The 267,623-nt window shown below is 49.3% G+C and overlaps 4 protein-coding genes across 6 annotated transcripts; 2 read left to right on the top strand and 2 right to left on the bottom strand.

Moving 5' to 3' along the window:
• Positions 1-32,367: 32,367 nt before the first annotated feature.
• On the bottom strand, positions 32,368-99,739 carry PTDSS2 (phosphatidylserine synthase 2). 3 transcript variants are annotated; one of them, XM_077818173.1, is made up of 12 exons: positions 99,386-99,735; positions 83,025-83,126; positions 68,436-68,518; positions 59,837-59,904; positions 54,762-54,896; positions 53,595-53,645; positions 50,627-50,740; positions 48,657-48,775; positions 46,602-46,716; positions 43,421-43,566; positions 37,684-37,869; positions 32,368-34,911 (listed from the first exon to the last, which is right to left on the bottom strand). In XM_077818173.1, the coding sequence occupies exons 1-12, from the start codon at positions 99,583-99,585 to the stop codon at positions 34,767-34,769; spliced, it is 1,464 nt and encodes a 487-aa protein (XP_077674299.1). In that variant the 5' UTR covers positions 99,586-99,735; the 3' UTR covers positions 32,368-34,766. The 3 variants fall into 3 exon arrangements, 2 of the variants coding, with proteins under 2 accessions (XP_077674299.1, XP_077674300.1); XR_013346310.1 differs by lacking the exon at positions 32,368-34,911 and adding an exon at positions 42,425-42,713 and having other exon boundaries at positions 37,753-37,869; positions 99,386-99,739; XM_077818174.1 differs by lacking the exons at positions 59,837-59,904; positions 99,386-99,735 and having other exon boundaries at positions 83,025-83,119.
• Positions 99,584-149,936, top strand: ANO9 (anoctamin 9). Its single transcript, XM_077819936.1, has 28 exons — positions 99,584-99,701; positions 111,662-111,950; positions 121,238-121,406; positions 122,375-122,425; positions 122,848-122,964; positions 126,452-126,588; positions 127,044-127,093; positions 127,646-127,690; positions 128,813-128,871; positions 129,161-129,243; positions 130,799-130,933; positions 131,561-131,657; positions 132,113-132,173; positions 133,233-133,315; positions 136,632-136,736; positions 137,827-137,991; positions 138,091-138,127; positions 139,329-139,440; positions 140,074-140,131; positions 140,345-140,442; positions 141,439-141,602; positions 142,677-142,829; positions 143,444-143,591; positions 145,537-145,656; positions 146,278-146,371; positions 148,361-148,472; positions 149,468-149,525; positions 149,909-149,936. The coding sequence occupies exons 1-28, from the start codon at positions 99,584-99,586 to the stop codon at positions 149,934-149,936; spliced, it is 2,946 nt and encodes a 981-aa protein (XP_077676062.1).
• A 1,462-nt stretch (positions 149,937-151,398) lies between these two features.
• SIGIRR (single Ig and TIR domain containing) lies at positions 151,399-199,193 on the top strand. The gene is made up of 10 exons (XM_077819935.1): positions 151,399-151,418; positions 175,404-175,591; positions 177,070-177,268; positions 179,413-179,543; positions 181,642-181,782; positions 190,480-190,623; positions 191,274-191,376; positions 192,339-192,489; positions 196,184-196,358; positions 197,970-199,193. Exons 1-10 carry the CDS (start codon positions 151,399-151,401, stop codon positions 198,173-198,175), a joined length of 1,458 nt encoding a protein of 485 aa, XP_077676061.1. The 3' UTR covers positions 198,176-199,193.
• A 5,274-nt stretch (positions 199,194-204,467) lies between these two features.
• PKP3 (plakophilin 3) lies at positions 204,468-237,718 on the bottom strand. The gene is made up of 13 exons (XM_077819863.1): positions 237,493-237,718; positions 219,757-219,848; positions 218,148-218,872; positions 217,301-217,424; positions 216,820-217,024; positions 212,958-213,132; positions 212,399-212,516; positions 210,830-210,994; positions 209,838-210,023; positions 208,965-209,118; positions 207,952-208,144; positions 207,203-207,290; positions 204,468-204,503 (listed from the first exon to the last, which is right to left on the bottom strand). Exons 1-13 carry the CDS (start codon positions 237,716-237,718, stop codon positions 204,468-204,470), a joined length of 2,487 nt encoding a protein of 828 aa, XP_077675989.1.
• Between the last annotated feature and the right edge of the window lie 29,905 nt (positions 237,719-267,623).

Raw genomic sequence — 267,623 nt, 5'->3', positions numbered from 1 at the left:
CCTCAGCCACACAGACTCTCCCTGGCCTGCTGCCCTGCATGTGAGGTGCTGGTTCAGAGACTGGGTGGAGGACAGGAGAAGGAGGGAGACACTGGAATCCTGCCTAAGAGGAAAGGCAGAGGGTCAGCCCATGACAGACCTGGTGGTGGAGGTATCTGCCCCAGACTGCTGTCAGTTTCACAGCTCAGCTGGCTGGCACTTTCTTCAAATGTCCAGCACGCCAGGGGCTTTACCAAAACCAGGGCTGATCCCTGCATGGGATCAGGGACTGTCCCTGCCAACAAGGACACTACCTGATTTCAGGGGCATGGCACTCTATATGTGACCAACATAGGGATGGGCTCAAACCAAACCCTGGAGTCAGACATCCCCTTCTCCCTGCAACTTTCTGGGTGGTAGGAATCCAAACCCAGACCTCAGTCTGAACACTGGACTAAACCCAGACTCTGTATATGAAACCTACATGTTCTAGAGCTCCAGCCCCAGACCTCAATTTCTCTTTAATGCAGGAAGGGGGAGAGAGAGCACTAGCATTAGCAGAGAGAGGGTCTGGGCACTGTGGCTCTTTACTCAGAGCCTGCTCAATTGCAGCAGTGGCTGCTGCTGGACTCCAAGGCCTGGGTTTGACTTTCGGTCACGCAGCCCAGAGAGGGACTGGAGAGAGCTGCTTTTCACTTGACATTATAAGTGATGCACAATAGATACGTGGGAATATGCCTGTGACTATTTATAGGCCTCACCCACTTCCACGCCCCTCCCCATCCCTGCCAAAAAAAAGGTTTTTTCGATGAAATTTTTTTTTCCAAACCATAACAAAATGTAATTTTGGTCAACATGTTTTTCTTTTCAATTAAAATAGTTGTGGCTTCTGTTTTGGTGGGGAGAAAAAAAATCCCACTTCGACTCCTCTCCTTCCCTTTCCACAACAATAATTTCCCCTTTTTCACCACTGAGGGGGAAAAAAATATGGGGAGGAGAGGAAAAGAAAGGAATAAATGAAGAAGATGGGTCCCCCCCCACCAAAATATTATTAAACAATTTAAATTAAATTTAAAAAATGGTTTCTTTCAATATTTTCCTATGAAATATATTCACCTTTTTTCAATCACCTCTGATTATTTATATAGGGCTAGTACCATCCAGCGCCCCTCTCAACTCATATATTACCCCTATTACTTCTCCATTCACATGCACACAACTCCAGACGGCCCCACACATCTTGGGAATAACAGGCCGCCTTAGTCAGACCACGAGGCTACATTCCCCTCCTCCTGCTGACCCTGACTGGGGTCTGCACACAGTGCTATATAGTGCTATTTGCCACAGCCCATTGTAAGGGCCAAGGGGTAGACACCACCCCAGGGGCATCTGGCCATAGAGAGAGACTCTTCCTCCTGAGGCTCCCCTGTTTCACTAGGGAGTGTCATTTGGGTCACTCCTTTATGGGGTGCAGCATAACACCTCCCCCCATGCCCACCCAACTCCATTGGCTAATGCATAGTGGGGGCACAGTCCCTGCCCAATCTCTCCCCACCCACGTGGCACTCAGTCCCTGCATTGCTCCAAGAACCTGGAGCTAGTGTTGCGAGGATAAATACCTTAAAGGTACGACATTTCTCGGGTACTACCATAACAGGAGCCATCTAAATACCCAAGACAGCTAGGATTGGACTGGAAACTACATGAGCACAGGGCATCCAACCCTTAGCATGGGTTTTAGCCTGGTGGGAAATTCCATGAGAATAGCGTCCCAGGGGGCATTCCAGACCTTCCCCTCCTGCAGCGCTGCACGACGTGCAGGTGGTCTCCTGGGGAAAGTCTTGATCAAAACCTGCCTCGTGTCTTGGTCAAAGCCCAGCAATAGAGTTCATTGATTGCTCAGTTCAACCTTGCTAAACTACTGCGCTATAAACTGCCAACCGGACTCTGATTTATCAGTCATTGCTGAGGTCTCCTTTCTGTGTGGAAGAAGAATTACAGCTCCCTTCCAGATGATGGATGTTTTGGCAGAATTTGGCCCATTTCTCTAGGATTTGGCCTCCAAATGTCTTTGAGAGGGCAATGGCTCTGCTGCCTTTCACAGGGGATCTCCACACTCCATCATCTTCCCCGCTTTCCCCACCTCTCTGGCTGATGGAAAGGTGACGGGTACATTCACTCTGCTGGCGCTAGGTGTGCTTGTCACGGTTCTCTTCCCGTTGGGAGGCCTAAAATTTAGATCACTCTTCCACAGACAGTCAGGAAGGAGGGACTTGTGCTTAAGTCACTGGTCTGGGACCCAAGAGCCCAGCCCTCCTGCAGACTCCCTGGGTGACCTCAGACAAGTGACAATCTCTGGGTCTCAGTTCCTCAACTGTAATGTGGGGATAATAATACTTCCTTTGCCTGTGTCTGTTCAGACTGTAAGCTCTTCGGAGCAGGGGCTGTCTCTACCTAACTACATGTACAGCACCTAACACGGTGAGGCTTTGCTCTGTGGGGCCTCTAAGCACCACCGTAATTCCACTAACAGCCAGCCATCGGGCTGTTTTCACCGTGTGAAGAAAGAGCAATTGTTTGGACTTGTTGAACCCAGCTGGTGAAGTGAGCCCTACCCCCTAGTCCTTTTAAATCTCTCTTTGAACGGACTCCTCCACATCAGAGCCCACAGGAGGCTTATTTTCCCCAGACTTTTCACCCCACCCCCACCCCTTTTCCACTCTGTTTTTAAGCATACATGCCTGTTGCACTGTTCAGCTTCCTCTCTCACTGCATCTCATATTTCACCATTGTTTGGCTCCTTGCTAAGTCTAGGTGGTTCTGTTTTGGAGAATAGACAGCTTGCCAATTCAATAGAGGATCAGTGTTTTTCCTAAATCACTCCAATGTATCGATTCTGCCATACCCAGCCAATCTATTCTTGCAGCAGGGTCTGTTTATTACCTCTGTGGCCTGGAGGAATTTTCCAACATGGTGCCTGGCTAATTTGCTGGGCGCACTCTAAATTCATTGCCTCTGCTACATTTAGGTAGAATCTTTGCAATGCCATATGTTTTTAAGGTGCTTTATCCAACACAGCTATGCAAAAAGACCCTTGCCAATACACTCACAGTACAAGGCCTATTGCAGATCATTAGAAGATGCCAATAGACAAAACCCCAAAGTTTTAGTTTATACGCAGGGAGAACATTCCCTTAAAACCTCTGCATAAGAATGCCGACTCCATGACCCTCCTCAGGGCAGACTGTGGGCTCCTGAGATAGCTAGCAGGGGTGGATTTGGCCTGGTATGTTCCCTCTGCCATTGCACAATGCCATTCTACTTGGCAGAGTAAAGTCCCTCTTGCACTGGGGTTGCTAATTAATTGTTAATTTTACATGGGTGCTTGGTTGCTCAGGTAGATTCTTTCCATTGCCAGTGTTCAGCTACAGTGCTCGGGAAAGGCTTGCGGCTTCCAGCACTGGTGTTCTGTTGTGTTATTCGTCTCACTGCATCAGAAAAGATTAAACTAGACAATGAGGAAAATTCGCAGAATGATTAGCCTGTCAGATACTATCCACATCCCAGGATGCTTTGCGTAGTCATCCTTCTACAGCTGGGCCGGGAGGCTTTCACAGAGTCACATACGCACATTAAACTCTTCCAAGCACAGAGATGTCAGTGTTAGGAAGCACTGCTAGAATATCAAGTGGATGGAATTAAATCTCCAGTTGCACCAGGGTTAAAGTAAAAACTTGTCTGGCATCCCCAGAGGACCGTGTCTACAGGTGGGCTGTAAATTCAAAGCTACTCTGAAGAATAAGCAGCCTCTCAAAGGGAAAACATACATGAAGAGCTGGAAAAAAACTGCTGTCATTTGAACACTTGACAAATCTCCCTGCCACCAGTGCCAAGTCATAACGCTATGCACCTTGGATCCATGGGATAAGCAGGAGTCAAATTTAGCACGACTCACAGTACAATGCGCCCGTGCAGTAACTAAGACTGACACAGACTCCTTCTGGGGCCCTGGGCAAACTACTCTGCCTCCGTTTTTTCATCTGTAAAATGGGGATTTAGCTAAGTATTGTAATCCCCATTTTATGAATGGTAAATCTGCAGCAGGGAGAGGGGTAACTGATTGGCCCCAAGTCAGAGAGAGTCAGGGTCAAAGGGGGAGCAGAATTCAGGAGTTTGTGGCTTCCAGTGCTGTGCTCAGACCAAGAGAGATCATGTCTGTCTCAAAATCAATGCTTTGGGTCTGGACTGTCCTCACGTTATGGTAACAGCAGTCACGCTGGAGTGAGTACAACCATTGCAGCTGCTGCCTGGAAGCCTCTCCCTAGGCTGCCTGCTGGATATACCTGTGTAACGCCAACAGACCCTGGTTGCCGGCGAGCAGGATTGAACCGGGGACCTCTGGAGCTTAATGCATGAGCCTCTACTGCATAAGCTAAAAGCCACCTGGCTGTTAGCTAAGACCACAGAGCAAACTCATTCATCTCTATCTCTTCTAAGTGGTCTCGGTGCCTCTAGATGGGACAGTACACCACACCCAGGTATGTGGGTTACACCTGGGCATCCAATCGGAAAGACAGAAATTCAACAAAACCCCATGGAATGAGTCTCTGACAAAGAACACATGCTAGCAGGATAAACACCTAGCTCCTCTTTCCAATTAAGATTTCAGCTTGGCAATCAGCTTCCAACTCAGCAAGTGGCTCCTACAACGGCAAGCTGTCAAGGTGACAGATTCCCTTTGGTAAAAGTCAAGATGAGGCAGAGTCTTTTCCACCCCTACCCTAAAACCTTGGCTGGTTGTTAAAGGGTTTACATTGCAACAGAATCATAAGTGCTAAATAGCAGTGGGAGTGAGGCAAGTCTGGCGGGCATACACCTGAAGGTGAAAGACTGGTAGCAGTGTTCCAACACCCCACCCCGGAGCTCGTCCTGTAGAACTTGGCCCTATGCTGTCCTGGGCAAAGCAGGCTGATCTGTGCGCAGCGGACAGACGTGGGCTAGATACTTAGGTGAGACTGTGCTAAACTCATTTCACTTGTGACATGATTTGAAACTCAGTCTACTGAGAACGGAGCATAGCATAAAGCTAGGATGCTGGCATACTGTTCTGCTTAGTACAGCCCTTAGCTACAATTCAGAGGGAACATTTTAATGCCACACGTCGCAGGGGTGGAACATTTTCCATTACACTTTTTTTTTTTTTTTAGCCTTTTTTCCTAAACTAGATTTTTGTGTTCCCTCAAAATTTTTCCATGTTTTTAAAGGAAAAATCAGAGTTCTCAGTGAAAATTTCCATCCAAAAACTTGGAAATTCCTGCAACATTTTTTGAAAAACCCCCAACGTCTTTCCTCTCTTTTGAACTTTTTCACTGAAATTCTCACCCAACCAGCTGTAAGCCTAAGGCTAGAAGTTTAGCAGGTTTCAAATACATCTCCAGATTCACTTTGGAGTTTCATGTAGGAACTGGATTATTTTTGTGTGGTCCTGGCTGCATAAATGTTGGACTTCAATGCATGGGCAAAAGATGCTAAGGGGGAGGGGAACTTGAGCATTTTGTATTAATTACACCCCTTTCCCTTGAGCACTTCACTGAGTCACTTTGTGGCTTTCCAGCTGTCCCCTTCAAATCTCATCCTTTGAGCCCAGGGATTATGGAGGAGAGGAGCCTACAGGGCCAGCTACTTTTCCATGCCCTGCAGTGAATACAGGATTGTCCTTACTGAACAGACAGCCTGGAGATTTAAGGGCCAAACCCTCCAGCTAGCATAAATAGCTCCATCAACTTCAGCTACATTGATTCACTGTGGCGACAGATCCAACCCCCCGGATTTGAATAACTCAGACTCTCCCTTGGGCATTTCAATGAAATGCCCGTTCTGGGGCTCTCAGAGCTGAGTGTGAATTCCTGCTTTCCTTTGGAGCTGGGTGCTGTGGTGCGAGACCTCCCTCGTGGCTTTACTGGTGGGGAAGGAGTTATTGTTAAATCTTTCCATCCCTCTCAACCAGCCCCATTATTTCAACCTGACAGTATGTGTCACCAGCAGTTTCAATAAAGCGCCAGCAGAGCCAGTGGAGGCTGGTGACAATCTAATGAAGACAAGGCGGTTGGAGCCAGATCCTTGTTAGTTTTCTTTATGAGCAGCTGCAGACCGGGGAGCAGCGACAGGCATGGGGAGCGGAGCCAGGGAAATCACATTCTACTTGCAACAGAAATAAATAGCTTGTGCTTTGCAGGAGCAAGAAAACAGCCCCCTGGGAGACATCCTGGCACTAAGGGGCAGTTAAATGTCCCCTCGGGAATGTAGAACATAGACCCCACCAACACGCTTTGACCAGACCAGCTTCCTGAGAACCGTTTTACCCTCAGCGCTGTCCCGCCCATTAGAAGGGGTTTAAACTCTAATACATTGTGCAGGGATATTGTCTTATTATTTGTATTGTGGTAGCACCAAGAAGCCAGTCACAGACCAGGACCCCACTGTGCTAGGCACTGTACAAACACAGGACAGAAAGACAGCCCCTGCCCCACAAGCAAAGATTCTGTGTAATGGGCTCTCACTGAACATTCAATCCACCCCTATCCCACAGATCAATCCCACCAACCCACCTACCACCCTAACTGCCACCTTGCCCACAGGCCCCCAAAACAGTCCTCTGCATCTACCTCCCAATTACTAAACCTTTCTCCAGTTGCTATCCCCCAGACAACCAAGTACTGTGCTCCAGTGGCCTGAGCATGTGGATAAGAACCTGGCCCTCCTGCACTGTAATCCCCGCTTTGCCATAGGTTCTCTCTGCAGTTTTAGGTGAGTCACTTTATTGCTCATCCTCAGTTTCCCCACCTGTAAAATGGGAATAATGGCACAGGCATGTTGTGAGGATAAATACATTAAACACTGTGACATGCTTAGATACTATGGTGATGGGCAGCCGATAAATATCACAGACAGACACAGAATGCAGGAAATTGCCAGATTGGACTAAAATAACGGTCGCCCTAGTCCATTATCCAGCCTCCAGCAGTGGTCACAGTCACCAGGTGTGCAGAAACCCCCTCCCTGTGCCTGACTATGGGGGAGATATTGGCCTGAGCCCCAGCGGCCGGTTAATTTGTGCCTTTATGGGAATATTTACACACAAAGCTCTCTCCTTTTCTGCTGCTGCCTGATTCATTCAGTCATGCATTCATCTAGTGTTTGTGACCTCGGGAGGGCTTTGGTGGCAGAGAACTGTAGGAAGGAAATCCATGGCACAGAGTGAATCACAGCAGAACAGGAAAGCCTCTAGAGAAGAGGGAACTTCTACTGACACCGAGGGAGCTGAGTACACAAACAGTGAGGTGAAAGCCAGTGGCAGGGTATTGGAAACCAGGGCCGTGTGTGCTATTTGTTCAAGTTTGCCAGAAGGATTCTTTAAATACAAGGGGCCATTCTGCCCTCGCTTGTAGGGATGTAAATGTAGGGTAACTCCACTGATTTCCCCAGCAGGTACTGACTCCCAGCAAGCACATTCGCTAAAGCCACAAATGTGGATGTATACCTCACTGACTGACAGCCAGGCAGGTGGAGAACGAGTCCCTGACTAATCCCACTTCATTAGTGCTCAGGACAGAAAGAAGCTGGCAGCCATAAGTGAGCTGATTCCCACCTGTGTTTACACTTTTAAGAAGTAACTGAATCTTGTCCATGAGTATATTGAGATTTCCTGCTACTCCATATACCCAGTGCATGGTGTAAATAAATAATAGGCTCTATGAGATTCTCACCCAGAAAGGAATCTACAATCAATGCCTATTGACTGTTCAATATGGACAGGCCTGTTTTTGACTTGCAGAAACCATGGTTATTATTCAAGTGTGGTACAAACTCCTAATAAAGGCTCTGGGAAGGTCTGGAAAGAGAGGGTTAGATTCTCAGCTGTTGTAAATCAAGTTAATGGAGCTATGATGATTTTTGGTCCACCCTAAGAGCTGTGGGTGTATTTGAACTGTGTGTGTATATACAACAATTGACCAAGGAAAGAAATCCGCAGAGTTCCTCAGAGCACAGCAGGACAGGTCAGCACTGACTGCTAGCTTACTGGGAAATGTATTTGTTTGTTACATGGCAGTGGTGTATTTGTCCCCGGAATGATCATTATGCCAGGACATACCTACAATGATTTCCAAGATAATGGAGAGGGAAAGAGGCAGGAGTTTCAGCATGTGGATGAGTGGCTAGGCAATGGACAATTCAATGGTAGTAAATGTGCTGGCCTGTTAGTTCTCAATTGATTGGAGCTTCCTATTGATTTCAGATGTAGTGGGGACGGCCCCTGGACGAAAAGAGCATGAGAGAGAAAGTGATTAGATGAGGCCAGGCTGAGGTGCAATGTAACAGCAGAACTGAAGGAAATTTAGAGTTGGAGAAGAAACTATGAAAGAACAGCCCACTTCAGAATCCTTCCCCTCTGAGCACTTGCTGCTGGGAAGGCCCATTGTCAGAGGCCTCACAGGGCGACTCTGCTTTGGCACCAGTGACAGCTTTCGCTCCCCCAGCAGAGAACGTCCGACCTGACCCAGTCTGCTTGATCAGAACCTTCTGAACGAAACCAGGCAAAACTCAGTGGCTTATTGGTTTGGAACCTGAAACATCCCACATGGGTGGGAACCCATGCAAATCTAACCTAATCAATCCAGCTTCCACAACCCCTTGTGAGCCAAAACTCCCAAGTTCCAGCCAGCTCTGGTACTTCTGCAACCCTCTAACGGCAGCAGCCAATGAAGACTGTAAAAGCCTTAATATTTCTGTTCCTAACTGGGATTCTCCTTTAGCTGAGGTGGTGGGGGCCTGGGCTTTTGGAGCCGGAGGGTCTAGATTCTAGCCCAGCTGATGACAATGACCTCTGAGAGGACGGCATTGTTACAAAGCCTTGGAACGGAACAGGAGGGAGTGTCATGGGCCAGAAGCGAGGTGCAGCAACAGGGCAGGGTGTGAGACCATGGGCTGGACTAGCAAGGGGACTGTAAGTCAGGACAGAAATGCATTGGCAGAGCTGGGTGGTGCACCCCATGCCCAGCACTACTCACCCATTCCTTTCACATGCCCTAAATTCGCTCCCAAATTTTCAAAGAAACAAGACTACTTGCAGGCGACTTTGCCCAGAACAGCACATACCTGAAATCTCTGCCTTTCAGAGCAACAGAATAGTGCCCACACTGTGCCCCAGGTATGGATTTCAACTGAGCAAACCACGGCCATTCTGGGTGTATCACACCAAGTCATGCTATCAGAGCGAGTCACGGAGATCCACCCGCGAGGGCAGCACTGTTCCAGTGCTCTCTACAGGAATAGCCAAACACCTACTGGATAAGGACACTGAGTGGTAAGAACTCTCAGCGAGAGGTCTCTTTTTAGTGTTGCTCTGGAAAGTGTTGTACAGTCTTATGTTACTGCCTCAGTAGCACAGGACAGCCAGAACGGCAGCTGAGATACCAATTTTCTTTAGAGTGATTGTTAGTATTGAAATTATATCCCCATTGTGCTGTACAAACACAGAGTGAGAGAGAGGCCCTGTGCCAAAGAGCTCACAGTAATATAACAGTGATGTTACTAAATCTCCGGAAACACCTGGCATCCTCACTGCCTGGCATGCAAGAGGCAATAACTCACCTATGGAGTCCAGAGGACAGGTGGCGCTCAGCCAGGGGTTGGCTGATTCAGGGGCATTCAGGTCCTACCTGAAACTTCAGCCACAAGAGGTATGGCACCTTTCCTGAGGAGCATCCCGCTTTCAGAAACGCTGGTTCAGTCCCACGTGCCAGCAAGCTCTCAGGCTCCAGGCAGAGACTGTAGGGCTGAGATGCCACAGCCAAGGCTGGCTGCTCTGGAAGCACTGGAGGGAATCTCATGAGACAGCCTCTTCTCAGGAGATTTCCAGCCCGGATTTGAGGACTCACGGGGCTTGAATATACAGCTGCTAAAAGCAGAGGGGAGCTCCCACCTCATTCTGCTCCCTGGACTGGCTGAGCAGTGCTCCCGCACAGAACCCCCCTGCTCTCCCTGTGAGAGGCAGGGGGTACCCGGAAGCAACCAGACTCTCACCTGTACGTCCCTTCACCCCAGTAAAGAGGGTTCTTCCTGCCTGAAGGAGAGGGGACCACTTGTCTATCCACTCTCCTGAAAGGGTCCTGCAATGGGTTGCAGATACAGATCAGCAATAACTTAATCTCATCCCTTCCCTCCTCCTTCCATCCGTCTCCCCCCATCAACGCCGCATGCTCCCCCCATGACCTGCCCCCACCCTCCGATTCTGGGAAGGCCATTCAACTCCCAGACACTACCCCAACCTTGCGTTCATAGTCCCAACAGCTGTCCAGCTCACCCCCCCCATTCAGTGCCACTGACTGGGATCCACACTCCAGATCTTCACATGATGTTCTATATACAGGTGCTTTCCCTGTAGCACAGTCCTGCTTTCACCAGCTCTCCCCTCTCCATTTCATCCCATACCTCAATTGCTGTTAAAGACAAGAGAGCAAATGAAAGCAGCAGAATTGGCTAAAGGAGCACCTCCCCATAATGGGGTATCTGCAAGCTAGCAAGTATTTCATGGCTGTACCCTATATTTGTGTACCACCGTCCTGAAAATACTTCCCACATGATTCCTTGAGGAGGTCTTCCTGCAGCCTGGCCCATCACTATCCCCATTTCACTTATGGGGAAACTGAGGCATACACCAGTCAAGTGACTTGCCCCAGTCACCCAGCGGATCAGTGTCAGAGCCAGGTATCCTAACATCCTAGTCTCCTGCCATAATCACTAGGCAACCACCCCCTTACATAACAGGAATTCCCTCTGGGCAGGTGCCAAAGTCACTGCTTCCCATCCTCCTCTTTGATACGAGTTCAGCCCTTTAAGTTTCTCCTTCCCAGCTCAGCTCCCTTCCCTGCAATGCAGTCACAGCCCCATTTCCACACAGCGAATTCTGTCTGAAACTCAGCACTATGGTTTCACTGCAGGATCAACTAGGAAAGAGAAGCCAGGCTCGGGGCGGGGGGGGGGGGGCTGAGCAAAAAGTCCACGTTAGATTTTCTTATGGGTTTATGGTAGCATAACACAGGCCTTGAGTCTCACACAAGGCACCAGCTGCGGAGAGTTTGCTGAGTGGGGAAGCTTTGCTACACAAAGTGCTCGCAGTGTGGATTGGGTGGGGGCCACTGAAGCCAGGGAAGTGATGTAGCCAGGATGGTGGGGGACACACCAATTCAACTGCCTCTGTGGCCTGGGTTCTCACAGTGCAAAGCCCCAGCTGCTGATTGAAGGTGGCCCGCCCCCCAGCAGAAACCACCTGCCCACACGTGGGGTGAAACTTCCCCAGTGCCTGGGGCAGCTAGCACCTCCATCCGCTGAAACTAGTGAATGTGGCGGACGTGCATTCGGAAGGGGGAAGAGGAGGAAGCAGAGTAGATGAATGGCAAGTGCCCGAGTCTGGAAGGGCTTTGTGAAGGGGGAGTGACCTGGAGGAGGATTCATGTCACAGCTGTCCCTCCTTGACACTGAGCATCAAACTGATGGCCGGAAGCAGTGCTTAATTTATAATGAAAGAGGTGCCAGGGCTCAAGCAATTTTTTTTTTTACTTTCATAAGTGACGTGGCAACCCCAGAGGTGCCGGGGCTGAGCCCTGGCAAGCCCTGGCACAAATTAAGTACTGGCTGGAAGTGCACAGGCAAGCACCCCCTGAGGATAGTCCAGCTGTTAACCAGCTCACTAGCCCTACTGTGAGCAACGAGGGGATACTTCCCACTGCCAAAATGGCGTTTCCTTGCCCAAATTCCCTAAGGCAAACACCTGCCACTAGAACTGACCCCCATGTTTTCCTTAGTGGTTCACACCAAAATCTGCATTCCAACATGCACGCAAACAAGATGGCGGTTTCAAGTGTTCCCTCTTGCACAGTGCCCAGGGTTCCATGCATGCAAAGCAGGCCTTGCCCTCTGGGTGTGTTTGCGTCCCACCAAGGAAGTTAAATGCAGCAATGTCTGGGAGGGCAATGTGGAGGAGTTAACAGGAGAAGCTGTGGAAGAATTTATCTGGGAAGATTTAGGATTTTCCCTCCTTTAAAAATGGAACCCTGAGACACAAGAGCCAATCAGGTTCAAGAGGAGGCCGGAGGGATTCTCACAGGTGCACGAGGGCTGAAATTCTTACAAAGGTGCAGCCAGCCCTTCTCCGTGAATTGCTGAGCTTGCAGCCATTCCCAAGAGATTCCAAGCCATCACGGTGCAGGCTGGCCTCTTTCATTAGAAAGTCTCTGAAAAATGGACCTGCATTTTTCCCAGCTTCTGCAGGTTGATGGGGCAGTAAAAGGCAAAGAATGTGACCTCCTTGTGTCTGTGTGTAAGACCCAGCCTAGTTCTAGCAGCATGTGTTAGTTACGGACCTAAACCCCCCTTAATCTAGAACACACTGAAGCACAGCACATTCAGAGGGTCAATTCTCAGCCCTGATCCAGCCCCTTCATGAGGTTTTGGCAGCTTACAAGGGGCATAAAGTTGGTTTACCTGACCTCCTGGAGATTGCCCCAGCACCAGGGAAATCTTGGCAGTGTAGATCCGATTTATCTCCACCTCCTTTGTGGCTGCCCCAGCTGGTGAACCAGCCCCTTGAGGGTCATTGTAGCCAGAGGCAGTTTCCTGCAGCCTCAAGGCTACTCTAAACTGTGACAGACTGAACCTGCCCCAGAGGAGGGGGATAAATGTTGTGTGAAGCCACCTTTGTCCCCAACTCCACGCAACTGAGGAACAACCCCTAAGATATTCAAATGTTTCTGAATAGGGAAGAAAGTCATCTCTCCTAGCAAAAAGAAAAGGAGGAGTTGTGGCACCTTAGAGACTAACCAATTTATTTGAGCATAAGCTTTCGTGAGCTACAGCTCACTTCATCCGATGGTGCCACAAGTCCTCCTTTTCTTTTTGCGAATACAGACTAACACGGCTGTTACTCTGAAATCTCTCCTAGCAGCATCTCTACAGCACTCACCACCAGGGGCCCTGGATTCCCCCACACAGATGTGGTCATTCACCGGCCATTCAGCATTTCACACGTCCCAGCTCGGGCCCCGGGGCTTCCCAGAGGAAGCTGGAGCACTCCGGCTCTCCCCCGGGGAAGAAGCAGCTCAGTGCCAAGTGTGAGGGCAAGTATCTAAGCCCCTGATCGCGTTCAACCAGGGAGCGCCACGCTGGAGCGAGCACTGCTCCTCCTCCTCGCCAGAGACCCAGCACCCCGCTACCTCGGGGGTGCACCGACACACAGCACCCGCAGCCCCGTCCCCCAGCACCCCCCACCCCGATCCGCGCTGGGGTGGGCAGCTGGGAGGGGAGCCCCCGCGTGGCAGCCCGGCCTAAATGCCGCCCTTGGGCCCCGGGCCGGAGCTTGAAACTTCGCAGGAGCCTGAACCGCCGCGAGAAGCGGGGGCTCTGGCTAGTCACGCCCGGCCCTGGGTCTGCGGGGAAAGCCAGTGGCTGCTGGGCAAGGGACTGCACCTGCCTCGGCGCGGTGCAGGCAGCGCGCGGGGGGCGGGAGCGGCCGGGCGCTGCACCAGCCCTTCGCTGCACGCCCCGTCCCCGGGAGCTGCTCTCCCGCCGCAGCTCCTTGCACCGTCCCCGGCTGCTCGCCCCTGGACGCTCGGGGGCTCCACCCCGCCCCGCTCGCCTCCCTGCATGAGGCGTCCCGGGGAGCCCGCCCCAGCCGAGCCCCACGCACCGAGCCAGCCAGAGCCGGGAAGCGGGCACCCGCTGGGCCGGCAAACCCGGCGGGAGGTGGGGGGTCCCCTGGCCGCGGGGAGAAGCCCGCCTGCAGCGCTGCTCCGAGGCCGCCCGCTTACCTCGCCCGGGACTGCGGTGCAGCGCGGACCGCCTGCGAACTCCGCGGCTGGGCTCGGGCGCCTCACGGAGCCGCCCCCCGCGGCCTGGGCAGCCGCCAGCCCCGCGGCATCCCCCGCCGCCGCCGCCCCCTGCCAGAGGCGCGGGCTGCGAGCCTCCGGGAGCTCGGCTCCGGGCTGAGCAGGCGTCGCGCCCCCTGCTCCGTCCACACACGCGCGCCGCGCCGCCGAGCCTCGCCCGCCGCCGCTCCGTGTGTGGCGCTGCCAGCCCCGCGCTCCTCCCGGCGCGCCCGCCCGCCCGCGCCCGGCCTGCAGGGGCCCGCCCCCGCGTGCCCGCCGGGCTCCCAGCACCGCCCCCGCCCACGCCGGGGCTCTCCGGGGAGGGGAGGCGGCGCGAGCCTCACGCGCCTTCCCTGCAGTCACCCCCTCCGCTGCGAGCCCGGCCTGGGGCACCCTGGCCGCCTCCGCGCGTGTGCCCCAAACTCCATGCGGGGCTGGGCATTGGAGCCCCTGCGCTGCCTCTTTTGCCAAGCCGGGTGGGGCTGGAGCTGAGGTGGGCATGGCTCCCTCACCCCTATAAATCCACCTGTGGACCCAGAGCTGCAGGGGCAGCCCTGGAAGATGAAGGACTCTTAAGTCACAGAACAGGTGTGACCCAAGGCAGGCTTCCCTCCCAGGCTGCGCACCCCAGCGCAGCTCCCCTTACCCTGGAGGGGTCAGGCCTGAGGCTGACAAGATCCTTCAGCCTCCATGGCTTGGCTTACTCAAGGCTTGGCCTTTTTCAGCTGAGATGCTCAGCCACCAAATGGTGCTGCTGGGTCTTTGCAAGCTGGAGACACTGACTGGGAACCGGGCGGAGCCCTCCAGCACCAGGGTGCAGCTGGGTGGTGCAGGCTGGCGAGCAGAAAGTCTTTCAGTCACTAGTGATCTGAGCCGAGTTAGCCCCACTGGTCTAGCCAGGGGAAGCTCCATTGTCCGGGCTCAGTCACTTTCCAGCCTCTCTCAAATGGCTGGACATTGTTACTCAGGCAAAGCCCTCCAGCCCTTACCACCATCTGTGGAATATAAAGTCAAAATAAAAATCCTAAGAACAGCCGAGCTGGGTCAGACCAATCCTCCACCTAGCCCAATATCCTGAGGTCAGTGCCAGCTGCTTCTGAAGGAATGAACAGAACAGAATCCATTCCCTGTTGTCCATGGCCACGTTTGTCAGTCAGAGATTTAGGGACACCCAGAGCAAGGTGTTGCATCCCTGACCATCTTGGCTAATAGCCACTGCAGACCTATCCTCTATGAATGTATCTAATTCTTTGTTGAATCCAGTTATACTTTTGGCCTTCACAACATCCCCTGGCAATGAGTTCCACAGGTTGACTGTGCATTGTGTGAAGAAGTACTTCCTTATCTTTGTTTTAAACCTGCTCCATATTCATTTCATTGGGTGACCCCCTCATTCTTGAGTTAGGTGAAGGGGTAACAATATTTCCTTATTCATTTCAAATCACCAGTCCTTAGTTTATAGACCTCGAGCATATCCCCCCTTGGTCGTCTCTTTTCTAAGCTGAGCAGTCCCAGTGTTTTTAGCCTCACCTCATACAGAAGCTGTTCTATACCCCTAATCACTTTGGTTGCCCTTCTGTGTACTCTTTCCAATGCTAATATATATTTTTTGATATGGGGTGACCAGCACTGCACGCACTATTCAAGGTGTGGGCATAGCATGGATTTACAGAGTGGCATTATGATATTTTCTGTGTTATCTGTCCCCTTCCTAATGGTTCCTAACGTTGTTAGCTTTTCTGACTGCCATTGCACATTAAGCAGATGTTTTCAGAGAACTATCCACAATGACTCAGAGATCTTTCTTCAGTGGCAACAGCTAATTTAAACCTCATCCTTTTGTATGTATAACTTGGGATTATGTTTTCCAGTGTTCATTATTTCACACTTACCAAAATGAAATTTCATCTGCCATATTGTTGCTAAGTCACCCAGTTTAGTGAGATCCTTCTGTAACTCTTCACAGTCAGCTTTGGACTTAACTGGCTCCTGTAGTTTTGTATTGTCTTCAAATTTTGCCACCTCACTGATTACCCCTTTTTCAGCTCATTTATTAATGTTGAACAGAACTGGTCCCAGTACAGATCCTTAGTGAAACCCACTACTTACTCTCTGCACTGTGAAAACTGACCGTTTATTCCTACCCTTTGTTTCCTATCTTTTAACCAGTTATTGATGCATGAGAGGACTTTCCCTCTTATCTCATGACTGCTTACTTTGGTTAAGAGCCTTTGGTATGGGACCTTGTCAATTTCATCATGGTAAGTGTGAAGTAATGAAGAGTGGAAAACATAGTACCAACTATACATACAAAAGTGTCCACATGCTAGTTGATCCCCTCAAAGAATTCTAATAGACTGGGGAGGGATGATTTCACTTTACAAAAGCCATGTTGACTCTTCCTCAACATATCATGTTCACCTATGTGTCTGATAAATCCATTCTTTACTCTAGTTTCAACCAATTCACCCACTGGTACTGAAGTTAGGTTTACCGGCCTGTAATTGCCAGGATCGTCTCTAGAGCCCTTTTTATAAAAATCAGTGTTATATTAGCTACTCTCCAGTCATCTGGTACAGAGGCTGATTTAAGCCTTAGGTTACATACCACAGTTAAATATCAGACCGTGTTAGTCTGTATCCACAAAAACAACAAGGAGTCTGATGGCACCTTAAAGACTAACAGATTTATTTGGGCATAAGCTTTCGTGGGTAAAAAACCCACTTCTTCAGATGCATGGAGTGAAAATTACAGATGCAGGCATTATATAAATGACACACAAAGAGACGGAGTTACCTCACAAGTGGAGAACCAGTGCTGACAGGGCGAATTCGATCAGGGTGGATGTAGTCCACTCCCAACAATAGATGCGGAGGTGTCAATTCCAGGAGAGGCAAAGCTGCTTCTGTAATGAGCCAGCCATTCCCAGTCCCTACTCAAGCCCAAATTAATGGTGTTAAATTTGCAAATGAATTTTAGTTCTGCTGTTTCTCTTTGAAGTCTGTTTCTGAAGTTTTTTTGTTCAAGTATAGCTACTTTCAAATCTGTTATAGAATGTCCAGGGAGATTGACGTGTTCTCCTACTGGCTTTTGTACGTTACCATTCCTGATGTCCAGTTTGTGTCCATTTATTCTTTTATGTAGGGACAGTTTGGCCAATGTACATGGCAGAGGGGCATTGCTGGCACATATCACATTAGTAGACATGCAGGTGAATGAGCCCTTGATGGTGTGGCTGATGTGGTTGGGTCCTCTGATGGTGTCGCTGGAGTAGATATAGGGACAGAGTAGGCAACGAGGTTTGCTACAGGGATTGGTTCCTGGGCTAGTGTTTCTGTGGTGTGGTGTGCAGTTGCTGGTATTTTCTTCAGGTTGGGGGGCTGTCTGTAAGCGAGGACTGGCCTGCCTCCCAAGGTCTGTGAGAGTGAGGATACGTTGTAGATTGTTGATAATGTGCTGGAGAGGTTTTAGCTGGGGGCTGTACGTGATGGCCAGTGGTGTTCTGTTATTTTCCTTGTTGGGCCTGTCCTGTACTAGGTGATTTCTGGGTACCTGTCTCGCTCTGTCAATCTGTTTCCTCATGTCCCCAGATGGGTATTGTAGTTTTAAGAATGCTTGATAAAGATCTTGAAGGTGTTTGTCTCTGTCTGAGGGACTGGAGCAAATTCAGTTGTATCTTAGGGCTTGGCTGTAGACAATGGATAGTGTAATGTGTCCTGGATGGAAGCTAGAGGCATGTAGGTAAGTAGAGCAGTCAGTAGGTTTCCGGGATAGGGTGATGTTTATGTGATCATCACTTATTTGCACTGTAGTGTCCAGGAAGTGGATCTCTTGTGTGGACTGGTCCAGGCTGAGGTTGATGGTGGGGTGGAAATTGTTGAAATCCAGGTGGAATTCTTCAAGGGCTTCCTTCCCGTGGGTCTGTATGATGAAGATGTCATCAATGTAGCGCAAGTAGAGTAGGGGCATTAGGGGATGAGAGCTGAGGAAGCGTTGTCCTAAGTCAGCCATAAAAATGTTGGCATACTGTGGGGCCATGCAGGTACCCGTAGCAGTCCCACTGACTTGAAGGTATAAATTGTCCCCAAATCTGAAATGGTTGTGGGTCAGAACAAAGTCACCAAGCTCAGCCACCAGGTGAATACCACAGTTAGTAGTTCTGCAATTTCATATCTGAGTTCCTTCAGAACTCTGGGGTGAATACCGTCTGGTCCTGATGACTTATTACTGTTTAATTTATCAATTTGTTCCAAAACCACCTCTATTGACACTTCAGTCTGGGACAGTTCCTCAGATTTATCACATAAAAAGAATGACTCAAGTAGGGAATCTCCCTCACATCTTCTGCAGTGAAGACCAATACAAAGAATTCATGTAGCTTCTCTGCAACAGCCTGGTCTTCCTTGAGCGCTCCTTTAGCATCCTGATCATCCAGTGACTCCAGTGATTTTGTGGAAGGTTTCCTGCTTCTGATGTACTTTAAAAAATTGCTGTTAGCTTGTGTGTCTTTTGCTAGCTGCTCTTCGAATTCTTTTTTGGCCTTTTTTATACTTTTGCATTTGACTTGCCAGAGTTCATGCTCCTTTCTATTTTCCTGAGCAGGATTTGAAACTTCCAATTTTTAAAGGATGCCTTTTTGCCTCTAAGTGCCTCTTTTAATCTGCTGTTTAGCCATGGTGGCATTTTTGGTCCTTTCCCCCCTTTATTTGGGATAGATATGTATATAGTTTGAGCCTCTATTATGGTGGTTTCCATGTCATTTGCAGGCATATAGTTTCCATGTCATTTGCAGGCATTTTACCCTTGTGACTGTTTCTTTTAATTTCTATTTAACTAGTTTCCACATTTTGTGTAGTGACTCACCAAAGGTCACCCAGGGACTTGAATCCAGGACTCCCAAACCCTAAATTAGTGGCTGGACTGTCCCTCCTCCGAGATCTGGGTCCAAACTGCTGCTCTGCCCCACTGCTACTGAAAACATATAAAGAAGTACATTCCCAAGACTTCCATCCCCTTGCTTACACAAAGCCCATTATTTCACCCAATTAAATGTTTCCTTGCTGATAAGGAAGGCCTGTAAAGTTTACTCATAGGGTCTTAAACCTGCATTGAAATGATTTCTAACCTGGATAAAGTATGTGGGGAAACAAACACCCTGATTAGAATAAAGGCTCTTAAAGCTCTATACATCCAAGATTCAGACTTGGCATGGAGCTAACTCAGAGGCACAATGCGGCAGCCTTATCAGTGTTGTCATCACTGTTCAGTGGCAAACTGCTCCCACAGGGAACACCCAGCCCTCTCTCTCCTCTAGGTTAGAGCTGGGCATATTCTTTGCAGTGAATCTGAAGCACTGAGTCCTTTTCCCTGTTCCCATGGTACTCACAGCGGCTGGATTTTTTGAAGTTGTATTTTATTTTTACTAATTTGTTCATTTTTCAAAAAGGCTGGGAAAAAACTGGGGTTTATCTGCCAACTGAGTGCTGGCTCTTTGTGCCCTGAGCCTAGTCACATGGGATTGTTTGGGATGCCTGCTTGGATGAGCTTCATGGAATAGGAGGTGCGCCCTTTTCTGTCTGCAATCCATTCACAGTGGGCTTGTCATCATTGGATGACTCTACTGCACTGAAAATAAAGAGCATTTCAAGACTGGCCCAGGGGCACTTCCCTCTCATAAATATATACCCACATCCATAGTCCCAAAGGTTTTGCTTGGTGTGAGTATTCTTGGGAACAAAAACTCCCTTGGTGTCTGCTCCAAAGCTCACTGAAGCCAAGAGGAGTCTTGCCATTGATGGGGCTGGGCTTTGTGTTAGGCCCTCTTTGTTTACACAGAAGTGGGGCTGCAAGTCCCAGCAAAAAGAAGCTGCAGGTTTTATTCGCTAGAACAGAGTTTCTCAAACTGTGGTCCGCCGATAGTTCCCTCTAAGGTGCACACCTGGATGGTGGCACACAAGAGAATGAAGGGCGACCCACCTAATTAGTGGAACCACACAGGCGTGGCTCCACTAATTAGGTGCCTGGACCCTGGAGAAGATGCACATGTCAGGTGGTGGCCTTGGGGGGAATAGGGAGTAGGTGGGAGGGGGCAGTGGGATGAGAAGAGGGGGTGGGGGGAATTTGGGACATGCAGGGCTGCAGCAGCCAGAGAATGAGACTACTTTCCCCAGCTCCAGGGCTGCAGCTGCCGGGGAGACCCCCCCCTCCTTCCCAGCCCCAGCTCGGGGGCTGCCGCAGTGGGGGAGACCCCCCCCTCCTTCCCAGCCCCAGCTCGGTGGGAGAGAAGGCACATCCATTGCATTAGAAAAGGTAAGTCTCCTGATATTAAAAGATGAGTTGTGTGCTTTTATTTCTAGAACAAAAAAACATTATTATTAAAGGGTTTTTTTATATAGTGCTTTTATCCAAAGCGCTTTACAATAGTTAGCTAACGGTACAAACAACATTTGGAAAGATCATTAAGTGGTTCGCCAAGACCCTCAGCAATTTTCAAGTGGTCCGCGAAAAAAAAAGTTTGAGGACCACAGCCCTAGAACATTCGTGAATAGCTCTTTTTGCTTGATTCTGCATTTGTCTGGCTCTGTCTCAGGACTTCTCTCACCCCTTGCCCCAGGCCTGTGTGGGGGAATACAGCTGACCCTTACGACACCATTGGACCATGGTGAACCACCCCCAGGCTCAGCCAGAACAATACGGTTGAACAACAACAACAAAAAGATGCTTTCTCTGGACTTAGCATGTTGCATCAATGAATTCTGGCTGTTTTATACATCTAGCACTGGCCACTGTTGGAGACAGGATACAGGACTAGTACTAGATGGACCATTGGTCTCTCATTGTCCCACTGAAAGGGGGCAAAATTTTCAGCTGAGAAGTGCTAAGTGTTGGTAACATTTTAGAGTTCTGTAACACCACCACACTGCTACAGCACATGTCATCTTCCCTCCAGGGCCCTCAAAGAACTTTATCATCACTAGCCCTGATTAGCAGGAGGAAAAACCAAGGTACATAAAACTTAAGGAACTCACCCAAGGCCACAGAGAAAGTCAGGAAAATAGCCTTCAGCGAGGAGAAGAGTCTCTGTGTTCCAGCCAACGTTGATCCATTTCCCCCCAGGCCACAAGGGTCTGAAAATCATAGCTCATGCATGGTGAGTAACTTGGTGAAAGGGTGGACCTAGGGTTTAATCCAAACCCCACTGGAATCAATGGGAGTCTCGCAATGTAGCTTGTAGCCTCAGCAGCTCTTCCAGGGCTCTCAGCCCAGCCTGTGTGGCACAGAGCATTCAGGGGGGCTCTGGACCAATATTTCAGGATTATGGAATTCATGTTTCCTGTTTTTTAGGAAACTAGGAAATTCCATCCAGAAGCTACTTGACGGGAAGATTAAAGGTTGCCACGTTAAGGACCCAAAAACCAGGAAATAACAATGTTCAGGTTTGCCCCACTATAATAAAAGTGGCTTTTGGCCACTACTGGCCCCGTGAGACCCAGGGACATGAAAAGTGCAAGTAAATGCAGAGATCAAAGAATACAGAGAGGTCTCCTGCCTGTATGTGTCTTCTGCTGCTTATGCCATGACTGTCTGTAGTGCAGAGTATCCCTGCTTCTAGTATTCATACACTACAGACCTGCCGTGACACTGTGATAGCAAATCTATCACAGCTGTGTCCAATCCCCTTCCATGCCCCGCTTCCTCCAGCTCTTGGAATTTGGCTTCTGTTTTCCTGACTAATCAAACTGCCCAGGATGAGAAGTTTCATCTCTCCTACCGATTCCTCGTAAAACAGCCCAAGAAAACCAAACCAAACAATCATCTAATCCAGAGGCAGCACTCCCTGCGCCGCCTCCGTCCCAGTGCTTCTGGCACCAGCTCTAATCTTGGGCCGGCAAAAGATGCAGCCTCTCCCAGGGCAGAAGAAATCAAGACGTTTCAGAGCAACATTCCTCTGGGCACAAGAGCTCCATGGAAATAGCCCGCACGCTCTCACTTCGGCAGCATTTGCAAACCCTCTCCAGAGCAGAAGGGGTCTGGAATTGGCAAGCTGAAGGGCACGACTCTTTGGGTGCCTCACACGTGTGCAAACACTCTCGCCAGTGCAGCGTTCAGCTGCTTCCAGCCAGAGAGCGCCTTCTCCGAGCCCCTCCCACAGCCAGCCAGCTTGGCACCAGCTCTCACTGCTCACCCTTAGACTCCCTGGCCCATCTAGCTCCCACCTGCCTCTTGTCCCCAGTAGCTTCTTCCGATTCCCTCAGCTCTGCTACCAACTGCTACCCCCCAGCTTTCCCCTTTGGCTCCCCATCTCTCCCTTAGTGCTCCCTCATCAGCTGAGAGGCAGTGTAGCCTCGTGGGCAGAGCCCTAGACGGCAGCTCAGAAGAGCTGGGTTCTATTCCGTGCTGGATGACCTTGAGTAAGTCACCGCTCTGTACCTCTTTCCCCATCTGGAAAATGTCAAGTGCTAGGAGATCTTCTGATGAACCGTGCTAGACAAGAATGAGTTATTATTATTACTCCAGCCATGCTGCTCATCCTCCACTCTTACTGGGTGGGGAGGGGTAACACCCTGAGCCAGCCACCAGTTCCCATCGTCCCCTCTCTCACCTGTGACTGACAGAGGAGTAGCTTTACTTTTCTGATCATTTAATGCAGGGCTGGTCCATACTCCGAGTTGCGCCCGTTTCACTCAAGGTGTGATCTAAAATGGCGTTAGTTAAACCAGTGCAAAAGGCTGGGTGGATCCTCTTAAACGGCTACAAACCCGGCTACTGTCAGCTTAGTTTAAGCTGATTCAACTGCGGGAAGCTGGGACTGGAGGACAGGGGGTGGTGTCCTGGTTCTGTTCATTCCCTCCGAGGCCTCTGGCGCTGGCCGTTGTCAGAGACAGGACACTGGACTGGATGCAGCATAGCTCTGACCCACTATGGCTATTCTTACTCTCTTATGGTTAGAGACAGGTTTAAGTTCAGCTGAAACAAGCCACTCTCGCTCTGCTGTCAGTTTCACTGGGGGCTGGTTGAAGTGTGGGAATTGTTTCCCACAGAAGTTTCCAAGTGACACACAACACTGCATTTCATTTGATTTTTTCTTGCAGCGTTTCCCTATTTTTCAACAGAATCAAAAGATCATTTTGAGCAGATTCAAACAGAAACCATTTAATTTCCCTCAGATCAAAGGGAATGGAAATGAACATTTTTACCGTGTCCCCCCCAAAACGCAAGTCACCTCAAAGGAGTGCTGGAGAAGCTTTAATGCTGCCCCACTATGTGCTCACTGGGTGACACACACATGCCAGGCACATACACTGTGCTATAGGGAGTGCAAGACACTTAATGGCATAGCCAGGTCAATCAAATTTGGGCCTCCTGAAGAACCACCCCGTTGGCAGTGAGATCTACGATTCACTCCATGCCTTCTCCCAACTTCTCCTGCCAGGGAGTTTCTGAGGTTCCTGTGTATAGTTATCCAGAGCAGGGGAGAGAGAGTCCAGAACTGGTGGGTCTGTCTGCAAAGGAAGTTAGGAGAATGGGGCAACGGGGGTGGCAGAATTCTGCTCTATGCACTAACCAGGCTTCCCACTTACAGTCACCAATAAAGGGAGATGGCTAGGGGTAGCAGCCAGTCAAACAGGGACACGCTGATTTCCCAGGGGGCCCAAGTTATTACTCCCACACAGCTCTCAGGCCATATGAGCTGCCCCATCTGACAGGCTACATGGCGCTGGAGCATGAGCAGTAAACATCACCCTGCTGATTGACAGTCCATGATGGTTGGAGCTGAGGGCCTCCTGCAGACACAGGTTTAGCAGCATTGGCTGTTTGTTGGTCTCATTTTCCCAAACCCTTCTGCCCGTGCAGCCAGCTTGCTGCATTGTCCTGGCAGGGAAGGGAAAATCACAGCCGATACAGCACTGGGGAAACTGCCCCTCCCAATATTTGGTCTGGGCATTTCCAAATGTTGTGGGCTACACCATCACATTCCCCAGCCTGGCGTGGTGGGGGGCTCAGGCTAGCCTACAGCAGAAAGCACATTGGAATACACCATCTGGGTGTCTCTGGTAGACATTTGCCTCCCCATTCACAATCACTGAGCCCCACCTCGCATCCCAGCTGCAATTGCATAACATCCCTACAGCAAACACTGCAGCTGTCAGTGCGGCACCGAGGCCAGCCCCTGGGCTGCTTTTAGGATTTTTGGCCAGGATTGCAAGATATTCTACCACCAATTTCCCCTCCTCGCCAAGGCCAAGACTCCCCTCCCCGCCCCCATGCACTCAGCAGGCACCAGAGCAGCCTCTAGAGGTCAGAGAGCACAGTGGCACCCCGTCCTGGGCTGGATGGCGAAGGATGCTGCTGAGATGCAGGCCGGCGCGACAGGGCTGCTGAGTACATGACACTTGGCAGCCATACTTTTGGGGAGAGGGGGGCAGATGTCAACACCATTCCAGAGGAGGCCTCTGTGTGCGGCCGAAGAAGTGTGCAGCGGGCCCACCCCACTAGGTACTTTAGCACCTGGAATGTATGGGGGAGGAAAGAGAGAAGAGACCCTTTGCTGCCCTCTCCACCCCTCTGGGCAGGAGTAGCCCCCCCCCCCCATCACTACCACTCCAAGTTGGGGGAGAGGGGCAGGGCCAGGGTTTCAAGGAGCCCTGTTTGTGCCTCTAGGCCAGCTGTTCTCAAACTGTGGGTTGGGACCCCAAAGTGGGTCATGACCCTGTTTTAATGGGGTCATCAGGGCTGGTGTTAAACTTGCTGGGGCTTGGGGCCAAAGCCAGAGCCCCACCGCCCAGGGTCGGGCCGAAGCCCAAGTGCTTCAGCCTTGGTTGGCGTGGCTCATGGGACTAGCCTCCCACCTGGGGCTTCAGCTTCCCCTCCCTCACAACCCAGACAGGTGGGACTCAGGCTTCAGTCCCTCCTGGGATTGTGTAGTAATTTTTGTTGTCAGAAGGGGGTCGCGTTGCCTTTAAGTTTAAGGCCTAGTACAGGGGTTCTGAGTGTGCTTTAGTCTAGTTTTGGGCAGGATGCCTGCGGGGCAAGGCCTGTGTGACCAGAAAGAGAAGTGTAAGGATTTCTTGCATTCCCTACCACTATTTCTCTGCTCCTTTCCCCTAACTCGCCTCATTCCCTGAGAGCCCCAGGGAGACTTTGTCAATCCATCCTCCCCATTATAGGAGTTTTGGGCAGCCAGTTAGGGGAGAGGGTACAGAAATGATACTATGTGACCAATCACAACCCATTCCTCACCCCAATCAGACTTAGCTTCACATAGTCACAGCAAACGATTTGCAACCAATCCATGGCCCGAGCAGGGGGGCAGTTCAGAGAAGCGTATCTAATAAATGGAAGAGAATCACAATATGCTCAGGGACATTGCACAGGCAGGAGGCTAAATTCACCTAATAATTTATTTGAAGCAATTTATCCTCTCCGTTCTCCTAACGGAGCCTGGCTTCAGGGCCGATTTTAGGCTCTGGATTTCAGCAGATCCCAGGCTATGCTCTAAATAAATGAAGCTCCCTAGGACCTACAGGCTAGCTCATGGGCCAGACTGTGCAACCTGTGGAACGGGTCTCATTGTGTACAACTGATTCAAAACCTGATTTGTATAATGGACAGCTCTTACATGAGTGCTTTTTAATTTACAAAAAGAAAAGGAGTACTAGTGGCACGTTAGAGACTAAGCATAAGCTTTCGTGAGCTACAGCTTACTTACTGAAAAGGTCCTTTACTGTGCTACTCAGAGCCTCTTAGCTCCTGTTACGCTAGCACCCTCTTGTGGCTAAGCAGAGGCCTGATCTATAACCTCACTGCTTCAAGATGGTTTTATAGCCTCCATGCCTCTTAGAAAAGTTACTCCTAAAAATAGCATTTCTAACAGTTGCTCCTATTCTGATAGTATCCTGTATTTGTAACACCCAGGAGCCCCAGATGTTTATTTGGATTATTGTAATTCCTAGGAGCCCTCCTCACAGACCAGGACCCAACTGTACTGTGCAGACAGAACAAAAGGTATCACTGAAGATTGTCTCTTTAAAAACAGTGACCAAAGTTGCATAAGCATGGGGAAGAGGTGTTTCTTAGTTAGGCCCTGTCTACACCCAGAGTTGCACTGGTTTAACAAAAGGTGTTATTTTAAATGAATTTGGTTAAATCTGAGCACTGTATAGACACTGCTTTTGGGGTTTTGAACCTAGCTTATAGCAGTTTACCTTGTGTTAGTACATTCACAGATACAAGTTAAATCAATAGAATAGATTTAAACTGATACAAAGGGGTTTGCCCTAGTTTAAAGCAGCTTAGGGAGGCAGTGTTTCCTAGTGGATAGAGCACTGGACTGGAATTCAGGCGACCAGAAGTCTATTCTTGGCTTAGCCTCTTCCCTGTTGGGTGACCTTGGGCAAGGCACTTCTCTCCCTTTATCTCAGTTTCCCCACCTGTAAAATGGGGATAATGATGCTGAAAATCACTAAGATCAACTGCTGAAGAGGACTATAAAAGCTAGGGATTATAACACAGACTAGTTTCAGAGTAACAGCCGTGTTAGTCTGTATTCACAAAAAAAAAAAAAGAGTAGTACTTGTGGCACCTTAGAGACTAACCAATTTATTTGAGCATAAGCTTTCGTAGCTCACGAAAGCTTATGCTCAAATAAATTGGTTAGTCTTTAAGGTGCCACAAGTACTCCTTTTCTTTTTGCGAACACAGACTAGGTTTAGGCAAGGCCTTGTATCAACCAGAAGCTTCATCATCATGGTTATCTCCCAGAACTAAGCAAAATATTTAGTGGAAAAATTAACAGCTGAGCACAGGAGACCTGACAACATCTGGAAAGAGGTTTGGGTGCTGACAAAGGCGGCCTGATTACTAATGCTACCCCCAAGGTCTGACATAGTGCTTTTCACCCATAGCTCCCAAAGCACTTGACAATGGGGATTAGGCTGCATGCCTTATTTGAATGGACACTTGGTGCCAGCCCAGAGCATTTTAGAAAGAAACCTCAGTATTATGCACACTTCAAAACCCCTCAACCCAGAGAGACAACCTCAAGCAGCCCATGCAGACATCAGCGAACGTTTGATTTCCTGTGGTTTTAATTACATTTGGGCAGCACAGCACAGCAGAGTTGTCACTTATGGTCTTGCAGAGGGCCCAGCCTGAAAGAAATGTCAACTCTGCTATTCAGCCTGTAACAGTTACAAGGAGAGGCTTTCCGGGCAGATTGGCAATGCGTCCAGAGGATGTCACTAGTTAATTAAACTAATCGTTTGACAGCTGCTCAGTGGCCTAGGGGGCCTCAGGCCAGTTCCCAGTGGACAGATGTCTATACATCAAATACCCCATCCACTGCTACTAGCATCCGGGTTAATCTCACACTACAGAGAATTAGCTCCCCCCTACAAGGTGGCCACTGTAGCTTGACGTAGACGGGGCCACTTTTTTGGGGGGACGGGGGGGGCAGATTTTGCACAGTTGGTTTCTTTGGTGCAACTGTTCTTTGGCTACTTAGTCAACTCCGGGCTCCTAGGGTGTCAATTCTGTTCCTCTCCCAGACACGCAGATCACAGGGGAAAACAACCAAGAAAGGAAACCAGACTATGATTCTGGGCAGCGTTTGTTTAAAGGGCGTGGACTAGAACTTATAGGAGCCCAGAGCCCATTCTCAACATACAATGAGAACCGCTGAATGCTGAGCAGTGTTGAAGACCTGGCCCAGTTGGAGGTGTTGAGCACTTAAAAAATTGGCAGATGTAGGATCTAGCCAGCAGGCACGTGCAGCAAAGTATCTGCCTTGGCCCTGCTACTTCAGAGGAAATGCTTTGGCTAGCACAGGGAAAAGCAAGCCTAGTTATTCAATAGCGGATCACAGGAATGACAACTCTTAGGGCATGGCTACACTTGCGAGTTAGAGCGCATTAAAGCAGCCCCGGGCGCCCTAACTCATGACCCATCCACACTGGCAAGGCACTTAGAGCACCTGGACTCTGCAGCTGGAGGGCTCCTGGTAATCCACCTCCACAAGACGCATAAAGCTTGCTGCGCCCCGGTTGAAATCCCAGGTGTCCGCATGGACGAGGTGTTGCATTACTGCACTCTGATCGGCCTCTGGAAACGTCCCATAATCCCCTGAAGTCAAGTGGCCACTCTGGTCATTGTTTGGAATTGGCTGCAGGCATGTGGATATCCCCTTTCAAAGCTGCATTTCTGACAGCCCGCTGCTTATCTGCTCCGGGACAAAGCAACCCATTACTGTGGAATGCTGCTTGAGAGGCGGGGGGAGGGGGGTCTGCTGCTGTCTGAACTTACAAGACCACATGCTAACATGCTATCAGCCCCCCAAAACCCACTCTCCCCCCACGCATGCACACAACACTCCTTGTCACACTCTCCCCCCTCCCCCATTTGAAAAGCACATTGCAGCCACTTGCATGCCGGGATAGCTGCCACAATCCACTCCCCCTCTATGGCCATTGCAAGAGCTGCTAATGTGGCCATGCCAGTGCGCTTGAATCAGACAGTGTGGACAGCCTGCAGCGCTTCCCCTGCTGTGCTCTCTGAGGGCTGGTTTAACTCCCAGGGCTCTACATCCGCAAGTGTAGCCATGCCCTTCTACAAGGCAGAATGGGACTCTAAAAAAAAAAAAAAAAAAAAAAAAAAGCTACACCCCAGCCCAAGGATACAAGGGAAGGAGTTTGGTGTGTGGGGCTGGGAAGAGGAAGAATCACAGCTGGACTGGATGTAGGTAAAATATATCTGCACTCTGGGCCTGATGACTTGGAGCCCTGTACGATCTCTCCCCTGCATGTTCCAGCTGCCGTAGGACAGCCAGCAGCCTCCTTGCACTCCGAATAGTCACATTTGCTCTTTAAACAGACCAGAGGGAAAACCGTTGAATGACTGAATGCATCCCTTTCTGCCCTATCACCTTCACGCCACTCCCACCAGTCAAGCAGGTTGGAGAGAGAGACTGAGTGAAAATTGAGCCCAGACACCCCTCTGTCTTTTAGGAGAGGAGGAAGTTTCTTACCAGAATTAAAACTTGTTTACTCACCTCCTCTAAAGTCCTGGAGGGGAGGGTGCATTGTTCAGGTTTATCACTTTCAAGATCTTCACCCTGAATCCACTCTGCCCCTCGGGAAGCTCATTCCTAGCCCGTTTCCCCTTGACCTATTAAGTAGGGGGTCAGATTTGAAAGCTCAAACTGGAGCGGAGTCAGAATGGATTGTACCTTGGAGGAGGTGCATGGAGGCCAAACTGAAAGGGGTAGGGTGAAGATAGTGCACTTTGCAGAATTCCCTCATGTAGGAGTTGCCTTCCCTCTTCCTGGATGTCCTCAGCATCTTACAAGATACAATGTTCTAGGACCATCCTAATGGCTAAGAGCAAAAATAAGCCACACACAGTAGTGTCTAACTGACAACCCTTTGGAATCCTGCCATTAGTGGTTAGAGCTAAGACAGGGCATCTGTTCTCAGTGGGAACTGACTTCGCCTCTCCATGCCTTACTTCACCTCACCCTTTAGGGGGTGGGAGGCAGGTGGATTACTTACCAAGAGCTCTGTGAGGAAGGAGCAATGAGATCTTTCCTCCACTCCCTCCCCACAGCACAGGAGTGGGATTGTTTGATGTTTTTTAGATCTGTGGGGAAAGGCAATTTCTTTCCTCCCCTCACTACGTGGCCAGGATGGTCACTCCTCTGGATCCAGCTTGACGCACTGTAGACAGGCTTAGGGAATAAACCAAGAGTTTCAGACACAAGCACTCCTCCTGGGCTGAAATTAACCAGAATAGAAGTGCCAAAGCAGCAGGTAGGTTTAAACTAGAAGAACAATGCCTCAAAAAGAGAAGGGAAAGCCTTAGCTCATTTTATACACGGGTTGGTAGCCCTAGGTTCGTAATGTACAAATGAGACAGATGAGGCACGCTACGAAACCTCTTGCCAATTAAGTTCACTAATAACCCAGGAACGTTGGTGTCAGTTATTTAAATTCCCCATGCCCCATTAACTCCACATGTCTATCTAGATTGCAAACTCTCTAGGGCACAAACCTGTTTTCCTGCACACCCCTGGCTGGGCACTAAGCTACAAATTAAGCTTTCAGCATAGTGCGTAAACTACAATTAATTTTTCAGAGAGTATATTTTAAATGAGAGCACCACTCAAGCAGGAATTCAGGGGCAAACAGCGTCTATGTCAGTGGCTCTCAAACTTTTTTTTTTTTTTTTTTTTTACTGGTGACCCCTTTCACATAGCAAATCGCTGAGTGCGAGCCCCCCCTTTATAAATTAAAAAGACTTTTTTTTATATATTTAACACCATTATAAATGTTGGAGGCAAAGCAGGGTTTGGGGTGGAGATTGACAGCTCGACCCCCCATGTAATAACATTGTGATCCCCTGAGGGGGTCCCAACCCCCAGTTTGAGAACCCCTAGTCTATGTGTTGTTACCACACATTATCTTGTGTTTACATCGGTATCCTTGGAGGTTTAAGAAGCTTGAAAAGATTAAACTGGTGGCGTATCTATGCCAACCGAAGAATGGCTGGGGCACTAGGAGATGGAATGGCACTGTATTTAGTGATACATTTATTATTCAAGTTTAATAAGAGATCTTAATTGGAGAAGGGAGCCGGAGAAAGAAGTTACAAAAAATATTCCATTTATAGGTTTCTGGTGATCAGGCCTCAACTCTGCATTGCCGGGGAGGCAGCGCACACCAATGAACCTCTCAGCTGGTGCCCAACAAGCAGCTATTTACAAGAGCCCATTCAGTCATAAGGCGTCTAGATTAATGTCTCAGCCAGGTGAGAATTTAATAGTTAAGAGTGAAAAGAGGCGCCCCAGCCAGGAAGGTTATAACCAGGGTCCGCCCCCCCCCGCTGGCACACTTCCAAGGCAAGAGGGCTGGACAGACAGCGCAAGAGAAGTGGTTTCTTCGTGGTCATGATGTGTCAGACGCAGACTGAGCTCATTCTCCTTTGGCCACCAGCAAAATGGGGAGCTGCAACTTGCTGAGAATAAGGAGCAAGTTCAAGGAGTAGATGGTAAGGCCAGAAGGGACCATTGAGGTCTAATCTGGCCTCCTGTACAACAGGCCATGGAATTTCACCTAGTTATGCCTGTATTGCGTGAATAATTTGACTAAAGCATACCTTCCAGAAAGGAACCCAAGTCTTGATTTGAAGGATTTGAGAAATGGAGAATCCACCAGTCCCACCGTTAATCATGCTCACCGTTAAAAGCTTCAGGTGCTATGAGAAGGTGTCTATGAGCCTTCTGACAGAATTCAGTGGCTGGAACCCTGGGAAAGAGGGAGATATTGGGCACTGAACCGCTGAGGGGAAACCACAGTGAGAATGGAGGTGTCAAAAGATCTTTAAGAGCTGTGGAGTTCCAACAGCCCCATGTTGAGAAGCCAAAAGCCAGCAATGAGAACGCTGGCAGATGGTACCTCTAGAGGAAGCTGTCTGGCTATGTGTGAAACATCAAACCTTGCAGAGTCCCACAGGTAGCTAGTCCACATAGATGTGGTCTGGGGGGAGAAGAAGCAGCCCCCATACCTCTATTTTTCTAGTTGTGAATAGGAGTCTTGGCAGTACTACCAGGTAGCCACCATCTCCCAGCTAGCACGTGACTCAACAACACTAACATGGGCTGAACATGTTTTTCGCACCCACCCAATCTTGCTGTTATTTACACTGCATTCTTTCCCTTCTGGAGACAGCAGCTCAACCTAGATATCTAATTTCCAGGACAAATCTCAGTGCATTATTAGACCAGGAAAAACACAGGTTCTCAGAAAGCTAATAGAGTTGTACAAGGGACCATCAGACTAAGGTGAGAAGATATGGGATAAAACAGGGATGTACAAGGCAGAGGAGGTAGATACTTTCCCTTCATATCTCCATAGAGGCAAACAACCTTCCTTATTTCATGTCCCACTTACCTTTAGTGGACTTCTCAGTAGGGCCTAGCAGCTCTCCTTCTCTCCACATACCAGCTCCTTTGAAATCTTGCATGCTTTTACGGCATAGCCCTTAGACAGTGGTGCATGGAAGCATGCATTATAAGGGACTCCTAAAAACAAGTAAGACTTCAATGGCCAGAGCTCACCAGCAATGCAAAACATCCCCACAAGGGAAGCAATAAGAACATGACATAATTTTAGTAAGTTTAGAATAACCCAAGTTGTTTCACTTTATGATTAAGATCTTTTAATTCAGAGCCATTTCATTCAAAGTTCGTTACCTTTTAGGGAAGGGGAGAGGACTGCCACATGGAAATATGGCCATGAACATCTGGACAAATTTGTTACACTAATGGCCACTTGTCCAAAATCCCGTTACATGTAGTGGCAATCTAATGGTGCTTTCTGCTCATAGGAATGCACAAGATGGCCTATTAGCCATGCAACTCCATACCTACCATAGGTAGTGTGAAAGTAAACCACAGACAGGTTGTACCCAAGAATACACCAGCAAATATTTTATTTGTTCAGTTATCCTGCCTGTAACTTTAAAAGCTCCATGTTGAAGTGAACGTAGATAGACACAAATTAGTGTTTTGTCTAGTACACCAGCTTTGGAATTAGGAAGCGGGCATTTTCCATAATTCCTTCAAATTTGCATATCAGAGTCCCAGGGGGTGGGGTGGGTGGGTGGAGTAAAATGCCAAGTTCTCCCCATTCCACCTGCGAGAATCATGAAACCAAAATGGGAATGTTTACGCACCCAAAGACAAGTCAGAAAAGGGACAATGGTGTGAACTAGCACAAACAGTGAATGAAAAGATACACATCTGAGTCTTGCTCAGCTGGGACCATATTAGCACATGTACATGAGTACTACCTACTAACAGTCAGTCAACAGTTGATAAGACTGGTATGAATAAATGTGAATGTGTAAAATTAATACTTGGGGGTGGAAAAAGGTTTAAAAATAAATGATTTGCTCAACTCCGCCTCTGTCCATTTAAGGATTTGTTAACGTCTAGTTACATAGCCATAGCATTCATCACCACGTTACAGCAGATAAATCCTAAAGCTTAACAGCAGCTGTTTAATGGCTCACAGTAGCACAATCAAGGGAGAAGCCTCATATGACCCCTCAGACTGATCAACCTCCCCTCAATTTACTGATCATCATCATCATGAAGGGAAGCCACCATACTCCATCGACCCTGCCTCCTTTGCCCTGAAATTCTGCTTCATTTGTCGCGCTTTTTAGGTGCACTCATACTGTAAAATTTTTAATTAAATTCTACTCTGTTGCACGTTGTTTAAAAGTATCTGTGTCACTGTCAACACAGGAGAGACACGGATTTCGCTTACCATTCAAGTATACGCCCAAAATAGGTCAAAGAGTTGTGCTTTGCTGCAGCCAGCAGCTTTGGCTTGTGAGTCTCCAGCTACCGTTGAAAGTTTGGGGTAAAGCGATTTGGAAATTCTGAGCTTCTACTCTGTTTTCATATTTATATTATTTTCTTCTGTATAAATAAGCTTCTCTCAAAAGTAGTGTATATGATTAATAGCCAGATAAGACCGCTGCATTTTTAGAAAAAGTTAATTAAAGTTGGTTAAAGTTCTCAGTCTGTTACAGTACAAGGGCCTGCATCTAAGACAATATGGGACAAGTTTATGTTCTACTGCGGCCACTACGTTCTAGGAGCAGTAACATTAGAAACGAACACCAGTTCTCCAATTTTGTTATGAGACACAGTCACTGGCAAGAATGCGAGCTAGCCTGGACAGCAGGTTCTCTCTCATTACTCAGGATAGGGCTACAAGTGATCAAGTCAACCCTATTCTTTCATCAGCTAGGACAGCAAAGTGTTTAGTGTCTGTTTATTGTGCAAGTGGCCGGCAGAATGTACATTTTCCAGTTGGTTTACGGTTGCTAAAAGCTGAGACCTAGCACTGGGAGGAATAGGACAACTCTGAAGGGTGGCAGAACTTGACCTGCCTTCAAAGCCGAAGCAAAGAATGCAGCGGTCTTGGCAAGCAAAGAAAAATAATGCTGTAAGTATAAGGCAAATAACTTAAGACCTTGATGGAATTAACTTCCAGTTTTCTGTTTGTAATACACTTTACTCCATTAGGCAATGGAGGTTAACTTTCTGATCTAAACTTCGATTATGTTGAGAGATGACCTGGATAAAAATGAACCAAAAGGAGAGGTTTTCTGAATGATCAGTGCTATGATGTACTATGAAACAGTCATAGGTTGCATCCTGGTAATGTAAATCAGCTTTGAGAAAGGCAGCAAACCCCAGCATTATAGGGGATGTAACAATTGTGTGCTGTATTATATGCTGTGCAAGTTACGCAATTTGTTCACACGCTCCAGTCACATCACTAAGTTTATCTTGCTGCAGTTCTGTCCCTGAACTTCTGCTAATAGGTGGATGAAACCAACATGACATATATTACTTCACAGCTCAAGGTAGTTTCAGCAGAAATACAAAATTGTTCAGTGCCATGTATATTTAGTCCATAAAATGGGTGTTCCTAATGGCCTACCAAACAGTGTCAAAACTGATATATCATGGGTCACTGGAAATAGGATCACTGGATTCCCTTTGCATTGAAATTTAAAACTCCCCATAATCATTGATTTTGCAAGGAACAGACACATTTATAAAAACACACACACGCAAAGATCCTTTCTTTCAGTAGTGTAGATTCTGACTTCTGTCTATTGTAGTCTTTCTCCAGCTTTGACTAGAAGGGGGTCATAGTGACATCTTTTCCCAGGAGATTTTCAGACGTGGGTAAACAATGAAAGTTTTCTAGGTAGAAGAAGGTTGAGAGTCAAGTCAAACAAGCTGACTTTCATAGGTTGCTCTCTTAGCCCTTAGTCTGTTGCTTGAGTTCAAAGTTTTCTTTCCCTCAGTTTGTTCCCATTTTGTTCATCTGGTACTGGAGAATGTCCATCACCATTGCTTAAGCATTTGTCCTTTTCATATTTGTGCTCTTGCTGTTGTCGTCTTATCTCCTTACACCGCAAGGTAATGTCACTAAAAACAAAACAAGATTGTTAGTACTGACTTAAACAAGCATTCCGTTTAGATTTACAATAAAAACAATTGGACAAATATATCCTGGTGTCATTATGACAGGGATAATTTGGCTCATTCTGATTAATGCTACAGCACTAAGTTTGTAAGGACTTCCTTTATCCTGTAAGGAAGGGTATAGATTCAGTTGATGAAAAAAGTTTATTTACATTTAGTGCTCGTACTTACAAATAGTTACCACCATGCCCAGAAGTATAATGAACACAGGCTGAATTCTGCACAAGTGTAGCGGGGAAGCTGCCATGCAGGACCTGATCCATAGGCTGGTCTCATTCCTTTGACCACACCCATTGACTGAGTATAGACAAGGAAGGCACATCTTCTATTTCTTCACACAGAGGTGCTGTCTCACTTGAGTAGTGTCCAAACTGAGCATGCATATTTAGATTATGTGTCAGGAAACTAGGGAAAACTCTCAACCTGGATAACAGCAAAGTAGCACACTTCTAACAACTAAGGGTGCGAGTGTCACAGAAGTCATGGATTCCGTGACCTTCCGTGACCTCCGTGACTTCTGCACTGACCAGTGTTGGTTCAGGGGCTGCCCAGCTCAGGCAGCCCCTGGGCCAGCAGCAGCAGTTTGGGTGTGTGGGAGGGGGCTCAGGGCTGGGGGGGCACTTAAGTTAGGGTGGGAGGGCTTCCTGGCTCCCACAGGCATGGCCCTGCAGGTGCCAGGGAGAGGGGCCGTGCGTGGCAGCCTCCATGCCGCCCATGTCCGCAGGCCCCGCCCCCCAGCTCCCATTGGCTGCAATTCCCGGCCAATGGGAGCTGTGGCAGCCGGCACTTGTGGCAGGAGCAGCGGAGCCCCTGCCCTGGCACCTCTGCTGCCTAGGAGCTGCAGGGATGCAGAGCCAGGTAGGAAGCCCCTGCCAGCCCCAGCAGGGGTCCACATCAGTCTCCCCACCCTACCCCCGCAGCACCAGCAGGGTCCCAGGTCAGCATCTGCAGCGCCCCCAGAGCACCTTCAGCCCCAGGCCCATGTTTTAGTCATAGTGGTATTTTTAGTAAAAGCGATGGACAGGTCACAGGCCCATGATGGACAGGTCACGGGCCTGTGAATTTTTGTTTACTGCCCGTGACCTGTCCATGACTTTTACTAAAAATACCAGTGACTAAAATGTAGCCTTACTTATAACGCACATTTACCTTTGGTCCTCTCACTCATGGTCTGTTTAACTCTTTGACCTTTGTTACCATCTTCATTTCCCCTGACTATAGAGCACTATACCAGGAGGGCAGTTGGACTTATGCACCTTCAGCTGTTTATTTCCCAAGTGACAATACTAGGGTTAGTCCCATGGAGAAAATACATGCCATGCATTTGTCCCCAGACAACATGCAGGAAAACTGTTTGCTAGGCACACATAGTAACGCTTCCTATTTGGCTGCCAGAAGTGCTTGTGAACTAGTCTCTCTTCTGTATTAAGATATTTTAGCGGGAGAAGAGAATTCCTGCTCCTGTGGTAGATGCTCAGGGAAGTGCACATCACGCTCACAAGCAGTTCAGCTTGGGTTACCTTCTGCACTCTAGTGAGAGCGATGTAACCTTTTGAAAGGGGCCCTGCCATCTAGGCAAGTGGCCAAGAGCATATAAAATCAATAGATCATGTATATGCACCTGCTGTGGTTGTCAAAGATGTATGTTTGTCATCTTGGAAATGTTACATCTCCCACCCACCATCTCTACAACAACTACATTCCCACTATGTTACATACAATATATTTTGCAACTGTTGCATTTTTGTACACGCAGTCAGGGTAAATATCTTGCGTATTAACTACTGGAGTTCTTCATCCAGATTGAGATTGTACTTTTAAACTAATCCCCTACTTTCAGTAGTTTATTCAGAAATTTTCTCAAATTATTTTCGGGCTGAAATTTCCAGTGGTTGGTCACCATACAGCATTATTAATTATTATTATGAAACTGCATAAAAATCATGAGCCATTTTTGCATTTTGATAATGAGGGCCTTATCACTTAGATTTCAGACAATATTTGCACTCTGATCACACAAATGAGGCTTTGAAAATAATTCCAGTTTGGCATGTATGTAGCCTTAAAAGACAGTGTCAGAAAGTAACTTTAGAAACAGAGCTAGATGGTCTAAAAATATAGGCCAGAATTTTCAAAAGTCACCAGTGAATTTGGTGCCCAACTTGAGAAAAGTCTTCATGAGGCCTGATTTTCAGGGAGGGTTACTCAGTACTTTCTGAAAACTGGTCTTCTTTAAAAGGGGTCTCAAACTGGGCACCCAAAATCCCTAATGACTTGTGACAGCTGTGGCCATGGCATACTGAGCATCTGATGTATACAGTTGGTCTTCCCTTCAAAAGTATACACCACTGTGTGAGGGTCACCAACTAGCTTTCAGATTTCTGGTTAAGTTCTTTAAAACAAGTAGTTATAAATTGGTTGTCAGGATTCTGGTTACATTTATATTTAAATTATACTAAACAGAGTCAAGCATTGTGGATATTGTGTGTTGAAGACTACCTAATCCAGTCTCCCAAACAGACTTTATATTGTATACCTGCAGTAGGCTGTTTGTGAGATGCGTTTCCCCTGGAAACTCGAAATTCTATAGTGTTTTTAAAAGATACACTTTGAAAGTTTTTGTTCCACAATAAGCTACTGTTCACATGGGCTGGCTAAGCCTGGCCTTGGCGCACCAGTGCTCATTGGAATCTGAGCTCTATCACCTTTGCTTACCGAATGAAAAAGCGCCATATTGTCCAGGTGAGCACAAGTATGATTCCAAGGATCCAACACTGGGTAATGTAGAAAGGAAGGGACAGCATTAGGGTGTAAGGGTCGTACTTCACAACGATCAGAAACTCTGTGACTGTGATAGCAGCAACTAGCCAGGCCTGTTGACCCAACTTCTTATTGAATTTCCTGAAACACAGACATTAAGTGATTAGTATTTTAGTAGCAAATGTACAATGGAAAATACCTTTATAAAAATAAGAGGGAGGATAGGAATACATATTTCATCTTTACCCAATTGCATGAATGTCTACGCTTAACCATTACTATGGATGTACGGACATACTACAGATTGGCATGCCAAAGTATTTTCCCTCTAACGCTCAATACTTTGTCCTCCCCTACAGCCCATTTCAGAGGTTCTGAGAACACGTTACATGACTTAATCCTCCATATCTTTGTAAGGTAGGCAAGTACCTCCATTTCAATAGATCTGTGAACAGGCAAAAAGCAATTACCTGACCAAGTCAAGATTATAGACAGTCGATGGTGAAAGTGGGGTTATAAGAGAGGAACTCTGACTTCCAGATCTTCTATGAACACTAAGCCACAATCCACACTGTGTTACATACAGTACTTAATGCCTTTAAGTAACTATGTGATTTAACTATATTCTGAGCCCTATTATCTTCCAAACAAAAGCTACCCAATTAGTCCTATCTGACCATCTCTTAAGGGACTTAAAAGCAAGATGCTTAATATCAGAAAATAAGACACTGGAAGAGGCAAGGGAGCTACAATGCTTTTGGTGGCATAACTATCTACAGGCATAAACATTCTCAGTATTTAATCTCCCCTTGAATTAGTCCTTATAAAGTACCAGGAAAGCAAAAGGGGCATTGCAACACTGTGTACGTTTGAAGTAATCAGGGACACTCAGACTAAACCCTACTAAAACTCAAGATTGTAAGCAAACCCTCTGAATACTTACAAGGAGAAGCCAAGGCAATAAGTCTGCTAGGGTATGTCTACAGTGCAATTAAAATCCTGCAGCTGGCCTGTGACTCAGGCTGAAGTAGCTTGGGCTAAGGGGCTGTTTAACTGCGGCTTTAACTTTGGGCTCCGGGGGCAGCCTGAGTTTTGGGACCTCCCACCTCACAGTTTACATGCCCATGAGGAACAAATTTCAGAAAACCTGTTAAAAAATTAGACCTCTAACAATAAAAGGCCATTTGACTCAAATCAAACTATGCCAAGTACCATGCTTTGGAAGGCAGATGCCCACACTTCACCTAGCTCAGCCAACAATTCTCTGTATTCACTTTCTACTGTATACATTCTTTCAAAAACAACTGTGGGATTACTATCTATCTGTATTACCATAGAGCCTAGAAGCCCTAGTCAAGGACCAGGACCCCCACTCTGCTAGGCACTGTACAAATGAAACAAAAAGATAGTCCCTGGTTTATATGACAGCTACAGACACTGCCACTACATTTTTCTAGGCACCCTCCTCTTCCCTCCCACCTCTCACAGCTAATCGTCAAGCCTTCTACCAGCAGCTCCTGTCTCTAAATTAAAGTTTGTCGGTTTTCTACAACACAAAATCAAAACAAAAATTTCACTAACCGAAGCATTAATACAGATGACTGAATTTTACTGTTGACACCTTCCCACTCTGTCTCTTTGGTAAAAAGACAAGGCAAACCATACAAAGAATCCAGCGTTTTTCTTCATTCACCATGAAGAGGAGAGCTGTTTCCTCTGATAGCCTCTCACACTTTTACTTATTTCTCCTTCATTCTGTGTTCACTCGCCAACATGCTCCCTCCCTTTGCCCAGCCCTCCCCTGGTCTTCCATTCTGAGTGCATCCCAAGCTGCTACGTGAAACGCAGCAGGGGAGATGGTGCCTTCTACTGCCTCCCCCATTGCAGAACTGCATGACACAGCCCAGGAACACATCCACTCAATCAAATACACATTTTTCTTAAGCATGTGGTCCTTGAGAGCCACGTGTTTGACACCATCGCTCTATCTCAAGTTAGACAGAATGGTCTGGGTATTCTGGGGAAAACAAAATAGGGTACATGGAGCACAAATTGCTGTCTGATGCAGATGGAGTCAGAGAGACATACTCCAAATTAAAAAAGCCTCCTGGCTCTAGAACAAGGGACCTTTGGAGCCACAGTACAAAGTATTATTCGATGTGACTAGGATTAAATAAGCTAAAATGGAAACATAGATTGACAAATGGGGAGAGAGAGAAACCAAAAGTATTTCAAAAACCTTGTTTTGACCTACACCTATTGAGGAGAGTAGGCCAGCAAAGCAGAAAGCTAGCTATTTTCAACTGCCTTGATTAAAAGCCATTCCTTGAGGAACGCTGCTTGTGGGAGAACTAAGGAAGGAGAATTAAGAGTACCAGGTGACCATTGATGAAAGGGCCATACTCAGACTGAGAATGTTGAAGGAACACAAGCTAGTTACGTACTCTTCGTTTGGGAAAGAATTTTAAAGGGAAGTTGTTAGGATATAGATATTCAGATCTGTCTGTAAAGGCCTATACTCTAAGAATTTAGGTGTATTCTTATCACTTGGCTAGTTATAGAGGTATAAAAGAAAGAATCAAAATCACTGTCTGCCAGTGTAAGGGCCTTCTCTTACTGTGACAGTCTGAGGCCCTGTTCTTAGGCTAAGGCCTTTGGCTAAGCAACAGAGGCAGCCATAAGCTGGGAAGCGAACGGTCACATCTTCACATTCCAAACTAGTCACATTGAAATAAGGTGCTATTGGGCTGTTAGGAATACAATCCTATCCTGATCGTGCCTATCACCTCCAGAGAAAGGGAAGTGCCTAGAAAATGTAAAAGGAAACTTAGTTTGATAGCATCCTGTCTGGCAAGAACTCACTTATCAATAGCTGGGATGTGAAATCCACATTTCTGTATTGTTTTGTCATTATAGTTCCCACTTTGCTATTGTTTGTCTGTATAATCTCTGTCTGGTTCTGTGATTGTTCCTGTCTGCTGTATAATTAATTTTGCTGGATGTAAACTAATTAAGGTGGTGGGATGTAATTGGGTACATAATCATGTTACAATATGTTAGGATTGGTTAGTTAAATTTCAGGAACATGAGCAGAACTCAAGTTTTACTATATAGTCTGCAATCAATCAGGAAGTAGGGGGGTGGGGGTGGGCATGCGGGTGGGGGAAATGGGAACAGGGAATGGGGCTGGGGAAATTGGAATCATGTTTGGCTAAGGGCAGGAATGGTAACAGGGACACAGGTGTAAGGCTCTGTGGTGTCAGAGCTGGGAAGGAGGATACTAAGGAAGGAAACTGGAATCATGCTTGCTGGAAGTTCACCCCAATAAACATTGAATTGTTTGCACCTTTGGACTTCAGGTATTGTTGCTCTCTGTTCATGCGAGAAGGACCAGGGAAGTGAGTGGGTGAAGGAATAGCCCCCTAACAGAAGTCACTCTTCCGCTCGAGGCCCAAGTATAAAGCCCATGGCCTTATTCCAGGCTTTCTGAAAAAGGCTTGACACCAGAAACAGGAAGATACAGAGAGAGCGTAACTCCAGATGCCATGCACCTAGTAGTTAAGTCCACTGCACCAGAGGATTCTTTCAGGAAGAATCCTCCTGGATTCAGAGCTTTTCTGCTCTTAACTGTGGGAACACACCAATTTTGATGGGACAAGTGGAATTCAGAATGACAAAAGCCTCACAGCACCAAAACTGTAAGTCTCACGGCCCATTAATGTAAATTTTAGATGCTCTATGAGGAGGACCAGAAAGTTCTAACCACTCTGGATCTAAAATGGTTGAAAAGACCATAAATGACCCTGAATCAGGAGAGAAGATAATGTCTTAGTTTAGAGCTTCATTGCTTCCTATACTGAATACTGTAGGATTACAGAAGCTGGTTAAATCTTTGGCTGTCTCTGCAACAGTTTTATCACCCAGGAATAAGGCATCCTGACTCTGATTCGGGCAACAGGTGGTGAATGGAATATCCTAGGTTTTATCCCTTTTTAAAAAGAGTTGAGAGGCCACAGCAGCTTTCAAATGGAACAGACTGGATGTGTTTCAAGTGTAGCTAGGGAGTAAGTATCCAGAACAACCTGCTCTTCACCAATAGCTTCCTCTTACAATTCAAAATTGGAAGAGTTCATCAATAGGGTTCTTGACTCAAGGTGATTTGGAGTGGTACAAACACCAAGACAGGTGGTGAAAAAAAGGAGTAGAATGTCATCCATCTCTTATGTGAGGGTATGGGAAGCACAAAGGAACTACAATCAGACCAAGCAGACAGAGGATATCAATGAGATACCAGTAGCATTAGATTCACAGCCTTCCATAAAGAACCTATGGAAGTTAGGTCTGCTGATGAATCAGAAAAACTGAATCTCAAATGTGCTGATGGTAGTCACCTTACCTACCAAGAGAAACAAAAAAGGTAGCTAATGATGCTGGTGATGACATGGTACTTGGGTTGAGTTTGTCTGGTCACTAGATGAATTCCTCATTTTTGTGACTCAATTTGCTAAAATAATGCTGATTCAGCATGTTGCCAATGAGAGACTAGTGACTGATGATTTTCAAGTCTCAATGTTATGCCATGTGGTTGAACAGAGGGCAAAGGAGTTACTTTTTCAACCCAAACACAGGGACCAGATGAAGGGGTGTGCTGCTAAGGTGAGGAGCTCACCAATAAGAGGTAGAGACCTTCTCTTACCTTCAAAATGGGAGGCATGTCCCAAACCAGTAAATCCAACACCAGAGGGCAGGGGACCACCTGTTACCGCTGAATGTCCTTAAATCCAACTAAATAATCGGGGTTGACCCTTCTTTCCAGTACCGTGAGTCAAAGCCTTGCAAGTGAAACTGATCTTCGGAGTGTTGAAACCCTAACTTCTGAACACAGACACTTTTTGTGTTGGTCAGTGACAGACAATGAGCATCCCTTGCAGCCAGAGGTAGGGTCAACCTTAAGAAGCGTGGTCAGCCAATCTGTGACATTACCACTGTAAATTAACAGAAAAACTGAACTTGAGAACTAAGCAGTCTCAGAACTTACAATCTGCAGAAACAATAAAAACAGCAAGGACAAATACGATGCTGAAATAGGAGCAATCTGACAGGTAACTAGTACATTCACTGTTGTGGGGGAGGGGGGGTCTTTGCCCTAAAATGCATCACTAGAGGGTCCTCTGATTTGCAAGATGGTGCCGCAAAAGCTCCAGAGGACCAGAAAAGTGTTGGAAAATAGCTCAAGAAAGAAGCACCTTTAAGAAAAAGGGTTTAGGGCTGGACCATGCAGTCCTTAGAAGCTAAGTCTAAGGACTGTAGCACCAGGCTTGTAAATGTAAAAGTGGAGTTCAGTGCTGCCTCGCACAAACAAAAGAAGTGTTCCAGGTAATTCAAATGTTTATAGAACATTTTCAAAGAATATGGTAACTTTTTGTTCAAGAAAAACTGAAATTTAATACTGCGTATGTAAAATGGTCTATATGGACACCTGTTATCTACCACACGTAGCCTACAAGAGGGGATATGTTTAACACTCAAGATAAACAGTGGAAAACAAAGCATGTGCTCAGAGCTGAAGGCTTCTTTGCCCCAAAAGACTGATCCACTTCTATGGTACTTGCACCAAGAAGCTGCAGCAAGGCTAAAAAGAAAGCAATTGAAGCTTGACATTGCACAAAAAAAAAAAAAAGGACTGGCTTACGGGTCATCCATGAAGTCGTAGATCTCCCTCATGCCCACACCTCCAACATTGACAAAGAAGACAAGTCGTAACAGGACCAAGCAGTGTTCGGGTGGCATCCACAGGACAAACTTCAAGTAAAATGTGTTCAGCTCTGCCAGTAAAAACTGAGGGAAAAAAAGGGACATTTTAATAAATTAATTTAAAAAGGTTCAGTGAGTAAAGCCTGGACCACCCCCACCCCCATATTTATTCCTAAAATAGAGAATTGTACTCAGACTTGTACAGAGAGGGCCCCACAAGGAGCAACTAGAAAACATGCCTATCTGCTTGGCATTATGCAGAGCTACCTTCCAGTCACATCTTGAAGTACTGTTGAAAATGCCAGGCAATTACAGTTATACTTAATATCCAGATTAGGGGTGAAATCTGGGCTCCACTATGGAGGACTATGGCAAAACTCCCATTGACTTCAACAAGACCAGGACATCGCTCTAGAATTTGGGAGCCTATTAAAGCTAATGGGGGTTGTAGGCCCAGATGAGCATCCCGAGATTAATATCAAGAAGGGTCTGAGGGAGCAGGGGAACAAGCCTCCTCTTCCTGGGAGTTCTTACATATGGCTCATGAGGGGAATAGGGGTGAAGGTTTTGCCAGAAGCAGAGGGACCAAGGAGATGTTCAAGCAGAGGGACCAAGGAGATGTTCAAGAAGCACTAGCACTTCCTGCCCTCTTCACTCAGCTAACTTCCTGCAGTTCATCATAATCACGCATAGTGCTTCCTTTACCACCTTCTCCTGCGCGCTCTCGCTCGCTCTCTCTCTCACACACACACGCATGCGCGTGCCCCCGAGATAACGCCCCACCTGGACCCTTCCGATCTCAACAGCACTGACTCAGTCAGCAGGTCTTTATAGTCTCAGTCCCCATGCCTTCTCTAAAGGGCTGCCAGAAGTAAAGGAGTCCAAAGGAAAGTGGGGATACAGGATTCCTCGGCTTCCTTTGCTCTCCCATTCCATGGACAAGACTTGGTTAAAGCTTGAGCTAAAGTTATTGCCACTGTTCCAGAACATCCTACTCCGTGCCACCGCTCATGCTATGCCCTCCATCAAGATATGAGGACCTGTCACGTGCCATAAGAACATTAAAGGGTTCTGTGGGGGGCTGCATGGAAATGATTACAGTATTTTTAAAAAACAAATGTTCTTGTACAGCACATGGTGAGGCACCAATGAAGTGTGGCAGTAACTGTAACTCTATTTTTAACCAAGTTTATCTGGTGATTTATATAGTTTTAGAACTATCACTAATGAATCCTAAAAGCATAAATGCTGTTCTTCCAATGGCCACTGAAGAAGCTGATTACAGATGCACATAAAATACCAGGAAACAAAAGCAACAGATCCTGTTTTGGGCACTAATTACACAAGTGTCACTGACAAGGTCTCACTGAGCAGCAGCAGTTAAATATTTACTTAAGAACGAGTTTGTAGATGAACTGAAGTTTAAAAAAAGAAAAGGAGTACTTGTGGCACCTTAGAGACTAACCAATTTATTTGAGCATGAGCTTTCGTGAGCTACAGCTCACTTCATCAGATACATACCGTATGTATCTGATGAAGTGAGCTGTAGCTCACGAAAGCTCATGCTCAAATAAATTGGTTAGTCTCTAAGGTGCCACAAGTACTCCTTTTCTTTTTGCGAATACAGACTAACACGGCTGTTACTCTGAAACCTGAAGTTTAAAGTGACAGAAAGAACCCCTACAGGGGGATCCACTTCAGTTATGGTTATTATGGTAGACTGAGTTGAAGGATGTTTCTTGCTTCAAAGATTATATATAATGAAAAATATTAGCAAGTAATGATTAAATCTGAGGTATATCTGCTAGATGAAGCATCACAAATCAGATGCAAACCGTTTTTGTCAAGAGAATCACTATGACTTGAGTTTGCCCCAGGCTAACATGAACTTGACAGCTTCTTCAGGTTTAGCAATAGGCACAGCCAACTAATGGTTGGCTCTTTTTATTGTGCATGAAAGTTACTTTCATATTGGGTGCCAGACCTCTTTATAGATATGCAGAATGTTTTATTAATAGTGGCGTTTACTTCAACTCCCATAAAAAATTGTATCAATCTGAGCAAATCCATTGTGGCAAATGAATCTAACATACAAAACGAATTTTATATAACAGAAAGTTTGGTGGTCTGAATTTTTATTCAAATTGACTATCATCTATGTGTTTGCAAAGTGCCTAATGTATGTTGTAGGTGCTCCCACAAATTGTTAATTACAGGTAATACATTACTTGCTCCAAAAGGACAGTTTCACAAACCTGCCATTTGTCTTCTCCAATAAAAGAGTGAATTTAGAATACATAACAATCTAAGATGCCCCACAAAGCAAATTGGATTAGAAAAATTTGCTAGGCAACCCTTAAAATAAAAATGCCATCAGATTTTCACAGCAATCATTCATCCTCTGCTAATTTACAAAGTCATTACGCAGCTGTTAGAACAATCTGCTTATCAAATGTACAGATTATATATATAGTATCATGTAAATAATACAGTCCAATATCTAGAGAAAGCATCAAAAGCATTTCAGTCTGCTGCGTTTTTGCATTTCTCCACTTACTCTGGATATGTGACTATTCTGGGATAGCTATATAAATACATTTAAGTCATGCTGGAGAACAGAGCCAGACAAAACAGAGTCCAGTATGAACATCAAATTGTTTAGTTACCTTATCTTTTCTTTGATATTTTAGTTAGATAGGCCTGAGCCAAAACACTGTGCTCTAGATCCATAGTGCCCAGAGCCTGAAGTGCTGAGCTCTAAGGTTCTGGTTTGAAGCTATCTCCAGTTTTAATTTGATAATACTCCCCTGGAAGTGGGGAACAAAAGGGATATTTTCATATGAAGTCTGCATTTTGGGCAGCACACTTTATTAATTTAATCATGCTTAGCATGCATGTTAAACTACTTAGAATTGAAGTATATCACTCAGTAATCAAGATTAAAAATATTTTTTGAAAAATCAATTTATAGACAGGAATATAGACAGTCCCAATTCCAGGGTGTCACACACAGTATGGCTAGGATTGGCAGAAATAAAAAACAAAATTACCATTAATATATTTATGAGTGCTGCAAACAAGTCATTTTATCAGTTAAGTTTAAAAAGAAGTTTCCTTACTACAAAGATGATGCCACAAACTGCTAGCCATCTGCGCAGGCTGGATGCTGGCTTCCACTCAAATTTGACCCAGCTATAGGGTGTGAACTGGAAAGCAATTCTCTTTATTTTACCTCTGAAAAAAAGTCACCACACATCACTCTTACACCAGTTTTAAGGAACAGAAAATATCCAATCTTTACAAACACATTTTAAAAATTTTTAAATCAGGCATCAGTTCAAGCCACCAAACTTTTCTGCACTGAGCTAGGGGCCCTCTATTTCCCCTGTATTAAACCCACCCTTATATGAAAACTGCAGTGAGTCAACGTACTCTAATTTAAAAACCTGTTAAACAGCATATCAATTAAATTTTTACAAAACTAACTTTACAGAGACATTGCACTAAGTAGATAGGTCCTATCCTAGGCGTCATCTAGTAAGAGCAGTCTCCACAAACCTAATTCAGAACTAGCAGCGCATGGCATTACAGCATAACTATTATCAAAGGACATTTTTAAAACTTAGGAGTTGAAGAAATAATGGTATAACTCTACTGAAGCTTTGAATGTTCTTGACCTGATCACTCATAAGTAGGTTAGAGTACACCCTTGCTCGCAAAATATTTTCTATACAGAGCGGAGGCATTCTACAGCTCCTGTCTGTATTTATTTTAGGTTAATCTATAAACGTGTCTGGTTTCCACACAACTCTGCCATTTCTAGATTTCACAGTCAATGTGGAAGATGCCATTGCAGGAGGATGTATTTTCAGAAATGCAATCACTACATGAAACAAAGTTCACATTAATATTTAACTCAGCATCAGTGGTCAGAAAATAACCCACTAGTTATTGCATAGGCTTCAATCTTCACCGAATACACTTTTCGGTTACAGAACCACAATGTCCTTTAACTGCCCAAATTTCGCAATCATACGTGCACAGATTTTAATGAAATACGAGTCTCAGAACAAGCAGCACGATCTTCCACCACCATTTCAATTCTGGAACTCTTGGTATTACATGCACTTAAACTTGCTTCTACAGCAGATGGTTATATAGCCAAAAAGGCCAGTTTTACTACCAAACTCTGATCACTGATGAGAAAATGGCACCCTCACACACGGTCAGAAAAACTGGAAACAAAAAAGATGCTAATATAGCGTCCATTATTTTGTTGCATTTAATAAGTCAGACTTCCTAAATTATCTAGTCCCTACCTCGTGTCTTTTCCATACCCCATACTTGAAACTACAGCTCTCTCCAGCTGTTCATTTACAGATATGATAATCAGAATAATTTCACTTAAGACACCAGGGACATGATGAAAACTCTTTCTCTGTTAATATAGGCTGAAGCTCTGAGACTCACATCTGTGGGGCTGCGATTCAACTTGTCCCCAACGCTGCTTAAAGAGTTCTAAATGCCAGCCTAACTCAAGCAACTGCAAACAAGAAGGTAAGCACAGAGCAGCACCCACCAGTAAGTTTCAAGAATGCTGGCATCAGAGCTCAAGTTACAAGACATCCCTTTTAGAGGCTGACAGAGGCTGAAGACATGCTAAGTTGCCATATAGCTTTTATTGTTGTCTCGAGATAAAGCTGGTTCTTAATAGGAGCCGGAGTCCGATAGTATTTTAACCTGCTGCCTACTCAGGAAAATCAGATTAAGCAACTGCTGCTCCATTACAAAACCCAAAAGAACAAGTTGGCTCCTTCATGACATAAGTCTGTTTCATCGCACAGGCCCTTACATATTTCCAACATAAGCCTCAGTAATGCTAATAAGGCAAACAGAGCAAAAGCTCCCCTTCACACAGAAGTGAGCAGGTTTCCTTAAGATGTCCCTTTAAAACCCAGAGTGTGTTAGCTTAACAAAGTCATACAAAATTCCCAATATCAGGTTTATTTACAAAATTAAATTACAGATTCTTGTTTTGAGCATACAAATTAAAGCCTTTAATCAAATAAAGCTTCACCTATGATTCAGTATTTTAGTATATTTGAAGTAAAATCCCCAAACTCATTTGAGTTCTGCTACTTTTGGTTACGGAAAATTTTTCTAAAGTGGCATACTTGTACGTAGGAATGTTCCAAAGTCCTTGCCATTTATACGTTTTCAAAGAAAGCCATCCCAAAGTCTTCATTCCACAATAAATCCCAAATCCATTGCATAGGATTACATCCATTATCCACTGAAAAGGAAAAAAGAAAGGTATTTAAGCAGCAGAACTACAAAACTGAAGCTTAATGGTCTAGTGAAGGCTAGAAAATGTAAATACTATATACTTTTATGTGCAAGTACATGTTTTCATGCAAAAGGAACTATAGCTAGTTCATCCTATATTAAGATTCTCTGGACACCTGCCTCATACTTCCTGAAAGTCTAGCTGCCCCAATATGCATTTGATGGACACCAGATTTTTAAACAGAGGGACGAGTTTCTTCTTGATATATCAGTCCTATTATAGTAAACTGATCTCCCACTGCTCATTATGGTTGTGGCTCCACACACCCCCTGTCTCTGGTGGGAACGTCTTAAAGCACACCAAATAAAGAGTATTACCAGGTTGTGTTGCACTGGGATTTTGCTGTGCCTGGTATTTAAGGTGTTTCTTGATCTTGAGCCTGTCATTCCCTACATATCCAGCTGGATAATTTGTCTCCAGGTTCAGGATGTAAAGTTCATGGGAGACCTGAATTTCTCCCATGCCCTCTATTTCCTGTTCAGCATTAATTCCCGAGAAGAGTCTCAGAGCTGGGAATATTGGCTGCTTTTTTAATTCAAAACGTGATAACATCTCTCAAAGTTGCTCACTACGTTAGTTCTACAATGACAGCTTCCAATACTGCTATCTATTGATCAAGTAGATATTTTCTTTGTTTTCTTTAGGAATGTGTTTAAAAAGATAAAGTGAACATTAAAAAATGTTACAGCTTTAACAAAAAGAAAGTACTTTTTCCTAGAGTTGACATTACATAAAAAATTAATTTATACAAAAAAAAATTATAGATAAATAGCATCACATCTAGGGAAGCTTGTTGCAAACTTTGAACACTTGCGTCTGATGGCATCATGCAGAAGATGAAGTCACACTTCAAACTGTATGGCTCATGTTGTGAAGGTAGCCAGACTAGATTATAGTAGTGCCGTCTGGCCTTAAAAATCTAAGTGTTAAGTATCCTAAGACATCTAAGGCTACAATAGATACACTAAACTCCAAGATTTTGGTTTTGTCTAACTTGAGACATTGCATGCTCCCATCTGCACTACAAGACCAAACTATTTAAATGGCATTGTGGATGACTTTCTAATTTGAACTCCCAACAAATAGAAGGGACCTAGTTAAGACAGATTTAATTTACTGTACAGTAGCAATGTCTTTAAAAAAGCACCTATGTTTGTTGTCAGATGAACAGAGTCAAAATGGGTTTTCATAAAAGATTCAAAATACACCCCCCAAAAAAAAAGAAGACAGATTGAACACAAGTTGCACATTTGAAACTGATAAAAAAACCACACACTACATTCAAGGCTGTAATTTTCTCTGTGTTCCTCAATCTTCAAATATTGTGATTTATACTGTCTTCAGAAAGACATATCCAAACATCTGTACACTGAGTATAGATTAGTGTGGAAGGTACAACATATGCAGGAACAGAGAGAAATATGGACGGACATCTAATTGTGTACTATAGGGCTACCATTCCACAGAACAGATGTATGTCAGTAAAGGTATTTATACATCCACTGATAGTTGGGCAATCATAAAACAAGGGAAGGGTTTTGTACTAAGCAACAAATACACATTTTTAATCTGTTAAAAAAAGGGGGAAGTAGGCACTGAGCTAAAACTCAATCACCTCCATGTGCATATACAACTGAACAGATTTACATCTGATAGATAGCACATGAATGCTCATCAGCTACATCAATCCTGTACCATAGCACAGTGTCACTACAGTTAGATGTCTATTTGGGCCATAGATAGATCAGATAATCAAGTTGATTTCAGCATTTAAGATATACAGAATGCAGTACATACATGATCCCACCAACATTCACTGAAGTTTGGAAGCTGATGTTCCAGACTATACTCCAGAAATTCAAACATTACACTGATGATCATACACATCCACCAGTCCCGAATCATTAGCGTCTGAAGAAAGAAAGGGAGGGAAATTTATCTTGGAGAATACCTTGCAAAGAATAAAAGCAAACAAGCAGGATACAGTAACAGAAGGAAATACAAGTCAAATGCAGGAGTCTATTACTATGTGCCTCTGCTACCAGGTGAAGGTGGCAGTAGCCAGCAGTGTTTTGGGGCTGCTCAGGAAAGGCTCTTCCAGCTTGCTTAATGCAATTCTCAAAGCAGCCAACTGCCCTCAAATCAGCAATAGAGCTGTGTTCACTCAAACTCACATCACATCTCCAAGTAAGCCTGCATAGGAAGCACTAAGTGGAAATTTCCTATAAGATCCAGGTACATATTTTAGGCTAAGCCTCTCAGTGACACACTTAACTCAGTGGGCGCTGTTCTGATCCTGCTTCACACATCTGAACAGCACTCCCACTCCTCACCTATCAGGAGGGGCTGGAAAAGGAAACTGCAGGTATAGATTTTTCATGTGTAAAAAAACAAAACCATCCCAATCAGTGATTTACTCAAAAGGAGCCAACAATACAGAGTGTAGTTGGGATTGGGCAGACACTTGAGTGATCTCTTCCCAAACAGTTCCTTTTAGGATTGAAGATGACTGGCACTGTCTTGCAAGGTGTAGCGGTAAAAATGCAGCAGGTTTGTAAGCAGCATTCTTACAGCATTAGAAATAGCAAGATCAGGAGCATGAGCATGGACAGACGGACTGTACTGCTGTAGCTCCTGGAGAGGAATATTCATACGGATGGGTGGTTGTAAACGTATCATTATTTGGATACCGGGAGGAGCGTAGCATAGATCTCACTCTCCCAGCAGTCAGAAGGTGAGGATATAAATCCGTCCCCCTCCCCCCATCCAGCCAAAATGGGGGAGAGCTGCCTACGTGCAGCAGCCAGGAAAGGAGAAAGAAGTGCCCCTCCTTTACTGCCAGCAGCTAAAGATTGAACTTCTCACATGGCTGGGGTTCCCACAGCTTTCTTTCTACTAGTACAGCACCTGCCCAGCAATAGATTAGTGTTAGACCTGGGACACAGTTTTACTACAGAGAAAAAGGCACAGTCCTGAGGTGGAAGAGTAAGGGCAATCATAGTCACATTTCTGCCCCCCTATTTAAAACATGCTTTCCTCAAACCTGCTACATATGGAAGACTATGAACTATATCACCTAAATATACACATACCTTTTGTTAGATAACAGCATTTAGAGCTATATTAACATTTAATCTCAGGCAGTTAAGTTGTGCTTTAATTCTATATTTAATGTGATCAGCTACACTGACTGAAACCTGGCAAAGCCAATAAGAAGCTGACATCTTTTAAATATGTTTATGCTGATAATGTGCAACCAATATCTATCCTGGGATCACACCGATGATGAAATAAAAGATCCACATAAGTAAAGTACTGACAAGTAAGACCCTTAATTTTTCCGTGTTTTTCATGGGGAGTCAGGGTGCAGACCAGGTCAGAGTTTGTTTTAATTGTTCAAGTCACAAGCAAAACTGAAAACAGAATATGCTCACTTTTGCATTCAAGTAGTATGAAAGATAAAAAGTTAACAAAGTGGCATAGGAAATGTTTTAATGACTACGGAGGAATACAAGAGGCATATTTATTTTGCTATACAGTACACAAATCTCTGCTTTGTTGCGCACATAGGTGATCGAATCTGGCTCATCTGTTTTAAGAGATGGGACAAACAAACAGTTGGACAGGAAGCACATCATCAAATAAACCTCTCTGTAGAGGACATTCTCCCACATGACCCTGATACAGGCTATACTCTTCTTCACCTGGAGCAAATCTAATAGCTTGATTTAAGAGAGATCCAAGTCCTGTATCCTACCCCAACTTCCTTTAGTTCCTACAAAAACCTTGTTTTACTAGTTGTGCTATGTCTTTTCACCCAGTCCCTCATTCTTCTAGGAAATCACACTCTGCCTAAGTTTTGGTCAAATTTGTTTTTATAGAGAAAATATTACATGAATGCAACAGAATTCTCATTCTGAGAATTGTCTCTCTATATCCAGGAGTATCAGACTAACAGAAGTACTCCTCTGATATCCCACATATGCTTCAAAACAAAGCCTTATATAGGTTAGCAAGCTCTTTTCTATTCAATGTCAAGCCTTGCATTTTTGAATGGGGAGTGCAAGTAAAATGAAAACAGTGATTTATCTTACAATTCAAGTTTAACGTTCCCTGAATTACGTTGTTCAAGAGAGGACATAGAATAAGAGATCAACAAGGGATGCAAGGTAAAGTAAAACTTGTTAGTAAATTCACTTGAACAGAGGATAGTCACATTTAGACCTAAATGTTTAGTAACTGACATACAGCGCATGTTCTGCTATAGACAAATTCAGCTGGCATTTCTTCCATGATTGGTACATGCATGACTAAGACATTGCCCCTTAAAAATACTATAAAGTTATGAACTAGAAGCTATCCGGAAAGTGTGAAGTGCTTAGCCTGTAACTTCACCACAGCCTGTACTGCACATTATCTTTTCCACAGTCTATGTTAAGATCATGCAAGCATTTAGGATGCTTGGAAAACAAAGGACTTTGCTTTTGCATATTCTTTGTTTTATCCATCTGACCTTAATATGAATCATCTCTGTGGAAGCAGAAGCTTGTTAGTGGAATGTTATTTAGAAAAGAAATTAAACAGCCTACTACGGTCAGAAAAAAATAAGTTATTATTATGCAAACACTTATTTAAACTAGTTCATGGATGACTGCCTAATATAATTGATTCTGAACACTGGTAACATTGAAACAGAAGCAGTCAAGCTTTGAAAGCAGAAGAGCACTAATGAAAATATCTGAACATAGAGGGGACTGATTCTTACTTTTAGGTACCAGCCAAGGAAGTGAGCAGGAACAAATCCATCCAGTTTGTCCTATAAACCAAGCAGAGATGTTAGGTTATTTGTTATACAGAAGATCAATATTTAATTTTCAAGGCCTGCATTTCTATCTAGGTAATACAGAAGTGGAACTTAATCTTTCAAATAGCAGCTAAGGCAGTTGAAAATATATGCAAATTCCATATGCCTCTCTGTACCCATGAAGTATTGCAAACACTCAGGTAATGTGATCTAAAGCAAAATCAGAAACTTCAAGCAGGGACAGGAGGGGGGAACAGGGACTAAGACAGCTTGTAGAGGTACAGGCAAAAGCCAGGGGTCAGTACGCGGGGAAACCAGCAGAAGAGTCTGTGCTCACCAGAGCATGCTCCCCTCAGGAGCCTGGAACAAAACCCATGTTTCCCAAGCTCACCATTTCTCTGCTGTCAGCAAACAGATATAAAATCCATGGGTAAAAGGAGTCTCTCATCCCCTTCTAGTGTTCGTGCACCTGCAGTATAACTTGCTATTACCATCAGTTACTCCATTAGCTCAAGTGGCAGAGGAGCACGAAGCGGATCTAAAGGTTCCAACCTTGTCCACTGCACAGCCACCAAAACACCTTGGAGATCAGTGTACATAACTAACACCAATTCCTATGGTTTCAGATTTTATGCCTCTGGCTTGCGGACCTGGGAACAAAGTTCATATGGCTTCTTGAATCTCAGGTGAAGATACAAAAGCATGCAATTTATGGATCACTCAGTAGCACGTAAACAGCATTTAAACTTTTAGTCTTCTGTAAAAAGGAGCTAAATATGCTACTGTTAAGTGTAAACAGAAGCTAACTCTAGTAGGACCAGAGGAATGGGTATGGATTTACATCAATACTTTGAACAAGCAGCTAAATAATTTACCTCTGCTCCAAAAGTAGTTAATTTGGTGACAAAGAGATGCATATCTTGACCTGATTAATACTAAACATCAAGAGAGAAAAGGAAAAAGGAAAACGGTGGGTAAGAGTCTAAAACTAAAGAAAAGGCATAAATGGATTACGGATTCAGCAATGAAACATATATGGAAGACAGCACATAGAGTGATCAAATAGGCAACATTTCACACAAACATTAAGGCTCACTGGCCAAGAGCTTTTTCATTTCAATTTCTTACCCAGACGTTATGAAATGGATCCGTCTTATTGCCTGGATCGTAAATAAGGCAGTTCCCACCATAGTCTCTTTCTGGCAAGGCAACTCCTAAATTTGGATCAATGTATTTCATGAACTGTCTGCCATCGTGTACAGTCTGCAGAATTAACACATCCGTCTGTTAGCAGTGGATAGTTAACAGGCAGGAAAATCTGAAGCGTTGCTAACTAGTGATTCCCTATCTTTCATGATTTTTACATTTATGTTGCAGAATACCTCAAACATGTAGTCAAACCTCCTTAAATGAAGGTTGAACGGTTATTAATTTATATTCCTGACTCTCATGACCTCCAGAACTAGGTGCTGAAGCTGATTCAAATGACTAGTCAAGACTGTATTAAGGTACAATCCTACAGTCTAGGCTAGGAAAACCAGAGACAGATTTGACTGAATTTACCAAAGAGCTTCTATGCAGCAATTTAAAAAAAACAAAACCAAAGCCTACAAGGCTCATAATTGAAGAGTTGAGGCATAACCCACCCTCTTTCCTTTTCCAATCACCTCAGTGGAGCAATCAACAACCACCAAACCATACCAGTTCATTCTTCAGGGGCTACAATGTCTATTGTCCTCATATAGACTGTTCATTTTGGTTTTGTTTTCCTAGGACAGGAAACATCCAGCGGCATTTCAACCTAGCTACAGCCCATACATCTGCCAACTAAATGCATGCTAAAAATCAGCAGATTTAAAACACAGATTAAACAACATACAAAGAGGAGTGGTCATGCACGAATGTTTACTTCAGTTACAGAAAGAGCAGGATCAAACTAAATTCCGTGGTTAGAGTTTACTAGAAGTGCTCATCAAATAAATACAATTTTGTTTTCAAATTAAGATCAGACTAGTATCATGAACAAAAGGACTTAAGAAACTAAAGGAGAGTCTTCAGCAGAAAGATTAGTTCATGTATCAAACAACCCCCATCACATGTAACTAATTTGCTGAAGAACAAATATTTCCTAATGGAATCACAAACGTTGTCATAGCCAATGGTTTACACTAGCAGCAACATGATAAATGGGGTAGTGTTTGTTCTGACAGGCTAATGATCAGACAAGTAGGAATCAAACCAGCAAAGTGTAACGGGGGGAAAGAAAACAAAATCTGTGTAACCAAAGTCAGTAACATGTCAAAACAAAGTAGTCAACTTGCACTAATTTCACATTAACCACAAAGATGTGTTACACAAACGAGCTTGTATCGGCTTTTAGGAGAGTCAGTAATATTGATCTATAGAGAACAGACTAAGGCCAAGAAAAATGTATGTTCAAATATTTACAAGATAAATATTTGGTTTATAATTGAAGGATTGGTCAATAGCTAGTAAACATGTCTTTTGCCATTAGTGGCTGAGCAGGCCTAGAAGATGGCAGGACACAACCAGAGGAAGGAAAAGCAATTATAAACAAACTGCTATCCAAAACAGAAGAACTACAGCAGTATAGCTCAGCATATGAAATCAAATTGAAGTAATCAAATATTGACAGCACGTTGCAACAATGCTGTCTGGAAAATGTAAGATAACCAGCATGGTGGGGACATAAGAATGAATGGGGACTGACCACTCAGGGATACAAACTACTTAAAAAGGAACAAAAGGAGAAAGGTAAATTTGTCCATCATGTAAAAGGCTCAAGACCCCAACACAAGGGGGCAGACACCTTGTAAGAGACACGAAAGAATGAATTTAGTTAAGATCTAGTAATCAAGTGTCATGTAAACAGAGGCAGAAACATTAAGCGTGACACAGTGGACTGGTTCAGTGGGTACTAGTACAAATCTGTTGGGACAAGCCAGTAGAGGTAAGAATTACTGACTGCTCTCTTGCTCCTAAGGCTTCTGCCACTGACTTTTGGGGAGGTAATCAGGCTGAATGAGAGGGAGTGCTATTTGAAGCAGTATGGACCCAGAGGAAACTTTAAATGAACTTCAAAAGTTTCACTAAACATTTAGATCTTGTTTGCAAAGCAGGCATCATGGTCTAATGGAAAGAGAAGATGGGAGCCAAAAACTCCTGAATTCTATGCCCAGTTTTGCCAATAATACACTTTGTCACCATGATCAAATCCTTTAACTTTGCCTGATTTTCCCCTCCACTGTGGAAGCCTGTGAAATAGAGCTGTTTATCTACATCATAGCAGTGTTGATAATTAATGTTTTCATATTTTCAAAAGAGTTGTACTTGAGATAAATATTACTAAGATTTCAAGATGAGAAAAAGTCTCTAGTTGTGAAGTGCAATTAATTCAGCATTTAATACCCTAATAGGCTGCAAAATAAGAACCGTAGACTAACAGAGTAAGATCGCAAGTTACAGAAAGTGATCAGAATAGAATGGCTTGTCAGTCTAACATTCCCCTCTGGGCTGAACTATCATCACGTGCATTTCCGGGGGGGAGGGAGGGAGGTGTGACACCACACCCCATATTCATCATAGTGGTATGGTTATAATAGGATTATGACATAATTATCAGGCATTTTGCACAAGATATGTCTGGTCAGGTGTCTATGGAAAAGTTATGATTTGCTGAATATGATTACCCTATTCATATGCATATATCGTTTTTGTATCTGAAGTTATGAATATAGACTACATATCTGTATTTCAAATCTGCTTACTCTGGAAAACACCCACAGCTAGCCTTTCAGGTACAACAGTGATGAAGCTAGACAGTGCTAATGGCCCACCAACAAAGACAATGGGCCATGGAAGAGCTCAGCCTTCCTGTAAATCTTTCAGCCAGCCTGTAAATAATGGCTGCTATGACTCAGCAGGATATTCAAGGGCATGTGACCAGACCACATGACACTGAACTCCATTTTGGTACCTGTATTTTTCCACAAACTGGACAGGGAACTGAGTTTGGAACAAAGGGTTCCTGCCATATGGAAAAACTATATAAGGCAGGGAGTGACATCATCTGGTGGCCTCCCTACCCACACAGGAGAACTCCTGGAAACACCTGAGGAACAAAGACTGAACTGGGGGAAGTGCTGGTCCCAGGCTAAAGGAATTTCTAGCCTGTGTATGGAAACTTGACTGCCTGTATCAACAGTCAGGGCGAGACATTACCGATTCAAAGCCTATCTAGTATTTTAGGTTTAGTTTGCGTTTTTTTGCTTAAATTTCCTATGTAATCTGCTTTGATCTGTTTGCTATCACTTATAATTAGTGCAGCGGGGCACAGCGGTTCCCACGGCTCCCAGACTGCATCCTAGGGGCAACAACCTATCACAGGGTGGGGTGGGGAGATGCAAATTGAATAAGACTGAAAAAATAGATATTCATGATATCAAGCTGGGAGGGGTTGCAAGTATTTTGGAGGATAAGATTAAAATTCAAAATGATCTGAACAAACTGGAGAAATGGTCTGAAGTAAACGGGGATGAAATTCAATAAGGACAAATGCAAAGTACTCCACTTAGGAAGAAACAAATCAATCAGTTGCACACATACAAAATGGGAAATGACTGCCTAGGAAGCAGTATTGCTAAAAACGATCTGGGGGTCATAGTAGATCACAAGTTAAATATGAATCAACAGTGTAATGCTGTTGCAAAAAAAAAAAAAATCAAACATAATTCTGGGATGTATTAGCAGGAGTGTTGTAAGCAAGACCCAAGAAGTAATTCTGCTCTACTCTGTACTGATTAGGCTCAAATGGAGTACTGCGTCCAGTTCTGGGTGCCACATTTCAGGGAAGATGTGGACAAATTGGGGAAAGTACAGAAAAGAGCAACAAAAATTATTAAAGGTCTAGAAAATGTGACTTATGAGGGAAGACTGAAAAAACTGGGTGTGTTTAGTCTGGAGAAGAGAAAACAGGGGACATAACAGTTTTCAAGTACATAAAAGGCTGTTATAAGGAGGCGGGAGAAAAATTGTTCTCCTTATCCTCTGATAAGACAAGAAGCAATGGGCTTAAATTGCAGCAAGGGAAGTTTGGACATTAGGAAAAGTTTCCTAACCATCAGGGTGGTTAAGCACCAGAATAAATTGCCTAGGGAGGTTATGGAATCTCCATCACTGGAGATTTTTAAGAGGTTAGACAAACACCTGTCAGGGATGGTCTAGATAATACTCAGTCCTGCCATGAGTGCTGGGGACAGGACTAGATGACCTCTCAAGGTCCCTTCCAGGCCTATGATTCTATGAGTCATCAGCAAATTAATTACATGTGTTGGGAATTGTCTGATGATACATGAATTCCTCTTTCTACTAATGACTTTCCTTTAGTCTCCTTAAGACTTAAAGCACTCACACCTAATTTGCAGTTGCTCCTTACAACAGCAGATGTACATATTAGGTATTTTTAATGGAAGAAATATTTCCTTAGCAACTTTCATCCAAGATACACAATGTGCTTCACAAATATTAAGCCTTGTGAGGCAGTTAATTTTCTTGTCAATTTTACAGAGGAGTAAACTGAGAAATAAACATGACTTAAGTCTGTGGTAGTGGAAAAAATAAAAGCAAGGGTATGTCTACACTGAACACTAAGCCCAGGCTCCAATTCAGACCTGCTAGGAGGTGGGGTCAGAGCCCAAGTCCAACTGGGAATCAGGTCTTGAGCTGTGCGAACGCAGCTGTGCGAGCTGCAGACCTGAGTTGGGACGTCTGTGCAGTGCAGAATGGCTGTGTTAGCACAGCTGAGAGACCTGGGTCCACAAATTGAAACCTAGGTTTACAATGCAGCATGCTCAAGCAAGGGCTTGGAAACACTGAGTCTGCTGGCCCAGGCCCCACAGACCTTGACTTAACATGCAGTACAGACATACCCCAAGAGTACTGTCTCCTAGTCATCTAATGCAGCCACCAGAGAACAATGCCTCCCTCCCCACCATCTCTGGCTAAAGGAAGCAGCATCTTGATGAGGCTTTCAACTAGCCTAGGATTTGTAGTACATGCTATGGAGAAATGGGAAAGGGGTATATTTAAATAGTTTTACCACCTTGCCTCCATACCAGCAAAGAACTTTCATATCCAGAGCAAGACCCCAGTTGTTATTAAGAGTCAATTCTTAAGTTCCTTACCTGGAAGAGTATAAAGATGAGGAAGAGCTCATACACAACGCTGACACAGAGCCAAAACCTCCAGTAAGCTACAGAAACAAACAGGAGGTTAGCAAGGCTTCTGGCAAAATCTCAGTTGGCAATTCGTTTATCAGTAGCATGATTAGAAAACACTTTCACACAGAGCACCTGTCATAAATATAAAGGGAAGGGTAACCACCTTTCTGTATACAGTGCTATAAAATCCTTCCTGGCCAGAGGCAAAACCCTTTTATCTGTAAAAGGTTAAGAAGCTAAGGTAACATCACTGGCACCTGACCCAAAATGACCAATGAGGGGACAAGATACTTTCAAATCTGGAGGGGGGGGATGACAAAGGGTTTGTCTGTCTGTGTGATGCTTTTGCCGGAAACAGATCAGGAATGCAGCCTTACAACTCCTGTTAAATTAGTTAGTAATCTAGCCAGAAATGCATTAGATTTCCTTTTGTTTAATGGCTGGTAAAATAAGCTGTGCTGGATGGAATGTATATTCCTGTTTTTGTGTCTTTTTGTAACTTAAGGTTTTGCTTAGAGGGATTCTCTATGTTTTGAATCTGATTACCCTGTAAGGTATTTACCATCCTGATTTTACAGAGGTGATTCTTTTACCTTTTCTTAATTAAAATTCTTCTTTTAAGAACCTGATTGCTTTTTCATTGTTCTTAAGATCCAAGGGTTTGGGTCTGTGTTCACCTGTACCAGTTGGTGAGGATTCTTATCCAGCCTTCCCCAGGAAAGGGGGTGTAGGGCTTGGGGGGATATTTTGGGGGAAGATGTCTCCAAGTGGGCTCTTTCCCTGTTCTTTGTTTAAAACACTTGGTGGTGGCAGCATACGGTTCAAGGACAAGGCAAAGTTTGTTCCTTGGGGAAGTTTTTAACCTAAGCTGGTAAGAATAAGCTTAGGAGGTCTTTCATGCAGGTCCCCACATCTGTACCCTAGAGTTCAGAGTGGGGAAGGAACCTTGACAGCATCCCTTCTGCTCCCCCTCTAAGAAATACTAATGCACAACAGTGAAATAAGGAGCTCCACCAATAAGCTTCCCAAATGGTGCAAGTCTATTCAGGCAACATTCAAACAGCCCATTAAATCAATCCACTTGCAAAACTTGTGCGATTCCTATTCAGCTCCCAGAGCCATTGATATGCAAGATAATTCTCTTCTACATATTTTCATAGGGGTCCACAAGAATGCATCAGAATTCAGCAAGCTTTTAACACGCATGTTGAAGAGATAAGGCAAAAAAAAAAGCTGAATTACATATCTCTTGCATGACTTTCCCCATGAAAGATTTCTCAAGTTCCCCACCATACTTTATAATGACTCCTTAAAGCAAATCTGTTGCTTATTGAACTAATCCCATCTCCTTCCCCACTGCCTGATGTTACTTGACTCTTCAGCTTTACTTTTTACCCTATGCCTAGTTCAGCTTGGCAGACTTTTTTTGGATACCAAAAATTGGCATCCCATTGCAGTCCCAATTCTTTAAGGCCACTAAGCAATATTGCTGTTTTCATTTTTAGAAGCCTATCTTCCTCTGTGTGGAATGCTGCGTTATCTTAAAGGTGAGCAGATGGCATTTTTCAAAGTTTATATCAAAACGGTATTACAAGGAGGTTAAGAAAAAGAAAAAAAAGCAAAGGGTTTTACAGTAACTACATGACAAGATCTATAGAGACCATGCAAACTATTGGAAGTTAGCTAACCTGTCTGAGAATGAGGTCTTAACCTCAGACAACATGTTTTTATAAAATATTGTGATGCTGTAGGATGGAAGATGTCCATTTGTATCATTGTTGCTACCACTGTTATACAAAGCATATCGTGTAAGGTGTCAATGGAAAGGTTACAATCTGTCAAGTATGATTATCCTAGTTAAATCCATGTATCACCACTCTATCTCAAATTCTGAATATTGGCTATGTATTTGCATTTCAAATGGGTTTGTTCTTTAAGGTACTTTACAACTACTCTTGCCAGCCCATTGTGAATGGACTATTCAAGCTTGATGGGCCATTAAGAATCAACTCTCCAGATTGCTGTCTGAGGCATCCTCAGGAAGAGCTAAGAGCCAATGGCCACCACTGTGATTCAGCAAAACATGTAAGGGTATGTGATGTGGACATGTGAGCCCCGACTCCATCTTTGTCAGTATCTTTCCATACACAAGGTCTATAAGCATTGTTTGGGACAGTAACTTTCCATGCACATGGCAGGGGATATAAAAGAAACCTGAGTTATCTCCGTTTTGCCTCATTTCTCCTCCAATTCTCTGGGCTGCCAACTAAAAGGAGTATTTTGAACAATGGGCTGAGGATCTTCCAATCTTTGAACATTACCAGAGACTTTTTACAAGCTAGCAGATTATTCCATCACTGCTACAAAGCTGATTTAAGGACTTTGCAATCATTTGTAAGTATATGATTTAGCCATTTATAGTCCATTCTTTTCTTAATAAATTCTTAGTTTACTAAGAATTAGCTGACAGCATGATATTTGGGTAAGATCTGAAATATATACTGACCTAGGGGTAAGTGTCTGATCCTTGGGGATTGGTAGAACCTGACATAGTGAATTGGGTTTTCAGTAACCTCTCACTACATTATATCAGTTTGTCTGGAAGGGAACAAAGTACTGGAATGCCTAAAGAGACCGCATTTGGCTCCTTGTTAACCGATGTGGTGTTACAGAAGCTCGTTACTAGTTTGATCAATATAATTATAGAATAAACCACCAGGTTTTGGGATGTGCCTGCCCTGTTTCTTGAAGTCTGCCCTTAGGGTGGAACTCTCAATGTGGTCCATTCTAGGCACCTGGTCACAACTGTTCCTTTGTGTTCCACCCCACTGGTGTCCCTTCCACCAACAGTCACCTTCCCACAACCAGTATGAGGTTGAGTCCCATCCAAGCAAAAAAGTACACAAATAAAAGACAGGTTTCAGAGTAGCAGCCATGTTGGTCTGTATTCGCAAAAAGAAAAGGAGTACTTGTGGCACCTTAGAGACTAACAAATTTATTTGAGGATAAGCTTTCGTGAGCTACAGCTCACTTCATCGGATGCATTCAGCGGAACATACAGTGGGGAGATTTATATACATGGAGAACATGAAACAATGGGTGTTACCATACACACTGTAAGGAGAGTGAACACCCATTGTTTCATGTTCTCCATGTATATAAATCTCCCCACTGTATGTTCCGCTGAATGCATCCGATGAAGTGAGCTGTAGCTCACGAAAGCTTATCCTCAAATAAATTTGTTAGTCTCTAAGGTGCCACAAGTACTCCTTTTCTTTTTACAAATAAAAGAGTATCTTTGGCACTTCTGGCTCCCTGCTCTGCCAATCCCACCTCTGACTTCAAATCCTTAACACTCCAACAATAGGCCCTTCTGCCTCCCATGGATCCAACCTTTGTGGGTCTCCGGGCCACCTCTCAGGACCTGGATCCTATCCTAATTCATCCCTCTTTTCTCAACATCTACACAAGTGAAATTTAGGAGACAGAAATGGGGCACAAAGAGATTGATGCCCCAAACTGTTTTTATTACATGTTTGTATAGTGCCTAGCACAATGGGATCCTGGTCCATGATTAGGGCTCCTAGGTGTCATTGCAATACAAATAATAAAATCAAAACCCTGGATTGGAATGTCAACTCCCTTCAATGAGCAGAGCCAGACATCTTGAACCTAAACACTTGGGAACTTGCAATCTGTATGTGAACTCTCCCATGTGTCAAGAGTTTAGATTAGGAGCATTAGAAAGTTCCATGCTGTGAACTATGATTCAGAGTTTTGGCTCAGCCCACCTCTATGGTGAAGCATCCATTAGAGGAGATAAACACCTCAGGGTAAACTCCAAGTAGTATGTGACCAATTCATCTAACCATGTCCACTGGTTTACATAATGGGAAGCAGTTTAAAGAACTTTTGATTTGGGATCAGATAAGACCCATGTCCTCCAATCAGTAATCATTCCTGGGAGATTTTCTTGATAGCTGTTTATACAATGTGCCAGCTCTCTCAAGAAGCCTACCTGTCCAGGGCTACACCTGGATATTTGGCCTGACTGGTTCTGGGCAAACAGGACTCTCTACAAGAGAATCAGCATTCAAATGGTCAAGTGGAAAGAATTAGCTGTTGCGTGTCTGAGACATCATTTCCTCAACTTCCACTAGTTTTTTGCATGGTTAGTCCTTAGTTCTAGTGAAGACAGGTAAACAATATTACAAATCAGACATTAAAAACCCTACGTAAAAAGGAAACCAGGAGGAACTTTGACACAAGTACACACATTTTGTATAAGAGTTGCTCATCAGTGCTTCACTGGACAATGATTGGATTTTTAGAAGAACACACGCTATTATTTTAAACAGGATTACATGTACTTTGCAAATCAATAAGGAAAAAATATCAAATATTAGTCCTGTTTTTTAAGACTGAATTGAGCAAAGAAAATCTATCACAGGGCTAAAAAAAGTTTCTTTTCTAACAGACTGCTCCTAACACCATCTTAAAAATAGCTTCAGATGTGAGAGGTTGTGATCATTTTCAGCAAAACTGCCAAATAAATCTCATCAGGATGGCCTACTTTGCACGTTAGGGACAAACAGCAACTCTGATCTGGATAACGGAGTTCAGAGCTTCTACTTTGTAAATTCCAAACTCAGACTGAAGATTAACTTTGGTAGTTTTATTTGCAAGTTTATTAATTTAGAGAGAAAATATGTTCTTGGAATAACCAGCTAAGAAAAAAGCACGCCACAGAAGTAGTGCATACAGATTACCAAACTACCATTTTAATAATGATCACAGGATTTGTCCAAAATTATTCATGTTGCTCTTTTTCCTCAGTCACGCAACACTATGAGAACAACCTTATTAGAGCATCTTCCCTCAAGGAAAAACACTAACATGCAATGTAACTTGTGCAGTGCAAGTTACTTTGTTCTTGCTTATTATTGCTAGTTCTCCTTCAACAGCTGTCGGTGTCCCGTCACTAGTCTGACATTACCAAACGTGATAGCCCTTGGGAAAGGAATAGAGTACCAGAGGTCTATCAAATTTGTGTTTCTGTGCATTAGTAAGCAAGATCAATTCCAGGATAGTTTTTGTGAGGGCTACATCAACAGTTGGCTCCCTTCAATTAATGACTTCAAATGCTTTCAAGTTAGAAGACTCTCAGATTGAAAGATACCAATTGCAAGTTTTATTCAAAGCACAAAAGCTTTTTGCCTCAAGCACCTAGACTATAAATACCACCCGACCCAATATGGAGTCAATGTTTTGTCAGAAGCTAGATTTGGATTTTGCTAAATGGGGAGTCTACGGGAGGGAGATGCTAGTGGAACCAGTCAGGTTACTGTTTTTAAGCTATTTGACAGATTTGTGAAGTATTAAAGGAAGCCTCCTACCTCTTTTTTCCTTCAGTTAATATACATCTCCTGTGAAGACCAGCATAAACCTCTCATGCCCAAGTCAGAAAGTGAGAAATGTCTGGACTGTGATTACTAAGTATGGTTTTCCTTATGGAGTGTCTGCTTCAAGTCCTCATCATACCAATTACAGCTAGACAGCTCTTTGTAAGATTGGTATACAACTAACTCAAAGCCCATACTCATTAGTTATCAAGTGAGATCCTGCAGGGGTCTGTCCTGGGTCCAGTACTATTCAATATTTTCATTAATGACTTGGATAAAGGAGGGGAGAGCATGCTTATAAAATTTACTGATGACACCGGAAGTGCTACCCACTTTGGAAGACAGGATTAGAATTAAAAATGACCTGGACAAATTGAAGGTCAAGACAAAAAAAGCAACAAGATGAAATTTAGTAAAGACAAGTGCAAAGTACTACATTTAGGAAGGAAAAATCAAATGCACAGCTACTAAATGGGGAATAACGGGCTAGGTGGTAGTACTGTTGAAAAGGATTTGCGGGTTATAGCAGATCATAAATTGAACATGAGTGAACAATGTGATGTAGTTGCAGGAGAGGCTAATATTCTGGGGTGCATTAACAGGAGTGTCCTATGTAAGACATGGAAGGTAACTGTTCTGCTCCACTCAGCGCTGGTGAGGTCTCAGCTAGAGTAAGTACTGTGTCCCGTTCTAGGAACTTTAAGAAACCGATGGATAAAGTAGAGAGAGAGAGTCCAGAGGAGAGCAACAAAAATGATAAATGGTTTAGAAAACCAGACCGATGTGGAAAGGTTAACAAAGGAAAGAGTGTCACAGCTATCTACCTTTCCCAGACCTGAAGTAGAGTGCTGTGGAGCTCAAAAGCTTGTCGCTCTCACCAACAGAACTTGCTCCAATAAAATATATTACCTCACCCACCTTGTCTCTCTAATATCCTGGGACAGACACGGCCACACCACCACTGCAAACAGAATACTGAAGAGTTTCATCAATGAGACATTGGGTTACAAGATAACCAGATTTGGGGGAAACTATCTATTAGCAAGATTTAAAACAAAACCTATAAAGGAAGCAGTATGTACCAGCACAACATGCTGTAGCTCTGTTGGGATAATGAGACACTTCTCCAGGGATAACAGAACCATGAAGTGGGGGTCACTAAAGACTCATTTTCTCATTGACACCCCACCAATAAACTTACCCTTCCACATCCCCCAGTGTATACGCTCTGGTTACAAAGAGCTCCCTGGAGGACTGCAACACCATGCACCTCCATGCTGGCAAGAGCCTCCCCATCCACGAGAAGGCTGGAGGTTAACACGCTCTCCTCCTAAAGGAACACTCAGTTACCTCCAGCAGGCCCTAGAGTTCACGCTCTGCTGGGGAACTAGCCTAGAACAAGATAACCACTCATTCATAAAATGGTCCTTTTTATCTCCTCTAAGCGCATCAGGAGGCAGCCTATTTTTGAAATCCAGATATGAGTGTAAACATTTAATGCAACTAAGATGTTAACACATTCAGGTTACAATACTATAACATGTTTTTAGACAGACCACTTGGAGAAGGAACATGCATGGAGAAAAGAACGCTCAACAGCTCTAGTAAAACTAGCTCTAGCTGAGAGCATAAAAGCTTCTTTGTGATATGCAGAGCATAATCTGTGTAAATTATGCTACTCAGGCCTTATCTTGACTTTGAGCGTGTGCTCCCTGGGCTGTTGAACAATTAGTCTGGATTTTAGTATGACCATTGTTCAAATGATGAAATTCACATAGAAGCTTCCTTAACCACCCTGTTTCATAGATCTTTCACCAGAATCAAAACTACAAGCTTCAGTATAAAATTCTCCCGCTTTCAACAGTCTATAGTTTATAAAAGGTAGAAGACATTTCTAGATGCTTTAGAGCTGAAAACTGTATGGAGCATATGTCCAAGAACATCTCTGAAGTTCTTAAAGGCAACAAGGTCTTTCATAAACAGAATAAAAAAATAAAGAATTGCCATGTAGTAGGCTGCCTAGAAAGTGGCGTTTTAAACTTAAAACAGTTCAAGTTTACTGCTGTATTTCTTCAATTGTCTCTTTGCAGAAGACAACCTTCAACTTTAGGTCTCCAAGGTTTCTTTTTAATCTGCCTACCATTTCTTGGAAAAACAGGATTCCCAACATGAAAGGTTACGATGAAATAATGAGAAATGCTTCGGTTACAGTTTTCTCTAAGTGTTCGCAGAACTTGGGGCCTATACTCAAGTTTAATATGCAAGTCTATATAACGGTCCCCATTCTTATAAACCATCATTACCAAAACATAAAGACAGCCAGGAAAAAGAATCAGCAGCAAGAAGTTTGATTACTTCTACAGTTCACCAGACTCAACACATAGAAGTTTTATGTTGCTGTTTTATAAAGACTCCCTGAAGTCTTACAGCACAAACTTAATCAATGGGGCAGAAATCTTGCACACAAAGTAGAATAAAGGCCCTCTTGTAATTTGTCAGATTACTTGTAACAGCGGTTCCATAACCAAGTGAGTTGTTTACATCTGTGTCAATTAAGGAGCAGAAGTCCAGTCCAGTTACATACCAAAATGGAATTGTATAGGTAAGGTGGAGCTGAGGTTTAAGGAATGATTTGATTAGCTTCTCCAAACTGGGGACCATGTGAGCCTTTTTGCTAGCAATATGAAATGCAGACCAGGGACAGCTGGGTAAATCCCATACAATTAGCTGATTTAAAAAAAGCAGTTTGCATGCATAATATGTACTGTTTAGAGTAATTGTTATTCCCCTGGGTTAGGGGGTTGTTTTCAGACAACAGAAAGACGGAATGTTTAGGGCTGCTATCTGACAAGGATCTCAAATTCCTTTTAAGTGTCCAAATGATAAATAGGGGAAGTAGTCTTGGAAATACCTGTTGGATAAATGAGAGATCTTGCAGTATAAGGCAGAAACTGTGGGTTTAAGATTACCGGGTAGTTGTATCACAATGTTAATGAACTTACATTGCATATAAAGGAAGTGTGCTATAAAACAAAAGTTATGAATGCTAACATTTACATCCAATTATATAAACTTAGAGGCTATTTATGAAATGGTAAAATTACTTCTACAGAGTTAGCAATTTATTAGACACTTGGAAAAAGTCAAATGATTTAAATTACCTGGATGAGGTCTTGAAAATGGTCCATCTTTAGCTTGAGTGACTCCAAAACATAAGAAAACTAAGATACTGGCAACAATACCTCTGAAAATAAAGAACAAACTACTCAATATATATTTGCTTCACCAACCCACTCCAAAAAAGAAAATCATGACAAAAAGAATCTGTTTAAATTCTTAAATGTCTAGAACATCTTGTCTCTTTATACTAGTGTAATTTCCATAGAGGAGTTATAATTTCCAGTGAGATGCATGTTTCATCTTTTGCAGTTTTTGTTATAGGAGAAACTGGTACGAACCCGTATATTTAGGTTTTCTAACAGTGCATAATACCTTCCATTATAAAAGATTCACGACCTTTTCTGAAAAGCTCTTAAAACCTCCATAGTTTAAAGGTCTTCGAAATTCAGCAGGGAGAAAGTCCCTGGGCTAGAGAATTGTTTTCTTTGTCCCATTAAATTCCATTCAGGTTTTGCTGAGCTATAAATGGTTGAAAATAACCATTTCCCTTCTCACTTGTGTTATCTAGGAATATGTTAGCCGAAAATCACTGAACATGAATATTCCAAGACCATGCCCATGCAGCAGCCAAATCAGCAACAGACACTGCACTGGAAGACCAGGAAACTGCTGCAGCAGCCACTCTGGGGGTTGGGGAAGAGAACCAGGCCAGGCTTCCCCTGACTACCCCATAGACCTGGCATCTAGTCTTAGTGCCCCAATCCCACCTCCCAGACACCAGCTTTCTCCTGCTACCAGCTAGTGTTCGTCTTGTAGTTCAGGTGGTAGACATTTGTGCTCCAACGTGAAGGTTCAGTTTCAAACTCTGCTGATTATTTATGATGGGAGATGGCTACAGTTGTAAAGAACAGAATGGGTTTTTAAAGACTAGGGAACTGCATGCAGGACGTATTAGAAGGACGTTCTTTAGATTGCAAGTGCTTCGAAAGTTAGGAAATACCAGATTTAAGGTTGCTTGTGCTTTGAAAAAAGATGTGAAGATTCACTAAATGGTCAAATTGAGACTCCAGTGTAACCTTTCGTAATGCTTGTATTCTTGCCTATCCAGGCTTCCTAATATATTTCTTCTACAACGTAAATTAAATACAAGCCTGCTTTTTTAATTAAAAAGAATGAATGACTGCTATAACACCAGACTCCCTGTCTCACCTACCATCCTTGTAACAGATGGCACACCATGCTGATCCAGTACTCAGATCTCTGAACATGAAGTGACTCATGGGCATGGACAAGGGGTCTGAGGCAAGGCTGTTTGTGAAATTTTCACTAAATTTATTTGAAGACCTGCAAATCTATTACAACTTCAAGATATTGGCATCTGTGGAACTTTAACTTATTCCCAAACTTTCAACTCTTGTACATTTAATATTGTTTGACTGCAACTTGTGTAAGTTTCACCTCATGTAGCAGCCTTAACTTAAAATGCTGTTCTCCTTGAAACTATGGAATAATGGCACCTTCTCCCTCTTCACCTGTTGCCCCGAATGGTTAAAACAAAACCCAAAACCAAAAAACCACCTTAAGAGCTAGAGGTCTGCCCGTTTTGTACTAGAATGCCAATATCCTCAAGAGTTACCATCTGTGCAGGATGGTATATTTATCTGAAGGTATTAGAGAACTTGTTTTTTGAGAGAAAAAATTAGATGTAATTATCTATTGGCTTGTCACCTTACGTCTATCTACCTAGGAATATGTCCTGGTGCTGAGGACATCAGCAACAGATACAACAGGTATTGAAAGATTTTTAACTACTTTAAAGTAAATGGGAGGAAACAGTTTAATGCCATCACAGAAAGCATGATCAAGACCTGGTGAAAGCACTTTAAATACTCTGTGCACACAACCTGTTACTGAGTTCAGGCAGTTTTTGAAAACAGAAGTAGCTGGGGTAGGCTGAGGTTTATTAATCAATTGCTATCACATGAACTAAGGAGGGAATATTTGCTTAGGCAGAGTTCCAATTTGGGCTGAAGCAGTGGTAAAAGGACTAGAATTGTAAGCTCTAGCACAAGTTGAAAAGGAAGACATTTTAGAAAAAGACTTAGAATTGTGCATTTGGAGGTTTAGCACAGCTTTGATACATTATAACAACTAATATAATTGCCAGTTTGTGATTTTGCTCAAGAATTACTGAAAGTTCCACACTACAAAATAAGTCCCTTAAAACATTTCAACAGGATAGTCAAAGTTGTGGCTCTGGCTTTTCCCAATATAAAGCCTACAAACAGGCTGGTTTTGTTTGTGGGAGATGGGGAATTATTTGAGGCTGGTCCTACTTCTATATTCAGGCATTTGGTTACCAGCCAGCATCCTGTCCAGACGTGATGGAACTCTGTATGAAAACTACATAAATAATGTACTAATATAGTTTAAAAAGTTAGTATGCATGAGGCAGCCATATTTGGCTGTTTTTCAGTAATAAAATATTTTTCAATCATGGCTCCTTCAGAAGAGCAGATGGGGCCCAAGAATTCGGATTGACTACTAGCAAGTCTTGTCTTAATGTTGGTTGTTTTTTTTAAAAAAGGCAATGTGTTTAAATGGCTCAGGATGGAAATTTTACCATCAAAACGAATAATGACAACCAAGTTTTAGCAGGATTAATTGACATAGTCTTCAAGGTGTTGATAAATGCATTGACACAACAAGTATATATTAGGGTTACACAGTAAAATTAGCTAATAAATGAAACTGTTGACACAGCAGGTAGGTTCCACCAAGCTTTCCAAAAGATGAAGAAAGCAACTACAATTTGTAGCTATTCTCAAAGAATCTAATTACATTCGTTGTGTATTTGATTTGTTCCCTTCCCCCACCCCCCGCATTTGAAATTATGAAGCTGGCATGTACATCCTTAACAGTGCCTACATTTACATCTAAAATGCTTGCCCTATACTTTTTGTATTATGTACCAATACAAATTTCTTAAATTTATCATCATTTTTCTTAGCCCTGAGCTAAGAGCTCCAAGGCACCATCTTAAGTTTCCATCATGTCATATTATCCTGAATCAATCTCCAAGGGAACCTGCAGTTATACACATTTACATTATTCTAAAAAACCTAACAGTAGTATCAGCTGAAAATTAATGAAGTAAGTTGAATTTTTGATAATTCCCTTCTGTTTTTAATTAGCTAAAAGGAAGTTATGCAACACCAGCATTTTCCCAAAAACATCATGTGGCAAAACCACCATCATTCTTCCCAGTGGTGAGATTTATTTTTCAGTTGCCACCATGCTTCGGCCTAATGAGGCAGCCTGAAACCTTCATGGATATCCCAAGTTTTCACCCGTCTGCATAGTGTCCTTCTGGCTTGTCCTGGAATAAACAAAGGGCTTTATGGGTCTGTTGCACACTCAGTCCCACAGTTGGCTTTGAGAGGCATGGCTAATGTATCTATTTTCCTGGACAGGTAGGCTCAGCCAGGCAGGATCCAAGTGTGGACGGGTTTAGTGTAGGGGAATCCAGTGTTGGGTGAGAGGGTTGTGTGTGGGACAATCTGGGTGCAGGAGGCTCAGAGGGGGTCCAGGTGGGGGTGAGGGAAGAGAATCTGGATGCACGTGGGCTTGTTGGGGGGTTTCAGGTGCAGAGGCAGTGGGTCTTTGTAGAGAGGTCCAGGTGAAGGTGGTTGAGGCTCAGCAAGGGGGTCCGGGGGGACTTGGCAGGCAGGTTCAGGGTGCTGAGGGAGTGGGGCTTGGTGGGGTGGGTGGGGGTCTGGATGCAGTTGGTTGGGGCTCAGTGGGATTGGGGTTCAGGCATGGGGGCCTCATCAGGGTGATCCAGGTGCACAGGGGCTAGGGCTCATCAGGGTGGAAGTTTGAGTGTGGGGGGCTTAATGGGGGGAGTCTGGGTGCAGGGGCTTGGTGGGGGGGTCCAGATGCAGGGGGAGGGCCAAGTGCAGGGAGCATTCAGATGCACAGGGGTTGGACATACAGAGGGAGCAGCTCCCAGTATAGTGACCCTTCCCACCCATGCTGAGGATCAATGGAGGCAGGAATCGGGGGGAGGAGAGGGATGCGGAGCTGGGGGAGGTTTCTGGGGGTGGGTCTGACCTGGCCCTGGCCACTCCATGCAAGGGAAGTCTTCTGTGCCTCCTCCCCATCCCCAGCCGGAATTGGCTGCTGAGCCTGGCACAGGTTAGGAGCCACTGGCAGGGACGTCCCCAGCCCTGGGGTGTGGGGAGTGGGGTGTAATGCTTGGCAGGGTGAAGATCAGGTTCTGGATGCAAGGCCCAGCAGTGGAGTCTTGGTATGGGGGTGGGGCCAGATGCACTGGGGTTGGGCGGACAAGGGTCTGACCCGGCATCGGTCGGGGCATCCCCAGCCCACCCCTTGCAGGGATTTACCTCTCCACCGGCTGCTCTGGGCACCCAAAACCAAGCACCTGCACTGCTGAGGAGAGGCATATGACCGCTCTCGCAGGTTCACTTTGCTTACCTGTCAGAAAATCATTTTTCTGCTGGGAAGCAAAGAAATCTGCAGGTGACGTGAATTCTGCATGAGCACAGTGGTGCAGAATGCCCCCAGACTTAATGTCAGTACGACCTTGTCTGCATTATGCACTTTTCAGGAAAAGTCTCCCCTGCTGGCAACATAAGTGCAGCTCCTCTGGTGATAGCAATGATGGCATGACAAGGCACTAGTTGACGCTGGCATTTTAAGCACCCACTGTGAGTAGAGTTTGAAGAATTAGGGACTATCTATCTGCAACCTTGCTTGTTCTAGCACACCCACTGTCGCTACAATGGGTGGACCTGCACTTGTACGGGGAGACGGCAGCAAACCAGTAAAGTGCCAGAAACCACTATTCGTATTGCTAAAAGCAGCCAAGTCAGCAGGCTGTAAGTTAGCCATGCAGCAGCCTCTGCTTGACCAAGGCAGGAGGGGAGGGAGTTTTGGGTGCCACAGAAAGGGCAGCATGACCCAGTGTCCTTCCTGATAAGAACTCCGTTGAAGTTGCTGATCCTGCTCTTCTAAAAGGCATGTATGTGCCCCTCAGGAATGTCTATTAGGGCCTCAAGGCTGCACACTCTGGAAAAACCCACACCTGGTTAATCAATAATCAGAAGGAACCTCTTGCTTGACCATTGAAACCGCTTGCTTAACACGTTTTCTTTAAGGGATGTGTCATTCTATTATTAAATGTATAAATAAGGGGGGAAAGAGTGAGGTAGTTGGACTCTTCTGGACTCTCCCTCTGGATACAGCTTGCCATCCCCACCGGCAGACGAAAGATTTGGCCACCAGAAACCTGCCACTCAAGAGCCACACTCAGCTTTGGTAATTATCAAGGGTTGGGGGTGTTTTACTAAGCTGTTATGGACGTGTGTATAAGTGCTTGAGATTAAGTAAAGTTTAGTTTTAAGTGAAAGCACTCTTGTGTTATCCTGTTTGTGCCAGCCATCTATCGGTTGGATGACCATGTCTCACCTGATTTATTCCCTGACACCACCTCACATAGAGTAAAAGTTACCAAGAGTTTTGGGTTGAAAGAACCCCAGGTAACACACTAGCGTCCATAACAGCAGGATTTTTTACTGGGGAGGGGAGCAGAGAAAGAGGCTAACAGAGTCAAAAAGGGCCAACAGGAACTCCCCCCTCATCGCGAGAAACGTATGTGGTAATTTGTTAGTCACCTTTTCAGCTTCCAGTCTGAATAAATGTGTTTCTAGAAAAGCAAAAATGGACATGGATAGTCCTCAGAGGTTCTAATCAATAAAATCACACAACTTCCACTATGCCAAAAGTCTGTCCTAGATCTGCAAGCTTTGGAACTGTACCAAGATGTGTCACATTGCAAAACTCAAATAATTCTTCTCTAAAGAGATACTTGTCCTGTCTCAACTCCCTCATTAGGCACTCAAAATGTACCACTTGTCAAGTGAGATTAATCTGCTGCAGGACTTACATGAATAAAGTGTCCCTCATCACTGATAAGAAATTTCAGCACAGTCCTTTGGTTAGCAAGATAACACTTGAAAATTTCCAACATTTGAGATATCATACATGCTATCAGATATTACATCAGATTATAACACCATAGCTCTGTGCAGGAAGTCTAATGAACAGTGATTGTTTATAAAGCTATGTTTACCCATGAAATGTTTAATAGCCTAAAAGATCTTTTTTTCTTTACTGATCCTTAAGTGTTCCACAGCAGAAACTGGTGTTCAATTGCCAGCAGACAAAGTACACATATAGGATGACTATGTGCTCCGATTGTGGTGTTATTGCTATATGCCCTCAGTAGTTGTGGATGGCAAAATGTCTTACCAGCTGGTGGAAACCTGTGCTGACCTGCTGCGCGCATTCATTTACTGGTTGTATTCTGATCACAATTTAAACAAACACAATATCAATCACCAAAAATGCAAGTGATTTATAGCCCAACCTCTATTTCCAGTCTCAGCTCCTCCCACAGGAGCAGGGTTGCTAACCAGCACAAAGTGATGTGAAGAGAATGCACTAGATAAAATTTCAGCCATAGCAAAGAGCTCTTTTGGCTGCTTGTTTTGTTTTTGTTCCCTTTTTAAAAAGAACAAAAACAAAACAAACACGGAACTATTATACCGATCACAATAGCACACTGACTGAACAGAGCACTAGAAATTAGGGTTTTAGCTGTGTTGGGCTTATGACTACTAGCAGCCACTCTCTTCATTATTATCTTCTCCACAAAGATTCCTTCATAAGCATTTTCCCTGTACGGATGACGGAGTTCCATTATGCTGATGGTTGCACATGTTTGAAAGAAGGAAACTGCAACATAAACTGAAGGTTGCCGTCTAACTTCACCTCCACTAATAGTGTCCAGATTCTGAAAGTCACTGCTGCAGGTACTGCAAAGTTTCTTATTTGTTTTCTAAGTCACGGAACAGACAGCGCAGAGATCGAGTTCAAGATGTCCCAGCAGAACTCCTGGGTAGGATGCCCAACATTGTATTTAAAAAGATAAGGGACTGTTTTCTTAGCACCCCCACCCCACAATATTATTAAATATCAATAAAATAATAAATAAGCAGCAGGACTCACCTACATTTACCAGTGGCATTTCTTGCTGCTTTTTGCAGCACTCGGCAACTCACGATCTTGTACAGAGATGAAAAAATAAGGTCCGACCCTTGTAATAAGGGACTGATAGCAACCGTACTCCTGGGGCACATAAGTACCTTCTGCATAGTCAAGCATAAAAAAATATATCCACCTCTAGGGTTCACATTTACAGTGCAACTTATTCACTCCATCAGCTATTTCTGCCACCACATGAATGAGTGTGACCTGAGTGACTAGTCTTACCCAGAATGCGATAGCCTGAAGGTTCCTAGCATCTACTGATACAGTTGTCCCCGTATGGACAGCAATGCTATCTTGCAAGGCAATAAAGCATACAGTTCTTGGAGTTATAGTTTCACACTGAGTCCCTTAAGGATGACAACAAATCTGGCTGTAAGCAAGTTGAGCCTAAGCTTCATGGCTCTGCCTCTCAATCTCTCCTAGAGTTTCGGCTCCCATTATATCTGAAGCATAAAGACTATTCAGGTCTGAACTCAGAACTTACTAAAATATCTGCAGATTCATTCCTCCACTAAGCTATAGAAAAACCAGGTGTATGAACAAGACGTTTAAGAACTTTTCTCCTTAATATTTATACATCTTTAAATCAAAGGCACAAGTCTAATTTACTACAGGTAGTAGACAGCGTTAGTTTAGCAGCCTTTATTTTCTGAAAACTTAAAATAAATGAGGACTAAGACAAATTTAACTCACAAGTTAGAGTACTGATCCTAGTTTTCATTTGTGAATAAAAGATAAGAAACTTATTAGCACATGCAACAGTACAGTATGGTGCTGAATGGGCTTAGAACCAAACTAGGAAGTGATTTGCAGGTCAGGATAGAGGTACGTTTGTAAAGTTTAAACAGCACTTGTCCAAAAACAGGCCTCAAATGTACTTTTGAGAACATAAAAGATTATTTCCTTACTTCTCTTAACTTGAGAAAAAGGATGGGACCTCTGTTGGGAGGTGCCAGGTTGAGAGCCTTGAAGATTCATGTCTGCTTTTGGGTCAAAAGACAAGTGCAAGTTCTCTGCAACAGCTTATCACACTGGCTCAAAGCTGACTGTTTTGGAGGGCTAAAAGTAGTTCAGAATCAATATTCATTTAGGCTCAGTCCCCTTTCAGAATCTACCTAATGGAGTGCCAGCTGTGATGGTGTTTGTGATGTTGGCCCTCTAAACAGTCATCAGAAAATAACTAATCTTGGCCACTACTGTCTTGGTCTAAGTTTGAGCCAGTGATGTTAAGGTAAATAGCCCTGTACCCACTTATCAATGGCTAGTCATTCAGTTTCCTTTCAGTGCTAAATGATTGGGAAGTGCAAGAAATAAATGGACACAAATCAGATGTCAAGAATTATAACATTCATAAACCAGTTGGAGAACACTTCAATCTCTCTGGTCACGTGATTACAGACATGAAAGTTATGATATTACAACAAAAAAACTTCAGATCCAGACTCCAGCGAGAAACTGTGGAATTGGAATTCATTTGCAAAATTTGATACAATTAACTTAGGCTTGAATAGAGACTGGGAGTGGCTAAGTCATGATGCAAGGTAACCTATTTCCCCTTGTTTTTTTCCTACCCCCCCCCGCTCCCCTCCTCAGACGTTCTTGTTAAACCCTGGATTTGTGCTGGAAATGGCCCACCTTGATTATCATACACATTGTAAGGAGAGTGGTCACTTTAGATAAGCTATTACCAGCAGGAGAGTGGGGTGGGAGGAGGTATTTTTTCATGCTGTGTGTGTGTGTGTGTGTGTGTGTGTATATAAAAAGATCTTCTGCACTTTCCACAGTATGCATCCGATGAAGTGAGCTGTAGCTCATGAAAGCTTATGCTCAAATAAATCGGTTAGTCTCTAAGGTGCCACAAGTACTCCTTTTCTTTTTGCAAATTCCACACTACATACCTGAAAGCCTTGGTGGAGGTCTTAAAGGGGAGACAGAATGCCATTTGTTGCTTTTAAATAGGGTGTCAACTTAATCTTACTTCACCATCCTAAATTCCTTTTCTAGCTGTACTCCTGCTGTTTCACCAGATTGAGCATTTGGATATGGCTCTTGCCCAGGGTAGATATTTTCATGATGCAAGTGAAGGAGAAATATTAAGGTTGCTCATTTATTTTACTTTTTGCCTGTTTTTACAATCTCACATTTCCCGCAAACTTACAGCAGGGGAATAGGGAGGAAACATGTCTTGCACTAGCCCTCCCTCTTGTAGCGTTCGTATTCCAATTACCAATTCCATTTCCCATTACTTATTTCCCCCAATATCCATTTCTGGCAACCCTTAAGGAGTGTAAGCCCAGTATGGAAATACAGTAACTCCTCACTTAACGTCACCTTGGTTAACATTGTTTTGTTGTTGCCTCACTGATCAGTTAGAGAACATGCTCATTTAAAGTTGTGCAATGCTGCCTTATAACATTTGGCAACCGCCTGCTTTGCCCACTGCTTGCAGAAAGAGCAGCCCGTTGAAGCTAGTGGTGGGGGCTAGGAACCAGGGTGGACCGGCAGCCCCGCCCCCCTCCATCAGCTCCCCTAAGTTCCCTGCGTGGCAGGGGACAGGACAGGACTCAGGAGGTAGGAAGCTTGCTGGCAGCAACTGTTGTCTCAACTTGCTGATCTACTTAAAAAGGCAGTGTCCTTAGAGTGGAGTCAACATACTTAAAATGGGCAATGCATGCTGCCTCTCTCACACTCACACAGTCCCGTCCCCCCCAACCTGGCACTTTCAAAAGTGGAGGGAATGGTGTGCTCCAGTGGGATACCGAGGGATCATCACATTCAATTTCCGCAGGGAATGTTTGCAGCCACTGCCATGCGCCTACTGTGTCTCCTCCTTCCATTCATGCTGCCTTGTAGAGTGTGAGGCTATATTAACAACATGTTAAGTTAACCCTTGAGGGCTCAGCCAAGTGTTAGTTCAGCATTTAGCACCAAGGCATTCCCTGAGAAATATCCAACCCTCTGACTCCACCACCTCAACCAAGCTTCACAGTTGCCATTGCTATGTACAGTATTAAATTGTTTGTTTAAAACTTACATACATACACACACGTCTTATCTGGTGAAAAAAATTTCCCTGGAACCTAACACACCCCCCCTTTACATTATTTCTTATGGGGAAATTGGATTCGCTTAACATCATTTCACTTAAAGTAGCATTTTTCAGGAACATAACTACAACATTACGTGGGGAGTTACTGTACCAGTATTGATGGCAACAAGCTTCTCCAGAGGCAAGGTCATCCTGGCCATCTGACTTTTCAGATGACAAATAGGTTTTGTGAAAAGTTTTACTAGTGAAAATAATGTTTCTACCACAGAAAGATAGATCCAGAAGAGCTACTGAAACTTGTGTCACCTAACAGACACACTAGATATCAAAATGACTAGTTATACCAGGGAGATAGGGTTCATAATTATTTATATATTTGAGATGTGGGGCAAAAGAATCTGAAGTATTTCAGACTGGTGGAGATGGTTACAAACAGTAGTTACCTCATATTTACATACAACCTTCTCTAATGGTAGCTGATTTTAGCATGCAGTTGAGAGACTGAGTCCAGGATCAATGGGACAAAAGCCTTAAGATATTCATTGTGAAGAAAAATACACAAATTCAGTCAGCGCTGCATTCAATACTGAGAGAATGACACAGTCTCAAATGCTAGGAAGTTTAAATAGGTAATCTGAGATATAAATGGATGGAGCAGTACTGAGGTTCCCACCAGCACCCCACATCTCCTTGAATCATGCTCTGCAATAGTTACTGCTTTATTCTTAGTTGTTGGTGGCTGAAATAACAGGAAGCCAGACAATAATCCGGTGGTCCCTTCTGGCTTTCAATTGTATGACTATCCTTTTTGAGCTATTATTTCTGCTGCTATCTGTGCTCACACACCTGTACATACGAGTTACTGCTGCAGTCAGCTGCAAAGGGGGCCTTTAGGGGAGTAAGGAGGGAAAGCTGGTTTTCAAGGAACTACTCATCTGCTTTACTCAGTCTTGGGAGCATGTTTACAATGGGGAGTGAAGCAGTTCTGGTTTCTGTTCCTTGCTCCCAACCATTCTTCTATTCTGCCCTACCCAGCCCCCTTGTCCCAGACTAGTTTATCACCCCACAAGTTAACAACATGCAACAAGAGTATGAAAACAAATTATTTCAAAGCAGTTGCAATTCTACATTTGTGGGCCCCACATACAGAAAAGAACAGAGCTTTACTGCAATAGACATTTTCATTTCCAAGTACTGAATAATCGCAGTTACAGACACTGTTCATTACACATTGTATGATTACACTATTGATGTTCATTAAGCAGATTAAGTGTTACTGTAGGATTTTCTCATAGTGACAGCCTCAAGCAGACCCAGATTTTAGAGTTTAAAGAACAGATGGTAAAGCCACAGAAAGAGCAGAACTAGCCTAAAATAAAGACAGAACTGTAATCCAAGGCAAGACAAAATATTGTAAGTCACCAAGGTATAAAAACCATGCACTCCACTTTTTGGAGGGTTATGGGGACTAAACACATTTTATTTTCTACAAGGAACACTAGAATATGTTTGAAATGTATTGGCTAAAATTACTCTGTGTATACTAAATACAGAATGAGGTACATAACTGCCACACAACCCTAAAGTCAAAGTGGAGGGGCTGATAAAGTAAGCCCAATCATACACAGCAAAACAAGAAAAGCTTCTTTTTGAAAGTTTCTTTCAGCACATCAGAACTATCTAGCAGAGAGACCAAATGTTCTTGAGGGTTTCCTTCAGCACAGCCAAACAGGCTCATCTTTTTACGAAGGGTGTGTACTTTGAAACAGCAGATCTCATTCTTCTAGGTGTTATTACACAGACTCTTTTTCCCAGGCTGCTTCTTTAAACTGTAGCTAGTGTTTGATAAAGATAACGAAGCATTAGCAACAACAGGAATGCAGAGGAAAGACAGCAATATCATACCAAGAAGACTGAAAACCCACTTATGAAGCTACGGAAGTAATACCTAACAAAACCCAAGTTGCAGCAGGGGAAAGGAGTCTGAAGAAAAGTTGGTTTCTGGTAGCCTTTTGCAAGCCCATGTGCCTGAATAAGTTACCGGGGACTGCAAAGTCTGCTGAAACTTGGCTGCACCATAACTTTGAGACCCCCTCAGGTCACTACACAAGCAACTCTAATTTCCAAGTCAAGACGACACAATAATAAAAGAATAAAGATCTTGCAGCAAACAACCACCTTCAGATTCTTGAGTTACCTGGCTGCCTGGGTATTCCCCCCCCCCAGGGAACTTCTGAGGGAGGTACGACTATAAAAAGTACTTTGTGTTTACTTATGTGACACATTTACATAGCACTTTACAAACAAGCAATGAATCCTTAACATACTTTTCACCTCTTCCCTACCTGGAAATTGTAATGATGGGTTCTAGGTCACACGTCAAGCTAATGGCAGAGTTGCAATTAGAACTCAGTTCCACATTGCTGGGGCCCTAATTTCTAGCTACTCAACACTACTATCTAGTCCATTCTAACCACATATCACTGCCAAATCCAACCTTGGCACCTCTCCCTACATGATGCAAACAAGACATTTTATTTTATCAAATGCCTGGTGTTTTCCAGGTAAAAACAGAGTGTCTTTAAATCTATGATATGGAGAAAAGTTTCCCTCAGTGGGAGTGGGGTCTGCAAAGAACATGGAGAGAGAAATACATTGAGAACACCTTAGACATGACGCGGGGATGAAACTGTGGTGACTTTTTCCTTGTGGGCCACAGTATAAGGTAGAGTGAAAGCACTAAGCTCACTCAACCGCTCCGCAGACATAATTGTTATCATGAAGGCCGTTTTGATTGATAGATGTTCAAGGGAGACTCATAAAGAAGGCCCCTTTATCAATTTAGTTAGGAAAAGATTTAGGTCTTGAAAACAAGGACTCCCTAATGATGGGGAAGGAACACACACACACACACGGGTCACTCCCTTATATAAAGTAAAGAGATGTAATCATCTTTGTGTGAGATTGCTCATGCACTGCCAATAGACACTTCCATAGCTCAATGCCAGTGGTGCAATATCCCACACAGAGGGCCTCTGCACTCCTAACATTTATTCCCTGTCACTTGATGGGACTCTTTTCTAGTGTGTCTGCACTGAACACAGTTCAATAAGTTAAACAGAATGAAATATTTGATATGGAAACATTTAACAGAAAAATAGTCTGATTAATTTTCTTCCATATCTGTATTATCATGATAATGGCATTAAACTCAGTAACAACATATTCCACTGAGTCACGTTATTATGTTAGTGTGTCTCAGCCTCTAATCCCAACACCTTTGATGTGTCAACTTCCCCTTCCTTGTGTTTTTTCTCCTCTATTTTAGGTGGCACATTGTTCTATTCTTGAAATTCTCTACATTGGTTATAGCCAGCACCGAAATGCCATTCGATCACAGGTTCTGAAAGATCGCACTTCCATTTCCCAGCTCCCCACTTGGTGGGCTGCTGTGATCTGCCACATTTCTCTTCTCACTATTTAGTTCACACCCATGAAAAACACTATCACCAGCTTTGTACAGATATGTATGTGTGAAGTTCACCAAGTACATCTACCATATAACTGATGGAACAATGAACAGAAAACTTGGTTACAGGCACAGGGGAAACATCTGCCATGACAATGGATGCTAGACACTTACATTAATTTGAAGGACTGTAAAGTGCCCCTTTAATTTATTTTTTCTTATGACAGGAAAAAATTTTTGCATCAGTGTCATATTCACGAAATCAGACACATGGGGAAAGGAGAGTTTGGTGTTCTTTGGGCAATCTAGTTTTGTTTTCATAATTTATGGCAGAGGCACTTAGACCTTTGGATAGGCACTCTTTTTGTATAAACTAATAAAAACTTGAAGTGTAAAGTGAATTAAAGACTGCATTAAAAATCATAGATGAAGTTTTGCATGATTGGGTAAACCATACTTTTTTCCTGCTCCTCTTCTATAGAGGAAATGTTTGATTAAGCTTGATCAATTTGAATATAACATAATTGTAGTGATGGAACACATTCAGGTATGAAATAATTCTAAACTTTATTTTCTGGAAGTTACCATTTTGGGTACAAGTTCTCATGTTTGATCACAGCCCAAATGTACATTTCCATTAAAACCTCAACCAAAGCCTTGCATAAACATACAATACATTAATTTACAATTCACACAGCCAACTTAGCTTGTTTATATATTGTAAAAGACAGGCCACAACACATCAGCAAAGAGGCAGAATGAGTTGCCATGGGAAACTGAATGCATTAAGAGATTTTATAGTTAGTTATATTTACACATATGCATAGGAGCTCATTATAGTAAGAAACACTACACTGATTAGAGACTAAATTCAAAGACTTTTGTACCAGATGAGCTTATTGGTTGTAGTTTAGTTTTGCTGGTTTCATACTGACAGGACAAATGCCATATCGCAACACTTCTGCAAAGGACAGTTACCTCTTTGTATTGTAGGCTGTATCTTGTGGAGTTTCTTCAAGCAAGGTTACATATCCCAGCGCACATGTGAGGATAAACAGGACTGTTAAGGTGTGAGCTCTCCTGCAGTTCAGAAAAAAGTCAATTAACACTAGATCAGAATGCAGGGTGGGGGGGGGGGGAAGAGGGGGAGGAAGAATGATTACAAAAGACCAGCATATTGGGATATTTTGTTGAAAGCTAGACAGGTGCTGGTAACGCTTAAGGTGCTTTACATTTTCAGTGCATGTTAGAGATTGTATTTCTGTGCACTACGCAGCACAGAACATTGTCGGCACTAAACTTACATCCATGTGTCACAGGCTTATAATTTAAAAAGTTCTCAAGCCTGGTACTTTTATGTTTTCCCTTATAATTCTTCTCCACTGTAGGATTTGTAGAAACACTTGCATAGTGAAGGGCATCAACCTGAAAAATCACCTTGATTTAAGATTACACTTAAGAAAACGCTTAAGATTACAAAAACTGAAATTCTTTCCTGATTTCTCAGTAGGTTTACTTTGTATATTTGAAAGCACTTTGTGTATTGTCATTTTCACTAATTCCCAGTACACAGTTTGTTAGCAACAGAAAAACTGACTAACTGAAGGGACTTATAAAAAGAAGATTAAAAACCATCGAAATTCCTTTGAAACATCAGAACATACTATTTAGAGGTTGTTTTAGGAGATTGTTTCATAGATTAATTAGGGCTCATCTGTTGCTTCCTCATTTTTACTGAGCAGCAATTTTGAGTTTTTCCCTGTCACTAAACCAAGCTATATAGAACTGTGTCCACAAACAATTTCAATCTGGAAATAACAGAGTGAATTCTACATTTCTGCAATGTAAAATCTGAACAGTGAGTTCATATTTCACATTTAAAGAGCCCTTTACTTCTTGGTACTCAGAGCCCATTTGCTTAACATGAAATCCATTGCCACCACAAACTCAACACCACAAGGTCATGCATGTACTTACTGATAACCACAAGATCATATATGGATATTTTGGCATTAAATTTGCCACTAAAATGCCATATTCAATACTTTAGCTATAGGTATAATTGATATGGCACAGTAGGAGTGACCAGAAGGAAGTCATCATTTACATCACACCTAGTTTTTTAGTAGTATTGTCTACAGAGAGAAAATGTTTATGTCTACTGATCTTAAACCTCAGAAATGAAACCTCAGTACCACCACAGTATAGTCTGAAGTTGACCACTTTTCATTATGAAATCCATATTTTCATTTACTGTCATTACTTTGAGCTTCTCACTCTGGCCTCAGCCATAAAGTGAATTTTTTGGAAAGTTTAATGGAAGTCCAATCATCTGAGACCAAACCATACCATGAAAGTGTTTAACTTTTCAGAAGTCTCTATAGCACTAGTTTGCTACTAGATCTTTAAAAGTAACTTGGGTATAAAACTTCAAAAACAGTACAGAATTATCCTTAATGAAGGCTAGCAGTTTTAACAAGTTTGGTTGTGGCTCAAGTTGTGCTGGTCATACATTTCCATACTGTGCATTCATTTCCCTAACATGCAACTAATGCAACTCAGAGAGCTACAACCAATTCTATAAAAATTCCCTCACCAGCTTGAAAAACTAAAGCAACAAATTAAATTGCCTTCTGAAGCATAAGGTAAGTTCTACTCAGAACAACATTTTTCCCAACAATAACTCAAGGTTTCAAAACATAATCAGCACTCAAACAGGTCTATTAATCCCCATAGAAACCATGTAATAATACCTCATAGGCAGGTGCAATCCTCTTCTGCCACTTAAGAAATGTTCAAGATTTAAAACTGTCCTTCCACATAATCCAAACAAAGCACACAGATGAACTCCACAAACACATAGCAGTTGTTTAAGAACTAAATTCTTTATGATTTTTGAATATATCAAATCTTATTCACAGGCTTTAGGAAAGCAAACTTCCTGCTAAACAGATGTATCTACATTTTGACCAGAGCCTCTCTCAGAATGCAAGCGGGGGGGGGGGGGGGGGGAGGGGGAAGAGGGGGAACCACAGATGATTCAGACATCACATACTTAACATTCATTGGCCAGTCATATGACTCAACACCTATTTCACACAGCACTGTACTAGTTTAAAAACTAGTTACAATCCCTTCCTAAAGGATACTATGCAACAGGATGCTGCGTGAGTTGATCTAATTTACTTATCCTGAACATGGTCTCTTAATTACAGCTAGTCACTGAAACAAGAATGCTGCATCGCTGGAAGAAGCTCCATTCTTTCCCTGATGTTTTTAATGCTGCATATTAGTTTTCATTTATAAATATTTCATTCTTTGTTTTATTTCTTAAATGTTCCTTTTATAAAGTAATCCAAGAGGAGGTTACAATGCAGTCATGACTGCTGTCCTCATCAACTCCATCTACTTTAAGACATGTACCTCACAAAAACAATTTCTTCTCAAAAACATTTTTAGTCCCTCAGAGCTTGCTAAATAAGATGTATTCAGCCTAGAAGCATACCCTCATTTGAATAGATGTAGTAAGTAATCTACAAGAACACACTGATGCTCTAATTTCACTCATCCCTTTATGGAAAGATCATCAAGGTGAAAATTCAATGTTCCTGAATGTTTCATGTGCTCTGGGAACTGTCCCCATAGCTCTGTTTATCTAGGTATCACAGCAATACCTTGAAATTTAAGATACCAGGGTTTCTTGTTTAATATGCACAACAAGAACCTTTACATTCTCATCACTTCCCTTTTAGCTTTTTATGACTTTTCATTCTCAAATTGAAATTATAACCTAATGTCTTTGGTACTAAACTTTCAAATAAAATTAGATTCACATAAATACATCAGTGTGACAGAAGTTCATAAACTGGAAATACACAATCAATGGTTTGGGTTTTTCTAGAAAAAGGGGGCTGGGAAATTCACAAATCTGTCCATTGTGGGCGTTTGTGGTGACAAAGTGCCAGCAGGTGTGTGGGTCAAGCACTTAGGAGATATAATACTGAGCATAGCAATACCTAACTTTTAGGTGGCTAGAAAAAAATAAATCACAGGCTTTGTGAATCAAAGTGTTGTTTCTGAGTTAGGCACCTAGGCTGCCTATGCAATGAATGGGCAGAGACAGATCCCTGAGACGCCAATTCACAAAAGCCAGCATATTAGGCAGGTAGCCAGAGAGAATGACTTTGTAGCCTGGTTGTTAGGGCATCCATCTAGGAGGCAGGAGACCCAGGGTCCAGTCCCTCTGTGATGCTGACAGACCAGGTGCCAGTTCTTGCCAAGGCTTTAGGCCTCAGCTGACCACTGACAAATTCATTGCTGAAAACCAGTCTTTCACCTGTCTGTTAGTATGGTTAAGATGGGTACTGGACTTATAACAATTTGTTTAGTCTTTATGAAATGTTTGTAAGTTGCTGCATGCATTATCTCACTTAAAATTTCTTTATCACCTGCTTTAAGGTAAATATTTAAGTTTTTGCTTTGTAACTTGTAAAAAATGTTTGCTCTGAAACTGTAAACCCAGTGAGGAGGGATCGTCTTCTGCCCAGCAAGAAGGTCTATCAAAACTAAATGGGCCATTGCTGGACATCACAATACTAAGACTGCTAATTGTCCCCTTTATGCCGAGATGAGACTATCTACAAAAGGGCTCATCCCATCAGTTGGAAGATGGAAATAAGAATACTGTAGCTGGCATATGGTTTCATCTTTTTGCTTTTTATACTCTCACAAGGCCTGCATTACAAAACAGAAGCAGAGATCCCCAGTGTCAACCTTGGCTAGCCCTAAAAGACATTCAGAGCTGATAGATACCTGCAACTGTAACCTGAATATTATTGCGATTTTTAGTGTAAAAGTGTCCATTTATCATTAAGTCCATCTTGCCTGGGTGGCAAGATAGACCGGAATGCCCAAGTGAACTGTCTGAGACTCCACGGTAAGACTAGTTACAGTGCTTTAGGAATTCACACTTGCTACTGGTTTGGAGAAATCTAATTCTAGAGCATAAAACCAGTTTGGGGTCCCTGCCCTGCTCGACAGTCTGCCCTGACTGTGGCACTCACAAGCGTGAGCCACTCAAGATGGCGTGAAACCCCCTTATTCCAATAACTAATTATCCACAGTGGAACAGCTTTCACAGGAAGACTGGGGGGAGCCCTACATCAAATTATCCCAGAGAGCTCACTGGTTAGAGCACGCTCCTGATAGATGCGAGATGCCTGGTCAAGACTTTTTTCCTATCTCTATCTGAGGGGGGAAACCAATCATCTCAAGTGAGTGCTCTAACCACTGGGCTAAGTTTAAGGTTGACATAGCAAGCCACAGCATGCAACACCACCATTACCTCTAATCTAATTTTGAATGGGACCCAATCCAGTAGACAGCCTCTAAGCGTGTCTATGGGATCAGACTCCATACGCAAAAGAGGCAGGCAAACACCCACCTTCCCTGGTTCGTGAATCACTCTTTGGCTTAGGCAAGAAATAGGTGTCTAGATGCCTACAGCAAGGCAGCTGTGCACATACCCAGAGGCAAAAAATTTAGGCACTGAAGGAACTTTTACCTTGAAAATTTAGGCTCTGGGTGAATTTAGATTTCTAAAGAACTCAGTGGGATTTTTGTATATTGCGGATGGTGCCCAAACACCTTTGTGATTCTTGCCTAAAAAGCAGAGCATAAAAACACCATCCCTCAAGAGTAAAAAGTCCCGGGACACCACACGTGGAAAAGAGCCGTAATAGTTATATGATAAAAGACAAACGAGACAGCGCTTGGGTAGTTATAGCAGATGGATATCTGAACACCACGGAAAAAGATTCCGCTCAGATATACACCTTGAAATATTTAGCAAAGTCAAAATAAGTTATTTTAGAGCTGTATACAGACCAAAGAGGTCACATCTTTTATTTTGTACTCAGTGCTGTATGCTTTAGATTACAAAGACAGAAGCAGCACAGCTAAGAGCAACCACTCCAACACAAGTACTAAAGGGGAGTATGCAGACAGGCCTATATTTTCCTAGCTTGTTGTAGTCTTAGGAAACTGAAATGATCTAATTGACGTACACATGATTTGAAAGTGAAGCTAAATACATGTTACAAGAGTTTGATTTATATACCAGAACCATAGAATATGAACAGAAGTTAGGTCCCAAAAAATGTTACTATAAGAATGTACACACGACTATACAGAAGGCAGGGATTCATAGCATAAAACATAAAAGACAGGGCTCACCAAAACCCTTAAGTAATACTGCAGCCATAACATCTTAGACAAACTAACATCTTTCTAACAGTGTTTTTCCATCTTTCTACCCTTTCTGTATTTCATGTTCCCCACCCTCTCATACACTGTCTTGTGTTGTATAAAATACTTGCCTCATTAGCCTAGTTAGATGTTGAATGGCTTATTAGCAATTTAATCATTTCTCCTCACTCTAAATTAAGAGAGCTATGTGGATAATTCCCAGAGAAATATAAAGTGTAGGAAATATACACACTCCAAAATAAGATGTTACCTGTTTTTTGATAGTAAGCTTTTTGATAAAATACTGTATTTAACAGCAATGGCATCTATTTATTTTACTAGTTTAATTTTACTGATTTAGAATAATGGTGTTGTATATGCATTTGGACCTGATCAATGTGTCACTAATGTGTGCATATGACACTCAGGCCATTTAGTGTGTTTATATTTTATGATTACAGACAGAGTGTATTTTAGATTATAAGTGCAATATAAGATTTACTATGTAGCTAACTACCCATTTTTTTGCTTTTAAGTGCTCGAGTTCTGTAAATGATATGATGGTGCACTGTCGATAGCAAACATACATTTTTAAAAATCTGTTAAAACAAACTTGGAAGTTGCATAAAAAACATGTTCTGTGTAGTTTTCAAATAAATGAAATGGAGGGCATAAGATTATTAGCTTGGCCAGCACCATTTGCTCCTTTAATTTTAACAATTCCACAAATAGCTTTGCTGTGAGACTGGCAAAAAAAGGCAAAAAAAAAAGTACTGTCTGTCCACATTGCATCACCCCAGTGTATTTTTCATGGAAAGAACTTGTTGATAAGGCTGCATTATATAGAAGTAATGCAGTCATCCCAGTCTCTCTGCCTTTGCTTAATGAAAAAGTTAGTTGATGACAGAGGTTTTAAAATATTCTCTCCCAGCTTTTCCTTGTGACAGTTTCAATGACTGAATCATGTCTTGCTTTCAAATGGCAGCAATTCCTTTAAATGTTCAATATTTCTGCCCCTGAAAACTTTCTGATGAGCCAATGAAAAATGTACCTAACCTATCTGTATTTACAGATCACTTACTACTGTGGTATATAAGTGCTGTTCGTGAATTTTTTTTTAAAAAGTGAGATTGCCTGGGAACACTCAAAAAATAATAACGTTTGTGATGTAATAAGATTTCATTGGGCTGATTTGGGGGAGGAGGGCATCAAACAGGAAATGCTTCAAAAAGCCATTTCTAAATCTTATTTCTATAAAGATAGTAGCTACATTTATTCAAAGTTAGAACAAGTTCTAATTAACCAAAAAACCCAGGTCTTCAAGTTTTTAGGGTTGTCTTACTATTGGTCATTTTTCAGAGTTTCAAGGGAGAGTAAAACCTGCTTTATAAAGGAACTGTTGTTACAGTCTTGACGAAGGAGACACTACTATGTCTCTTTCCCTGAAGAATTAGGGCTTGAACCCTTGTTCTGCAGATCCAGTAATACAAAGCTTGTGATTCTTGGAAGTAAAGGAAACTCTCAGGCACCAACTCTTCAATCACATATGCTTAACTTTAAGCATGTGAGTAGTTCCACTGAAGTCAAAGAGACTACTCAGAAGCTTAAAGTTAAGCTTGTGCATAAGAGTTAGGCTCCAATCTTACAATGTTAGCTTCCAACGACACAAGGACATTTATGTACTTTCTTTGCTTTAACCAACCATAGAGGGCAACATGCTCACAGAAACAGGGCCTAATCCTCTTCTTAATGGAGCCAGTGGCAAGACTCCTAGTGAAATCCAAGGGAGCGGGATTGCGCCCCTAAAATTATTCAAATATCAGTAACTTTGCTTAGTTACAAGCCATTTTCTTCAAGTACAGCCAGCACACAATCTTTCAAGGAGATTTTACTATATGTAAAGTTTAAAGTGGAAGCAAACTTTTGAGCTAGAGGGAGACACAGTCAAGCTTTTAAATCCCCAGCAACGGCTAACTCAAAGAGTTGACAGATTTGCATCAGGCTTTACATAAACATGGTCTTCAAAGTAGGACTGGTGGTTTAAGCTAACCCAGTTTTCCAATCCATAGTTCCCAAGGGACGAAATACAGGGGTTTTAGAGCAAAGGCTGATTGCAGGCAAATAAGGGAAAGCTATGGCTGCTCCATTGTAAAACAGATTTCAGTAAAACTTATACACTTCATTCCTTTACTGCTTTTTCCCTGCTGCTCTATTTCTACTCTTTTTAGGAAAAAGAAAAGGAGTACTTGTGGCACCTTAGAGACTAACCAATTTATTTGAGCATAAGCTTTCGTGAGCTACAGCTCACTTCATCGGACGCATACTGTAGAAACTGATACTTTCCACAGTATGCGTCCAATGAAGTGAGCTGTAGCTCACGAAAGCTTATGCTCAAATAAATTGGTTAGTCTCTAAGGTGCCATAAGTACTCCTTTTCTTTTTGCGAACACAGACTAACACGGCTGTTACTCTGAACTCTTTTTAGGAACATGCAACACAGAACTGTGTCACTTCCTGATTTATATGCCACCCCACACTTCTCTCCCATATTTGATGCTCTTTTATTGCTTTCTTTCTCGTCTACCTAAACCCCAGAAGAATAACTCGGAACCACCACATTGGGGCAATAATTTAATACTGCGGCAGCGTCTGAGAGGCCTAAGTACGTTCAGCACCCGGCTGCGCTTTCTAGACTGCAAGAGATACAGTACCTGCCCCAAAGAGCTTAGAAATCTAGAGCTCAAAATTTAGAGCTTTACAGCTACAAAAAAACAGCGCAATCAAGAAGTACCTGCTCTTGGGCAAGTAACAAACGTGGAGTACATTTGTAAGGTTACATAATGTTCTTATTACATTTCTGTTCACACTGGGGATGCTTGATAAGGACAAACACCCATTTTTCTTGCCATAACATCCCGCCCCACCCCCCTTCAGTGATGTCCAGTGGTATTTTCATGGCAGCACCAGTAGCAGCAATTTGAAGACTAAATTAATTTTTCTGCTGGTGGGAAAAGGTAAACACAGATTCAGACCTTTCCTATACTATGGAGTTCCAGTGATTTACAATAATTCGTTTTAAAACTGATCTACCTAAAAGTCAAACTCCTAATGCAGACCCATTTTAAACAAGGTTTAACCTTATTTAGGGTTTTTGCATCACAGGTTCACGAAAGTTTAAATAATTTAAAATCAATTTAGTTAAACTAGTGTTATTCTGTAGTATAGATAAGATTAAAAGGGATACAAATAAACTGAAAGAAACACTTGAATTATTTAAAAAACAAAACCCTCAACTAAGGAGAGGGAGAAAGCATGCCAGTGGGCAAAAGTTTGATTAGTCTTCTAGCAGTATGAAACCAATTTCCTCCACCCCACCCCCAAAGTGCTTCCTTCTGACCTCCAGATTCTAAAGCAATTTACCAAACAAGTCAGACGACAAGTCAGGGATCTGAAGCAGGAGGGCTGAAAGAACCCTTCAAGTGCCAATACTTCAGACACAGGGTTCCTGCCACACCAGACCATCGGACAGACATGGCTCCCCTATCCCGCAGCCTCTTCAGCCCAAGCGCCCTGCAAAACCCCTAATGCCTCCCAATCACCTCCACCCTCCTGCCCGAGGATTTGCACTAAAGAATTGCAGATATCAGTTTTAATGCTATTTAATACTATCCCCAGGACACATACTCAAGTGCAGGGGTGGGCAAACTTTTTGGCCCGAGGGAAACATCTGGGAATAGAAGTAGTATGGTGAACCATGAACGCTCACAAAACTGGGGTTGGGGTGCGGAAGGGGGTGAGGGCTCTGGTTGGAGGCGCAGGCCAGAAATGAGGAGATCAGGGTGCTGGAGGAGGCTCTGGGCTGGGGTGCAGGAAGGGGTGCAGGCTCCAGCTGGGGGGTGCAGGCTCGGGGGGGATGAGAGGTTTGGGGTGCAGGAGGGTGCTCTGGGCTGGGATCGAGGGATTCAGAGGGCGGAAAGGGGAAATATGGGCTGGGGCAGGGGCGTGGGGAGAGGCTCAGAAATGCAGGCTCCAAGTGGCGCTTATCTCAAGCGGCTCCTGGAAGCAGCGGCATGCCCCGTCTCCGGCTCCTACGCGGAGGTGGGGCCAGGAGGTTCTGCACGCTTCTCCGTCTGTAAGCATTGCTCTTGCAGCTCCCATTGGAGCACGTAGGAGCCAGAGCAGGGTCATGCCGTGGCTTCTGGGAGCCGTGTGGAGCAGCCACTGACTCTGTGCCCTGGCTGGAGCACCGGAGCAGGGCAATGCCGCAGCTTCCGGGAGCCGTGTGGTCTGGCCCAACCCTGTGCCCCGGCTGGAGTGGGGCCATCCTACGGCTTCTGGGAGCCATGTGGTACGGCCCCTGACCCTGCGCCCCAGCTGGAGCGCTGGAAGCAGGGCCATCCCACGGCTTCTGGGAGCTGCGTAGTGCGCCACCTGATTCTGCAGCCCAGCTGGAGTGCCAGAGCAGGGTAAGCCCCAGACCCTGCTCCCCTGTGGGAGCTCATGGACCAGCTTCCAACGGTTCACAGGCCATATCCAGCCCGCGAGCCATTGTTTGCCCACTCCTGCTCAAGTGCATATTATTGTGCCCAGTATACTTTTCTACTGTTCCAGACAGGTACAGGCCCTTTAAAAATGAAGCTATAGTGTAACACATAATCATGTCTGAAGAAGCTGTATTACCCTGTCTAGGATCTTATGTTTAGACATTTTGGGAAGCAGCAGCAGCAAGGGAGGGGCAAGTGAGGAAGAGATCACAATCAGTTTGACTTGCTCACATATTTTTTTATGGTTCACCGGAAGCTCTCCGGTCACTTGGATACTGTCTAATGCATTCTTCCATATACATGAAGCAGTCCGTTTACTGAATGCAGCACCAATAACCCTAGGCAAAGTTTCTTTTTTTTAAATTTACATTTGACAAAATATTTAATTTGCCCTGAACAGAAAGCGTCAATCACAAGAAATAGAGACAAGATTCAGGTAAAGAGAGTGGAGAATGAGACCTCAACTGGGCTCACCTTAAGAGCTATCAACTCATACAGCACAGCAACATTAAGAGTTTCAAACACAAAGACTGCTCCCTTCTTGAAACGGGTATAGAGTCTACTAATAGAGTATGGAAAAAGAAACGTCCATACAAAGCTGTTCTCAAATCTCCTATTTTATTCCTCCTCTTTACCAGTTGGTTAAGCCATTAACCTCTTTCTCCCAAAATCCTCTTGTTAAAGCCTCTTGTCATCAACGTGTAGTTCCTAGTTTGTCTGGGACCAGGAATATGTGCAAGTAATCACTGACTTGTCAACATTTCATTTGGCGGGCCACTGCATATATTCTCAGGAAAAAAAATCCTCTCCTGCAATCCCTCACTGTTTGGTTCTTGAAGCATTTCATTCTGCTGACCATCAGGAGAAGCTCCACCAACCAGAAGACACAACATTAGAAACATCAAAATAGAGGACCTGAGCTATTTGCTGACTACAATTTCTGCAGTTCTAATTTCTTTGTCAAGTCCCTAACTTGTCTTTCTCTAAAACAGCCCTGAAAAATTCCTATAAAAACTGTACTAGGACAACAAAATATCAGTTCTAGCCCGCATCCGTCAGTCTCTTCATTATCCACCAGAATTCTGTTCCTGAATCTTGTGTGGAGACTCCATGTTTCATATAAACCATAACTGAAAATGAGATACTTGAGGGCTTTTTAACATGAGAGGGAAGGGCATAACAAGAACCAATGGCTGGAAGTTATAACCAGGCAAATTTAAATTAAAAATAAAAGTACTTTTTCTTTTTTAAAAAAGAGGGTGATTAACCACTGTAACAAACTACCAAGGGAAGCAATTGATTCTCCATTATTTTGAGTCTTCAAATAGAGAACGTCTTTCCGGAAGATGTGCTTTAGTCAAAGAAGTTATTGGGCTCAATACGGGGATAACTGTTTGAAATTCTGTATAACACAGGTGACAAGAGGTCAGACTAGATGATCCAATGGTCCCTTCTGGCCTTAAAGTCTAAGAATATCAGCTATCGTGGGTCGATGTGAGACACTTGAAATCCCTGCATCCAATCCTCTCTGGCTGCTGGAAGGAAGAAGGGAGATTTATTCTTTGTTCCCAAGAGTCCCCCAGCTACCATGAGAATGGGGATTCACAGCACACATCCTTAGCCTACTGTAATGAGACGTGTCTCTGCTACACTATTCCTCTCAGCTTTCCTGCTGCTCAAGGAGGTTTTCAGCTGCTGCTCACCCTGTTTTCACGTACTTCCAAGCAAATGCACTCATAGTTATCCCCGGCTGCAGCAGAATGAAACAACCCAGTGAAGACTGAGAAAAATGAAAATGGACCACTCTTCTGCAACTTGTAGAAACTGAGCTGTCACTGTGGCACTGGAGCTGTCTGCCTGCAAACTTACAAAGACAGCACTGCATTAGTTATTATTTGTATAGTGGTAGCCCCATGAGACTCAGCCCCATTGTGCTAGGCATTATACAAACATAACAAAAGCCAGTCCCTGCAACAAAGAAGTCCTTTATTTGCATTTGGAATGCTTTCTTCACAACCATGAGAGCAAGAAACTTTCAATGAAAGTTTAGAATCTGTGGAAGATGATGGACGCTCTTGCCCAGGGTGAGCAGGAAGCTTTGGGTATGTCTACACTACGAAATTAGGTAGATATTTCCAACCCTGCTCTAAAACCCAACAACATGGTTTGCAATCAACACAAGAGGTAAACATTTAATGTATTTTCAGGGCAAGTGCAAAAGCTGAAGAGAAGGCTATACTGTGTTAACCTAGCTCAACTGTAAGGCTGTCCATAAGGTTTCTTCTCCCCCTATCCCTCTTCCCCATGTATTTGACATATTTCTGCTCCTGAAAAAAAATATGCATGATCCCATAATACAGATTTCACATTTTGCAATTTTCTCTTAGTAACTCAGTTAGGACAAAGAGCACCAGTTTCATTTTCTCATGCCAAAAAATGGTAATTTGCAAAATTTAAGGACATTCATATCTGGGTCTGTTTTAAAGCTCTACAAAAGGTGTTATAGTTAAAGCTAAATGTTAAAGTTTCAAAAGGACCACATTTATGACAGTGAAGTTACTTATGCAAATTAAGTTGTATTACTTCTAGAAAGGGTTCCTTTTATTGCGTCTACAAATCTGTTAAATACTTTCCATTTCTCACACTGGATAGGCCACACCAGTAACTTAGGTCAGACGTTGGTGGATTTCAAGGGCAGTAGCTCTGGGTCCTATGTAATTCACACAGCCACAAATACTAAAGACCATCATCTTATTTAAGCAGTCAGTGAGGCAAACCCAACATCCTGCTAGGCAAGAACTAGATTGCCATACCCCTCAATATTCATTGAAACTCCTATGGACGCTTTCTTTAGAAATTTTGGCCGTCAACGCTTAAATACCATGATGATAGGCACTACAGAAAAAAACATACCATTGCTTATTATGCTAATTCTACAACACTGAAAAGTTACACTGCAGTTGTAGCGTTTGCCCTCACTGTTCTTCCAGTACTTGTGGCACCTTAGAGACTAACCAATTTATTTGAGCATAAGCTTTCGAAAGCTTATGCTCAAATAAATTGGTTAGTCTCTAAGGTGCCACAAGTACTCCTTTTCTTTTTACGGATACAGACTAACACGGCTGCTACTCTGAAACCTGTTCTTCTAGTGACGACCAAGCAATGCATGGGAAATACATTAAAGAAACTTTCTCCTAAGATAGCCATAGGGATAATGACATATTTGGTCAACCTAACTCTGCTTAGAGTGGCAGTTATGAAAACAACACCATTATTTATTATGGCATTTTTGCTTAATCTGGTATATTCAGATACCAGCTCTAATCACAACAACTAATACAGACTTTTAATGACAAATTCTATTAAAGACTTCATGTAGAGGAAAGACCTAAGAAAATGGCAGAACATGCAGCTATTTCCACAAAATATAACCAGGAAATACAGAACAGTATTAGAATTTTTTAACTTTAAACAATTGGCAGAAAATGACATTTAAAAACACAATAAGCAAGTGACAGTTTTACCCATTTTCCATTTACAAGGTGGCACTATCTGCAGACCTCAGCAAGATCCAGTAATAGACCCTGGACGTGGCAAGTTCCCGAAGTGTTCTCTCCCAGACAGTTCCTGCACCCTGAAGACAATGTTCTTTCCTAGTCACATATACTTTTGGTACAGCAGGCTCCAAATAATTTCCTAGTGACGATCCTGGGATCTAGCAGCATCTGGATATTTCTTGCTAACTGAGCTTCAAACTAGCAGAAATGTATCACAGGAGCCATCAAGATCAACACATCCCCTTTCATTACTGCCAAAAGCAACAGATCCAGAGCCAGGAGCTTCTCACTAATGCAAAGCTCAAGCCAAATCCTCTGTTCATGTTTTCCCACTTCTACTTAGCCTCTCCTTTCTAGCATCAGTTGAGCATGTCCTCTGTTCTGTCTGTAGATTAAGCCAATGAATGCATTTCTTTTTAAAACAAAATTTTAAAGATACCTAGTAATTTGATTTCCTTTTCCAGAAAACGATGGCATGCAGCTCAATGGGAACTTATACACACAGAGAGCCAGATTTCTCAAGAAACTCTAGAATGGAAGAAGATGTTGAAATATTTCCCTCTGAGGTTTTCCAGGGATGCATGAATCTGTCTCAGGTGACAAAATTCAACAAAAATGGAAATGAAGCTCAATTTAATCATTAGCACTAAGATGGTCTATTGACACATTTCAGGTGAAAAAATCATGTTTACCACATCTTGTGGAACTGACATGCAGTAAATCCAAATGAAGCAAGTTCCACCAATCAAGTGGACTAAGTAAAATTGGTTTTACCTTTCTGGACCAATAAAGAGGCATTATCTTACGTAAGACAAACTGTATGAGGGGGAATCCCTTTACACTCACACATACAGCTCTTCTCATAACTGTGTACATGGTGAAGAAAAAAATAACACAAGGAGATGGAGTATGAAATTCCACTTTCCCAGAAAGCAGTGTGTGAGGCAATTTATTTACAGAGTAACTTGGTGAAGGAGTGGGAGAGAGGTCTTGGTGAAGAGTGAAGCTGCCACTCACTAGATGCTTTGGATGAACCATTAGACAAATACTGTTACATGGTAAGTTCTACTGCAAGGGAACAAGGAGTGCTTGATTAGCCCAGCAAAAGCCCAAGAACCAACACTAGAATACTGTGGGTATTTATCTATGGAAAGAGGGATTATCACTCCCCAGAAGAAAACTAAAGGGAACAGAAAGAAATTATATAAATTAGAAATGTTAAACTAGAGAGAGTCATCTTATTTGTCTTTCCTCTTCCCCCTGCAAATACTGGACAGAATGCATTCACTCCTGCTCCACCCCAAGGACCAGTCTAAACACATCTGCACCACTTCAAATAAATGAATTAAAGCAATTTAGTTGAATTGTCCACATAGAGACTTGCACCGTTCTTATTTTGAAATAAAAATGGTGACAGTTCATTTAGCTAGATCAACATTAGCCATTTTTATTCCAAAATAAGAGTGTCTACACATTTGGACTGCAATAACTAAATCTGTTAATTCACACTAAAATAAAGTCTGTATGTAGCTCATCCTTAAGTGATCCAAGCAACATGGCTTACGCATCCAAATCTTAGAAGACTTTAACAGCCAAATATTTCTCAATGCCAGAAAATGTGTCTTGATCCTCTGCCTAAAGTTCCTTTTGTTCAGTTTTATGCAATTACTCTTAGTTATACCCCTTTGGTGCAATTCTCTCATTCCCTAGTATTATGTAATATCAAACTGGGAGACTAGCAAAACAAAATACAGCAAGAAGATTCTGGTTACAGAGACCACACCCCACTCTATTGTGTCATAATTCTTGACCTTTACTGTAAGGCACTGGTTTTCAATCTGTGGTCTGCAGACCCCTGGGGGTCCACAGACTATGTCTAAAGGGTCCACAAAAGGTTGTTACCATAGAACAGTGGTTTTCAACCTGTGGTCCACAAACTACATCTAAGATTTCCAAATGGGTCCATGCCACAATCTGAAATTTTTTTTAGGGATCCACAAATGAAAAAAGGTTGAAAATCACTGCTGTAAGGGATCACAGATCTGATGGCCTGTTTGTTTGACAACAGTAAAGAGCTGTGCAGGAGCTACACAAGTTATATTTAAAAGTAGGTGTGACTAGGAGGTTAAAGGACTAAGGCTACGTCTACACAAGGGAGAGACTCTCCCGTCAACATAATTAATCTGCCCCAAACTAGCAGCATTCTCCCACCGACATAGCACTGTGCACACGACTGCTTACACCAGCATAATTTATGTCACTCGAGGTGGAATATACACATCCCTGAGTGACATAAATTTTGCCTAAGTGGTAGTGTAATCACAGACATTCATCAGCGTGTGTTGGAGAAGAGCTGATTAGATCTATAGGCTCGGGAGCTGGGTGTAACATTCACCAGAAAAAGGAGAGGATAAGAGCAGTAGGTGGAGAGGGTATGGGCGTCACTCACTGGAAAACACTGGAGCGTCTTCGGGGTTGTGTTAGATACCCCCCTTCTCCACATACCCCAACCCTATATCCCCCATGCCTTCTGGAAGCAGCTGATGGAGGCAGAAAAGGTGGTTTAATGGCTATATCAGAGTGACCAACCAGGTGCGGAACAGCTTGAATGAAGACGGGGTGTTAGCGGGGGCATGTACAGGCGGCGTTAGCCAGTAACTAGAGAAAGGAGGGGGGTAGGGGCCCTGGCCACTCCCGGGGGAAGAGCTCGAGGTGGCACCGGGACCCAGGGCCCAAGCTGCTGGCCAGCACTGGGGTGAAAGGCTCCCTGGGAGGGAGGAAGGGGAGTCGGGGCTCTGCTGGCAGCTGGGGTCGGAGTGCACCGGGGATCCGGGAGTCCCGGGGCAGGGCCTCTATCAGCCGCCGGAGCTGGCCGGGGGGGAGGCAGCACAAGGTCAGTGAGTCCACGGGGACTGGCTAAGGAGAGCCAAGGGGCCGGGCTCGCTCGGGCTCGGGGGGCGAGGCGCCGGGCCGGGCTCGCTCGGGCTCTCACCAGAAGAAGGTGTTGGTGCCGTCGTCGTACACCTCGGACTCGGTGCTGCGGCGGAGCCCGGGGGCGGCGCTGCCGGGGGCCGCGGGCGGCGAGTCCCCGCGGGAGCCCGGGGGCGCCTCCATCACCCCGCCGCCGGGCTGCTCCTCCAGGGCGGCCTTGCTCAGGGCCCCGGCGTGGCTCCTCCTCTCGCCGCGCCGCATGGCGTCGCCCCGGCTGGCGGGGCTCAGGCGGCTCCGCGCTCGCCCCGGGGGAGCTCGGCCGGCCCCATCGGCCCCGCACCACCTCACAAGGGGCAGCCCCTCGCGACCCTGCGCACGTAGGTCACCACCGCCGCTACGTGCGCCGTGCGCCAGCCCCGCCTCCCGCGCAGCGACTGCTCTCACGGCGCATGCGCACTCCGGGCGGGGGCGGGGGGCCTGGGGCCTGGGTCGCCAATTGGGGCCCGCGCGCCTCCGTTTTCTCTCCTGGTTGGAGGCCACCGCGGGGCCGCCTGCGCACGCGGCTCTGACTGGGCCCTCTGCTGATTGGGTGTTTGGTGGGGGGCGGGGCGCAGCGCCCCGGGGCGGGGCTCTGGTGGGGGCGGGCCGGCGGGATCTGGGGCCCGGGGGCAGCGGGAGGCTGCGCTCTGTACCGGGGCCCGGCAGGGGTGCTCCGCTCCATGGCTGGCTGCCGTCTAGCTTCCCCCAGGCCTCTCCACTGTAAACCCCATCAGTCCCTGGGCGGGGTGGCTCTGGCCCGTCCTGTCCCAGCCCCGATGCGTGCACCGCCCGGACCACCTGGGCCCACGGCCCGAGGCTGATTCAGGCTGGAGATGTGAAAAGCTGGGGGAGTTCCTCCTCCCTTCCCGATTCATTGATTCTGATGCCAGTTATTTGCAATGACAAAAGGGAGGAGGCACCAAATCAGTGGTGTGGAGGCAGCCGTTCAAAAGGATAGGAGGAGGAGAAAAGCGTATTTAATTGAAATGCAGGAGGACTTTTTAGTGGACTTGAATACAATTACTCAAGATTGTAATTTGGCCAGGCCACTGGAGTTAACATCCCTGTGCTGTCAAACAGGCCATTAGTTCTTTGGGGAATACAAATTTAGCTTGTAAAATCAGAGAAGATCTCAAGCTGCAGGCCAGTGTTTGCCAGATAACACGTTGAAAGAGAAATGCAGGAAAACAAAATTGTCATTTTCATTCTCTCCATGGAGATGGGGAAGAGAGAAAAAGAAAACTGGGGAAAAGAGGAATTGGGAGACTGTTCCTTTAATAAATTCCGGGAATGTGGGAGAGTGGTGATACACTGTGGTCCAAGTTGCATATCTGTTGTGAGGGATGAAATGATGCATGTATTTCAGACGGAAGAGTCTGTACTCTGAAGCATTAATGAGGGCTAATGTGTATTCTGGTTTATAAAAACAACAAAAAGCCGCTGTGATGGTATTTTGCTCAGTTACCAGCGTAGCAGTTTTAATTGGCACATGAGACAGCCTAATCAGTACTAGGACAACACAGCTGCTTTAGTGACACCATTTTGGGCATACACCAGTTAAAGTATCTAGAGATGGGGCAATGTGGCCCTGTCTGCCCCAAAGTCATTGTTCTGCATACTACAATGTTTTTAATACATCCCCACTTCCTTCAGGGTAGCTGTACATTGTGACCATCTCAGGAGTTTCCTAGTCATTGTTTGGTGTGTTGCTATCACTCAGGATCTGATCCAAAGTCAACTGAAATCAATAGAAAGATTCATCAAATTCAGTGAGCTTTGGATCAGGCCCTCAAAGCTCTGCAAGTACAAATAAGGGACTAATGTACAGTTTCTCAACCTTAGGGGTCGTGACCTTCATGCAGGGCATGGACGGGTGGGTTGCCATCATTCTGTCTTCATGCTTGCGGGGAGGGAAGTCCTGAAACAACTTCCTTTCTTTATGGTTACATGGGAGGGGGTCCTTAAACTTTTTTCATGTATCATGTCGTTGGATCATAATATGGAAGAGAAGGGAAAATATATCTGTGGCATTAAATAAATAAATGAATGTCATGCAAAAAGAAGGGAAATATATCTGTGGCATTAAATGAATGAAATGGCCACACGACGGCAGCACATGATAAGCAAGGAGAAAGGACTGCAGCAGTTTTAACAAGTGCTGAAACTTTGTGACACAACTAGCTGCATTTGGCTCTGGGGCTGCAGTTTGAATGACGCTGCTTTAAAACCACAGACCCCAAGAAGTGTTTTAAATCATTCACCTAATGAACTCCAACATGGTCAGTGTAACCACAGGTTTCCTTGCTTTCTTTATTAGCAAAGTCCATGAAATTATATGTATTGTGTCTTTTGAATAAAATGTTACAATATAACCTTCCACACACAGTAAGTGGATGACACATTAATGCTCATTGTTGATACAGAAAAATCAATCCCACTTACACATAATATGGCAATTCTGAATACTGCATAACCCCCCAAAAAATATGAAATACTGCCCTTTTCCTTGTTATCCCTAGAGTAATAAGGTTTCAAGTAGCTTTCACTTGGCACAAGAAGTGCCACTGACAGAAATTACAATGTATGAGAACCACCACAGTTCTGAAAAAAGAAGCAGAGGTCCTAAAAGCACCCTGAATCATTTTTTCCCACTGAGTGCCGCTGAATGCAACAGGAACTTTATTAATTAAAGGTTAGTTACTACATTGTTATCTGAGGGTAATTACTGGAGTCTGTTTATTTTATGCAAAGTATTTTTCACAGCTTGTCAAGGGTGTGGAGAGCTTTCGTGTAGTGGTGTAAATCTGGAGTAAGTCTATTGATTTAAATGGATTTACTCTGAATTTACATTGTTGTAATTGCAAATAGCGTTTGGGCTAGGACGGGGCAGTGCAAGGATTCTTTCTTCTTCCTCTGGGAATTGTTTAATTCTCCAACTGCCCAGCACAGTGTAATAATATACACCCTTCACAGGCTAGTCTAGATTCTCGGCTGGTGTAAATAATCAGTATAGCTCCATTGACTTTGGTAGAGCTAAATCAGTATACCCCAAAGTGAGTATTAAGCCCTCTGTGTTTATGTCAAGAGGCAGGGCCTATTCCCACTTCCATTAAAATCAACAAAAATAGTCATTGGCTTCAGTGAGCAGAATCATGCCCTTAATGAATACATTAACAAAAGAAAGGAAAAGAAAGATTCGTGCTTCTCTGAAACAGAACAGCTCCTGTTGCACTGGAGCACACTAGATGGCGATGTATGACGGTCCCTTATATTGGGGCTAACACTTTTTGTTGTCAGGGTTTAAGTTTGTGGCTAAGTTCCTCATTCACACTTCTCTAATAGGATTTTCGCTAACTGCTAAGAAACACATTTGACAACCAATCTTTAAGAATAACATGCCCAAGAACTATTAGACTCATAGCAATAGTTTGACATCAAGTTGCTTCTCCTGTTCCACGCACTTTGTGCCACTCAGACAGGAGAAAGTGGCAGAATCTGGCCCTGTTTGGCTAGCTGACAATTCTTCCCATGTAGGAGAGCTCTCAGCTGGCATAAAGTGGTGTAGCTGGCTTCTATACCAACTGCCCCAATGCACACACACACGCGCACGGGCAGAAGGGGGTGGAGGAGGCCATGCCTGCACTACACCTGTTCCCATGGGGTATAAGCTGCTAGACAGACCTTAGCCAGTTGGTGTGAACTAGAGTAGCCCCTACAATGTCTCTAACTTATTACTCGTGGGGGAATTCTGTGCCACTGTGCATGCACAGAATTTATGTCCCCCGCAGATTTCTTTGTTTCCCCGCAGAAAAATGATTTTCTGACAGGGAAGCAAAGGGAAGTCACAAAAGCGGTCATGCAGCTCTCCCCTCTGTATGTTTCGGGTGCCCAGGGCAGCCAGCAGAGAAGACTGGGGAAGACACGACTGGTGGCTTCTACCCTGCGCCAGGCTCAGCTGCTAGTCCTGGCTGGGCTGGGGAGGACAGGACTTCTTCTTCCCCTGCATGGCATCCGGGGCTGGGTCAGACACCCCCCACACCAGATTTCTCCCCCAGCTGTAGGAAGCTCTGCAAATTCCCCCCCTCCACCCCCCCTCTTCCTTCACCCATCACTCGTCAGCTGCAGTGGGTGGGAAGAAATCACTGTACAGTGAGCTGCTCCCACATCCGTCCAACCCCTATGCATCCAGACCCCCTCATACCCAGACCCTCCAGCCAACCCTCATTCCCTCCTCCCCCCGCACCCAGACCCCATCCCCGATGAGTCCCACTCCCCCTGGACCACCCCGATGAGCCACTCACACCCGGATCCCCCCCTACCAAGCCCCAACCAGCTGCACCTGGATCCCAACCCCACTGAGCCCCATTCCCCCAGCATCTGGACCCCCCACTGAGCCTCCCACACACAGACACCCCTGCCAAGCCCCAACCACTTTCACCTGGACCCCCCTGCAAAGTCACATTACTGTTGCACCCAGAAACCACACACACACACACAGAAGCCCCTATGCATCCAGATCCCTCCTGCACCCGGATCCCGCACTGAGCCATCTGCACCCAGATTGCCCCACAAAGAACCCTCTTAACCCACAACTGGATTCCCCCCACACTAAGCCCCTCCACACTTGGATCCTGCCTTGCTGAGCCTGCCTGCCCACACCTGGTACATCTGGCGCAGAGGGGCAGGGCTCTGGGGTGTTTCTGGGGCAGGCCCGGTCCTTGAGCTGTGGCAGGGTTGGGTGCAGCCTCACCGCTGAGTCCGTGTCCTGGATAGGGGGAGCTGCCCAGTGATCTCCCACCTCTGGGCAGCCAGGGGCCTCTGTCCCCCAGTGCCAGGCTGGAGCCTCCACAATTTTTTGACAAATAAAATTTGCAGGGTTTTAAAAGACTGTGTGCAGAATTTTCAAAATGTCAGTGCAGCATTTGTAAATGTTTGGTGCAGAATGCCCTCAGGATTAACTCTGTGCGCTGTGAGACTCAGGGAGGTGTAATTAGGGATCCCGGCAACCCGAGGGCCTGCTCTTCTGCCAGGAAACCATTTGGGCTATAGTTGCTCTCAGTCCCCCTTTTCCATCGGCTAATCTTCCTCTCTTGACACTCAGACCATCTATGCAGGAAGGGGTGTTCCTTTAATTACTTTCCTGTGAACTTCCTGTGGATTGAGTGCAGCTCATTAAATATTTCAGTGCCATCCTCAGTCCACGATGCAGGCGTGTGCAGTGCAGCCTTCTTTCATTTAGAACCCTGGGAGATCACCGGTGGAGAGCCTTGTTCATCCAACACTTCCATGCCTGTCTGAACTATGGCTCCAGAACACTCAGCCAGATCAAACCCAGATCTTCACCAAGACACTGAAAGATCCTTCTCCTCCCGCAGGTCTATCTCCCGGCTGAACTGTGTCTTCTGACCACCGCCATCTTCTGCACTAGACTGTGGGTGTGATGAGTAGGGAATCCAGCAGACTGAGTGTTGTGGATAATGCAGATGGCAGTTTAGGCCTGGCACTTTGGACTTGAAAGAAGAGCACCATTCATTTTAATTTGTCACATTGACTGCAGGAGTAGCGGGGAAAAGAAAGAAACCTGCCTGTTCAGCTCCAAATTCCCCCAGACTTGAAGAAAAAATGTTTATCTTCTCACGCTGCTATGAGAGATATTGCTTCCAGTAACAGCTCCAAAAACTCAGAAGCTACATGGACCAGTTGGGAAGAGACGGCATCACCCCGCTTCACCTCCATCTGACAACGATGGTGCACCAAGACAGCTTAAAGGCTTTTCAGACACACCTGGACTTTGTTCTTCTGATGTAGGGGAAACATGATCCTTCTTATCAAGTGCAACTTCTGTACCCTTCTTTATCAGCTGTCCGAAACTGTGCAAACACACACACACACGCCTTCATCCTATAACCCTGCTGCTATTCTGTGGCTACACACAAGTAAAGCTTTCACTGCCGTCAATCCCCACAGATAGCTTCTTGGAAGATAAGCTCCCACTCTAACTGACTATACGCATAGCAGGAAATCTGGAACTCTTCTCTTTTCAGACTTGCGGGCCTGATCCTGTTAAAGGCATTTGGCAAAGTTATTGAACTAAATTGACTTTACTGAGTGTAGAGTCAGGCTCTGTAAGTCCTGGCTGTCTCACAAGCCAGAGTTCATCTAGAAATCCCCAACATTGCTTAGGCCTGGTCTACACTAAAAAAAATTAGATTGACCTAGCTACAGCACTCAGGGTTGTGAAACTTTTGTGCACTGTTCACCATAGTTAGCTTGACCTAACCCCTGGTGTAGACACAGCTAGTTCAATGGAAGAATTCTTCTGTCGAGCTTGCTACCACCTCTCAGAGAGCGGGATTAATTATACTGAGAGAAAACCCCTTCTGTAAATGTAGGAATCATCTACATAACAGCACTGCAGCTGTGCCATCAATAATGGCAAAGCCCCCCCAGTAATCATCAGTGGCAAAGAGCTCCTCCGGCCTTGGGGCTGCAGTGGCTGGGGACGTGGGAGAGCGAGTGCCTCCTGACCCCGGGGCCGCTGGGAAGGAAGAGCGAGCTCCTGCTGGGCCATGGCAGGAGGAAGAGTGAGCTCCTCCCGGGGCCAGGACAGGGGAAGGGCACAGAACATGCCCTCGCAAAAGGGGTCAATGTTACATTTCTGTGCACGCCCCTGTTTGCCAGTATCACACCTGTAGTGTACATAGACCTTAAGAGCGTCACTTTGCCCAGGTCTACACTACACACTTAAGTATCAGAGGGGTAGCCGTGTTAGTCTGGATCGGGAAAAGCAGCAAAGAGTCCTGTGGCACCTTATAGATTAGCATAAGCATAAGCTTTTGTGGTTGAATATCCACTTCTTCAGATGCATGTAGTCGCACTACACACTTACTGCGCTATAACTATGTCGCTCAGGGGTGTCGAGTTTTACCAACCTTAACCCCCCATGTAGACAGCACTAAGTCAGCGGGAGGGCTTCTCCCACTGACATAGCTACCACCCCTAGCTCAGGTGGAGTTATTAAGCCAACGGGAGAGATCTCTCCTGACAGTGTCTGGTGCAGCTGCACCAATGCGAGTGTAGACCTGCCCCTTGTGTAGCTTTTGGAACAACATACGGGAATCCAGATAGGAGGATACTGAGGAGGCTGAAACCTTGTGCTGTAGCTGGATAGAGCAGAGCTTTGTTCTTGCTCTGTAAAAAATAAAATTAAAACTCAGAAAACACTTACACATGGTGAGAGGTATAACAGAGTTGTCTCATCCCTGGTGTGTGCATTTCAAAGCTACTCATTCTTCTTAACCCATTCCACCATGCTCCAAACACAGCATGCAAACATGCCCCTTCCTGGTCTTTGCTTTTCTTGCTAACTTAAATAAAAAATAACATCCAGCTCAGGCTAAACTTCCTCTTGGGCTTGGCTGGTCCTGCAGCTATCCTAGCAGTCCTCACCCTTTTGTTCTCTGCATCACAGAGATGGGCTACAGACTCTTTTGGCTTGGAACTACAGTAATAGGCTTCACCTGCTCTGGCAGCCAGGCTGAGTCAGTAGAATAGTTTTGCATCTCTGACATGGTGCTAACCACAAGAGCTATAACCCAAGGATCAGGTTGAACAGATATCCAGTATAATATTTCCACCCCTATATATGTGGATGTGCAGGTGGGAATGAGAATTATGTGAACTAGTAGGTGGTCAGAGTGAGATAAGTCTTCCAAAAACCACCCTGTAAAAGAAACTCAGTATTGCTAATGCCAAGCATTGAAAAATCATGACTCAGCCCCCCAAAACCATGAGATTGGCTTTAAAAAAATCAAGAGATTTTTAAAAATAAGAAATGTGGGTTCTTTTTCTTTGCTTTTGGGGTTTTTGAGCCCTGGAGATACACTCAAGTCACATTTTCAACTTTATTCTGCAGCCATGGGGGCTAGATGTTCACTTTTTAAAAAAATTGAAAATTGCGATTTTCGTGTAATCAAATGACTTCAGGAGGTGGGACTTTAAGAAATACACCAAATATCACGAGACTCACGATAAAATCATGAGAGCTGGCAGCCCTGCAAAAGCAAAGGCTGGTTTTATTTAATCAGAAACTTTATTTAAAAGACCCACTGTAATTCTACAAATGCTCAGATTCTGGTATATTTTTCCACCCTTTGGAAAGACGGTGCTTCTTTTGCACTGAGGCTTCCCCGTTACCTAGGCAATACAATATCAATTCACACAGGAGCTCATCCAAAGCCTCTTTTAGTGAGCTTTTGATCAGGTCCATATTGAATGTGACCAGTTGAGTGCAGTCCGAATGCTGGCTCTTGCTGGAATTTGGATACTGGACTATTGCCGTCCTTATAAAGGAGTAATATGCAGTGGAACTAGAAGTCAAGAGTTTGGCGATCCATGCTGAGGAGCGGAAAGTTATTGTTAGTGCACCCTCTTTTAACTAGTACTCACATTCAGCCGGTTTGTAAACATCCCACTCTTTTGGTAATTAATGCTCACCTACAAGGGGAAAACATCAAACGATTCTACAGTGAGGGGCGCCAATGTAAGATGGATGGACTTGAATGGGGTTTGTTATTATTTTGTTTTTCTTGAAACAACCTGACACCTGTTGAGTTTTATGACCATCCACCATTTGCATTCTTGAATAATGGCCAGGGCAGGACATGCAGTGCAGTAGACCAAGTATCTGGTGGCAAAATTGAGAGGGCTGTGTCCATGCAAAGCGAGGAAGTGACTGGCAGCTCCCTTGCAATGGAATATACACTCATTCCAGTCATTTGACCCAGTACCATGCTGGAGGGGACTCGCTGGAGTCCCTTATTAAAATTCTGCTATTAAACTGCAGGGAGGAGTTGGAATGATTCCCTGCCTCTGATGGGTCACCTTCTCTCTGGATACTGGTAAACTAACCCCACTAGAGACCGGTGTGCCCTTGGATTGCAGTTCATAAAAATACTTCTGAAGGGGAAATGTGTTGCCTTTGGAATGCACTAGACTGCAGCAAGCTATTTCAAAAGTAAGACATTTTCCCAGGCAAGACATCCCCTGACTCCCCGGACCCCTAAAAGGCTCTCAGGCCCTCTCTGCCACCCAGTCACCACCCCGTATTTCAGATGGCACACCTTGGACACGGTGCCATACACTCTAAACACTCAAAATATTTTTTTTCGGGAACGCAGGCAGAACATTTCCAGGGAAATGCACTTAATATTAAGTCTGTACAGCTCGTGGTGATGTCTCCTTCCATGGGGATGAGAAAGTGCTTTGTTCCTTCCTTCCTCTCAGAAATCTCACACCCCCGCCCTTCCACAATGTATGGGGTTTGTCAGCAGGAGTGGATAAAGCCAGGTCTGGGCCCTATGCTGGGAGGGGGCCAATGGACCAATAAAGTTGGGTTACAAGGATCAATGGGGGTAGGGGCAGCTGTTGGTATAGAGAGGGGAGCAGGAGGCAGGATTGGCAGGAGAGGGAATCAGGAGTGCCAGAAGCATCTCAGCAGGTGTGGGGTAGCTTTGATTTGACGGCAGCCTTCTGGTTGGTTTTGATCTGCGTTCCATTTAAACTTAAACCATACCTGCTTTTCACAGGCTAGAGGGGGAAAGTTTTGTGGGAGCCCCTGGTTAAAATATTGGCAGCGTGTCACTGTTCAGATGTGACTAAAGTCACTGATAACTATTGCTTTAAAAGGTCCCATATAGCATATCAAATAAAATCTGAAATAATAAGGCAAGAAGCAGCCAGATTGTCAGCCTGGCCATGTGAGGGTGATCAGAGCTTCAGTCAGAGACACGGGGGACAGCAGGAGATTTCCACAGCTTTTAAATTCTGTAATTTTTCACATTACACAAAAAGTCCATTAAAAAAAAATACAAAGCCAGATTCTCAATTGGCATCAATCAGCAAAAGTCCACTGCGTTCAATGGGGACCACACCGATTTAAACCAGCTGAGGATTGGGCCCACCCAACGCACTTAACAAGAGCTGTGGAAGTCTGCTGCTGTTCCCAGTGTCCCTAGCTGCAGCTCTGATTTTTCTGGCCTGATGCATGCCAACAGACTGCAGCCCTGGGATTTGCCCTGCTGCCCCGTCCCACTGATGGAGTGTCCGAACCATTTTTGACATGTTGCTTTATTGTTTCCTTCTTTTCCCGACTCAGTAAACTTGTCTGCAATCATCAGACAGGAATAAAAATCACTGCAGTTTTCCTTTAAGCAGGGGAAATTTGAAGCCAGTTCAAATCCTCCAATTACTGCTTATCCCTTTCCCTTTTTTCCTCCAGGGCCTGGCCCACCGTTCCTTCCCCTCCGTGGCTCCTGGAGAATGAGAGGAAGCTTTCTGAGGCTTTGTTGGAGCAGCTCAGACCTCCTCATGTAACTCCACTGCTGGCTGGAGCAGTGGAATGGAGAAAGGGACAGTGGGGGGCCCAGAGAGAATCAGGACCAAAGGTGGTCTTTGCAACCTACCTTCATGGGAGGTCCCCAAAGCATCCCATTTGCAGGGAAGTCCCAAGTTTAACATGGGACCATAGGTCCTGCTGCTGTCCAAGTCTGCTAACGAAGGAAGGGAGGGGAAGGAAAAGCCAGGAGGACCGAGTCCCTCCAAGGATAACTCAGAGAGGGGGAGGGTAAGCGAGAGTGTTTGGTGGAGCCGGGAGGAGGGTAGCAAGAATGATAAGAGTGTGGGGCCAGAAGAGGGAATGATGGGTGTGTGGGTGGGAAGAAGTGGCAGGTGACTGATGGCTGGGGAGGATGGAAAGTGAGTGAGGGGACAGGTTAGAAGAGAGACTGAATAAGGAATTGATGGGGTGAGAAAGGGAGAGAGGAATGAGACAGATGAGTGCGTGATGGGAAGGGAAGAGAGACTGGAGAGGAGAAGAGACAGAGGGTCCAACCCAATTCCCTCTAAGGATAATGGAAAGACTCCCATTGGAAGCTGGATCAGGCCTTCAAAAAGCATGGGTGAAAATGGGGAAGACCCATAGATTGTGAGCTCTTTGGGGCAGAGACCTTCCTTTAGTTCTGTGTTTGTGCAGCGCCTGGCACAATGAGGTCCTGCTCCATGACTGGGGCTCGGAGGTGACACTGCAGTACAAATACATAACAAAATACCAGTACGAATACAGAATCTACTGCAGGCACAGAAAGAAAGGCCAGAGTAAGGGGTGAGATGGAGGGAAAGAACAGGGAAGGCCAAACCATTATTACATGTTAGAGAAACACGTGAGTCTAGAGAAGAGAAGACTGCGGCGGGACATGCTAACAGTTTTCAAGTACAGAAAAGGTTGTTACAAGGAGGAGGGAGAAGAATTGTTCTTAACCTCTGAGGACAGGACAAGAAGCAATGGGCTTAACTTGCAGCAAGGGAGGTTTAGGTTGGACTTTAGGAAAAGCTTCCTGTCAGGGTGGTTAAGCACTGGAATAAATTGCCTAGGGAGGTGGTGCAATCTCCATCACTGGAGGTTTTTAAGAACAAGTTAGACAACCACCTGTCAGGGATGGTCTTTCTAGGTAATACTAGTCCTGCCTTGAGTGCTGGGGACTGGACTAGATGATCTGTTGAGGTCCCTTCCAGTCCTACACTTCTCTGATTCTCTGAATGAGGGGAAACAGACACTGAAAATCTAGAGGAAGAGCTACAGCAAGGCCTAGGGGGGCAGGGAGGGACAGAAAAAAGTACGGGAAGAGCCCATGGTGGAAGGAGGAAGGACTGGGGGCTAGGAGGCTTAGGGCAGAGAGGAACAAAACGGGACAGGCTGGAATGGAGGGGAGGAGGACCGCGCCCCTCTGGCCAGTGCCTGCTCCCCTTCATGACAGCAGGGCCAACCTTCAGCAAACCTGGCTGCTGGCTGTGGGTGCTAGGGTGACCAGATGTCCCCGATTTTATAGGGACTGTCCTGATATTTGGGGCTTTCTCTTATATACAATTTACCTATTACCCCCTGTCCCGGTTTTTCACACTTGCTACCTGGTCACCCTAGTGGGTGCCCAACTTGAGAGGCCTGGGTGAAATCCTGGCCCCATGGAAATCAAGGGCAAAACGCTGGGTGACCTCAGTGGGGCTAGGGCTTGACGCCTGGAGTCAGGGTCTCCCAAGGGCTGGGCCCCCCGCCAGCTGCCACTGAAGGCAGGGGGGTGGGGGGAGCTCAGCACCCAGGGGAATCAGCCCCGCCCCAAGACACGAGGCTCCCCCGCTGGGAGTGGTGGGTGGGGCGGTGAGCACCCGTCCCCCTCGGGCAGCCACAGGCAGCTGGCAAGCGGGGCCGGGGCCTTGCCACTCCCCAGCCGCACGCCCCGGCCAGGTGCGGGAGAGGACAGCTACCTTCCTGCCTCCGAGCTCGCCGCGCCGCGCCGCCGGAGGCTGCTTCCCCGCCCGGGAGCAGGCAGAGCCCGGCGCCGCAGCGGAGCCCCCGGGAACCGGCTGAGAGCGAGGACCGGGAACCGAGCCGCGCCCGCTGCTCCCTGCCGCGGCCCGGGCTCCGCCACCTGCCTCGGGATCCGCGCCGCCCCGGTCCCGATCCCGATCCCGATCCCGATCCCGATCCCGGCAGAGAGCGAGATTGGTTCTGCTCCGGGCTCCCCACCATGTCGGTAAGACGGAGAAACCGCTCGGCGCCTGGTGCGCAAAGTCCCTGGACCTTTGAAACCAGGCACCTTTGTAAAGTCCGATCCGATTCTCAGTCCAGCTTCAGGCCCGCTCCGAGCAACGCGAGCCGCGCCGGGAACGCACCCCGCACACGGAGTTAGTTCCCCTTCCTGGCGCCGTTCGCCCTGCGAAACTCCGTGTCATGCTCGTTTCTCGGTTTCCCAGGGCCTCTGCCCGCCGCCGTTGGGAGATCTCGCTCCCCACCGGTGCCGAGCCGTTTTGCTTCCAGGCTCCGTTTATGTTCAGATGATGTGGCCTTCGGTTTGCTGCGGGGGAGGGGGAATCAAAAGGAAAGGAGGGATGGGAAGCAACCGTTGGCTTCAAGAGAAATACATTTTATTGAAAGTTGGGCTCAGGTCTTCAGCGTGGGGCTCTGCTGACTTCTGCAGAGAGTCACCCATTTACATCAGCTGAGGGTCCCCTCCCTTGAGCTTTTATGAACCTGGTGAAACACACTAAGGTGAAGGGGAAAGGCCCACTTAGCTAAACGGGGAAGATAGATGTTTTGTTTCTGTAAACAGAAAGAGAAAGAAAGAAAGAAAGAAAGAAAGATCAGGCATTTTCCTTAGTCCAAAAAGACTCTTGGAGTCTCCCGAGAAGACGGGAATGAATGGGAAGTATACAAATGGATTATGTGTCAATTCAGTTGGAGTTTCCTCAGAGTCTGGGATTTCTTTAGGTTAAGTAGAAAGAATGAGGAGTCCTTGTGGCACCTTAGAGACTAACAAATTTATCTGAGCATAAGCTTTCGCGGGCTACAGCCTCCTTCATCGGATGCATGCGGTGGAAAATAAGTTGAATGGAGGTGGTGTGGTGATAAGCTGTTTGTTGCAAATGATTCTTAAAGAGCAGAGACACAAATTTTCATTGTGGGATTCAGGTACCAAAACAACTGCAAACCATCCTGAATTTAAAGAAAAAGATAAATGGGACCTAATAATCCTAGAGACTTCACTCATGTGAATAGCCCTTATTGGTATAGTGTGAACAGCCCCCGGGGCCTGTGCTCAGGAGCTCGGTGGCCTACACAGCAAGGTGATGGAGCCTGCTGAGCGTCCTCTGAAGGCCAGTGGGAGATGTGCTAGAGATAATGTAGACGTGGTACGTATGAAAGGAGGATACCTGCTTGCCCAAGTGTGAGGGTTCAGCCTTGGAGGAGAATGATATTTCAGATTCTGTGGATGGGGCTTGGGCAGGTGAAAGCTGACAGTGAGGTAGGGGGATTACATATTTCCTCACCTTCTCCCATGTGGTGGAGCTGATTAGCTGCTCTTCCAATATGGGTTGGGCCTTCCCAAATTCAGGGTTTATTTTGGTCAATTTCACAGTCCTAGGATTTTAAAAATTGTAAATTTCATGATTTCAACTTTTTAAATCTGAAATATCACAGTGTTGTAATTGTAGGGTGACCAGCTAGCAAGTCTAAAAAAGCAGGACAGGGGGTGGGGGGGTGATATACCCCCAAAATCGGGACTGTTCCTATAAAGTCGGGACATCTGGTCACCCTATGTAATTGTAGGGGTCCTGACCCAAAAAGGAGTGTATGTTTGTGTGTGGGGTGTGTGTGTGGGGGTGTTTGTGTGTGTGTGGGGGTGTCGCAAGATTATTGTGGGGGGATTGCAGTATTGCTACCCTTACTTCTGTGCTGCTGCTGGTGGGGTGCTGCCTTCAGAGCTGGGCGCCCGGCCAACAGCCGCTGCTCTCCAGCCACCCAGCTCTGAAGGCAGCGCAGAAGTAAGGGTGGCAATACTGCGACCCCCCTAAAATAACCTTGTGACTCCCCTGCAACTCCCTTTTGGGTCAGGACCCCCAATTTGAGAAACGCTGTGAAATCCGTATAGTGTATGGTAAAAGCACACAAAAGGCCAGATTTCATGGGAGGAGACCAGATTTCACGGTCCGTGATGCGTTTTTCATGGCTGTGAGTTTCTTAGGGCCCTAAATATGGGGCAGGGAAGAGACACAACAACTTCTGTTAAAGGCAAGAATTAAAGCTGACATTTTACACAGATCATAGCCAATTCAGAGTTATGATGGCCACAGATTTCAGAGTAACAGCCGTGTTAGTCTGTATTCGCAAAAAGAAAAGGAGTACTTGTGGCACCTTAGAGACTAACCAATTTATTTGAGCATCACAGGGCCTAATAACATCAGCCACATTATCAGAGGCTCGTTCACCTGCACATCCACCAATGTGATATATGCCATCATGTGCCAGCAATGCCCCTCTGCCATGTACATTGGTCAAACTGGACAGTCTCTACGTAAAAGAGTAAATGGACACAAATCAGATGTCAAGAATTATAACATTCATAAACCAGTCAGAGAACACTTCAATCTCTCTGGTCACGCGATTACAGACATGAAAGTCGCTATTTTACAACAAAAAAACTTCAAATCCAGACTCCAGCGAGAAACTGCTGAATTGGAATTCATTTGCAAATTGGATACAATTAATTTAGGCTTGAATAGAGACTGGGAGTGGCTTAGTCATTATGCAAGGTAGCCTATTTCCCCTTGTTTTTTCCTCCCCCCCCCTCCCCCCAGACGTTCTTGTTAAACCCTGGATTTGTGCTGGAAATGGCCCACCTTGATTATCATACACATTGTAAGGAGAGTGGTCACTTTAGATAAGCTATTACCAGCAGGAGAGTGAGTTTGTGCGTGTGGGGGCGGGGGGGGGGGTGAGAAAACCTGGATTTGTGCTGGAAATGGCCCAACTTGATTATCATACACATTGTAAGGAGAGTGATCACTTTAGATAAGCTATTACCAGCAGGAGAGTGGGGTGGGAGGAGGTATTTTTTCATGCTTTGTGTGTATATAAAAAGATCTTCTACGCTTTCCACAGTATGCATCCGATGAAGTGAGCTGTAGCTCACGAAAGCTTATGCTCAAATAAATTGCTTAGTCTCTAAGGTGCCACAAGTACTCCTTTTCTTTTTATGATGGCCACAGCCACCCTAATCCAGCCTCCTCAACTGCACATAGGGCCAAATCCTTGGTCCCTCTCTGGTTGCCTTGTCCTGTTCCAGCTGCACAAAGCACCCTAGAGTTAGTTTAACTGTCTCCTTGAGGATTCCCCTGTGCAAAGAGTATACTTGGTGGTGTGGTAGCTTGTCCTGGTTCTGGTCCCCTGGTGTGGGAGGTGGTGTCCAGGGAAAGAATTATAATGGCCCCTTAGCCAACCAGGGCAAGCTAGAGCAACTTGAAGGCTGCTCTGACTTGTGCTGGAGATCCAGGCTGGTGCAGGACAGCCCCAAAGCCATCTTTGTATTTGCCCTGGTCTTGTCCTAAACACAACTTGGCTGGGACGGGAGGAGCTAGGAAGAAGTTTTTCCTACTAATCAGCCAGTTCCAGAGAGGATCAGGTACAGTATTAGTGGATTGTTTTCAGCAATCTGGGATTCATTGATTTGTGAATACATTTTTGTCATTTTTCAACCAGCTCTGCTTGATATGGAGTTATCTGTAATGCCAGTTGAATACGCATATGTGCAATGTGAGCAAATTATTGTTGCTTTGGAAACCATAATGAACACTCCCCATACAGCAACATGCAGAAAGTGTGTGTTAAATGGAGAAGGGCCTGGATAAACTTGGGGAGGGCAAGATCTGTCAAAGGGAGGATTGTTGAGTCCTCTCCACCCTGGAGGGGACGTGTTGGAGACAAGGTACACTGCACCAACCATTAGGGTTGGAGCTGTGGAATAGCTCCACCCCCTAGGACATTCCTCCCACAGCCCTCCATATCTGGTCATTCCCAGCCCATCTATTCCGGTTGGCAATAGGGCACATAGTATTTTATCTGCTATTTATTGATTATTTCTAGACTGACTAACTTTAGCAGGAGACTGATGCCTAGGGCATTTCCCACTCTAAGCTGCTTGTGAGGCCTGGGAAACATTGGTCTTCCCTAACCAGGAGTGTAAATCATAGAATACCAGGGTTGGAAGGGACCTCAGGAGGTAATCTAGTCCAACCCCCTGCTCAAAGCAGGACCAATCCCCAATTTTTGCCCCAGAGAAATGGCCCCCTCCAGGATTGAACTCACAACCCTGGGTTTAGCAGGCCAAAGCTCAAACCATTGCGCGATCCCTCCCCCCAGATGACTTGGAGAAGTTCTCTGGTGTAGTTCTGTTAATGTAAAACTGTTCTCTGAGCCACGGGATGCCGCGATTCAGGTCTGACTCCAGAAAAGCAGATGTACAGCAGCTGATTAGGGTGGTGCTAGCAGGAACCAGGGGTGTGGGGATGGATTAGGCTGTTCCACTGAAATAGCCTTTAGGCAGCTCGGGAGAGGGCCAGTGGAAGAAAGGCAGCCAGAAGGAGGGTGGGGGCAAGAGGGAATCAGAAAGGGAAGCCCAAGCAAAGGAAGTGAGACAGAGGGGCGGCTACACTAGCCTTTTTCCACTTAACATTGCTCACCATTCCTGTCCCTGCTAGAGCTGCAGCAGTGGCAGAAATGAAGAGCACCACTGTAGACAGGCCCCAGGTGTTTTCACCACTTTATCATCGAACCCGCCCAGAGCATATCTAGACACCTGGTGGCCAGCACACCTGTAGTGACCAGCCCCTTGTCTCTGCACCCACTGATGCAGCGGAAACGCCGGTCCCCATGGTGGGGTATCTTAGCAGAATATGTCTCGCAGAGATAAGGCAGAGAGGAAAGGGCTGGGAGGGAACCAGAGAGGGTGAGCCTTAGAGAGGCAGCAGGCCAGATGCATCAGGGCACCTTCAGACGGTGTGAAGACACCGTAGTGCTCCTATGCCACCCTTCTCCCTTGTCTGGGGCAAGAGTCATGGCTGAGTAAAGAGGCACGTTGCTAGGGCTCCTCCATGCCCTGGCAATTCCAATGGCCACTGGCAGCCAGTGCAAGCTGGAGCAGCCTTCAGGCTGCTATAACTTGCACCAGGAGCACCAGACTGGTGCAGAGCAACCAGAGGATCAGGGAGGCCCAAAGAGGGCTTAAAGCCCCTCTCACCCCTCGCCTGCATTTTCTAGGGGTTAAAGCTGAGGTTTGGATGCCAGCTACTCCTGACCTCTGTTCCCAGCTGTGCCACTAATTCACTGTGTGGCCTAAGGGAGGGCTGTAGTGGCAATTTCAGAGCTCCAAGAGCTCCCTGCCAGCACTGTGGGAAGGCAGGAGGAGGTGGGGGCAGGGAGGTCTGAGCTTTGAAGCCAGTAAACACTGGGGTACGCGCACGTGTAGTCAAAGTCAGGTAGTGCCCTCTTGTCCAGTCCCCAAACACCAGAGCGTCAGCTGTGTTACAGGGCACAGCCTCAGGTGGGCATGGTGGGCAGACGAGTTCTTCTGGTTCTAGCACACCGGCTGGGTGCTGCTTATGCAAGTTGTGAAGTAAGATTCCAGTCACGGCGTGGAGGACCAGGAAGTTAGAGAACATTAACAAGGAAGGAACTGAAAGTCTCATGTGGAATAAAAGGAGGAACGCCAAAGCTTGTATTGCTGAAACCTCCCTTACATTCAGTTGAGCAGCGTGGTTTCAGTTTTAAATAGTTCTGTAATCCCAGGTCGCTCATCCCAGGTCATTCACTGGCAACTTGAGTTGCTTGCACACGGATCCCGACTGAGAGTCACAAAATGCAGAAGGCAAATCTGCTGGCCAATATTCATCGTGAGAGCACGTATACAGATCGATAGTTAGTCCAGCAGAAGCCCCTGAATCTGAGCTTCGTTAATTTGCTGGATGTGTCACAAGCCATCCCAGTTTAACGACTGCGGACAGTGATGGCCAGCAGCTGCCTACGACTGATGCTCTCCACTGCTGAGCCGGCCGTCACTGCTACTGGACCATTCCGAATGGCTCCCTCAGCCCGTCAAGCCTTGTTTCTGGCTGCTCTTTCATCGCCTCAACAAACCTGATGTTGTCACAAACGAGCAACTCAGCGTAAAGAAGAGAGGGAAGCAGAGGCTAGGCGCTGCTCCACTGACATCAATGGTGTTGCACTTGCTCACACCACGCCTGGATGTGGAAGAATTTCGGAACGTATCAATAGTATTACACTGGTGTGATCACATGGAGGCCAATGGGATTGTAGTGGTGCAAGTGAGAGCAGAATTAGACCCGCAGTGTCAAACGCAGCTGTAAGGCCCATCGGAAAGAGTGTAGGGCAGGGTAAACTCAAATTACCAGGAGGGCCACATGAAGACTAGTACATTAGCCTGCGGGCTGCATCACTGACACCACCGCCCCCAGCCCCGCCCCCACTCCACCCCTTCCATGAGGCCCCGCCCCTGCCCTGCCTCCTCCCTCCCCCATTCCAACCCCTTCCCCAAAGTCCCCATCCCAACTCCACCCCCTCCCTGCCCCTATTCCAGCCCCTTCCCCAAATCCCCACCCCTTCTCCGCCTCCTTCCCTGAGCATGTGGCTCTCCGCTCCTCCCCCTCCCTCCTGGAAACTGCTAAGGCACCACCAAACAGCTGTTTGGTGGCAGGAAGCGCCTAGAGGTAGGTAGAAGAGTGGAGATGCAGTGCGCTTGGGGGGCGGCAGGGGAGGGGAGCTTGGCAGCTGCAGGAAATAACTGGGGGGGGGAGCGCACCGGGAGCTTGGCGGGCTGCAGCAAATAGCTTCGCAGGCTGCGTGTTTGAGACCCCTGGTGTAGGGCCTCCAAGATGGGATTTTGGTTCAGACCTAAGTCCTGATCTTTCTGGGGGAGGTTCTGAATCCAGATCTGAATTTCACAAGTGACTCCTGTCTTTAAACACATTGGAACCAAAACCCTAGATCTAAACCCTGCTGAACCTTGAAACGCAGATTTCAATTTTGCCATTTGAGCCCCTTGCTAGTTTTAAGAGCCCCTTGGCCATATCCCTATCAAACAAGCTATGGTTTGCTGCAGAGATGGTATGTGTACAGTAAAGAACACCTGCGCCACAGAGCTGTGAGAAACTGGCCAGGCATTATTGACTGAACATGCAGCCAGTCGAGGCTGATCTGCTCCTCTTCTATTTCCTGCACACTTCCAGAAGTGACACTGCTTTTGAGGAGATTGAGTATAAATCGAATGCACTTTGTCTCTGAAGGCACGAAGGTGATGGATTTAGTTTACCTCTGAACTGATTCATCCCTGCTATCCCTAATTAGGGCTTTGAATGGTGACACCCAGGTATGCCTGAATCATTCTGCAGAGGACTCTGAGCAACTGCCTGATTCCTGCCAAGCATAATGTTAGTGCTGTCCCTTGTCGGTACTTCACAGTGTCTTTCGGAATGTGGAGATGCTCATGTGGACACTGAAGCATGGCAGTCGCGCTAGGCGATCTGCCTGTTCTGCTAGATCTCTGGATAGTGCGGCTACCCCTGCTTATCACTTTCACAATTTAAAATAAACACCAAAGACTGTCTTGCTGCTCAGGGCTGTGGACTCGTCCGTGAGAAGAAAGCATTAACTGCCACTGTGCTCAGGACTTTGTTTGCAGATTTCCTTCTGCACGTCCCGGACAATGCGTCCAATCACTTCTTTAGCCCTGTATCTTGAATGCAGGCCAATCCCAGTCATCTCCTTCTGTGAGAAACTGGCCAGGGATTATGTACTAAACATGCAGCCAGTCTAGGCTGATCCGCTCCTCTTCTATTTCCTGCACACTTCCAGAAGTGACACTGCACAGATCCATGAAGCTTTGCTTATTTACAGTAGCTGAGGATTTGGCCTTGCTTCTTACCACCACTCCTATTTTCAAGTTCCCATATGTCAAAAGGATCCATAAGCTTTGCTTAAATAACCAGACGTTAGATAAATCTGGGATACAGAGGGCAAAATCCCCCTTTCAGACCTGTGTGGCAGCACTCAGCCTGGGCGTGCTGCTCTCTGTATGGGCCTGATCCAAAGAGGTAATGAGACTCTTTCCATTAACTTTCATGGGTCTTGACCCAGGCTACACATTTCACCAAGAGGCCCACTTTGAATTTCCTCTCTCCCCATACTGCAGCCAGCGGTAGATGCGCACGTCAGGAGCTCAGCCTGCAGAAGCCCAGCAAATCTGAGAGAAGAATTTTGCCCCGCCCCTTCAGAACAAGAGATCACAGATATTCCCCAAGGTTAGCCCTGTCCCCTTATCAGAAAGGAGCCACGTGAGCCTTGGATTGTGCTTCACTCGGTTCTTTCATAAAGGTTTTCAAGGACCTTCCCGACATGACTGACAACAAATGCCAGTCTCTGGCCACACACTCTCCTTCTTCCTTCCAGGTACTAAGAGCAGCACCACGCAAACACACATTGCAGCCAAGTTTCCCGTTGCCACAGGCAAACCAAGGTTGGCCTCTCTGTTTTCACCCTCACATCTAAGCTGTCTGCCCACCTTGAAACACTGTCACAATGACCATGCTGAGGCTGTGCTGGAAAACACACGTGGTGCACTACAAGACACTGACTGGTGCAGGGACCCACATGCTGTTAGAAGACTTCTGGGGCCTGATCCTCAGCTGGCATAAATTAGCATAGTTCAGCTGAAGTTAACAGAACTTGCTGATTTACACCCGCCAAGGAGCTGGAGGTTCCTTTCCTGATTTTCCCAGGTTGCCCCAGGAGGGGCTGCATCTCTGGACCCCTGCTGGCCTTTTCAAGGTTATTAAAGGGTTTGATAATGATCTGTCGGGGTTTTCTCTTTCCCTGCTAGGTAGGCTCACAAACGTCTCAGGCCACAAGTAGCAAGAGCCACTGGCAGCTTATGAACAGCGTGTGCTCATCATCACACTATTGACCAGGTGTCGCTGAAGCTAGTTATATTTTCCCTAGAGATGCTGTACACTTGCAGTCCTTAAGGAAGGTTACAAATGTAAAGTCTACGGGACAGAGCACAGTGTGAGTGACTCGGTCCCTAGCACTGGTCACCTTGCCCTGAAGCTAACTCTCCCCCCCATGGCATTATAGTAGACTACTTCGCCCCTGTGCAGTGCTTTGCACTTCAAAAGCTCTGTGCAACCACTAACTCATCCTCAGAGCACTCCTGTGATGGGGGAAAATATTACTGTCACAGCAGCTGAGATGAAAATGTGCAGTGACTTTCTCAAGGCCAGATGACAGTCAGTGGCAGAGAGCTAGAATTCAGGGGTCTCTATCTCCCAACCTGTGCTTAGTACTCCCTACTCTCCCCCCCCCCCCCCCCTTACTTCCTCTCCCCACTACCACACATGCTGCAGGCCAATTAAAGCCAAGCCTTTAAGGTCAATTATCTCCTCAATCACACCTGTACAACCTGATTGTCTTCAGATTCTGCCCCCAGCAACACCTGTCCAGCCCCCGGGCCTCCAAGGGGTTTTCTTGCACATGTGGAAAGTGGCAAGCAATTGTCTTGAGGATACACAAGCAGGAAGAGAAACCAGCTCACTCCTCTCTCTTAGCTTTGTCAGCTGCGCAGGGCAAACTGAAGGAAGATGCAGTAACAACTAAAGCCAGCAGTATGAATGAAATGCATGGAGAAAGCAGATCTGTTGACCTTTCTGACACAAACAGTTTCAGAGGAGAAGTGAACTTTAAGCAGTGTGAATAATCATTTGAAAATGCATGCACAAAGGTGAACCTTAATACACTTCTGCCTGCTTAAACAATCTGTAACTCCTGCCTGCATCCCTTGTCCCTGCTTTCTCTTCTCCAGGTCAGCCAATGAATAATCAGAAGCAAAGCCAGGAACATTTAAATAGATCGTTTCCCTCCCTCTCTGCTTTCTTCCTATGTAGTTTAATTGGATCCCATGTGTTCAGATTGCACCTCTGTGCAATCAGCTCCTCAATCTCTCCTCCTGATATTTTTTTCTTGCAGTTCAATCACACTTCTCTGCCTGTTTCTCGGATGTGGCTTCCTGTCACCTCACTTATACTTCCTGCCATATCCCTGAAATGCTTCTTAGCTAGAATTTCCTCTGGAGCTGCAGTCTGGATGCATTATTTGTCTTTCATTTTCTGTCTTAAGCTAGCGTGTAGTGGTGCTGGATGATCTGAAACAGCTTCTCTCTTCCACCTCCTGCAGTGGCTGCTTTTCAGAAGCAGTTAGGGGTAAACTCTTTGTGTAGTCTGCAAAATCCTTGGGGATGAAAGACTCTGTACCTTGGTAAGATTTATTATTGTTTCTGTACTTAACAGAAAAGGAGGACCTCTCTAAGATACAATATGGCATGAAATCCTGGGCACCTGCTCTTCCCAACTGGAACTGGTTCAACTGCTCATTTAAGAGCTTTCCCCCATTACTTAAAGCAGGAGGATGCAGGTCCTGACCCAGGAACCTTGGTTATGGGCACATTTCCTGCATTCCCAGAGTGTGGGTTAGGACGCTAGGTATGTGTGTGTGATGATGCCACCCCATGGAATGCTCTGTGCCCCCTCATTTTTCATTATCTCCCTCTCACCGCAGGATGAAATTCAGCTGACTCATTGGAGAGAACACTTGGAGCCCTTGGTCCCGGTGAGTGAAGATCCTCCCGTCCAGTGTTGCAGCAGCTCTTCCATTCAAGCTATGGTGTGAGCTCACCACAGCCCCACGTGCCATCAGATTGCAGATCCACACCACAGTCTGATTGCTTCTCCCTCCCTGCTCAATTAGTGCTAAGAAAACCCTCAGGGCATTCTCTCCAGCCCACTGGGAGACAGTCCCCATCCTGATCTCCCCACTCTGACTTTGCAGACAGAGCATCACCAGTACTCCCAGCAGCAATGGGAGCCTCCCCACAAGCCATCACCCTTTTCCTACTGGGAAAGAATCCTAGGGGCCCTCCAGACTGGCCTGTTGAGATAGAGTCCGGCCTCTGCATACAGGGAGGAAGCTATAAGAATATCCCTTGTAATACCACCGCTAGCTGATTTCATTGGGCTGTTTTCTCTGGTCAGAACCAGATGAAGTGGGACTTCGTCCTAGTATGTGATAAACGCAAGCCTGACAGCAAGAAGAAAGCTAAGAGGAAGAAATTCCTGGAAGAGCTGGAAAAGAAAGGATTTATCATCAAGGTGAGATTAACTAGGGGAGGGCAGGTCCTGGGATACACAGGATCACAGGCTGAGCCGGATGACTCAGCCCTTAGTGCTCTGAGCGTTTGTGTCACAGAACCTGGACAAGATCGATGAGATCATCCAGTGCAGGATTGTTCCTTACAGCGTATTCTCCTGTACTGTGGCCAGTCTAGGTGTCAGAGACCCAAGCACTGGGGCGTCCACTGCTTCCCTTGGGGAGATGTTTCTGCAGACGGAGCTCATTGTGAATGTTGAGCCCACTGTACGTTTTTCCCCTTTTCTTATTTTCATCCCATTGCTCTTGGCTTAGCTGGTCCTGGGCTGTCCATGTAACCTTCACAGAGTATATGCCCGTTCACAGTGCAGTTGTGAGGTAGCGCACACAGAGGGATTTGGCTCTGTGAGCTCAGGGGACATACCGGCATGAAAGAGACACAAAGGCTTCCCCTCCCCTCTTGCCCTCGGGCCGGCCTGCTCATGGTTCTTCCCCAACCCCCCTTTTTAAGAAATCAGAGGAAAGCCCATCCTGATATCACAGTCCAAGGTCCTGACTGTTTGTGTCACGAAACATAATCAGCCTGTTCAGAGCAGCAGGTGCAGATGTTAGGCACCACCTAAAATGATTTCCAGACAGATGTTGTGCAACTTTAGTGTGATCACCTCTCCCTAGAAGCCTAGACCCACCTTCCCCTGGAAGCTGAGTCACCTTCTGGATTTATAGCTTTATACAGTGATGAGCTGCCAAAATCTTAACAACCGGTTCCCTCCTCACCCCACGAGGGGGTCGTGGCCCACCCCCGCCCCCCGGGACTCCTGCCCCATCCACCCCCTTCCCCTGTCCCCTGACTGCCCCCAGAACCAGGCAGGAGGGTCTTGTGGGCCACCGTAGTGGGTGCCCACCCTGCCCCTAAGAGCCAAAGGGACCTGCCAGGGGGTGAGGTGGGGAGTCCTGGCGGTGCTTACCTGGGGAACTCCCAGGAAGCATCCGGCAGGTCCCTCTGGCTCCTAGGGGCAGGGGAGTGTAGCTGGGGGGGAGTAGCCACTCCCCCACTGATCACATCAAAAGTGGCTCCTTTAGGCACCGACTCTGTCGGTGCTCTGGGGCTGGAGCACCCATGGGAAAAATTTGGTGGGTGCTCAGCAGCTCCCCTCCCCGCCCCGCGTGCGGCTCCAGCTCACCTCCGCTCCACCTCCTCCCCTGAATGCGCCGTCCTGCTCCCCTCCCCCGGTTTCCTGCAAATCAGCTGTTTACGTGGGAAGCCTGGGAGGGCTGAGAAGCAGGTGGCGGCTTCGCGCTCAGGCCCAGGGAGGCGGAGGTGAGCTGGGGCAGGGAGCAGTTTCCCTGTGCCCCCGGGTTACCTGCTGCGGCGTGGGCGGCCCTCCTCGCACCCCCCGGCTTCAGCTCACCTCCGCCTCCCTGGGCCTGAGCGCGAAGCCGCCGCTTGCTTCTCATCCCTCCCAGGCTTCCTGCGTGAACAGCTGATTTGCGGGAAACCGGGGGGTGGAGAAGCAGAGCAGGGCAGCGCGTTCAGGGGAGGAGGCAGAGCGGAGGTGAGCTGGGGCGGGGCGGGGAGCTGCTGGTGGGTGCTCTGCACCCACCAAATTTTCCCTGTGGGTGCTCCAGCCCTGGAGCACCCACGGAGTCTGTGCCTAAGGTGCCACTTTTGGCCGGTTGTTAAATTTAGAAGCCCTTTTAGAACCAGTTGTCCTGTGAGGGACAACCGGTTCTAAAAGGGCTTCTAAATTTAACAACCGGTTCCAGCGAACCGGCTCCAGCTCACCGCTGGCTTTATCGACGGAAGGCCAGAGCTTCAGCTAATGTAAGTCTCCACAGTTCGGCTGTAATCAATGGAGTTGCATTGACTTACACAAGCTGAGGATCTGGCCTGTAGTCAGGCAGTTCCAAGGTTCCTCACCATCCAGACCATGGCACACCACTAGATGTCTTCTCCTAGGAATGACAATTCAGGGTTTCTTCTCCACTGCTCTAAGGTGTTTGGGTGCTCATTCCCATCAAACGTACGTGGGGCTTAGTTCTTTATACAAAGACCTTGCTTTTGTGCTCTTTAGTGCATGAGCCCATTCTCCACTTCCTCCATACCAGGAGGGCTAGTTCATTCCAGGAACAGCAACGGTTGAGGGCAGAAGGAAGGTCAAAAACAGTTGTAAAGAATTCTGTACTTGGTTTTCTCAGCCACTTGAAGCCTCCCTGCTCCTTCAAGACTGAGCTTTTCCTCCAGTGAATTCTAATGCTGCCCTGGAGGGACCACCTTCCCCAGGGATGAGGGCAATCCAGCCTCCTTGATCAATCCAGCCTCCTTCAGTTCTGGGCTTTCCCCCGCCCCCAAACCTTTTTCACCAGTGGACCCTCTGACCCTGTTCTGGATGGACCCCTCTCTCCTGGAGTGAGAAGGGTTACTGATGAGGTGTGTTTATATGCGAGGTCAGACTAGAAGATTTAGTGAGCCCTACTGGCCTTAAAATCTATTTGTCCAAGCGACAGATCTCTTCCTCTCCTCAGAGGCAACATCAACCCTTTCCTGGCTGTATTACTTCCTTGTCTGGCCCTATCAAGATACCTTGTCCCTTTGTCTACGCCAGCGGCTCTCAAACTGTGGAGTTTCTGGGGCCCAGGGCTGAAGCCAAAGTCCGGGGCCAAGCTGAAGCCCAAGCCCCACTGACTGGGCCAAAGCCCGCTGCCTGGGGCTGAAGCCCTCAGGCTCAGACTTCAGTCCCCCCTCCTGGGGTCATGTAGTAATTTTTGTTGCTGTGCAATGAAGTTTGAGAGCCCCTTAAAAGGCTACAGCTGTGTTACTGTAGTGCTTCCGTGCAGACACACCACAGCGGTGGGAGGGGTCTCCCGTCACACTAGTTAATCCAGCTCCCCGAGAGACTGTAGCTAGGTCGATGGAAGAAGTCTTCCCTTGACCTGGTGCTGTCTACACCGGGGTTAGGTTGGTATAGCCACGTCCCTCAGGAGGGGAGTTTTCTCACGCCTCTGAAAGACGTAGCAATGCTGATGTAACTTTTCCGTGTAGCCCAGGCCTAGGGAATTACTGGTGATGAGAGCGGGGCAGGAAGCACTCCGGGAAGGGGAGAGAGGGTGCTGAGGAGGGGCTGGATGGTGCAAAGCGCAAGCACAGCTGGCTGGTGAGGAAGGGAGAACCTTCTCGGCCCGGGGAAGGGAAGTGTGGTAGGAGGAGAGCAGCCACCAGCGGGAGGGAAAGAGGAGTTAATGGAGCAGAATGACAGGGCCCTGCAGAGGAGGAGACTTTCCGCACCGTTCTCTGGACGTGGCTGCACTGCTGCCTCTTGGTTCTCCGCTTTGCAGTGGTTTGCCCCGTGGCTGAGTGTTCTCCAGAGCTCCTGCCGCCCTGTCTGCAGAGCAGCTCTTCGCCAACGCTCCAGTCCCATTTCATACCTCCCAGGGCTTGCTTCGTCGGCATGTCTCTCTAATCTCCCTGCTCTCCGATCCTACACCCAGAAAATCAAGGACAAGAAACTATTCTATGGGGTCCATGCCCCGAGTGAAATCTTCCAAAAATACCAGTTTCTGCTGAGGAATCCAGACGGTGGGTTGCAGAATCACCACACGCAGGAGGATGTGCCCATCACCACCAGGTGAGCGTATCCTTGATCTCAAAGACCTCAGGGTGCAGGGTTCTTCACGCTAATGCCTGTGGTGGATCATGCATCCTAGGGTAAGACATGCCTGTTAGCTGGATCACAGGCCCCCTTCCCTGGTTCCCCATGGGGAATTGCTTTGCCGTGCTTGGTATCCTTACTAGAAAACCATGTAAAATCAGAGAGTGATGCTGAGCTCCTACCCTCGCACATCTTGCCCCTCTGGCCTGGTCTCCACCAATTCCCCACAACTGAACCTTATCCCCATTCCCTCTTCCTGCCCTGTTCCTTGCTCCCCTACCTGTCCAGATCTCTTAACCCATTCCTTAATCTCTGGATCCTGGGTGTAGCCTTTATCTCCCATTGCCATGGCAATCCCGGGCCATTATTCTGGCCCATGCTCACCCTTCAGTGTTTAATTCTTCCTAATCCCTGATTATTTGGGGTTTCAGGATACATATCGTCAACTTTATCCTGCAGAACACGGAGATTTCTTGTGAGGGTAAGGAAACGTTTCCTCCCTTCTAGCTCGCTCTTGCCGTTCCCATGTGCACAGTCACAAATACACATCCCAAGCAGAGGCGGATTTACAATGAAACACACAGTGCCCTGGAATGGGGGGCCCCCAACTTCAGGGGGTCCCAGGGCCGGGCAGCCAAACACCATCCAGCACTCCCTGCGGGGGGACCGCTGTGGGGGCAGAAGCTGTGGGGGAGAGCAGGGAGGGAGCCGTTTAAGAGCCGTGCTGGAGGCACGGTGTGCGGTGCACTCTCCTAGCCGGTGAGCTGGGCTCCTGCTGCCTCCCGTGGCTGCTGGCGCAGGCTGGCGCTGGCGGCCCCCGTGTGCCACAGCAGGCAGGCAGGTGAGGGGCCGGCTGAGGGCGTGCTGTGGGGGAGGCGGGCGCGCTCCCCTGGTGGGGAGGCCGCCCGCGCCTGCCCTGCTCCGGGCAGTGCAGGTGCAGTCCCTGGTGTGCACCGCTGCTGGCGGCCCCTGGGAAAAGGCCAGGGGAAGGGAGCGGCAGGCCAGGGGGTCTCATGTGCTGCTGCCTCCACAGATCCCTTTGGCGGCAAACAGGAGCAGCGGCGGGGCAGCAACCCAGGTAAAGTAACCCAGCGGCCGCGACTGGGACTGCCCCAGCCCTGAGTCCCGCCCCCCACCCTCCCCGTGCACTGCCCCCGCCCCCAACACACCAGGTCCACCCACACCCCCTACTCTGACTCCTGCACCCCTCGCACCAAACAGAAACTGCCCCACTTAAGCGCTCCACACCCCAACCCCCTGCCCCAGCCCTGAGCCCCCTTCCACACCCTAACTCCTGGCCAGACCCTGCACCCCAACCCCCAGCTCGCTCCTGCCCCCTAACTCTCACCCAGACCCCACACCCCAACCCTGAGCCTCCTCCCACATCCTAACTCCTGGCCAGACCCCACACCCCAATGTTTTTTAATGTTGTTTTCTTTTAATAAAGTGCTCTTATCTAAAGGACTTTACAATAGTTAGTTAACAATAGAAACAATATTTGGAAAGCTCTTTAAGTGGTCCGCTGAGACCCTTAGCAATTTTCAAGTGGTCTGTGGGGGGGGAAAAAGAAGTTAGACTACAAAAACACTCAAGGTACCTCCCTTTATTTTCATTTACTTCCTATTACTTATTATATAGGAGGAGGATAAAGAAAAAAAAGAATAAAAAACGGGGATGGGGGAGATTAGAGAGAATGTTCTTTTTCTTGACTGGGTCCCGAGGGGGGCCCCCAAAAATGAAGCTGAGCACAGGGCCCCACTAACGCTAAATCCGCCACTGATCCCAAGTGCCGCTCACACGAGCTCCTGCATTCCTAGCCTTGCGCATGGGCACACTCCCACTCGCGCACAGCCTCGTGCGTACCTCCGCGTGACAGGCGCTGTACAGAAACCGCGGGAGACTCGTGGGTGCAGCAGGACCAGCGCCTCTGCTGAGGTTGCCAGCAGCGTCGCTCTGTGCGCTGACTGTTGGGGGATTTTCTCCGTGCTGTCTGTCTGCAGTGGGGAGAGTCTGCCTGTTGCCAATTCCTTTTCAGCACCGAAGCAGAGCTCTGAACTCCAGTTCTGTTCAGGCGGCCCCTACAGCCTTTTCTCTTAATGGGGGGTGTGGGTCGTAGGGTCAGCCTGGGTTCCACTGGGTGCCACGGGGGAATTGTGCCTGCCTGTCGGTGCTAACTCTCCTGTTCCTGCTTTGCTGCTAGAGACGCTCCGAAGGCTGATAAAGGCGAAGGTCTTTGAGGCAGCATTCCCACTGCATGAGGTGAGGAATCGGAGGGTGCCTGGGTGCTGAGAGCGTACGTGTGCGCAGGAGACAATGTGTGTGGACTGCAGATGCAGGAGAGGAAGTGGGTTAGTAGGGGAGGAGTGGCTGGGAAGACAGAGGAATAGGTCATGGTCCTGCACCTCCTTTGGGTGAGGATGTGGTGGTATGTGTCTGGAAAAAGCCTTAATTAACATCTTAGTAGGAGTGTATGGGATGTGTCGGGGGTGGGGTTGGCAGGTTGCATATATCTCTGTCTATGCCTGATCTGAATGCTGTTTTTTTCCAGCAAGGAGAGCTGAGAATATTACTGAAGAGGAATTGGGCCCAATGGAGAAAGATACTGAAGGAACAGCCAATTGAGGCTATCAGGTAACCCATGCCAAGGGTATGCACAATGGGACAGCACACGGCCACCATGTAAAATACCCATTCAGAATAACTTCATTGCACGTTTCAGAGTAGCAGCCGTGTTAGTCTGTATTCGCATAAAGGAAAGGAGGACTTGTGGCACCTTAGAGGCTAACCAATTTATTTGAGCATAAGCTTTCGTGAGCTACACGTGACTCTGAGCACCCAGCTCCAAGTTCAAACTTGGTTTGCCTAGCTCCGGTTTGTCCAACTGTGAACCCACTTGACTGCTGTGGGTTTAGGAGCGTAGGATTGTTATACTAGATCAAACTCGTGGTCCGTCTAGTCTAGTATCCTGTCTCTGACAGCCACCGGGGGAAGACGCAGCAATTCTGCAGTAGGCAATTATGGGATAACCCTTCCCCAGGGAATGGGCCTTTTAATCCTCCACACCCTTCCTCTAGACAGAGGTTGGCTCATACCATGAACAAAGGGGGGCTATATCCCTTTCAAAACCCCTGGAGTTTTTAATCCTTACAATTTGTAACTCTGGATAGTCTCATCATCCATAGAAATGTCCAGCCCTTTTCTGAATCCTGCTAAGCTCCTGGCCTCGGTTGTATCAGTGGCAATGTGTGTCTCATGCTAACTCTGCATTGTTTAAAAAAGCATTTCCTTTAACCATGTTTTAAGTTACCATATTGCACTTTGAGTAGCCCCTTATTCTTGTATTGTGAGAGCAATTCCTGACCTACCTTCTTTAGGCCATTCAAGTGTACAAAATAATGATTGTCCCATTTTATTCGTCTCCTTTCTAAAATAAAGAATCCCAGTCTTTTCAATTTCTCCAGCAGAGGTTATTTTCCCCCCATGCCCCTAAATCATTCTCCCTAACCATCTCTGAACCCCTCTGAATCTGCTCTCTCTCTCTGGAGATGGGGTGCCCAGTACCGAACACAGTGCTCCAGATGGAGCTGCACCATTAGCTTTATATATAGGCATTCTCCTTTCTGTGTTAGTCTCAGGTTTGTTTACTCTGGCTACAACTGCACCTCACACAGCTCTTCATTGAGCTGTCCACGATGATGCCTGAATCTCTTTCCTGTGTTACAGACTTATTGAGAACCCATAAATGAGCAGCTCAAATCAGTCCCTTCAGCGTGCCAATACTGTATTTAATCATCTGCCATCAGCTTGCTCATTCGCTTCGCTTGGTTACGTCCTCTGACTTTCCCCACGTTCTTCTCTGGCCCTGACTAACCTGAGTGTTCAGCGTGGTGTTCACAGGAGACATTTGCCACCTCACTGTTCACCCCTTCTCTCCCAGATCATTAACACCTATATCCTCAAGGCAGGGTCGGGTCATGCAGTGACCTAAGGAGAAGCAAGAAGACGGGGCTGACAGATATTTGGGGACAGCATCCCTCATCCTCAGGTCCTGGGGGAAATTCACAAGGGATTCCGAGTGGGGAGAACACTGCCTAAGGCATTTGGCTGACATTGGATATTGTCACTGCAAATTTGGGGCTAGATGGGATCTTTGGTGAGTGGTTTCAGCACCTGCCTTGTCTTTCAGGAGTTATTTTGGGGAGAAGGTGGCCCTGTATTTTGCCTGGCTAGGCTGGTACACCCGCATCCTGTTCCCAGCTGCTGTGCTGGGCCTGCTTGTCTTCCTGTACGGGAGCTTTCATTTTGATTCCAGTCAGGTCAGGTAAGAGCATCGAGGGGACACTGTGCGTGCATGTCATGTCACGTGTCCAAATGTATGCATGAATGTGTGAATACGGGTGATCGCATCTCCTATACATGGCATCCAATTCTGGGGCCTGATCCTACGAGTTCTCTTTCTATGGAACTACCTCTGACTTCTATGGGAGCTCTGCATGGGCTTGCAGGGCCATTGACTTCCAGCAACAGCTCCACTTCATGGCTCACGTTCTACAGTCACATGACTCCTGTGGACTTTATTGGGATGTGCACTGGCCCTTGTAAGGAATGGCATGTCTGCTTTGGAGAATGGGGACGTATTGCAGGCAGGGGGCAATAGATTGTCAAGTGTGTCCAGACTGCTAGCTACACCCCTGCATCTGGGTATGACCAGCGGAGTGTGTATGAATATGCACCTGCGAGGAAGCTTGGCAAGGAGGAGACCTCACCTGGCACTATCAGGGCACTAATATCTGGTAGCTGCAATGTAGAGCTTTATTCCGTCCATTAGCGGTGAGTACCTGCTCTGCCTCTCCCTTGGCTGTTGACTGAGTGTGATGGCTGGAACGAGCACACGGCTGATGGGCTAGCAAAGCAATCCTCGTACTCCTTACTTTCTTTCCTGCTCCAGCAAAGAGATCTGTGAAGCCAACACCACCATCATGTGCCCGCTCTGCGACCAGAACTGCCCGTTCTGGCAGCTGTCGGATACTTGCACCTATGCCAAGGTAAATCAATGCTCTCCAGAGAAACCTTCCGTTTCTCCACTGGGCCCTTGTTTCCAATAGCTGCTGTGCCTATGCTGCCTCACGATACACCCAGCAGCACGCGGCCAGTATGGTCTCCCCCTCCCCCCCCCCACAGGAAACGAGTCAGCTGCTGAAGGTGGCCGCAGGGAGATCCTGCATGTAAGACGGCAGAGAATTATGTCCAGCTCCGTTGTCCTGCCCGTGGGGTGGAGGCGTCCCAGGCTTTGGGTTGAGTCTTAAGAACTCCTGGTTTCTCCTCTTCTGCCTCCCACGATGTCCTGAGGGCCGTGGAGCACTGCTCTCCCAGGTGGGACTGGACACCATGCCACTGCCATGGTCCCCGCAGCTCCCTGGTGCCTCCTGCGTCCTCTCCAGCCAGACTCCTCCCCTGTGCCCCTTTGTAATCCCTTCTTTCTCGGTCTCTCCTTTTCCAGGTCACTCACCTGTTTGACAACGAGGGGACGATTCTCTTTGCAGTGCTCATGGCTCTCTGGGGTAGGTTTCTGTCTCTCTGTGCATAGCACGAGGCTTTGAAGTGGGAATGGCTGCCAGCTCTAGCTTGATGTGGGTCTGGTGACAAACCGGGTTCCCACGCTGTTTATTCAGTACCTGCCAACATCCTCTCCGCCTGGCAGAGAGGTGTAACTTTACCAGGGGAAGGACTGGGGTTGGGCAGTGTGTGAAGGGGAAGGGATAGGCACTGGTGAAGTTACGTGCGTTTGGGGATGGGTTTTGTACTCTAACTTTAGATCACTGGTTCAAATCCAGTTCTGGATATTCCGCTCGGGAGTCTGGTTAGGGGCCTGTGTGAAATGAGTTTGGTGGCCCATCTGTCTATGGGTTTTCGACACCCACCATAGTAGCATCTGTGTATCTAATCTGGTTCCATTTCAGCTCTGAGGTTACCAACATATGCATTCCAAAAGCGTTGCCACAGCTAGCACTAACTTGTATCCTCAAGACCTGACTTGGTTGTGGACACTGGAGTGGTGGAAGCTGCCCTAAGTCAGAGCAGTCCCTGGGGCTACTCCAAGCTATGCAGGGGCCCTCTTGGCCTCCAGAGCAGCCCAGAATTCCAGTATAAAACCACTCCTGTATCTCCATTCCTTCCCTCTCTCCTGCAAAGAACAGCACAGGATCTGGCCCATAATGTTTTGCAAGCAGCTTGTGTAGCAGAGAGATGAGAAACTTGCCCCAGAACAGAGGTGAGGGGTAAACCACCCAGATGAATGGGAGTCTGTCAACTCTGGCTAGAAAATATACTATAGACTGGCCACCATGTCCTGGAAGTGCATTCAGACCCAGCTGTGATCCTTCTCCTGAATTGACCCCGTGGCTCCCAGCAGTAAACACCCCCTGTTTGGAGGGCTTTTCTGCAGAGGGCTCCAGGCTGCTTCCCTCCACGTTGGAGAACCTGGATGCTTAGCAGCGCCTCTCCTACCTGGCCTGCAGGAAAGGCATGTGCTCTTGTGACTGCTTCGTTAAGTCAATGTCTCCATGGGGCAGAGGAGTTTCTGCTGCTCTGACCACACTGTTCTGTGGTTTCACCTACAGCCACCGTGTTCCTGGAGCTGTGGAAGAGGAAAAGGGCTGAGGTGGTCAGTGACTGGGAACTGTACTGGTGGGATGAAGATGAGGTGAGAATAAGTCTCTCCTTTGCACTATCTTTATAGACTTAAAGGCCAGAAAGGACCATCATGATCATCTAGTCCGATCTCCTGCACATCGCAGCCACAGAACCTCACCCACCCACTCCTGTCATAGACCCCTAACCTCTGGCTGGGTTACTGACGTCCTCAAATAATGGTTTAAAGACTTCAAGTTACAGAGAATCCACCGTTTACACTAGTTTAAACCTGCAAGTAATCCATGCCCCATACTGCAGAGGAAGGTGAAAACCCCCCTACAGTCTCTGGCAATCTGACGTTGGGGAAAATTCTTTCCTGGTCCCATATATGGTGATCAGTTAGACCCTGAGTATGTGGGCAAGACCCACCAGTCAGACACCTGGGAAAGAATTCCCCATAGTAACTCGGAGCCCTCCCCATCTAGTGTCCCATCAACAGCCATCGGAGATGTTTGCTGCTAGCAGTCGCAGATTGACTACATGCCATTGTAATCAATCTCATCATACCATCCCCTCCATAAATTTATCAAGCTCAGTCTTGAAGCCAGTTAGGTATTTTGCCCCCACTGCTTCCCTTGGGAGGCTGCTCCTGAGCTTCACTCCTCTGATGGTTAGAAACCTTTGTCTAATTTCAAGCCTAAACTTGTTGATGGCCAGTTTACCTCCACTGTGACAGGTTAGATCCCCTTGGGATGCCACCTGATGTACTGGGGTTTCGCTGAGGCCCTCTTCCTGCTCCACCAGCCTGGATTCCCTCTCCCTGTTTTGCTGAATTAGGCTCTCCGGCCTCTTGCAGCACACACAGAGGTAGGGCCACACCCCGCTGCAGACCCAGACTGAAGTCAGCTCGGTGTGAGAGGATTCACCCAGTGTTCATGTGCACACCCAAAATAATACTGTCTTGCGCTGTATAGGAAGAGCTTCACAGTGCAGACTCGTAAAAATTCCCTCTCTCCCTCAATGTAAAGAGAGAGATGCATAACTTCTTTTCCCCCCAGTTAGGAATTGCACAAACTGGGTTTAATAATAAACAAAACAAAATTATTAACTATAAAAGGCAGGTTTTAAGTGAATATAAGAGATAACAAATAGGACAAAGCAGATTATTGAGCAAAGAAAACAAAATCTGCAAGCTAAGTTTAATACACTCAAGAAACAGGTTACGAAATGACAGGTTTCAGAGTAGCAACCATGTTAGTCTGTATTCGCAAAAAGAAAAGGAGGACTTGTGGCACCTTAGAGACTAACCAATTTATTTGAGCATAAGCTTTCGTGAGCTGTAGCTCACTTCATCGGATGCATACTGTGGAAAGTGTAGAAGATACTTTCCACAGTATGCATCCGATGAAGTGAGCTATAGCTCACGAAAGCTTATACTCAAATAAATTGGTTAGTCTCTAAGGTGCCACTAGTACTCCTTTTCAGGTTACAAAATGTAATTTCTTATCCTAAATGTTGTTTTAGGCAGGTTGCAAAGTTTCTGTAGCTTAGAGTTCCAGACTGGACCCCTATCTCAGTCTGGACTCCCCCCTTGCCTTCCCTTCAGGTGTCTTTCACAGTCTTTCTTCTTGGACAGGCAGACAATGGAGTAAAATCCCATTTGCCTTCCTCACCACCCTTAAATAAGATTTACGTAAGGCGGGAATCTTCTTGTTTCCCAAACTTGACCCACCCCCCTCTCCTTTTAGTGGAAAATTACTAGAAGTCCAAGATGATGTTTAAGTGTCAGGTGACAGGACCACCTGACCTACTAGTGTCACAGCTACAGGAAGGAGAGATTAGTATCTTCATTGTCTTGTTGTTTCTTCCTAATGGCCCATCAAGTGTGATGGCCTGTTGTCTGGTGGGTGTCTCCCAAATGCACGCCCAGCTGTAATTGTTACATAGTCCATATTCCTAACTTTAGATACAGAGCTGATACATGCCCACAAATTGGAGAATCACATTCAGTAAATCAGAACCTTTCCAATGATCTCTCACATGACCCATCTTGCATAAAACATCTTAGTTATGCCATATTCCTTTCATAACAATATTTCTGTGAAGAATATGGGGTATAACGTCACATCCATGTTGACACTTTAACTTAAATAACTCCTCTCCCTCCCTGGTACTTACCCCTCTGATGTGTTTATAGAGAGCAATCCTATCTCCCCTCAGCCTTCTTTTGGTTAGACTAAACAAGCCAAGTTCTTTGAAAGAAGAAAAGGAGTACTTGTGGCACCTTAGAGACTAACCAATTTATTTGAGCATGAGCTTTCGTGAGCTACAGCTCACTTCATCAGATGTATACCGTGGAAACTGCAGCAGACTTTATATATACACGCAGGACAGTGGGGTGGGAGGAGGTATTGTTTCATATTCTCTGTGTATATATAAAGTCTGCTGCAGTTTCCACGGTATACATCTGATGAAGTGAGCTGTAGCTCACGAAAGCTCATGCTCAAATAAATTGGTTAGTCTCTAAGGTGCCACAAGTACTCCTTTTCTTTTTGCGAATACAGACTAACACGGCTGTTACTCTGAAACAAGTTCTTTGAGTGTCCTCTCATAAGGTGGGTTTTCCATTCCTCGGATCATCCTAGTAGCCCTTCTCTGCAACTGTTCCAGTTTGAATTCATCTTTCTTAAACATGGGAGACCAGACCTGCACACAGTAAACGTCACTCCCTCCCTGTGCCATTGTCTCTCTTGCCAGTAGGCAGGTGAATGCTGGGCTGTGTACAGGCATATGGAAAATTTCTGTTCCAACTGCTGCTAGTAAAGGCAATGCTGGGAGGACGCTCACCACTGCGATCCTAGCTGGTACTGCAGAGGGGGACCCTCACGCAGCAGGAATCTGAACTGGGATTATTGAGGCACTGCTGTAGGAGAGGTGCTCCCAGATCTTCCTGTCCTTATTAGGAAAGGAGCGCAGGCCCCTGAAGCCCTTTCCCTGAAAGGGTTTTAGATGCAGGCTATGCATTAGGGCGCAGCACAGGAACTACTGTCACTCCTGTTTATAAAGACTGGGGTCAATCAGATCAGTCTGAAACATGCCTGTATGCATGATATAACCCACAGCCATTTCTAGGAATGTCCAATCCAGGCCAAGTTATGGAGACCCTGTGCTAGCCAGGCTGGGAGATTTCAGGCTTTGACATGCAGGCTATGTGAAGAAGCTACCTTAGGATCTGCTACAAGTCCTGTCCCTCTTCTGCCCTGCCAGAACATGTCCTGTTCATCGCATGCTTCCATCTCATTGACACATGTGAGGCACTACACTGCCCCGGCTTGCTTTTCCCTAGTGTATTGCTCTGATGCATATTCTTTTCCCCCCATCCCCAGGAGGAGCTGGCCTTGCAGCTGATCAATAACCCCGAGCATACCCTCAAGGAGTACCAGCACTCTTATGTCCGCAGCACTATCCTGCTTCTCTTAGTCCTGCTTATGGTACGTGCTGTTGGCTCAGACACCTCCACGGGCTTGGGGATTTCGACAGCATTGAGCTATAGGCGTGAATGACACGGAAAGGCGTTTGAGGGGGACAGGACCCTGAATAGCTTCGGGGGCTGGGGATGGGCTGCAGAGCCTTTCAGCTCTAAGATGCCGGTGGCTTCTGGCCCAGGGTGGTGGAGATTTCAAGTCCTCGCCGTTGTATGGCTGCTTGGCGGCCTGTGTAGTGATCTCAGTCTGGTTCCTAAAACCCGCCCCCCCAGATGAGTCCGCATTAACTGGCCCAGTCTCGGAGCGGGCATGGATTGAGTGGGCCTGCATATCGTGCGTTCCTAGCCCGCTACTAGAGAGGAGTGAAGCCCATCTGCGGGGCAGTCACTCTGTGGAAAACGTGAACTGCGGCTGCATGTCCTCTGCCTGGTTTTTGGATGGGCGGGGGGCGCATTCAGTCTGCAGGGCTGTCACTTGGGTGCTAAACTCACACGGGGATGGCAGGGAGGCCGCCATTTGCACGGAAAAGGCCAGTTTGTTTCCTGTGAGCTCACTGACACGTGCCAGCTGCCTGCCATTCTGCCGTGCTGCGGCAGAGAGAGTCCCAGCACCCATCCCTTCCTACACGCTGTGCTACAGGGGAAATGGTGTAGGGAAAACCTATCCAAACTGTACACCTGGGGCAGGGGGTCAGCGGGGACAGAAACAGGATGGGTGACTATTATGCTACTCACAATGGGGGGGGGGGGGGGCCAGAGTCCACAATGGGAGTGCCAGCAACATCGGACCATACATGCACGCACTTGTTCCTCCACCTCCTTTGCTCGTCAATGTCCTCTGTATTAATCACGTCACTCCTCCCAGAAACTGTGCCGGGCACAGGCATTCCATCCTGCAGGCTGGGCGTGGGCACTAAGGGCCTGGATCTTGACCTGCAGCTGTTAAGCGCACAGAACCCATCCTCTAGCTGCATTTAAGTCTTTCGCCCCCATGCACCCAGTTTGCTCAGTTTCCCCATCCACCTTCATTACCTGCCTCCCCTGCTCCTCCCATCTCTAATCCCCGCAAGAGCTCTGACGACATGCTGCCCTCCCAGATCACCGTGCTCATTGGCATCGCCCACGGTCTCGTCATCTACCGGGTGGTGGCGACTGTCGTCTTCACCCAAAGCAACTTCGAGTTCATCCGAGAACGGGCCAGCACCGTGGCGGTGATGACGGGGGCTGTGCTGCATTACATCACCATCATCATCATGACCAAGGTACGGAGCGCTGCGTGGTGGGAGCCCTCCTCGTTCTCCCGCAATCAAACACCCTGCCCGTCCCTTCTCCCCTTTCACCCTCCCTCTCCTGTGTTGCAGGTGAACAGGCGTGTGGCGCTCTTTCTCTGTGACCTGGGTAAGGCAAAGCGCGTGCTGTATTCACCCTGCATCTAGCATCCTCCAGCGCAGCTGGCTGGATTCATCCTGAACGTTGTTGGTGGAGCCCTAAAAGGGGCCTAGTCTCTCCATTGATGTCAATGGGCTTTTTCGCTCTGGCCCTCGCAGCTGCTCGTAAAGAACATCTTGAAATATGCTAACGCCACCTAGCTCCTGGACGGCTGAGGTTCTCGCCCTTTTTCTTTCAGAGGCCCCCCCCCAAACATGCTATAAAAACTCCATGGCCCACCTGGGCCGCAATAGCTGGTTTTCTGCATATAAAAGCCAGGGCCGGTGTTAGGGGGTTGCAAGCAGGGCAATTGCCTGGGGCCCAACGCCACAGGGCCCCCAGCGAAGCTACATGGCTCAGGCTTCACCTTTAGCCCCGGGTGGCGGGGCTCAGGGGCCTGGGCTTCCGCCCCAAGTGGTGGGGCTTTGGCTTTCTGCCCTGGGTCCCAGCGAGTCGGATGCTGGCCCTGCTTGGCCCCTGAAACCTGTTGGAGGCCCTCTGGGGGGTCCTGGACCCCTGGTTGAGAACCGCTGCTGTACTGCCCAGCAAAGAGAAGGGAATTGCCACCACCACCACCTCTGTCCCCTAGGCAAATGAAGTGAGCCCTGGCCAGAACTCTAATGAGCACAGCAGGCCGGGAGCAAGTCCAGGGTCAAGGGTTTTCTGTTGGGAGGCCACTAGCATCAGATAGTTAAATAGAGGGACTCTCTGCTCCAGCCCCCATTCTGATCTCTGCTGCTACCAAGCCTCATGTAAAGAGAAGTGAGTCTGGCAGAGAGCCAAAAGCAGGGCTTCAGAGAGCCAAGGCAGCATGTCAGATTGCACCCCGACGTTAACAGGAAGCCAGGGCAGCTGCTGGAGAGCTGGTGAAATCGGTGCCTTCCCAGCTCTAGTTTGAGTGTAGCCCCGGCACAGCTGATTGCCGTAACAGAAGCCACAAGTACATGGATCGCTGTGTCAAAGTCCTGGGATTGCTGAGGTTTACTAGAACTTGGGCTACAAATCCAGGGGATCAGGTTCAGGTCCGGGGGAGTCTGGGTCACTAAAAGGCCCAAGTGCTTTGGAATGAAAGCACGATGGGCTGAAGGTGCCTGTCCAAGAAGTTTGGGGGCAGGGGGCGGCGGGCTCCTGCTGCTGTGACTAACCCACCCACCTGCGCTCCCGTTTCCAGAGACTCCGCGGACGTTCTCGGAGCGTGAGAACATCTTCACTGTGAAAATCTTCACCTTCCAGTTCTTCACCTACTTCTCCTCGCTGATCTACATCGCCTTCTTCCTGGGAAGGTGAGCCCTGGCCAGGTCCCCAGCTGGGGTCACTGGGCACAGAAGGAGCTGTACCCATTCACCCCGGGCGGAGGTCTGCATTAGTACTGTAACACACAGCCAGGGCCAATCACCCTAGGGAGGCCCATAAACCCAGTCAGGTTTGCCTGGTGCTTCTAACCATTGGTTGCAGGGGGAGGGGATTGGCTGCTCTGGTGGCAGGGATAAAGAAGGCTGGTGCTGCTAGTGAGTGAGTGAGAGAGGGCTCCTGCAGCCTGACTTCCTGGATGTTGATTCTGTGGGTGAAATCTTGGCCCCCTGGAGGTCACTGGGAATTTTGCCATTGATTTCAATGGGGCCAGGATTTCACCCTTGTTTTTTGGGCTGGGGGTGTAGTTCTCCACCTCTCTCGGCTCGTCTTTCTCTCGGTTTCTGTCTGTCCCTCTATTGCTGGGCTGGTGCGCTTGACTCCGCCTGTGTTTATCTCCCACCCCCTCTCTCTTTCAGTCTCTGTACCTGCCTCTCTCTCTCTCCCCTTTGGTGCCTCGGTGTCTGTCCCAGGGGGAGTCATTACTCTCCCAGCTCCCTGCTTACAGAGGGAGGTGCTAGGAGCACTAGCGTCAGGCCTATTTAACTCTGCACTCTCCTGGTCAGGATTAACGGCCGTCCTGGGAACTATGTGCGCGTAGCTGGCAAGTGGAGGCTGGAGGAGGTGAGTAAATTGTCCATAGTGCTCTAATGCCCTCTCTGCCCCTTCCCCACCCACATCCCTGGCACTGTCTCTGTTAAAATCATTGCTTCCTTCTACCCAGTACAACCCTTCCAATCACTCCAGGTTCTTCTTGGCCCATGTATCTAGCACCCAGCCCTTTGTCCCAAAGCCAGCCCATTTGATCCGCACAGTATAACTCTCTTCTCTTTGCAGTGCCACCCCAGTGGCTGCATCACTGATCTCTTTATCCAGATGGCCATCATAATGACCCTCAAGCAGACCCTGAGTAACTTGGTGGAGTACCTCACCCCGTAAGTCAGCACACCCTAGGCACTTAGGCCAGTAGGATGCGCTCACATGTCTGAACTGTACGTTTCTGCTTGCAGAAGCACTCTGCTCTGATTACAAACTTTAACTGGGATTCCCCCAGGCAGTGTCTGGGGAAAGCGAGTGTGAGGCCAGTTGCTGAGATAAGTTCAGTCAGCAAATTCTCTTCATGAGAATGAAATCTGTCTCTGGAGAAGGAAGTTGTAGTCTCTGAAGTAGATCTGGTCAGGGGACAGGAACAATACCGTGTGACAGTGTGCCTAATCACAGAGCCAGAATAGTGCATTCCGAATACAGACCCATGGACTGGAAGGTCCATACGCAGAGTTCAGCTCAGACCTCGTCACAAAAACGATTTGAGAAAAGAACAAATAAATCAAATGTCTGGACAAGTCAGACAGAAAAAGGGCTGAACTCACTAAATAAATTATTCCCCATGAAAAGCTTGGCCTAGCTCTAACTGGCACCTTGACCCGACTCTAAATATTCACTCCATTTTTCTTTTAAAACTAATTTTATTTGACATTTGGAATGGCCCTCCGAGCTATTTAGTATGTTTGCCACTTCCTGAATTTTTAGGCCCCAACTTTACTTGTCTTGGGGAGCAGTTACACCAAAATAGCCCTGTTGCTTTTAGTGAGATTAGTCTCATGAGTACGTGCTCATCGATGTTGGAACGGGATTCACAGTCAGGCCGTAGGTAAACTACAGCTATTGGGCCATCTTATAGATGGAAACTGCCTTCTGCTATCAGTAAGAATTCCCCCAATCACACCAGCAGAAGGTGTTTGAGAGAGAGGAAAGGGGAGAGTGTGTGTGTGAGACCCTACCACAGAACCAACCCACTGCTCAAGTCTCCATGTTGGTGTTCCAGAGGTGTTACCGTTGGCCCAGTGCAGGGAGCTGCTCTGGTAGCCCCCACACTTGGCTCTTTAGCATATATCCCTCACCCCTCTGCCTTTGTGTTACTGTCCCTGCAGCTGGCTAAAATTAAGGTTCCTAAAGTCGCCTGCCAACCCAATGAACAAAGACAAAGTTCACACAGAGAAAGGACCCCAGGACTCCTGCAAGGAGCAGTGGCTCAAGAACTACCAACTCAGCGAGGTCAATGTCTTCAGTTTGTTCGACGAGTTCTTGGAAATGAGTATGTGGCGCTCTGGGGTCTCAGGTGTAACTAGTGGGCAGCAGGGAATGCCTGGTTCTCCGGTGCTGTGTTCTGGGCACACGCCTGCCCATTCCCATTGCCTCTTCTCTTGGGGTCAGTTTTTCTCCAGGGGCAGCAGGTGTTAGCTGCTTGTTCAACCCAGGTTTCCTTGCACCCAGTACACAAAGGGTGTTCTGAATGCCCTGGAGCTGGGCGTGACCATGCTTCCTGCTTCGGGGTCCAGTTCCTGATGTTGGGGCTAAGGGGGTGTCATACCCTTGCAGCTAGCTGGACTGGGGCTCCTGTGAGAGAAACTGGCCACCCTTGTGACAGAGCAGTAATACCAAATGCCCATTCACATCCCTGGGAGTGGGGGCAGGTCCTAGGTCTCCACTTGTGGAACGCAGTCAGGCTTGGTGACTCTGCATTCACCACTGAGGGAAAGGTGCAAGGGAACCAGCCCTGCAGCTCACCCAGTCTGTAGCCCATCCCTGTGCTAAGACTGCAGAGCCCAGGGAGAAATGGGCACAGACTGGGCAGATTCACTCACACACCTGCTAGGGGTCACTCTCACATATCTTGCCCCAAGCAAGATCTGGCAGGTAACTGTGCGGCCTGGGAAGGATTTGTGCCTCAGGGACGGCCAATTCCTTTCCTGCCCTGTCCCGCCCTTGCTTCTGGTAGCATTTGGGTACTGGCTGTGACCACTAGCTACTACTCTCCCCTCTCCTCCCCCCATCCCTGTTCAGCTAAGGAGCCTGCACTTTGGGGAATGGGGGCAGAGTCCAGGTCTCACCCCTCTGGGATCACTCCTGCATGGATGGCGTTGGAGAAAGTAGAACTGGACGTGCAGCTCCTGATTCTCTCCCCCACCCACCCCGCCCTTCTATGGCTACAGCCATGAAGTGAGCAGATCACACGGAGGGCTAGAGGGGGAGTCTGACTCATCCTCTCACATTGCCATGCCAACATCCGGCTCTGAGGCATCGCGCATACAGGAAGTACTTGGACCTGTGGTCTAGCTGGATGTCCCCACAGCTCCCTCACGGTACCTGTGCTTCGTCCTGTTCTCAGTGATCCAGTACAGCTTCACCACCATCTTTGTGGCTGCCTTCCCCCTCGCCCCGCTACTGGCCTTCTTCAATAACCTCTTTGAGATCCGGCTGGATGCCATCAAGATGGTGCAGCTGCAGAGGCGCATAGTGCCTAGGAAAGCCAAAGACATCGGTGAGCAGGGGCCAAGGGGAGGGGCTCTCCATGAAGAGCATGGGCCCAATAAAGAAGGCACTATGGGGAGGGGGGGGAAGGGCTAATCTTACCCCAAGACTTAACAATGGCACTAACTACTGCAGCCGACTCTTTCCCTAAGTCATGGTGCCAGAACATTTGTCTGCTCCCGTTTCTGCTGTTCCAGGGGACAGTTAGAGATAGAGGGTGCATTTGAAGAGCTGGGGGGAAGGGGCAGGACTCGAACAGCAGGGGGGCTGTAAGTCGGGACTGAGGCGCATTGGTAGAGGCATGGGTAGAATCTAGATACACTTTGCTTTGGCCAAGAACGCATTGCTAGTTCCTCACGTTCATACGCAGCCCGTCCGCCCGCCTCAGTGGGTGGATACGGTACTGGGTAAGGCTCATCATTGTAGTGCTCTTACTGAAGCACGGCTGCTGTGCTGGGCCACCATGCTGTGCCCCACAGAGCACAACTCCAGAGATCAGCCTGGTCAAGCCCAATCCTCCTCCCATTAGTGGCAATGGCAAAGCTCGCAGAGCAGTGTCCTGGCCACCAACGCAGCTGTGGGCATGCCTAGCTGGGCGTGTCTCTGACTTCTGTTCTCTTTCAGGCATCTGGCTGCAGGTTCTGGAGGCCATTGGTATTTTGGCCGTCATTGGCAACGGCCTGGTGATCGCCATCACCTCAGACTTCATCCCCATGCAGGTCTACAAATACACGTACAGCCCCTGCAAGCTGCAGAACCGCACTGATATCAAGTAAGTGTCACCCCACAACTGCCACAGCCTTTCCAGAACCGCGGCCACCTTGCTCGCTTTCTGTGTCTGAGTGAGCCTGTCCCTGCTGCACGGGGAAAGCCATCTCTCCCAGCACCACTGGGCGGCAAAGCCCAGCCAGGACCTTGGGAGCTCTGCTGCTACCCTATGTTCCCTCTCGCTCCTTGTGGCTCTTAGGATGGTCCCCACGAGTTCCGGGAGCTGCAGCTGCTCCCAGGGTTGAGCGTTCCCTGTAGGATGTGAGGCTGCATGGTCTTCCCAGCAGTCCTTGCTCTAAGACGCACAGTAGGCTATTGGGAAGCCTGCAGAGGGATAAAGAACCAGCCAGATTTGGCACAGGTGAGGTAGTGACCTCTAGAGGGAGGAGCAAGAACTGCAGCCAAAGTTATTTTCCACTCCCATTTCCACAGAGCAGATCTGTTGACAAGTTGGTATCTGCTTTGTACACAAATAATGCAAACACCTGCTAATTGTGCTCAGATGACTACCAAAAAGATACCCATTCACTGGCTGCTGGCCGTTCTGGCTATTCAGACTAATTAATGCCTACTTTTGAAATAGACACTAAAGTAATCCACACAGAAATCCATAGGGAAGCTCTTACATTTTGTGTAAAAACAGCTGTTAACTGCGGCTGTTAGCACTGCAAGAGTGCACTTGGTCGTGTTTTTCACACTGGGCTACCTGCTTCCTACAATGTGATCTAATTCTCTACATGCGGAGTCAATAATTGATTGTTTTAATTGTGTGGTTTGGTCAAGCAGTAAAAGAGTGGATTAGTCCCAGCCTGGAACAGTCTCTCAGCCCCTCTCTAAGAAGCACCTCTCTCTCTCTCTCCTTCCACTCCTCCCCCCACTACAGAAAGGATGTGGACAAATTGGAGAGAGTCCAGCGGAGGGCAACGAAAATGATTAGGGGGCTGGGGCACATGACTTATGAGGAGAGGCTGAGGGAACTGGGCTTATTTAGTCAGCAGTAGAGAAGGGATTTGATAGCAGCCTTCAACTACCTGAAGGGGGGTTCCAAAGAGGATGGAGCTAGACTGTTCTCAGTGGTAGCAGATGACAGAACAAGGAGTAATGGTCTCAAGTTGCAGTGGGGGAGGTCTAGGTTGGATATTAGGAAACACTATTTCACTAGGAGGGTGGTGAAGCACTGGAATGGGTTACCTAGGGAGGTGGTGGAATCTCCATCCTTAGAGGTCTTTAAGGTCTGGCTTGACAAAGCCCTGGCTGGGATGCTTTAGTTGGGGTTGGTCCTGCTTTGAGCAGGGGGTTGGACTAGATGACCTCCTGAGGTCTCTTCCAACCCTGAGATTCTATGATTCTAAATCCCACCCCCTTAAATTGCACTGCTCCAAAAATCCATCCCTTCTCCCTTTTCACCAACAATCTCTCCTCCCTGTGCATTCCATGCCTTGTCTTGTCTCTGAGTTGGATCCTGCACAAGGTAGTGTGTCCTCCATTCCCTTGACTTCACTGGGAACTCGGGGTGCTGGGCAACATCCAGAATCAGCCCTTTACATTGCTCTCTGGGATGGGGAATGTTTCTTGAGCTATAGGCCCATTCATGCCGGGGCCTGAGCACGTCCTGGGAGTTAATAAGAGCCCTTGGCCCCCATGGGAGTTGAAGGTGCTCAGCACTTTGCAGAGACAGTTCTTATGCTTAGGAAACACTGTGTAATTTTATGATTTTTAATAAGCAGCTCTGAGGCCTTGTTCCTGCACCATCAAAGTCAATGGGGCTTTTGCCATTTAATTTCAACAAGAGCAGGATCAGGACTTAGATTCCCACCCTGAAAAGAACTGCCTGGAAGCAAGCTAAAGATGCCCATCTCTTCTAATCCTCACCTGGGTATCCTTGCCTGGACGACCCCATTGGAGCACTATTAAGCCACTGTCTAGTGCCATGTTTTCTCCCTATGCAGCTGTTTGACAGGTTACATCAACTACAGCCTCTCGGTGTTCCGTGTCCAGGACTTTGAGTGGCAGATGAAGCTGCCCGAAAAGCTTCCAGATTTTATGAGGAGTGAGATCACAGAATGCAGGTAAAAGGGGACAATAGCATGGATCATCATCCAGTCACACATGTCCATAGGTGCTGGAACTAGGGGTGCTGGAGGTGCTGCTGCACCCCCTGGCATGAAGTGGTTTCCATTATATACATAGTGTACAGTTTGGGTCAATGGCTCTCAGCACCCCCACTATACAAATTGTTCCAGCACCCCTGTACACATGCTCACAGTAATACCCTCCCATCCCCAACAAATATTGCAAATATCGTCTACAAAAAATATCTTGAATGTTTTAAGGTAACATTGGCATGCCTCCCTTCAGCTCCCACACTTACTGGAAAAGCGAAAGACAAGATCTGTAGCTGGTGTAAATCAGTTTGGATCCCCTGAAATCAATGGATCTATGCTGCTTTACGCCAGCTGGGGATCTGTGAGTGGACAACGGAATGGTCAGCTGGAGGAAGCCGTATTGCCTCAGCCGTCTATACCTGAACTGAACAAGGCTGCCCTGGGGCCAAGAGGGAAAGGGAGTAAATGAACCAGTAAGCCTCTCCTGTGACTCACAGTTAGGGGGGGCGGAAAGATGGACTGTGACCAGTGGGGGATGGGATTTGATGGGCAGTGTACACAGAGCTGATGGGTGTTGTCCTGTAGGTACCGGGATTACAGGAACTCCGATGACTACGACTACTCTGTTCAGTTCTGGCACGTTTTCGCAGCCCGGCTCGCCTTCCTTATTTTATTTGAGGTGGGTGCTGTGGATGGTGGTTCTGGGGTCGGCATGGGGAAGGAGACTGAGGCGGTGGGGGAAAGAGAGTCACACATTCTTCCCTGGGGAGTGATTGAGCAGTGGAGAGTGTGAGCATGCTTGGCTGGGCACTCTGAGGGTGCTGCTTCCGCACTGGCTTCCTTCTCTTGTCCCCCGCCTGACCTCTTCAGTGAGGCAATTAGCTCCTTTATTTTGGCACTGCCCCTTTGCTCAGACCCTCCCCCGTGTTCTCCTGCACTCACCCACACTGTCATAATGTTATACCAATTAATAAGATCCTGATGGTTTTTATTTTAAGGGGATAAGGCAAAATGCCATGTTTATTGTGAATACAGAAAGAATCATAGTAAGCCGTCAGTTATACCTATAATATTCCATTCAATTTCACATTCATTCACACGGTCATTTATACACACACAGGTTCTGCAAGGATGTTATCATAGTTACCAGCCTTAGAGTTGCTCGTGCCAAGCCACTGGCCAGGTGGCCTGGACACAAAGAGGGAGCAGGGCCTTATCAGATGCGCATCTGATGCTCCTAGAAGTTCGTTTGCAGAATCGGACCCAAAGTCCTGAGTCTTCAGGGTCTGTTCTTACAGGAATCCATCCTTATGTATTTGCCTCGTCATGCTGTTCTCATGTTTGAAGTGGTAATCAATGACTGGTCTCACGCAGATGACACAGCAATGACGGAATGACAGTAGGTTCTCTTGTTCTTCGGCCCTCCTGTTCTTGGGGCAAGTATGCCCTTAGGGTTATCAGGCTATCTTGTCCACTGTATTTTTCAGCCAGATGGTCCTATTTTAAGGCTGGCACCTCAACCTTTAATCTTTCGTTCCTCGTTAAATCATACATACAATCACGCTCCAACGTATATCTTGTCACATCTGCATTCTATCACCTACTCATCCTTTAACATAACCATTCTAAAATCAGTCTGTAAGACTTCAATAAGTCTATTCATCCCACTTGTTATATCTAAAAGGAAACTAACAAGATAAGCATGCAAGAGTGGGGGGTTCACACATCTTATTCCAGAGTTCAGAAAAACAAAGTTATACCAGTCATAAAGGACAGCTGTTATCTTGTTACTTTTAGAACAATCTCTTTGTCTCTGGATGTGCTTCTACAATTAAAACTGATCTTGTAAAACTAACAGGCAATTTCAATCAACAGACTCAGCAGGGTGGCTGAGAAACATGTTTCTTTCTAATGGTCAGGCCAAATTCTGGGGTCTGCTGTGGAGTCACTTTTCTTAAATTTCCTATATCAGAAATATACCAGTTATCAATCTAGTCCAACAATCGCTTTCCCTCTCCCCTACCCCTGTGCCCCTGCTGACAATCACTCACTCCTGCTGTTAGTCCCTTGCTCACTTGCCAGTTGCCCTTTAGTCACCTGGACATGGCATTGCCTAGCAGGAAAAACAGCCACTGCCCTTGGCTGGAGCAAATTAGGGCAGCTTCAAGTCAGCTGTGCTGGGAGTGGTACCATTGCAAAGCTGGCATTTCAAAAGGGGAGTGTGGGGTGCAGCCAGAGTCAGACAGAAAGCTAAGAGAAACCAGGGACTGTGGGTCCTCATGGCCTGATCTGCCACCCTCTCTGGCCCAGGTTTCCCAGGACTGGAATGAGGGGGGGTTTGATGTTTTGGGGGGGGTCCCGTAGTAGCCTGTATTCGGGGCCCTAATGGGAGGCATTACCCCATAAATCATCCCTGGATGCAGCACTCTGTGTGTGTGTGTGTGTGTGTGTGTGTGTGTATTTTGATTCTGATCGAACTCCCACTGAAGTCAATGGGAATTGGATTGGGCACTGGATTGGCTTGCGTACTTGGTATATGCCAATGTAGCAGTTGAGCATGGCCATGGAGCTATTAGTCCTTGCTAATCATTGCTGGGTCACTGATCACAGCTTGTCTCCCCTGAGAACGGGTTCTGACTGCATGGTGGGCTCTGCTTGCTCATTTCAGCACGTGGCTCTGTGCATCAAGTTGATTGCAGCCTGGTATGTACCCGACATCCCCCAATCAGTTAAGAATAAGCACCTGAAGAAAAAATATGAAAATCTACAGAGAGAACTCAGGTTAGTGTATTGTCCTAGGAATAGCTGTGAAGGGTCCTGGAAGGCAGTGTGATCTAAAGCAGGAGACCTGGCTTCTTGTCCTGATTGGCTATGTGACCTTGGGGTTAGTCACTGCACCTCCTCTGCACAGATTCCATTAATAGTAGCTGCTCTCCCTCAACCACCGCTCCACTCAAAGGGCATCTCTGAATAGGAGTGGGCAGAGCAGAAAGGTGGAACAGAATGGTCTCTGGTGGGGCTTGACAACAGCTTATGTTCTGCCTAGGCTGGAGTCAGTATAAGGGATGATAAATGGTCTGTGTTGGCCAAGTGTCCTCTTTACTCCACGGGCAAAGCATCCTAGGGTCTTAACTACCAATTCTACCACAGGTCAACCTCCTGACATCTAATCTGCCTGTTCAGTAGAGGAGGTGTAAGATGGAGGCTGGTGGCATCTGACCTCTTAGAAGAGAGTCCTGCAAGCATTGGTTAGCCTCCCAAAGGAAGCAGTGGAAGCACTATCTGGGTTTCACTTAAAACTAGACTGGGGAATAGAAGGTGCAATCCATCCTTGGCCCCTGGAGGCTGGATTAGCCCAGTGATTCTCCAGTTTTTTCATTCTGGAAACGGCGTCATACGAGAGACAGAGTGCACCTCTGAGGGATCCGCCTGTCCTCCCAATCCCCCCATGCTTGGCTAGCCACATTCCTCATTCTGCAGAGCATGAGGGAGGGCTCCACAGCCCTTTACTAATCCATAGACCACAGCTTGAGAACCCCTGGATTAGATGACTCAAAACTAAAGATGGTCAGAAAATTTGGGATTTTGGGGAGAGGACTTCCCCCTCCAGAAAACTTCCACAGAAATGAAAATTTCTCAACTTTCCATGGAAAAATCTTGACTTTTTTGGTGAAAAGTCAAAATTTAAATATATCTGCTGAAAACTGAAGAAATGCTGCTGTAATGCCAATGGGAGCTATAGTTCAGATGCGTCATGCTGCCATCCTCCTTTGCGGGCTGGACTGTATTTCACATGGAGCACCACAGTCTCCCTCTATTAACAAAGGGAAGTGGTAAGTCATGGGAGTTCCAGATCCTGTTGCATTATGGGAGATGTAGCCCAGCTAGGAAACCCAGCCCGCAGAGGAGAATGCGGACATGGGGGAACAAAACTACAAGTTCCAGGAGACACTGTGATGGTGTATCCAAATCAAAATATGTTAGCTTTCCGCAGTTTGGGTTTTTTTCCAATATAATCTAAATTTGCTGAGACTAGCAGACTCTTTCCACAAAAAGCCTTTTAATTGAAACCCTGCTTGCCACAGTAAAATAGCTTTGCTAGAGTATTTTCGACCAGCCTTTCTCACTGGTTCTTACTCATCTCAATTTTGATTGTTCTGTTCAATAACTCTGCTGGTGTCACTGGAACAACCTGGATTGTTTCTGTATCTTGCAGCATAATGGATCGCTCTACAGAAGTGTAGCAAGTCACTGCGCACACGGTAGGGGGCAGAAGCAGAGACTGCAGACCTAGCATCCAGCAGGACAGTGCTGTGGGCTTTGGAGGCACTATACAGGCACCTCCCACAAACCTTGCAACTGCAGTTCATTCTCTCCTGTTGTTTTGGACTTTGCCTCTTAACTGTGGGGGAAACAATGCAATGGTAAACTTGCATAAGCAGATCCTTTAGAATCTCACTGTGGCAGGGAACAAGAGGGTATCTTTAAGAAATGCTGCATTTCGAAGATGTCTCAGAGCTGGGCGGAAACCTTTGCAGTGTTGGCCAAACATAACACTTTGTCCGATTTTTCAAAGAAGCCTAAAAAGGGCTAGATTTTTTTGCTGAATTTGTCATGCTTTTTCACCATCGGGGCAGACACGATTTTACCCCTGCACCCACCTCCCACATTGCTAAGAGGAAATACCATACAAGGCCCAAGTCTATGGGGATGGGTGGGGTTACCCTGTCTGCTGTACCAACATTGTCCCTAGTTTGGAGGGACAGTCTCTGTCCCAGCTGACTCTCCTTCCTATCCTATGTCTAAGACCTATTTCTTGATTAGATGGAATTGATCTCGAGAGACCAGATTCCTGACTGCTGATCCCTGGTTCTTACTGTATTGATGTGTGACCTTGTGCAAATTAACCTCTTAGGTGCCTCAGTTGATGTAATGGGGCAGACACCTATCTACCTCACCTGGATACTGTGCAGCTTAAATAATTAATATCTAAAGCACTTTGAGGCCTTGTCTACATTGAGAATTTGCCCTCATTCCATTACTCGGTGACCAGCCACTGCAAACTCCAAGTACACACAAGGAAATACTGTGTTTGGCAAGGGTGGAGCTCATCTCAGTTTCAAACAGCAGTTAGTTCCACTGAAGCAGAGTGAGGCTCTTCTTAGCTGTATGTGGGATTTGCTCTGGCGCAGCGAGCGACACCAATTGCTGGCCTATGTAAACCAGCCCTTGGATCCTTTCAGAGATCCTGTGTTAGCATTTCATTCAGTCAGGCTAATCTACGGCAGGCAACCTGGCTTTATCTTCAGTAGTTCATTTTAATCCTTCACTTGTCATTAAACTGGGCTCACTGGCTGGGCTGTGGAGTAGATTGCTTACTTTCTCTATCCCCTTTGTATTTCATATGTCTCACCAGTCCTCCTCCTTCCAGTGGAGACCCTCAGTGCTCCAGTACACCTCCATCACCCAGAAAGCTGCTCTTCTCTCTTTTACTGAAGTGATCACAGCCGCCGCCTAGCCAGGTGGAGGGAACAGGGGGAGTGATCTTAAAAAAAAAAAAAAAAAAAAAAAAAAAAAAAAAAAAAAAATGGGGGGGGGCCACCCGCTGTGGTGCTTTTACTCACCCAGCAGCGCTCCGGGAGCGGGCCCTCACTCATTCCGGGTGTCTTTGGCGGCACTGAAGGTCCCGCCCCTAGAGTACCGCCGATGACCCAGAGCGCCGCCGGGTGAGTAAAAGCGTTGCGGCAAAATTTAAAAGGCGCCAAGACATTGACAAGGCGCCACTTGTGCTCAGTCCGGGAGCGGCCACTGCCCCACTCACCCCCCCCCCCCACCAGCTACGCCACTGGATCACAGTAGTTCCTCCTATGGGTAAGGGTGCAGAGCAGGGCCTTACCCTAAATCTCCTACATCCCAAGCAAGTACCCTAACCACTGGACAGTAATGGGGTAGGGTGGTTCCCTCTCTTAAATCCTGCGCTTGTTGGCACTTCACTCCTGGCTAGTGTAGGCCACTCCCCGCTAAGCTGGCTGGCTTCAGAAGATCCCTTCCATAGGCACCTAACTCTCCCTATGCCCTTGTATGGGGAGCCTGAGCACCTAGCTCAGGGTGATGATTCCACGAGGTGGCAGGCTGCCTGAGAGCTAGGCATTACAATGCTTAGGTACCTTTGTGGATCGGGGCCCTTGTCAGCCTTCAATGAGGACTGACAGCTAGGTTGGAAAAATGTTAGTGTCAGAGTCACAGAGCTAAAGCTCAGTTGGAACACGCCCAGTGGAAAACTCCTAAATCTGCAAATGCACAGGTAGATCCCAGTACTGCAGTGAATCTTGTGTGGGAAGATCCCTTCACACTAAGTGCCAGGGAAAGCTGGGGTCCACCGACTTGGAGCCTATTATAGGATCGGGGCCTTTTAACGGGGCCAAGCTAAACCTAAGTGAGACAGACTTAAACTCCTGCAACAAAGTTTCAGTGGTTTAGCTAAATTGGTTTAATTCATATATAGGGCTTGCCCACATGCGGGGGTTTAAAATCACATTAACGTTAGCTAGTGAGCACTCAAATGACCTTCCCTGCCCACACATACTGCAGTTCTTCCAAGTGGACTAACTGGCCCAGAAATACTTATTCTCCAATCCCCTTTGAAAGTTCCTTGCATATTGAGGTAGTGCAGACTAACGTTGACATTCATGCACGCCTCATTTCACACTAGGTTGGCAGTATGCCAGCTTCTATCCGACTGTACTTTGCCAGGACCAGCCTGTTTACCTGTGTGCCCTCCACTGCTCTGGGGTCATGTTGCCCAGATCTCCCCTCCCTGTTCAAATGCTGGCAGAAGGCCAGGAACAGTCCATTTGTTCCTGGAGTACAGCCCTCAAGCCTTCCAGCGGTGCTATTACTGCCATCTAATGCCTTATGCAGCAGCATGGAAACCTGCGGAGATCTTTGATTGCCTTGCCATCTGGGGAGACGCAAGGGTGCAGGCAGCACTTTCAAAAAAAAAAAAGAAAAAAATCACCAGAATAACGCAGTCTATGAAGACATCTCTAAATAGATGGCCCCAAAGGGTCACACTAGGACCCTATTCAATGCCACAGCACGAGCAAAGCACTGAAAAGCCACTACAAGAAAACAAGGGACAAAAGATAGACCTCTAGCAATGTGTGACCTGTCTTTACTATGAGACTTTTCTGCTGGGATGCCATTATTGGTGCAAATTCTGTATTTAGACAAGTCTTCAATGTGTAGTTTAAAGATTTTCTAGTTTTCTTAAATAATCAAGCCAATTAAATGCAAATCCACTACCAGCCCTACCACATTAAGGCTGAGCAACAAAGCACTCGGAGACAGGACGTTCCAGACGTTGATTCTTGCTGTCGTCATTCCTGTTTTCCTTGTTCAATATCAGCTCTAAAAAAGTATGTATTTAATCTATGCCAGAAAGTATATGGCCTAAGCACAGTGACTGAATGAATCTTGCAGGCAAAAAACTCTTAGCTTTTCTAAGATCCTGATTTGTGAATTTTTGATTTGTCAGCCTTGTGCTAATGCTAGGTTCTACATTCGTTTTTCACATATAAGTGACTAGATTGTGAAACACGGCAGGGGAATCAAGCCCTGATTCAGCCTAGCATTCAGGCACGTGTGTAACTTTAAGCATGTGACTAGTCCACAGAAGTCCAATGTGGCCACTCCAGGGCCCCCCCATTCGACTTCAGTGGACTAGTCACATGCTTAAAGTTACACATGTGCTTGTGTGCCATGCTGAATCAGGTCATTAATGCAGCGATCGCCAGACTGATATGGCATTTAAAATATTTTCCTGGCCTCCCTTATTTTGGATGCCAGGTATGTTGTCCATATTTTAAAATGCTCAGTAATGGTGGCTTGAAATATTGTGCACTGATATTGTAATTTTTTTAATAAAGGCAGTTTTATACAATAAACTTTTTGTTTGTTTTTAAAAGATGTTGCTTCAGCTTATTAAGCAAAGAGTTGGGCTGGGTTTGGATGGTAAAGAATTGAAATGTGAAGGCCATTTTAAATATTGGCTTGAGGGCAGGACCATGAACTTGTTAGAGTTGTTAGTCATTAAGGTATTGGCATGGGATGCAGGCCATCTGGGTCAGTTTCCAGCTTTGACACAAACTTCCTGTATGACTGGGGATGAGTCACTTCAGCAGAGATTTTCAAAGCTGCCCCAGGCATTTGGCGGTGCGGTGTCCAAATCTCTGAGCCAACTTTGGAAAGCTCAGCCTTTAATCCTGGTGTCAATTTACCCATCTGTAAAATGGGGATAATACTTCCCATACTACTTAGGGGAGTTGTGAAAATACGTGTGTTAGTGTCTGGGAAGGGCTCAGATGATACAGTATGGGGTGGAAAATACATACATTGTGCTAGGCATTTACAAACTTATTAGGGTAACATTTTCAAAGCACTTGTGATGTAAGCCTGATTTACGCACAGGTTTTGTACCAATAATTATTTCAATGAGGGTTGTTTGTTTTTAAATCTGAAATAGTTAGAACAGTACAATCCAGTGCTAAAAGGTGCTTATATCGGTATGGCTTTTTCCATATGGGAAGGGGAACAAGTTTTCTCTGTATGAAACACTTTTATATCAATATAACTGTGCCCACATTAGGGCTGTTGCAACTGCTTTTTTATGTACACTTGCACACTAGATCCTACTGTAGTGATATTTTTGGATTTGAAAGGGATCCCTGACACATTTTGCCCAGAGCGTTGAAATGCTCTTTCTGGCATTGGTGAAAGCTATTGTAAGTAGTTTTACTGAATTGGCTTAATACCATAAAATGCATTATGTTGGCTATGAATACTAACCTCACATTTATATAGCAACTTTAATCCCAAAGCACCTTCACACAGTCAATCCTTCATGCATCACTGAAATGCAGCCACCTCTGAATTGCAACACTGTGAGCTGTACACAGTAATTCTACAAGCTTAGCACAGAAAGTAAGGAAGAATACAGTAGCAAATTGAGATGGCAGGGAGAATCTGAACAGGAGGATGCAATTAGTCAGACTCCTGTCTCTTTAGAGTTGGCACCTCTAACAGAACACTGGCCACAAATCAGTACTGAGTGAGAGAGAGTAATATGCAGAGTTTTATCACCACCACTTTTTGCCATGCTGGGTTTTCCTTGGAGGTATCCCTTTAATGTAAAGATCAGCCTAAGCCTGTTTAACTTGTAAAATCTGACAAACCCACAGCCCAACCTGGTACAGCTGCAGGTCATACCCAACAATAAAAATAAAAAGTTATTTACTGCACTGTCTCAGGGATCACAGCTTCTGGTTTGGCTTCTCCATCTAAAAGCCATGAAGTGCTGAGGGTTAACTCAGCAGTGAGAATGGCAAGGCAGGGTAATAAATAGAAACAACTCCTAAGTACGTCTAACAATTGCACAAGTGCACAGTTGGCTTATCTGAGCTTGCACAGCTTCAAAATACATTGCTCTGAGTCCACAGTGGTGCTTTTATTATAGTTACTGGGAGTTGCATGTACAAATCAAGGGCTGTATCTGATCCTGAGGTTCATACTCTACTCAGGGCCAGATTCTCAGCTGCTGTAAATCAATGTAGCTTTACTGAAGTCAACAGAGTTACTGATTTACATGAGTGAATATCACCCCTATCATCATCATGCAACCTTGGGGCTTTCAGTGGAATTGCATAGGAGAGCAAAATTTGTCCCTAAAAGCTTTTTTCTTTTCATTAGTCTAAGTTGCTGGAAAGGACTTTAGTATCTCATTCCCACCTTTAAGGAACATTGTGATGCAGGGTGAGATGCTGGCACCAAGCTCTTTAGAGGAGTCCATCATTTGGAGTGGGGAGGGAAGGGGGTGGATCTAACATTAATTGCCAGCATTCTTTGCCTTTCCACACTTATGGATAGAAATACCTCCTCCTGGCTGAATTCCACTCTCCTAATTAGGCGACAGGGAGAATACAGCAGCTATTAAAGAACCCATCTAACACAGCTAGAATTTTAGTTGATCCAATTCAGCAGGGATCAACTCAGAGACACATGCTGCTTTGTGTCCTCTAATGTTCTCTGCGGCGCTGACAACTTCGCACAATAAAAGTGGTTGATTCTGGAAGACAAGGCTTTCACTCTGGCAGTGAATTGTCTCTGCGCACAGGATGGGTTGCTATCATGCTCAGGAGCATGGAGCACTGAAAGGAAAGTTACACAGACCCAGGATGCTGGTTCAGAACCCTGTCTCCTGTCATCTGGCCCTTCCTTTCCTGCCTTAATTCAGCCCAGCTGGGTTCCCATGTGCATTTCCACCCACCCACCGCAGATCAGTGCCTCTTCGGAGCGGGGAGGCTCAATTTAAATCAGGCAGGTACCGCTAAACAGTTCAATGCTGATGGTTTTTCCTCACCACACAATGCAAGGCTGATGCTGACCATTATTTAAGGGCACCTTTTTAAGCAAAAAAATGGGGGTCCTGCTCCAGCACCCCCTGAATTCAGTGGCCCGAGTCCTGGCTCCTGCAGCCCGGGGGCTCATCCGTCCTACGTAGCTAGGTTTTTAGACCATGCCCATCCCCGTGGCCTCTGGGACCGAGGCCGGAGACCCCTGACCCGCCCTGCTGCCAGGGGGTCCCAGGGCTGAGCGGAGGTGGGGACGACGGTCACAGCCCCTGGGGTGCAGTGGATAAGGCTCCTCCCACCTGCAGGCTCCCTAATCCCCTCCGCCAGGGCCAGGGCCAGGGCCTCGCCCTCCTCCCCCGCTGCAGGCTGAATCCAGCCAGGCACCTGCCGCCCCGCCCCGCCAGGTGAGCGCGTCCTGCGCCATAGGCTGGGCTGTGTCTGGGCGGGGCCACGGCTTAACCCCGCCCGGTGCATGCCGGGAGCTGTAGTCCTCTCCCCCTGGAAATCTCAGCCCCGGGGCTGCCGCGGGACTAGCACCCCAGAGTGCCCCGCGCGGGGCGGTGGCTGCTGGGAGGCGAGGAACCGCCCCTCCGCCTCCCTGGGCGCGGGTTCCCATGGCAACTGGGCGGTGCCTGGGTGCAGGTGCCAAGAAGCCTCCCCGCCCCCACCCACCGCACAGGCTGCCCCCGGGGTGGGGGCCCCTGGACGGAGATAGGTAGGAGTCACCCCGGACACGGCCCTGTCCCCGGCCAGCGCAGCTCCCCAACAAGCCCTTAGTCAACCCAGCTGCCCTCAGACCCCAGTGCCACCTGCAGCCCCGCAAGGCCACCCACAGCCAGCCCAGCCCCCCAATATCACCCCCCCCAGATCAGCCCCCAACACCCCACCACAGCCAACCCAGCTCCCCACAGCCCCCCCTGCCACCTGCAGCCACCCCAGCATCATCTGCAGCCCCCAGCTCCCCAAGGCCACCCACAGCCAGCCCAGCCCCCCAATATCACCCCCAGCCAGATCAGCCCCCAACACCCCACCACAGCCAACCCAGCTCCCCACAGCCCCCCCTGCCACCTGCAGCCACCTCAGTGTCATCTGCAGCCTCCCAGCTCCCCAAGGCCACCCCCAAGCCACCCCAATATCGCCCACAACCAGCTCAGCCCCCTAATATCACCCCCAGACAGATCAGCCCCCAACACCCCACCACAGCCAATCCAGCTCCCCACAGCCCCCCTGTGCCACCTGCAGCCCCCCCAGCATCATCTGCAGCCCCCCAGCTCCCCAAGGCCACCCACAGCCAGCCCAGCCCCCCAATATCACCCCCAGCCAGATCAGCCCCCAACACCCCACCACAGCCAACCCAGCTCCCCACAGCCCCCCCTGCCACCTGCAGCCACCTCAGTGTCATCTGCAGCCTCCCAGCTCCCCAAGGCCACCCCCAAGCCACCCCAATATCGCCCACAACCAGCTCAGCCCCCTAATATCACCCCCAGACAGATCAGCCCCCAACACCCCACCACAGCCAATCCAGCTCCCCACAGCCCCCCTGTGCCACCTGCAGCCCCCCCAGCATCATCTGCAGCCCCCCAGCTCCCCAAGGCCACCCACAGCCAGCCCAGCCCCCCAATATCACCCCCAGCCAGATCAGCCCCCAACACCCCACCACAGCCAACCCAGCTCCCCACAGCCCCCCCTGCCACCTGCAGCCACCTCAGTGTCATCTGCAGCCTCCCAGCTCCCCAAGGCCACCCCCAAGCCACCCCAATATCGCCCACAACCAGCTCAGCCCCCTAATATCACCCCCAGACAGATCAGCCCCCAACACCCCACCACAGCCAATCCAGCTCCCCACAGCCCCCCTGTGCCACCTGCAGCCCCCCCAGCATCATCTGCAGCCCCCCAGCTCCCCAAGGCCACCCACAGCCAGCCCAGCCCCCCAATATCACCCCCAGCCAGATCAGCCCCCAACACCCCACCACAGCCAACCCAGCTCCCCACAGCCCCCCCTGCCACCTGCAGCCACCTCAGTGTCATCTGCAGCCTCCCAGCTCCCCAAGGCCACCCCCAAGCCACCCCAATATCGCCCACAACCAGCTCAGCCCCCTAATATCACCCCCAGACAGATCAGCCCCCAACACCCCACCACAGCCAATCCAGCTCCCCACAGCCCCCCTGTGCCACCTGCAGCCCCCCCAGCATCATCTGCAGCCCCCCAGCTCCCCAAGGCCACCCACAGCCAGCCCAGCCCCCCAATATCACCCCCACCCAGATCAGCCCCGAACACCCCACCACAGCCAACCCAGCTCCCCACAGCCCCCCCTGCCACCTGCAGCCCCCCCAGCATCATCTGCAGCCCCCAGCTCCCCAAGGCCACCCACAGCCAGCCCAGCCCCCCAATATCACCCCCACCCAGATCAGCCCCCAACACCCCACCACAGCCAACCCAGCTCCCCACAGCCCCCCCGTGCCACCTGCAGCCACCCCAGTGTCATCTGCAGCCCCCCAGCTCCCCAATGCCACCCCCAAGCCACCCCAATATCACCCCCAGCCAGATCAGCCTCCAACACCCCACCACAGCCAACCCAGCTCCCTAAGGTCACCCCCAAGCCACCCCAATATTGCCCACAACCAGCTCAGCCCCCTAATATCACCCCCAGCCAGATCAGCCCCCAACACCCCACCACAGCCAACCCAGCTCCCCACAGCCACCTGCAGCCCCCCCCAGCATCATCTGCAGCCCCCCAGCTCCCCAAGGCCACCCACAGCCAGCCCAGCCCCCCAATATCACCCCCAGCCAGATCAGCCCCCAACACCCCACCACAGCCAACCCAGCTCCCCACAGCCCCCCCTGCCACCTGCAGCCACCCCAGCATCATCTGCAGCCCCCAGCTCCCCAAGGCCACCCACAGCCAGCCCAGCCCCCCAATATCACCCCCAGCCAGATCAGCCCCCAACACCCCACCACAGCCAACCCAGCCCCCCAATATCACCCCCAGCCAGATCAGCCCCCAACACCCCACCACAGCCAGCCCAGCCCCCCAATATCACCCCCAGCCAGATCAGCCCCCAACACCCCACCACAGCCAATCCAGCTCCCCACAGCCCCCCCGTGCCACCTGCAGCCACCCCAGTGTCATCTGCAGCCCCCCAGCTCCCCAAGGCCACCCCCAAGCCACCCCAATATCGCCCACAACCAGCTCAACCCCCTAATATCACCCCCAGCCAGATCAGCCCCCAACACCCCACCACAGCCAACCCAGCTCCCCACAGTCCCCCCTGCCACCTGCAGCCACCTCAGCGTCATCTGCAGCCCCCCAGCTCCCCAAGGCCACCCACAGCCAGCCCAGCCCCCCCACCGCCAAGCCACCCCAATATCACCCACAGCCAGACCAGCCCCCCAATGCTCTCCATAGGCAGATCAGCCCCCACCCCCAACACCCCGCCACAGCCAGACCACCTCCCCACAGCCCCCCTCCGTGCCACCTGCAGATGCCCCAGTGTCATCTGTAGCCAGCCGAGCTCCTAAAGGCCAGCCCCAGCCAGCCCGGCCTCCTGTGCAGGCCCCTAACACCCCCCACAGCCAGCCCAGCTCCCCACAGCCCCCCCTTCCCTACCCCCACCACCTGCAGCCACCCCAGGTCCCTCACCGCCAGTGCCACCCCACAGCTAGCCTGAGGGCTCTGCTGGGCCCCATAATGGCTAGGATTCCCTGCTTGCTTCTCCCCACTGGTTTCCTTGCCTGATCCCATCCCCCAGATTCACTGCCTTCTGCCATTCATACCCTGCCCGTTCCATGGGGATCCCTGCCCACCCAAGGAGTTCTCCACCGCTCCTTCCATTTTCCAGCACCACACCCACCCATGGAGTTCCCTGCTGCTGTTCCTTCCCCAGCCCCCAGTGTTCCCTACCACAGCATGCTGCCCTGCCCGTTTGATCCTTGTACTAGGAAGTCCTCGCTTTGCACTAGATCATCACCCCTTTGATGGCATTTTGTAGGCACCTCAACCTGGGAAGGAATCACTCTGCAGGGATGCCTTATTAATATTGGGATAGATCCAGATATACGGAGACCAGTTTTCAGAGTAGCAGCTGTGTTAATCTGTATCCGCAAAAAGAAAAGGCGTCCTTGTGGCACCTTAGAGACTAACAAATTTATTTGAGCATAAGGTTTCGTGAGCTACAGCTTGGCAACCCTGCGATGCTGGGCCCAACATGCTATGCTCCACTAGCAGCTGATCAAGGTGGAGCATAGCATGCTAGAAGGTGATGGTGGCACAATCTATGTTCTATGGTTTGGAGCAGCTCTGGTGTTCCTGGCAGTGTTTGGTGATTAAAAGTATAAATAGTAATTAGAGATGAGCCTGATCCAAAACTCACCCTTCAAATGGTCCAGGTGTTGGGAAAATTTGGACCTGGATCCAAACATCACATCTGGATCCAATATGTTTCTGTAATGGGTGGAGCCAAAACCCTGGATCAGAATACCCTCAAACTTGGAAATAGCTAGGACTAAAGTGACATCCACTCTTTCAACTTAGTTTTATTTCTAATCGTGGAAGCTGAGAGCTCATATCCTGTCATTAGTGTTTTAAATAGAAAGCTGATGAGCAAGTGGCTCTATAGTGGAGAATGAACAGGCTATACAGCGAGATGGGAAGGACTGAGGTTCACCTTTCATATTTTGCTTTGAAAAAAATTGAAAGATTTAAAAAGTTTCATTATTTTTCTTCATTAAAGGGGAAAAGTTACTGACAGAGTACTAAAAAATTCTCTGGAAAAAGAATCACCCATTGAAACTAGAGTGTCAGTGTATTATTATGCACTTGGTATTAAATGCTTCATGCTGACATTTTATGTGGAAACTGGTTTCTTTTAAATTGAATTTCAGTGTAAGTTTCTATAAAATGAAAGATCGGAAATGAAAATGCTTTGAGGAGGATTGGTCAGTGAGGAAACTGCAGAATCGAAATGCAGCTAAATTGCAGGAGGGCAGGCTAGTGTGGTCAGGTTTCTTAGAAAATGGGTTTGCCTGGTGGCTAGCCAACGTGGTGAGCTTTGCGAGTGAATCCACCACGCATACAGACGAAGTGCACAATCAGGCATGAGGATGCCACCCACCGTTTTTAAATGCTGTGTGTTGCTAAAAGCAACGTTTGTCAGGGAGCTTTAGAGGAGCAAAGAGCAGTTCTTTAAAAATCCAGCCTTTGAAAAGCTAAGTGTGTACTCACCACCCATTCCTGCCACACCAGATATTTTAGCCTCTGAAATTCCCTAAGATTTACTCTCTTGAGTTTCTCCGTGTTTCGTTCTTCAGAGATTCATTTGTGTTTTTAAAAAACAGAAATACTGGTTACAGAGACACAGTGAACTCAGATTTTTGTAAAAACTTGTTTTACAATTTTTTGCTAACTCAAAACCAACAAAAATGCACTGCTTGGACACTGTGGCGATTGGCAAGCCCTATATGTAGCTGCCAGGTTTTATGCAGTTCCACAGGTGACATTTTACGAAATGTAATGAGCTAATTAGCATATTTACAAACAGTTTGCATATGAATCTAACTTATGGTCAATACATCCTGCCCCAAGCAGTGGAGCTGAACAACACTTGACAACTATGAGAGCTGACATAAGGACTCTATGCTAGCCATTTGTAGCCTCGTGCCTAGTGGTCATGTCAAGGAGGGAGGGGTATGGCCAGGTAGGGGACATGGCTTGAGTGCAGCATGCAACAGATATAGGGGATATGGGAAGCTGAACTCTCTAGTTTTCATCATACTTAGATCCCCAGATGCTCTAGAGCAGGGGTCGGCAACCTTTTAAAAGTGGTGTGCCAAGTCTTCATTTATTCACTTTAAGGTTTCGTGTGCCAATAATACATTTTAACATTTTTTAGAAGGTCTCTCTCTGTAAGTCTATATATCATATAACTAAACTATTGTATGTAAACAAGGTTTTCAAAATGTTTAAGAAGCTTCATTTAAAATTAAATTAAAATGCTAATCTTATACCACTAGCCCGCTCAGTCCGCTGCCAGCTTGGGGTTCCATTCATCTGGGCCGGCAGCAGGCTGAGCAGGGCCTGCGGCCGGGACCCCGGCTGGCAAGGGGCTGGCAGCCAGAACCCCAGACCGGCAGTGGGCTGAGTGGGGCTGGCGACCAGGACCCTAGACCGGCAGTGCTCTGAGCGTCTCAGCCCGCTGCTGTTCTTCGGGTCCATCCGCCGGCTCCTGCCAGCCAGGGCCCTGGCTGCCGGTCTGGGGTCCCAGCCCTGTCCACATAGAGTAGGTACCTACCTTCTCCCTGGTTCTAGACATTCTCATCCTCTCTCTGCACTGAGATGAGGGTGGGAGTGCACTGAGCACAGGGCTGGGGGTGAAGGAGCAGGCTGGGGATTGGGGTGCAGGGCCTGACCAGGAGCTAGAATGAGGGAGGAGGCTCAGGGTTGGGGCAGGAGGTTTGGGTATGGAGCGCTTACCTGGGCAGCTCCCATTTGGTGCAAGGGGTGCAGGTGGGAATGTGGGTGTGTGTGTGTGCAGGAGCTCCCGTTTGGTGCTCAGGGTGGGGGTGGGGATGTGGTGGGTGCAAGAGTCAGTGCATGGGGTGTGGGGGTATGTGTGGGGGGTGCAGGAGTCAGGGGGCTGGGGGTGTGTGAGGAGGGTGCAGGAGTCAGGGCGGGGGGCTGGGTATGTGGGGGGGTTCCGGAGTCAGGGCTGGGGTTGTGGGGGGGGGTGCAGGGGTCAGGGCACGGGGCTAGGGTGTGTGGGGGGTACAGGGGTGAGGGCGGAGGGCTGGGGGTTGTGGGGGGGTGCAGGAGTCAGGGCAGAGGGCTGAGGGTGTGGGCTGGGGTTGTGGGAGTGCTCCCAGCCCCCTGCCCTGAGCGTCTCACGGCAGGGGGCTGGAGGGGATATGCCCTGATTCCACCCCCCTTCTCCAAGGTCCCCGGAGCAGAGAGCAGGAGCATGCTGCAGCTCCGCTTTTCCCCTCTGTAGCAAGAGCCGCCAGCTGATCAGCTGCAGGGAGGGAGAGAAGGAGGGGCAGGAACCCAGCACGCTGGGGGAAGAGGTGGGGGGAGGGGGAAGCTTGCCTGCCCTGTAAGGAGAGAGCAGTGGGCCGGGCTGGACAGGATTTTTAATGGCACATCCCCGGCAGACAGCAGCGTGCCATTAAAAATTGGCTCACGTGCCATCTGTTGCCGACCCCTGCTCTAGAGTATGAGCAGCACAAGTGTGATTTAAAACCTTTGCTCTCTGTTCCTGCCCCAACGACAGAAACAAAGTAACTGAAAATTGGGCCCATTGTCTTCAGAGCTCTCTGCAAAGTACTTAGCACACTCTTGGTGCTATCTAACTAAATAATATGAACAAAAGCAAAGTCAAACTCGAGTGTCATTGTCCTAGCTAATAGAAGTGCAGAGAACAAACATAGAAATAAATAAGTCACAGGAATAGTGGGAAGATTTTTAACATTATTCCAGTTTTAATAATTTACAATCCACCACATTCCTTTACCTGCATTACTAAGTGGACACTGACAGTAAATACATTCATTGATCATGCTTTCATGTGGGAGTGAGGCAATACACACTGCTCCCTCCCGCTGCCAATGGCGTGTGGGGTTAGAGGGAGAGTCCTGACTTTGAATGAGATGTAAAGCTAAATGCCTCATCGTTGGTCATTAACAAATATCCAAGGGCACTTTTTTGCAAGAGTAGGGGTGTTACCCTGGTGTATTGACAAAGTTCAAATTGGAATAGTTACAATCTGCCTTCATGAATCCCCCCTTAGTTTCACTTGGACACGGTATCTTCCTTACTTCCTGCCCTTAACTATTGGGTAGGGTTGCTGTGTGCTGTTAAAAACCTGCTGTTTTTAACCCCAGTGATGGCTGCATTTCAATAGTGAATGGAAGGACATGTAAGTAGGGCATGATCCTGCAAGATGCTGAGCACCTCCAATGAGATGCTGAGTGCACTCAGTTCCCATTGTCTTCACTGAGAGACGAGTATTCAGCTCTTTGCAGGATTGGGCCCAACAGTTTGTAAAGTGCATTGGGATGAAAGACACTGTGTACAAATTTAGATCTAGGGCTACATGTTCTGTTGGTATAACTCCATTGAAGTCAACAGAGTTACACCAGAGAATCTGGCCCCTCATTTTAAAATTTATTTGAACCACTTACAGTTTCTTCAGAAGTTCCCTCCCCCGAGGATCAGAGACTTAGGGAAGGGACATCCTGTTTTGTGTTTGGAGAGAAAAGCTGGCATGTAGCATTGCTGAAGCAATCAGCTGAAGCCATGCTGTGCCATCCCATAGTTCTGAGAGAAGACACAATGTAGGCTGCAAACAGAAAAGAACAGTAGGTGTGACATGTCTGACCCTGAGGCTCAGAGCTCTGCAAAAAGCTAATCACAAAGTTGCCTTTGAAAAGGCTGGTAAAGGCATGAGAACTGCACTGTCATCTTTAATCCTTTTCTATTGGATTATTTTTGACAGGTGTGTAACTCACCCGCTTATTGTTTAACAAATCCCATCACGTTTTGTACAGTGATGCAGGATATAGCCACATGCGCATGCCCAGGGCTGCTTGTGGAGATCACGGGCTGTCTACATACATATCAGTGTTCCAGAATAAGAGATAGGACAGAAGAAATTTCACTCAGGTTAGACCCCAGGCAGTGGGGAAGGGTACACAGCATTAAAGCCACCAGCATGATTAGCCTTAATTGGCCCCTTCAGCAGAGTGCAGTGACTACTGAGCCATGGACACTCAACTCCCACTCTAGAAGTGGACCCTACATATGAGGGTTGAGGCCCAGTGTGCAGGAAGCTTGCACTGCTGCTGCCCTGGCCAAACAAGACAGTCTCCTGAGCTGTCAGTCTGGCAGCATTCACCAACACTAAATTCACAAGGACAAAATCTTTTAACCAGGAGTGGAGTTCATCCCCTACCAGCTGCTCTCCACTTCCCTTACTTCCCTGTCATGTTGCCTTCCAGAGCATAACAAAGGGTCAAACTGAGAGACCGCCTCTCCCCACTATGACAGGACCTACCTCCTTCTTCACTCCTTGCTTACGCCCAGATCTGTGCTCATTCAGTGTGCCTCTGTTTTAAAGTACCCAACCTAGGGCCCAGTTTCCAGAGATGCCACAGATCCCGTTAACTTCAGATCAGCTCTAGATGACACCAAGTTAACACCACTAGTGGCTGGTGTCTGTTAGCATTCCCTTCAGTGGGAGGCCAAGACATGCTTCTAGAGGACTGTGCTTATCTGGCTGTACTGACATTTTCTGAATGCCAAAGTCATCCAACTTTTTTTAAAAAGAAAAATGATTTTGCACCATTAGTGTCATTCCATAACCCTGCATATTAAAAGATTCATGGATTTAGCTAACCCCAATCTGTATTTCTTGCTTCCCAATAGAGCTGTAATATCTGTGACACACTTTGTAGTCAAGTGGGATGGAAAAAATATCCCCTTAATAACCAGTTTTATTGCTTAGCCATAAGTGCTTTGTCTCTGCATCGGTAGGGAGTTGGAGCCCAGGGAATAGATTATTTTCTCATTATTAAATTCACAGTGTTGAATAACTGAGAACAGCAAATACAGATGTGGGAGAGAGAGTAACACATTTTGCAAGCCAAGGAGCACAGTACAATGAAGCAGAAGCTTCTGTTATAGAAGCTAAAATACCATACATACAAGACACACACATCTGTGACTAAAGCCTGGTAGGCCACTGGAATGCAAAGACACTATGTAGGCTACCATTTGTTATCAGATACCTTGAAAGCAGGGGTCAGCTGAACCTGTTTGCTGCAGGTGGGAAAGATAACGTATTTCACTGGTGGCTTCTGTCTTGTGCTTGAAAATCCAACCAATAGGTTTTGGTTTTTTTTAAATTAAAAGGGTGAGATTTTCGAGATTTTTTTTCAGTATTGGCCCAACTATTCCCACTGAAGTTTTACCAAAGACTGCATTTAGACCAATGATGGGCATTTTTGAAAATTCCATCCTTAATCTCCGTTTGCAGTGTTGTTGTAGCCGTGTTGGTCCCAGGATATTAGAGAGACAAGGTGGCTGAGGTAATATCTTTTATTGGACCAGCTTCTGTTGGTGAAAGAGAGACAAGCTTTCAGGCTCACACAGACTTGCAGAATTGCTCAGTGTAAACTCAGAAAAGCTTGTCTCTTTCACCAACAGAAATTGGTCCAATAAAAGATATTATCTCACCCACCTTGTATCGTTAATTTCTATCAGCTTTTAGGGTTGCAAAGATAACCTTTAAAATATGATCTACTTGTAACCGGCACAGTAGTGTCTGCCTGAGTCTGCAGAGAGTCTGAAGCGATAACTCTGAGAAGTGTGATCTTAGTTGATTCTGAAGTCTAAAGATGCTATGTAATATGCCAGCATTGTTAACTATTTCACTGTTTGTCAAATCTTGCAAGAAAGACAGATGATCATTTAATGCACAATCCTGCACCAGTTAAGGTCATTGTGAATTTTACCATTGGCTTCAATGGGAACAGATTTGGGCCTTTATTGAAGATCTCTCAATCAGCTCTGAGTGAAGTCTAACTTTGATGTGACAAATGGACAGAACTGAGATTATGAGAAGAGTTTAGGCAAATGCTGCCACTGGTATCATTTAAACTCATCCCTGACTGAAAGATTGCATGCTTCCAGCATCAAGAGTTGCCATCCTTACAGCATAGCACATGCCCTATGGACTGTTAATAACACTTTTAATAACTATGGTCTACTGTGTGCTGTTTATCAGCTATTATGGTTCACCTCAGAGGTGGCTGCATTTCACTGCTGGGTGAGTGCTCAATATAGATATACAAACTGTCAGTTTAAAAATTGTAAAATGCTTTTAAATCATTGAGGGAAAAAGATATAAATTTAAGATATTCGTGTAATAAAAGCTACGTTGGATCAGGCACTCTGTAAAGATATCTACTAATAAAGATCTTACATTGTTCCAGTTCAGTCCTTTCCCAGAATATTTCTGTAATTGGCCTTAATGATACATGATGTGGTGGGGGTATACTGCATTTGAACCTGTGCAGTTGTGCCCTACAAGCCAAGCTATAAACAGTTGGGACCCAGAGCTAAAAGCACCAGTAAGTCCCGATGACTTCAGTGGAGCTGTAGATACTCAGCGCCACTCTCAGAATCAGACTAATCACAAGTTTTGGCACGGTGTGTATGTGCAAATGATGCAGTGACTCACTGAATATATAGTTTAGTGTGTGGAATATGAACAGGAAAAAGAAAGCTTATATGAATGACCATCTCTCTACCTGCAGCACTGGGCTTAGGAGATAATGTTACCGATCACATCACGTGCTGTATACAGGTTTAGTCTTGTCTCACTATCTCCATTTACTGCTTCTGCATTGGAAAGCAGCAGGCTCCTTGGGGTATTTTTTCTTCTTCCCCAGTGGTGGCAGCTTGACGTTAGCAAGTGCTGGAGTATCGTGCGAGTCTGGGATAACTGGCTGAGCTCCACAAAGCATCTGTATTCCCGCAGTGCCAGAGCCGTTGGAGAAAGTTCTTGTGCAACCTGCCTCCTAGCTTTGCACGCAGCAAATTCCTAGTCATCTGTTTTTCTGCCAACAGGTTGGGTGGGTTTTGTTTTATTCAGTGTGTGTAGGTTTCCTTTTCCCCATACCGTTCAGGTGGAAAGGTAGGAGGAGCAATAGTGGCAGGTGGGAGGGAACTGGCTGTCCCTAGTGCAAGCCTGGAGGCTTGTGATTGGGGGGGAGAGTGGAACGAGCCCTTCAAGCACAAAATGCAGGGCATGGGTTGAACGATGAAAAAAATTACTTAACTGGCAGGGCCAGCCTATTGGATGGTCACATGAGCAAGGTGGCTGGGATCAGGGAGTGTGCAGCATGTGCAGTGCCCCTGGTTCGGTCTGGAGACCTCTGCCTTAAGCTGGAAGAGGGTTGCTCCGAAAGGTAATCCTTCCCCCTGTGCTTATCTTCTTTGTAGAGTACTGCATTGAGAGGGAGCCAAGGTGGAGGGGAGACTGGCCTCTGTTCTGTCTGTAACAGCTGTGTTGTCAGCCCTCTGCCTTCCCAAGGCTGCCGCAGGGAGTGAGCAGGAAAGGACCACAGCCCCACCAGGTGAGGATCAAATAGAGGTGACATGGAGCAAAGTGGGAGCTTGGGGCTGGGGGTCGCTGTGTATGGTGTTTGGTGATAAAGGCAGACTCTGCTCCCTTAGAAAAGGAAACAGGGACTGCTGGATCCACAGACTCTCCCCCTTCCCCTTGGTTCCCCAGCCCCACTGGTCCCTGCTGCTCTCCTTTAACCTGCTTGGCCCTGTGGTTTCTCTTCCATCCCTGCTGTGAAAACCCACAGGTTCTTCTGTTACTGCTGTTATACCCGTGAGCTCTGTTCTAGCACCAATCTCGATTGTTTGACCTTGGAGTCCTTACCCACTCCCTGCCATTTGATCCTTTCTATCCTTTCTCTCTGTGTTTCCCACTGCTTGATCTTGTGGGCTCTCAGTCTGTGATCCCCACTGGATGATAGTGCAGGCCTCTGTTATTCCCCTGATTTACAGGCTTCCCATCAATTCCCTGCTTCTTGACACCCTGGCTCCCCTCCTGTGTGACTTCCTGAACCCCTCCTCCTTGCGCTGTCCCTGTCAACTGCCTTTCTCCCTGCTTCCTGCCTCTCGGAAGTGGCAGCTCACCATTGTAGTAAATGACAGGTTTCAGAGTAGCAGCCATGTTAATCCGTAGTCTCTAAGGTGCCACAAGTACTCCTTTTCTCATTGTAGTAAATGGCACTATCTTTCCAAACTTCAGCAGTGCCACCTTAATTGTAACGTGCAATACTGGATTTAACTTATCTCAACAGAGTATAAAACTATAGCATAGCTCAATAAAATTGCTGTTCCACCACTGACTTCCCAAGAACTCTGGCCCTTGAAACTATGGAGAGGAAAGCAGAGGCTGAGCTATAATTCTGGGGAACTCACTGAGATACCCCCTCGTCTGGCTTATGCAGCTTTTGGAGACCCTGGGAGTGGGCCAGTCAGCAGCAGCAAAGTGATTCTCTTGGGGCTACCTTCTCTCCCCAGATTGAGGAGGTAGGGGCCTTGCTGCCTGCCTAGCAGCAGATTGCTATGTTATAAAAATATATAACACCAACATGTGTGTTCTCGCTCCAGAAAAATCCAGCTGTCGCCATCTGCACCTTGGACTTTGCCTCTTTGTAGGTTCCTACTACATGAGCTGATCTGACTGTCCTAAACTCTTGCCTAGTGCCCTGCTTGTTCCCCATTGAACATTGTGGGAGGCACTTTGTGCCTTTGTTAGCTCAGGATCACATGTTGTATCTGTCCCATTTCTTGTATGACAAGAGTGGCATCTCTAGAAAGCCAAGGCTGCTACTAGCTTGACATTATTCGTCTCCAGCAAAACTGAGCTGCGAGCATTTCTGATTGGGATGGAGGGGGCAGAGGGAAGGGTTCTGACTGGCTTACGAGGGGGCAGCATCTGCTGAAGGTTGGAGTACGTTGCCCAAGTCTAGCAGCTCTTTAACCTGTCAGCTCTGGGTTCCCACACATGGCAGGGTGGTGGTTGGTAGGAGTTATAAGGAGAGATATTCACAAGGCAGGGATTGGTCTCCTCCTCTTAAACATCCTTCAGCTTGGACTTTGTGCCAGCAATATTTCATGCTCATTGTGAGATAGGAGCAAGAGGGCCCTGGTAGTGACTCTGAGGGATGGGGCCTGGGGGGATAGAAGGACCCTCCTCCACCAAGTCTGAGTGATCGAAGACCGGCTTTTAGGAAGAGTCTGAGCTCTCAGAAGAGGCTGTAACTTTCATAGACTTCCTCATTCTGGCCCACTGGAACAAAACAGTGTTAGCCATCAACTCCTCTACCAGACATGACTGGACTGAGTCTGAACATCCGCAGCTGTTTAGAAAAAGGGTTCCGAACCTTGGATTTACCCTGCATCAGCAGTGCACGCTCCCAACACATGCCCCTTCCATGCCCCCTCCTAGTTACAGCCAATTAAGTTCCTGTTTCAGCACTTTCCTTCCTGCTGTCTTGCTATCCCAAAGGCCCCTCACCCAATCACAATGGATTTGTGAAGAGATTTGTTACAGAGGCACGTGGCTCTGTCCTGTCTGCTGTGAACAGGTGAAAGAGGAGTGTGGTTAACTTATTTCTTCGGAATTTACTTTTTGGTTGATAAAGCTGCATCTATTATAAGTGTGTTTTGGGTGTATCTTGACCCATAATCTGGTCTCCTTTGGAGAGCCCTGCAGAGGGAGCTGTAGCTGCTGTTCCAGCCAGATGAAAGCCTGAGGCCCCCAGACCTTCACCTCCGTAAACAACAGATCCTTTCACTTCCCATCTCATAAGAAAGGGAAAATGTTTCTTCAGGGAAAGGTTCAACTTCAAGCAGCTTTGTTGAGAAGTTTGTGAGCCCAGATACAGTTCAGTCCTGGGAAACCTACACTATCTAGGAGCCATCACAGTCCCAAGCTGTAACTTCAGAAGCAGTTTTCATCAAGAGTGTCAAGGAGTGGGGCCCATTCGAGAGAAACTAAGATAAGGGTTATCTCTCTGCCCCTCCCTGCTATGCAGGATGTGTTTATGGTGGTATTAGCCCTGGGAAAATCACTGATAATGTTAACACCGTTTATTTGTTGGTCCAGTATTACACTGTAATCTACAAGCTTTTGCATTAAGAAGGTTCTTCAGGTATATCAGTGCAGATCAACTATCCCACCTTGCCTAGACTGGTTTCGTAGAAACTATTCACACTTTGCAGACCATTTGGGCCTGAAACTGTGTATATGTTGACTAATTTGTTGATCCAATAAGAAGCGTCAATGCCTCTCTTGCTCACCTTTAGTGTAGTGACAGGTTTCAGAGTAGCAGCCCTGTTAGTCTGTATCCGCAAAAAGAGAAGGAGTATTTGTGGCACCTTAGAGACTAACCAATTTATCTGAGCATGAGCTTTCGTGAGCTACAGCTCACTTCATTCAAAGAGACTGGGTGGGTGGGTGTGCGCATCCGCATGCTAACTTACAGCCAGGCTGTAGAGGAAAGAGGTGTGAGAGTGGACATGCAAAGGAGCAAACAACAAAGAGGGATGTGTTCCAAAAACCACTGGGACAGATCTTTAGATGGTGAAAATCAACCCAGCTCCATTAAGTCAGTGAGCTGATCCTCATGTGTGAATGAAGGGGGAAGTCACACTACACTAAAGAAAAGGAGGACTTGTGGCACCTTAGAGACTGACAAATTTATTTGAGCATAAGCCTTCGTGAGCTACAGCTCACTTCATCGGATGCATTCAGTGGAAAATACAGTGGGGAGATTGATATACACAGAGAACATGAAACAATGGGTGTTACCATACACATCGTAAGGAGAGTGATCAGGTAAGGTGAGCTATTACCAGCAGGAGAGCGGGGGGGATTTCTCCTGCTGGTAATAGCTCACCTTACCTGACCACTCTCCTTACGATGTGTATGGTAACACCCATTGTTTCATGTTCTCTGTGTATATCAATCTCCCCACTGTATTCTCCACTGAATGCATCCGATGAAGTGAGCTGTAGCTCACGAAGGCTTATGCTCAAATAAATTTGTCAGTCTCTAAGGTGCCACAAGTCCTCCTTTTCTTTAGTGTAGTGTGACTTCCCCCTTCATTCACACATGAGGATCAGCTCACTGACTTAATGGAGCTGGGTTGATTTTCACCATCTAAAGATCTGTCCCAGTGGTTTTTGGAACACATCCCTCTTTGTTGTTTGCTCCTTTGCATGTCCACTCTCACACCTCTTTCCTCTACAGCCTGGCTGTAAGTTAGCATGCGGATGCGCACACCCACCCACCCAGTCTCTTTGCTTGAAAGGAAAGCTGCACTCACTTTACTTTGCTCAACTGTATGAAAGGTCACCAGGTATGCAGCGCTTGTTACTATAAATAAACTGCACACCGTTTAATTAACGACTTCAATTACAAATGGCAAGTCAAAGCTCCGTGCTGGAGGCAGTTGTCTGGCCGGAAAGTGCTGTCCTTTGTGACGCTGGAAGTGCCAACAGGGCAGCTGTCAACCACTTTACTTTAAGGCTGATCTAGCCATCAGAAGGAACTCTGGTCAGCTCGACACTAAAATGTTAAGTCAACCCAGCTATGTTGTCCAGGGGTGTGGAAAATCCACCCCCTTGAGCAACGTAGTTAACCCGACCTAACCCCTGATGAGGGCAGTGCTAATTCTTCCATTGATCTAACTACAACCTCTTGGGGAGGTGGATTAACTACAGGAGACTCTCCCATCACTGTACTGAGTGTCTCCACTGAAGTGCTCCAGCAGCTATAGCATTTTAAGTGTAGACACAGCCTGCGTATGGTTTACTAGTGAAGCATTTTGTGCCAAGATTAGTGATCCGAGATTATGAGGTTGGGACAATAATATGGATAATTATGATTCTCTGCTGGGCACCATTTTTAGCTGGTGAAGTGACAGTGCTTTGTGCTGTAACCACATTTTAAACCATGACCATTCCAGTTGGATATCGTCATCCACCTGCTAACTTATTGAAAAGGAAAGGAGGGTAAGATTTCGTGTGCTAAAGGAGGGGTGTGCATCCCTAGCAGTTCTCCCTCTGTGCTGGCTTGAAGTGGTTTCCATCATATACAGCAGTGTTCTCAAACTTTTGTACTGGTGACCCCTTTCGCATGGCAAGCCTCTGAGTGCGACCCTCCCTTATAAATTAAAAACACTTTTAAATATATTTAATACCATTATAAATGCAGGAGGCAAAGCAGCATTTGGGGTGGAGGCTGACAGCTCGCGACCCCCCATGTAGTAACCTCACCACCCCCTGAGGGGTCCCAGCCTCCAGTTTGAGGACCCCTGCTATACAGGGTTTACAGTGCGGTTCAGTGGCTCCCAGCACCCCTGCCCTCTTCTTGTCTTCGCACCTGGTGGCCAATCCTTTGAGCTGGTGGTTGCAGAAGAGATGCAGGAGGAAAGACCTGTGATGAACTGTCTGGGTGTGTATAGCATCACCTGCAGGGGAGGAGGGTTTGCAGCATCTGGGTTTAATACCACACACTCTTCTCTCCTGAAAGCAGTGATTATACTGTACGTAGAAGTCAGCAACATAGGACTGGCTGGTGAAATTTCAGGGCAGCAGGGGGCTTGTCCCAAGCTATGAGGAGGAGTTAGAGCTTGCTTAGATCAGCTGAAAGGGAAGGCTTCCGCCTCATCTCCTTCTCCTGCACCACTGATGGGATGTGGAGGGCCATAGCCGATGTTTAGCTGCACAGCCCACTCATCTCACACATTTTGGACAGCGATGAGAGAGAGAGGGAGAGAGAGAACCTGAATGTGCAGCTGTTACCCACAAATACAGTGAGCTGATAGTTCTCCCATCTGTTGTAATCCGAGCACACACAGGGATTCCCCTCAGTTTCATTAAGTGGTGGGTAGTAGTGACTAAAATACTTAAAGGGCTGAAAAAAACGATTTATACAAGAAGAGGGCAAACTAGGGAGATTTGGTTGGATTACAGTGAGAACTCATGCTGGCTAGATAGGGGGCAGTCTATTAGGATCTGAAGGGTACAAAGGCCCAGGGGGAAGTGAAACGGTTTTCGGTGGTTTGGGAGGGAGGGGGTGTAGAAGTAATAGTGATGAGCTGGAACTGAACAAAGGAAAGTTTCAGCTGAAGGGCAGCCAGGATGTCCTTCCACTGAGATCCATTTGAGCCCAGTGCAGCCTGCTAGGAGGGGGCGTGGTGAAAGCCTCATTGTTTGAGTTATTAAAAGTGGCTTGGCCAGAGCCCTGGAGAAGAAATCTCAGGGGATGACTCCATGTTTGCCTCCAGGGCAGTGGGATTTGTTCCTCACCCTCATCTGATTTCTAGGATTGATCAGTCCCCAGAATCTTGGACAGCTGAAGCACTACAGCTGAGCTTGGCCTAGGTTAAATGAGGAATGAGAGGTCTGGGCAGGAAACCCATGGGGAAAAGAAACTCCTTTTGGGGACACTCCTGCATTGAATTCAATGTCTGTGTGGCTGAAATCCACGTGGCTGTATGGTAAAAGGAGGAGAGGGGGTCGTCAGCCCTGCCCTGCAGCAGCAGCAGGACCACGCAAAACCTGGTCTGCTTTAATTTGCTCTCCCTCCACCTCCAGGCAGGCTGGGTGTGTGCTCAGCCCCTTTGGGGGAGTAGCAACACTTTCTCCTGCAGGCTCTAGGTAGATTCTGGCTCCACAGTGTTTGCACAGCAAGCAAAGCTAGCAGGTTTTGATGTTTACATATCAGCAGGTACCCAGCCCTGCCTCGGAAACCTGCCCCAGCTAGTGCTGCTTTGGAAGTGTGGTGGGGGTTTTACTACAGAGGGAGACAAGGCAGAGGGCTTGAAGGTCAGCTAGAAGATATGGGTCTGACAAAACTTCCATAGAATAAACCTGGCCGTGCTAGAGACTGGGTTAGTAATGGCATTAAGAGCTATTGTGTAACCTCCTGTGTCTTGGAGAAGTCAGTAGGTCTAGGATTAGAAGCATCCCATTAGCAATTTTACTTGCAGAGCCTTTATCTGCCAGCCATGCCCTTGATTCCTTCTCATGGCACCTGCCTGACCACCTGCCAGGTGAAGATTTGTTCTCCACTCTCTGCAGTGCTGATGTCAGCCAGTCCACACTTATTCCAGGGAGGAATTAAGTCCCTGGATGGGAACTCAGGAGAGGTAGGCTCTGTTCCCTGTTCTGCTACAGGCTTCCTGCATGAACTTGGGCAAGTCACTTAGTGCCTGAGGCTCAGTTTTCCCATCTGTAAAATGGGGATAATAACCCTTCCTTTGTCTGGCTTATCTGTTAGGAATCTATGCTCTCTGCGGCGGGTCTGTCTCTTCCTGTATGTATAGCACCTAACACAGTCTTGCTTGGGACCTCTAGGTACTACTATAATACAAACACAAATAATACAGACTAGTTATAATACAAATAACTAGTTTCTTTCAGCCGGCCCAGCAGACATTTGTCATCTCTGCAGTATGCCTGGTAGTGGGGAACACTGATTGCCTACCCCGCCTCCACAGTGTGTGTGGAGCATGCTACTAACTGTGCAAGCTGTTACATTTTAACCCAGTGTATTTCATTTCTAACTTATTCCTGTGTCATTCCCACCAGCCTTGGATCTGTCCTGCCAGGACCTCGACCGCTTCTACGATCGCAATGTGTAGAGGCAGCAGGAGCCTGGTAATCATTTGTTCTGTCCGCTGGACGAGCTGAGCCTCTAGCTCCTCCGGTCCAGCTCAGACTTTAACCTCCTGTGGAGCAAAGACTGCAACCTGCTGCACCCCTCCGCACAGATCCACCTGCGCAGCACGCTGCACGCCACCTTCCAGTGTCTGCAGGCTGGCGGTGCCGGGAACTATACCTGCACACTCTACCTGAACGGCCACAGAAACGCCTCCTGCACCATCAGGCTGACCATGGAAGGTAGGGCTGGGGGAAGTCACCCACAAATATAGCTGCAGAGCCAAGATTAAATACCTGGCTTGAAACACTGATGCCTCCTGCTGGCTGTTGCAGGGAGTAATATTGCTGTGCTTCAGAAGAGGCCGTTTGACTGCTTATGTTACTTCTGGCTTATTAGACACACACACAGAGCGTCCTATTCTGCGCCTCTGACGCTCAGCAAGCAAACCTCCATGAGTGTAGGAGGGGGGAATTGCAGGAATAAGTGCCCTTGCATAGGTAGCTTTGCTTTGACAGGAAGTATTAAAACAATACTTATAGTGTAATGTAATCCACCTCCCCCACTAAATACTCACCCATTTCCGAGCATCTGTTCACTGAATTTAAAAAGAAACTAGGGCAGCAGCAGGGACCAAAATAAATCCTAAATGGAGGTGATAAAGAGCAAGTATACACAGTCCCCTGACTACTCACTAGTATGGAAACATAACTGAGGAGGAAGCAAAGGCTGCAAGCCTCACGAGCTGTGCTTTGACAGAATGAAATAGCGAATGAGCAACACAGGAGAGTGGGACAGGGGAGTAAAGTGGGTTGCGACATAGATTCGACGAGGTGGAGCGGTACAGGGAAGCCATTACAGATGGTGCAAAATGCAGAGGAAAAGGCTCTTGCACCAGCTGTAAAGGATCAAATGCCTCAATTCCCTTTGAAATATTACTCTTGACTGCAGTGGGAGTTGAGTCGGGCACAGAGAGGAGGCTGCTGCTTTGAAGAGGAAAAGCAGCAGCCATGAGGAGATAGGGCATGATGCTGCCCGCCCACTGCTCAGCTCCCAAGACATTGCTTCTTTTAGAGAGCAAGTAGCTCTTTGCCATGGTCTGCACTAATCCTTAGAGCTGGAGAGGAAATGGCAAATATGGGTGCAAATGTGAGTGAAAGTCACTTGCTCTGTATGTATCATTGTCATTTCAGAAGTGACACATTTTAACCAACTTTCACTAACAAAAGGTGTAACACACTGCACATGTGCACAACACAGCCTAGACACCTTAGTTGTCTGTGGGGAAACCTTCAACACAATTCCCTACGCCTTGTGCTATAGGAGGCATTTTGTTAGCAAGTAGGAGGCTGTTCTAGTCATTGGGAACCAGGTGCTGAGGGGGAAAAACATGGCCACACACCCTATACCAGTGTGTTACAAACAGACTGTATGGCTGGGCAGTTGGGGCATTTTGCATGTCTGTATTATCAGCAATGTGGATCTGCTACTCATTTTACTAACCATGTGACCAATTTCTTCATTTCGGGTGCAGAACTGACTGACTTTAGAGAGTGCTGTCAGAGGCACAAAGGAAGACAGGAGAAAACAGATGTTGTTCTATTATAAAGGAAAGGATTTAATATTAGGTGTAAACTGAAGAGATGTGAGACTTATTTTTAAATGGATGCTGTCCCTTTAAAGACTCTCTCTCTCAGCATTTCCTTCCCCTCCCGTGTAGATCTGTGCAGTGTGCCTCCAGAAGTCCTCTTCCCATCCAGCAACCAGACTTTGGAGCCTGCCTTGGGAAGCCAGATAACACTGAACTGTACTGTGCAGCTGCCCTTTCAGCAGCACTGCAACCCCGTCCTGCAATGGATGAAAGATGGCCACTGGCTAGGCAAAGAGAGCAGCCAATACACCAGCGAGGAAAAAGACTGGTAAGGAATCTGACCTGTCTATAAATAGAAAGAGGCACTGAGGTGGCTACTGACAGGCAGGGCAAATTGCTTCAATCATTGCTTAAATAGCATTCATGCATCCAGTGAGCCACCGTTCACTGGAAGTTCTGGACCCACAATCAATAACACAGTCTCCACTGAGCAGTTTCCTATTGATAAGGTCAACTTCAGATGAGTCCTGGACCCCAGGGTACCATTGCTCAAACCTCCAGCAAGACATCCTCTTAGCCAAAGTGCCGATCCAAGCCACGTCCCTTTCTAGCCCTGGCTTCCCCGCACAGCTCTGCTAGTGCGCCTCAGACCTCATCTGCAGCACCTCTGTTCTTCTAGGCCCACCCACAGCTCTGCCAGGGCACTTGAGTCCTGACCTAGAACACCCCGTTAGTCTTGTCCACAGCTCAGACAATGCACCTGAGGGCAAGTCTACACCAAAGCGCTACATCGGCGCAGCTGCAGCACATCTGGCGAAGACGCAATATGCCGACGGGAGAGCACTCTTCTGTCTGCATAATTACTCTTCCTTGGCGAGAAGCGGAAGTGCTGGTGTGGACAGTGCAAAAACTTGCATTGCTTGGGGTGGGAGGGGGGGCAGAGCTATTTCACACCCCTGAGTTGATCAGTCTTGATCTGCAGCACCCTTGCTATTCCAGTCCTGGCCTTCCCTCTACATCTGAGAGCACTTCAGTCCTGACTCACACTTCCCATCCTGGGCCTCTTGAGGAAATATGCCAGTGATGTCAGCTTTTTAGGTGGAGGTTGGGTACAACTGAGAAGTGGCCAAGATCACCCAACATCTATTAATTTGTGACTGACACAAGATTTGAACTCATGTCTCTGGAGTACAAGCACACTGTTCTATTTATCCTCTTTCTCTAAGGTATGTTCTAAAAATTGTAATTCCATAGACACAGATAAACAGTGAAGCACGATGTGGAAAAAAACCAAACCAAGCCCCACAAAGCATGTAGGCCAGCTGATGTTTCTGCCCGTTTTATATTATGGCTCAGTGAATTAAACACAAGACTCTCTGCAGCACAAAGTGTGGGGTCCGAGGGCTGCTACATGCTCTGGCTCAGATTCTGATGTCAGTGCCACCAGAATAAAGCCACTGTGATCGGCGAAGCTCCATTGAGTAGGACACTAGAGTCAGTGGGAGCAGAATCTGGCCCTGTGTATTTTTCCCTCAGTTACAGAGGCATATCTACTAGCTAACCTTTTGCTGCTCCACTGTGAAAGCCATAGAGCTTTCAACAGCTCCCAACAGGTCTCCTTGCTTAACAGTAGTTAGCCTGAGCTTTGTGGTGTTTCACTTGCGAAAACGCTTTTCTACCGGAGCATGTTCCCTGCTCCCAGAGGGGCATACTGGTTTGAGAGAGCTAAAGACACAAGGCTAGCAGCACGTTGAACCATGGGCCACTTCTACACTGCAGCCAAGTACATTATCCCTGTTGCCAGCAGGAGTTGCAGCTATAAGGGGTGTGATGATGGCCACGCATGAATGGAAAGTAGGGCCAGCAGCTTAACCCATCTTAGGCAAGTCATCTGAAGTTCTTCCTTGGTGGAGGTCATTGTTAGCTGGGAGGGGGTGTGTGCACACACACACAGACACACTTATCCATCTCCTTTGTTGGCCAGGCAATGGGAAGTCCAGCAAAGCAATTCCTACCTTTTTGAAGGCTTTCCTGCCACTGAAAGTTAGATTCTAATTATAGATTTAGGATGACTATTAGGATGCTGACTTTAGGATGCTATTTTTTAAAATCTTGGCTTTGGTCTCTAAGTGCAAGGTGGATTCCTGCTGAACTGGACCCTGGCTAATGATTTAGTGTGTAAAGGAACAAAAGGCTAACTCTAAAGTAAAGGCATTCAAGAAGATCACAGAATCCTATCAGAGCTTAGAGGTGGACAGCACTATCCTTCTATCCAGTCCTTCTCCCTTTGCAGGCTGAATTGTTCCCTACAGTATAGCAGAATGACAAAACCGAGTTCCTGCAGGCTATGTGTAGAACTCTAACTGGAAGCTCCTTCTTGTTCTCTTCAGTCTCCTAGTTAAAATAGGAAACCATTTCCATGAAAGTGTACCCCGTAGCACTGCCCTGATGCTAGCCTCTTTTGTCCCTCAGGATCGGTGATAACGGAACAGAGAAGTTCATGTCCAGCCTTCTGGGGGTGAACCTGACAAGCCACGAGGACTACGGTGTGTTTGCCTGCTGGGTTAGGAATACCACAGCCACTTTCACACTACAGAGATCAGGTAGCTCTTTGGGCATTTACAGCACGCTGATAATGGTGCAAGGAAGGGGTTACTATACCATTTGTGGAGGTGTCTACTGGATAAGGCCTTTCAACAAGGTTTGGCCAGTCTATGGCAGCTCTCCTGGTGGAAAGAGAATGCTACAGGTATTTCTGAGATGAGTTGGGAGTAACTTGAATATCCTGACTAACACTTTCACAGTAACTAGCTCTAATATTGCAGACTGAGTGAGAGATGCTGAGTGCCTCACAGGCTGTCCAGAGTAAAAAAATGCCCCCCCTAAAAATAAATTCCAATGGAATCTAGGGAGATCTTGACCTCAGACACACAGTGGGACCTCAGTGGACCTCAGACACACATAGTTAGGGCTCCAGATTTGTCACAGTGGGAAGAACCTCTTGGATACTGTGATTTTCCTGTTTGTCTTGGATTTCTCTTTCTGTCCGTGATTTTAATAAACTCACTCTGCAGCGGTAGCTGCTGCAGCTGGGCCCTGCTCCACATCCTGGACATTGCAACCTGGCACATAGGGTCACAGTACTGCCCAGGTTTGGCCCGGCTGCCCCTCCATCATGCCGGGGGGCATCCAGATCACATCTGATTGAGTGGCATTGTAACTTGACAGGAGCGAGAGGGTCACAGAGCCCAGAGCCAGGCCCAGCTCTGAAGGACATGAGCCACTGTTGTAGGGTTAGTGTGGGGCTGGCTCATGCTCCAGCTCCCCCCTCATTTGTTGCAGTATTTTTTACCCAAGTCACAAGCCCCATGATTACTAAATTTACCATGCCTGCTCCATGATTTTTGATTTAAAATCTGTTACGACAAGTCTGCAGCCCTAATCAGAGTCCATAAACCCACTGTTGTGTCGCACTCACACCATACCTGTTAAACAGGGAAGGACGGCCCTAGGATTGCTGCAGGGCTGAGGCTGACTAGTCCTCGGGCAGCCCGGCTGTAGAGTGAAGAGGCTGTTGTCTTGGCAGTAATGAAATAACCAGAGCATGAAGTCAGTTTAGCAGTGAGACTTTCACGGTGGGCTTGTCAAGACTCCCTTGGATCTCTGCGCTGTGAGCAAGAGGATACTTTGGAACCCCCCTTCTGGAGCAGTCCTGCTTGCCATGCTGCATACACTGAGTAATAACGCAGCCACTGTGTGTGTGGAATTGCCCAGCCAGGACACTGAGTGGCAGGACCTACTTTGATTAGCTCTTGGGTTTAAAGGAACATGCAGTGTGCGTTAACCCTTTCAGGGACTTGCTGCGGCAAGTCCTGAACTTACTGCCAAATTTTCTCAGCTGTTGCTCTTTTGAAAGTAAACCCTCCAGCAATGAGACACTATTGGCATGGGGGAGAGGGGGAGCAAAGGGGGCTTTATTATGTAAAGATGCTCTCTTTCAATATACTGACAGAATATGGTGCCATATGATGGCACCGTAACCTGAAGCCCTGGAGATGGGGCTGCCTCCAGGAGGCTAGTCACTTAGGTCAAGACTTCTTTGTTTTAAAGAACTGTGAGAAGGAGTTGATGATGGGGAATCTCTGGATTCAGCCCAACTGAACATAGTCTCTCCAGATTTGTGGTGTGTGTGTGCGTGCAGGCATGGATGCCATAGTCAAGGGATTCATTAGTCCCATTCTGAAGAAGGAGACTTCAGCTCTGACACTGTGACTGACTGTAGCCAGGAAGCACCAAATATCCTGGACCCCAAACCCTCTCATCTGTTTCTAGGCTGCTGTCACAGTATTTGGGGGCCCCTTTAGATCACGGAGCCTGTATCACTGATCACTGTGATCCTTCTTTAAGCTGAGGCAGCTGAGCCACTCTTCACGTTGGTGGCTAGAGCTGTAAAAAACCCATTAGATGAGAGTCCATCCCATGTACGTGCAGGGCAGCATCCACAGGCAGATGCTTCAATTGTTTTACTAGATTGTAATCTGCCAACACGTGGTTTTAGCTAAGAGCTTTGAGGCCAGTAACCTCTGTTCAGTTCTTCCCTCTGCAGACCATAACCTACCCCAAATTCCTCATTCACCAAGGTATAAATTCCTTTAGTTCAAATGCTAAATGTACTGAAAATGCCTTTCCCTGTAATTGCAGAAGCTGCTGGACATGTGAGTGCAGTGCTGGCAGCCCTCCTCATCCTGGGGCTGCTGCTGCTCATGGCTGTGATCTATGTGAAGTGCCGCTTGAATATGCTGCTCTGGTACAGGAACCGTTACGGGGAGCTGGAGATCAATGGTAACCCTTAGGACTTCTGTGAATCTGGCTTTCAGTGCCATTTGCACTTTGGGTATGAGGGAGACGGGGAAAGACTCAATGATCCAGACATTCCAGGCTTCTGCTGCTTCTCTAAAGGCTTCATGAGAAAGGGATTGGAAAGCAGACGTGAACTAGAATTGCCCCGGACCCAGGGGATCTTCCAGCCTCCACTTGCCCACAGGGTGACTCCCACCCAAGGGCCAGCCTGCCTCCTCCTAGCTTGCCCAGAGTGCTCCATATAGCAGAGACTTTTTTTTTTTTTTTTTTTAAGATAATCCCTAATGTGTCTGGATTGTGACTCCTTCTTCCTCTAATAGAGTCTCTCTCCTCTTGGTTCAGTACGTTGTGAACGGAGGCTACTCCGTATGTCGAGTTAAGGTTGAAGCTAGCTTCCTCTTAAAAGCATGATTTGTCAATCCACTCCACCAAAGCCAAACCAATCAACTTGAAAATTCCTATACCACATCTCATCTGGAGGCTCAGTTCTTCAAAAAAAAGTTTGCAGCAAATCACTCAGGGAGTTTCAGGAATGACATTCGTCTTCGAGTGCTTGTTCACGTCGATTCCAGTCAGGTGTTCGCATGCTGCATGCACAGTCATTGTAAACTTTTTCCCCTTAGCAGCTCCCGTTGGGTCGGCTAGGGAGCCCCATGGAATGGTGCTCTCATGGTGCTCAATATATAACCCTGCTGACCTGACCCCACTTCAGTTCCTTCTTACTGTCTGTGGTAGCATTGGAAGTGCGTTCGCTTTCTTGCGGGTGTTCCCTTAGCCTATTACTTAGTCCTACCCAGTTTCTTGTTTTAGTAGTTAGTATAGAAATTGGAGAGTGGGATCATTCCTATCCCCTCACCCTCACCTTGGGCTTCAGGGCATGCTTCAAGCCTAAGAGCGATCCCCACGACTCGTGCCTGAAATGTCTAGGGGAGGCGCATCGGTCTGAGTGCTGCAAGATTTGTAAAGCTTTCAAGCCTAGAACTAGAAAGGAGCGTAACTTCGTTTAAAACAGTTACTGATGGAAGCTGCACTCCGTCCAGTGGCACCTGCCTGCCAAGGCCCAGGCCTGAGCTCGGTGCGGAGCGCCCCGGTGTCTGTCTGTGAATTGGTGCCAAGGAACGACTACAGTGCGAGAGACCATCGGCACTGAAGATCCCTGGCACCGCAGCAAAGAGCGGTGCCCTGGCACCGATCCACATCTCCAGTGCCCCACAAGCGCCATAAGAAAGCGGACAGAGGGCGCGATCCTCAGAGAGTGAGACCATCAGGGGAGGCTTTGCTGCTCCAGAGGAAGGACTCAGCTCCCAAGCAGCAAGAGCTCGTTCTATCGACTCTGGTGCCCAGTGACTCTCCGGCACCTCAGTGCCTGGTGGAGGTGTTGGAGCCCCCCTCCACCTCGGACACTTTCGAGGCTGCTAAGGAGCTCATCAAAATAACTGTGCCTCAGCCCCTGGCCATTAGACAGAAGCCTCCAGTACCACCTAGATGGGTGCTGTCTAAAGACAAGCCCGTGTTGATGAGGCTCTCCTCGTCTCTGGACTGGCACTGTTCCAGGTCTCCATCGCCACAACACTGGCCTCAGTACAAGATTGCATGGCACCGGGAGTGCAACGATCTATGTCATCAGCACCGAGGGGTCGGCACCAATCTCAAACACCCTTGCAGGGCCAGCACCGACACGTGGCACAGAAGCACAGCAGCTGTTCCCCGGCACCGGACGCATGGCACCGGTCTCGGTCATGGGACTGCCGGCACTAATCCTCAGTGCGATCGTTGCAGCACCAATCCCCAACCTCCTCTTCACGGCACTGACCATTGGCACAGGGGTTGTCGGCACAGCTGTGGTAGTCACCCTCTGGATCTTCGGATTCGGATGCCAACCCACATTACTCAAGGCGCAGTAGACCTAGATCCGGTAAGCGCCTGCCGCACAATGGCCCTTCTGGACCCAATGGGCTTACCATCAAGCCCAGGCTTCTAGGTTGGTGGCCCCGGGAAATCACCCTTCCCAGTCACCGATGGATAGACCTGCCCCTCGGGTTACAGAAGCGACCCTCTCCAGACCACCCCCTCATACTACAGAGGAGACGGCAGAACCGGCTCCTGAACCACCCATAGCCCAGGACACATCCGACCGGGTCGGACCAATGGAGAAGTCCAGTGCAACCCAGGAACAACCCAGGCAGATACAGGGCCATGAGGACCCTGTCCCCACACTTGCTTCCTCATCATCCTCGCCTGATGAGGCAGTGGCAGGAGTGTCAGCTTCAGGTCCTCTGCCCATTGACCACAGGGTGCACCAGGACCTGCTCCGCTACATTGCCCGTAACATGGGCCTACAGGTGGAGGACCCAATGGTGGACATTTTTGCCCCAGAGGGTCCTTCCAGAGTGGCATTGCCTGTCATTAAAACTATCCATAACAATTATAATACCCTGTGGCAGACTCCAGCCTCCATTCCGCCTGCTGTGAGGGGCGTGGAGAGAAAGTACTTCGTTCCCTCCAAGGGATAGGAGTTTTTTTTTCTCCCACCCTTCCCCCCTGGTGGTCTCAGTGGTGAATGAGAAGGTGCGCCAGGGGCAACAAGCGCCAGCACCCAAGGCTAAGGAGGCCAAATGTATGGACCTCTTTGGCAGGAAAGTATATGCTGCGGGGGAACTACAGCTGAGGATAGCCAACCAGCAGGCTATCCTCAGCAGGTATAACTTTAACTCTTGGGACTCTATGTCCAGGTACAAAGAGTTGCTCCCCGCAGAGTCAAAAGCGGAGTTCTCAGCTCTGGTTGAAGCGGGGAAGGGAGCAGACAGGACATCCCTACAGGCCTCCCTTGACTCGGCAGACTTGATGGCATGTACCATTTCCTCTGGGGTGGTCATGAGGAAAACCACATGGCTCCAAGCTTGTGGGCTTTCCCCAGAAGTTCAACAGACCCTGCAGGACCTTCCCTTTGAGGGTGTAGGGCTGTTTTCGGACCAGACAGACTCAAGGCTTCACAGCCTAAAAGACTCGAGGGCAACGATGAAATCTCTGGGGATGCACATGCCTGCTACCCAGAGAAAGCCTTTCAAGCCTCAACCTCAGCGGCAACAGAGGCAATACCAGCCCCGCCCGAGGCAGGATACATACCACCGTAGGGGCAGGAACAATAGGCGTACACCTTCTAACCCTCCCTCAGGCCAGGGGCAGGGCTTGACCAAGCCATCGTCGGGATCCAAACAAGGGTTTTGAAGGGACACCTGAGGACAGCGCACCCGCCACTATCCCGGATCCTTCCCCCACTTTCTGAACTGTCTATCCCACTTCTACCATGCGTGATCCCATATAGCATTGGACCGCTGGGTTCTTTGCATGATAGAAGTGGGATATGCTCTCTAATTCTGCTCCTCCCCATCCCTCCAACCCCCTTTCCCGTCCCTCTTCAGGGACCCTTCTCACGAACAACTCCTTAGCTAGGAGGTATAATCGCTCCTCACCATAGGGACAGTGGAGGAGGTTCCTCAAGAGCTAAAGGACAAGGGATTCTACTCTCACTATTTCCTAATCCCCAAGGCAAAGGGGGGGTCTCAGACCCATCTTAGACCCACGAGGACTCAACCAGTTCATGGTACAGTTGAAGTTCCGAATGGTCTCCCTGAGCACGATTATCACTTCCCTGGATCCGGGGGAATGGTATGCCACCCTCGACATGAAAGACACGTACTTTCATATAGCCATTTGGCTGGCCCACAGATGTTTCCTGAGGTTTGTTGTTGACCGCATACACTATCAGTTCACGGTGCTCCTATTCGGTTTATTGACGGCCTTTCAGGTGTTCACCAAGTGCATGTTGGTGGTCGCAGTTTTTCTCTGCAAGAGATAGATACAGATGTATCCCTACTTCAACGACTGGCTTCTGCGGGGGCGCTCCAGGGAGCAGGTGGAGTCCTAGGTCTGGTTAGTCAGAGAGACCTTCCAGAGACTAGGTCTCCTCCTCAACATGGACAAGTCAACGCTGTCACCGACCCAGTGAATAGAATTCATTTGGGGCGGTGCTGGACTCGGTTCAGGCAAGAGCCATACTACCAGAGTCCAGATTTCAGGCGCTGACAGGCGTCATTCAGACTCTCAGGTGATACCCCACCACAACCGCGAGGACATGCCTCAGTCTCCTGGGACACATGGCGACATGCACCTATGTGGTCAGGCATGCCAGGCTGAGGCTCAGACCACTCCAGGTGTGGCTCGCCTCAGCTTATCACCCAGGTCGAGACAATTTGGATTCAGTAGTAACGGTGCCAGAGTGAGTCTTAGATGTCCTATGCTGGTGGCTGGACCCTCGCATGGGACTCCTTCGCAGACCATTCAGCACCCCTCAACTGTCCATGACCTTAGTAACGGGTTGGGAGACCCAGCTAGGAGACCTACAGACTAAGGGCAGGTGGTCGCAGTTCAAGTTCCCACTCACATCATTATAAAGGAGCTCAGAGCAGTGAGACTAGCCTGCCAGACCTTCCATACCAGAATACAGGGTCAATGCATGGCAGTGCTGACTGACACCACCACCATGTTTTACATAAACAAGCAGGGCGGGAGGCTGTCCAGCTGTGGGATTTTGGTATAGCCCACTCCATTCACGGAATGCATGGAATCGGTGAGGGAGGTGCTGCTGGAGGTGTCCTATCTCCCTGGAGTACGGAATGAGCTTGCAGACCACCTCAGCAGGTTGTTTCGCAACCATGAGTGGTCCATCCGGCCAGATGTCATACATTCCATCTTCCAAAGGTGTAGGTTTCCCCAGGTAGACCTGTTCGCCACCAGGAGCAACAGGAAGTGTCCAACATTTTGCTCTTTCCAAAAGCACAGTCCAGGCTTTATCTTGGACGTGTTCACATTACCTTGGGGGACCGTCTAATGTATGCTTTCCTGCCGATACCACTCGTCCACAAGGTACTGCTTAAGATCTGCAGAGACAAGGCGGAGGTAATTCTGCTGACTCCAGTGTGGCCATGCCAACACTGGTACACCACACTCCTGGACCAGTCAGTGAACATCCCAATCGCACTGCCACCCCCAATCTGATCACACCAGACCACGGTTGCCTCCTTCACCCGGACCTCCAGTCCTTCCATCTTGTGGCTCAGAAGCTTCATAGCTAAACCCAATGGAGCTCCAATGCACGGAATTGGTGAGGGAGGTGCTTCTTGGTAGCAGGAAACTTTCCACGAGGGCCACTTACCTATCTAAGTGGAAAAGGTTCTCATGCTGGTGTGAGCGCAGTCGCCTGCCTCCACTTCGGGCATGTATACCGTTCATCCTGGAGTATCTACTGCATCTGAAGCAGCAAGGTTTGGCCGGATCATCCATCAGAGTACATCTTGCGGCCATCTTGGCGTTCCAGCCGGGAGAGTTGGGGCGCTTGGTATTTGCCAACCTTATGGTGGGCCATTTCCTGAAAGGCATGGAAAGGCTATGTCCACAGTCCCGACCACTGGTACCTGCTTGGGATTTCATTCTGGTCCTCACTAGGCTAATGGGGCCCCATTCAAACCACTGGCTACATGCTCCCTTCTGTATCTCTCGTGGAAGGTGGTATTCCTAGTTGTTATCACATCAGCCAGGAGGGTGTCAGAGTTAAAAGTGTTGGCCTCCAACCCCGGCTACACAGTCTTCCATAAGGACAAAGTACAACTCAGGCTGCATCCGGCCTTCCTGCCCAAGGTGGTATCCCAATTCCACATTGGCCAAGACATTTTTCTACCAGTCTTCTATCTCAAGCCACATGCTACTGCACAGGAGCAGAGGCTTTACTCGCTAGCTATGCGGAGAGCGCTAACATTCTAGATTGGGTGCACAAAGTCTTTCAGGAAGTCAAACCAGCTGTTTGTAGCAGTGGGAGACTGGATGAAGGGGCCTCCGGTCTCCTCACAATGCATTTCTTCCTGGATCAGGGACTGCATCCGTACCTGCTACGACCTCGCCAAGATCCCAGCCCGCGCTATTACAGCCCACTCAACACGAGCTCAAGCGTCGTCCGCCACGTTCCTGGCCCAGGTGCCCATCCAGGAGATCTGCAGAGCGGCAACCTGGTCCTCGGTGCACACGTTTACCACCCACTATGCCATCACCCAGCATGCTAGAGAGGATGCAGGGTGGTTCTCCAATCAGTGATTCCTTAACTCTGAGTCGTCCCCCGCGGGGAGAGCTTGGGAGTCACCTGATTGGAATCGACGTGAACAAACACTCGAAGAAGAAAAGACGGTTACTCACCTTCTTGTAACTGTTGTTCTTCGAGATGTGTTGTTCACTTCCATTCTAATAACCACCCTCCTTCCCCCTGTCGGAATAGCCGGCAAGAAGGGACTGAAGGGGGGTCGGCTTGGCAGGGCCCTATATTGAATGCCATGAGGGCACCACTCCAGGAGGCTCCCTAGCTGACCCGAGGGGAGCTGCTGAGGGAAAAACTTTCCGACGACCTTGCATGCAGCGCACGCGCACCTGATTGGAATGGACGTGAACACCACATCTGAAAGAACAACAGTTACAAGAAGGTGAGTAACTGTCTTTTTTCCCCTGTGATTTCTTTAAAAAGATACACGTGTGAACTTAAGATGCTGTGTAAGTGATTCTGTGTTCCTAAAAAGATACAATGGCATTCACTTTACAGAGTTTCTGTATTCTTATGAAAACCGGTACTGTTTCTTTAACTCTTATGAAAGACACTTTTCACTGTTAGGCCTTGTCTACACACGTCTGCACCAGTTTATGTAAACCAGTTCAAACACTTCTGTAGATACTTACTTCAGTTTAAAAATGGCTGTTCTAGTACATCCTTACTTGAGTGCCCCCTTCGAGCATTGTGCAGTGCAGCCTAAGTTTCCCAGCGGTTCTTCCTCTGCTCCGCCCAGCCTCCAACACTTTCTGGGTGGCAGAGACTTAGCCCCCTGGCTAGGTGACTTGCAGTTCTACCCCTTCCAGGGCACTCAAAATCCAAAATAAGCCTAAAGCAATATAAAATTAACCTCTTCTCCGTTCCAGGAGATGTGCTAGACATCAGTCTTCCCCAGTCTCTGGCCTTAGCCAGCCTTCTCTCCCACAGTGAGAGCCTAGCATCTGGGCTCTCTGTCTGCTCCCCCAAGGGCCCAGGCCTCTTCCTGTTAAACCCCTCCCTGGAAGCCTGCTTCCTGCTCCAGGTGTCTCCAGTTGGGCTGATTTGGCCTTTGATAGCCAATTTACCCCCTTCCTGTCTTGCATACCCCATTATAGGTCCAGTTGTGGTTTAGATTGAATCTGTTCCCATTCAACTTTTGCTCCAGTTGAACTAAATTGGTTTAAGTAACACCTTAAGTTAAATCAGTGCAACCCATCTTGAAGACAAGACCTTTAGGATTATTGTCAAAGTGAAGCTGGTAAGTGATTCTGTAGCAGAAGGTATTACACAGGTTAGAAATCCTAGGAATTCCACTCTACAGAAACACCTAAACATTGGAAAGTTGGCAAATACATAAGTCACGTAGACATCCTTAACTCTTCCCCATTGTGCCATCAGCACACAGATAATCTTTGCAGTCCGTCACAAAAGTTCAGTATGATTTTTTTTGCAGTCATTAATGAGATGTCCCTGAGTAATGGACGGATAAAGTGTTCTCCAGGTTTCTGGTTGTTGGTGTGGTGGGGCAGAGTTAAGATTGTTTGGGTGACCTTAATTCTGTATTATCCACTGTCTTGGCTAAATTTTTATTTGGGACTTTTTGTTGTCATTTCTTTAAAATTGCAATACTCTTAAGGATTTTTTGCTCAAAATATATCATGGATTCTTTCAACATTAACTCAAATTATGGTTGTTTGCAAGGTTGTCATAGCCATATTTGGTCCCAGGATATGAGAGGTAGGTGAGATGATGTCTTTTATTGGACCGTCTTCTGATGGTGAAAGGTACAAGCTTGTACCTTCCACCAACAGAAGTTGGTCCATAAAAGATATTACCTCACTTACCTTGTCTCTCTCATTTTAGAATCTGGGAATACTAGGAGTATGTGCATGTGTATTTTATCTCCTATTTCTGTGTATTAAAGAGTACATCAGTATAGAGATGGTGAGAACGGATGAAGACAGATACTTGGGACCATTGCCAGGGTTGCTGTGGGATTTGTATTACTTGTATTACAGTGCACCCACCATCTGCTTGATGCTCTTCAGAGCATCTACGAAGAGATAGTTCTTGTCCCAAAAAAACCATGCGGTCTGCTAGCACAAACCAGTGGTAATAACAAGTATAGTCCTCTTTGGGGAAAGAATTTGGATGATGTCACCAGGACACTGGGGTGTAAGATAGGTCCCGCTCCAGTTCCTGCCTTGCTCCTCTCAGGGGGACAGGGACATTTTAAAGTCCACCCCTGCAGCTTTCTGGTCCATGTGGCTGGGATATTGGGTTTCCTATATGGTGAGTTTTTCAGTGTCGTTAAAAATCCTGGAAGTAGCACCGTCTAGTGACACAGCAATTCGTATGCAAGTTAACACAGGTGCCCTGCCCCAAAGAGATTCCAGCCTGAGGTGTCTTAGCAATGCCTTCCCCAGTTGGGAAGCTTATAGGAAACTGGCTGTCTGTGCTGACAAACTGAGCTCTGTATCTGCCACGCTGTAATGTTAAGTGTGTCTTTTGCCACCCCCATTCTCCCTTGCCCTGCTGGGCACTTTTCACAGATGGGAAGCTGTATGATGCGTATGTGTCTTATGCAAACTCCCCGGATGACAAGAAGTTTGTGAACTTCATTATGAAGCCGCAGCTGGAGAACCGTCACGGCTACAAGCTCTTCCTGGATGATAAGACCATCCTACCCAACTCAGGTATGGACCATCCCAGACGCTGCCAGGCCACAGGTTAGATGGGAGGCAAATGGACATACTCCCACTGCTGGGAAGTCAGCCTGGACCTTAGGTTAATGAACCTGCCCTTTAGGACCCAGGAAGCATCACCCTGCATAGCAGATCTGCTCTCTGGAATGCCACTTCCCTTTGCTCTCCCACACACCTTGCTGTCAAAGATTACAAACACAAACTGATTCAGAATGCTGTGATGTCAATAGCCGAGTGTTTTAGAGATGGGAAAAGAGAGGCACTGAAAGGTCAAGTGTTCCCTCCAACGTCATATAACAATTCCGTGAGAGAGTTGGGGATGGAACCCAGGAGTCCTGATACCTGGTCCCCTGCTATAATCACTGGGAAACACTTTCTTCAGATCCGGCAGTGTAACCCGAGTCTGGGAGAGGAGCACTTTACTTTCTAAGACAGGCTGGGTTATGAATTCAACTGTTTGAGAGACTGTGGGCCTCTTTGTGAGGACACCCTGTTGCCCTCAGTTTGGGTTCGGATGCTAAGGCAGGCCATTCCTGGAGGAGGAGGAGGAGGAATAGTGAAGTGCTGGTGGCCCATTCTGGCTCTGCTTAGTCTTTGCCATGGCTGTGACTGTGAATCTCATTCCTATCCTACTCCCGTAGAGCCTTCAGCAGACCTGATTATGAACGTGAGCCGGTGCCGGCGCCTCATTGTGGTTCTCTCGTATGCATACCTGGAGCAAGACTGGTGCATCAACAACTTCAGGTAACTGGCTGGTCACTGAGCAGGGTTCTAGGCTGCTGCTTTGCTCTCCTAGTAGCACAGAGGTAGTTCTCACTAGATTGTCAGAATGACTGCATGGCAGACTGCACCCTTGTTCTTCTCCCCCCTCTGCAATCCAGTCATGTTATTCCTCCTCTTCCTCCTCCACACTGCTGGGGTGCCCAGCAGTGGAGTCACTAAGAGCACAGGAGAGAGTCTCCCTGCTCTCAGTTCCTATGTCTGGTGCCACAGCAGCCTGTGGTGGCTGTGAGAGCAACTGCAAGTAAGTCCTTCTCGGTGACCTAGAGCATGCTCAGTGCAGACAGAATCTTCAGAGTGTTTAGCAACCAAACTCTAACAAGTCTCTACTGAGCATGTGCAAACTGCAATTTTTCCCAGGCCAGGTTCAGGTGTATTTTCCTAGGAGCAGCAAAAGGCACATCCTGGGCACCATGGTGACCTCCTCCCAATCCCACCAAATTTCAAGTCTCTTGTTCGAAAGCAAGAGCTTCTGAATGAAACTATTGTAAGATATTCTTTTTTAAAGAAAGGTGAAAAAAAAATTCTTCCCTAATCTCGTTCTCTGAAATGGTTAAACTTTTTAGCTCAAACTTTCTAAAACATTTGCTAGACACGTGACATGAAAAATTCCAGTCCAAACTGTGAAAGTTTGCCAAAGTTATAAGCAAATTAATGCAATCTTATCATAGACAGTATTGGGCAATCTTAACAAAAGGCATCTCTTCCAGCTCCACCTATAATGTGGTTACAAGCCCTAAAAACCTTGCCTCTGTTGTCCTTACTCCAGCTTCCAAAACAGTTAGCTTCCAAGCCAACGCTCACTGAAGTCAATGGGAGTCTTTCCATTGCTTTGCAGTTGGTCAGGGCAATGAAGAGATGGGTAAGCTGAACAGGCGTGATTCATTGCACTCCTAACTCCCTGAAATGGTTGCCTTGTATTGCAGGGACGGCCTGTTGAGGCTGTTGGAACTGTCCCAAAGACCCATCTTTGTCGCCTTTGAAAGCCAGTATCGGGAGATAGAGCATGTGGCCATTAACGTGCTGAAGCAGCACAAGAATGCTCTGACCTTACTGCTCTGGCGGGCCGGCTCAATGGTAAGCTGTGAGTGGGGCGGGAGCGGACGGCTCTGGTCAGTGAGGTTTCTCACAGTACTGATGAAAGGCTCTGGGTACCACTCTCCTTGACAAAGCAGCATTTCAAACTTTACAAGAAGCACTGACATGCAAACGTGGTTCTCTGTGGTGGAGGGCCTGAGACATTCCCTCTGCTCACTGACCTCACAATGGTGTGTGCCAAGGCCACTCTGCTACTCCAGAGCTTGAAAAATAGAGCGAGATGGGCTGAGTGGGGTCTTCAGGATTTCCCCGCTGAACTCTGCTGGGACACTTCACTGTCCCGCCCCATACATCCCTCCTCTTGGCATCTGCTATGGTTACTCGAGCCCTATGACTGGGAAGGCAAGCCAACTCCAATTAGTTGTCAGTTCCTGGCCACTAAGAGATGCTGCAGCCTCCCTTTCTGAAGGCAGGTAGCGCCACTTCAACCCTGCTGAGCTAACAGAGAAACCAGAGATTCTCCCAAACCCACACAGACTGTATCCTGCTGCAAGGAGAGGTGCTGAACTGTCAGGCCAAGCCTATTGCTACTCAGGGCTAGTCTACGTTAGAAGCGCTACAGCGTCGCAGCTGCGCCGATGCAGCACATCTGGAGACGATGCTCTCCGTCGATGGGCGAGAGCTCTCCTGTCGGTATACTAAAACCACCTCCATGAGAGGCGGTAGCTCTGTCGACAGAAGAAGCTCTCCCGACGACATAGCATTGTCCACGCCAGTGTAACTTACGTCCTTCAACAGGGTGGCTATTCATACCCTGGGCGATCTAAGTTATACCAGCTCAAGTGGGAGTGTGTACAAGCCCTTAGGCAGCCTTGCTGGACGTGTCCTGCAATACCAGAATTAGAGCGCCATGGCCTTTGAACCTCTTGGCTGCTGCCCTGGGCTCCCTGCACTGCAGCTCTCCTTGAGAAGCCCTCTGGCCACTGACACATTACCCACATTAATTGCTGGCTGGGGTTTCTCACAAAGAACAGTAAATCCTGTAAGCCACGTAATCCTCCCTTGCCCGGAAGCTCAGAGGCAAAGACGCATGGAGTTTCGTAGAAGTGCTGTAGCTCCAGGTAGTGACCCAGATGGCCACATGGTGGCACCATAACCTGAGAGATGGCAATGGGCAGTAGGTTAAGAGATGTCTCCACATGCTACAATGCTGGGGAAGGATCATCATCTCCAAACAGACACGGAGGCTACGGGACAGATTTTCAGAAGCGCTTAGCTCCCAGTGAGAACAACGAGAGCTGCTGGGTGCTGAGGACTTTTGAAACTCGGGCTGTAAATGACTTGCCCAGAGACACACATCAAATCAGTGGCAGAGCTGGAACAGAGCCCCAGTCTCCTGTCTGCGTGCAGGAATGACCACACTTACCCAGGCTGCCTTTGCGGATGTGGTAATGGGATGGAGAAGTTAGATACACAATTGTGCAGGAGATTGGATGTCTAACAGTGTAAAGAGTGAGGCCCACAGTGACAGTAGAGCATTTTTAAACCACTCCCTACAATTAATAACGTTCCCTCTTCAGTCATGTTATCGAAAGCTACATTCCCAGCGGTGCTACTCTTCAGAGATCAGCATGGACTCCCCTGGTGCCACTCACTTGGCTGTAGACTCCTCTCCAGTTCTCGGAGAGAGGTTGGGTGTACACTGTTAGCGTTTGGGCTCTCTCATTAGACTAGCCATGTTCCCCTGTGTACCTGACACAGGATGACTCAGGATGGAGCCAACCATTTCAACCCTTTGGCTCATTGTGTTCATGGGAACACACTGCCTTTCTCACATGGCTTTGACGTGTGCATCCAAAGCCAAGTTTAATCTTTGGCTTTCACTACCAAGAGCATTTTAGGGCTGGCTTGTCCCTGGCCCTTGCGCGCCCCACTTATGGGACAGGAACAGCTAATCCCCACATTTGGGGAAAATGCTGGAACTACTTTCTCTGCACTACGGGGGGCACAGCTTGAAGGTGTGGGGGCAAAGAGCGGTAGCACCATGTCCTCACCTACCTCTCCTACTTCCCCACTATGCATGCTCCCTGGAGCTCTGGGTGGATTTTGTCTCTAATTTCAGACCAGAAGTGCTCAGTTCACAAGTCAAATGTGAATTCTAACAGCCAACCCCAAACTCATACTGGGCTCTTTCCCTCCCTGCACCATCACCAGCAATAGGGGCCCTGCAGGCCTAACTCTGCCCTCAGTGCAGCTGGTGTAACCCCCGTCTTCCTCTCCTCGGCTATGCCAGTGCAAGCCACGGAAGGCTAATGGGTTTGCACAGATGTAAGCAGGGAAGGCATCATGCAGAATCATTATTCCTGGTGACGATGCAGAAGAAGGAAAGACTCCCCTGTCAAATCCCAGAGCCCAGGATCTGGCAGTTACAAGAGCCAGGACCTTGGCTTTGAACTCAGCGACACACACAGGATCTGGAGCCCCGTTCTGTCCAAGGGAGACCTGCACTTTAACTCTCTCCAGAGCAGCGTGTTTGGGACTAGAAAGCTAGCTTGGAAAACTGGACAGAAGCTTTCTCTTGGGCCTAAAATGAAGTCCTGCTGCTTCCCACGGCTGTTTCTTTTTGAAACCCAAGCCTAGACCTGCAGCTTCTAGCCTCCATACAGTCTCAGCAGTTCTGCCAGGATCTCCACCCAGGTTCTGCTAGTTTTTCCTGATCCCAGCTTGGCGAGAGGCCATCTTCTGAATACAGCCTTTGCCAGAGCTCTGTTGCTGGGGCTTCAGACATGTGCAGGGACACGCCCTTGCTGGCACTAGGGAGCTGTACTGCTGGAGCAGCCCTGCCAGAGTGAAGCAGCACTGAACAAATGCAAGGCCCCCTCCAGCTTCAAGAAGAAAGCATTGCACACGCCAGACGGCCAGTGTCCGAGACGGCAGGCCCCATCCACACTTGCCCCTGACTGAAGGGGTTTGGAAGCTTCTTGGAGCTGGATTGGTCAGATCTCAGGCACTTCTGTACAGCATTTACTCCTCCAGAATTGATCCTGGCACTGCAGATAAGGTAGCACCGAATCCTTCTTGGTTCCGATAATGTGCAATTCCCAGTGAAGAGACAGGATTACACTGTTCCCCTGCTCTCTGTGGGACCCAGGAGTGTGGGGAATGCCCAGAAAGGGCAGAAGTTTGTGGGAGGAAGATGCTCTGGTGGATAGAACAGAGGACATCTAGTCAGGGGACCTGGGTTCTATTTCCTGCTCTCAGTTGCACCGCTGACCTGCTGGGTACCTTCTCTGGGGAAGGGACTTCCCCTCTGTGCCTCATTTCCCCTTCCACCCTTTGGCTGCCTTGTGTGTCTAGACTATGCTTGGTGGGGTAAGGACTGTCCCTTCCTGCAGCCACAGACAGGGCTAACACAATGGGGTCTTGGGCGCGGCAGGGGGCCTCTAGGCTTGACAGAATACAAATTTTAAAAAAGTTCCATTTTCCTCTGATTTTTTTGGCTGAGTTTCCAGCTCCCTCTGCTGAAAAAGGAGTTCTGTCTCCATAAATTTTTCAGGAGCCAGACCTGCTGCATGTGTCACAGCTCATATGCCCCAAGAATGTGCTCAGCAAGTAGGTGCTGAAACTTGTCCAGAGACGTGTCAGGGGTTGCGGGGCTTTGCACTCGGCAAAGGATATGGCTTGAACAGAGCTTGGAGGGGAATGCAACCAGGGTTCTCCCTCTTCCTTACAGACCCCATCGTCAGATTTCTGGAAGGAGTTGTGCCTGGCTCTGCCACGGAAGGTGTCCTACCAGGGGATCATGGCGGACCCTCAGATCCAGCTCGAGGAGGACAAGGACCCTATGCTGATTCTCCACAGCAGCTACCTGGAGTACCGAGGAGACCCACATCCTGAGGGAGACCTGGGTACTGTAACCATCTGTCTGTGTTCTTATATGGCTCCCATTGCCATAGTTTCTGAGCCCCATTCTATAAAGGGGGTGTCACAACACACTGGCTGGGCTGCAGCCACTTATTCCATGAACACCTAGTGTCTAGGAACCTGCACCCATAGGGCCAGACTTCCCTGGGGTATGTGCCCCTCCCACTGGTATTCCGCACATGGAGCTGGGCTCAAGTAGGAGCAAAGTTCACCCCTCAGAGCACCATTTCCAACCTCACGTCTGAGGTTACAGCCAGGATTAGTGGACTGAGCAATGACAAAGGGCCATTGATAGCCATCTCAACAGTTCCTCCTTCCCCATCTCTCTGCATCTGCCTGCTGGAGCCTTGCACTCTGACCTGCCCCCCATAGAGGTGGCTGTGAGTTTCCTTCCCAGTCCCCCAGGGCTGTCCTTGCCATTGACTTTGGATTGGGTTTGATGTGCTTAAATCCTGATCGGCTACCCGTTTCTAACACAAGATATTCATGCCTGGGACTGAATCATGCCTGGGACTGAATTAAATCACCCTGGACGGCCACCAACCCCAGCTCCTCCCCTTTACCCCCAACATGCACACGGGCCACCTACTCTTCCCTTTCGGCCTCTTGGGGAGAGCCCCGCAGTTTACTAGGGCTCTGAGAAGCGCAGAGGAATTGGAGGCCCCATCCCTTTCCCTGTGCAGGCTGAAGCAGTCTAATACCCTCCAAGTCACCACGTCAAAGAGAGCACGGGCTAAAGAGAAGGGAAAGGTTGTACCAGTGGCTATTCGCTTCCTTCCCAGGCCGAAAAGAGAGTGATGCTTGCTGGGCCTTGTCTCTTCCCAAGCCTCTGGAAGAGCTGCTGCTGGCTGGAGTAGTGGGAGGGAGGTATGCTTACCGGTATCTGCCCCAAAGGTCTTGGAGAGGCAGTCCAGGGTTTGTTAACACATGCTGAGTTGCCGGGAAATATATTTTAATTTTAGTCACAGGATTCAAGTAAGTCCTGTGCTTAGAAAAGATTTACAAGCAGCTGGCATCGCAGAGCTCAGCTTGTTTGCGCCCAGTGATTGTCTTGTTAGGAGGAGAGTGGAGAAATGATGGGCTTGGCACAGCTGGCTGGAGTTCAGACAGGAGCACTGCGGTTATTCTGCCAGGTGCTCTTTGCCGCCTGACAGCAAGTTGTCAGGCCTCAGGCACCCAAGTATCAGGAACAGGAGTTACTGGTTGTGTGCTGCATCCCCACACAAGGCATGGCAAAGCTCCCCTTCTTCGGCTAGTGCAGCAGTGTGCTAGGATTCTGGGGCAGCCTTGTTCTCTAGCTTTGCAGGGCACTGGCAAGGAGATTGGGAAGACTGTGACGGGAAGATGTGGCAACAGCTCTTCACTAGGAGGAACAGTTAGTTCCTGGGTTTTTTAACTTCCTGTTCTTCCGCTGTTGGCTGGTATGGATTGACCCTAGAATTGCTGTTCTGTGGTAGGAAAGCCCTGTAGTCTCTATCCAAAATCCCCGTTCCACCCTCAAAGCAAGCCAGAACTCCTGGGATTCCCACAGAGTAGGAGCGGCTGGGGGTCCTGTTCCCCATCCCCCACCGATCTGTACTCTCTCTCCATCCCAGCAGGTGTCCGTGGGTCCATTTTAAGGGGCCCTCCGCCCCCTCGAATGACTGGCCCTGATGGACCACCAGCATTAGCAGCTGGCATCATGGAAGAAGTGCAGCTGGAAGAGGGCCAGAGGAGCGAAATAGACATCTCTGACCTCGGCTCACGCAACTACGGAGCAAGGACAGACTTCTACTGCCTCGTGACAGAAGACGACCTCTGAGAGGGAGAGCAGAGACGGTGGGATTATTGCTCCCACGGGACTGGCCATCTTGGTGTCCCTTTAGCAGGAAATGCTGCTCAGCTAGTTTCTTTAACCCAGAGGCCTGGGCAGGTCTTCAGCACTCCCATTCCGGGGTGTTCTCTATGGGGCAGTCAAGGCAGGGGAAAGGGCTGACTTTCTACCCACTCACTGAAGCCTTACAGTCCCATCTAAATGCTGCGGATCTTAGTTTTTGCACCTGTTCAGGACCAAGGGAAATTGTTAGGAACGAAGAATTCAGCCTGGAACGGGCTGAAAGAGACTGGGGGGGGTGGCGAGGGAAAAGCCCAGGGAAAACTGGTGCGCTGAGGTGGGCCATGGCATTGCAGATGGTGAGGGCTGTCTCTGTGATCGCTAGAACCATGAGGGGGGCATTGCAGTAACAGATGCCAAGGAGGGGCTGGATTTTGTTGTGGCCATTTGGTACCGAGATACTGCGTCATGTGGTACCTGGCAAGCACGGAGTTCCTGGCTGTCCCACGGCACGGGGTCTAGTGGTGACTGGGTTGGGGGGGACACCACCAGCAGGGCTAAGGATGGGGTCACCTTGAAAGGGGACTGGGATTTGTAGTGAGAAATGTAGAGCCCATAGGACAGCGTAGCACTGTTGCAGCAAATGCACATGGAGGCCTCAGCCAGCAGCTGGAGCTAGTGTGTGGATAAGAGGCCAGACAGCGCAAAGGTCTGATGGGAGTTGGGGGGACCTAACTTAGCCTCAGGACTGAAGGACAGAGACAGCCAGGGGCGTTAAAGCAGCTTGAGGGCAGACACCAGAAAAACCGAGGGGACTGAAAGCAGAGGCTGATCCTCTCCTGCTGCATGGTTGGTTACTCAGGGATTCTTGTACCACCAGCACTTCAGCAGGGGCCATTTCCTGTGAAGGAGCAAGAGCAGGGACCTGTCGCTCTCTCCAGGAAGTGCCCTGTAACGGCATCGCTCACCGGCAGGCTTTACAGCGCTGCTCCTTAGGGACCGACAGGACGGCTTTGGAAAGGGTTTCCTTGATTCACAGAGCCGCTTTGCTCTTTCTTCTTTTTGAAATACAATTAAAATAACTGTTGTTTTAAGCTGCTCTTGGCCTTTTCCCTCCACCAGCAGTTTTAGGAGAGGATGGAAGTTGTGAGCTCTTTGTGTAAGGAGGGCTGGGATCTCACGTTCTTCCCTCTTTGGGCAGTGACATGCAGCCCCAGGGAGAGCTACTCCTAGGCCAAGGGCTTGTAGTAGCAGGAAACGGGGCAGAGCCTAGTGGAGACTCAGGACTGCAATAGCAGGGGAGCTGCAGGTCAGGACTGAGGTGTGTTGACAAAGGCCTCTGACCTTGATTGCAAACTGCACAGCCCCGCTCCCTCCCACGGGGGAACACTAGTATTTACCACAGCCCTGGCCCCAGACAGTACTTCTCCCTGGGTACCTGTTCTGAGACACGGAAGTGAGCAAGGGGCCAGTGTGGGGCACAGAGACAGCACAGACAGTGGGGACTAGCAGGAGACCCCCCCCCTCCCCCCATTCATTTTCAGTTAGGACGTTAGCATTCACGAGCGTGGACCCTAGCTACGGTCCTATGGTCCCACACTGCCCCCTGTGTTCTGACAATGGCTGCTGCCACTGTCAAATCGGGTTAGAGATGGGTCAAGCCAGCCAAGAGATGTGGGGGGAGGGCAGGCCTGGCCCCAGCTTCCAGAGGACTCTAGATCCTCAGAACTGCTCACTCCAGCTCCATCCTCCAAAGGGAAAGTTACAGCATAGACTTAAGACAAAGCAAAAAGCTGACCACTTCTGTGCTCTGCCTGGGGAGCGCGCAGAGCACTATCCATGGGCTCGTTAATCGTCGGCCTGGCTGGATGGTGAATGGGGCTCGTTCAGGGAGTCTTTGCATGAGATTCGTCCTCCTGCTGATTCACTGCTCCACAAGGGCTCGCAGTTGAATTTGCAAGTAGCAGCCACCAGCATGGCTAGGCCCTGGGGCTGCCTGCGAGAGTGAGCTGTGGCTATGCAGAGGTCGTGACTCACAGTCCATGCGGTGCCTGGGCCAGCAGGGCTTCCTCAGCCCCCGAAATGCAGCTGAGAGGCTGGAGCCCAGCAGCGCCAGGCAGCAGCCCAGCAGCTGGGGACACCATTGCCCGTGGAGATTTTGTGCAGACAGAATGTGATGAGCCATTGCAAAGCCAGTCTGGGCTTGGGGCGAACACCCCTGCTCTTGCAAAACACCAGGGCACCTTTCATTATCACAGGATCCAAGTGTTAAGCAAAAGTCAGCAGCAGCATCCTCAGTGCCAGGCTAGGGCATTGGCTCTGCATTCACTCGGGAGGAGCGTCAGCAACTGCCGCCCCAGTGCTCCCCAGCTTTCCCTAAGTCGTGACCAGCCCAGCCCTGCTCAGCCTGTGCAAGCCAAGCAGCTCGCAGCCCCAGTGGTCTGACTCCAGCACTGCTGCAGGGTACTTGCCCTCATTACAAAGCCCATCTTAAAAGCAATTAACTTTAGTATCAGGAAACTTTTTAGTCAACTGGGCAGTAAGGAGGGTTTGGCTGCCAGGGCTCCCCTGGGGGTTATTTGATCTGAGCCATGCCTAGCAGGAAAGGGACTGTCAGGAGAACAGCAGAGGCTGTGGCTAGGAGGTGCTGCACTCAGGCTACAGCTGGTCTTTTGCTGCTGGCTCCTGCCCATGGGTAGCAGGCTGGGTTAGAAAGCAGAGGGAGCGTTAACCTGACAGCCCTTCCCCCTCTTCCTTCTCGGAAACACGCCAGAAAGACCTCCGAGCCACTCCCTGGTCAAGGCCTTTATTTAGGGAACACAACGAACTCCACTCCTGGCTGGGGAAGACAAATGCACCGAGAGAGATGCCAGCCTCACCCGGGAACCCCGCTTGGCCTCAGCCACGGGCTTGGAGGCCAGACTCTGCTACCTGCTACGCTGGGGTCAAACCAGAGTCACTCCCCAGCGGCAGTGCCCTGGTGTCACCGGGAGTAGCAGCTGGCCTCAAGTTTCTGTCCCAGGCACTGAACTGTCTCCTCTGATGCAGTTTGCTCCTGTTGCTGAAGCTACCTCTCTTATCAGAATTACCCAGACTCCCCCAATCCATTCTGCTGCTCCCCCCGCCCCTGGACTCTGCTTATCTATTGACTTGTTTCTATAGGGAAACCCCAGAGAGGCAGCACGATACAGCACTTATCCAGCGTCTCATGGCCACCGGTCAGAGCCTCATGCCCTCCGAAGGGAGAACCAAACTGCTACAACAGTGAGCGGATCCCAGCCTGGGCCCCCTCTAACAAAGGCGAGGTCGAGGTGGGGAGAGAGAGTAGAGGGTCAGAGCAGGACTGGTCCCTTCTATAATCTCCAGTGTTTTCTCCAGTTGTATTTTAAATGGCTCAGGCAGCGGGGTGGCCAGCCCGTCCCTTCTTCCCTGGAGAGACCCCTCGCTAGGAGATACTGCCCGGATGTTCAGCCGGTCTTCCACGCCAGCAGCTCCCTCTAGCCAATGCCTCTCCCTAGTGTTTGTCAGGAAATACACTTCACCTGCCCCACTGCAAGCCCCCTCACTCAGCCCAGGGTTGGGTAGCCACATGGACGCGTGAGTAGCAGTGGGGATCTGAAGAAGAGCTCTGAATGCTCCCTGGGAATCCTTCCCCACCCCGCAGGCCAGGGGAGCAAGGGGCAGCTGCCCACCCACCAGGATGTGGACACATGTTTAATTCAGGCAAATAAAGCTTCCAGAGTGACCCAAAGGGCTCAGCTCTGCCTGCTGTCACACAGCTATAGCTGCACCCTGTGTGACCAAGGGCAGGACTGAGCCCCAAGGATTTTAAAATGGCAGAGGGAAAAAACCCACCCAGCTCTACGTTACAGCGGTGCCAGGGAGCTTCCTATCTACAGCATATACAGGTACAATGGGCACGCGGCTGGAGCAAGGCAGCGCTCGGCCCCGTAGCTACCGCAGGACTGAACACAGCGACAAGACCAGTCAGTGCCTCCCGATTTGTGTCAGAGGCCAGGCCAGAGGGGAGCAGCTGAATCATCTCACGGGGGCTACCCAGAGCGCTGGGTCTGATGCCAGGCACCCCTTCTGCGGCAGCCATGAGCCCCTGGGCTACTGTGGGAGACAAGGCACAGGAAGCGGGAGGGACTCCTCCAAAGAGCCAGCCCCTGCAGTTCAAGGGCAGGCCTGCTGGCTAACCCTGTGTAGGACATAGCAGCTCAAGGTGTGAGTGCTGCTCATGTTACAGCTACCCCAAGGGCCTTTTGGCGCTGTGCCGCTGATCAGTACTGGCTTCCAAAGCCGTGAGCAGCTCCCAGTCAGGCCCTGAACCAGCATCATTCCCATCCCACAGGGCAGGTGTGGGAGCCAGGAGGGCTGTTTGAAGCTCCAGTAAGGTACCAAACGTAGTGCACAGGTCAAGCCAGGAGTTTAATCATGATCTTGTAACTCAGTTTTCATCCCAAAGTGCTTCAGACTGTACAGCTAATACCGAAACCACCTCCCCAGCCAGTGACACGCCCCCTCTGCGGGGACACAGCCGCTGGTCTATGCCAGCAATGCCCCAGCTTTTAGAAAGCCAAACGAAGCTGAAGCTGGGCAGAATTTCATTATCCGATTTGGAATACGGGAAGGACACCCGCTGGGGGCACTCCTGCAGCAGGGTCTTCAATGAGCAAGAAAGTTCAGCCCTTCACCATACAGGTGTGGCCAGTTTTCCATGCAAGCGCAAGCATTTTAGGGCAACGCAATGCAGCTGCAAGGATAATCGGTCCCAGGCAGCTCAGACTGATTCCCTTTAGCCACTGGCAGGGCCTTTCCCTATGACATTAGGGAGAAAGGGCACAAGCGCTCAGACACTGAAGTTTCCCCAGAGTGTTTGGTTTGGTCCTGCAGCCACCACTTTCCCCAGCTGGTTGTATTTAGGCTTTTGTTAGTGCAGCACTAAACACCCGCAATAGGCAGCTCTACCCCACCCGACAACACAGCCTGTCTCTGATGCATCCAGCAAAGGGAACACAGAGCACAAAACCCAGCCTGCGTGGAGGGCCTTGGCCCGCCAACTCACAACACACTGTCTCTTCAGTCGGATTTTATTACACCACACGCAAACGACCTTTAGCAACTCAGTGAATGAGACCAGGTCTCTCTGAGAGCTGTGGCCCTGCAAAAGGCACACGTGCTGGGGAGTGACAAGGCCAGGGTCAGGGTCAGCACATACCAGGCATTCCCGCTTGCTAGCAGAGCACACGCTTACCTGCACAGGGAGTGGAAGAAGTGTCGCTGCGCTGAGAACGACCGCTCCCGCCCCCAGAAGCAGCTTTAGGGAGGGGGCTGCCCTCTGATTGGCATAGGGCCGGCCAGCTCACCCTCTGACAGGCACCAGAGGGGAAGCGTCGCTGGGATGAGGGTCTGGCTGCAGTTGGGCCCCTAGTGTGAAGGGAAACTAGCGCTAAAGAAGTCAGGTGAATAATGCTCCCGGGTAGCTCTGAAAGTTCGGACCTGTGTTTGTTTTGCCATATTCCGTTCAACCCAGGTCCACAAGCCCACAACATAACCATGCCCCCCCCCCCCCGCTTCCTAATACATTGTGAGCATGATACAAGCCCCAGACACCCACCACAACTAGACAAGTATGGCCCCACTAGCCCCAGGAAGCCAGGGGCTCCTGACACCAATGTCCCACTGTGTAAACACCTTCCCCTTTAAATCCCACAGACCCCAGGACAGAGCTGAGATCCTCCTTAATTTAAAAAATACAAGTCCATGGGGAGGTGGGTGTGCGCGGGGAATAATAACCATAGAGACATACTGCGTTAGGAGTAATCCAGAGGTCCAAGAAGACCTTGCAAAGCTCCCTTCGTGTCCTTACAGGTGCTGGCAGGACTCCTGTGCCATAGAATCCTAGAATCTCGGGGTTGGAAGGGACCTCAGGAGGTCATCTAGTCCAACCCCCTGCTCAAAGCAGGACCAATGGCCTGCCAAGCGGAGTCCTTTGACTGCTCCTTGGGGCGTGCCCAGAGCAGTGCTGCTGGAGCGAAGGCTGCGCCGATGTCACCAGGGGAGGAGAGGCTCCCAATATGCTTGAAGAAGAAGCTGTAATGAATGCAAAAATGAGGCCGGCCAGCCAAGCTGCTACTGGTCTAGATGGAGGAGAACGGGAGCTGCAGCAAGGGGGGATTCCTGGGGCAGAGCCACAGTCTGTACTGCTGTGAGGACAATTTTCATCGGGAGAGCTAGGGCTGGTCAGTCCCGTCTCTGCCGCTCGGGGATGTTCGTCCTACAGAGCTAGGAAATCCTCCTTCCGGTAGCCCTTCTGCAAGACACAAACAGACCAGTCCTAAGGAGAGAGATTTCTGCTGAGGAGCCCCAGCACTGCAGCCCAAGGGGGCAAGTCACACATGCAGGCCTGTGTTCTCTAAAGTGAGTGAGACCCACCCTCTGAAAGTCAGGCCCCTGTGAAGGGGTCTCAGGTTGGGCCTCCCAAATCACTCATCACTTAAAAATATGGGCCACAGAAAACCTCTCTCCTTCCTGGGCCCCCTGGGGTCGTGCAGCCGTAGGCGGATCACACCAAGGTAGGGATGTAACCAGACTGAGGACCGATAGGACATGTTGTCCCCTTCCTTGGTCCCCCCAAGGCCATTTTTCCCTGGTGGGGGTTGAATGGCCATCGCCAACAGCTCGTTAGACTGTCCTTTCATTTCTGAGCAGAGCTAAAAAAGCCAAGGAAATCAAAGAGGAGAGAGGACATCGCTGTAGTGAAGCCAGGACCAGGAGTGGTGAGGCAGTGAGGGACAGTCTGAGAAGAATGAGGACCCTGCGTATTTCCCATTAACAGGCTGCTTCCGAATTTCCTAGGCATCCCCCTCAGCCAACTGGTGCGTCAATCCCTGGGGCACCCAAACTCTGCCCAACCCAGGGCTGCATCAGCATCTCCCCAGGATCCCAAGGGCACCTCTAGTTTGCATAAAACGGAGCAGATGGCCTCACCTTGAGTACCAAGGAGTCTCCTGCAAGAGGTGACATGCCCCAGCCCACCAAGCTTCATCTTAGCACCTCAGATCAAGATGGAGCAGGCGATGAGGGGACCCATAGTTTCCATGGGCTGCAGTGGGAGTTGTGGCTCACAGTTGAACCTCACTTAGGTGACCTGGAGCTCCCTCCGCTGTCCCTGTGCCATGTCCTGGGGAACATCCCCTCCAGAGTCTCAATCAGGAATTGGGGCAAGCAAGGAAGAGGCTACCCCCTGGGGAATTCACCCCAGGTTTCATGCTGAGCCCAGGAAGTTTAGGGAGTGCTGTGCTGAAGTCCTATCTGCTGACTGTGCTCACTGCTTGGATGGAAGAAGAAGCCCCCAGTCACCTGGGATGTCACTCCCTGAGCCAGCCCCAAAGCTCTCGGCAAGCCGAGGGTTAAAGAAATCCTTGTGGATGCTGGGTGTGTATGTCAGTCTCCCTCTGGCCACACCCTGACTCAGAAGGAGGCAGAGAACTGAAGACCAATGGTGGCCACAGCTCCCCACTGCCTTTCCAACGTACTCCTGTCCCAGGGTGGGGTGGTCCTTTAAGGGGTGTGGGGGAGAATGGGGCTTAGCCCCCACCTGTCACTAACCAGCTGCCCCTCCCAGCTGGTGAGATAACAGGCCAACCAGCAGCTCACTCAAGGGGGAGAGCCATGGGAACGCTTCTGGAGGAGACCTTGCCATTCTGCTAGGGGCAAGGGTTGGCTGGGGAGCCTTGCTGGGTGGGCAGCAGCAGAAGCAGCCCTGCAGGGCCCAGGGCAGGCAGCAGGGCCTGGGTTTTCCGGTTGTGATTGAAGCTGAACTGTGTCTGCACAATGCAGCCCCGGGAAAAGCCAATGAAGTAGTGACTGTGGTGGGAGGTTCATTGATGCACTGGCTAGTGAGTTGGTCTCCCAGCTTACACTGGAGTGAGGAAACCACGGCCAGGTTTGGGGAGACCCTGTTACACCCCCCTCCAGGCTGACTGAACTCCCAGTTCTTAAAGTGATGGCCCTTGAACACCAGCTCTTCCCGCCCACCTCCACCATCTGCTGGACCCCAGGCCATTCGTACGTGTGTCTTTCTGGGTGTGACTTATTCCCTGTAATGTGCCTGGGCTCTGGCTGCCTCTTCCTCACTGCTCAAACAAGACTGAAAGGAGGGTCCCCAGTCCACACAAGGCCTTGCCTCGACTAGGATTCAATGGGGTCATGTTAGCTAACACGTCTAGACAGAGCTCAGTGCCTTTAATGCACACAGAGCTGGTCAAGTTTGAGCTCCAACACAGCCAGCTTCAGAGCTGGTGAGCCTACATCTTGACGGGGCTTTGCAGTTGGGTTAAGCTACCTTGACTGAGCCACCATGAACGAAGCATGCACGCTCCCTGCCTGCCACCACAGAGCCTTAGCACAGTGAGTTACTAGGGCAGGTAGGAAAACAGAATTTCCCTTCGGCAGGAAAGCCCGACATTTGGAACAAAAACAAATTTTGAAACTGGAGTGAAAAGTCCACATTGTCCATGGAGCACAACTTCTGAAAAGTTTGGATTCAAAAACGGTGACATTTTTGACAGTGCTGAAACCATAGAAAACATGATATGTACTCTAAAGTGCATACAGATAATACTGAAATTCGAATATACATCAAAATGAAATGGAAACGATAAAGTCGAAGTGAAATACTTTGACTTTATCGAAACAAAGCCCTTTGACGCTTTCCCACCGAGCTCAGCACATGCCCATGGAATGTGCGGATTTTGACAAAACTGCATTTCCCCATGGAAAACGGTTGTGATGAAAAGTTTTTGACCAGCTCTCTTGGTTATCCTACGGCTGCTAATGCATGCTAACGACACACATCTTTTGTCCTAGTCTAGACAATGCCTTCAGGGAGAGTCCCACCATGTGCAAGCCAACCCGAAAGACAGCATTGGCTCCACCCCAGAGCGGAGCCACCCAACCAGAGGCTCAGCCGAGCTAGTGCTGAGCACGCTGGCTCAGGGAGGAACGTACCATCTTGTAGTCCCGGTGCAGCTTGGTGTATTGCCACATGTTGGCCAGCAGGCTGGAAGCAGCTCTGGAGGACTTCTCGCTGTCCGAGCTAGGGCAAACACACAGAGGACACAATGACGCTACTTGTTCCTCTCCCGTTAGTGTCTGTCTGGCACAGGCCTAGGAAACACGTGGGGACGGAGGGCGCTATGCGAGAGGCACTCTGAACAAAGGGTGAGGATTTGGCGGTGTGGGGAGAGCAAGAGAGAAGCCATGGAGTACACCAGGACCAGATGGTCACTGCTGCACTCAGGCCTGAGGACCTCTCATCAAGACCGCCATGCTGGGTGTGGCTGGAGAAGTTACTGACACATCGGCCATCCTGGGAAGATGAAGCTGGGTGGCTACGAGTGTCCCATAAACATATTGGGGCGAGAGAATTATTCCCCAAGGTGCGCTCCCTTAGGGTAAGGACCTGGGATGATTCACAGGAGGAATTCCTGGTGAGAAGACCCTCTCAGTGGTCCTGGGACCACTCTCGGAGTGTGTACCGGGGGCTCGGACCAGCCCAAGCCCTGAGGGGGGTGGGGGCTGCAGACTGGCCAGGAAGTCCCCTGTCTCCCACCACACTGATCTGGAAATTCAGGCCAGAAGAGGCTCTCAGACGTTGTCGTGAGCTGAGCTCCTGTGCCCAAGGAGCGGAGGGGCAGGGCTGACGGCTGGCTAACTGGGCTGGCAGGGAAGACACGCAGGCTCCCGCCAGCTCCTACCTGTCCCTTTTCTTCTTGATGAAGAAGAGCTTCCGGAGGCCGTCGAAGTAGACGATGTCGCGGGCGGCGATGGGGCTCTCCACCACCAGGTTGTTCAGCACAGCGATGATGTTCACGATGACGTCGGTCGGGGGCTCCTTGTCGCCGAGGCCCCCGGGGAGCTTCTCAATCAGGTGGCTCACCACCTTGGTCGCTGCCGAGGCAAACGGACCGGCGTCAAGGGCTGGCTCTACGGTCTGGAGCAAAGCACTGGGGACGGGGCCACCACAGCGTCACCCAGGCCATGCAGCAGCAGACCTGGCTGACGGGATAGCAACACGCGCAATGGGGAGAGAGGCCTAGTGGGGTGCAGCAAAGGCCAGGACTGCCTGGGTCTCACTGAATGGCCTAAAGCAGGGAATCAGCCACGCAACTCCCAGGCGGCACTAAACTGAGGGGAGGTGCAAAAGCGAGTGAGGACCAAGAGAGCCCTACAGAGCCACCTTTGGTATTTTAATAGCACAAAAGGTGCTTAGACGTGCGGGCAGAAAACAGGTAGGGATTCAGCTTGGGAAAGGCTGTTAAAACACCTGGGGCCTTGGAAATGCTGTGAGCGTCTGCGGAGTAGACGAGTGGATTAGAGGGGAGTGTGCCGTGCGCTGTTTATTCGTTTGCAGTGTAGATTACGGCAATCTCTGGGCACCTGGCAAATGGCTGCCAGTGCCCAGCTGTGTGAGCAGCGGGGTCGTGCCATCAGCCAAGGTAGGGACGGCCTGTCTGTGCAGAGCTCTGCTAGGGGTGTTTGGGCCCCTCTAGGCCCGGAAGGCATTGAGGTGCCCAGGGGAGTGAGAAAGCACTAACTAGGCCTGGCTGGCCCCAGGGACGACGGGCACAGGCAGTAAGAGGAGCAGGGAAGGTCTCTCAGAGGAGCGGCCTGTTGCTAGCGGCGGCTCCTGCCCCATCTAACCCCTGCTGCCATCGATGGCCGCTGTCAGCCCTGGGCTCTCCCTGCAGCCCCCGCCCCCAGCACTCACACATCTCGTCCTTGTTGCGTGCATTGCGGGACAGATTGCGGATCAGCCCCGTCAGGGAGCGCAGCTGGTGGTGGTCAGCCGTGCGGACTCGGTCCAGCACGGGGTTCAGGATCCGCTCCTGCTCCAAAGCCACCCTGCTCAGCACGCCAGCCCACTGGGGATGGGGATAGAGAAAGGGAGAGTTACAGGGGTGTTGCACCCTGGGCCTTTCAATACCGACCCATCCCACCCTCACTACCCCCATCCCTTCCACCTCTAGCCCATGTATCCCCCCATCCCCACCACCCCATGCATCCACCTGATCCCTGCCACTCCCACGCCCCGCCCACATATCTCCCCCTCCCATATCTACCACCCCATCTCCCCACCCCATTCTCAGTGTGGGGGGCCCACTCCATCCCTCTGGCGCTGCCTTCCCTAGCCCCCTCACACCCATATTTCACCCTCCCCCGCTGCCCTGGAGACAACTCTGCTGCAGTAGGGAGGGCTGGAGGCAAACTGCTCCCAGCCTGCCCTTGAATGCTGCCAGCTGCAAGGTAATGGTGGGCACAGGGGGGATGAGACCAGAGCAGGTGGCATCACTTCCTGGAGGGCGGGTACAGAGGCTCAACTCAGCCTGATCCCTCTGGTCCAGTCATCTCACCCTCAGCAGCTGGGCAGAGGTGACCAGAAGCCCTGGAGACCTACAGCACGGCCAGCCTCCCTGCATTACCCCACCGCGGAGTCCAGCCTCCGAGGCGGATTCAGGCCGGGCCTCTCGGCAGTGGTGGCTCCAGTCTGCGCCAGGCTGGGGGAGGTGTGGCCCACCATGGCCAAGGGGTAGGACGCAGCCTGGGCGGGATGGGACTGGGCTGTCCCCGGGCCCAATCTCACCCTCCGGTCTCCGGCGGTGATGTTTTGCAGCGCCCCCGAGGCCGCCTCCGTGGTGTGTTTGTTCAGCTCGCACCGCTGCAGCAGCCGGTTGTAGATGCCCACGATCTGCGGGTTCCAGAGCCACTCCATCCCTTTGGGGTCCTTGGAGACCTCCGTGAAGGTCACCATGTCTGTGTTCATGTGGTGCTGGGGGGCCGAGGAGAGAGACCAGCCCGTCAACAGAGAAACACAGCCCGACGGGGGCCCTGCGCACATGGGGCAGTCCCGCTTCTCTCTCACCTCCGTCCCCAGCCCCATGGCCCCCCATCCCTACCACCCAGGAGCAACGCAGCTGCCCTAAAAGTGGAGGGGCCACCAGCACCCAAACAATGGCCCTGCCTCCATGCCACCCCTTCCCCCGAGGCCCTGCCCCACCCCAGCCCCCACCTCGCACTGCTCATTCCCCCAAAGCCCTGCCCCCCATCTTCCCCTCAAAACCCCACCCCCAATCACTCCTCTCCGCCCTTCCCTCCCTTCACTCACCCTCACAGCCACCAGTGGGAGGGCACCACCCTTCCAGCCGCACTTTTAAAAGCGACGGGGCCATGGCCTCTTGGTCTCCCCCCATCCCTTTGACCCCCATTCTCTTCCCTATCACCCCTGCCCCCATGAGCACCCGGCTCTATCCCTTGATTTGTGACCCCCGTCTCTCAGCTGGCCGCGCGGGCTCACCAGGGGAGCGTTCCAAAGCCAGGCACACAAGTATTCATGGAAACCCATTTTTAAATGTCCCCGCGGGTGGGACGGTGCGCACACTCTCCGCCAATCACAGACTCGGAAGAGCACCAGGTGATCAGTCACCCACCCCCTGATCCACTGCCCACTGGAGGCTTCCGGCCTGGCGCCGGGTCGCTGAACCAATGATCCGCTCGCCCCTCGTTTCAGCGACCCAGCTCATCGCTCACTGGCCGTGTCCTATTCGAGTCCCCTCCTGTTCCCCGCCCCATTCTCACCTCTCGCACTCGCCTGCCCTGGGGGCTGAAGCAGCCCACCAGCTCCCCCGTCCCAGCGGTGCCGTCCCGCCGGTGCCCCTCCAGCCGCTGCAGCGAGGACGGGGGCATCTCATCGTACAGGCGGTAGGAGAGGTTCCGCAGCACGCACACGGCGTTCTCCACGCTCTGGGGACGGGGGAAGCGGGATCAGCCTGGGCCACTCACTCCAGCTGGCTCGCCTTTCAGAGCCCACGTGGGAGAGGCTCTGGCTGGACCGTCCCACCCAGCACTGCTTACTAGAGCCTGGGCCCAGCCAAAGGGGAGGCTGGGAACAGGACCTCCCATCAGGGCTGGGCTAGTGCTCCCACAGTGCCAACGTGACCAACAAAGCCCACAGCCAGCCAGCCCATGTCTAATGTGCCCATCACCCTGGTATCGGGGTGCCAGTTCACTCTCCCGGCTCAGTGCCCTGGTTTGAGGGGCTCCCAGTGAACAAGGACACAGCCCTGCCCTGGAAACGGTTCATGAAGGTGATCAATGATCAGATGCATGAGGCGATCAGTTTCCCATTCCCTTCTCCACCTTGCCGGGCTTGGGAAACTGTCCCCAAACCTCACACCCTTGGCGGTGGGGCCGAGCCGTACCAGGAACTGTGGTCCCCGCGGTGCCCCGTTGTGGAGAGCTGGAGCACGGCTCAGTCTGTGCCTGAGAGGCGGACAGAGGCACGGACTTTACGAATGAAAACACTCCGCATTCGGGGACGAAGGGGTCCTGAGTGCCCCCCAGCAGCCCTGGCCTCGCTCCCAGCATCCCAACCCCCACGTCCCTCCAGGCCCCCTGCCACTGGGGCTCCTCCCGTCTGGGTCAGGAGGCCCTGTCTCTGAGGGGAGGGTGGCTCAGACACAGGCTACACGCTGCCGGAGCCAGCCCTCTGCCCTCCTCCTCCTGAAGAGGTGTGCAAGGGAGGGGCCTGTGGCCTGGGAGGGAGCTGGGGGCACTGCACATAGGCTGTACGGCCCCTCCATTGGGGCAGGAGTTTAGCGGGATGGCCCACGGCCAATCGGCTGGCAAAAGGCTCCGGGAGGCTGGCGACTGCTCACTAAAGGGCTCTGACAGCTGCAGCTCTAGGGGTTAGGCTGCCTGTGGGGACTACGCCTGGTCCCCCCAGCCACTCGGCATGGAGCAGCCCCAGGGCACTCAGCCGGCCCAGCCTACTCTCCACTATGGCAGAGCCATGGCAGGCTGCAGGCTGGCTGGGGGTGGAAACACCCCATTGTTCTCAAGCGGGGCTGGCCAGGCCGTATGGGGGAGGCTGGGGACTGGCCGAGGTCAGGACTGGTGCCTGGGCTGTGCTGCCGGGGGCAGGGGAGATAAGCACTTTGGGGCAGGGCCTGGCAGACCTCAGGCGTGTGGGGAGGGGCTAAGGAAGTTGGTACCGCGGTGAAGAGCTGCTCCAAGCCAGGAGGAAGCAGAGACAGTGGGAGAGCCACACCCCAGCCTAGGCTGTTCGCTCTAGGTGGTGAAGACGAGGGGCTGGGCCCCCAGCGCAGACAGGCAGCTGCAGACTCCCTCTGGGGTCGGGGGGCTCACCTTGTCCTCTGACTTCCCCACCTCCAGAGCACTGTTGATGTAATTGATCATGGAGTCCACCAGCCCGTGGCATTCGCGCATCTTCTGCCGGGTCTGCTGGCTGGCGGAGCTGAGGTTCCTGCAGGGGGAACCCAGGGCCCAGCACTGAGAGACGGACTCTCCCCTGCCAACCCATGCCCCCAGCCTCTGCTGGGACCCCCTGCTCGGCCAGGCCAGAGCCAGTGCCCATCTAAGGGGGGGATTCCCTCTCCAACAGTGGCCAACGCTGGATGCTGCTGAGGGCAGTGTGAACCCCCCTGTAACGTCCCTCCGTGTGGAATACTAACTCTGGGCTGGGCATTGCTGCCTGTCCAGTTCGGGCCCTGCAGCGTGAGGACTGGGGATACAGTGTCCCGCCCAGGGGGCATGCAGGCCTTGTTCATAACACTGGGGGCCAGAACCAATACCAGAACCTAGAAAGTCTCCACTACTCTCGGCCCAGAGCTCCCCCGGCCCCCGTGGCTCAGCAGCCAGGGCGCAGGGCATGCTCTCTATACCCAGGGGCTGGTAGAGCTGGTACCTGAGGAGGCCGGTGGAGTTGTAGAAGATCTCCGCTTCTGAGGCGTTCTGCTGGATGATGGCAGCGCTGCCCGTGCCGGAGAGCGGGGTCAGGATCAGGTCGGTGAGATGCTCCAGGGTGTCCCGAGCCAGCCGGTCCTTTAGGGTGTCGCTGGAGGAGAGATTCCACAGGATCCCTGCAGGCCGCAGAGAGCAGCACTTAGCCCCAGAGAGCATCCAAACGGGTTAAACTCCTGGGCCATTTGTACCGGGGTTCACGTTCCCCTTCCTCTGACAAGCCTGCTGGGCTAGCTAGCTGCCCCTTCCCAGCTGCCACTTGAGCGTCCCATAGCGCGGGGGCTGCTACCCTTGGCTTGCAAGGGGGCTCCCGCAGCAAGTGACCTTTGCCTCCCCCTCACCTCTATGCCTGAATCCAGCAGGCGGCCTCTGATCTGCAGCCAGGGGAGGAGACAGGCTCAGAGGACTCTTCCCATCCCACGGGAAGCTCAGAAACCCCGATGCAGTGACTTGACTCCCAGAATGGCAGGCACGCTGCACAATCCACCGAGTTTTGCTGGCTTCATTCATGGCCCTGCTCTATGTGGATGGGCAGCCTCTCGGGGTGGGGTCTAATTACCTGGGGCTGTTAGTCATCAACCAGCTGCACACAGGCAGCCAGGGAAGGGGACCCGCTGCCCCCCAGTTCTGATGAGCCCAAGGAGCGGCACTGACAGACATAACTAGCAGGGGGAGTTGGGAGGAGACAGACACTGTTTGAGTCCAAGCTGTGCAGGGCCCTGTTCCAGCAGCTCCGATGCCCAACAAAGCCTCTGCACTAGGCCGTTGCTGCAAGAAACACACAGTTTGCGGGGAGGGTTCCTGAAATTCCCAGGAACTTGTCGGAGCAGGGCAGCCCCGCAGGCTTGGCCAGGTGCCACCTGGTACATGCCAGAGCTCACCAACTCCTCCCTCTCCCTCCCGCGCCACAGCAGCTCTCAGGATAGAGCAAAGCATCTTGCTGTGCCCCTAGGGGTAGCCGCCCAGCCTGGGCCTCAGGGGACCGGGGTTCAAGTCCTGCCTCTACCACAGACTCTGTCTGTGCCCCAGGGTGAGTCACTCGGTGTGTCTGAGCCCCATCTGGAAAATGGGGACAACGCCTCCGAGGGTTGTTGTGAGACTAACTCTGACTGTGAGGCACTCAGCTACTCAGCCACAGAGAGACTCCCTGCTGCCGAGCTTCTGCCCACGCTGCATCTGGTGTTTTAGCAACAATGGCCGAGATTCCCTCGCTGGTGTGAATTCACTGTAGTGGGGCTTTGATGATTTATGCCAGCTGAGGACCCAGCGCCGTGGGGGGACAGCTCTGATCTCCCCGGGAGGCAATGGGACCTAACAAGGAGGCGCTTACCTGCGAGGCACTCCCTGTGTGCAGGGCAAGCCAGCCTGGGGCTGAGCTATCTGGCCATGGCTCTCTCCATGCTCCAGCTGCATTTAGCTAAAACCACTTTCACAGACTCCATTACGCTTGTAATAGGCATTAAACCCTTCGCATCATCACTCCTGGGCCCGGCTTTCCCATTAGCTCTGGTATAGGCTGAGACAATCAGAGCCTGGCGGGCAGGATTAGAAAGGGCCTTTGTAACAGAGGCAAATGTAATCTCTGCTCTTGGCCCCTCCCTGCACAGCGCTGCCTGCAAGACACAAAGGCAGGTGGAATCTGGCCCCTGGCCAGGGCCCAATCTCCCCCTCCACCATTCATCTCACTCCCTCTCTGCTCTCTCCAGCAGCAGCAGCCAGCCTGGGCAAGAGAAGCCTGTATCCCTCCCCCATCTCTATATCTGCTTCAACTCCCCTCTCTTATCAGCACGCTCCCTGCTGGGGTGTAGCCCAGCCTGGTTACATAAAAGGGACAGCATCCCTTCCCATTCCAGGGTGGCCTGATCGCTGGCTGGTCTCTCCTCCCACCGGCAGGGCAGGACAGTCTGAGCTACCAATCCACTGCAGGTTCCCTTGCCTGAGCCCCGCCTGGCCCCACAGTGATAAGATCCAGAGCTGACTGGCTGTACAGTAACCCAGGCTGCCAGCAGGATTCACGTGCCTGCTCTCCCTGGCACGCCCATGGGCCCTGACTGTATGGTGTAGAACCAACCGTGCGGTGATACTAACCCCGGAGGAGTGAAGTTCAGCACAAGGCTGGCTGGGGGGACTGGGCTCCTGCGCTGCCAGAGGCATCTCTCCAGCTGTGGCCCCCCTACCATCGCTCCCTGGCCTGTGGCAGAACTGGGCCACGTAACCCCTGGGCCTCAGCACACTCTGGTCAAGGAACCTTTGCCCCGTCAGCATGTAAAGACATGCTGAGGCCACCAGCGGGCGGGGCACAACCATAGCTTGGCCTGGTACTTTCTAACAAGGGGGCTTGTACGGCTCCATCACCCATTTAATGTATTTATCCTCACAACACTTCTGCAATATAGGGCTGTGCTATTAACCCCAGTTTGGGGGTGGGGACCTGAGGCAAAGAGACTATGGGCTAGAGTCACAAAGGTCCTTAGGGGGCCTAGCTCCCACTGAAATATCTAAATACCTTTAAGGATCTGAATTGCCCAGGGTCACCCAGGAAGTCTAAGGCACAGCGGGGAATTGAACCCAGCTCTCCTGAGTGCTAAGCCAGGGCTCTAACCACTAGGCCATCCCTTGCCCTCCAACAGACACTCTTAATGCTCACTATTCAGGATTGCGCTTGTCGGGCCAGGAGAGGAGCCATGTTCATGCACCCTCAGAGGCTGAGGAGCCATTCCCTCTCCTGCCATTGCTGCTGGGCAATAGGGTTTAACGGCATCTTATCTGAACCCTAAAGTAGAACTAGGCAAACAGTTCCAATGTATCTGTTTCCCGTCTTTCATCAAAGTCAGAAATTTTGGCCAAAAACATTTTTTTTCATTGAAATGTCAACATTTGAAAAACATCAACGAGCCCGACTCAAACGCCTTCCTCTCCCAGTATCTATCCAGTCTAGTGCCACCTGATGGAGACCTGGTGTAACTACAACAGGAGTCAAAGGGGTGAAGAATGAGGTGGAAGACGAAGAAAGAGCTATTTTGGCCATTTTTGGCTGATCCCAAAAGAATGCGCTGCCACCTGTACAACTGCCTGGGAACACCCACTGTGGCGAAGGGGCTGTCAGGACTCTCAGGACAACCCCCTGTTTTAGATGCTCCCAACTTTCTGGTAACTTCTTGATGAGCTGAAAGTTTCCAGGCTTGGCTCCATCCAAAGAGGGATTTTTTTTTAAAGCTGGAGTGAGATCTTGTTAGCCTTTGCTAAGACGTGGAGGTTCCCTGTCATTAGTCTGAGCAAAGCTTTCTGATGGTTTTTGTGCTTGCACGTAAGTTCGCCAGCCGGCTGCTCCTCACTGAGGACTAGGGCCCTGTGCTGGCTGCAAAAGCAGCATGTGCATAGAAGGTGGGAACGCAAGGAGGTGGGGTTGAACAGGATTCTGGGGAGCGAGCAGTGGGATCTGGGGAAGAAGGGGGCTGTGATTTTGCACTGGAGGGATAACAGGGGCAGGCGATGCAGTCTAGAAGATCTGGAGCTGGATTTAGACTCAGGAGACCTGGGTCCTATTCCCAACTCTGCCACTGGCCGGTTGGGTGATCTTGAGCAGGTGACTGCATCGTCTTGTGCCTCAGTTTCCCCTTCCACCCTTTGTCCATTTAGACTGTAGTCTCATTGGGACTATGTGTGTGTACAGCACCTGGCACAATGGGGCCCGGATCTCAGCTGGGGTCTATAGGTGCTCCTGCAATACAAGCAATTTAGCAGTAACCCCAACAGACCCGCTTCCCTTTCCCTGCTCAGCCCAGCGCTCCCTCCCACGCACTGACCCGTGACGTTCTTGCGCAGCTCGTCGTCCTGCGCACGCAGCGTCCTCATCAGTTCGTAGATGCCATTCTCCTCCACCAGCGCCAGCTTGTTCTCGGCATTGTCATAGATGAGGTTGCGCATGGCGCCGGTGGCATGGCGCTGCAGCTCCTGGTTGGGGTGGTTGAAAAGCTTCACTAGCTTGGGCACGGCTTGGAGGCTGCGAGCCTGGAAGAGAGACAGGGCGGCAGGTGAGAGGTGGTGGGGCCTGTAGGCCCAGGAGTCTGCCCTGGCCTCCACTGGGCGGGGAAGGAGCAGGGCCCCTGTGGAAGTGTCACGGCCTGGCTAGGAGCTGCCGCTGCAGAGTGCTGGGGCTGTATCCCTGCCCTCAGCATGTTCTGTCAGCACCTGAGTCGACAGCCGGGGCTGAGAGGCTGGGGCGGCCCTTTCCCAGCATGCCTTTGGCGTCTGCCCCCATGCCCCCATCCTCGCCTTGCCCCTCACCTGCTTCTTGGCGTCGCTGTCGCTGTAGCACCTGTGCTGGATGTAGGCGGCTCCCAGCACCTGCAGGTTGGGGTCACTGGCCATCAGGTACTTCACTGCTGACGGCAGGTCAATGTCGTCAAACCTGCAAACCAAGGGAGGGTCAGGAGTGGCCACCACGCCCCCTCAGGGCTCCCTCCTGCCCACCTCACAGCAGGGCTCCACCACGTCCTGCATGCTTTGCCGAGGCGCCCACCAATTCGACCCATGTCACTCCTTCACCAGGCCCAGGACACGGGGTCGCCCACCTCTGGTCAAAGATGACTGGCCAGGGCAGGGCTTTTTCAGATCCCACCATGCTGCTCCTAACTCAGCCTGTAGGGGTCACTCCTGAGCAACATGAGCTACCCCTCCCTCGCCCAGAGCCAAGTGGGTCCCGGCTGTAGAACTGCTATCCGGAGCAATGCTAGCCCAGGAAGCAACAGGGCCCAGGGCAGTCCTTTGCAACAGCATCAGTACTGCTGGGCCACTTCGCTGCTGCTCCAGCTCCCCTCTGCTTTGCCACCGCACGCTATGGATGATCTGGTGAGCTGCAGAATTTACCAGTCGTACGGGGCCGCATCAGGCAACAGGTCGAGCCCTTAGACGGAGGGATGGTCGTGCCCCAGACCATCCACAATGCCGGAGACTATGGAAATGCACCAGGGAGGCAGACCCGGGAACGAACAGAAGGGAGGCTACGCCAGGCCCAGAAGCCCAGTTCCCCTGGTCCGTCTCAGGAAACTCGGCACGTTCCTTGATCCTAGTCCAGGTTGGCTGGGAGCTTCACAGGCCACCCCTGCCCCCGAGCTACCCCCTGCACACTCACCCGCCGGAGTAGGAGAGCTGGGTCGTCAGCGTGTGGTGCCCGTTGTACATGTCGATGGCGCGCAGGTCCTGCAGGTGGTGGTTGGACTCAGCCAGGCTATGCACAGAGGGGGCCCGGGCGCTGCGCTCCATCATGCCCGCGTAGGAGCTCCCCACGCCCGGCTGGGAGGCCGGGAGGCTGCTGAAGGAGCCAGTGCTCAGGCGGGAGCGGTTGTTGCTCTGGAAGCGCTGAAGGGTGCGCATGGCGGGCGCACGGATGGTCCGGTTCTGAGGCACCTCCACGCTGTCCATCCAGTCGCCTGGCCCCTTCATCCCAGTGTTGGAGCCAGCACTCATCTGCCTCTCAAAGGTGTAGGCTCTGGTGAAGTTGCCATTGTTTCTGCGTTTATAGAGGGCGCCCGGGCTCAGCTGCTCCGAGATCATGCTGTAGCGGTCATCCATGCCTGCAGGGCTGCCCAGCCCATCTGCCAGGCGCAGCGACCGCAACGACATGGTGTCGAAGTTCGGCCGGGCTTGGTAGTTCCGCTCGTGGAAGGAGTTGGGCCGCGCGGAGGTGCTGGCGGCCTGCAAGAGAGTGCAGCTCAGACCGTAGGCTGGGCCCTGGGGCACGCCCCCGTTGCTGATGGTAGCCATCCTCTTGTGAGGTGTGAGGTCCACAGCTGACCGGGAGGACCAGCCAATGGACTTGGTGGTGCTGTACTCATTCTTGGCTGGTGGCTGATATAGCTGGGGGAGACGGGGAGAAATGGGTCAGCAATGTCTCATTTCAATAGGAAACACACGGCATGTCTTGCTAACTTCTGGCTCAACAAAGTGAGCCTGGGATCTGAGAATCAGGCTGGGGTCTTTTCCTCTCACCCTTCAACACCAAGAGGAGAAATTCTGCAGGCTCAGTTCCACCCTCAGTAATGCCTGTACAGCCTCCACGACGGCCACTGAAAGCTCACAAGGTTGCAGATATCTGACGCTCTCGGCTGGAGATAGTGGGTTGGACAGGTGTACTGGGAGTCACCACTGGGCCTGCAGACCTGTTAGCACTGGAGGGGACGAGTGAAAGGGAACCAACCTGGTGTGACTCTCAGATCCCAGCTGAGTTTGTTGGTTTTGAAAACACCATTTGACGGGGAGGCCTTGAGAGACCAAGGGAGAAACCCTGGCCCTAGCGAATGGAAGTTTTGCCATTGACTTTGGTGGAGCCAGGATTTCACCCACAACCAAGGTGGCACGTTTGACCACGCTGCAGCACAGAGCTGGACTCTGAGGCCTGCAGAGCTCTCTGACTGCCAAGTGGTCTTACTGCCCCATGGGCGGTTTGTCCACCACTAGAGAACCTCGCTCCCCTCCCTCCTCCCTGACTGGCGCCTGGGGGAAATGAGCCCCCCACTACCATTATCAGGACCAAGAGCTTCCCCACACCTGGCTTGGAACCCAGCCATCCACTGCCAGTGACTAGGCTTCCTAAGGGCTACAGGAAGAGAGGCAACTAGCGGGTGGCCTGATCTCGCGTGCCGATGGCTGGGTTCCAGATGTAATAGTGATGGGAGCCATCTAACGACACATCAGCCAAACCGACCTGTCTAGCCACACACTGCAGGTGAGCTGGTACTTACAGTGCCCTTGGGGTCTAAACCATTGGTCTGGGATCTGGAGCTGAAGGACTTCTGCAGGGTGTTGCTGTACTGGCCCTGGGAGGAGCTGCCACCTGCAGGACACACAGACAGACAGACAGCGTTCAGCAAAGCTAGAAATGAGCTGTGTGCGTTCAAAGCACAGCACTAGAGGAATGGGGACTGGGGCAGCCCTGGGCGGGGGCGTCAAGAGGAGATCCTACACCTAGATCTGAATACCCAATGCTCTGATGGGGGGGATGTTGTAATCTGGATTTGGTGACTGTCTGCAATTGGCTGAACCGCACCCCTGGAGCCAAACACCCACACACTGTTGTGGAGTCTGGCTTTGGCTCAGGAGCTTCGGAATGCTGCAGCCGGCTGGGACCCATCCCTGCTTGGTAGCCACAGGGAGGTTCCCACGTCATGGGGTGGGGCGCTATAGGGTGTATGAGGTGTACGTAAAATACCCGCCAGGGTCCCATCTCTGTGCCGAGGGCTCAGCGTGGGCTGCCTCTAGTGCCCGGTGAATGAAAGGCCTGTGTTAGTGGAGGGAAAGGTGGGAGCTGGTCATCTGCTGCACTTAAACCTCCCAAGCACGGGTTCGACACAGCTGCAGCACCGAGCCCCTCACGGCACACGGCCGGCCCAGGAAAGCCCAGGAGCGCACCCAGGAGCCACACGGGGATGTGGCTGAGTGAACGAGGGATGCTCTGCAAGTGACAGCAGATTAGCTGCCTGTGGGAGAATTCTCTGTCGTGACCCACAGCAACTTTTTCTAGGCCAGCCCTGGGCTCCCCCAGCCCCCACCCAGCTCAGTCCTGCCCTGTAGCACCCCCGGTAGTCCAGTCCTGGGTCCCACCCAGCTCTGCCCATGCACCCCTGTCCTGACCTTCAGCCCCCCCTTGTACCCCAGTCTTTGGACCCACCCAGCTTTGATAATGCTCCCCAGTCTCGACCTGCACTCCTCTGCTTTTCCAGCCCTGGCCCCATGCAGCTGTGCCAACACACCCCATCCTGACCTACAGTCCCCCGCTAGTCCAGCCCTGGTCCCACGCATCTCTGCCAACACACCCCAGTCCTGACCTACAGCCCCCCCCGCCCCCGCTATCCCAGTCCTCGACCTGCACACGGTTCTGCCAACACACCCCAGTCCTGACCTACAGCCCCCCCACCCCCCCGCTATCCCAGTCCTCGACCTGCACACGGTTCTGCCAACACACCCCAGTCCTGACCTACAGCCCCCCCGGCCCCCGCTATCCCAGTCCTCGACCTGCACACGGTTCTGCCAACACACCCCAGTCCTGACCTACAGCCCCCCCACACCCCCGCTATCCCAGTCCTCGACCTGCACACGGTTCTGCCAACACACCCCAGTCCTGACCTACAGTCCCCCCACACCCCCCCATCCCAGTCCTCGACCTGCACACGGTTCTGCCAACACAGCCCCCCCACCCCCCCGCTATCCCAGTCCTCGACCTGCACACGGTTCTGCCAACACACCCCAGTCCTGACCTACAGTCCCCCCCGCTATCCCAGTCCTCGACCTGCACATGGTTCTGGCAGTGCATCTGGATCTTGCCCCGTTCTACTCCCACCTCTTCCAAACCCAGGCTCTCTAGAGCAGAGAGGTGGCAGTGCTGAGTTCCAGGCTGTCTTTGTGATGCAGACTGATCTCTGCTGGGCCCAGGATAATGCTGCCGAATGCTCTCACCTGTGACTCCAGGTCGGGGGAGGGAGAGGGGGGGCTGGAGTTTCGCAAGGGGCACAGTTTGTCAATCTAAAAATGGCCCTTTTTTCTCTGTACATCCATGGTGTTTGTGAAAAATTTCACTAGCCCTTTATCGCATTTTACACCCGATATTCTTATTGGAAATGTTGCTGACCATTTTCATTTCTCAGTTTCTATTTTTGAAAATGAATTTAAAAAAAAAATTGGAAAGAATTTTTCAAAAGAAAAACCCTGTCATGTGCCTAAACTGCCCCCTCCCCATTCATTGTTTAACCAGCTCTTCTTTTAACCATGGTGAACAAAACGCTAAAAGAATACAAGAGAAACAACGAACGTAGCTGGGAAACGGTCGCTCACATTCCCCAAAACATTGTGAGAACCAAAACTTTTGGAACAACTGCGGGGGGGGTGGGGAGGGGGGGAATGGTGGGTTTTGGTTTCTTGTTTTTTCTAGTTTCCAGCCAGGTCCCAAGCTGGGGTAGGTCAAGGTAGCCCCACTGGGGTCAATGGTGCCAGACCAATGTCCACCCTGGAGGAGCTGTGGTTGGCTGGGCTCCATTGAGGTCAGTGGGACTTTCCAGCTGAGGGTCTCTGGCTCAGACTGTGCAGGGAGGAAAAGGCTCGCCAAGCGAGCCTTGTGTCATAAATATAAAGGGAAGGGCAAACCGCTTTAAAATCCCTCCTGGCCAGAGGAAAAAGCCTTTCACCTGTAAAGGGTTAAGAAGCTAAGACAACCTCGCTGGCACCTGACCAAAATGACCAGTGAGGAGACAAGATTCTTTCAAAAGCTGGGAGGAGGGAGAAAAACAAAGGGTCTGTGTCTGTCTGTGTGATGCTTTTGCTGGGGGAAGAACAGGAATGGAGTCTTAGAACTTAGTAAGTAATCTAGCTAGGTAAGTGTTAGATTATGATTTCTTTAAATGGCTGAGAAAATAGCTGTGCTGAATAGAATGAATATTCCTGTCTGTGTGTCTTTTTTGTAACTTAAGGTTTTGCCTAGAGGGATTCTCTATGTTTTGAATCTAATTACCCTGTAAGGTATTCACCATCCTGATTTTACAGAGGTGATTCTTTTTTACTTCTATTAAAAGTCTTCTTGTAAGGAAGCTGAATGCTTTTTCATTGTTCTAAGATCCAAGGGTTTGGGTCTGTGGTCACCTATGCAAATTGGAGAGGATTTTTACCAAACCTTCCCCAGGAAGTGGGGTGCAAGGGTTGGGAGGATTTTGGGGGGAAAGACGTGTCCAAACTATGTTTTTTCAGGAACCCAGATAAAGTTTGGTGGTGGCAGTGGAAGTCCAGGGGCAAAAGGGTAAAATAGTTTGTACCTTGGGGAAGTTTTAACCTAAGCTGGTAAAAGTAAGTTTAGGAGGTTTTCATGCAGGTCCCCACATCTGTACCCTAGAGTTCAGAGTGGGGAAGGAACCTTGACACCTTGTTTATGCTGAACGGCTTACCGGGAAACCAAACACTCCCCTTCCCATCTGGTCTCCCCACCTCCTTTCCCAGCCACACTTGCTCTTGTTAAGACCGAGCCCATTTAGAAGCGGCCTTAGGTCCAAAGGGCCTTTAGAAGGCAACCGCTGGCATGAGTCCTGGAGATCTGAAGGGAGGAGTCTGGTGGGTGAGTGGAGAGCAGTGCGGCGGAGAGGCTGGTGAGCGATTAGTTCGCCATGGAAGACCTGCACTGAGACCCAGCTGGGTTCAGCCAGCTTCAGTTTGACGCATGGCCAATATTTGTCCCTGTTACAAAATCAACAGCAGAGATAAGAGCAGCTGGGGGTGTCTGTAGCATCTAAGCTGCCATTTAAAGGTAACTGAAGGCGGCAGTTTCTCTTCTCCCTGATGCCGCAGGAGATCTCCCTGGTTTGCTCTGGGGTCAGTGCGGGGAGAACCAGGCCCTCGCACAATTCTAGCCCTGGTGGTTGCCAAGAAAGCCTTCCCAGTTTAGCCAACGCTGGGTTAGCTCAGGCTGATGCCGCAGGTGGGGGGAGCCTCGCTCTCGCTACCAGGAGGCTTGAGCTGAGGAAGCGAGATGTGGGATTTGTGGAGACCCCAAAAGGAGGACATTTAAGAGTGACCTGCAAGGAAAGAGCACCTGCGTCTGTGCTGTGTGTCCCTCTCTGAGGGATAAAGGCCTGACAGGATCTTTTCTTAACTGATACTTTTCCTCCTTTTAAAAAAACAAAACAAAACCGTGTGAAATATTAGGAATGTCAAGTGTGGTCGTCCCAGTTTGAACGGAGGGCATGGCGGGGGTCTCGGAGATGTGCCGTGGGCACTCTCCCAGCCCAGCTCTGAAGAGTCAGCCTAAACAAAGAGCTCTGTGTGGCTTGAAAGCTGGTCTCTCTCACCAACTGTGGTTGGTCCAATCAAAGATATCACCTCCCCCACCTTGTCTCGCTCATATCCTGGGCCCCACACGGCTACAACTGCACTGCCTAAGGAAAGCCAGCTCTCCAAACACCGAACAGCCAGAGCTCCATCAGCTTTCCTTTCTGATGTCATCACCCCACTAGCTCGCCAGCGGGCCAGAAAGTTGTCCAGGGTGGCCAAGAGCTGAATTTCTGCATGCCTAGCATCTTTCAAAATGCGGCCACTTTGGTTAGCTAAGTGGGAGTTGTGTTGTGTTGACAAACTGTCTCATTCACTCCATGGAGAGAAATGATGACGATGTGGAGCGTACAGCTAAGCTCCCTCTCCTTTGATTGCTGTCTGGTTTGGCAGCCACACTCTCTCCCCTCCCCCCCTCCGGTGAACATGGTGCTACTTGCCCTATTGACAATGTTTGCCATGTAGTGGTAGCCGTTCCAGGATATTAGAGAGACCAGGTGGGTGGGGTAATATCTTTTAGTGGACGCTCAGAGCTTGGTGTAGCTCACAAGCTTGCCTCTCTCCCGAACGGAGGTTCGTCCAATAAGAGCTATTACCTCCCACACTTTGTCTCTCTATTGACTTAATGCTCTCAGGTGTTTTCTAGCAACCGAGGAGATGCAGGCCAGGAAGTGAAACCATGCCCAGTGCCAGCGCTGAGAGGTGGGCCCAGCGTTCTTTCACCATACTCCAGGTTGAGCGGGATAATTGCTAGTCCTCAACTTACTTACTTACCCAAGACACTATCCATGCAAGAAAGTGACTGGAGATCATTTAAGGGACAAGCTTTGGTGCTTACTCATTGACAGCTGAAACACAAGCGGATGGATGCAATGAAGGTGGGACTGGGTTCCCAAAGGCATCATGCAATTTACTGCCATTCTGTAAGATTACCGCCATTTCCACACTGATTTTCATGTCAGTCCTGCCTCTCCCCACTGCAAAATCCTCGCTTTGTGACTGGACAAACCATCCCAGCCGTTGGCACAATCGGCAGCTCTCAGGAGAGGGCTGGGATAGTGGGGAGGCTGCAGGTCAGGACTGGGGTACGTTGGCAGAGCACTGGGGGGGCCTGCACAGCACCTGGCTCCATTCCCCCAGGTGGATGTTCTACTGCTTGGGAAAGCCAGGGGCTGATGGGAGCAGTTACAACCTGGCCAACTTCAGTGACTATCCCAACCGTGTCCATGTCACCAAAGGGCTGGAGCCCAGGCCCTTCTCAGCGGGCTCCTCCACCCGCCCGTCAAGACCCTGCCTGGGCCCTGCCAGTATTCTCATGGCTGTGTTTGCCCCTTCAGCAGCAGGGAGCCTGGGAGCAGTAAGGCCCCGAGAGGCTGCCTTGTATAAACACAATTCTCCCGCATGCTCAGTTCCCTGGGAATCAGCCCACACATTTTGAGTGTGTCATAAATATAAAGGGAAGGGTAAACACCTTTAAATCCCTCCTGGCCAGAGGAAAAAACCCTTTCACCTGTAAAGGGTTAAGAGGCTAGGATAACCTTGCTGGCACCTGACCAAAATGACCAATGAGGAGACAAGATACTTTCAAAGCTGGAGTGGGGGGAAACAAAGGGTTTCATTACAGCTAATGAAAAAGCGATCAGGTTCTTAACAGAAGAATTTTAATTAAAGAAAAAGTAAAAGGCCAAGGCCCCAACTACATACCAAGGAATACTCCAGACACCTTATCGTCCTGCCACACCGTTCTCCAGCAACCCACCTCGCCCCAGTGACCCGTCAGCTGGACGATGTTTTAAATGTAACGAGCCGGGGCATGTAAAGGCCAACTGCCCCAAGAACCCCAACAGATTACAATTCATTGCACCGGAATCACACTAGAGGTCCTCAGGGCCAGATACCTCCCAGACACCCTCGGAGCGGAGGGAAACTGTGAGTGTGGGCGGGAAAAAGGTCACCACGTGGAGGGACACCGGAGCACAAGTTCCGGCTATCCATGCTTCCTTTGTGGACCCAAATTTAATCGACCCAGAGATCCAAGTGACAATTCAACCCTTCAAGTCCAACTCTTTCAATTTGCCTACAGCCAAGTTGCCTGTCCAGTACAAGGGCTGGTAAGGAATGTGGACTTTTGCAGTCTATGATGATTATCCCATCCCCATGCTGTTGGGGGAAGACTTGGACAATCATGTGAAGCTAGCCAAGAGGGTGGGAATGGTCACCCACAGCCAGGCTAAACCTGCTGTCACGCCTAGCTCTGTTCTGGAAACTTCTACCAGGACCCGGTCAGAGGTGATGGACCCGGACCCCAGGCCAATGTCTGCAACAGCAGTAGTAGATCCAGTCCCAGAGACCCAGACAGAGCCAGTCCCAGAACTGGAACCGGCGGAACAACCAGCACCAGACCCATTGCCAGCACTGAATCCAGTACTTGCAACCCCAACACCAGAGGGCCCCACCGAACCTGAACCAGCAGCAGCCCATAACCCTACACAAGAGGCTCAACCGGAGCCTGAAACCCAACATAGTGCACCAGCGGAGAACGGTTCACAGTCAATGGAAACAGCCCCATCCCCTACATCGCTTTCAGAGGGACCAAGCCTCAGTCCACAATCCAATGAGAACTGATGTCTCCAGCATCAAGAGAACAGTTCCAGATCGAACAGGAAGCAGATGAAAGCCTCCAGAGAGCGTGGATGGTGGCACGGAGCAACCCACTGCCTCTCAGCTCTTCTAATCTATCCAGGTTTATTGTAGAAAGAGGACTTTTATACAAGGAAAATCTTTCTGGTGGACACCAGGAAGACTGGCATCCTCAGAGACAGTTGGTAGTTCCAACTAAGTATCTTGAGCTTAGCCCACGATCATCCTAGTGGCCATGCTGGGATGAACAGGACCAAAGACCATTTGGGGAGGTCATTCCATTGGGAGGGAATGGGCAAGGATATTTCTACCTATGTCCGGTTTTGTGAGGTATGCCAAAGAGTGGGAAAACCCCAAGACCAGGTCTAAGCCCCTCTCCAGCCACTCCACAGCTACTTGCTGAAATGGAACCTCAATGATGGGGATATTCTGGGTCCTTTTCCGAAAAAGACACCCAGAGGAAAGCAGTACATACTGACTTTCATGGATTTTGCCACATGATGGCCAGAAGCAGTAGCTCTAAGCAACACCAGGGCTAAAAGTGTGTGCCACGCACTAGCAGACATTTTTGCCAGGGTAGGTTGGCCCTCCGACATCCTCACAGATGCAGGAACTAACTTCCTGGCAGGAACTATGGAAAGCCTTTGGGAAGCTCATGGGGTGAATCACTTGGTTGCCACCCCTTACCATCATCAAACAAATGGCCTGGTGGAGAAATTTAATGGGACTTTGGGGGCCATGATACATAAATTCGTAAATGAGCACTCCAATGATTGGGACCTAGTGTTGCAGCAGTTGCTCTTTGCCTACAGAGCTGTACCACATCCCAGTTTAGAGTTTTCACCATTTGAACTTGTATATGGCCGTGAGGTTAAGGGGCCATTACAGTTGGTGAAGCAGCAATGAGAAGGGTTTACACCTTCTCCAGGAACTAACATTCTGGACTTTGTAACCAACCTACAAAACACCCTCCGAACCTCTTTAGCCCTTGCTAAAGAAAACCTACAGGATGCTCAAAAAAAGCAAAAAGCCTGGTATGATAAACATGCCAGAGAGTGTTCCTTCAGAGTAGGGGACCAGGTCATGGTCTTAAAGGTGCTCCAGGCCCATAAAATGGAAGCATCGTGGGAAGGGCCATTCATGGTCCAGGAGCGCCTGGGAGCTGTTAATTATCTCATAGCATTCCCCACCTCCAACTGAAAGCCTAAGGTGTACCATATTAATTCTCTAAAGCCCTTTCATTCCAAAGAATTAAAGGTTTGTCAGTTTACACCCAGGGAGGAGATGACGCTGCGTGGCCTGAAGGTGTCTACTACAAAGGGAAAAGTGCTGGTGGCGTGGAAGAGGCGAACCTCTCCATGACCCTTGGGCGTATGCTGCGACAGCAGATCCAGGAGCTGTGCACTAGCTACGCGCTGACGTTCTCAGCCACCCCAGGACTGACTGAACGGGCATACCACTCCATTGACACAGGTAATGCTCACCCAATTAGAGCCCAACCTTACCAGGTGTCTCCTCAAGCTAAAACTGCTATAGAACGGGAGATCCAGGATATGTTACAGATGGGTGTAATCCGCCCCTCTGGCAGTGCATGGGCATCTCCAGTGGTTCTAGTTCCCAAACCAGATGGGGAGATACGTTTTTGCGTGGACTACCGTTAGCTAAATGCTGTAACTCGCCCAGACAACTATCCAATGCCACGCACAGATGAACTATTAGAGAAACTGGGACGGGCCCAGTTCATCTCTACCTTGGACTTAACCAAGGGGTACTGGCAGGTACCGCTAGATGAATCTGCCAAGGAAAGGTCAGCCTTCACCACACATGTCGGGCTGTATGAATTTAATGTACTCCCTTTCAGGCTGTGGAATGCACCCGCCACCTTCCAAAGACCTGTAGATGGTCTCCTAGCGGGATTAGGAGAATATGCAGTCGCTTATCTTGACGGTGTGGCCATATTTTTGGATTCCTGGACAGAATACCTGGAACACCTACAAAAAGTCTTTGAGCGCATAAAGGAGGCAGGACTAACTGTTAAGGCGAAGAAGTGTCAAATAGGCCTAAACAGAGTGACTTACCTTGGACACCAGATGGGTCAAGGAACTATCAGCCCCCTACAGGCCAAAGTGGATGCTATCCAAAAGTGGCCTGTCCCAAAGTCAAAGAAACAGGTCCAATCCTTCTTAGGCTTGGCCGGATATTACAGGCGATTTGTACCGCAATACAGCCAAATCGCTGCCCCACTGACAGACCTAACCAAAAAGAAACAGCCCAATGCCGTTCAGTGGACCGAAGAGTGTCAGCAGGCCTTTAACCAGCTTAAAGCGACACTCATGTCTGACCCTATGCTAAGGGCTCCAGACTTTGACAAACCGTTCCTAGTAACCACAGATGCGTCCGAGCGTGGCGTGGGAGCAGTTTTAATGCAGGAAGGACCGGATCAAGAATTCCATCCTGTAGTGTTTCTCAGCAAAAAACTGTCTGAGAGGGAAAGCAACTGATCAGTCAGTGAAAAAGAATGTTACGCCATTGTCTACGCTCTGGAAAAGCTACGCCCATACATTTGGGAACGGTGTTTCCACCTGCAAACCGACCATGCTGCGCTACAGTGGCTTCATACTGCCAAGTGAAATAACAAAAAACTTATTCAGTGGAGTTTAGCTCTCCAAGATTTTGATTTCGACATACAACACATCTCAGGAGCTTCTAACAAAGTGGCTGATGCACTCTCCTGTGAAAGAATACTGGTTAAAATCGTCCTTGAGATGTTATTGTTAGTCTTTATATACTTGGTAGTATATTTAGAGGTGCATGTGTCTTATTAACACTGTTTTCTCCTAGAGCTCCAGGAAGAAATCCCAGCCAGCGTTTCACCCGATCTGTGATTTGGGAGGTGTGTCATAAATATAAAGGGAAGGGTAAACACCTTTAAATCCCTCCTGGCCAGAGGAAAAACCCTTTCACCTGTAAAGGGTTAAGAAGCTAAGACAACCTCACTGGCACCTAACCAAAATAACCAATGAGGAGACAAGATACTTTCAAAGCTGGAGGGGGGGGGAAAACAAAGGGTTCGCTCTGTCTGTGTGTTGCTTTTGCCAGGACCAGAGCAGGAATGCAGGTCAGAACTCCTGTAAAGAGTTAATAAGCAATCTAGTTAGATATGCGTTAGATTCTGTTTTGTTTAAATGGCTGATAAAATAAGTTGTGCTGAATGGAATGGATATTCCTGTTTTTGTGTCTTTTTGTAACTTAAGGTTTTGCCTAGAAGGATTCTCTATGTTTTGAATCTGATTACCCTGTAAGGTATCTACCATCCTGATCTTACAGAGGTGATTCTTTTACTTCTTTTCTTCAATTAAAATTCTTCTTTTAAGAACCTGATTGCTTTTTCATTGTTCTTAAGATCCAAGGGTTTGGGTCTGTGTTCACCTATGGAAATTGGTGAGGATTTTTATCAAGCCTTCCCCAGGAAGGGGGGTGTAGGGCTTGGGTGGATTTTGGGGGGAAAGACATTTCCAAGTGAGCTTTTTCCCTGTTACTTTTGTTAGATGTTTGGTGGTGGCAGCAATAAGGTCCAGGGACAAAAGGTAAAATAGTTTATACCTTGGGGAAAGTTTAACCTAAGCTGGTAAAAATAAGCTTAGGGGTTTTTTCATGCAGGTCCCCACATCTGTACCCTAGAGTTCAGAGTGGGGAAGGAACCTTGACAAGGTGTCTGTCAGGATAAAGTAAAACCTGGTGGAATCTGGCAGGAGGAGATGGAAACACACACGCTCCAATCCCTGGCAGGATCAAACAAGCCACAGAACCCCTGCCACATGCAGTGATCTCTGGGGCAGTAGAACAGCTCACTCCACCTCAGATGAGCCTCTCCTGGGAACCCTTGTGTGTGGGGCTTATTGTCTGTGGGGTAGGACGGCTCCATTGGAGCTCAGAGCTTTCCACAGCCTCTTCCTCTCGTGCGGGCAGGACTGTGAGGAGATGTTCCACTTACCAACATTCCTGTCCCTTGCCCCAGCTCCCCAGTGCGTGATCAGGGAGGAAGCCCAGTAGCTGGCCTCTCTCAAACCCCATCCCCAGGCCTGCTGGCCAGCCACTGTAGGTGGGATGGGAGAGATCCCTGTGCCTACAGGGAGACAAAGCCGAAGCAGCCACACTGCACTGACAGACACAACCCCAGGAGAGACAATGCCAGAGACATCTGCCCAGCGTGATCCTGCAGTGCCGGGAGGGGGCTGACCTGGCTCGTTAGAGGAGGCCTAACTTTGGGCTGGGACTGGCTACAGCAAGGGTCCTTGCACCAGGTCCTGCGGTAAATTGGCACAAATGTCTGAGGGGACTTCCAGCACCTACAGCCCAATCTCCATCTCAGAGCAGAGCAGAGACAAGGGATGGGAGCAGGCTCACGACCGTCTCCCCCGCAACTCTGCTGGCCAGGTGACCCCTCAGGAGTTCCTGACCCATAAGCTAAGAGCCTCTGCCAGAGGGCCATGCCAGTGCTAAGAAGACCCTGATGAGTGGCAGCTGGTGAGGACGATCACAGCCCCGCGCTGGGCCCTAGCCAGGCTCTGCTGAGGCATAAATAACTCTAAGGGCAGGCTCTCCGAGAGACATGCACTAGCCCTGCTCGGCTGACTTGCTAGTGGCTGGAGTTTGGGGCAGGAGGGAAAAGGCCTGAATGAGTTAGCGCCTGAGAAGGTGGGGCACCATCGGGACTGCCATGGAGACAGCATGGATGGCATTCTCCTTTACCAGTGAGTACACAGAATAACTGATAATGCCAGGGACCCAGCTCTGTGTGGGTAAACAGGCACCCTGAGGCCAGGAGATAGAGCCCCAGCTGCCCCTAGAAACTGGGAGTGGAAATCCTGGCACTGGAAACATAAGAGAGGCCATACTGGATTAGAACAAAAGTCCATCTAGCCCAGTATCCTGCCTTCTGACAGTGGCCAGTGCCAGGTGCTCCAGAGGGAATGAACAGAACAGGTAACCACCAAGTGATCCATCCCCGGTCACTCATTCCCAGCTTCTGGCAAACAGAGGCTAGGGACACCATTCCTGCCCATCCTGGCTAATAGCCATTGGTAGACCTATTCTCCATTAACTTATCCAGTTCTTTTTTTAACCCTGTTATAGCCTTGGCCTTCACAACATCCTCTGGCAAGGAGTTCCACAGGGACTGTGCACTGTGTGAAGAAATACTTCCTTTTGTTTGTTCGAAACCTGCTGCCTATTCTTTTCATTGGGTGACCCCTAGTCCTTGTTATGAGGAATAAATAACACTTCCTTATTTACTTTCTCCACACCAGTCATGATTGTATAGACCTCTATCATATCCCACCTTAAACCTCTCTTTTTCCAGCTGAAAAGTCCCCGTTTTCTTAATCTCTCCTCATATGGAAGCTCTTCCATACCCTAATCATTTTTGTTGCTCTTTTCTGTACTTTTTCCAATCCCAATATATCTTTTTTGAAATGGGGCGACCACATCGGCACGTGTGTCCAGCACCCGGGGCCCTTCTCCTGCCTTAGCCCTGTGCGTGATGCTGGGACACACTCGGAATACAGAAATCATCCTACTAACCTAGCAGACTTCCACCACTTCCTGTGGGGAATGAGAACACGCCCACAGCGCGTACCCCCAGTCAGAGCACATGCATGACTGACAGGCACCACATGTCAGGGAGCCCAGAGTTCTCAGGGCAGCCACCCACCAGCCGGGGTAACAGGCATCCCCGGCCACTTTTGCCCTGCGTTGTTTCCCAGTGTCATTTTTCTCCACTGTTAGAGATTAAACATGACTGGTGCCTTCACACCTCCCACCTGGCAAGCCTGCGTGTGGCTCAGGCTCTGCATCCGCACCACGCAAGGAGATTCCTGCACTATAGGGAGAACATGCCACCCTCTGAACACAGCTCAAGGGCCACCCCTTGGAACAGAGAAGAGTGGAGAGAGCCCAGAACAGTAACAGGAGAGGGTTAGCGTTGATATGCGTGGGCAGTGCTTGGGGTGTTGCGAGCAGCATTGAAATAGGAGGGGGGCTGTAGATCAGGACTAGGGAACATGCAGAGTTGGGTGGGTCCCAGGGCCGGGATGGCAGAGGGGCTGCAGGTCAGGACTGGGGTACATGCAGAGTTGGGTGGGTCCCAGGGCCGGGATGGCAGAGGGGCTGCAGGTCAGGACTGGGGTACATGCAGAGTTGGGTGGGTCCCAGGGCCGGGATGGCAGAGGGGCTGCAGGTCAGGACTGGGGTACATGCAGAGTCGGGTGGGTCCCAGGACTGGAACAGGAGGCATTGCTACCAGGTGGCATGGAGTTGCAGTCTAGTGCTTCCCTCTCACTCCAAATCCTGCCGTGTGGGGTGGACAGACAGTGCTACACGTGATTCACACTCACTGCTCTTCACTGTCTGGAATCCTGCCTGCCCCTCCTAGCTTCCCCAGCTCCCTCCCTGTCTAGGTGGCTGCTTCTCTGGGCAGACCCAGCCTCCTGTCATTCATCTGACTGTCCCAGCCACACCCCCACCCCCGGCCAGCAGTGCAGGTTAACTCCTGAGTGTACAACAAAGTTCAGTGAACACAATACACCCAGGGAGAAGAGGTGGGTGCACAGGGGCCTGCCTTCTGCTCCCCACACTCGGTCCCAGCTCCAGCACCCCCTCCAAGCAGCACTTCTGTATCAGGGCCTGGCCCACCATGGGAAATCCTGAGGGGAGTCTTCCAATTGCCCTCAACGTGCTTTGGATCAGGCCCTTCAATGTCATGGACCCAGTTCAGCCCTCCCACGAGTGGGTTAGGCTGCCAGGGAAGCGGTGACCAGGTTAGGGCTGCAGGGAATCCAAGAGAACCGCCCCAGGTTGTGAGGGAGTTTGGGGCAGCATAATGCTGCTGCTGCGAGGAGAATGGGTCCCTGTATCCCCTACCCCCTCCACACACACTGTCCCCCCCACACACACACACAGCCGGGACCTGCTGCCAGAGAGGCAGGCTGGGCTGGAATGCACTCAGGCTACTGGCTCCCCTCCACCTCCGCTCTGTCAGTCTTGGGTGGCAATGGGAAGGGTGGGGCGTGGCAGGGATGCCTGGCTCCCAGAGCCTGTAGCATGTCCAGCACCATGCCAGAGCCCAGCCTCGGGGACTGGATTCCATGGCAGGATGGAGGCCGGGGCTGGGGCCCAGACAGGTGGATAACGTTGATCGGACAGGTCGGTATCCCGGGGGTGATGCCCAGTAACTTCACTGGCTGCAGGTCGCTGTACTGCCTGCCTTGCTGGGACACATGACACTTGGCTTTCAGGCTAGGGAGAATCAGGAGGGCTATCTATGTGCTGCTTTGGGTATGCAAAACAGCCACTCTGGGGGGTTTCTGTGGCTGGGAGCTCCCCCTACGGCAGGGGCAGGCAGGTAGCAAGAGCTGTCACCTCAGAGGAGAGGCAGAGGAGGGAGAGCTGCATTTCCATGCCTCCCCTCAATCCCGCACAGACGCCAGCAATGTCCCCAGCTCTGTGCTTAATTTGTGCCTCAGCCCCGGCACCTCCGGGCCTGGCAGTTCACAGCCCTGGCACTTCTGCTTGTTGCATCAGTTATGAATGTAAAAAGAGTCCTTGACTCCGGCCCCTCTTTCATTACAGATTAAACGCTGCCCTGGATCCCACCCAAGCCAGCGATTTCCTCCTCGCGCTCAACACTTCCTCGCTGAACTGAATGCAGCCCGGCCACAAGCTCTGATTTCTTCTGATCACCAGCTGCCAGCCCTCGCTGGGCACCCAGCTCTCCTGCGTGCTCCCGGGCGCGGGGGAGCTCCGCATCTCTTTCTTTGCTCGGCCTGCCTTTTCTGGGCCTCTCTTCAGCTCGTTCTTTCCTTTGTTCTAGCTCCCTGTCCCCACATTAAACAAACAGAACATAACAACCTGGGGCCTTCTCTGTACCTGTTCCCAGTCTTCCCCCTATACCTGCTCAGTAACTGCTTTGGTCCATCAGCCTCACCTAGGGTGACCAGATGTCCTGATTTTATAGGGACAGTCCTGGTTTTTGGGTCTTTTTCTTATATAGGCTCCTATTACCCCCCACCCCCTGTCCTGATTTTTCACATTTGCTGTCTGGTGACCCTAGGCCCACCCCACCCCTCGGTCTGTTTCACCCCCAGCTGCAGACTCGGTGTCAACAAATCAGAGAGGAGGCAGCCTAATGGTTCTGTTGGGCAGCCACCTGGAGGGGCGGGCAGGCAGGCTGTGGTGCTTGCCCCGGTGCCAGGAAGGAGCTGGGGGAAGCATTCTGGCTGCAGGAAGGCGGTGGCACGGCACTGAAAACGTGCCTTTCACCTAATCTGTGCCACTGGCCAGCAGGAATCACACATCTCCTGGCCTGCTCTCCTTGGTCATGATAACAGGGGGAAAGTTTAAGAATAAGGCCTTTGTGTCTCAGCCTGGAGTCAGGGAGCTCAAGCCCCTAGGGGATACCTGCTGCATGGCGCTAGTCACAGTAGCGAGATTAGGGGCAATAGTCTCTTTCTGTGAGCAGAGGCAGGCAGTTTCAGAGAATGCAGGAAAGCAGCTCATGGGCTAGGACAAAATTCCAGAGCAGGGTGTGGGACAAAAAGAGATCAAAGGAAGGAGAAGCCACAAAGGGAGCTCCAGGTGCCTGTGGGAACTGCTCAGCTGCTGGCGCTCAGATCCTGGCAGTTCGGGGAGATACACCCTTTGCCTTTCTCTACTGCCTTCCCCACCCAGCAGCCTCAGAGCACGTCACAGGCATTAATCAAGTCAGCCTGATAGAGGGTTGTGCAACACCTACAATGGGGCCCTGGTCCACGAGGTGGTCTCCTGGGGGCTACCACAACACACATAATAAACACCACCGCCCCTGGGAGGCAATCCGCATTAGACAGGTGGGGAATCAATGCACAGCGAGGCTAAGGAACTTCCCTAGGTCACACAGGAAATCTGTGGCAGAGCCTGGATGAGACCCAATGGACCTGAGCCACCACTGGCCTGCACCAGTGGGCAGTGAGCATGACACTCTCTGATTCTGAGGGGGTAGCTTTTTACACCCACCTTGCACTAGTGTGAATGACTGCTGGGGTCTGTCCCAGGCCTCCCCACTTACAGTCCTGGGCTGTAACAAGCCATCCTCCCCAGAGGAGAAAGGCACAAGGGTCTGGAAGGACGGGAGGCCAGTTTCCTCCAGCCCCTTGAACACACACTCTCTAAACATGGTGTTATTAAATGAAATAGCTACTAAACGCTTCAGTGTCACACATCCATAATAGACAGAAACCTCTTGGATCTGTCATCCCACGTCTAGTCTGCCGGGTGCCGTAGGGACCATGACTGGGGGGAGTTAGGGATCGTGCACCAGGGTCAGAGATCGGCTAGTACGTGAGACCCTTCGCTGGGGGCATGGGAGCAGCACCCCGGGAACAGTCCATGGGGAGCTGATGAGCTAGACGCACGGAGTGAGCGGGGACTCCGCTAGCTCAGGGGCACCCGTGCAATGCCAGGGCAAGTAAACACAGGTCTCCCCCAAGCCAGTATTTGAAACCTGCCACAGTCCTGATCCCTGCTGACATCTGCTGGATCATGCCTACTGGCATAGCTCCTTTGCAGCTGGTCGGGGGGGGGAGCATCCTCTCCCCACCCCCAGCTTACAGTCCGGGCCCCAAATCCAGACATCCTAGCAAGCGGTACAAACGTGCCCAGGGAGCACCTGGCTTGCGGGCTACAGAGCCTCGGGGGTGGACGGGGGGTCGCTCCGGGCAGGCACGTGGGCTTGTCTCCAGATGGGTGGAGAGGCTCATAGGAAGCTCGGGGGACTCTGGAGCGGAGATCCGCTGCCAGAGCCAGGGCTGTGTCTTCCATGGACCGGCCGGGGGGCCGGGGGGCCGGGGGGGGGGGATGTCCTCCGTGGGGAAAACCATTACATGTTAAACGTTTGCAAAAAAAAAAAAAACAACCCCCAAACCCAACCAATCCCCAGCCCTGGAGAACGAACGCCGGGAGGGCTCCCAGGCCTGGCTGAGAAGTGTCCCCCCCAGCCCCGCTCCCTGGCAGAGCATGGGAAAGATAAACACACGCCGGGCCCTTGCCCCCTCCTCGTGCCGCCGCGGAAAGAGACAAGGAAAGGGGGCGGGGCTGGGATCGGGGGCGGGCAGCCTGAGCCCCCCCCCCCGCCCCCCAGCAGGCGGGGTGGGGGGGGGGCCAGCCCTAGCACGCAACCAGGGGAGCGGCTGTTGCAAAACAAGAGACGCTGGCGCTCCCAGCCATGCCACAAACAGGGCGTGCTGGAAAGCCCGGGCTGGACTCCTCAGGGAAGGAGCCAACAACAGGTGGGAGCCCCCGGCTTGGTGACTTTCTCTTGTGCTGGTGATATCCACAGGGTGAGCTGGTCCCCTCAGACAGTGGGGGACGGTTCACCCCCGTCCTGCCCAGTCTGCCCCACATGGACCCATTCCTTGGCCTCTAGGGCCCTGGTGGGAGCCCTGACAGGTTCTGCCCCCCCCCATTTCCCCAGGGAGATGCCCCCAAGTTCGAGCTCCCTGCACCTAGTGTGGGCTCCCCCATTAAACCTGCTGCACAAACCCGTAGCGAGAGAGCAAATGTATGGCACAAAAAACAGCCGCCAGGCCAGCGCGGGAAGGCCAGATCACCTGTCTCGGAGGCAGAGCTCCCATTAACACAGCAAGGAGAGCAGCACCTTCCCACTCAGGAGCTCAGTGCGAGTCACAGACGTTGGCCAGCTGAACCTCCCGCAGCCCCCCACCCCCGAGGGCAGGGAACAATCATTATCCCTATGGTATAGATGGGGAAACAGAGGCACAGGGTAGCAAAGTGACTCACCTGCTGTCACAGAGCAGAGCTAGGCCTGCCTCCCAGTCCCCACCCCCTGTATAATCCCATCCCCAGCAGAGGTGACAGATGAGAGGGGCTGGAGCCCTGCCCCCAAAGCCAGCAGTCCCTCGAGAGGCCCCTTGGCATAGCTAGCTTTGGAGGGCAGCACATCCTCGCCTGTGAAGCCCATCACGCCCCCCACCCCTTACCTTTGACCTCGACGTAGTCAAGCCTAGGTCCATTGGTCCTGGGAACAGAGCCGCTCTTCTGCAGCATCCTCATGCGGACTTGCTCCTGCACCCGGGCGCTCTTCAGCAGCTCCGCGTCGGGCGCCTCCTTGCTCTTCCTGTCCAGCTGCTGGTCCGAGGGCAGTGCCAGGGAGCACACACCGGCCTCCGGCTGCAAAGCCGACAGGAAGAAGTTATTCTCCTGCATGGCTTCTGTCCCGGCCAGGCGGGGAGCGTGGCTCGGTCTGTCCCAGGGCCCTGGCTCTGCCAGGGAAGGGTCCCACTGTTGCTAACACCAGTTCCACTTCCTCTGTCCGTCTGAGCCCAGGGCCAAGCTGAGACACCAGGGAGCTGAGGGTCTGCAGGTCCTGGCTGGGGAGTCAGTCTGAGCTGCTCTGAGGAGACGGCACTGGGTGCCCCCGGCCCACACCACTCCTATCCTCGCACAAGTGCTGGCTTCCTGGGATGGGACTCTGCCACTCTGAGACACGGTTACACCCCTCTGCCTAGCCACTGACATCACCGAGGAGGCCGGCTTTCAGGCAGAGCAGGTCAGCCAGTTCCACCTTAAGCAGGTGAGGCCTTTGGCGGGGCCTGGCTTCCTCAGCTTTAAGGTGGAATTGCAGGGATGCACAACCAGCTCCTGCCCTGCCACGCCTTGTCAGCTGCGTAAACCAGCACAGGCAATTACTGGAGTCGCCACCCCATGCCTCAGGGGCCAGGGCAGCCAGGAGGTTTGTGGGGGTGCTGGCACCCTCCTCCCACCCAGGCTGCATGGGTAGCTGAGTGGCCCTGCTGCCCGTGGCCTGATGTGACAGCACCAGGAAAGGCTGAACGCAGAGATGCTGCGCCATAAAACCCAGAGCGACCGTGCTGCCCTGGCCAACCCAGGCTTGGTCACGGCAGCAGCCTCCTGGCTCGGGAAGGATTAGCACTGCAAGCTAGAGACTCCGATATGCAGCCAGCATTGGGGGCCAAGGGCGGGTGCTGTTGCTGCTCAGGAGCTGGGGTAGTCAGGGGGGCATTCTGTTCCCATGCATCGGGGTCTGGCCCTGTTGGAAACAGCAGCGTGGGGCACGTGGGCAGGGCAGGGGAAAATTGGGTTTGATTGTGGGCAACAGCAGTAATACAGGCTGTGTGCTCTGGGCCAACTTCTCCTCCCTCATGGCCAGGGGGTACCTGGGAGCAGGATCTGGTCCTGCATGTGCTGGGGGGTCTCATGGGGGAAAGTGGGTTCTTTCCCATTACATCCTAGGCTCCCTAGAGGGGTACACAGCCCCCAGATGGGCTGAGCTTAGGGCATTCAGAGGGGCCGCAGCAGGCAGGGTGACCAGATGTCCCAATTTTATAGGGACAGTCCTGATTTTGGGGTCTTTTTCTTATATAGGCTCCTATTACTCCCCCACCCCCGTCCCGATTTTTCACATTTGCTGTCTGGTCACCCTAGCAGCAGGGCAGGATTCGGGGCAGGACTCTCTTGATCCTAGCCAAGGTCTTTCCCCAGAGTTAGTTTGAGGCAGGTGGGACTGGGGGACCAAGGGTGGGGAACTGCGACTGGGAGCAGCCAGGAGGCCATGTTGCATTAACTGGGGCAAGGACCCACAGAGAATGTTCTCATGGAACGGTAGCCGCAAGCGTAATGGCACAGTCTGATAATGGAGTCAGCAAAGGAGGCTGTGCGTGGGGACCATGTCTGACGGCCATTGGGGCGGTGTACGTGGGCAGTGCCTGGGGGCCAGCTGGGATGTGTGGTGGGCAGGGCAGGGGGGCTGTGGCTGGGGGCTGTGGTGGGTGGTGCACAGGGTGGCCAGGCAGCAGTAGCTGGCCAGTGACTTAAAGTGGAGTTTAGCAAGTGTCGGATGGCCGTGTGGGGTATGGCCAGTGTTTGAGCTGCAGGCATTCTGCAGATGTGGCGTGAACAAGGGTGAGGGGGGGAGACAATAAAAGTTAACAGGAAGCGCCATCACTTGGGCACATTATCAAGGTGCCCGCACTGGGCCAGGATGAAGCTGAGTGAGGGGGCAGCCCCCCTCATCCTCCCTGAGAGAAGAAGAGCACAACACCCACATCCACTGCCTGGGCCTGCAATCCCTGCACACGCCAGCCCGCTGACTGTCTGTATCCCCAGCTGAGCGCTGATTGCACCTGTGCCGAAGCCGCGGTGCTCTAACACAGACACCCGGTGCGTGGTGGGGCCAAGATGCTAGGGAGAATACAGTCAAACTCCTGAGCCTGGATGCACAGGGCAGCCCAGCAAGGAGAGCAGATGGCACTGGGCCAGAACTCAGCAGATCTGGGTTCAATCCCTGCCTCAAATACTGACTCTGGGTGCGTACGCAGGGCTCAGTTCCCTGCGTGCAAAGCACTTTTGTAAGCCTGGCCCTTGATTTCTTTATGCCTTGGTTCCCCCGTCTCTCAGCTGGGGATGATCATCCTTCCTTTGTCCCACCCTGCGTTTGTTCTATTTAGACAGTGAGCTCTTTAGGGCAGGGGCTGTCTCTCCCCCGTCTCTGTGCGGCACCCAGCTCCCTAGGTCCTACTGTTAATATCAAATGAAGGGCATCCCTTGCGGCCAGGAAGCAGAGCCACTCCCTCCACACCCCTGAGCATCACAGTGGCCTATTAATCCGAGGGGGAAGCAGCTTGTCCTGCCTGTAATACTCCTGCACAGAGCCAGCAAGTGACACTCAGGTGCATGCTGCAGACAATCCTGTCTTCCTGGCAGAGTGTAATTAACGAAGGGTTGTGAAGCACAGTGTGATGCCCTGATCAAAGGTGCTGGCCTGGCAGAGTCATAACAATTAATTGCCAGGCCCAGTTGTTTAGCTTCCCCCAATCTGATGAGAGAAGGGATATGCAGGCCAGCACTGCCCCACTGTTCTGAGCACCCGGCTATTAAGCCCTGTCTGACTAACTCCAAACACTCAACACCCTCAGGATAGACCAGCCCCAGCTTTAGAAGTGGGAAAGTGGAGCCTCTAGAGTGGTGACCAGTTCAGCCAGTGAGTCAGAGCTGGAAGTTCTCAAGCCCTAGGCTCCATCTACTAGGCCATGCCCCTTCACTACTACATTCCTGCCTGCTCCACACACTGCATTGCCAACCCTTGTGATTTTTCCATGTGATAGTGTTTTCTTAAAGCCCCAACTCCTAAACTCCATACGATTATGTTAGTCTCTTAGCTTTCCCTTAAAAAACAAAAAACAGAGTTTCTAGCCTTCTTGGTTGCAGAGAATAGCTTGAAAACGTGACCCCTAAAGGTTCAGAAACTAGAAAGCAAAGAAAAGGAACCACACAGTTGTTATTTTTAAAAATCCTGTGATTTTTAAGCCGATGTCACGATTTCCGTTGACCTTACTGATCACACAGCTGCTAGAACATTATCTGTGTTTGCTCCACCAGTCATTTTTGCAGTTCACTTTTAAAGCATGTTGGTGCTGAGTGGGATTGTGTCCTTTTATTTTTCCTATGGGATTTGAAGAAAGCCAGAAAGGTTTGGTTGGTTATTAACATTACAAATTTGTGTCCTTCAATACACCTCTCCTGGCAGGTTCCCTAGCTGACTGGAGAACTAGTGAGATGGTGTTACAGGTACTAAGGAATTGAAATCCAATTAGTCTGTGTGTCCTGGGGTTTGAAAAGGGCAACAAAAATGATTCGGGGTCTGGAACAGCTTCCATATGAGGAGAGATTAATAAGACTGGGACTTTTCAGCTTGGAAAAGAGACGACAAAGGGGGGATATGATAGAGGTTTATAAAAACTTGACTGGTGTGGAGAAAGTAAATAAGGAAGTGTTATTTACTCCTTCTCATAACACAAAAACAAAGGGTCATCCAATGAAATTAATAGACAGCAGGCTTAAAACAAAGAAAAGGAAGTATTTCTTCACACAATGCATAGTCAACCTATGGAACTCCTTGCCAGAGGATGTTGTGAAGGTCAAGACAGGGTTAAAAAAAGAACTAGACACATTCATGGAGGATAGGTCCATCAATGGCAATTAGCCAGATAGGCCGGGATGGTGTCCCTAGCCTCTGTTTGCCAGAAGCTGGGAATGGGCGACAGGGGTGGATCACTTGATGATTACCTGTTCTGTTCATTCCCTCTACGGGACCTGGCTTTGGCTGCTGTCAGAAGACAGGACACTGGGCTAGATGGACCTTTGGTCTGACCCAGTATGGCTGTTCTTATGACATGAAACTACAGCTGGGCCCAGACTCACCAGACATGAGAGATGCTCCCAGCATATAAAAAGTCAGATCCAGATTCTGAACTGCTCAGAGCTCGGCTCCAGGGAGGCTCAGCTCCTTATAACAGGCACCCTGTACAAACTCCAGAGCCAGATTTTGAATTCCCCACCACAACAAAGTTCAGGGGAGTCTGGATCTGAGCTGTTGGCCCAGGCCAACCTCCAAAAGCTGGGTGAGCCTTAGTGCCCCTAAATCTGGGGTTTGTAACAATCCCCTGACCCATCCTGGTCCTTTCATTTGGTGGGAGGTTTGATGCGACTGGCTCTCAGAGCTCTGCATGCAGAACAAGTTTGAGTTGGACGGACAAGCCTCTTCTGGCCAGATAGTGCCTGACCACAGCATGAGGACAGGAGGGAAGGGGTCGATGGGAGCCCTTTTGACCCACCCTATTTGCTCAATGGGGCAGGAGGCAGCTGCAGCTTTCACCTCCTCCTGGGAAGAAGACAAGAATACACAGGGCACAAAGGAGGACAATAGGGAACAGAGACAGAAAAGGACAGGAGAGAGCAGGAGCACTCAAACCACCGGAGAAGACAGCTCCATGATGGTATGAGCCACAGCAGAGCACGAGGAAAGCTTCCAACTCAAGACCTCTGTAATCAGGAAATGAAGCTGGTGTCTAGCGACGGGTGTTTATAGGGAAAACTATCATCTTTTGGCTTGAAACCATAACTTCCAGCCTGCTGCTAGAACCCTGGCTCCCCTCCCCACCTCTGTTGCAATGAAGTCTAGTGGTTAGCATAAGCCACTGAAAGCCAGGACACCGGGCTTTTATTCCTTATGCAGCCACTGACTCACTGTTACAACCTTTGGGCAAGTTGTTTTAACCTGCGTGCACCTCCAGCACTACAAACATAATAACCTGTCTGTGCTGCTCGGTTAATGATACCGACCCATGCCGGGGGAATTGCTTTGAGATCCTCAGATGAAAGATGTGATCCTCTGCACTCAGTCCGACCACCTGCGCTCCACCCAAGCGTCTCAGCCACTCCCCTCTTCACGTCTCCTTTCATGCTTCCCTGCACACCTCTAATTAATGCTCCCCAAATGCCCTGGCATCAAAACCTTCCCGAGAACCCACTTGTTTCAGGAAGCAGCCCCGCTAGAAAGGCCCCTCAGCCCTTCTCCTCCATCAGCTCAAAAAGGGAGATTCTTGCTAGTGCTGGCCGACACGCAGGATTTCCAGTCTGCGGGAACTTTCAAGATTTTGAAGCAGAAATTCTGAAGTTTTTTAGTTTTGGAGTCACAGGCACATGGTGTTTCCAGAACTATGTTTGTTTGTTCCCATAGACCCTGGCTGAAATTGACAAAAAGCACATACATTTGAATCAGTAGCTGGGCAACCCTGGCATGCGGACTGCCCCAAGGACAGGGGCCCAGGGCTTCTACGCTGCAGGGCCAGCTGGTGCACCACACGGCAGGCGTAAGGCAGCTGGACCAGGAGGCTGGTAGCCCTGAGGTTCCTGGCCCCACATCCAATCCTGGGACTTCCAGGGTCTCAGCTTCATGGCAGGGAGCTTGGAAGCCCTGAGAGCCCCACTCCTGGCCAAGCAGGTGCAAGGGAAGCACAGAGCTTAACTGTGCACACACGTTTCCTTTCAAAAAAACACTAATAACGCAAACTAACTGCACCAGGGTTAGGAATCCCCAAGTTCGCTGGCCCATTTCCAAGGCACTGGGGGAGACAGTGGGGTGCTGTGGTGGGGAGCAGAGGCTGCTGGGAGGGCAGACTCATGCTTGGCGTGACTCCTGATTGGCCCAACTCCCTGCCACCCCTCAGGAAAGTCCCTCTACTCCTGGCCTGCTGTACCTGCTTCCCTGGGGCAGATCACAGCCAGAGAACTGAAAGGGAGTCCAGAAGGCAGCCCGGAGGGGGAAGGAGATGGATAGTGCCTGCATCAGCCCCCTCCACCATCCAGATCCCAGGGAGGAGCGTGCCATCTTGGCACTTGAAAGGTTAATCCATGCTAGGGCCAAGATGCCTCGCCCAAGCCCCACTCCCTTTGCTCATCCCTAGAATTTAGCTTGGCTGTACAGCATGCCCCAGGGCAGCCAACCCTGACTGCAAGGGAGCGGGGCAGCGGGGGAAGGGGACCTTGGGCTTTGAGCTGTCACCATCATTGGTCTTCCCCAATGACATTGTTAGCATGAGCTAGTGGCTGTCAGCCACTGTTAGTCACTGACCCCGTGGAGCGTTTCCTTGTGCCACAGGCAATCTGGCTCCCAGAGCAACCGGGGCTGCTTTCAGGAGAGGGGCGTCCCGGCCCTGCGGGTGGGCACACATCCCTGAGCTGGGACCAGACGGGACAAAGGACTCAGCCAGAGCAGCAGCAGGAGTCCTGTGAGCCAGGCACCAGGGATTCACAAAGGCCTGTTGCAAGCATCTGCCAAGGCCTTGGTGGGGGCAGGTCTGGAGACATGGGTGGTAATGGAGACCTGGATCTGATCAGCCACCAGCTTCCCTGCCTGCATCCAGCTCCAACAGCTGCATGGGGAGGAAGAGGAGCCAGATCCCAAGGTGTTGACTCCCAGCTTCCCCTTGGCTTATTGGCCAAGCTCCGGTGTCAGGGTGAGACCTGCCATGGCCTCTCCCAGGACAGAGTCTCCTGCCCCAGCAGTGCACGGGGCTGGCTCACGAGTCTCCCCAGCTTGGAGTGCCCTGCTGTTAAGGAAACACTCCCTGCCCCAGTGCGATCAGTCTGGCTGGCTCTGCGGGGGGCATACAGGGCTCTCTGCTCCCCCCTCCTGGAAGATCCTTTTAGGCCCCGCAAAGCCTGGGCTTGCGTGTGGATCCCGGCCTCCCCCTGGGGAGAGGGCAGGGACACAGAGCGGAGAAGCTCTCCCAGCACAAGCCTGCACTGGCCCTTCGCTGCAGAGAGACGCCTAGTGCCCCAGCTCCTCAGCAAGCAGCAGGTTCCTCCCCAGGGGAAACGAGTTCCCACAAGACGCTCCTCCCCACTCAGCAGGTACTCGGCAGCAGGGTGCGCCAGGCACAGCGTGGCCCAGAAACAGGCCTCTCTGCTGCTGGTGCCTTCCTAGAGCACAGCTCCCCATGACTGAGTGAACGGGCCAGGTGCGTCCTGGGCACGTACCCTGTGACGGGAGCTGTGCTCTGCCACAGCGCCCGTGTTCCCAGGGTCAGTCGTGGGCAGTGGGTCCCTTGTGGGCAGCCCAATGGGCAGATTCAGTCTCAGCCAGGGAGCTCACCCGGCCAGCCAGCCTGCGACCCGGGGGAACACAGCACACTGCCGAGCTTGGGAGGAAACGTACCGTGCCATGGGGCGTGCCCAGGGGATGGCACTAGACCTGTCACTACATGCTGAAGAAAGGCCAGCTTGGGACACCCCTTCCTTTTTATTTCAAATTGAAATTAGTGGTGAATTGATAGAGCTCATGAAAGTGCTGGACAGTTGGCGAGAGGGAAAGCAGGGCTGGGAGAATGCAGAGAGCATCATGGGGACAGGCGCCATACAAGCTTCCTCGAGCCAGCTCTGCCGGCACATCCAAACCCTGCCTGAAGCCCCCTGCAGCTCTGCCAGCGCACCTGCCTGCAGCCCCCTTCTCTTGATGTCCTGGCGCACAGCATCCTCACCTCACTCCCAAGGCACTTCCCTCCTGCTCTGGTGCACGCTCAGCTCCCCTAGCCCTGAGGCCAGGGGCGGGACGTGTCCGATTCCATCCAGCCCGTGTTCACTCGACCCCAGTCTCCAGAAATCAAAGACTACTGCCCTAGCCTGACTTCTCCTTGTACGATGCGTTAAATCCTTGACGCTGGGAGCTAAATTTCTCCTTGGACAACGCAGGGATCTGGGTGCTGAGGTGAGAGTACCCTAGGAGGCCACAGGCCTGGTGGAGATCAGCTCCCAGCTACCCGACTATGGGCCAGATCCCAAGCTGGGGTAACACCCCCACAGTAGCATTTAAATTCAAAAAGGGGAACCACATACAAACGAGGAGGCTAGTTACATGGAAATTAAAAGGAAAGATCACAAAGGTGAAATGCCAACCAGCTGCTTAGAAAATTGTGAAAACTCTCCATAGCAAAGGCTCAAACTACATGTATTATCTGACAACCCCCCACCCCCCAAATGTCACCAGAGCTAAACAGCCGAGTAAAAGAGGTGGCTAGAAGGGAAAAGGCATCCTTTGAAAACAGGAAGTCAAATCCTAGTGAGGAAAATGGAAGGAGGGTAAATGCAGGTGTAAAAGTCTAATAAGGCAGATCAAGAAAGAATTTGAAGAGCAACTAGCTAAAGACACAAATATAAAAAGAAGTTTAAGTGCATGAGAAGCAGGAAGCCTGCCAGACAATCCGTGGGGGCACTGGACAGTCAGGGAGGACTCCAGGCGGTTGGGGAGGAGCAAAATGAATTCTTTGCACCAGTGTTCATGGCAGAGGCTGTGAGGGAGATCCCCACAACTCAGCCATTCTTTTTCGGTGACACATCTGAGGAACTGTCCCAGACTGAGGTATCAGGCGAGCAGGTTTTGGAACAGGTTGATAATTTTAACAGTAACAAGTCACCAGGACCTGACGGTATTCACCCCTGGGTTCTCAAGGAACTCAGATGCGAAATTGGAACAGCTACTAACTGTGGTATGTAACGTAAGGCTTCAATCAGCGTCTGCACCAGATGATGGGAGGGTTGCTAATGTAACACCAATTTTTTTTTAAAAGCTCGAGAGACGATCCTGGCCAGGGCCATCCCTACCCATACGCAAAGTATGCATCTGCGTAGGGCACCAGGAACCGTGAGTCACCAAATTTCCTGGTGCCCTGCGCAGCTGTGTGCTGCTCCAACCCCTGCCCCGCCTCTTCCCCATGGCCCTCGCCCCTGCTCCGCCCCCGCCCCGCCTCTTCCCACCCCTACTCCGCTTCGCTCCCACCCCACCCCCTTCCACCCCTTCTCCAAAGCCCCTGCCCTGCTCCGCCCCTGCTCCAGCCCCACCTCTTCCCACCCCCTGCTCTGCCCCAGGCCCGCCCCCACTCCCCTGAGGACTGCAGCAGGGCTGGGCCTGCGTTAACCGGCTGCGGGAAGTGCAGCAACCCAGCCCCAGACGCACCGCCGGTGACTGCTGGGGAGGCGGTTCCCCCCTGTCCCCCAAGCCAGCCCCGCATTCCCCACCACCACGGAGGCCTGGGGACCCACACAGTCTCCACACAGGGGGGCTGCGTAGGGCCCCGGAATAGCGAGGGACGGCCCTGATCCTGCCAATTACAACTCAGTAAGCCTAACTTCAGTACCAGGCAAATTGGTTGAAACTATAGTAAAGAACAGAATTATCAGACACATAGAGGAACACGATAAGTTGGGGAAGAGTCAACAGGGCTTTTGGAACGAGAAACCATCCCTCACCAATCTATTAGAATTCTCTGAGGGGGTCAACAAGCACATGGACAAGGGGTTCCAGTGGATACAGTGTATTTGGATTTTCAGAAAGCCTTTGACAAGGTCCCTCACCAAAGGCTCTTAAGCAAACTAAGTAGTCATAGGATAGGAGGGAAGGTTCTCTCACATCAGTGACTGGTTAAAAGATAGGAAACAAAGGGTAGGAATAAATAGTTTTCACAGCGGAAGGAGGTAAATAGTGGGGTCCACCAAGGATCTGTACTGAGACCAATGCTGTTCAACAAATGGTCTGGAAAAAGGGGTGTACGGTGAGATGGCAAAATTTGCCAAAACAATATTACTCAAGATAGTTAAGTCCAAAGCTGACTGTGAAGAGTTACAAGGGATTGCACAAAACTGGGTGACTGGGCAAGAAAATGGCAGATAAAATTCAATCTTGATAAGTGAGGAGCAATGCACATTGAAAAACAATCCCAACTACCCATACAATATGATGAGGTATAAATTAGCTGTTACCACTCAAGAAAGATCTTGGAGTCATTGTGGATAGTTCTCTGAAAACATCCACTCAATGTGCAGTGGCAGTCAAAAAAACTAACAGTGTTAGGAACCATTAGGGAAGGGATTGATAAAACAGAAATATCATAATGCCACTATATAAATGGTTCAACACCTTGTACACTGCGTGCAGTTCCGGTCATCCTATCTCAAAAAAGATATATTAGTATTGGACAAAGTACAGAGAAGGCCAACAATAATGATTAGGAGCATGGACTAGCTTCCATATGAGGAGAGATTAAGAAGACTGGGACTGTTTATCTTAGAAAAGAGATGCCCAAGGGGGCATATGCTAGAGGTCTATAAAATCATGAATGGTGGGGAGAAAGTGAATAGGGAAGTGTTATTTACCCCTTCATATAACACAAGAACCGGGGTCACCCAATGAAATTAATAGGCAGCAGGTTTAAAACAAAGATAAGGAAGTATTTCTTCACACACTGCAGAGTGAACCTGTGGAACTCATTGCCAGGGGATGTTGTGAAGGTCAAAAGTATGACTATAGGTTTGAAAAAGAACTAGATATGTTCACAGAGGACAGGTCTGTCAGTGACTATTAGCCATGATGGTCAGGGATGCAACACCTTGCTCTGGGTGTCCCTAAGTCTGACTGCCAGATAGTAGGAGTGGGCGACAGGGGATGGATCACTTGATAAATTACCTGCTCTGTTCATTCCCTCTGGGGCACCTGGCATTGCCCACTGCTGGAAGACAGGATAGTGACTAGATGGACCTAGAATAGCCATTCTTATAACTCCAGTGAGGCCAAGGAGCTGACCCCATTTGTGCTGTGGGGACAATACATGAGAGCTACCAGGCGGGCTGAGGAGCCTGCAGCTGCTGGGGAGCGGGATGAGCTCTGTTTAGTGAACGGCTGAGATAAACTCACACCATCACCCACCACCGGGAGGCACACACATCTTCCTTACAAACCACGGCTCTGGGACACCCCACGCCCTCTTCCCCAGCCAGGAGAGCTGTCTGGCCACACCTCTGCCCAGACCCTTCCCCATTTATCCCCCCCTCTGCTCCACTCACTTGTCCACACTCTATCCCTTCTCACCCAGCCAGCAAAGGCATCCTGCAGCATCGCCTTTGCCATACCCTTGGTGCTCCCCATCCCCTGCCCATCTTTGTCACGGCAGCCACACGGCTCTGAACCCTGGCCAGGGAACACTCCTGCTATGCCCTTTCCCTAATGTTTTTTAAGAGCAGGAGGGAGGCATTGCCTGCACCCTTCACTGGCTTCTAGCAGCCAGGGCTCCAAAAAGGTTCACGCAACTCCCACCATGGAATCCCCCACACTGCACCTTCACTCTCTCCCGACTCCCCTTTCTGTTCACCCAGTGGTGACAACGCAGCTAGAGCTCAACACCTGTTGTGCTTAGTACCAGTATAGCTATTGCACACATCAGGAAACTGAGGCAAGGAGCAGTGACGTGACTGGCCCAGGGACACCCTCAGCTGTCTGGCGGCAGAGCCAGGACCAGAAACCAGCTCTCGTGACTCCCAGCTGAGAGATCTGTCCCCTCAGCTACACAAGCTGGGCTAATCTCTTTGGGCCACACCACTGATGAGCAGCCACCCACCCGAGTAGCGTCTTTGGAGTCACAGGGGTGATTCACCTCAGTAGCTGCTCGCAGAGAGGAGCAACTGGGCCCTTTATAATCAGCTGCAATGTCTTGAAAGAGCTGGAAAATTAGTGGGTGGCCCGGGCCTTGGGCTGGGTCTCTTTTGACTTGCCTGGACCAGCTCCGTCAAAAGCCATGGGGCTGCACACAAACATCCCAGGACACAGGCACGGAAGGTGGCAATAGCCCTTGCCTTAGGGAGTCAGCTGCTTTGACACCCTCCCTCACCCCCATCACCTCTGCTCCAGTCACCCGTCACCTGCAGGACCACTCTGGTGCCCGTGCCAAAGCCCGTGCCCTGTTCTGCTTCTGCCTGGGCTGGGGCTCATCAGTGCCAGCCCACGGCCACTGCAAGGGGGTGGGGAGGCCAACATACCTTGCAGGTTCCACCCCAGGATATGCCCTCAGACCCTGCCCACTCCCGTGGACATTACTACACTGGCTGCAGGTGCCCCTGACAGCACCCCCGACCCACACGGGCTCAGAGCAGCCCAGCAGCCCGCTGACTGAGTCGGAAAATCCTGCAGCCTTATTAACCGAGGGAGCCGAGAGAGAAAAAATAGACGTGGAGACGTACGGTGCCCGCCGCCCTGGAGCGCATGGTGCCCTGCAGCATTCTCCCGACGACGGATGGAGGCAAACTCCCACACGCCGTGGCCCAGCGCCTCCGAGGTCCCAGGGAGATCTCCCCTTCCACAGCCAGATGGGCCAACGAACCTAACTGTGCAGTAACTGTGTCTGCGGTCTGGGTGCGGGTGACACCCACTGAGCTGATCCAACCGGTTGCTGTGCCTTTGTTGCGTGTGTGTGTGGTTTAAAATGTAATCGCCTCAGAGACAAGTTTGTACTTTCTGGGATTGTGGTGGAGCCCGGCTTATACAGCTCCGAGGGGCGCTGCTCAGCGAGCACCTTGGCAAGGGCTGGAGACCAAGCTGGCAAGCCAGGCCCTGGGGAGGTGCTAGGCCTCTCTCAGAGCTTCGCTTGCTCTGAACTGCCCCGACCTGCCATCCCAACCCTCCGCGGCTACACCCACACGTGTGCTGGGCCTGTGGGCTGGGCCAGCCGCAGAGGAACCTGTGAGCAGGCTGGGCCATTGCGTCAGGCGATGGCCATGGGGGCTTTAAAAGAGGCAATACTGCGCCATCAGAACTGACTCCGCTCCCGCTGGGCTCCCTTCTGGCCTATGCATCTCCGTGTCAGCCCGCAGGCCTTCCCTGTCTCTTCCTCCTTTTCCCTTTCTCTCCCCTCCTTCCATCTTCGGCGGTTGGGCTGGCTTTGGCCCACTATTCATACAGGAGGCTGGCAGGGAGCGCAGTTCTGTATAACGGGGAACTGGGCCAAACAAGACCATGTCCCTGCCTTGGAGGGCCAACAGCCAGCAGCCACAGGCTGGCACGATACGATAAGCAGACGCACACAGGGCAGGCTTTGCATGGGACCCAGAGTGGGTCAGAGTCCCAAGGAAGAGAGGCCGGGGGCTCAGCCTGGATTGCTTGAGTGGCCATTCTGGCTGGAAGGGGTGGTGGAGGTGGTCACCTGTCGGGAGTGGGTAAAGGAGACGGGTGCCAGGAGGGAAGCTTGCGGGGAGCCCAGGGAGTGTAGAGGGCACAGGAGAGGAGGGCCCAGACACGGGCAGGGTGGAGGCAGCCCAGGAAGGGATCCAGGAAGTGAGGAGACAGCGCGATGATCTCGGTAGCAGAGCCATGGGAGCACCAAAAAGCTCAGGAGCTCTCGGGTCGGAACCTCTTAGGCTGGGAATCTCTCCGAGAGCAGCTTGCCAGTGGAAATCCCCCCAGAACGGACTGCCTGTCATGGGGCAGCCCCTGGGCTCAGCCGGCCCCTGGGAGCGCATCGAGAGGTGTGGAGACAGAGGATGCGAGAGGGAGGGGAAGGGGACTGAGCGTGCGTGAACCTCACAGGAGCTTGGATCAGAGTTTTGGGCAACGCCCTGGGGAGGCACCACCCTTCTCCAGACGGGTTGGCTGGGAATGAAGCCACTGGGACGGCTGGGCTTTGCGGAGGGAGGAGTGTAGACAGGAGAACGTCAGCCCCTGCTGGATCCTTCGGGGTAGCTTTGATGCCCCGAAGCCAGGCTGTACTGGTCATGGGGAGAATAGGCTGCCCAAGGTATCCTGGGTCTGGAGAATCTTGTAAGCCGCAGCCTTGAGTGAAAAGCCACATCAGCTTAGAGAGACAGAGACAGAGACCGGGGCAAAGCTGGAAGCAAGGGCCTGATCCTGGCACACCCGCAACACTCCATAACTCTGGCAAGCAATGCAGGATGAGGCCCCAGGTGCCCCTTTAGCAGCTGAGAGATCAAGCCCCCTGGGACATTTCAGGGTGCTATTCTGCACCGACCCTTGAGAGTTTAGTGGCTCAAACTCTCTTGCAGCCAGCAGAATCACACCTGTCCCGAACCCGGGAAGGGAGCTGCAATTGGAAGTGTCTTGCTTTGGCGGGGCGGAAGAAGGTGGGAGGAAGAATCTCCTATGCAATGGTCCCCTTGATACATAGACTAATTATTCATAGGAGCATATTTGCATGTATGGGATTAATTGGGAGCTGTTTGAAGACATCTAAGCGTGTTTAAACATGCCAGACCAGTTTGGGGCATTCACCTAGCCAGCCCTCTGAATTGGCTTCTGGAGGAACCAAACCCTCCCCAAGACGAATGAGCATGGTTATTGCTACCAATGTCTTTGGATAGCAGCCCTTGCCCCCACCCAGGTGCTTGGGGTGCACAAAGCTACAGAGCAATAACCCCATGAGCATTTCCACCCTCCTAATGGTCAAACAAATGAAGGGGGCTGACGCCGGGCCATGGGAGTGGAGGGGAAAGGTAAATACACACTGCACAATGTACTGGAGGGAACCACCAGGCAACGGAGCCAGCTAGACGGGCCTGCTGATCCCCCAGGAACCAGAGCCAGTTTACTGGGTGTAACCCACTGTTCGCTGCGTTGTGAATCCCTTTCTGTGCCCCCAGCCACAGCAGACTGCAGTCTCGTTGCTCCCAGCTAGAAGGGTTAGTCCCTTAGCTCAAGCTGTAGCCACCCATGTCCTCGGCTCAGTTCAGTCCCTGCTGGTGACCAAGAGGACAGCTGTTTCCCTGGGAAGCGCTTGGAGGCTGCAGTGATGGCCCAGCCCAACAACAGAGAAGCTCCTGCCAGTGGGCGGGGTGATGCTGGAACTCAGTTTATGGAGGAGGCATCAGGTATTGCCAGGGCCTGTGATGCTGCGGGCTTTCCAAGAAGCCTGCTGGCATATAGGCTGCCCAAGGTAAGCCAGGCAGGGTGGGTGTGTGCGATAGGGTCACACAAACGCTGGGACTCCTACATTCTGGACAAGAGAAGACGATGCCCAGCTGCAAAGGAGCACCAGGGATGGAGCCCCCGGAGCGGAGGGGCGCCGTGTAGCCGGGACGGAGCCGGTGTACGTGGCACAACGCAAGAGAAGCCACCTTTGAAACGAGTCCAACTTGTGGCATGCCCCCGAAAGGGCCTGCTTGAAAGAGACCTGTCGGCAGAGACACGAAGGAGGAGCCAGCCTTCTCATATCAGTGCCCTCTGCCAGGCAGCAGGGCTCCTCTTGGCTGGGGTTCGGAAGGAGGTAGCTTAGATGCAAGTGTAACCCACACACCTCCTGGGTGTGGTGTTTTGTCCCATCTAGTGGCACCAAGACCACCTAAAAAAGAGATAAAATGAATCTGCTCTACAGCCGTAGCTAACAGCCAGTTGGCTTTTAGCTCATGCAGTAGAGGCTCACGCACTAAGTTCCCAGGTTCGATCCCGCCTGCTGCTGACTAGGGTCTGTCAGCATTATACATGCAGCTTGTGAGATTGTCCCAGTATTCCTGCAGAGGAGGGACTGGAGAGATCCCAAGGGAGGAGTATTCCCATGTGCCCATTACTGGGGCTTGGCTTACACTAGAAACATTACCTCGTGCTGAGAGCAGGGGTCAGGAATGGTGCAGCGCACGTGCAGACTGGGCCTGGCCGCACCGTGCTCATCGACTTAGCCTAAGAGTTTAGACTACAACCCACACCTGCCAAACCTGACACTGAGGCCAAGCCAGGCCACCCCAGCAGGCAGCCAGGTTAGCCAACTTCACGGGGCGACGTGTACCCATTGGGACTCTGGTGTGTTTGGCAGCTGCAAGAATTCACCGAAATGACCTCCCGCCAGGTTTGGTTTTAGCCCATCCCCAGTCCTCCACCTGCCTGCCCTTTTCAGATCCTAACCCCCCTGGGGCAGGGGATTGTCTGTCTGGGTTTGTGCAGCACCCAGCGCAATGGGCTGGGGGCTACCAGAGTATCAGTGATTACTATTGACAGTAGCTGTGCTCCTACCCAAGGGCCACACGGCCTCACTGACTGCTGCCCGGGGGCCTGGCGAGTAGGTTCTGAGTACAAAGTGGCGATTGGAACTGTCAGACTGTGACGGACACTAAGACACCCCTTCCCTGCCCTCTCCCCTTGCACTGCCCTCTCCCCTTTTCACTCCCTGTCCCTCTGCCCCTCCGGGGGGAGCCCTGCTAAGCAGAGGGACCAAAGGGCAGGGCGCTGTGCTGAGGAAGGCCATGCTTAGGGCAAGGGCTCCAGATTCACATTGCACAGGGGAGTGCTGGGCTATGGGGCCTTTCGCTGCTCGGTCCGTGGTCCAAGTTCAGCTCAGCCTGGGCATGAGGAATGATTTTACCATCCATCGGCTGGTTCTTTGCTGGCCTGTGTGATGGGACCACAGTCCAGTGCCTGGTGTCCTGGTGGCCTCATCACAGAACACCTCATCTTGTCAGAGCAAGCCTGAGCTCCTTCCCACGCTGCCCCTGCAGGTCCGGGTGGAGGCCAGGCAGCGGGGGGGGGGGGAGCGGGGAGAGGGGGGAGCCAACACTGCCCCTCCCTGGCTGGAGCTGGCCTACAGAGAAATAGGGAGGCTCAGTCTCAAAGCTGTCAGTCTGGCACCCGTCGCTCATGTGAAAGTCTAAGGAGAGGAAAGACGGCACCTCCGATTCTACATCCATTCCGGTAAGGTGATCTATACGAATATCCTGTCGCTGGGGCTGGAACAGCCTGGCAAAGCACCAGCAGTGAGTCAATAGTAAGAGGGTTTCATAAGCTGCAGGTAAAACGACTCTGGAGTGGTCTCCCATGCAGAACCCCATCGTCTCTTGCAAATCCAAGGCAGACTTTTCACCGCTACCGAGACGGGAACAAACAACCCTACTGAGCTGCAGGCTTTGCGGCCCCTTTGAATTACTATGTTCTGTTTGGGATCCCAAACACTAGGCTGAGCCCTGGAACCTTTTCTTCCTGCAACTTAAACTCCACGGGAGACTTGCTTGCGAAACAAACTCCTGGCTGGGGCCAGATCCTCAGCTGGGGCAAAGCGGTGCAGCCTCATTGATGTCCGGGCTGGTCATTTAAGCCCATGGAGTGCCCAGTTTGCACTCCAGGGGCTTGTCCTGGGGATAGTGATACTCACCCACCTGGCTGAGATGCTTGAAGACCCTCACATCTACACTCTCATTTTTACATGGTCTATACCCCAGACCTTTCTCTCTCCCCCTTTTCCCTGCAGGGCCTCCTAGGTGGAAGCAATAATGCTCACATTCCATCTCAACTTCCCAACCCAGTGACTTCTGAGTGGCCTTGAAATTAGGCAAAATGGGTTTTCCCTCCCTGGCCAACTACAGCTTCCCCTCCCTGGCCAATTACATCTTTGTCACACCGACTACTTCCTCATGGGATCATTACCGGCCTTCATGGCACCATTTATTCCTCAGTGCTAGGAGTGGGCTGGGTCCCAAATGACACCCCATCATTAGCCTTTGTTATACAAGGGAGCTTCCGTCCCTCCCAGGTCCCTGGTGATCACTTGGTCCTGTGATATGCTGCTCTGTGGAAGAGCAGGCTGTGATGAAACCATCTGGTCCCTAATAGGTGAGCGTCTAGCCTATGCTTAATTAGCTTTTTGATGGCAATACTGCAACCTCCCTTATAATACAGCTGTCGTCATTTTTCTAATAGCATTTTAAAGATAATATATAAAATGGCATTTAAAAATAAGTTTTTACAAAAATGTTTCAATTTTCTTGGAATTTTCCATTTTTCAAGAATTTAGTTTCATTTAATCATTTGCAGTTTTGACTGGTCACCTTAGTCACATGGTGCTTTTTAAAAAAATTGTTATTTTTTGGACGAGGCCATTTTGATTATGAAGAGTTGAAAATGTGTTTTAGAACATTCTAATTTTAAATGTGAAAAAATGTCAATGAGAAAAGTCTGAGGAAATTTAGAAAAAGCCAATTTCAAAAACCACAGGAACAAAACCATCTTCAACATTTTCCCCAACTTTCACAAACAATTTTTATTTTGCCCAGGTCTGTCCCTTTGCAGCTTGTCTAGTTATTACTTTCCTCTGAGAAGAAGAAAGCTCTTCCTGAGTTTAAATCCAAAAGATCTCAGCCAAGATTTTCAAAAATGGGGACTAACATCCAGCTCCTAAATCCTTCGGCACCTAAATAAGTGACAGGGTTGCCAATTGTGCCAAACCCTCATGGCTTCCAGTGTAGACAATCTCAGAAACATATGACTGGAAGGGACCTTGGGAGAGGTCATCAAGACCAGCGCCCTGTGCTGAGCAGGACAGAGTAAACCTAGACAATGGGAGCTGTTGTCTGCTCGGAAGCTTTGAAAATCAGGTCACTTATGTTGGTGGCTATGGATGGGTTTCGGCTCACCCATGTTTGAAAGCTTTGGCCTCGGAAACATGGGTTCTGGTCACAGCTCTGTAAAATGCGGCTCACAACACTTGCCTGCCTTTGTGGAGTCTCTGGATGCAGTGTGTCTAAAAAAGCAAAGGCCGGCAGGTCAGTGGGGCACTTACACATTTATGGAACTTCAAGCACACGGGTAGCGCCTCTGAAGTCAGTGAGTCACGGGCTCACATTTAGACAAGGCTTAAATATCTCGAATGAGACGAAAGCTTTGTGGCTCATCAAAAGATGGCACTTTCACCAGCCCAGTGCTCCCTGGCACCACTCTAGGGCATAGAGTCAGGAGTAACTTGTACAGAAGACAGCGGCTCACCAAACCGCTTCCAGCCATGCTCTAAGGTTTCCCCAGAGCTCTGCCATTCACCTACTGACCAGGTGACCATCACCCAGGCGGGCTAGGGAGATGCTGTGTAATGTCAGCACCAACATCAGGGCAGAGCTGACCTTCTGAGCACTTGCAGTGGGCAGCCATGGGGTGAGGGGAGGGCTGTGGCAGAAGGGAGACTAAAGGATGCCATAGGCCCAGGGAGCCTCCGTGTCCCCTGGGTGTCCCTTTGAAAGGGGTGCTGGCCAAGGGCCAGTTTGTTTAAAGCACCCCCAGAGGATAGTAGGAGGAAGGGGGAAATCCTCCTTGCCTCTTTCCCTGGGACAAAGCTAGTGACCCGTCACCCAGCCCCAGCTAGCAGAACACCCATGGGGCAGCTCTTAGAGGCTGTGACAGACATAAAGGAAATGGGCTGGTGTCTCCTTGTCCTTGTTACATGATCTCCGGACATGCTCAGGACATAAGGGCTGGGACAAATTGCCCCATCCCTCCTCGCCCATGCAGCGCTGCAGGCCCCCGAACACGAGCTCTGCACTGCAGGGAGCCCGGCGTGTGGCTGCTGTGGGAACAGAACCGTCCCCAGGTGCAGTGGACAGCCATGCCAGGGCAGAGCTGGGGGAGGGGCTGGGGGTAAGATGCAAAGGGGGAACGCTTGGAAAGGGAGTTTGCTGAGCAGGGCGGAGGGGGCTCATCACACCTGGTGGATGGCAGTTTGCCAAGAGGAGCTAAGCCTGGCTATGAACTGTAGCTAGTAGGAGAAAGTGAGGAATGTGCTGGAATGAGGTGACTAGCAGACCCCTTGCAATACAAGTGCAGAGGCAGCCTGGTCCGGTGGTTAGAGTCTAGGAGCCAGGACTTCTAATCCTGGCTCTGACACTGAGATCTTGGGCGAGTGACTCGGTTCCCCCATCCCATGTATTCTTTGCCTACCTTTATGATGATATCCCAGCCCGTTAAGAGCCCAGGCACCTGCTCCTTGACCCTGTAGAAGAGTCTCTCCAAGACCTGACAGTGCGAGCATCCGGAAGGCTGGCCTTGTCCCCCACACCGCATAGGGTAGGAGGGAAAGAAATGTCCCCTTTGTTTGTGCCCAGGACAAGCCTCTGGTCCTTGGCCAAGCACCTGCTGACTCCTGTCCATAGCTGCTAGCAGCCACTTACTCCCTGCCTGAGCCCTGGCCTTTTATCCCAGCTGTTGCCAGACCGCCACTGAGGAAGTAACTGGTCCATCCATTAACCCCTTTGTGGCTGCTACACTGTGAGGTAAAGCATCACAGATGGCCTTTGCCATCCTTCCAGAAAAAGGCCAGAACACACACACACCCTCCCACCACTGGAGATATTCCCTCCCTGCTGGAGTGGGTGGGGGGGGGGAAGCAGGAATTCCCATTTGGCTGCATTGGGGCTGCGAATGGGGGGTGTAGGGTCTAACAGCCTGGGAGGTTCAGTGGGGAGTGTCCCTGTCTCCTACAGTGGGCAGTACATTGGGGGACTCCAGTCATGCTGGGCCAGGGAGCCACAGGAACAAATACCTGCTTTGTGAGGCCATGTGGTACAGTGTGTGTTGTGTCACGTGGTGAGCCCACATTACTCTGTGATGTGACTCCCTCTTTGATGAGGCCACGTCTGCCCTCCCCATGCAGCCCGTGGAGGACTGACCCCATTATTGAGGGCGGGGACAAAGCATCTCTCTCTGAACCAGTACATCCTCCCACTTCTACCCCCACCCTCACCCGGAACATGGTGCATTCAGGTTTCTAGCCATGGCAAATGAGATGCTTCACCATGGACAGGTATCTACCAAGGTCTCCCAGCAGTCGGTCCTGAGTGTGGTACTAGTCAATCTTTTCATTAGTGACTTGGATACTGGAGTGGAGAGGATGCTCATAAAATTTGCAGATAACACCAAGCTGGCAGGGATTGCTACCACTTTGGAGGACGGGCTTCGAATTCAAAAGGACCTTAACAAATTGGAGAAATTTTGTGAAATCAGCAAGATGAGATTCACCAATGACAAATGCAAAGTACTGGATGTAGGACAGCAAAATCAAGTGCATGACTACAAGGTAGGGAGTAACTGGCTAGGTGGCCAGTACTGCAGAAACAGATCTGGGGGTTACAATGGATGACAAGTTAAAAATGAATCAACAACACAATGCAGTTGTGAATCTGGGGTGTGGTGTGTTTACAGGGGTGTCATATGGAAGATGTGGGAGGTAATTGTCCTGCTCGACTTGGCACTGGTGGGGCCTCAGCTGGAGTGCTGTGTCCAGTGCTGTGCACCACACTTAAGGAAAGATTTGGATAAACTGGAGAGAGTCCAGAGGAGAGCAACAAAATTGATAAAAGGTTTAGAAAACCTGAGCTATGAGGCAAGTTAAAAAACCTGGAAGTATTTTGTCTTGAGAAAGAAGACTGAGCAGGGACCGGCTAACAGCCTTCAGATGTGTTAAAGGCTGTTATAAAGAGTATGGGGATCAATTGATCTCCCTGTCCACTGAAGGTAGGATGACAAGTAATAGGCTTAATCTTCAGCAAGGGAGACTTAGGTTAGATATTAGGAAAAGCTTTGTAACGATCAGGGCAGTTGAGCTCTGGAATAGGCTTCCAAGGGAGGCTGTGGACTCCCCATCATTGGGGTTTTAAAGAAGAAGTTGGACAAACACCTGTCCAGGATGGGCTAGGTTTATTTGGTCCTGCCTCAGTGTGGGGAGCTGGATCTGATATCCTCTTGCAGGCCCTTCCAACCCTGCATTTCTGTGATTAACCCCCAAGCTGTTCCAGCTCTGCTGGCAAGTGAGAGGCAGATGTGGTGGGTGTGGCTGGGTGGAGTCCCTGGCCTCAGGGGGAGGCTCCAACTCCTCTCATCAAGTCTGGACCTGTGTCTGGGTGTCACAGGCAGAGAGGTATCCTCACTTCCCTTCTCCCACATCAGGCAGAAACAGAGGAGGAATGGGTGTGGATGGGCCCTGCAAACCACTTCACCCCCTACACCCAGCAATGCTGCATTCCCGACACCCTTCAATTCAATTCCATATTCTCTCTGCTCAGACACCAGTCTGTCCCGTTCCCCCAACTCTTACTAATTCATTCGTCTCCTCTCTACCCCCGCCCATCAATCCACTACTCCCTCCACCCCCGTCTGCATTCTCCATCCCCACCCAAACCCCAGGTAGGGGCTTGTCACATCCTCATCAGCTGGCTCAGCTCTGCCCTGGGTCTGGGCTTTCCGGGCCGGTCTCTTCATTTCCAGCTGGGGAACTACAGTGTGGCGGTCCCCCAAGGACGGCGGGGATGGGATCCATGCCCTTGAAAGGTCATTCGATATTTATAATGCAGCAGGACCCCCTCGGCCCTAGGCCCCGTACAAAGGTGCAGTAAGAGACCCCAGGACCTGGCACCCTACGGAGCGCTGGATCCTCTCTCTGTGGGTTAGTTTCCCCCACACCACAGGCAATGGTGGGATCCACACAGGGAGTCAGACGTGGCAACGCGGAGCCCTTTGCTTCACACGACAAACTGAAATGGGCTTAGCTACGCCACTGGGGGCGGGGGGATCCATCCCCCTGAGCAACGCCAGGAGCAATGGACACTCTTTAAAAGGGGGGTGGGGGCGTGGGTGCCTGAACTGTGGCCCCGCCCCCGCTCTGCCCCTTCTCCCCAAGCCACTGCCCTCATGCCACCCATTCCCCCCGAGGCCCCATCCTCACATGGCCCCTTTTCCCTGAGGCCCCCCCAGCACCGCTTCTTCTCCCGCGGAAGGAAACCCATTGGCGAAGCATCTTTCCCTGCGCCAGGAAGAGGAATTTGCTGGGGCTGCTTCTCCTTTGCTTTGCTAAACACAGCAGCTCAAAGCAGCCACCAAGGACCCCCCTCAAGCTGTGTTTGTGCCCTTTTGGCCTGCTTGCTGATGAATAAAAAAGGCTGAAGAGTGAATCATTTCTGCCTGGTGGGGTTCGTATGTTAGAAGTATCTAGGGCTGTATCTCCTGGTTTTGGGGAAGGTCTGGGAGGTCTCAGGGCTGTCGAGAAGAGGGCATTGAAACTTTACCACAGAGGCTTTGCCCCGAGAGGCTGACAGGGTGTTGGAACGACGTGGGTGGTAACACAAACAAGGTAAACACAGAAAAGTTTTAAACAGTTCGATAATCCCTCTCGGTTGCTCAGCTTGCCCCCTCCCAGCTCTTGAAATGTCACCAGAGAGACAGGGCTTGACTTTTCCCATGTATTCCCCCCCCCTGCTTTTTAGGCCTTCTCCATATAACAAAGCAGCCAAAGAGGGGCATGAGCCCAGTTTTTTGTTTCTCTTTGCAGGTCACTTTTACCAGCGGACACAGACATGCCTTGTTAAGTGGCGATCTTGGTAGTTAACACTTAGGGTTCCGGCTACAGGATTAGAGCTCGGTTCCCCAGCACATTGGGCTGAGCTGCAGCAAGGTCTCCCACCCCTAGGCTCGCCCTGGCAGCTCAGAGGGGCTGGGAGAAGAGCACAGAGGCTTCCCAGACTGGTTCTGCAATGAATAAGGAGGAGAGAGGATGTGGGTCAGTGGGAGTCCCTCCTACGTGGCTCCCCAACGTCAGGGTCTCTCGCCCACTCTCAGCAGCAGCTACACATTATCTTGTCACTGGCACTGGTTTGGGTTAGCCCCTAATTTACGGCCTGGGAGGAGCACCAGGATCTGGGGAAACGCCATGGATGTAACACCACATTAAACGCTTGTCTAATAGCACTGTTCCACAAAAGCACTTTGTGCGATTGCCTGCAGGACAGCGAATGGGAGGTGGCCTACGTGCAACCGAGAGGGAGAGAGGAGGTGTCCCTGAGACAACTTCTCAGGTAAAAACCACAGCTAGTGCTTAATGTGTGCCAGGACTTGCCAGGGCTGAGCCCCGGCATCTCTAGGCTTGGCAGTTCAAAGCCCTGGCACCTCTGGGCTTGCCACATCACTTATAAAAGTAAAAAAATTGCTTAAGCCCCAGCACCTCTTTCATTACAGATTAAGTAGTGACCCCAGCCCACTCTGGAAAAGCTCTGAGCACCCCCTGTTCTGCTGCACTGGGTGGGGTGCGGGTGAAGTAGCTGAGCTCTCTGAGGCAGGGACTGTCTTTCTGTGCAGCACCAAGCACCACGGAGCCTTGATCCATGACTAAGGCCCCTAGGCACTACCACAATACAAACACACAACATTTGTGCAGTGCTTTGAACACGTGAAACTGTGCAAGCACCAACCAGAGCTGCTTGACATCTTTGGTTCCAACACTTTTTTCCATCCGTTAATGGCCTTTCCCCCCCTAAACTAGAAAAGCTTCTACTTGTTAGAAATATTTCATTTTTGATTATAATCAAATTTTGAAACATCTGTTTTCTCCCCCTGTCCCTTGTTGCCAGTAAATGCAACAGAATGAATAACGGCCATTGCGGAGGGGGGGATAGGGAAGTACTGCCTCTCTCCCCCAATTTTCCCTTTTCCCATCCTCTAAAACTTTTCCAAAGAGGAGAGAGTTTGCCAAAGCAACAGAGGGGCAAAAGGGGAAAATGAAAAAGCAAAGCAAAATGCAACGGGCCTGGTTCCTTCTACTGCAGTCAGTGGCAAAACGGGTGCGGGAGTATAAAATCAATATAGAAATTTCAGAAAAATTCCATTCGAAACAGCCAAACGACATTTCTGTTGGTGGTGGAGCCAAGCTTTCGAGCTTCCCGGGGCTCTTCTTCGGGTCTGGGAAAGGAACTCGGAGTGCGTCAGCTTTTTCCGGACCCGAAGAAGAGCTCTCAAAAGCTTGTCTCTCTCACCAACAGAGGATGGTCGGATAACCGATATGAGCCCACCAGTCTTGTCTGTCTCATCTCCTGTGACCAACATGGCTACAACAACACTTCAGACAGCAACTGTTTAGTAAAAGATGTCAAAAAAAAAAAATTGGCTCAATTTTAGAAGAAAAAAACGTGGACATTTTGAAGTTTGTCCCGAAGCGGCTTCCCCATTGTCCAACCTGCCCTGGCGCTCAGTGTTAGGTGGTACCACTGGCCCCTGCAGGAAACTCAGCAGCTGGAGGGAAGGAGGAGGAGCCCATCGGTACTGCCGGGAGCACAGCTGGCGGCCCTCGGTGACAGAAAGCGATAGCAGCAGGACACGTTAGGATCACGGGCACTGCCAGGCTGAATCAGACCATCGGCCCAATATCCTGTCTCTGACACTGACCGAGCAACATGCAAGAAACTGCAACAGATGGTTCTGGATTCACCTGCCTGTAGGCGAACTTTCTTCCTCGCCCTCGCCAGTCTGAGGCCAAGCCCTGCAGCCTGCAGGTTCTGCCCTCGCCCTCAGTAAGTGAGGGAGCTCTCAGCCCAGCCCCGGGCCACAGGATGGAACTTCTCACCAGCAGCAGCTGGAGCGAATGGACAAGGAAACCCACACGGACATGGTTGCCTTTGAACCTGCTGCCGAATGGAGTCTGGAGCCTGTGCACCGTGCCTCCTGCTCCGCCCAGCAGCCTGTGCAGAGCTGTCGGGACGCTAAGGGCAGTCAGCGTGGTTAGTAGAACAAGCCTGTCTTCCTGAAGCACCCGAGTCACTCTCGTCACACCCCTGGGAATCAGGGTGCCACCCACCCTGGACCTGGCGCAGGGGGCTGGGAGTCAGGACCCGTGGTGCTGTTCTCAGAGCTATCAGTGACTTGCTGGGGGGCCTTGACAGTGGCACTTGCCTTCTCTGTGTGTCTGGTTATGGGGACAGTAACCCTGAGATGGCTTCCGGGGAGGCTCAGGCCGCTGCTTACAAAGCACTGCAGGGCCGTGGCTCAGAGTTGCTATGTGTGAGCAGTTTCCAGGGCTGAAACAATATATGACCCAGTGTAAGCCAGGATCTGCCCCGGCGGGCAGCCATGTTCCAGGGGCATGTCGGACCCTACCGAAATCACAAGCTGGAGGCACATGGTACTGGCTGCCCTTTGGGGGTGCCTGGGACTCATCCACTGGAGCACGGCTTTGCCTCATGCCCGTGGGCCCCCCGCATTCGGAGAAGTCTCAGGGCAATGCGTGGGCATGGAAGATGCTCACCCACCTCTCTGCACAGCGGGGGTCAGAGGAGATGAAGCCGGACTCACACTCCCTGTGAGCAAAGGCAGCCCTGGTACAGCACACGGTCATCTCGCCCCAGCAGGGATGTGTGCTCTGAGCCACATGCTCACGTTGGACCTGACCCCCCCACTCACACCAGGCTAACCCCAGCACGGCTGCTCTGCCAGCCCTGGAGCCCAGCCCGTCTCCGCTCGGCCTTAGGGGCCTGCCCGGGGTTGCGGGGTGTTGCAGACGTTGCGGCCTGGGACAGGTTTAGTCAGCGCTCCCATTCCCCGCTGCCCCCGGGGTGAGGTGGAGCACGCAGCGGGCGAGGCTGTGCAAGGGGCGGCTCCCCTGCCAGCCCACACGGGCTGACTCAGCACGGGGAACCCGTTGCCCCCCCTGCTGCGGGATTCATGTTTAAAAGGCCATTGGGGCCACTCTGAAGCACGGCAGGATTTTAACTGCCACCTCCCAAGCTGCTCAGGCCCCCACGGGCAGGGGGAAAAGGGGATGGGGAGACGCTGTTGCTTGGCGGTTTGAGTCTGTCCCAGCTCCTCTCCCCCGAAATGCACATTGACATCTAGGCTCCTCTCTCTAGCTAGGCAGACCTGAGCAGTGCGGGAGAGGCAGGGCAGGAACTAGGAACTGCGGGGTTCTGCTCCGGGCTCTGTTCCTGGCTCCTGTCCTTGGTTGCCAATAAACGCAACAGAATGAGCAGCGGCCATTGCGGAGGGGGACAACACTGCATCCATCAGTTACATGGAGATGATCAGAGTAACTTCCATACCTCCCGGGAGTTGCTAAAGCTTCCTCAAGCCCTGTGAAGCTGAAGAGCCCTGAGTGAAACTCACTGATGCGGTGGGGTTATAACTAATCTACAAACAGTGCATCAGGGAAACCAACTGGTGTGAATTTACTGGTGCTAAATGGGATCAGAAGCAGCCCTCTCTCCTCCCCCACCCCCCCGACTCAAAGCCCTTCTCTTAGCCTCCAGTCAGTGATTTCCCCGCCATGTGCACACGGTCAGGTGGCAGCTGATTTGAATTCCCTCGGAGTAGGATTGTGCCCAACACTGCCACACCCAGGGCACCTGCTGCATCCCCTTGGCACCAGGAAGGGACCCGTTAAACCCTGCCAGGGCCACACTGAGGGATTTGTTAGCACACGTACCTTTTGTCCACGACTCTGCTTTGCTGCCTTCTCAGAACCTGAGAACCTAGATCCCAACCCCACTCCCAGCCTGTCAGAGCAGTTGCCTCAGCACGCTCTTCACCTCCGCTCCAGAGCGATGGCTACAGGCCGAACTGCGCGAGGTGCTGTACAAACACAGCATAAGGCACTTCCTGCTCCACAGACCAGCTGGTGGAGACAGACAACGGGTAGAAGGAGGGGAGAAGTGTTACCCCCATTTCCAAAGGGGGACGGAGGCTGTCATAAATATAAAGGGAAGGGTAAACCCCTTTAAAATCCCTCCTGGCCAGAGGAAAAATCCTCTCACCTGTAAAGGGTTAAGAAGATAAAGGTAACCCCGCTGGCACCTGACCACAATGACCAATGAGGAGACAAGATACTTTCAAAAGCTGGGAGGAGGGAGAAAAACAAAGGGTCTGTGTCTGTCTGTGTGATGCTTTTGCTGGGGACAGAACAGGAATGGAGTCTTAGAACTTAGTAAGTAATCTAGCTAGGTAAGTGTTAGATTATGATTTCTTTAAATGGCTGAGAAAATAGCTGTGCTGAATAGAATGAATATTCCTGTCTGTATGTCTTTTCTGTAACTTAAGGTTTTGCCTAGACAGCCTAGTTTTGCCTAGATTCTATGTTTTGAATCTAATTACCCTGTAAGGTATTCACCATCCTGATTTTACAGAGGTGATTCTTTTCTTTTTACTTCTATTAAAAGTCTTCTTCTAAGAAACTGAATGCTTTTTCATTGTTCTACAATCCAAGGGTTTGGGTCTGTGGTCACCTATGTAAATTGGTGAGGCTTTTTACCAAACCTTCCCCAGGAAGTGGGGTGCAAGGGTTGGGAGGATTCTGGGGGGAAAGACGTGTCCAAACTACGTTTTTTCAGGAACCCACATAAAGTTTGGTGGTGGCAGTGGAAATCCAAGGGTAAAATAATTTGTGCCTTGGGGAAGTTTTAACCTAAGCTGCTAAAAGTAAGCTTAGGAGGTCTTTCATGCAGGTCCCCACATCTGTACCCTAGAGTTCAGAGTGAGGAAGGAACCTTGACAGAGGCCCAGAGAGATGTAGGCCCTATTTTTACCCACACTCACCCAGGTTCAGTTAAACCCCTGTGGGGGGACACTGATTGCAATTTAAGGGGGGCTTGTTGCAGATGTTGTTAGTTTATCCCTGTTCCCATTTGACTTAAGCTGACGGAAATAAAACCACTCAGGGTGGCCACACAGGAGCTTCACCTGTTTAACCCCTTCGTTTCCACCAGCGAAGCTTTTCTATGTAGACAAGGCCTCAGAGACTTATCTGGATAGCCTGGGGTGGGGCTGGGAATTGAAGCCAGATCTCCTGAGTTCCAGCCCAGCACCAGAGCCACAAGCCCATCCTCCTCCTTGTTTCCTCCCACCCCACCTGTGTCATGCACACACCCCCCCCCCGCCCCGCCAGGAAAAGCTGTGAATCCCCCACCTTCTGCCTCCTCCAAACCCCTCCTTGAGGCTCCCTGGGGAGACCAGCAGAGCCACATTCTGGGCTAGTCCATGGGGAGGCAGGTCCATGTTAGTAACCTTGGCATTCCCCCCCCCCCTCCCACCCCGCCACCGCTTGTTTGTTTCAGCCACCTGTCGGGTCTGGCTAGGCCTGCAAACGCTTCCGGGCGAGCGCTGCCTTTGTCCTGTGTGCACGCTGCGCCCGGCCCACGGGGGCCCCAGGTCTTGCTAGGGCTTCTCACGCTACTCCAGGGGTTTTCAACCTGTGGTCTGCGGATCCCGGGGCGGGGCTGCAGATTCTCTGTAAGGTTTCCAAAGGGGCCTGCACCTCCACTCAAAAGTTTCGAGGGGTCCACGCATGAAAAAAGATTGAAAACCACTGGGCTACTCTAATACAAATGAGAACACCACATTCTGTCTAGCCCTGCAAATAGCAACAATACCTTCGAGCCAGCCAGTCCAATCGAGCAGCGGTTGCAAAGCGCCCAGCCCCCTGGTGTCGGAGTGCGAACCGTCTGCCGCACCATAGCTCAGCACCACGTTCTCAATGGCTGCCCATGGGAAATCACACAGAGATCCCTGGGCCTGCAGGCCATGGCTGCCTCTGGTTTCTGGCTTGCAGTCAACGTGGCTGTCAATTGTGTACCGCCTCATGACGTGGCCGAGGATAACTGCCTGCTACTGCTGCCGGTGCCAGGGCTTCTCCTGTTAGATCCAGGAGCAGGAGGCTGTGCGCTGGTGTTTAAGGTCCAGGCTTCAAGCCCTGCTAACTGCCCACGCCGCAGGTTACTATGCCTGGCTGCGACAAGCTGGGGAGAGCGGCTGGAAGTTGGTGTTTTCGCTGTGTGGCAGCAGCGGCCGGCTTTACGCTGCTCCGAGTGCCTGCCGCCCCCCTGGTCTGTTTGCAAAGGAAGGAAGCAGAGACGGAAGGGAAATCCCAACCAAGACATTCCTTTTATTTTTTAATAATAAAAAACAAAACAGACATAACCTCCTGAAAACAGCTTCCTACCTCATAATTTCACAGAAATTAGCTTGGAAACATTGCTCGCCCTCCCTGCTCCGATTCCTGCCTCGGGCCCTCCCCAGGGGGGACGTCTCAGCCCCCGGGGGAGCGGGCTCTGACCAGCCCTCCTCAGGGGCTGCACTGGGAATGTCAACAACACTTGAGCCTCTTGCAGGCGTCACGCGGCCAGCCTCACCCTGCCACGACCGTGAGCCTGTGCTGGGCAACTGGCTGCTCCCCCCAGCCCCACACCGGGGCTGGGATTGGGACATTAGCCTTTGCTCAGGTTCACCAAGTAGCAGAGTGTTCGGCCTCTCCGGGGCTGCGCTTCATCCCTGTGTCCTTCCCCTGCCCCCCACCTCCTTCGCCCATAGCAGAGCTCCCCGCCACCCATCCCCTCCCTTCCCTGGCGGAGGGGCCAGCAGCGGGTTTCACGCTGCACCAGGCCAGCAGGGACCTGGCGCGGGAGGGAGGGAGGCTGAAGGCAGTGGATG

The sequence above is a fragment of the Eretmochelys imbricata genome, chromosome 6 (genome assembly GCF_965152235.1).
Source record: "Eretmochelys imbricata isolate rEreImb1 chromosome 6, rEreImb1.hap1, whole genome shotgun sequence".
NCBI lineage: Eukaryota > Metazoa > Chordata > Testudines > Cheloniidae > Eretmochelys > Eretmochelys imbricata.
This window is presented reverse-complemented; position numbering and strand designations above follow the sequence as displayed.

Bases quoted from the DNA above. Each gene is read 5' to 3' on its own strand.
- SIGIRR (XM_077819935.1), top strand. From the start codon at position 151,399: ATGACCCAGAGCGCCGCCGG. The intron at 177,269-179,412 runs GTAAGGAATCTG...TTTGTCCCTCAG, and splicing joins ACCAGCGAGGAAAAAGACTG to GATCGGTGATAACGGAACAG. The intron at 179,544-181,641 runs GTAGCTCTTTGG...CTGTAATTGCAG, and splicing joins TTTCACACTACAGAGATCAG to AAGCTGCTGGACATGTGAGT.
- PKP3 (XM_077819863.1), bottom strand. From the start codon at position 237,718: ATGCAGGAGAATAACTTCTTCCTGTCGGCTTTGCAGCCGGAGGCCGGT. The intron at 217,425-218,147 runs GTGAGTGTGCAG...CTTGGTTTGCAG, and splicing joins CAGCTCTCCTACTCCGGCGG to GTTTGACGACATTGACCTGC. The intron at 213,133-216,819 runs GTCAGTGCGTGG...TGCGGCCTGCAG, and splicing joins GCTGCGCAAGAACGTCACGG to GGATCCTGTGGAATCTCTCC.
- PTDSS2 (XM_077818173.1), bottom strand. From the start codon at position 99,585: ATGCGGCGCGGCGAGAGGAGGAGCCACGCCGGGGCCCTGAGCAAGGCC. The intron at 83,127-99,385 runs GTGAGAGCCCGA...TCTGAACTGCAG, and splicing joins GGCACCAACACCTTCTTCTG to GAGAGCTCACACCTTAACAG. The intron at 68,519-83,024 runs GTAACTGTCCTT...CTTTATTTTCAG, and splicing joins ACAGCCTACAATACAAAGAG to AGGTATTGTTGCCAGTATCT.
- ANO9 (XM_077819936.1), top strand. From the start codon at position 99,584: ATGGCGTCGCCCCGGCTGGCGGGGCTCAGGCGGCTCCGCGCTCGCCCC. The intron at 130,934-131,560 runs GTAAGAGCATCG...TTCCTGCTCCAG, and splicing joins TTTGATTCCAGTCAGGTCAG to CAAAGAGATCTGTGAAGCCA. The intron at 143,592-145,536 runs GTAAGTGTCACC...CTCCCTATGCAG, and splicing joins CAGAACCGCACTGATATCAA to CTGTTTGACAGGTTACATCA.